The 217196-nt window shown below is 46.6% G+C and overlaps 2 protein-coding genes, 1 long non-coding RNA gene, 3 other non-coding genes and 1 pseudogene across 8 annotated transcripts; 5 read left to right on the forward strand and 2 right to left on the reverse strand.

The window, feature by feature from the left end:
- The first annotated feature begins 23951 nt into the window (after positions 1 to 23951).
- LOC106700570 (small ribosomal subunit protein uS8-like) lies at positions 23952 to 27916 on the forward strand (annotated as a pseudogene).
- A 47706-nt stretch (positions 27917 to 75622) lies between these two features.
- TOP1 (DNA topoisomerase I) lies at positions 75623 to 170817 on the forward strand. Its single transcript, XM_005889778.2, has 21 exons — positions 75623 to 75892; positions 76223 to 76247; positions 112336 to 112438; positions 127382 to 127505; positions 128560 to 128615; positions 131002 to 131097; positions 132040 to 132115; positions 135385 to 135497; positions 143334 to 143449; positions 146732 to 146853; positions 147887 to 148009; positions 149601 to 149788; positions 150052 to 150196; positions 160759 to 160902; positions 161959 to 162144; positions 163150 to 163218; positions 163731 to 163845; positions 164805 to 164932; positions 168084 to 168178; positions 168397 to 168546; positions 169536 to 170817. The coding sequence occupies exons 1-21, from the start codon at positions 75860 to 75862 to the stop codon at positions 169636 to 169638; spliced, it is 2310 nt and encodes a 769-aa protein (XP_005889840.1). The 5' UTR covers positions 75623 to 75859; the 3' UTR covers positions 169639 to 170817.
- On the forward strand, positions 113430 to 113536 carry LOC138990588 (U6 spliceosomal RNA). Its single transcript, XR_011466715.1, has one exon. It is a non-coding gene; the product is annotated as a U6 spliceosomal RNA (small nuclear RNA).
- LOC138990461 (uncharacterized) lies at positions 153169 to 180971 on the reverse strand. 2 transcript variants are annotated; one of them, XR_011466596.1, is made up of 6 exons: positions 180403 to 180525; positions 179180 to 179319; positions 176653 to 176747; positions 171907 to 172002; positions 158145 to 158211; positions 153169 to 157225 (listed from the first exon to the last, which is right to left on the reverse strand). It is a non-coding gene; the product is annotated as an uncharacterized lncRNA (long non-coding RNA). The 2 variants fall into 2 exon arrangements; XR_011466597.1 differs by lacking the exons at positions 176653 to 176747; positions 180403 to 180525 and adding an exon at positions 180692 to 180971.
- LOC138990595 (U6 spliceosomal RNA) lies at positions 161391 to 161497 on the forward strand. The gene has a single exon (XR_011466722.1). It is a non-coding gene; the product is annotated as a U6 spliceosomal RNA (small nuclear RNA).
- On the reverse strand, positions 174220 to 174323 carry LOC138990599 (U6 spliceosomal RNA). Its single transcript, XR_011466725.1, has one exon. It is a non-coding gene; the product is annotated as a U6 spliceosomal RNA (small nuclear RNA).
- On the forward strand, positions 180573 to 214417 carry PLCG1 (phospholipase C gamma 1). 2 transcript variants are annotated; one of them, XM_070381733.1, is made up of 33 exons: positions 180573 to 180687; positions 181097 to 181415; positions 199491 to 199643; positions 199726 to 199819; positions 199963 to 200010; positions 202395 to 202479; positions 202572 to 202655; positions 202801 to 202835; positions 203040 to 203112; positions 203211 to 203312; positions 203431 to 203549; positions 203630 to 203715; positions 203812 to 203932; positions 204569 to 204737; positions 204836 to 204958; positions 205047 to 205148; positions 205228 to 205415; positions 205635 to 205835; positions 206010 to 206129; positions 206219 to 206399; positions 207175 to 207252; positions 207931 to 208034; positions 208207 to 208303; positions 208551 to 208620; positions 209018 to 209175; positions 210362 to 210458; positions 210545 to 210769; positions 210841 to 210989; positions 211653 to 211767; positions 211870 to 212031; positions 212132 to 212220; positions 212293 to 212480; positions 212617 to 214417. In XM_070381733.1, the coding sequence occupies exons 2-33, from the start codon at positions 181199 to 181201 to the stop codon at positions 212657 to 212659; spliced, it is 3876 nt and encodes a 1291-aa protein (XP_070237834.1). In that variant the 5' UTR covers positions 180573 to 180687; positions 181097 to 181198; the 3' UTR covers positions 212660 to 214417. The 2 variants fall into 2 exon arrangements, with proteins under 2 accessions (XP_070237834.1, XP_070237835.1); XM_070381734.1 differs by having other exon boundaries at positions 212296 to 212480.
- The last annotated feature ends 2779 nt before the right edge of the window (positions 214418 to 217196 follow it).

Genomic DNA, 217196 nt, shown 5'->3' on the forward strand with positions numbered 1-217196 from the left:
CACCATTATACTAATATCCTAACAATTCAATAAGAAAGAAGGCCAACGATCCAATAAAAAATGGGCAAAGGATATGAACAAGCAGTTCTCCAATTAGGAAACTCGGCCTCAAAACATTCAAAGAGAGGGACTTCTCTAGCAGTCCAGTGAATAAGAGCCCAAGCTTCCATTGTAGGCGGCATGAGTTCGATCCCCATGTTGAGCATACAAAAGATGTTCAACATTAGTCTTAATAAAAAAGGTATGTACCCTGGATATGTTCCAGTGTCTCCTGGTTTACAGTCTACGGGAACTTGAATAGAATTTGTATCCTGCTGTTGTGTGAAAATTGTATAAATCTTAACTGTATTGAACTGGTTCACAGTGCTTTTCAGGTTCTATTTTTCTGTCTATTCACTCAATTAATGTTTGAGAGTTTGATATTGAAACTCCAACTAAGAATCTTAATTTATCCACTTAAAAAATAAGTGCAACCTACACTGGAACTATATGTCACTTTATTCTGCATTTTCCAAGCCCCCTGTAAATGTGTTATCATACTTTCATGATTTAAATTTTTTTTAAAGGAAATTCAAATGAAAATTGCAAAGAGATACCATAGTTTTACCTAGCAGATGGACAAAGATCAAAATGTCTGATCACACACTGAACTGGCCAGAGTGTGGAGAAGCCATCGCTCTCAAAGGCTGGTGAGAGTATAAACTGGCACAGTCTCCGTGGGTGGCAATTCAACATTGTATCAAGCTGTTTGAGGCACGTACCCATTGACCCATAAATCCTACTGCTCTAGAATATATTCCACAGACATACTTGCATATATGTATGCAAAGTTGGATGTACAAGGCTATTCACTGCAGCACGGCTTATAATAACAGAAAATTGGAGACAGCCTGAATGTCCATCAACAAGGGACTGCTTAAACAAATTGCCGTACATCCATACAATGGAAATCTTTATGGCTGTTAAAAAAAAGAATGAGGCAGCTCTTTATGGATGGATATGAAACAATCTCCAAGATATATTGTTAAGTGAAAAAAAAAAACAAAGTGCTGAACAGTGTGATTAGAATGCTGCTCTCCATGAGGGTTTTTTAAGGATATAGACACATACACATCCTCGCTGATATACACAGAGGATCCTTCCAAAAGGATGACAATTTTTGCAATGTTTGGTTCCATAGAGAAAAAAGGGGCTCTGGAGCTGGGAACACATTGGAAAGGAGGCTTATTACTCTCTTGTACCTTGTTTACAGCTTGGTTTGTGAGGACTTCCTGGTGGTCCTGTGGTTAAGACTCTGCACTTCCACTGTGGAGGGCGCAGGTTCAATCCTTCGTGGGGAAACAAGGATCCCACGTGGCAGGCGGCACAGCCAAAAGAAGAAAAAGTTTGTAGCACCCCCCACATTTCACTTCAGTACATAATTATGCTAGGGACTTCCCCGGTGGTCCAGCGGCTAAGACTCTGCACTCCCAGTGCAGGGGCACCGGGTTCGATTCCTGGTAGAAAATTTGTCCCATTACAGGCCCTGAGCATGGCATACATTGCTGGTGAAGCGTCTTCGAAAAACAGTGTGGGAGTTCCTCAAAAAGTTAAACATAGAGTTAATATGTGACCCAGCGATAAGTTCTCATAACAACTTGTATGCAAATGTTTATACTGGTACCATCCTTAATGGCTAAAACTTGGAAGCAACACAAATGTCTACCAACTGATAAGTGGATAAACAAAATATTTCCATGGACTTTTATACATCATGTATACAATCCATTTCAATATATGCAATGGAATACAACTCAGCAATAAAAAAGAATGACGTATTGATACATGCTACAACATGAATATCCTTGCAAACATTACGCTAAGTGAAAGAAGCCAGTCCATTGCTATGAAATATCTGGAAGGGGCAAATCCATGGAGACAGAAAGGAGATGATAGTAACGGTTTCTAGGCTTAGGGGATGAGAGGAATAGGAAGTGACTGTTAATGTATGTGAGGTACCTTTGGGGGATGATGAGAATGTTCTGGAATTAGAGAGTGGTGATGACTGTACAACTCTAAAAACTAAATACTAAAAACGACCAAATCATATACCTGAAATGGGTGAATTGTAGGGTGCATGAATTTTATGTCCATCATGCTATTAACCAAAGAAAAGTTCAGAGAACTAAATATAAAACCTAAAACTATAAAACTTCAGAAAACCATAGCAAAAGGAAATCTGTGTAACTTCAAGTAAGTCAAAGATTCCTTATACACACCACAAAAAGCATGAAAGACGGTCTTTGAAAGATAGTGTTAAGAGGAAGAAAAGACAAACCACAGACTCAGGAAATTATTTGCAAATAACATTTCTGCGTAAAGGATTTGTATTTCCAGTATATAAAACTACCAAAATTCAATAATAAGAAAATCAGTGACTTTTTTTAAGTTCTTTGTATTTATTTAAAATGTTTGAGGGGCTGCGTTGGGTCTTGGTTGCTGCCTTCAGGCTTTCTCTAATTGCAGAAAGTGGGGGCGACTCTCTAGCTGCAGTGAGCAGGCTTCTCATTGCAGTGGCTTCTCTTGTTGCAGAGCACAGGCTCTAGGGTGCTTGGGCTTCAGTAGTTACATCTCACAGGCTCTAGAGAGCAGGCTCAATAGCCATGGCTCATGGGCTTAGTTGCTCCAAGGCATGTAGAATCTTCCTGGACCAGGGATCCAATCCGTGTCTCCCGCATTGGCAGGCAGATTCTTAACCTCGAGACCACCAGGGAAGTCCAACCTAACTTTTCTAAATGGTAAATACTGTGACCAAACACTTGACCAAAGAAGATTTATGGATGGCAAATAAAAACATGAAAAGAAAAATGGCCAAAATCATTATTCACGAGGGGAATGCAAATTAAAACCAAGATATGATTTCACTTATAAGGGCGAGAATTTGGAGCCACTGGAACTCTCACAGGATGCTGGTGTGAAATGGCACTGCTACGCTGGAAACATTTTAGCAGTTTCTTAAAAAGTTAAACATATACCAACATGTGATCCAGATATTTCACTCCTAGGTGTTTACCCAAGAGAAACAGAAGCATATGCCCATGCAAACACATGCACAGGAATGTAGGTAACAGCATTAGCACTAATAGCCAAAAACCGGAAATCAACCAAGTGTCCATCAACAGGTAGAAATTCGTGGCACATTCATGGTATGCAGTGGAATACTTAGTCCACTGATAAATGATAAAAAGAAATGAACTATTAACACATGCAACAACAGGGGTGAATTTCAAAAAAGCTATGCCGAGTGAAAGAAGTCAGAAAAAAAATGCATACGGTATGATTTCATTTGTATAAAATTCTAGAAAAGCAAAGGAATCTGCAGGGACAGAAAGCAGATCAGCGATTGCTTTCTGGGGATGGCAGGGAGGAGAGATTTAGGAAGCCAGGAAGGAGGATTGCCAAGGGACATGAGGAAACTTTGGGGAGTCACAGATATGTTCATTATCTTGAGTGTAATGTTAGTTCTCCAGATGTACACGTATGTGAAATCTTTTCAAATTATATACTTTAAACATGAGCAGTTAATTGCATATCAAGTAAACCTCAACAAAACTGTAAAAAAAAAACATTAACAGGACTTGTGAATGGATTGGTGGGGGAGTGGCGCAGGGGAGGGAGAAAGAAACATCAGGTGTGACCCCCGCCCCAAGTTCCCAGCTTGATCCCCTGAGGGATGGAGGTGCCATATCCTGATGTGGGAATACTCGAGAGAGATAGAGATAGAGAGAGTGAGAGGGAGCTGGAGAGAGAAACAGAAGGTTTCCCTGGGGATGTGTGCCTTAGCCCAGAGGGAGAGAGAAGCAGAAAACCTGAGAGGCAGCCCCCAGGGCGAGTGAGGATGGAGACAGGGTCGGAAAGAGGGAAAGTGGGCTGAGAACCAGACCCACAGACTCCCCAGAGACCTTACAGGAGCATCTTAAGCTTAGGATCCAGAGCAGAGCTATGCCCAGGGCTGGCCCCCAGGCCTGAAAAAGGAGGGTGTCTTTGGAAGGATGCAGGAAGGAAGAGAGCATTCCACTCTCCCCTGGACCTGGCACATACATTTCCACGTTGAGATCAGTGTAATTATCCCCATTAGACAGACAAGAGAACTGAGGGCCACAGAAGAGAGGAGACCCATCTCCCAAGGTCACCGAGTTTGTGTCTAACCCACATCTGGGGGCTCAAGTGCTCCTTTCAGATGCTGAGGTGCCCAGGAGAAAGCCCACAGGGGCCAGGTTTAAACCCAGCACCCACTAATGCCCCCCAGGGCACAAGCACACGTCTAAGGCAGTTAGTGTGAAGGAGGGAGCACAGCTAATTGCCTGTACAAATTAACTCTAATGTGGTCGGTATCGACGTACTTATCTTTCTTTAATTACATTAATCAATTAATGAAGAAGATGGCTTCCTCTGATGATGATTTCCAAGGCCCATATGTTCTTGGGCATCTGGGTGGAGCACAGGAATTTCCTCTGGGGCTCTGGCTCCCATGGACTACAGGGCAGGCATCAGTAGGAGAATCTGCCCCTGAGACTTCTCCACCCTGAAGCTGAGCACTGTGAGAGGAGAGGCAGGAACCAAGTACTGATTCCAGGAGAGGTAACCAGCGGATGAAGTGCAGACTCCTCACCCGGCATTCAAGGCCCCTCTCCAGCACTGTGCCCTCGACCCATGTTTATAGCCTGGGCTGACTGATTTTCTCCCAGCTAACCATGCGTGCTCCTCCACCAGGGAGGCCAGCTCGCATCAGTCAGGGTCTAAGGCAGGCCAGGTAGTTGTTCCTTCCCAGTGCCTCCAAGAAGGCTTGCCTACAACAGCCTCCTTCATTCATCCATTTCCGATTCAACAAATATTTACAGTCCCTGCTGTGGGGAAGCCTCCAGCCCTTTGGGACAGACAGACATTAAGCAGATCTATGACTACACAGGGCAGTGGTTCTCAGCCCATTAGAATCAGCAGGGGAGCTTTTAGGTACAATGCCCAGGCCCCACTCCAGACACATTAAAATAGAATCTCTATGCGCAGGGCCCAAACATCAGTAATTTCTTTTTAATTCCTTCAGGTGATATGACTGTGTAGGCAGCACTGAGACCTTATCTGAAATGCTGCTACCCAGGGTTTCTTGCCCCAGAGGTTTTTCAGAGTATGACCAGCTAACTGTGCTGCTACAATTCTTTGTTTCAACGAGATGAATTTATATTAGCTACTCTGCTTTCCATGTGTAAATGTGGCACATCTTGGGGAACAAAGGATTCCTCAGGTTCCTGCTCACTCTTTTTTTTTTCCTAAAAATAAAAATAATTAGCTTCTAAATCATCAGACCTTGCTATGTGCCAAGAACTACAGTTCACATTAATGATCTTGTTTAAACTTCAGGACAACCCTCCCGTGTGTGCTGAGTCACTTCAGTCATGTCTGACTCTGCGACCCCATGGGCTGCAGCCTGCCATGCTCCTCTGTCCAGAGGATTCTCCAGGCAAGAATACTGAAATGGGTTGTCATGCCCTCCTCCAGAGGATGTTCCCTACCCAGGGGGCAAACCCACATCTCTTATGTCTCCTAAATTGGCAGACAGGTTTTTTTACCACTGGCGCAACCTGGGAAGCCCTTCAAAGAATCATGTGTGTGTGTGTGTACGTGTGTATTAGTCATTCAGTCGTGTCCAACTCTTTGCATCCCCGTGGATTAGAGCCCGCAGGGATCCTCAGTCCATGGAATTCTCCAGGCAAGAATACTGGAGTAGGTAGCCATTCTCTCTCCCAAGATTCCAGGGGGTCTTAGGGAGCAGTAAATGAAACAGCCCATAAAATGCTTTGGACATAGTAAGTGCTCAGTAAATGTTCATCATTGTCATCACTTTCATCCTCCAGGGTACCGAGGTGGTGGGGGTGGGGAGTGCGGCGAGCTGGAGGAGTTAGCGGAGGGGAAGGGTCCCATAGTCTCCCTTAAACACAGAGCAGGAGACCCAAGTTCCCAATTCTATCTGCTCTCCCTCAAAACCAGTACTGACCTCGCCATCATGCTCAGAAGCACATGCCTGAAGCCAACGATATTTTACACCCAACAATATTTTAATATCTTTTCATCTTCTCTTGCTGTAGTAAGAACACCCAACACCATCAGTTGATTTAGCCTCTGCACGTTTTTGGGTGTACAAGACATTACTGTCCACTATCGGTATAACATCATACAACAGATCTCTAGACCTTATTCATCTTCCTTAACTGAAACATTTTTTATTGAATTACATTGGACATACAACATTGTGTAAATTTACAATGTGCTCACCTGAAACCTTATGCCTATTGATGAGTAACTCCTCATTTCCCCCTTGCCCCCAGTCCCTGGCAACCACTGATTCCACGAATTTGATCATTTTAGTTACCTCCTATAAGAGGAATCATTTACTACATGTCTTCCTGTCACTGGTTTATTTCACTGGGCAAAATGACCCCAAAGTTTTTCCACCTTGTTGCATATTGCAGAATTTCCTTCTCTCTAGTATCCATTGTATGTATATACAATAGTTTACATTTCTTTTTAAAATCAGAAAAGAAAATTAACTTTAAGAGACTAGGGACTTCCCTGAAGGTCCAGTGGTTGAGACTCTGCACTTCCAGTGTGGAGGGCATGGGTTCGATCCCTGGTCGGGGAACTAAGATCCTGCAGGCCACACAGCACAAAAAAAAGAGTAGATCAAAATTCAGCCTGAATGGGAGCCGGGCTGGGAGGAGAATGGATACATGTATGTATATGTATGACTAAGTCCCTTTGTTGTTCACATTGTTAATCAGCTATACCCCAGTACAAAATACAAAGTTAAAAAAAAGAGAGAGTAGACCAAAATGTTTTACTTTTTTCTCTCATCAGAAACAAGTGAAATTTTTAGGAAAGTGAAAAGTGAAAGTGAAGTTGCTCAGTCGTGTCTGACTCTCTGCGACCCCATGGTCAGTAGCCTATCAGGCTCCTCCATCCACGGGATTTTCCAGGCAAGAGTGCTGGAGTGGATTGCCATTTCCTTCTCCAGGGGATCTTCCCGACTCAGGAATCGAACCCGGGTCTCCCGCATTGCAGGCATACGCTTTACTGTCTGAGCCACCTTTTTCTCTCATCAGAAACAAATGAAATTTTTAGGAACCCACCCAAAAATCTATTCTGTTAGGAGGAGACCAAAAAGCCAGAAATGTCCAGGGTCCATGGAAGTTATGAGGCAGCCTTGTTCAAAGCCCCACCTGTGCCTGCCTTTTTGACCATCTGACCCTGTCTTTATTCAGGCCGTATTTGCCTCTCCCCTGGATGGTGGAGTGAGGCTCCCAGAAGATTTTGCAGCTTATTGTCTCGAATAATCCACAGAGCAGCCCACACAACCTGTCAAAAATCACAAATCTGACTAGGTCTCTCCTCTCTGCTAAGAACCTTCCATGGCTCCCCATTGCCCTCAGGACAAAGTCCACAAGCTCAGGCATGGCACACAAGGCCTAGGTGGGCAGCTGCATGTAGACCTCCTGCCGTTCCCCTCACCTTCCTGCTCTTGCCCCTCCACGCCAGCGCCCTCTACCCAGAATGCCCTTCCTCTGCAAACTCCTAGCTATCCTTCAAAGCCCAGCTCCTCTAACAGAAATTCCATACGTTCATCATGCTGTGATTTAGGCTGGGCTGGGTCTTTATTGCTGTGTGCAGGCTTTCCCCCTAGCTGCGGCGAGCGGGGACTACTCTTCACTGCGGTGCACGGGGTTCTCATCACTGTGGCTTCTCTTATTGTAGAGCACAGGCTCTAGGGTGCATGAGCTTGGTTGTCCCAAGGCATGCAGAATCTTCCCAGACCAGGGATCCAACCTGTGTCCCCTGCATTGCCAGGAGGATTCTTTACCACTGGACCACCGGGGGAAGTCCCATGATGTGATTTTGAGTAAATGTTTCCAAGAGGTCAGGGCCATGTTTCCTTGGTCACATCCCTCCAACGTCTGGTTTAGAGCCGCTGGCCCAACAGGGTTTGTAGAGGTGGTGATGACACTCCTGAGGTCACTGCCCCTCTCCTGGAGCCCCGCGGTTTCCAATGCCGAGGAACGTCCCCAGTTCCTGCCCACCCCTTCCCCATCCGGTGCTCTTGGAATCCAGCATCTCTAGTGCACGGTGGCAAAGCAGCCCTCGTTAAGTAGAACTATGAACTTCACCTACATAACCCCTCGAGGAGAAGCCATCAGCCAGCCGTATTGGAAGGGTGGCTTTCCAAGCCAAGAAAATCCCAGGGGCCCTGTTCAAAGACCTGGGCAAGCTCAAGTGATCAGGTTCAGCCTCTGTCTGTGGCTGGGCAGCATTCTGTGCCTCAGTGTCCTCATCTGCTAAGAGTGGATGGGACTGAAGCCTCTAAAGAAAGGCTACTTCGGAGTCTGGCTGCGGAAGCTCTTCCAGGGCCTCCCTTTAGTCCAGGCAGAAATGACCAACACAGAGGCAAGAGCGCCACCTACTGACGCCCAGTTCACCGAACCACCAAAGAAATTGCCGAAATTGGCAACCTTCAACTCGAGTCAACTGCCTGCATTCTCCCTTTGCAAAGCCGCAGCCCCCACCTCTTTCCCAGAGCTTAAGGGCCTACCCTCCAGCCTGGCCAAGGTGTTTGGCTGCACCATTCCCAGCCCCGCAAGCCCAGGACAGCCAGGAGTCCCTGTGCCAACCTCCCCTCTGTGTCAGACCCAGCACCAGGGCAGCCCCCAACTGCCAACCGCCCCCCCACCCCCCCCAAAGCCTGGGCCTGCGGCTGGAGGTGGAGAACAATGATCCCTATTGTGACTAAATTTCCCCCTGAAGATCTCATTCAAGATGTTAGAGGGAGCGATCATAAAAGGAATTAATAGTTGATTCGCTGTATAATTTCCTAGTTCAATATACTTTAGTGCAGCAGCTAAATGAGCCATCCCGGCCGTTCGGTGGGGCCAGATAGCGACTTTATCACTGGGATCTCAGGCTGAGGAATAAAAGCAATTCTTCTGAAGTAATTGCGTCTAATTAAAAGAAACATTTAAAAAGTGTAACCAAAAGGAATTCATTTCAAATGGAAAATTAATGCTGAAAAATAGCCCTGAGCTCTCTTGTCGCAGCTAATAGCCAGGCAGCCGCAGAATAATTAAACTGTTTTGAAATGTCGATACCATCCTCCTCAGGAGAAGATGGGCACGGCTGAGCACGTCGAGGGCATCGGTCAAGGGGGCGGCCTCCAGAGAAGTGGCCAGCACTGGAACTCGGGGTCAGACACAGGCTTCCAGGCGGGGTGAGGACCCGGTCACTGTGGGCAAGGCTGGAAGAGTTGGAGACATTGTTGCTCCTTCTTAGGCATCATGAGTGTCTGAGTGTCCCATTAAATCCTCAGAATGGGGACTTCTGCATCCGGTCCCATCACTTCATGGCAAATAGATGGGGGAAGAAAGAGAAACAGTGGCAGACTTTATTCTCTTGGTCTCCAAAATCACTGAGGATGGTGACTGCAGCCATGAGATTAAAAGGTGCTTGCTCCTTGGAAGAAAAGCTACGACAAACCTAGATAGAGACATTACAAAGCAGAGATAGCACTTTGCCGACAAAAGCCCATATAGTCAAAGCTTTGGTTTTTCCAGCAGTCGTGTACGGATGTGAGAGCTGGACCATACAGAAGGCTGAGTGCCGGAGAATTGTGGTGCTGAAGAAGACTCCTGAGAGTCCCTTGGACAGCAAGGAGATCGAACCAGTCAATCCTAAAGGAAATCAGTCCTGAATATTCATTGGAAGGACTGATGCTGAAGCTGACACTCCAATACTTTGGCCACCTGATGCCAAACAGGTGACAGACATTGGAAAAGACCCTGGTGCTGGGAAAGATTGAGGGCAATAGGGGAAGGGGGTGACACAGGATGAGACAGTCAGATAGCATCACTGACTCAGTGGACATGAGTTTGAGCAAACTCTGGGAGATAGTGAAGAACAGAGAAGCCTGGCATGCTGCAGTTCATGGGGTCACAAAGGGTCAGACACAACTGAGTGACAGAACAACAGCTGTTGGCCCAGTGGCTTAGACTCCATTCCCAATGCAGGGGGCCCAGCTGAATCCCTAGCTGGGGAACTACATCCCACATGCCCCAGCGAAAGATCCTGCATGCCACGACTAAGACCCAATGCAATCAAATAAATAAACATTTTTTAAATCCTCAGAATAACCCTACAAGTCTTTTAAATTATTGTGATGAATATTATCATCATCAGTTCAAAACAGGGATTCCCAGTGATATCTTGTCCAAAATCACAGCTCATATGGAGCAGAGCCAAGCTTCAAACTGAGGTCCTCATGCTCTGGTGTTCCCAGTACACAGGATGTCAGGACTCAGCTTTGGGAGAGTGGCCTTGTGCTTGCTCATGCCGTGGTTGTCAGCTGAGTCTCCACCTGGGGAGCTTTGGAAAGCCAGGATCCACTCCCAGACACGCCAACTTCATCGGTCTGGGTACAGCCTGGACATAAGTATTTCTCAAAACCTGCCCAGGTGACTCAGTGTTGAGAATCACTGGTCTAACTCCCAGTTACCAGGCACGCTTCACCCAGTGGACATTCCCTGAAATTTTTTTTTTTTTTACATAAATAATTTATTTTAATTTTTATTGGAGTACAGTTGATTTACAATGTTGTGTCAGTTTCAGATGTACGACAAGGTGAATCAGTTATACACATATAAACACCCACACTTTTGGGGATTCTTTTCCCATAGAGGCCTTACAAAGTACGGAGCAGAGCTCCCTGTCTACACAGTAGGCTCTTCCTTCCTTGTTAGTCACTTAGTTGTGTTCAACTCTTTGCGACCCCACAGACTGTAGCCTGCCAGGCTCCTCCGTCCATGGAATCTCCAGGCAAGAATCCTGGAGTGGGTAGCCATTCCCTCCAGAGGATCTACCCGACCCAGGGATCAAAACCAAGTCTCCCGCATTACAGGCAGATTCTTCACCATCTGAGCCACCAGAGAAGCCCACAGTAGCTTCTTATTAGTTATCTATTTTATATATAGCAGTGTGTATATGTTGGAGAAGGCGATGGCACCCCACTCCAGTACTCTTGCCTGGAAAATCCCATGGACGGAGGAGCCTGGTGGGCTGTAGTCCATGGGGTCGTGAAGCGTCAGACACGACTGAGCGACTTCACTTTCACTTTTCACTTTCATGCATTGGAGAAGGAAAAGGCAACCCACTCCAGTGTTCTTGCCTGGAGAATCCCAGGGACGGGGGAGCCTGGAGGGCTGCCGTCTCTGGGGTCGCACAGAGTCGGACACAATCAAAGTGACTTAGCAGCAGCAGCAGCAGTGTGTATATGTCAACCCCAATCTCCCAGTTCATCCCTCCTCCACCCCTTATCCCCTGCTAACCGTAAGTTTGTTTTCTACACGTGTAACTGTTTCTGTTTTGTAGGTAAGTTCGTCAGTACCCTTTTTTAGATTCCACATATAAGCAGTATCACATGATACTGGTCATTCTGTGTCTCACTTCCCACCCATTTCCCTAGAAAGGAAAGGAGTTTGACCTCAAGGCAAAATGATAGTGTGAATACTCCCTTGCAGGGTTGCAGCAAGGATGAAATGGGCTAATCCAGAGTCAAACACTTAACAGAGGCTAAATAAATGTTCACTTCCAAATAGAGAACAGCAAGAAGAAGATGAAACGTCTAGTGAGCCTTCACTATAGCTTCTGACTCCGTTATAACCTAAGAAGAAAACTAAATATCAATGATTTAACAGTGAAGATGATCTGGCCAAAAGGAGTTAAGTTCCAACTTGAATTCAGAACGAGGAGGTCATGCTGGCTTTAGAGTCAAACCTATATTACTGAATATACACAAAACCCACACTCTTTTCAAGGGCTTGCTGCTGCTGCTGCTGAGTCACTTCAGTCGTGTCCGACTCTGTGCGACCCCATAGACGGCAGCCCATCAGGCTTCCCCGTCCCTGGGATTCTCCAGGCAAGAACACTGGAGTGGGTTGCCATTTCCTTCTCCAATGCATGAAAGTGAAAAGTGAAAGTGAAGTCGCTCAGTTGTGTCTGACTCTAGCGACCCCATGGACTGCAGCCTGCCAGGCTTCTCCATCCATGGGATTTTCCAGGCAAGAGTACTGGAGTGGGGTGCCATTGCCTTCTCCGTTCAAGGGCTTATAGTTATTTAAACTAAGCCAAGGGTTGCCTGTGATCAGTGGTTAGGAGGCATGCTTTAATGAAACAGAACGATAATTTGTAATCCATGAGTTGTTTGTATGCTGACAAGCATTTCTAAAGGGCTTCCTGGGTAGCTCAAATGGTAAAGAATCTGTCTGCAGTGCAGGAGACCTGGGTTCGATCCCTGCATTGGGAAGATCCCCTGGAGAAGAGCATGGCAAACCACTCCAGTATTCTTGCCTGGAGAATTTCATGGCAGAGGATCCTGGTGGGCTCCTGTCCATAGCGTTGAAAAGAGTTGGACAACTGAGCAACTAACAACATAAGCATTTCTAAAGACCTTGGGAAAGCTTGCAAAGTAGGTTTAAACATGCTCCTAAACCTTATTCACACCATTAGGATTCTTAGAAAACACCTTCTTTATACATATGCAAAGATTCCCAGCTTTCCTTTCTGAACTGCAAATAGATTCCAATTTTCAAAGATGATCAGCAAAGCACCCATCTGCTCTGTTAATGGTTAAACCCCTTAAGAGGCAACCCCAGGATCTCAAAGGGTGACACAGAACCTTGGAACCAAGAGAAAAAAAGCTCAGCCTCTACCTTCTGATGAAACAGGGCTTACAATGGACCCAGGATCTTTGCAAGGGTAGGCAACCTTCTACAACATTCTGGCTTTGCTGCCAACTGCCGCTTCTTTTGGAGAAGGCAATGGCACCCCACTCCAGTACTCTTGCCTGGAAAATCCTATGGATGGAGGAGCCTGGTAGGCTGCAGTCCATGGGGTCGCAAAGAGTCGGACACGACTGAACGACTTCACTTTCACTTTTCACTTTCATGCATTGGAGAAGGAAATGGCAACCCACTCCAGTGTTCTTGCCTGGAGAATCCCAGGGACTGATGGGCTGCCGTCTATGGGGTCGCACAGAGTCAGACACAACTGAAGCGACTTAGCAGCAGTAGCAGCAGCAGCCGCTTCTTTGCCTGATGACGTTCTCTGGGCACAGAGTCTACTATTTCCACCATCATGGCAGGTCAGAAGTGCCACCCACACCCCCATGGCTCTCAGCCAAAGACCCATGAGAGTTTGTGGATAAATACCCCAGCTCCCTCGCCTCTGGGGTGGAATAATCCCGTGGTGTTCCATGCATGGTCTCACAGTCTCCCAGCAGAATTAAGCCTGTCACGCTGTGGGAACTAGATATGATCAGTAGAATCACACACCTTTTATTGGCTGCCTGTATTGTTTCCAAGTCCCAAATAAACAAGTTAGCATTTGAATCCATGTCTACTAAGACAGAGGGTAAGAAAAACACCTTTGGAGTCATCAGGTCAGCAGTTGTCATGGAGATCCATCCTAAACTGGCCTCTGAGCACACTGCAGAAGAGAGTATGGACATTTGGAGCAGAGATACCTGGGCTCTATACCTGGCCCAAATGCATACCAGCTGTGTGACTTAAAAGTTGGTCAGCCTTGTGGAGTCTCTATTTCCTTCATGATGAAGGGGGACTGTTAATGCAATCCACTACACAGCACTGTCGAGAAGACTCATTTATATCCTGCAGGTGAAGCACTTGGCACCAGCAGGTACCTAGTCAACAAGTGTTGGGAGAGGACTTGTTGAGTGACAGCAGGGTAAGCAAAGGAGCTTCCTTGTGTTTCTTACGCTTCCTTGTCTTCCAGGGAGGCGAGATGTTAAGACGTCAGCTCAGTCGTGATGCTGCCACTCCCAGTGCTGGGGAAATGATGGGCTGGGGGCAGCCGGGGTCCCGTCTAGATCTCCTAGGGTCTGGAGCTGTGCTGTCCATTATGGAAGCCGCTAATGGTATGTGGCTTTTTAAATTTAAATTAAATTAGATACAATTAAAGTTCAGTTCCTCGGTTGCACTAGCCAAACTTCAAAAGCTCAGTAGCCTCCATTGGCTACTGGTTACCTGCTCTAGGCTATGTGTTGGTGTCCCCCAAACAATCTCCAAATTCACGTGTTGAATCTAATCCCTAATGCGACAGTGTTAGAAAAGAGATCTTTGGGAGGTTATTAAGTCATAATGGGATTACAGCCCTTATAAAAGAAACCTCAGGGAACTCCTTTGGCCCTTCTGTGCTGTGAGGACACAGCAAAAACACGTCCATCCATGACCCAAGAAGCAGATTCTCAGTAGACACCAAATCTGACAGCACCTTGATCTTGGACTTCCAGCCCAAGGACTGTGAGAATTACATTCCTATATTTACAAACCATGCAGCCTGAACAGACTAAGACATGACTGTACTGGACATCACAGATACAGACCATTCCCATCATCACATAAGTTCGGCTCTGGCCCAGAGTCAGACTCTCCTGGGTTCAGACCTGGCTTTGCCCCTGCTCGCTGAGATTTGGGCAGGGCACCTAAACTTCCCAAGCCTCAGGTTCTTCTCCTGTAAAATGGGCTGTACTAACCACCTCACCTCAGGCAGCAGCATCAGTCCAAGGGCCAATTTAAAAGTTCTATGTGAGGCCGAGTCCCTTCACTGTTCACCTGAAACTATTAATCACTGTTAATCAGCTATACCCCCACACAAAATTAAAAGTTCGAAATGAAAAAAGTTCTACATGAAACCACCTAGACCAGCACCTTGTCTGGCAGACACTAAAAGCACAAATAATGTTGACCAAATATACTTCGGCCACTATTTCTGCATTTCTTCCTCTTAGATCTTTGGGCCCTCCTTGGGTCGCCCTCTCTCCCCAGTTCATCCTCCGTGGCCTCTGTCTCTCTCATGCCTTCCTCTCTGCCCCTTCAAGCAATCCCTGGCAAGTGCACACTCAGAACCAAAGGCTCAGACATGTGGCAGGGTGAGTAGTATTAGGGAGAATGGCTTTCCTGGGCTCTGAGGGGTGATTCTTAAAAAAAGATGGCTTCAGGGTGAACATGTTGATGTATGGCAGAAACCTACACAATATTATAATTATCCTTCAGTTAAACATAAAATTTTTTTTAAAAAAAGATGCTTTCAGGGACTTCTCTGGTGGTGCAGTGGCTAAGAGCTGGTGCTCCCAGTGCAGGGGCCTGGGTTTGATGCCTGGTCAAAGAACTAGATCCCACATGCTGCAACTAAAGATCCAGCAGGGCCAAATAAATAAATAAAAATAAATTTAACAAGGGTCCAGCCAGGACACAAAGGGACTAGCGCTTAGATCCACCGGCCCAGCTGCCCTGGGCTCCTGTCCTTAGCCTTCACCAGCCCTGGTTCAGCAAAGTCAAACCTCTTAGGAGGGAATGTCCTTAATCCTCTAGCCCTCCCCATCTCGTCCTGACACCTTCATTTCCCTTTCTTTGCTCTTTCTTTTCCCTCCACCGCAATATGCTCATCATCCAAAACTTTCCCTTTATCACCGAGCGTCCCTAATTAAGCTAACATTATTAGGGGAAAAAAAAAACTCTCCCAAATTCTCTCTGCGTTTCAGTAGCTCTTTAATATGCGAAGCAACGAGAGATGAGCTTCTCCTAATTGCCAGTCCCTGGAGTCGCCGGTCAGAAAATGAATTGATGCATTTTTTCCTTGTGAACAATGCATGTAGCGCAAATTGCGGTGGCCGTCACCAGAGATTTAATTACAAAATATCATTACTTTCACACATCATTTCAGATTTGGCCTGATCAAATCAAAGGAGGGCGAGAGGGAGAGAAAACTGCACTCCTAGCAGGGTCACTCACTCAGGGGTGGCTGGAACATGGGCAGGCATGACGATGGCATGGGCATCGTCAAAATGTCCTCAGGACCCTGCCAAGGAAGCAGCTGCCAGAGACACAAACGGAAAAGGAGATTCCTGGGGCTCGGGGCTTCAGTGAAGTGAAGGCTGTGGGCTGTGGGAGGGTCCCCAGGGCATGGAAAGGTCCCCTCAAGGGAGGAATCAGGATGCAGAGAACATCACAATTCTGCAACTCAATGGTGCTACAGATTTTCCTATCATCCCTGGCTCTAAGCAACTCCCGCCCGCCAATGCAGGAGACTTAAGATACACAGGTTCAATTCCTGGGTCGGGAAAATCACCTGGAGGAGGGCATGGCAACCCACTCCAGTATTCTTGCCTGGAGAATCCCATGGACAGAGGAGCCTGGTGGGCTACAGTCCATGGGGTCACAACTAAAGTGATCAGCATGCGTGCATGTCTCCAGATCATTCATTCCACAACTGTGTCTTGAGCCCTGAGCCAGAGACAGTGCTAGACCCCAAGGCTGCAAGACAGTGAGTGAATGAATGTGGCCCCTGGCTTCCCAGGGTTCACACGCTGATTGGAGGAGCAGATATGTTTGGGGGGAGTTTTTTTATTTGGTTGGTTTTGGTTTGGGGGTTTTTTTTGGCTGCACCAGGTCTGAATTGCAGCTTGTGGGAACTTCCATCTTCATTGTGCCATGCGGGATCCTTAGTTGCAGGATATTTTCTTTAAAAAAGGGTCTTTTTAAAAAAAGAAAGAAAGAAAGAAAGAAAGATCCTTGTACCACCTGGGCGCAACTCACTCGGGACAGTGCGCGTGGGGAGTCTGACTGGGACAGTACACCTGTCAAACGGTAACGCAGGTATTCTAAGGCGAGACTCGGGGGAGACAGAAACCTCCCGTGGAGCAGAAGGGCAAGAGCTCGCTTGATCTTGATTTTCAGTACGAATACAGACCTTGAAAGCGGACCCTTTTTTAAATAAATAAAGAGCTGGGTTAAACAACCATCAAACAACAACAAAGGGGCCCTAAGATGGAGAAGTTCGGTACCCACTGCTCTATGGGATGTGCGGAACAACTCTATCCTAACCACACTGACTGTAAGCAACGCTGTCCACCTCCAGGCAGGGCAGAGGACTCTGAGGCTTGGAGACAGGACAGGATGACCGCTCCCCAGGCTCACACAGCAGGCTGATGGCACAGCCAGGATTCGAATCCGGGCTGTCTGGCACCACAGCTCACAGAATTTACCCCCGGCCCCCGCACCCAAGCAGCAAGATGCCAGGGGTACAGTGGATGAAGGACCAGCACCTGTTCTGCCACCTCCTCCAAGGAGGGAAAATGACAGGGTTTGATTGATCTCAGTGATCAGCTACAAATGGTCCCTCCATGTGGCCATGTTAATCAGCTTCTACCAGCCAGGATCTGACCAGTTTGAAAGGTTTATAGCAACAATGTGGTGCTGATTTATTTCACCTTAATAAAAAAGTGATCAAGTGAAACCTGCATCTATCATTCTATTTATCACTCGGAGTGATTTATGGACTAATTACAGTTGCAGCGGACGTGGGCTCTGAGGATGGATCATGGAGGTGAGGTGGGGTCTGTGTGGCCATCAGTACTGCCCAGGACACGCCCACCTGACCGCCCTTCTCTTCCAGCCCCTCACACCCAAGCAAGAATGAATTCTCCAAGATGGGTATCGAGGCTCTGAGAAGACAGGGGAGAGGGGAGAAATGGAGGGGCTGTCCTGTCCCAGCTGTTCCTTCCTTCCTTCCTTGCATCCTTGTCCCTGGAGCCAGCAACTTGGCTCCCCCAGCTTCCTCCCGGGTCTCTGGAGGGAAAGGGGGTCTTCAGACAAGATCTGGAGGGTATAGATAGTTGGGGAAGGGAAAAGATGAAAAGCCAACAGCCCCAGAAGGAAATTCTAGGCTACTAGAAACCTGCCAGAGGGCCCCCTTCCTACTTCCTTGCTGCCCCAGGTGAAACACAAGACCCCCAGTTAAGTCTGAATCACGGATAAACAATGAACCACTTTTAGGGCAAGAATGTCCCAAATATTGCGTGGATGTCCTGTAAAATCTAGCAAGGTCGTGAGGGACCTGGGAGAGTGTTCAGCAGAACTGGATCTGTCAGAACTCCCAGAGTCCAAAGCCACGGCCAGCCCCACTCTGCCCACCTGCTATCCACCTTCTGGTGCCCTCTGGATCCAACAGGTGGGTGTGACTTGTAGGAGCTGGTGGGCAAAGACTCTATCACTCCAAACTTTCTTTTAAAATCATCATTCCTGAAAGCTGGGATTTGTAGAAGGAAAAGTCAGAAGGTAAGCTGGCACAACCTTTGTGGGAGAGCACAGCGCAGTATCCAAATCTGCCTGCAACGCAGGAGCCACAGGTTCGATCCTTGGGGAGGATCCCCTGGAGGAGGGCACCGCAACCCACTCCAGTATTCTTGCCTGGAGAATCCCATGGACAGAGGAGCCTGGCGGGCTACAGTCCACGGGGTCACAAAGAGTCGGACACGACTGAAGCGACTTAGCGCACACACAGTGAGGCATCTACGGAGACAAAATGGGTGAGCCATCGAGCTCCCAGGCGTCCAAAGGAGGGAAACACTAGACTCCAGCACATGCTGTAGGAACGAGGGCTTCCACCAAAGAGCCATTCCCGTTAACCCCCAAAAAGATTAGAAGATGCCTGCAATCTATAAAAAGATAAGTGGATGGCGAGGCAGGCAAATTATGCTGAAGTAAAAGGAAGGAGGAAAAGATCTTCACTAACCCGTCAAGGGGTTTCCCTGGTGGTTCAGTGGTAAAGAATCCTCCTGCCAATGCAAGAGACGTGGGTTCAATCCCTGGTCCAAGAAGAGCCCCTGGAGAAGGGAAGGGCAACCCACTCCAGTATTCTTGCCTGGAGAATTCCACGGATAGAGGATCCTGGAGGGCTACAGTCCATGGGGTCACAAAGAGTTGGACACGACTGAGCAATTAAACAACAACAACCTGTCAAGACTTCCAAGAAATGCTGCTTTTAGAAGAGAGTGAGTCGAAGAACATTCTAGACCAGGGTTTCTTGATCTCAGCACTATGGACGTCTTGGGCCCAAGAATTCTTCGTTATGGGGCTGCCTTGTGCCCTGAAGGGTGTTTAGCAGCTTCTTGACCTCTGCCCACTGGATGCCAGCAGCACTGACCCCGTGATGATCAAATACGTATCCAGAGATTTCCAAATGTCTCCAGGAAGTAAAGTGACACACATCCCCGGGGGAACCAGTGGTCTATGCGTCATCAGGAATGTTTACGGGGGCAAAAGCAAACACCAGAATCAACCTTCCCTCTGGGACTTGGGTAGGTTTGTGAGCGCACAGAGAAAGTCCGGAAGGCAAGTTTCTGGATGAGAGCTGGGGTCACCTCTGGGGTGGGGGTGGGGGTATGAATGGGAGAAAAAAGGAGGGTCACGGGAGGCTGGCACCTCACTGTGTCATCCACACGCCTGTCAATGAGAATGTCCACATTCGATAGAGGCTCACAGTCCTAGAGAACAACTTACGGCTTCCCGGTGCGGAGCAGGGGGCGGCAGGATTGGATGGAGGGAAGGGGTAGTTAGGGAGTTTGGGTTGGACAGGTACACACTGCTATATTTAAAATGGATAACCAACAAGGACCTACCGGATAACACTTGGAACTCCCCTCAGTGCTATGGTGCAGCCTGGATGGGAGGGGAGTTTAGGGAAGAATGGATACATGTATATGTATGACTGAGTCCCCTCGCTGTTTACCTGAAACTATCACAGCATTGTTAATCGGCTATTGTTCAGTCGCCAAGTCACATCTGACTCCCCACGACCCCATGGATTGCAGCACGCCAGGCTTCCCTGTCCCTCACCACCTCCCAGAGTCTGCCCAAGTTCATGCTCATTGCTTCCCTGGTGGCTCAGATGGTAAAGCATCAGCCTGCAGTGTGGGAGACCTGGGTTTGATCCCTGGGTCGGGAAGATCCCCTGGAAAAGGAAATGGCAACCCACTCCAGTACTCTTGCCTGGAAAATTCCATGGATGGAGGAGCCTGGCGGGCTACAGTCCATGGGGTCGCAAAGAGTCGCACACGACTGAGCGACTTCACTCACTGTGTTCATTGCACCAGTGGCAGACAACCATCTCATCCTCCAATGAGACGGGGCTGCACCCCAATACAAAATAAAAAGCTTAAAAAAAAGAATGTGGACGTTTGTCTTTTACTTGTATAATAGAGAGGGAAAAGAGGGGAGAGGAGGAAAAGGAAGGAGGGAAAGAAGGGAAGAAGGGAAAGTGGAGGGAAGGTGGAGGGAGAGGAAGGGGGAGGGACCCCAGAAGCCAGGTCTGGGCAGAGGTGCCGTGGGACCTCCATGCTGCCCTGACCTCAAAGCAAAATAAGAGGGCTGCACCCACCAGTCCCTCCAGCGCTGCGCTCAGCCCGGGCAAGCCCCAAGGTGACCCAGCCCTGACTCCAGCCAGCCCCTCCATGCAGCGCAGCTGTGCCACACAGAGAGAAGGGGGGCTTGGGGCCACGCTCTCCCCCTCCCAGCAGCTCGAACTGATTAGCCTCCTGGGGGAGAGTGGGGGACAGGGTCTGGTCAGCCGCCCAGCTCCACGCTGAGGACTTGGTGGAGGGAGGCTTGATTAAATAATTACACAGAACCCACTGAGTAATCACGCCGGCTCCAGAAATAAGGAGTCCCTTCCAAGGAGGCCCCATTAGCGATTTGGGGGAGTGTGAGGGTGTCTGTCTCCTGCCAGTGAGAAAATTACCCGCATAAGGCCTCATTTGCAAAATGCATCCCAACTCACTCCATCCCCTCCCAACCCCCGGCTGCACAGTGTGAGCTCTGTTCCACGGCTGAGGACCCCGAGGCTCAGAGCCGCTGCTGGGGCTAGTTCAAGATCCTGGGATGAGGGGAGATTCCAGCTCTGACTACCCAAGGGGCCGATGCCAGGGTTCAGGACTGAAAGATCCTCAGAGAGGTCCTGGGTTTCGCTTGTTGTTTTTGCTTCCCCATGAGGATTATTTGTCATCTTTCCATTTTGGAAAACAAATCTAAAACCAGCCCCGTGAGCCTTCCCAAGATTAGCTGCTGCCAAGAGAATAGGCCAGTGTGTGGGGTGAGAGGTGGGACCCTCACCCCACACACAGGGGACCCTCAAATCCCCCCACTGCAGCTGTCCTCATCCCATCCACCCAGGCCGAGCAGTGGCCGGGGAGCCCAGCTGTTCTATGGGCCCAGGATAAGGGCCACAGGGGGCTGGATGGACAGGAAGATTCCAGCAGCCCTTCCAGACAAGCATCTGGTTTAACGGGACTCTCCGTGGCCCAAAGCGAGATGCGCAAAGCCGGCTGTCTGCTGGTCCAGCTTCCCAGCAGCCAGCCCCTTTGGCTCATTTATGCCGGAGCAGCCCAAATTCATTAATAATGATTAGTCTCTTCCTCAAGAAGAGGCTAGCAATCAAAGGGCCATTAAAATTAAGTGCTGGAGGAACGAGGGTGGGGAGGGGAGGGGGGAGGAGGGCGGGGGATGGGCAGCAGAGCTGGGCATCAGTACCCCCCGGGACTCTGACACCCCCCTGCCGCAAGACCTTGAGTCAGTCACTCCTCGGCCTCAGTTCCAAGGACACGAGGCTCAGTTTCACCATCTCTGAAATGGAGGGGTCGCTGTGACTACCAGGTCAATGATAACATGCGTGGAACTCCCAGCTGAGGGGAATACGTCTTGGGGGACCCTAAGATAAGGCCCCCAGCACCGGGACCCTGGGGAAGTTAGTGGAAGGGGAGAGGGATGCTCCCTGCCAGGCCAGACCTCTGAGAGTGCCTCTCACTGCCCAGCTGGGCTCATTCTGGTTCCTGGGTCACACACGACCCAACCCCCCGACCCCTACCACCGCGAAGTCCCAGCACCCCCGGGGCAGAGCATCAGGAGCAGCGTGGGAGGGGAGAGGGGGCAGCCACAGCCCCGAGACCTTGGAGGAGGCTGGACCTCAGCCCCCCGACCTGCTCTCTGGTTTCTCGTGAGTCTCAGGTACAGAGAGGAGGCCCAAGGCTGCCACGCTCCACACCCCACTGACCCTCCACTGCGCAGGTGACAAGAGTCCAAGACGCGGCCACCCTCTGCTGGGGACAACCTGGAGTCCCACACACACCCGGGCTGGGGGAGGAGTGGCGGGGGGAGGCTGCAAAACACACCCACTTGCCTCTCAAGGAACAGAATTCAAACAGGAACAAAGAAAAGAAGCAAAAGAAGGGACTTCCCTGGAGGTCCATTGGCTAAGACTCCATGGTCCCCATACAGGGGGCGTGGGTTCAATCCCTGGTCACGGATCCCCGCCCCACAAAAGAAGAAGAAAACAGCATCCTGCAGTCTATCACATCCCGCCCTTCCTTGGGAGAAGGGGAGGTGCCAAAACTCCAAAAGTGCTGAGCCCGGGGTTGAGGTGGCCGCCAGATGCCTCTTGAGGACAGGAAATGCAATGTTTCAAAGGCCCCTGTTATGTGCCAAGTGCTCAACCTTGTAACTTCATCCAACGACCACCACAAGGTCGGAATTAGTCATTCCTGTTTTACAGAGGGAAAAATTCAGCCTGTACAAGATGCCATGTCTGGGACAGTCACAGTGCCAAAGCCAAGATGCAAACCCAGAGGGACGGGGTGGGGTGGGAGGTGGGTGGGGGGTTCAAGATGTGGGGGGCGGACACTGTGGCCAATTCATGTGGCTGTATGGCAAAAGCCATCACAATATTGTAATTATCCTCGAATTAAACTAATTTTTGTTTAAAAGTGGGGGAGCCAGGAGCACTGGATTCTGACTCTCCCCTCCCCTTTTCCACTTGGCGGCCAGGAGGTGGGTGATGACACAAGTGGTAATTACAGCTGACACTTCCCAAGGGCCAGGGGACCTGGCCACAGCTCTTGCAGATCTGAGTCACTCCCTCCTCCCCACAATTCTGTGAGGCCAGGACTCTCCTCCCATTTCAGAATGAAGACACGGAGGCAGAGTGACGTTCAATGACTCGCCCAAGGTCACGGGATAAGGACATGGCAGGGTCAGGACTCCGCTGGACGGGCAGGGTCCAGCCTTGCCTCCCACTGGGCCCGCTGGCACCGTGCTTGGAACAGACCGGCTGGTCCATAATAAACATTGGACAGAAGGAGGGATTAGTCGCAAGAGAGGACAACAGATTAGCACAGGGTGATGGTCAGGAGGGCCCGTCCAGAGCCAAAACAGCCTGGGTTCAGATCCCAGCTCTGCCACTTTATAACTGCAAGCTTCTTAAGTTGTCTCCGCGTCCATTATCTGAAAGACGACTATAATAATAGCTCTTGGGGCTTCCCTGGTGGTCTAATGGTTAAGAATCTGCCTTGCGATACAGGGGACGCCGGTTCGATCTCTGTTCCGGGAAAATCCCACATGCCTCGGAGCAACTAAGCCCATGCACTGCAACTACTAAGCCTGCGCTCTGGAGCCGGGAGCCGCGACTGCAGAAGCCTGAGTGTCCTCAAGCCCGTGCTCCGCAAAAGGAGAAAGCTCTGCAATGAGAAGGCCGCTCACCACAACTAGAGAAATCCCCTCTTGCAGCCACGGAGACCCAGCACAGCCAGAAATAAATGCATGTTTAAAATAATAATAGTTCTTATCAACAAGGATTCTTTAGAGCAACAAGGGGGTTCCTCCACAGCCTGGCACCTGCTGAGAGCTCTGTCCTACTGTGGATGAGTGGACGGCAGGCAGCACTGAAGCTTTGAACCAGCTGTCAGCCCAGCCCCAGGGTATTCTTACGAGGCCACCCAGGGCGGTCAGACTCCACACATGCGCAAGTTCGAGAAAGACCGCGTCCTTCATTTTGGCACCCTGGGCGCCTGACTGCCTCACCCTAGTCCCAACTCTCGTCTGTCTGCCCACTAGTTTCCGTCTGGTCTCCCCCCTTCTCCTGGGGTCCTCTGTTTCCTCCACCCAGAGGACAGGGGCTCTCAGACCAGTCCTGCAAGGGTCTCCAGCCTGGTGACAGTAACCTCCCCGTCACAGAGAGATTAGAGCAAAGGCCAAATGGCCACTTGGAGCCTACGGGACAGGATAACTGGAAGCGATACAAGGATACAAGGAAGCTGGAAGCGATTTCGAAGCTTGGAGCGAGCTCATGGAGTGAGCATCGCCGGTGTGAATGATCACAGCGCCACCTGGTGGTAATGTGGGAGATGGTGCGCCCCCCCCCCTCCCCCCGCCGCCCCCCGCCCCGCCATCTTTCACAATGGGAGAAGGCAATGGCACACCACTCCAGTACTTTTGCCTGGAAAATCTCATGGACTGAGGAGCCTGGTGGGCTGCAGTCCATGGGGTTGCTAGAGTCGGACACGACTGAGCGACTTCACTTTCACTTTTCACTTTCATGCATTGGAGAAGGAAATGGCAACCCACTCCAGTGTTCTTGCCTGGAGAATCCCAAGGACAGGGGAGCCTGGTAGGCTGCTGTCTATGGGGTCGCACAGAGTCGGACATGACTGAAGCGACTTAGCAGCAGCAGCAGCATCCTTCACAATGAGGGCGTTTAGACGTTTCAGTTCAGCTCAGTTCAGCTCAGTCGTGTCCGACTCTTTGCGACCCCATGGACTGCAGCACGCCAGACCTCCCTGTCCATCACCAACTCCCGCAGTTTACTCAAACTCATGTCCATCGAGTCGGTGATGCCATCCAACCATCTCATCCTCTGTCGTCCCCTTCTGATACCAAGCCTTGTTGATGAATTGTTTTCGTACAATACATCATTGAATTCTAACAACACTCTAAGGAAGGTATTGTTACCCTTTTTACACGTGAGGACACTGAGCCTCGGAGACTCAAACTGAATTGCCCAAGAAAACACAGCCAGCAAGTGGCAGAGCCTGGACTGTAGCTCAGACTTTCTGACACCAAAACCTTCCCTAAGCCTCAGAGGAATCAGTGAAAAAGAAAATAGATACTTCCCCTGGCCTCACAGAGCTTACAGCCTAGTTGGGATACAGAAATAACGAATTCATTTATCAAGTGTCCACTCTACATTAGGTGGGACTTCCCCAGTGTCTCAGATGGTACAGAATCTGCCTACAGGACAGGAGACCCAGGTTTGATCCCTGAGTCGGGAGGATCCCCTGGAGAAGGAAATAGCTACCCACTCCAGTATTCTTGCTTGCAAAATCCCATGGGCAGAGGAGCCTCATGGGCTACAGTCTATACAGGGCATTAGGTGCTGAGGATGAAGAAAGTGGCCAGGGTCCCTGCCCAAATCAAGCTTGTAGGGAAGATGGACATTAATCAAACAATCACACAAATAAATATTATTGTCATTCAGTCACTCAGTCACGTCTGTCTCTTTGCAACCCCATGAACTGCAGCAAGCCAGGCTTCCCTGTCCTTCACTATCTCCCAGAGCTTGCTCACACTCATGTCCATTGAGTCAGTGATGCCATCCAACCATCTTATCCTCTGTCATCCCCTTCTCCTCCTGCTCTCAGTCTTTCCCAGCATGAGGGTCTTTTCTAATGAGTCAGCTCTTTGCATCACGTGCCCAGAGTATTGGAGCTTCAACTTCAGCATCAGTCCTTCCAATGAATGCTGCTGCTGCTGCTGCTAAGTCGCTTCAGTCGTGTCCGACTCTGTGCGACCGCATAGACGGCAGCCCACCAGGCTCCCCCATCCCTGGGATTCTCCAGGCAAGTTGATTTCCTTTAGGATTGACTGGTTTGATCTCCTTGCTGTCCAAGGGCCTTCTCCAGCACCACAGTTCGAAGGCATCAATTCTTCAGCACTCAGCCTTTTTTATTATCCAGCTCTCAGATCCATAAACGACTACTGGAAAAACCATAGCTTTGACTATACGAACCTTTGTAGGCTAAGTAATGTCTCTGTTTTTTAATACACTGTCTAGGTTTGTCATAGTTTTTCTTCCAAGGAGCAAGCATCTTTTAATTTCATGGCTGCAGTCACCATCTGCAGTGATCTTGGAGCCCAAGAAAATAAAGTCTGTCACTGTTTCCATTGTTTCCCCATCTATTTGCCATGAAGTGTTGGGACTGGATGCCATGATCTTCATTTTTTGAATGTTGAGTTTTAAGCCAGCTTTTTCACTCTTCTCTTTCACCTTAATTAAGAGGCTCTTTAATTCCTCTTTGCTTTCTGCCATAAATATACAAGAGCAAAAACAGACCTGAAGGAAAGGTATAGGTCCTGAGACTGGATTTCAGAGTGCCTACTTGCCCTGGGGTGGTGGCAGACGGGGGCAGGGTGGGAGCAGGGTGGTGGGTAGGGGGCAGGAAGCAGGAAAATCTTCGCTTAAAAAGTGATGCCTTGAGCTGAGATCTGGAAGATGAGTGGGACTTAACTAGGCAAAGAGGCATTCATTTATTCATTAGCACATGAAGGCAATATGGCAGTCAGCCTTGTTTTCATTTTTTTTTTTTTGTATTTTAATTTTATTTTATTTTTAAACTTTACAATATTGTATTAGTTTTGCCAAATATCGAAATGAATCCGCCACAGGTATACCCGTGTTCCCCATCCTGAACCCTCCTCCCTCCTCCCTCCCCTACCCTCCCTCTGGGTCGTCCCAGTGCACCAGCCCCAAGCATCCAGTACCGTGCATCGAACCTGGACTGGCGACTCATTTCATACATGATATTATACATGTTTCAATGCTATTCTCCCAAATCTCCCCACCCTCTCCCTCTCCCACAGAGTCCATAAGACTGATCTATACATCGGTGTCTCTTTTGCAGTCTCGTACACAGGGTTATTGTTACCATCTTTCTAAATTCCATATATATGCGTTAGTATACTGTATTGGTGTTTTTCTTTCTGGCTTACTTCACTCTGTATAATAGGTTCCAGTTAAATCCAGAAATAGAGGGATTTCCTGGTGGTCAGTGGTTGGGACTCAGTGCTCTCACTGCCATGGCCCACGTTCGATCCCTGGTCAGGAAACAAAGGTCTCACAAGCTGCATGGTGTGAACGACAACAAAAAAAAGTCCAGAAATAATACACAGAATATTTGCTTTTGCAACTTGCTTTTTTACTCCACATTGTTCTTCAGATCTTCACACACAGATGTCAACACACAGAACCATTCACTTCAACCAAGGAGGCCTTCATGCCATTGACACCTGCCACATGCACTGAGATTTGTCCATCCACGACCCTGCTGATTTCATTTGGGTTGTTTCCAAATTTTCTTGCCTACAGACAGTGCTACGGCCAATAACCTCCCAATGGGTGCATCTCAAAGTGAATCTCAAAAAGAGGCTTTCCGGGTGGCTCAGTGGTAAAGAATCCGATTGCCAATGCAAAAGACGCAAGAGACTCAGATTCAATCCCTGGGTCGGGAAGACTCCTTGGAGTAGGAAACGGCACCCACTCCAGGATTCTTGCTTGGAAAATTCCATAGGCAGAGGAGCCTGGTGGCTACAGTCCATGGGGTTACACAGAGTCAGATGTGACTGAGCAACTGAGCAGAAAGTGCACGTGTGTTAGAGTTCCCCTGAGGTAGGGACCTGTATGCTTTTAAATACTTTTCAACATCATTTTGGCTGAAATGGGGAGAAAATACATTTCCATTGTATTAATAAAGAATGTATCTTTCTGCCATCCTCCTGTGCTGCCACAATAGTACATGTGAATGACCTGGCTGATGCTTTTAAGAAGATCAACAATGTGGAAAAGAGAGGCAAACGCCAGGTTCTTATCAGGCCGTGCTCCAAAGTCATCATCAGGTTTCTAACTGTGATGATGAAGCACAGTTACATTGGAGGATTTGAAATCATCGATGACCACAGGGCTGGGCAATTGTTGGGAACCTCACAGGCAAGCTAAATAAGCACAGAGTGATCAGCCCCAGATTCAAGATCTAGAAAAATGGCAGAAAAACCTGCTCCCATCCCATTAGTTTGGTTTCATTGTATTGTCAACCTCAGCAGGCATTATGAACCCCAAAGAAACAAGTCTAAATCACACAGGAGGGAAAACCCTTGGATTCTTCTTCTAGGGATGTAATGTTTTTGTTCAATCGCTCAGTTGTGTCTGACTAGTTGTGACCCCGTGGACTGCAGCATTCCAGGCTTCCCTGTCTTTCACCATCTCCCAGAGTTTGCTAAAACTCATGTCCATCGAATCGGTGATGCCATCCAACCATCTCATCCACTGTCGTCCCCTTCTCCTCCCGCCTTCGATCTTTCCCAGCATCAGGGTCTTTTCCAATGAGTCAGTTCTTCACATCAGGTGGCCAAAGTACTGGAGTTTCAGCTTCAGCATCAGTCCTTCCAATAAATATACAGGATTGATTTCCTTTTGATGGACTGGTTGGATGTCCTTGCAGTCCAAGGGACTCTCAAGAGTCTTCTCCAACACCACAGTTCAAGAGCATCAATTCTTCAGCATTCAGCCTTTCTTACTGTCCAGCTCTCATATCTGTACATGACTACTGGAAAAACCATAGCTTTGACATACGCGCAAATAAAATGCCTCGGAGCACTCTGAAGAAAATAAATTCAAAAATCTAAAAATTCATACAAAAACAAATGCATTTACTAGTTCCTGTACCTTAGCTGAAGCCACCTTAAGGTCATATTTCTGTAGGCTTTGTTCTTTGTCCCCTTCTTTTGTATAATTTTTCCAAGTTGGAAAACTTTTAGAAAACATACTCAAAGGGCTTTAAATGATGTGGGGATTTTTTAGGGGGGAGGCTTAAGACTTATTTTGTTTATATAAGTTTGCTGCACTGGGTCTTCACTGCTGCACAGGGGCTCTCTCTAGTTGCAGTGAGTGGAGGCTACTCTCTAGTTGAGGTGCACGGTCTCCCCTCTGCAGTGGCTTCTCTTGCTGCGGAGCACAGCCTCTAGGGTGTGGGCTCAGTAGCTGTGGCTCCCAGCTTCCAGCACACGGGCTCAATAGTTATGGCGCACGGGCTTAGTTGTTCCTCGGCATGTGGGGTCTTCCCGGAGCAGGGATCAAACCCATGTCCCATGCATTGGCAGGCAGATTCTTCATCACTGGACCACCAGGGAAGCCCCTGATGTGGTGTGTTGTTTTTTTTTTAAACTCACTCATTTCATAAATGGGACTACCTTTTGCAAGCCTGATTTCAAGGTTTCAGCTGAGTACTCTGTCGCCTTCAGGCTGGCAGGTCTCAGGCAAGTGGCATCCCTGTAGTTACAGCGGGTCACCTGAAGATGTACATTACCTAGAGGTAGGTGGTCCCTTGGAGGAGGGGCTCATGTTTCTCTTCAAGCTTCTGCACATTGGACCAGGGTGTACCCTGCCCAGTCTGTGAGGAGCTTCTTGGGAAAACCTGAGTTAACCAGCACCCGCTTCCCGCTGATCTCCTTCTGTGTTATGGCCCCTTCACCTGGTTCCAGGTGTACGTGTAAACTCCACGGGAGAAGTTTTAGAGCATCAGGTGTGACACAGACCTTGAGGCTCATGGTGGGGGTGGGGCACCAGGGGTGCCTGCCTAGTTCTCATCAACCCCTTTTCTAGAATTGCCTCTGATTCTCAGAACTATGGCTAGTGAAGGGTGAAAGGGACTCTAAGGCCAGGACACACCACCTTCTCTACCGGATTCACTCACCAGACACTCCCTTCCGTCCATTCCGTCAGGAGATAAGCAGATGAATCGAGCTGAACAGAAAGTCGCATCCCTGGAAACGGATATAGGACCCAGCGGCAATTCCAAACTCCGCCACGAGGTGGCAGCACAGCCCCGGCTCTGGCCCTGGTCTCTCAATAGTTTGGGGGTCCACCAGGAACCTCAGATCTGTGTCCAGACCCTGTCTTGCGGTTCCTCTGCCTGTCTCAGCTGTGTGACTCCCTCTGAGTGCCCCGTACCCATTAGGAAACCCCCTAAGCTGGCTAAGATACTGCAATGTACTGAGGCACAAGGAATCCTGTGCCCCTGAGAGTCTGCTCATCCCATCACACTGGAGACAGAGTAGGGTTACCAGACAGCCCCGGAAAACCTAGAGGGGGCAGGAGGAGGCTCGAGCCTGTGTGCAGCAGAGACAGGGCTTCCAGAACCAAATAAAGTAGCCCGAGTTCCTGTCCTAGATGAAATCAGTCCTGAATATTCATTGGAAGGACTGATGCTGAAGCTGAAGCTCCAATACTTTGGCCACCTGATGTGAAGAACTGAGTCATTAGAAAAGACCCTAATGCTGGGAAAGATTGAAGGCGGGAGGAAACGGGGACGACAGAGGTTGAGATGGTTGGATGGCATCACCAACTTGATGGACATGAGTTTTATCAAATTCCGGGAGTTGGTGATGGACAGGGAGGCCTGGCGTGCTGCAGTCCATGGGATTGCAAAGAGTCAGACACGACTGAGCGACTGAACTGAACTGAGTCCCTGTCCCAGCTTCTGCCTCTTCCTTCACCTAGTGCCCATAAGATCCTGAACCAAGGATCAGTGGTCTGTGGCCACGTGCCAAGCCCTGCCTTCTCTGCCCACCATTCTGGCAGCTGAGTTCACGGGCCTGAGCCACCTACACACTGCCTCAGCAAATAGGGGCCGCCATGCAGGGTCCCAGATCTCTGGACCAGCATGGATCCATCTGACGGCACCCAAGACGCTGTCTCTGGTCTGGATACTGGCCCTTGGTACCCTGATCCCTGGTCAGGACAGACCAGCCCATATGGGAAGGTGAGCAAGGACAAGCCATATCCTGGAGACCTGGCCCAAAGCCTGAGGTCTGAAACCTGGAGTCTGGCAAGTTCCTAGCTCCACGCTCACAGCTTCCCAGATAGTTTATTCCTTGCCCACATGGTGATTGCAATTCCATGGCATGTATGTTTGTGTGACCTCTTACTATTCGGCTACCCTCCTAACCTATAAGCCCCATAAAAGGGGCCAAGTTCACCCTGTAACCCCTATACTGAGCACAGCCCCTGGCACACAATAGGTGCTCAGCAAAGAACTATAGAGGAAGCAAAAGGATAAATGGGTATCTTCCCAGAAGAGAACGCAAAGCACCTGTAAATGGGTTTACAACTGTCAAGGCATGTCTTACAGTGATCTCATCTCATTCTCAGGGCTTCCCAGGTGGCATAGTGGTCAAGAATCTGCCTGCCAATCCAGGAGATGCAAGAGAGGCAGGTTCAATCCCTGGGTAGGGAAGATCCCTGGAGAAGGAAATGGCAACCCACTCTAGTATTCTTGCCTGGAAAATCCCATGGACAGAGGAGCCCGGTGGGCTACGGTCCATGGGGCCATAGAGAGTCGAACATGACTGAGCAACTGATCATGCACACACGTTTCATTCTCCCCACCAGCCAGAGTAGGTACTATTATTACCCCACATTGCAGTGTATTCCTTTCCTAACACTCCAGTAACAAATTACTCTGAACTTTGTGGCTGAAACAACACAGCTTTACACTCCCACTGTTCTGCAGATCTGAAGTCATATGCAGGTCCCAAGCACTAGAATCAAGGTGTCTGCTGCGCTGCACCCCTTCTGGAGGCTCTGAGGAGAATCCCATTTCCTTGCCTTGTCCAGAGTTTAGAAGCTGCCCGCATTCTCTGGTTCATGATCCACGGCCTCCATCTTCAAAGTGGACAATGTCCCATTACTCTGACTGAAGCCAGAAAAGGTTCTCATCCTTTAAGGACTCCTGTGATTACATTGAGATCACCAGGATAATCCAGAATAATCTCCCATCTCAAGGTCTGTAATCTTAATCACACCTGCAAAGTCCTTTTTCCAGTGCAAGATAACATATTCACAGATGCCAAGGATTAGAACCTGAATATCTTGGAGGTGGAAGGGAGAGGTTTTTTCCAGCCTAGCACACACAGATTCAAAATCAGAGGTGAATTAACCTACCTACCACTCCCAGCTTTTGACAAATGAAGTGGATTCAAAACCAAGTCTTTGGGGCTGCAGAATCTGAGCTCTCTCGCCCTTTGTTGCCAATGCAAATACCCAGGGTCTCCAGATGACTTTTTAGGAGCCAGAAATGTAGGACATACCAGCCCAGCCCCCTTTAAGAGTAAATAAAGAATCTGCCTGCAATGCAGGAGACCCAGCTTCAAGTCCCTCCGTCGGGAAGATCCCCTGGAGAAGGGAATGGCTACCCACTCCAGTATTCTTGCCTGGGAAAACCCCATGGATAGAGGAACCTGGCGGGCTACAGTCCATGGAGCCAAAAAGAGTTGGACACGACTGAGCACCTAACACTTTAACACACACTTTATTTAAAAATATATATATATATAGATAGATATAGTGCTTGTCTAGACAGTAGGAGCACGTGGGAAAATTGTCTCTCTATTTCCCTTTATTGTCATTGTTTTAACATAAATACAGTTGCTCCTTGAACAAAGTAGGTCCAGTAGAGCTGAAAATCTTCACCTGACTTTCATCCTCCAGTCGGAGTTCCACATCCGGGGATTCAACCAATTAAGACGCATGTGGTGTGTATTTAGTGAAAAAAATCCGCGTGTGAGTGGACTTGCTCAGTTCAAACCCGTGTTTTTCAAGGGTCAACTGGGCATCGTTTTTAACCAGAGGCAGACAGTATTAACCCATGGTACTGGCGGGAACTAGGGGAGTGGGCCTGATGCTTCCATTTTAATGGAGTTTATCTTTATTTACTATGCCAAAGCCTTTGACTGTGTGGATCACAATAAACTGTGGAAAATTCTGAAAGAGATGGGAATACCAGACCACCTGATCTGCCTCTTGAGAAATTTGTATGCAGGTCAGGAAGCAACAGTTAGAACTGGACATGGAACAACAGACTGGTTCCAAATAGGAAAAGGAGTTCGTCAGGGCTGTATATTGTCACCCTGTTTACTTAACTTATATGCAGAGTACATCATGAGAAACACCGGACTGGAAGAAACACAAACTGGAATCAAGATTGCCGGGAGAAATATCAATAACCTCAGATATGCAGATGACACCACCCTTATGGCAGAAACTGAAGAGGAACTCAAAAGCCTCTTGATGAAAGTGAAAGTGGAGAGTGAAAAAGTTGGCTTAAAGTTCAACATTCAGAAAACGAAGATCATGGCACCCGGTCCCACCACTTCATGGGAAATAGATGGGGAAACAGTGGAAACAGTGTCAGACTTTATTTTTCTGGGCTCCAAAATCACTGCAGATGGTGACTGCAGCCATGAAATTAAAAGACGCTTACTCCTTGGAAGGAAAGTTATGACAAACCTAGATAGCATATTCAAAAGCAGAGACATTACTTTGCCAACAAAGGTTCGTCTAGTCAAGTCCATGGTTTTTCCTGTGGTCATGTATGGATGTGAGAGTTGGACTGTGAAGAAGGCTAAGCGCCGAAGAATTGATGCTTTTGAACTGTGGTGTTGGAGAAGACTCTTGAGAGTCCTTTGAACTGCAAGGAGATCCAACCAGTCCATTCTGAAGGAGATCAGCCCTAGGATTTCTTTGGAGGGAATGATGCTGAAGCTGAAACTCCAGTACTTTGGCCACCTGATGCGAAGAGTTGACTCATTGGAAAAGACTCTGATGCTGGGAGGGATTGGGGGCAGGAGGAGAAGGGGACGACAGAGGATGAGATGGCTGGATGGCATCACTGACTCGATGGACGTGAGTGTGAGTGAACTCCGGGAGTTGGTGATGGACAGGGAGGCCTGGCGTCCTGCGATTCATGGGGTCGCAAAGAGTCGGACACGACTGAGCGACTGATCTGATCTGATCTGATCTCTGCAATTAAACAAATGGCCAGCAGATGGCGTGCGGGGCTCACAGCCGGCTTCTCACCGCGGGATCATCCCTTTCCTGGGGTTGCAGGGGTGGGAGGTGTGAAAGAGGTCCTTCCTTGTCTTCTCCAAAACTCGTTCTAGGAGAAGATGCCCAGAGCGGTCCCATCAGGGCAAGGCAAGAGCACAAAGCTCAGGGACTCACTCAGCTTCAAGGCAGCCAGCTTGGGGGCCTGTGCGCCCCATCCTCTGAAGAAGTTGCAGGCTCCGATCTCAAACCTGCACGCCTTGAATGAGAGGGTCAGTCCTGGCTGCAAGATAGCAGAAGGAAGGAGCAGCTGGTTTACCGGAACCTTAAGATGGTCCCTTACATACTTTTATGCACATGTGTTATTTTATCTCATCTTTCCTACTGCCCTTTAGGGGAATAAGCATTAAATTAGTGACTTGCTGGGAATTCCCTGAGGGTCCAGTGATTAGGACTCGGTGCTTTCACTTCCTGGGGCAGGTTCAATCCCTGGTCCTGGAGGAACTAAGATCTTGCAAGCTGCACAGCATGTGTGGCCAAAACCAACAACATAGTGACTCGCTGGGGAGATAGTAGCCATGCCTGCATCATTTTTGAATCTCTCCAAATTCCAACAAAAATAAGCAAGGCAAATTAGCAAAAACAAAACCCACCGACATCAGTCACTTCAGAATTAGATGCCAAAGGTATCTCCCGAAAACACTGAAAGAATTTAAGTAGGGGAGCACAACCCCCAGTAGCTACCTGCGTGTTATCAGGTGTCCTGAGGTCCCCCCCCAACACACCCCAGGCTGTTCTAGCTCAGCCTCTGGCCTTTAGCATCCCACCTGTTGCCAGCAGAGGGAAGCAAGGGGGTGTCTGAGGGACCTGACAAGAGGAAGCCCCAAAGAGCCACCACGTATATTCAGTGGAGAGCGTGGAGGGATATTTCGAGAAGAGCAACTGAGTCTGGGAGGGGCCTGGCCCACCCCCTAGTGAGGGTGAAAGCCCTCAGGAAGGACTGCGAACTCTCGAAACTGCTTGGTTCCCTTCCCGGACAAGGTTCCTCACTGCAGAGGAAATGCCTTGGAGCGGGATCAAAACAGGCAGATTGACTAAGACAATCAAGAGAAAGGAAGGATATTCAGATCTCAGTAATGGGAGGAGACAGAGCTAGGAGACCTCAGAAAGCAGGCCACCATACCTGTACACTACATGCAGACAGGAGAAGGGGGTGACCTTGAGGTTAGAGATGCATCCTGAACATCAGCTCCAAGTTCAGGAAAACTTGCTATGTCGTTGTCTAGTCACTCTTTGTCGTTGTCATGTCAACTCTTTGCAATCCCATGGAGTGTAGCCCGCCAGGCTCCTCTGTCCCTGGGATTTCCCAGGCAAGAGTCCAGGGGATCGTCCCCGCTCATGGAGCGAACCTGAGTCTCCTGCATTGGCAGATGGATTCTTTATCACTGAACCACCCGAGAAGCCCACAGGAAAACATAATTTCACATAAAAATGAGCAATAGAGAATCTGGAGGTCAGATCTCATACAAAATTAACTTAGGCAAAAGAATAATCAGGAGCCAATAGCACTCCTAAAAATAGGATAAAGCATACCAGTGACACATTTCTTCAGGACTGATCAAAACCATAACCTTCTAGTTCAAAATGACCTTAAAAGCATCTTTAAATATCCAAGAAAGAACAACATAAACTAGCATTAGAGAGTTTTCATTAGAAAACAGAACTCTGGAACAAATTAGACATACAAAGGAAAGAACTTATTTTAGAAATGAAAGCTAAAATAGAACAAACACAAGAGCAAATTAACCCAACCTTGAGATAATGCCAGAATAGAAAAAGGTGAAAAGGAAAGAATATTACAAATCAACCAGAAATGAAGACAGAGGTTTTTTAAATATTCTAGAGAAAATGACAAATATTAAAATTAGGCCAAGAAGTTCCACCATACAAGTAATAAAAGTTCCTGAAGAAGAAAACCAAAGCAAGGAACAAATATTAAAAACAATTAATCAAGAACACCTACTGAAACTTTTTAATTGAAATTACATATTGAAGGAGCATACCAAATATCTGAAAATATCAACCCAGAATAATCAGACATATTAAAGACATTCTAATAAAATGACTGGACTTCAAGGAAAGAGAAAAAAGTCCTTCAGGCTTCTCAGTTCAGTTCAGTCGCTCACTCGAGTGCAACTCTTTGCGACCCCATGGACTGCAACATGCCAGGCTTCCCTGTCCATTACCAGCTTCCAGAGCTTGCTCAAACTCATGTCCATCGAGTCGGTGATGCCATCCAACCATCTCATTCTCTGTCGTCCCCTTCTCCTCTGGCCTTCAATCTTTCCCAGCATCAGGGTCTTTTCCAGTGAGTCAGTACTTCACATCAGGTGGCCAAAGTATCGGAGCTTCAGCTTCAGCATCAGTCCTTCCAATGAATATTCAGGACTGATTTCTTTAGGATTGACTGGTTGGATCTCCTTGCAGTCTAACGGACTCTCAAGAGTCTTCTCCAACACAACAGTTCAAAGGCATCAGTTCTTCAGCGCTCAGCTTAGGTAATAATAGAGTTGACTTATAAAGAAAAAATATTCAGTTATTACCAGGTTTTTCAAGAATAATGCTGGGGACTTCCCTTATTGGTCCAGTGGTTAAGAATCACTCCTTAACCTCAAGAAGTGATAACTCCTTAAGGATCCTTCCAGTGCAGAAGGTACAAGTTCCATCTCTGATTGGGGAGCTAAGATCCTGAATGCCTCATGGCAAAAAAAAAAAAAAAAAAAAACATAAAGCAAAACAGTAACAGATTCAATGAAGACATTTTTTAGAATTTTTTTTAAAATGCTTGTAAATGATTGTAACCCATCAGATATGTTAGAATCTTAGAGTTCACAATGACATTGAAAAGGAGTTAATTGATCCTCTCCTCTGGAGAATAATAAAGAACCAATTCATTTCCCTGTAAACTGGTGAACAAAGGGAAAGAAGTAAACCTGTGTCCTGCATCTCCTAGATGACCTGTATCCCTGAGCATCAGAGAGTAAATGAGGGGACGCAGCCCTTTCTAAAAGTCTCTTTCCCTCGAGCCCGGTACTCTGTGATGACCTAGAGGGGTGGGATGGGGTAGGAGGGAGGTTCAAGAGGAAGGGGATATATGTATACCTATGGCTGATTCATGTTGATGTATGGCAGAAACCAACACAATATTGTAAAGCCATTATCCTCCAATTAAAAATAAATAAAAGTCTCTTGCCAGTTGATAAATGGTAAAGAAAGACTAGGACTGGAATGTTGCTACATTCAGCCCCAGTGAATTCAGGGACTGTGATAAGACCATGTGTGCTTCGTCACTTCAGTCGTGTTCGACTCTGGGACTCCATGGATTTTAGCCCAACAGGCAAGAACACTGGAGTGGGTTGCCATGCGCTCCTCCAGGGGACCTTCTGGACCCAGGGATCAAACCCACCTCTTACATCTCCTGCATTGGCAGGTGGGTCCTCTACCGCTCGTGGCACCTGGCAAGACCATCCACTGCTACTAAAACAGAAAAAGAGCATCCAACCCTGTGTCACCAAGCACGCAGGCTCCCCGAGGAGCTGGCCCAGGGGATCGAACCCAGACCTGGTCAAGCCTCTGAATCCAGCTCCCGACTTCCAGGAAGCACAGAGGACAGAGGAGCACTCTGAATGGTGTTTTGCAGATGAAGTCAGCCAAGTCCATCCTGTGGGAAGCTCTATGAGGGAAATGATGTTCCTTCCCAAATAGTGTGTAAGGAAAAGAAAGGGTCCAGGCACACCTCTAGATTAAAGGAAACTTTAAAGATGCATCTTTTATTTTATTTTTTTTTGCATCTTTTATTTTTTAACAGACAAGTCTAAACAATCATATCTAGGGATACACACTTACGTGATAAAGTATTGCAAGTAGATGATTACTGGGGCTTCCCTGGTGGCTCAGTAGTAAAGCATTTGTCTGCCAATGCAGAAAACGGGGGTTCAATCCCTGATCCAGGAGGATCTCACAGGGTGAAGAACAACGAAGTCTGTGTCTCACAACTACCGAGCCTGTGCTCTAGAGCCCATGGTCCGAACCAAGAGAGGCCACGAAATAAAGCCCACACACCGCGACTAGAGATAGGAGCCCCCACTTGCCGCAACTAGAGACAAGCCCAAGCAGTGACCAAGACCCAGCACAGCCAAAAATAAATAAAATTACCAAAAAAAAAAAAAAGTTGGAGGAGAGAAGATCTCCCTTTCTCTTTAAAATAAAAGCAGGGAGGGTATCAATCACATCAAGAAAGAGCTCTTGGGACTTCCCTGTGAGCCAGTGGCTACTACTGAGCCTGCGCTCTAGAGCCTGGGGACCACAGCTACTGAAGCCTGTGTGCCCCAGAGCCTGTGTTCCACAAGAGAAGGAACCGCAATGGGAAGTGTGCACACCACAACTCGAGGGTAGCCCCCGCTCGCTGCGACTAGAGAAAAGCCTGAGCCTCAGTGAAGATCCAGCACGGTCAAAAACAAATAAATTTTTGAAAAAAGAAAGAAAATGATGACTATAAAAGTCAGGCTGCATGTTCATTTCAGGGGAATGAGAGAGCTTAGATTGGAGAGGAAAACCTGGAGAGAGTTGAGGGGAGAGGAGTGCTTGCAAAGTTCTCTTTATTAACTTGAGATGCAGTTACAAAGATATTTGCCATAAGATGACTCATCAAGCCATACATTTATTGTGTGTGGTTTTCTGTACCTGAGTTCATTTCATAATAAAGGTTTTTTTTTTGAGACTGAAATAAATGATTGAATGAACCACCCTAGGAGGTCTCACTGTTCTCTTTTGACGGATGACAGAGGCACAACTCAAGAGAGGGACGAACTTTGCCTAAAGTCATGCAGCTGCTAAGCCGTCCAGCTGGGCTAGAAACCCATGTGAGACTCATCTGTTCTTGCAACACAGTTGCTAACACCTGCTGAGCTGGTTGTTGGGCAAAGAGCTGAGTTAAAACAGTCTGGCTTCAGATCCCCCTGTCCTGCACGGGAGGGATGTGGGAGGCAGGTGTAAGGGACACACCTCAGTCTCGGTACCCAGCTGGGTGTGGCCACAGCTCCCCCCCAGGGCCCCTCCCCTCTGCGGGACCCACGTGGTGCTCTCAGAAACTGCCCACACAGCTTTTCTCAGCCCAGACTCTGGACGTGGAAATGACCTCACCTGACCACCTGATAAAGTTTCGCTTCTGTTTTTCATCATCTTCCCAGGGTGTTCTGTCCCCTGGAGAAGAGAGAGGATGTGGGAAAGGGTCCTGGCCTGAAACTAAGAGGTCAGCTCGCAACCCTCCTGGGGGAGGCACCAAGGGTTTGGGGCAAATGGGGTGATGATGAACCGGTGCCATCAGCTCTGCAGGCTAGAGCCCCTCGCTTATCTGCCTTGGGACCTATCACTCCAGCATCTGACAGTTGTTCTCATACAGAGCAGGGCTTCCCTGGTGACTCAGGCAGCAAAGAATCTGCCAGCAATGCAGGAGACCCAGGTTCAATCTCTGCGTCAGGAAGATCCCCTGGAGAAGGGAATGGCTACCCACTCCAGTATTCTCACCTGGGGAACTCCATGGACAGAGAAGCCAGATGGACTACAATCCATGGGGTTGCAAAGAGTCGTGCAGGACTGAGCGACTCACACACACACACCCTTATGGAAAGCAGGAGCACATTATGTTTGTTGAATGACCACATGAATGGAATTGCTGTGTCATTTTTTATCTGTTTCACACAGAGTCCAAGGCTCAATCAACACTTTTAAAATATACCATCCAGTTTGAAGAAATAAAGTATACTTGAAACCTTATGTATGTATATGTATGTGTGTATATATATATATATATATATACACATACCATCCACAGACCCACAAACATAGAGGACAAACTCTATGGATCCTGGAGAGAGAGGGAGGGATAGATCAGGCATTTGGGACTGACATATAAGCACACTACTATGTATAAAATAGATAGCCAATAAGGACCTACTGTATAGCAGAGGGAAATATACTCAATGTTTTGAAGTAGCCTGTAAGGGAAAAAAAATCTGAGTGAGTGTGTGTGTGTGTGTGTAAGGTACACATGACAGAATCATTTTTCTGTACACCTGAAATTATCACAACATTGTAAGTCAACTATACTTCAATCAATTAAATATATATATATATGTTTATATGCTCTTTCACTCTAAAATGGGGGTTATGATAATGCCTACCCCTAGGGTCATTGAGAGATTGAACCAGTTAATAAATGTTGGATTGGCCGATATCTGTTTTTGGCCGCCCAGGTTCTTGATCGCTGCCCGTGGGGTTTCTCTAGTTGCGGAGCAGTTTCTTCCGTCTCGTTTCGATGCTTGGGCTTCTCTTGTTGCATGGGTTCTAGATGCATGGGCTCAGCAGGTGCAGCTCTCAGGCTCCAGGTCACGTGGGTTTCAGAAGTTGTAGCACACGAGCTTAGTTGCCCAGAAGTATGTGGGATCCTTAGTTCCCGGACTAAGAATCGAACCCGTGTCTCCTGCCTTGCCAGGCAGATTCTTCATCACTGGACCACCAGGAGAGTTCCACCTCTTTTCTTTATGTTGTTGAATACATTTGGCCAGAGGAGGAAACGTCTACAGGGCATATTTCAAATGCTGCGCGTGGGTGTGCACGCCCGTGTATTTTGGGGCTATATTAGTTTTCTGTTGCTACTATAATAACTTAACCATTGGGACAATAGCATCAGAGTCCTGCAAGTCAGAGCTGGACTGAGACCAAGGTGTTGGCAGACCTCTGTCCCTCCTGGAGGCTCTTGGGTAGAAACTCTTCCAGTCCTGCTTCTTGCAGCCTCTGGTAGGTGCCTGCATTCCAGACGGCCCTGTCTGTCTTTAAGCCAGCAATTATGTCACAGGGTTTCGCTTCCTGTTCTCACATCATCTCTTTGACCCTGCCCTCCTCTTATCAGAACCTCGTGATTTCACTGAGCTCACCTGGATAATCCCGGATAACCTCCCAATCTCAAGATTCTTAATCACACCAGCAAAATCTCTTTTGCATGTGAGATAACAGATTCATAGGTTCCAGAGTTTAGGACAGCACCATCTTGTTGGGGCTCAGAGGGCATTATTCTGCCTTGCCCAGAGACCTAGTGTTGTAATCCTAGGACGCTGACTCCCCTGCTCTCGGCTCTACCCACTGGGGTGGGGGGAATTTGGAACCAAGGAAACAGCTGTCTTCTCAGTCCAAAGAAATCTTGGGAAAATGTCCCATCAGAAGACAAAGAAAAGTGAACTTGCCTGGTGGTCCAGTGGTTAAGGATCCTTCCAAAGCAGTGGGTTCGAGCCCTGGTCAAGGAACTAAGTTCCCACATGCCACAGGGCAATGAAGTTGCATGCAAGACACAACTGGAAAGAAGCCCGCCTGCCACAATAAAGATCCCATGTGCCACAACCAAGACCCAACACAGCCAAATAGATAAATAAATACTTAAAAGAAGAAGACAAAAAAAGTGAAGCAGCCTTTGGGATCCTTCTAGAGTTTGGACAAGAAATTATGCTCATCTCCCTGGGGTTCCAACATACCTTTGTGATACCAGCCAAGGGGACAGCCAAGGGTAAGGGACAGTGGCCAGCATTAAGCTTCTCCTGCTGGGGAAATCCAGGCCAGGAAATACCTCCCTTCTGTGCTCACTTACGATTAAAACAATTATTTCTTTTCCAAATAAAGTGGCCCAAAGAAGCAATGGCCCAGGGATCTTTTTGAAAGCTGTCTTCCAGCTCTGTAGGAAGTATGAACCAGATCCAAACAAAAAAGCCCTGAATGTCCAGGGTCCCAGATTCATGTCTCCCCTGTCCCCCACCCCACACTTTCTTGGACTTGCTGGCTCTGCGTCTAGATTCCGAGTCGCAGAGACGGTGCAGGAAGGAGGAGGCAGCAGAGGGCAGAAGGCCTTCTAGCCCCCAGTCTGCGCAAACCGCCACAGCTGGGACCCATCAAGCATGCCTCCTGTAAAAATGACTCTTTTAGCTGGAAGTCATAAATTTCCTCTTGTTTTAGTGACAGCTTGATTGTTGCCTTTGCTTTTGGGAGACACACACATAGGAAGTGGTCAACCTTCACAGTCACAAGGGGGAAGTCAGTCAAATGCCAAGATCAGAATCTGGTCTGTTAATCCCCCGGCAGGACTGTGGAGAGGAGGTCATGCTGGGGACTGGAGACTCCGCTGGGATCTCACAAACCCAGAGCATCACCAAGTATCGTGCCCAGGAGCTGTCCTGTCCCCACCTGTAGCCTTTGCATGTTTCTGCTCCAAACCGACTTGGCTGGTCCCAGCAATTCTCAAAGGCAACCTGTTACTCTCATGTCTGTGTTCCTGAAATGGCCATCTCCCTGTATCCCCCAAGAACTGACAGACAATTCAGGAGTAAAAAAGGTTTAAAACAAAAAAAATAAGAAGGTAAAGAAATAGAGTCAGAAGAGAAGTGAGAGAAGGGAAGCTGAGAGCAACCAGGGGTGAGGTTAGCGCAGACAGCTCAGCTCAGAGTCCAGGGCACTGGAAATCATGGCCCGCAGATATGATTCAGCTTCTTAGCAGCCATGGTAAAGAGGGAAACAAGATCCATCACGTGACTCATAAGGCCTGTGTCGGCTAAAAAGCAAAACCATTCCCTTCCCCTTCCAAGGAAAATGCTTATTTCTAGTACAATGATGTGGAAGAAACTTATTCTGGAGTTCCCATGGAGAGGCCACTGTGGACAGAATGAATGAACCCTGTCCTCAGGAAGACAGTAAATCCAGCAACTGGTTTCCTAAGGCTGTGTCTTATAACTCTTCTTTAAAAAACAACAAAAAAATTTATTTATTAATGTATTTGGCTGTACCAGGTCTTAATTGCAGCACACGGGATCTTGGATCTTCACCAGTATGCAGGATTTTTAGTTGCAGTTTATAAACTCTTAGCTGCATCTTGTGGGATGTCGTTCCCTGAGCAGGGATGGAAACGTAGGCCGTCTGCATTGGGAGCGCAGACTCTTAGTCCCTGGACCACCAAGGAGGTCTCCATAGGGCTGAAAGCCGGTTTAGTAAAAGCAGTGAATCCCTGGGGAATCCTCAAGGTTAAGTGCTACAAAATACCTGCTCAGATAGCAATTACAAAGAATTAGCAGGTACGTGGCGGAAGTGGTCCATAATGAAAGTGTGGGATTGGGAGATGAGCAAATTTTTACCTCTGTGCTTCCTGCAAGTTGACAGCTGGATCCAGAGGTTCGATCAGATTTGAATTCAATCCCTTTGCCTCAATTCTCGATGGATTTGTGAAACACAAAACACTGATGAGTATGCGTGTATGTGCTCAGTCGCGTCCAACTCTTTGTGACCCCATGGACGGTAGCCCACCAGGCTCCTCTGTCCATGGGATTTTCCCAGGAAAGAATACTGGACTAGGTTGCCATTTCCTTCTCCATGCTGATGAGTATGAACTATCAACAAATACACACAGAAATATGGATGATTTCATCAACATGACATTGAGCAAAAGAAACTAGACACCAAAATATACGCACTGTATGATTTCAAACACAGGAGACCCTTGAAAAATGCAAGGATTAGTGGGTGTCAACTCCCAGACAGTCAAAAGTCCCTGTACAGCTGTGTCTGCTTCAGAGACAAAGGAATTGATAAAGAATTCACCCAAGGGCAGGAAGTTGAAAGAGTTTGGATAGAATCAGAACTCAGGTCTTAGTTTTTTGTTTGGTTTGAGGGCTTTTTTTTTTTTTGCTTTTGTTTCTTTATTTGACTGCCCTGGCACTTAGTTGCAGCACTCAGGATTCTTTGTTTTTTCAGTTGGACCATGCGGGATCTATAGTTGCAGCATGCAGCATCTTTATTGTGATTGTGATCGCTAATCGTGTACAAATTCTTCCCCACTCTTTGTTAATTTAAAGATCTGTAAATAGAAATACAGGTGCTATATTTATTGAAAAAAAATCCACATATGTGGACCCGAGCAGTTCAGACCTGTGTTGTTCAAGGGCCAACTGTATATAGAAGTATAAATACAGATAAAACTGATACAAGCTGCCAGGAGTCAGGATGGTGGTAAACCTTGGGAGGTTGTGGCTGGTAGGGTGTGAGAGACGCTGGCAGGGTGTTGATTACCTGGATGTGTTTCATCTGTGAAAATCCTTATGCTATGGGCACTTTTTTCAATGTATGTTACACTTCAGTAAAAAGTTTTTTTAAGTGGTATCAAGTCATTATAGTACAAAATTCAAATTAGGGGTACTGTTTGGGAGTTGCTGATGGACAGGGAGGCCTGGCGTGCTTTGCAAAGAGTCAAACACGACTGAGCAACTGAACTGAACTGTTTTGGAGGGCAGGGCTTTAGGTTGTGACAAGGGTTAGAGCTCATTCCAGGACTAGAAAGCAGGATAAGCATCAGCGTGGACATAGGGTCAAGACCCAAGTCTTCAGGTTGATCAAGAATCCATCTTCAGCATGACCACTGCCATTCCAGGGTCTGACCACTTGATGTCTCCACTCAACAAATTGCTAAGTGAGTAGCAGGCAGAACAGAGACATCTAGACCCATAACATCCCTGAGCTGGAATTAGGTTGGTAATGACTAACAGGAAATGTCAGAGGATGAATCTGAGTGGAACAGAGCTGGCCCACTTGGGGCTGGGGTCCAAGCCCTGCAGAACAGTGGGCAGTAGAGGGGACCACGGAAGCAACGCCAGCTCAGAAGCCCCCAGCTTTGTCCCCGATCTCAAGTCAGAATTATTTCATTCATTCATACAGTGTTTAATGAACTCCTGAACCAGACACTGAGGATCCAAAGGGGGCAGATGGCCCACAGGCCCTGTCTTCATAGAACTCACATCAACCTCGCACCTCCTCTCTCCCTGCCTAGCATCCAAGGCTCCTTCTAAGCCCAGAAGAACCACCCATATTAGAATCCACTACGAAACAGCAAGGAGAGCAAACCAATCAATCCTAAAGGAAATCAACCCTGAATATTCATTGGAAGGCCTGATGCTGAAGCTGAAGCTCCAATACTTTGGCTACGTGATGGGAAAAGCCACTTACTGGAAAAGACCCTCATGCTGGAAAAGATCGAAGGCAGGAGGAAAAAGATGACAGAGGATGAGATGGTTGGGTGGCATCACCGACTCAATGGACATGAATTTGAACAAACTCTAGGAGATGGTGAAGGACAGGGAAGGCTGGCGTGCTGTAGTTCATGGGAGTGCAAAGAGTCGGACACGACTGAGCGACTGAACAACAATCCAACTGGGTCCTCAGATAGGACCCCTCGCCCTTCTTGTTCGTTGTCTGTCTTCCCCACCAGATGGACATTCAAAGGGCAGGGGCCTCATTTGTCTTCTCGACCCCGGTGTTCTCCAGGCCTGGCCCAGAGTAGATGACCAATCGCTGTCTGTTGAATGGAAGTGGGATAGCAATGAGGTGGTCACATCATCCCCGCAGGAGCAAGCAAAGCAGGGGGCTTCCTCTGAGTCTGGGGCTCCAGCCTCCTAGACCTCGAAATTTTGCACGAAGCCTCTAATGAGGCTTTTTGTGGGGTGGGCGTGATCACGTGAGTAGGACTGAGAGCTGGAGGTTTTAGGGCCGGGAGGGTTGCAGGGGAACAGAGAACCAGAGCGGTGCTGTCAGCCCAGTTCACAGCCCCTGGGGCGGTTCCACTTCCCCTTTTTCAAAAGCAAACACGGTGGAGGAAGGAAGGGGCCAGCTTCCACAGCACCCTTTGATAGGCCAGGGACCTGGTGACAGGAACAGGAAATATGAGCCAGCAGAGATTAAGTAGGAACCAGCTGGGGGGTTGCCCTGCCTGCCTCCACCTGCAGGCAGTCTCCCAGGCACCTCCATCCAGCCTTGGCACAGGATGAAGGGCAAATACGTCAGCTGAGTCTGGGCCTACTAGGACCCTGTGAAAGGGACTTGAGGGATGAGACAGGGCATAACTTTGGGGAGACAGGCTGGAGGGAAAGGGATGAAGAGCAGGAGCTGCAAGCAGGTGCTCTCTGGAGGAGGGAGGAGGGTGGGGGAGCTTGAGACATGGATTTGGATAGCCATGTGGTTCTGGGCGGCTAGCCTGGACCTTCAGAGAGCCAGTTTTGCCCATTTCAGGGGGCATCAGAAATGGGGGTCCTAGGATGAGACCTTCAGCGCCAGGGTCTACTGCCCCAGGGCCATCCAAATAAAGTCTCCACATATGCTGTTCCACTGGAGTGTAGAGTAGATCAGTACTGTTCAACAGAACTTTCTGCAATGAATTAGTTGTTTTATAGCTAGGTTTTCCAATATGGCGGCCACTAATCACACAGGCCAGTAGCTACCATATTGGATAGCACAGCTCCAGGCTCCTGTGTAAGGTGAACAAAGCCACTTCCCACTATTCCTTTTTACCCCTCCCCATCGTTCCCATTCTCTCGAATCCTACTTTTCTTATGCCTCAAGTTAATCGGTCAAAATTATGTTGTAACGGGTACAAATTTCACAGGCCGTAAACTCATACAAAACAAACACGCAAAATAATTGATTTTTCTGTCGTCGAGTGGAACATCTGTCTCAAGTACCCACCCTCAGGTAGAGATTTAGTGTCGATAAATTCAGGTTAAATGCAGTCAAGTGGGGACTTCCCTGGTGGTCCTGTGATTAATAAGAGTTCACTTGCCAACGCAGGAGACACGGGTTCAATCTCTGGTCAGGGAAGATCCCACATGCCTGGGAGCAACTAAGCCCGAGCACCGAGACTAGTGAAACCTGTGCGCCTAGAGGCAGCACTCCACAACAGGAGAAGCTGCCGCAATGAAGGGTAGCCTCCGCGCAGCAACTAGAGGAAGCCCATGTGCAGCAACAAAGACCCAGAGCAGCCAAAAACAAATACATGCAGTCAAGTGACGATTTCCTTCTTTTGCCTCGGAATACATGCAAGTCCATATCCTTTATTGAATCTCTTCTTTGAGCTCCAAACTTCATCTCTGGATTCTACTATCCTTACCTCTCCTTCAGGGGCAAGTGAAGCAGGCATAGACTCTCTTCTCAAAGACTCATTCCAGCATCTAGTGTTACATACCATCCTCCCTGCCCACATACTCCTGCCCTTCCCACCCCTTATTAACATTTACTGAACACCTCCTGTGGGCCAGGCATATTCTAAGCACTTTAAACCTTTAGCCTGTTTAGTCTTCCCAAAAACTCTCTGAGGGAAATGCGGTTAATATTCTCATTTTTGCAGATGAGAAACTCTGAAAAAGCTCACACAGAAGGAATTCTTGGACTAGAACTTCAAAAATCAGTACTACATAGGATTGCATCCCCCAGCAATCCTACTTCTAGGAATTCATCCCAAAAATATGCTGCCAAAAGCCTGAGAGTAATTACGCACAAGACTTTTTGTTATTATACTCTTTGTAATAGCAGACGGCTGGAAACTACCCAAACATCCCTCAACAGGGGGTTAAGTAAATAAATCGTGGTACATTTACCTGATGCAGTACTATGCAGCTATGAAAAGGGAATGAGTTGTCTCTACACATTATAATCGTGTGAGTTTCAGAATATATCATTAAAGACATAGAGACATATTGTTAAAGACAGGCTGAGAACTTCAGAACATATTTACAGAAAGAAGTGTATGTAGTATGCTACCAGTTATGCAAGCAAGAGGGGATATAAATATATATACACCTATATGCTTATATTTCTTAAAATTAAAGAAGAGGGAATCTCCTGGCAGTCAAGTGGTAAGGACTCCATGCTTACACTGCTGCTGGTCCAGTTTTAGTCCTTGATCAGAGAACTAAGATCCCACAAGGCTCATGGTGCAGTCAAAAATTAATTAGTTAAAAATTAAAGAAGAAAACAAAAAAAAAACCCACTTTAACAAACAATTACCTCTCAAAAGAAATACATATGGTATGCTACCAGTTATGTAAGAAAGAGGGGATATATGTACACGTATACACTTACACTCTTTAGAATTGAAGAAAATACAAAAATAAAACTTTTTTTAAATGACTACCTATGACAGAGGGAAAGATCGGAGTGGAGGGAATAGGTATAGAATCTAGACTTACCTGAATATACTTTATTTTGAAGATTTGGCTATAGAACTATATCACTGTTCTACATAATTATTAAAGCAAAACTGAATTTCAAATAAAGTAACCCCTAAAACTTGAAATCAAAATGAAACAGATGTATCAAACTAGGAATTAAATTGATAGTGGAATCACTCACAGAAGAATCATTTCAAATAATTTTGATATGTTAATCTGGCTATACATTCTTGGATTATACATAAATTTAGTGTTATTGCCATTAGAAACCCAGACTCTCAGTATAAGGGAAAAGAAATATAAATATAAAACTGAAAAAGTTAAGCAAAGACTCTGTAATCTAAATTAAATTTGAATTTATCAGTGTGAACTCAAGACCTCTTAAATTTTTTTTATCTCTATCCACTGAAAAGACCTGGAAACAATTACCAATGGAGTAGCTATGAGCACGCCTAGAGGAAAGATTGTGAAGGATCTAAATATCATTTCCCAAGAATAAAGGCTCTTTGGAGAAATGGCCAATTCCAGGTCTGGTGCAAAAAAAAAAAAGGTACAAAATGATCCCAGAACATTTTGCTATTCCAGAAAGCAAATAAGCTAGAAGGTCATGTCAAAAGGACTCAGAAATCAATGTGAAGAGATTCTATCTGCCTAAGATGAGATAATTTGAGTATGAATAAGGTTTAAAATCAACACATTTAAAGTCCTTAAGTTCATAATGATACTCAAAAAAAAAAAAAAAGAAAAGAAAATCTCATTGGATTCTCTTTGAACATGTTAAGGAAGCAAGTCAACATTTTGAAAGTTGGTAAATAAAAAGAAAGAATCAGTATTTTTTTTTTCTACTTTTCCTATACGAACTGAATCTCACTGTAATTAACTAATTCATTAGAGGAAGTTTCTATTGATAGGCGTATTTCTGCTAATAGGTGAAAACAATTAAGAATTAGAGTTTTGGACTTCCCTGGTGTTCCAGTGATTGACTCTGTGTTTCCACTTCAGGGTGCGTGGGTTCAATCCGTGGTTGGGGAACTAAGATCCCGCGTGCCACATGGTATAACCAAAATAAAAATTTTTTTAATTAGAATTTTGCATTTGGGGTTTTGTGGCCTTCAACAAAACAATAGGTTGAGGCCATGATCATCAATGGCTCGGAATGTCACTGAAAGAGAGATAAATACATATTCATGGTATGCTTCCTGGTGGAGATGTGCAGCATCACCTGTGAGGTATTCCTGCTAAAACACCATCTAACCTGACTCTGTTAAGATACTGCTTCTAAGTCACTTCAGTTGTGTCCGACTCTGTGCGACCCCATAGATGGCAGCCCACCAGGCTCCCCCGTCCCTGGGATTCTCCAGGCAAGAACACTGGAGTGGGTTGCCATTTCCTTCTCCAATGCATGAAAGTGAAAAGTGAAAGTGAAGTCGCTCAGTCGTGTCCGACTCTTAGCGACCCCATGGACCGCAGCCTCCCAGGCTCCTCCATCCATGGGATTTTCCAGGCAAGAGTACTGGAGTGGGGTGCCATTGCCTTCTCCGTGTTAAGATACTGCTACTGCTAAGTCACTTCAGTTGTGTCCGACTCTGTGCGACCCCATAGACGGCAGCCCACCAGGCTTCCCCGTCCCTGGGATTCTCCAGGCAAGAACACTGGAGTGGGTTGCCATTTCCTTCTCCAATGCATCAAAGTGAAAAGTGAAAGTGAAGTCGCTCAGTCGTGTCCGACTCTTAGCGACCCCATGGACTGCAGCCTCCAGGCTCTTCCATCCATGGGATTTTCCAGGCAAGAGTACTGGAGTGGGGTGCCATTGCCTTCTCCGGTGTTAAGATACTAGTCACATCATATAAAGGGATACATTAAATGACACAACAGGGATGTGATCCGCAAAATCCACACTGTAGAAAACTCTACAAGACAAACATCTCATTTCTTCAATAAATAAATTGAAGAAAAAGGGGTTATCTCTCCAAGTCCTCTCTGTTTTACTTCCCATTCTTACACAAAAATAGAGAGACACTGGAAGAGCCCGTACATTGAAAGAGTCTTAAGCGACATATCATTCAGTGCAATCTATAGACCTTGTTTGGATCTTGATTCAAACAAATACATCATCTGTTTTCAAATAACACAGCAGTTGGGCATATTTGAACCCTGAAGGGATATTTGACAGTGTTAAGAATGTGTTGTTGATTTTGTAGGTGTAATAATGGTATTTCAGTTACATGCTGAAAGGTCTTATCTTTAAAAGAGACACAAGGAAATGTTTACAGATGAAATGATATATACACTGTGTGATATTTACATAAACTCATACAACGGAGGAGGGGGAGAGGTGGGCGTATAGGAAGTTCACCCATGAGTTGATAACTGTTGAAGCTGGGTGATGGGTATGTGGAGGTTCGTTACATTATTCTGTTTTTGTATACACTTAAAATTTTCTATAATAGGGACTTCCCTGGTGGTCCAGTGGTTAAGACTCCACTCTTCCAATGCCAGGGGGCCTGGGTTCGATCCCTGGTAGGGGAACTAGATCCCACAAGCCACAACTAAAGAGCTTGCATGCCACAACGAAGATCCTCCAACTAAGACCCGGCACAGCCAAATTAATCAATAAATATATATTTTTAAATTTCTTTAATAAAAAATCTTAAGGGAAAAAGCTAACACTAATTGTTTTGTAGTGTTTCTGCATTTCTGCTACAAAAACCACCTCTGAGGCCAAAGTTACTTGTCTGAACCTGGGAAGATAATGGGTTATAAGGCTGTGAAGAAGGAGGAGGGGGAGGAGGAAGGGAAGGAGGGGGAGAGGAGAGGAGGAGAAGAAGGAAAGAAATACACTGATTAATGCTTCAGTCTATTTTTTTTTAAGTTTACATGACATTACATGAGCTACTTTAAAGTGTAAGTTCACTGGCACTCAGTACTTTCATCATGCTGAACACCCATCATCTCTGTCAAGTCCCAAAACATTTCCACTCCCCCAAAATGATCCCCGCCCGCCCCCCCGGCCCTGCCCAGTCCTCTCCTGGCAACCACCTGTCTGCTTTCAGTCTCTATGGATTCACCTGTTCGGGATATTTCATATACATGGAATCAGAGAACAGTTTCATTCCAAACTGTGTTCAACCACATGTGTACTGACCTCTGTTGTGTACCAGGCACCAGCTCAACTCGAGAGATAAGATGATGAAGATGGATATACGACCCCAACCTTCAAGGGGCATGAGACCATTGTGCAAATAAATACAATTAACTATCTAATTACAAATGTGCAAATGCTGCAGAACTGAAGAACTGAATCTACAGGGAAGGTAAAACAAAGGAGTGGGCCGTGAGGATCTGATCTGGTGGATGAGGGAGGGCTTCTCTGAAGAGGTGACATTTTAACTGAGCCCTGGGGAATTCCCTGGCTGTCCAGTGGTTAGGACTCTGCGCTTCCACTACTGAGGGCCTGGGTTCAGTTCCTGGTCAGGGAACTAAGATCCCACAAGCTGTGTGCCGTGGCCAAGAAAATATTTAAAATGTAAATAAACTGAGCCCTACAGAATGACTAGGGATGAAAGAACCAGCGGAGGAAGGACAGACAGATCTTCCTAGCCAGGTCGAGGGTAGACATTGGAAGTCTTAAACAGAGGGGTCATGAAACTTGACTTGTTTGATTTTGTGAGTTTTTTTTTTCATTAACTGATGTCCACAGTTTACATCAGGGCTCACTCTTTGTGCTGTATATTAATACTTCGGAGTTTTGACAAATGTCTGAGGACAAGAGTTCACCACTACAGTACCATACAGAAAGTTTCACTGCCCTAAAGATACCCTGTGCTTGACTTTTCTTTTCTCTCCAGTTCCTCCCTGACCTCAATTGATCTTTTTACTGTCCCTATAGTTTTGCCTTTTCCAGAAGGTGGGCTCATATAATATGTAGCTTATTCAGATTGGCTTATTTTGGTTAGCAATGTGCATTTACAGTTTTCCATGTTTTTTCATGGCTTGATAGCTCATTCTTTTCTATGGGGGGAGGGGTAAAATATACATAACATAAAATTTACCATTTTAAACATTTCTAAGTATGCAGTTCTGCAGAAGTCTTTTCACATTGTCGTGCAACCATTCAACCCAAAGCTTAGCTCATTCTTTATTACTCAATAATATTCCACTGTACAGATGAATCAGGGTTTGTTTATCCACTCACTTGAAGAGAGATGATTTGTTTTTAAATAAGACCACTGGCTTCCATGTAGAGGACTGATTGGAGAAGCACCAAGAATGCAGGCAGGGAAGCTGGGGAGGAGGCTAATGCTGTGGTCCAAGCAAGAGAGGATAGTGGCTTCTACTGGGGTGGTCTCAGCGGAGGTGGAAAGAAGTGGACAAATACTAATATGAGATCACGAGAGGGTGGAATTGTCAGGATTTGAAGATAGATTGGATGTGGGGTTTCCAGGAGAGGGAAGAGTTAGGGATGAAATCCAGCCTCGTGGCTTGGGGGACTGGGGAAGTAGGTGGTGGTGCCACTGACTGAGATGAGGAAATGAAAATGGAAGGATGGATTTAGGAGAAGATCACAAATTCAGCTTTGGATTTGATATTCTGAAGTGTCTGAGAGATGTCCAAGTGGAAATGTGAAGTGACCCATTGAATACATGCACCTCAGATCCCTTTCCCCATTCTTATCAAACAATCCATCCCACTGACCTTAATTCTGTTCCTAAACAGGCCACATTTCCTCCATCCTCAGGACCATGGCATTGCGGTTCCCTTTGCCCAGAACATCTCCCCTGAGATGGCCGTATAGCTAGGTCCTTCTGAACACTCAGATCTCAGGTCAAATACCATCTAATCAAACAATCCTGCCTTAAACCCAAGTTAAGTCAGCCAGAAGGAGTGAGTTAGAGATCCACATGGACCAGATTTTGCTACAACGATGCTGCATTAAAAAAAAAAAAAAAACAACTTCCTTGCCATGGTGATGATTTTGAAATGTATAGAAATATCCAATCAGTATGTTCTGTAACAGGAGCTGACATAGTGTTCTAGGTCAATTATACTTCAGAAACAAACTCTTAGAAAAAGATACCAGATTTGTGGTTACCAGAGGAAGGGGGTGAAGGAATTGGACAGAGGTGGTCAAAAGGTACAAACTTCCAGTTATAAGATAAGTAAGTACTACGGATGTGATGTACAACATGATAAATATAATTAACACAGCTGGATGTTATGTATGAAAGTTGTTAAGGGAATAAATCCTAAGTGTTCTCATCATAAAGAAAACTTTTTTTCTATTTCTTTAATTTTGCATCTGTATGAGATGATGGATATTCACTAAACTTGCAGTGGTCATCATTTCATGGAAGTATGTAGGTCAAATCATTATGCTGTTTACCTTAAACCTATCCAGTGCGTGCGTGCGAAGTCTCTTCGGTCATGTCTGACTCTGTGCGACGCTATGGACTGTAGCCCGCCAAGCTCCTCTGTCCATGAAATTCTCCAGGCAAGAATACTGGAGTGGGTTGCCAGTATTCCTCCAGGAGCCCTTCCCAACCCAGAGACGGAACCCACAGTCTCCTGTTTCTCCTGCATTGCAGGCGAGTTCTTCACCACTAGCACCGCCTTCAAGCCCAAACTTACACAGTGCTGTCTGTCAATTATATCTCAATAAAGCTGGAAGAAGAAGAAAACTAGCAGCTTCCACAAACTGAGTGCTTACCAAAAAGGAAGCATTCATTTCTCACCCAGGGGTCTGCAAGTCAGTTTGGGGTTCATCGCAGCTCTCCTAGGCTGGGCTCCAGGCCGTGGGGTGTGTGCCCCATGTATCTTATTCTGAATCCAGGCTGAAGCAGCCCCCACTGTCTGGGACTCATGGTTCTCATGACGAGTGACAGCTGCTCAAGAAGGGGAAATGGAGACAGCATCACTTCCACACACATTCTTTTGCCCAATGCAAGTCACATGGCTAATTCCAATGTCAACACAGTGAGGAAGTGTATTCCTCCCATAGTGAGGAGGGCTGGGGGAAGTAAATATTTGCTGAACAATAATACAATCTACCACTGGACTCAACTTTTTTTTTCTCTAGATAGCTATGTGTATTGAGTAATCCTCCCACAGGCTTATGAAATACCATCTTCTAAGGATGGATGGCTAGAAGGATGGAAGTGTAAATGGGTGGATGGATGGATGGATGGGGGATGTGCCTTTCAAGGCAGGAAGATTCTCCTCATTCTTCAGATGAGAAACCTGAGGAAAGAGAAGCAACTTGCTTGAGGTCACAGAAACCACCCATGTCCAGCCCAGCCTGGCTGGCTCCTTCAGCTCAGTTCCCTACACACAGTAAGTGAGTGACGGGGATGGGGGGGTGGGGGGGTTGGGCGCTATTCTCTGGCAGTGGGGCCACAGCTCTCATTATGCCCCCTCATGAAGGCTTGGTTGACTTGCATATAATCGAGGTCAAGTACACTGGAGGATCTCCTTGCTGAAATTTAATCTGAGGACTCACTCTGAAGCCAGGTGGGAACTTGATTCATCATTTCCGGGTCTCAGAGTCCTGAAGGCTAATTGTATGCCAGGGGTGTGAGTCATCGGTGGCTTTAACTGCTGATAAAGTGTTCCATGAAATTCTGCATCCTAGCCCAACAATGCCCACCCTAAGGTATAGTTAGTCATCTAGATTTACACCACGGAGTGGGACACACAGCAGAGCTCGAATACCAGGCACAGGGAAAATCTGGAAGGACATTCCTCAGATAAACGGTGCGTGTCTTAGATAAACAGTGAACACTTCTTTCAAAGCAGGATTACTCAGGACTTTAGCCTGATATCTGTGTGTAACGTTTGAACAGTTCACAGTGAACATATGAGTGGCTTCTGCCATCAGGGAGGCAAAAGGCGTCTGGAAATATTTTCAAGTTCATACTCGCGTGCAAAAAGCAATCCCTCGCAGGATGGTTGGGAAACTCCCGAAAATCTTCCTTCAGGATCCTCCTCCCACACATTATCAGAAACTCGTTTTCAGAAACACTGAGTCAATCCCCAACCACTCCTGCAGTCAGCACGCCAGTGAGTACCTACCACATGCCAAGGGCTGAATGAGCCAGCAGGATGACGGGTGACAGGCTGGGGAGCAGGTGGGGCGGGAGTCCACGAGGTCCAAATCCAGATGCAGCTGACACGAGTGGAATCAGCCCCTGGGCCAGACACTGTGCGAAGTGTTCCACATGGATTATCACATTTAATCCGCACAACAAGTCTATGTGGTCAGAGCTATTATTATCGTGTTTTACAGCTGTGGAAACTGCAGTACAGAGAGGCGAAGGAACTTGCCCAAGGTCACAGAATGAGCAGATGGCAGGGCTGACTTTCAATTCCAGAGTCTGTGCTCTTAACCGGCTACACCCCACGCTGCCTCCCCATAGGAACCTGCCTGAACTCCACAGGCAGGAAATTGTAGAGTCAGAATTGAAACCAAGCAAGGTTCAGCAGCAGCCTCCAGAAAAACGTGCCTCTCGTTGATAAGGTATCCCTCTCCCTTCCAACCCTCCCCGTTTCTGGAGCCACCGCCAGCACGCTGGGTGACGTGGGTGGCTTCCCTGAACCTCATTTCCCATGGCTGAAAATGACAAGATTACGGGAGCTGGAGAGGCTTGTGGGAGAGGACAAGTCCTCCCCTGGACTGTGGGAGGCTCTCAGCTTAGATATATCTGTGTACTTGCTGCTTTCCAGGAGTTGGGCGCAGTTGGCCAAGTGGGCACGGGAGCGAGTCTATTCCGTGAGCTCTGTGATGGAGAGGTGCGTTAGGTGCCCTGGGGCCAGAGGCCAGGCACCAGCTGAAATGTCAAGCATTACGAGGGATCCGGAAAACTCGGCTGAGGGAAAACTGGAATAAACAACCCCCAGGAGGAGAGGGGGGGGGAGTCTGGTTCGTCATCTTTCCTGTTTTCCCAGCTGGCTCAGTCCCAAAACCTCTTCTTAATCTTGTCAAGATATTGGCCCTCTGCCCCAGCAAGGAGACGCCAGGAGGCCCACAGCGAGCCAAGTCTTCAAGGAAGTGATGTCTTCTGTGGGTCAAGAAAAAGGAAGAGGCTTTCTGGGAGCCAGGAGAAGGCAGGGACTGAACCAGGGAAGCTTCCTCCTTGAGCCAGTGGAGAAATTGAGGCTTAGAACAGGGCAAGGTCTCTTGATTTGCTGATGGCAGGTTTGGGCAGGTGGCCCCGGCCCCGGTTGCCCAGGACAGCATCTCCTCCACTGCAGAGCACTGACTGCCCTCTCCCTTCCCTTCCCGCTCGAGGATAACCCAGGCAGGGGGAAGCTGCCTACACTCCCTCTCCCCACAGCTTTTCCCAGCAACATCTCCCCATCAGCGCACTGGGGACTTTGAGAACAAAGATGTGGGTTCCATGGGTACTGGAGGAGGAAGTGGTATCTGCAAAGCACTTGGTACATTTGACCATGTAGGAAATGGAACTGATGGACCTTCTGAAACAAAGAACCAAATCTCCCTAAGCACCTACTGTGAGCCTGTGCAAGGCCTGGCACATTCAACTCGATACATCATCTAATCCTCACAGTAACACTGGGAAGTAGATCACGGCCTCATAGTGCAGATGAGGCAACTGAGGCTCAGTGGGGAGATGTTTCCTGTAGACTCTACCTCCACCCCATAGCTCTCTTCTGAGAACCACACCCAGCTGTCCACTTCGTCTTGGGCATCCCCACTGTATGCACCACACTTCATTCCACCCTCCACTTGAACGACCCTAAGTTCATCATCTTCCCCTCCCAAGGACTTCTGTTTTCCCATCACAGCCTCACCATTCAAAACCAGGGGACTTCCCTAATGGTCCAGTGGTTAAGACTCCATACTTCCATTGCAGGACGCACGAGTTCCGTCCCGGGTAATGGAACTAACATCCCGAATGCCTTGAGGCACGGTCAAAGAAATAAATAAATAAAATTTAAAATAACATGGGCTATCAACCCTGGCTCCACCCTCTCTGGGCTTCCCTGGTGGCTCAGTGGTAAAGAAGCCGCCTGCCAATGCAGGAAACCCGGGTTCGATTCCTGGGTCAGGAATATTCCCTGGAGGAGGAAATGGCAACCCCCTCCACTATTCTTGCCTGGAGAACCCCATAGACAGAAGGTGCCTGGCGGGCTACAGTCCACGGGGTTGCGAAAGAGTCAAACGTGACTTAGCAACTAAACAGCAACAATAACAACCACTCTCTTGCCTGGTCCCACCTCCAAGTAGGAGTCCCAGCCAGTGGTCCCATCTCTGACCCTTTTGCCAGATGCTGGATTTCCTTAATTCTGGGGTTTGTAGAATAGTTTCCAGACTTCTCACTCCTCGATGACTCCAACAGTTTCTGAGTAGACATCCTCCCTGTATTTTCTCTCTACTCTCATCTATGCCCCATCCAAATACCTATTCTTTCTAAAAATTCAGTTCTTCCTAATCTCACCTAGCTGAAAACCCTTCAGTGGTGTCTCACTGCCCTCAGGAGAAACTCCTTACCAGGGCTTACATGCATGCATGCTCAGTCACTTCAGTTCTGTCCAATTCTTTGCGACTCCATGGACTGTAGTCCACCAGGCTCCTCTGCCCGTGGGATTCTCCAGGCAAGAATATTGGAGGAGGTTACCATGTTCTTCTCCTTCTCCAGGGGATCTTCCTGACCCAGGGCTTACCAGGCCCCCAAAAATCTCGACCCTGGCTGCCCTCTCTGGTCTCATGTTGGGTCAGTACCTACCCTCTGTTCCCCACCCGCCACATCAGACATTCTGGAATACTCACAGTTTGCCTTTCTCTTCCAGGGCTGGGCTCATGCTGTTTTCTCTGCCTTCCCCTGTCTAACTCCTTTTCATCTTTCACGTCTCAGTTTAGTCACCACTTCCTGACCAGCCTGTCTTGGAGCTTTGTGAGCTGCCCCTTCAGTGAATTCCCAGGGTGCCCCTGTACTTCCTCCACTGGGCTGCAAACCCTCTCCCTGTCCCATGCCCCTCTTCCAGCCCACAGAGCCTGCACAGCATGGCAGGATGTTGAAGTAGCAGCCTCCAATGGAAACACAACGCATGCCACATGCATAACTCTGTATTTTCTAGTAGTCACATTTTAAAAAGCAAAATAGAAAAAGATGAAATTAATTTTTTAAAGAATTTTTTTTCTTGATGAGGATCATTTTTTAAATCTTTATTGAATTTGCTACCATACTCTTTCTGTTTTATGTTTTGTGTCTCTGGCCACGAGGCGTGTGGGAATCTTAGCTCCCTGATCAGGGGATCGAACCGGCATTGGCTGCTTTGGAAGGTGAAGCTTTTACCACTGGGTCACCAGGGAAGTCCCTGATGAAGTTAATTTTAACAGCACGTTTTAACCCAGTATTTCAAAAATTGTCTTATTTCAACACATAAGCCAGATAAAGACTTTTAACCTTTGATTTTCTTCTAAGATTTTGAAATCTGGTGTGTGACTTACACTCACAGCGCAGTGTCTATGTGCTCAGTCGTGTCCAACTCTTTGCCACCCCAGGCACTGTAGCCCGCCAGTCTCCTCTGACCATGGCCCATGGATTTCTCAGGCAAGAATACTGGAATGGGTTGTCATTTCCTTCACTAGGGGATCTTCCCAACTCAGGGTTTGAACCCACGTCTCTTGCGTCTCCTGCTTTGGCAGGCAGGTTCTTTACCAACTGCGACACCTCGGAAATCCCTTTACACACAGCACATCTCAGTTTGGAGCGGCTGCATTTCAAGGGCTCAGTATCACCATGGGCTAGTGCAGTTTGGGAGGATGCTTAAAGTTACTTGATCTGTATCCTGCCCTGAGGACACTAATTCTAAGAAGTACTCACAGGCCTTCTATAGGAAAAGGAATTCTAAGTCATGTAAGTCTTCAAAACACTGACAAAGTGAGTCAGTTTTTATGCTTCCGGATCTCTCAGAGTCTTATCTGTGCTAGTATAAGATGTGATATGAGAAAGAGACCAGAGAGTGTGGAGCATTTGCTCAACTCCTTTGAGCTCCAAGCCCTATTTTCACAAAGCATTTCTGGGGATTAGTGTCCAATGGAATGTTCTGTAGTAAATGTTGGTTTAGCCACATCCCTGAATCAGTCAACCCCAGGGTCTCCATGAGAAGAATTCAGAGTTCAGAAAGCCCCACCTCATGTGCCTCTGAGCCTGGCACTCAGGAAAACACCCAAAACCTGAATACTGAATTGACTAATTCAGGGAGATTGCAGCGGGCAGGGCTAGAATTAGTGAGCAAAAGCTGCAGCATATCTGAGCACAAACAGGACAGCTTTTGGGGTTTTGAGTGTGTGTTTGTGTGTGTTTAACAGTTTAAAGCTAACTTGTCACATCTTTTTGGAAAATGCAGTAGGTAGCCTTATAAGATGATTTCTCCATCTAGGAGTGATCAAAGCTAGAGTTGTGGGGAGGTGGGGGAGGCGGAATCCCCCCTAGCATCTCTAATTTCCCTCCTTCAGAACTAAACGAATAAAATAAAATCAAGAGGAAAGAAAGCAAAAAAATAAAAAACCCAGTGAGATAAGCACTTGACCTTTAGAGGAAGTGATCAGATGGGCTTGCATGTTCTGGGCACTTTATGAAGGATACACTTTGGGATTCTGCAGGCTCAGTGAAGGGTCAGTTTACAGCCAAAGACCCTTTGAGGCCACAGGTTCTTGGTTTTTGCTTTTTGGGGGGTTTCGGCCATGCCCCACAGCATGTTGGATCTTAGTTTCCTGACCAGGGATGGAACCTGCAACCTCTGCCTTGGAAGTGTGGAGTCTTAACCACTGGACCGCCAAGGAAGTCCCAGAATTTTTTGTTTTAATTCAGATTTTTGATCCATTTTATACCAGTCAACATCTGATCAATGATGAATTGAATCAATCAATTAAAATATGTGTCTAGGGGTATGGATAAGAGAATGATCTAGTTCTCTTAAAATTGTTTTTGTGGGACAAAACCAAGCAGGACCAATCTGCGCTGTTAAAGGTCATCAGGATAGTGGTTATGCTGAGGGCAAGGAGAGGAAGAAAGCACACAGGCCAGTGGTGTTTCAGGGTGCTGACCAACTCTGTTTCTTGACTGAGTGCCGGTTATACAGATGGGTTAAGACTCATCAAGTTGCCTACTTTTGATATGCATACTTTTCTATGTCTATGTTACACTTTGGTAAGCAGTTTTATAAACTGCTTTTGTAATGACCGACTATTTTATCACACTAGGAGCAAAAGTGTGATTGTGATTAACCTAACTAAAATGATCAGGCTGGTCTGAGATTTGAGCTGAAGAGGAAGAGGTTAACCAACAGCCAGGTGTTTCTCATGGAGGCAGCGAGCAGTAGTTTTGCTGGCTCAGGGGGCAGTTAAAGGTTAGCCAAGCCAGAGGAGCCCTTAGCCATTGGCAGACAGGCAGCAGATGGATTCAGACCAATCATCTTAGAGCCTCCAGGTGCCCATCAGTAGGCTACCTGGAAGAACCTGGAAGTTGGAGGCTTTAAAGGTTGGAATCTGGGCCCCCAGGCCATGCATGAGGCCTGAGCCAAAGCAGGTCCTCAACAGCGTGTCCCTTTCCTTCCTCTTACCTGGATTTCAGGTATGACAACCCTAGAAGTGCCAAAGCCTTCTGCCAGAAGGGGTTGGAGTGCCAGCAAGGATCCCAGAGGCAGGCACAGCTGGGCTGAGTGGAAGGGGAAATGAAACCAACCCTTGCATGGCTCACATGTGCTCAAGCAACTGCAAAGAAGCCACCTGTGGTCAGTTGAAGGCATGGATGGGGGAGAAGGAGGGAGCTTCAGAGAAGTGGGGGAGGTGATGTGCCTTTCAGGTGACAGGGAGAGAGGAGGTTAAAAAAAAAAGCAGCAGTTGAGAATAACAGGCAACACACCATGGGGTGTGGGTAGGGGGCAGAGGTAGGTTTCAGGTGGTGGAGATAAAAGGGTCAAAGGAAACAGCAATTTATAGTGAGCAACACAATGCGATACAGAGGAAAAACAGCCTGGACTTAAAAGTGGTGTTGGCGAAACATACAACCATGGAGTTCTCTCAGCCGTGAAAATGGGACAATAATAGTTCCTTCCTCTTGGGGTTGTTAAGAGCACAAAATCAGTTGATGCGTGAAAAGGGGTTGTGCAAATCTTGTGGCTGCTGTTCATGACAATAAGGGTATTAGTGATAATATGGTAGGGAGACACTTCTGATTCTAAGGACACTTCTGATTGACTGGAGAGCCAACAACAATCGGAAACCTAGAGGGGAGGGGAGAAGCAGAGAGACCCTCTTACAGAGGGGCTCTTAACTGGGATGAATTTGAACTTCTATGCAAAATGCTGTATTCAAGAGCATCTGTGAATCCTTCATATGTTATTTGATGCTTATAAATGGAGCATAGCCTTTAAAAATTCTGAATTACTATATCGTAAACTTGTAACTTAATATTGTATAGCAATTATACGTTTTGAAGAAATTTTAGATAAAAAATAAAACACTGTTTAAAAAAAAGAGCATATGTGAACTATTATATTTAGAATGGATAAACAACCAGGTCCTAAGGGATAGCATGGGGAATTATAGCCAATCTCCTGGGATAAACCATAATAGAAAAGAATATTTAAAAAGAATGTATACATGTGTATAACTGAGTTATTCTCTATACAGCAGAAATTAGAACATTATAAATCAACTATAGTTTAATTTTAAAAATGTAAAAAGTTGAAAAAAAAAGAGTATATGTGGGTTTTTTTGGAGGGAGAGGGCCCATAGACCACCAAAGGGGTGTAGGCCCTCTCCCTGTAGTTTAAGGATTACTGATCTAGAGAACTGAAGGCTCAGGAGAGAGAAGCATGTGAGATAAGTGGGCCACCATCATCCATGAATGGAGTAAGCCATCTCCATGACCTAAGACAGGGGTTTAGGGGATGGAGGAGAGTCTAAAAAGAAGAGACAGGATTTCCCCAGTGGTTCTTTGGTGGTTAAGACTCAAGCTTCCACTGCTGGAGGGCATGGGTTTGATCCCTGGTTGGGGAAGTTCTGCATGCCAGAAGACACAGCCAAAAAGAAGTAATGATTATACAAGCCACTTTTCCTGATCACGCGTGTTAACGTTAAGGACTAACAATAATTTTAAAATAAATAAATGAAATAAAAAGAAGAGGCAAAGGAGAGTGAGTTTGTCCAAATGAAGACTCAGAGGAAAAAGCCAACTCACGGTGGGGATGGAAAGGCAGGGAGGGGAAACTCAGTTTTCAGTGTGGCCCAGGGAAGGCAGCAGAGACTGCTGGCTGAAGGCTGAGTGAGTGGGTGATGGGCAAGCCGCCCAACCCAGCAGCCGAAGATTGGGAAAATTAGTGGGGCAGAATGCAGATGGGGGCAAGATCCTGATCACAGATATGAACTTAGATCTTCTCAGTATGTAATTGGTGTTTAAAGCCACAAGAGTAGATGAGACAGTGAGTCGGGAGAACACAGAGGAGAGGTCTGAAGATTAACCTTGACTGTGTGCCTGGGAACTGTGAAAGGACTGAGTGGAGAAATTCTTTCCGTTTGCCTGGTTTGTGATGGGAAAAAACTGTCAGCCAGTGGACACTGTTCTCCATCCGAAATACTTCTGGCTCTCAAGAAGAGTACTCTGCCAAGGGGAGGGACTCTTAACTATTGGCTCCATGGCTGTTTTAGGGACCCCCCCACCCCCGTAGAGTGGGGTGAGCTATCCGACTTTGCTATTCGACAGCTGGGGGGTTGTATCCTGATTTGGCCATTTCATTCATTCATTCACACAGAACATATCTCTTAAGCATTCTGTACATGCCCAAGTTTCTACCAGGTGCTTTTAAGCAACAAGGAGTAAGAGATGACCCTTGGGCTCAAAATTCTTACATTTGGTTGGGGAAATGGACAATGACAAATCATAGGTGCTGGGGACATGTTGCTATGAGAAGAGACAGGAAAGGTGCTCATGCTTCTCCAAGCTTTAGTCTCCTTATCTGCAAAATGGGAATTGTGTCACCACTCCAGGGAGTTTTCTGGCACATCCCAGGCCCCCACTTGATACACATTGGAGCTCACTGCAGCCCATGACTAATTAATTTATTCAACAAATATTAATTGAGCATCCATAGGTGCCAGGCACTGCTGTAGATGCTAGAAATTTGGCATTAAACTAAACAGATAAATAGAGTGGTCAAGAAAATTCTCACTGAAAAGGAGATATTTTAGTAAGGATCTGAAAGAAGTGAGAAAGTAGGCCATGGAGATATTTGGGGGAATGATGTCCCAGGCAGAAATATCTTCAAGTTTAAGAGTGCTAAGGCTGGAGGGTGAGTGGTAGAGAGATCAGTGAGGCTGGGGCGGGGTGATGAAGGTGAGGAGCACCAGCAGATGAAGTCAAGGGACCAGGCAGGGGGTGGGAGCAGGCAGGGGAAGACCTTGGGGGCCATGGTAAGGACTTTGACTCTTATCCTGAGTGAGATGGGAGCCACTGGAGGGGTTTGAGCACAGAAGTGACAGAATTTCACATTTTTCAAAGGATCACGATTTTAAAAGATCCCTTGTTCTGAGGATGTCCTATAGGAAGACAAACACAGAAGCAGGGAGATGATGGAGGCTAAGCCAGGTGGAGACAATGGAGTCTTGGGCTAAAATGGAAGCCAAGGGAATGGGGAGAGAAGTTTAGCCTCTGGATATTTAAGGCCGTGTCCATGGGATTTGCTGACAGGTTGGATATCGGTGGTGTGGGGGAGGTAGGTGAACAAGAGAAAGAGCCAAGGACGTGGACTTCCCTAGTGGAACAGTGATTAAGAATTTGTCTTTCAATACAAGGTACTTGGGTTTGATCCCTGATCAGGGAAATAACATCCTGCATGCTGCAGGGCAGCTAAATCCAAGGGGCCACGGCTACAAAAACCAGCAGGCTGCAATGAGGACCCAGAGCAGCCAAAAGAAAAAAAAAAAAAGGTAGAAAGCCAAGAGCCAAGATTGACTCAGAGGTTTGACCTGAGCCATTGACTGTGATGAGGAAGACCAAGGGAGTGGTGGGTTCGAGGTTGGGGGAGAAAGAAACTTGGTTAGAGGTGTGTTTAAGAAGCCCATTGGAAGGAATTCCCTAGTAGTCCAGTGGTTAGGACTCTGCGCTCTCACTGACAAGGGTATGGATTCGATCCCTAATCAGGGATAGTGGGTAGGCAGCTGGATATATAAATGTGAGGCCAGGGCGGTGGTGTGTGTTGGCCAAGGCCCTGACTACCGATATGAACTCAGGACTTGTCAGTCTGTAACTGGTATTTAGCCACAAGTTGGATGAGATAGGAAGAAAGGAGGTCTGAGGACAGAGTCCAGGAATTCTCTAACACCCAGCAATGACAGCCTTGCCTGCTTTTCATCTGGGGTTTCCAAGGCTCAACTTGGATATTCTGTAAAGTTTTGTGCAAATATTTTCTGTTTCCCAGTTCTTAATACTCACACACAACAGGAAGGGGGACATTCCCCCAGAGGAACAAAAAGTCAATTTAAAATAGATTGAGTTGCCATTTTCCCCCAAATAACAGAAGAGCCAAGCTCTGGGTCTGGTGGGAAATTTGGAGTCTTTGTTGTTGCTCATTGCTAAGTCATGTCTGGCTCTTTGCGACCCCATGGGCAGCAGCATGCCAGACTTTCCCGTCCTTCACCATCTCCCTGAGTTTTTGCTCAAACTCATGTCCATTGAGTCGGTGATGCTATCCATCGTCATTGGAATCTTTAGCTTTCTGCCATCAAACCCTTCAAGTCGGGCTTCTGAGAAAGAGTCTGCCTGGCTTACTAGCCCTGTGGGCTCTCTCATGAGGTTCCTAAACTGTTGTCTTGTAACTGAGGGTTTACTTGTCTAGCTCCCCTTCTGGACTGTGGGGTCCTCCAGGTGAAGGCCCTGTCTCATTCATCCCAAGACTACTACCAGAACCTGTCACTAAACATGCATCAGGAAATGTTAGTGGACCCTAGCCACGTGGCAGAAACCAAGGAGGATAATCCAGCTCCCAGGCTCTGGGTGTCTTTCACCCCAGTCGGAGTCCGTTCTGTCAAACCCCTGCTCTGACACCTGCAGCTGAGTCCTGGAAAGGTAGCGATAGATCTTGCAGGGCTGGACTTGACCCTGTGGGAAGAGACTATTCCCTGGGGGCCTGGATAAGCCATCCTGAAAAACAAGTTCTCTGAGTCAATCCTTCTGCGAGTTGTGGTGGGAAAGTCCCCAGAGCCCTGGAGGGGAGGTCGAAGCAGCCTGTGGTATCTGAGAAGCAAAGAGGGGTCTCTGCTCCAAAGGGACCTGCTTCTTTACCTGATTCAGAATTCCTGGTGAAAGTGTTAGCCACTCAGTCGTGTCGGGCTCTTTGTCACCCCACGGAATGTAACCCGTCAGGCTCTTCTGTCCATGGAATTCTCTAGGCAAGGATGCTGGAGTGGGTGGCCATTCCCTTCTCCACGGGATCTTCCCAACCCAGGGATCAAACCCGGGTCTCCTGCATTACAGGCAGATTCTTTACCATTTGAGCCACAATTCCTGGTATATCAACTCAATTGCGCCATCACTTTGTCCAAGGAATGGAATGACCCAAATCCATTCTAGAAGAATGATCCTCTTCTAGACTAGATATAAGTGTGTCTTCTCCATCATAAAACAGACAGACAAACAAACACACACACACAAACCCTCTTAACCCCAGGTTACTCTGGTTCCTGTACTGTGTTCCTCCTCTTGTGTGTAACTAAACCTCTTCAACAACTTGCCTGAACTTGTTATCCTTTACTTCCTCTCTCAGGCCCATCCCTAAAATAAGACGTTCCTTCCAGACCCTCCCAAATGATCTCATCTAATTTAGTCACTTCAGGTACCACTTCCAGTTCCTCTTCTGAGCTCCAAACCCATGTATCCAACTGTCTACCGGATATCTTGACCAGGCTACCCCACAGGCACTTCAAATTTGAATGTACAGGATGGGAATTCATCATCTTTCCCTCAAACTAGGTCATTCCGCAGTGTTCCCGAGCCTTTGTGAATGGCACGCCCATCCATAGCCTCGATTCCTCCCCTCTCCCTTTCTCTGACACCTGATACATCAACCCTCTGTCATGAATATCCTGCAAATACAAATCCACTCCTTTCCACCCTCATGGCTCTTCTGCTGATTAGGGCCAGCATCACTGTCATTTTTTCCCTAGATGATGGCATCAGCCTTCTTAACTGTGGCCTAACAAGCCTCTCCTCTTGACACTTTCAAATCCATTTTCTATATTGTAAGTAGCATTTACTAAAATAGATATGACTGGACCCCTGGTGGTCCTCTAGTTAAGATTCCGTGCGTCCACTGTAGGGGGCTCGGGTTGAGTCCCTGGTCAGGGAACTAAAATCCAAGAGGCTACATGGCACAGGTACAAAAAAATTTAAAAAAAAATTTTTAATGCATATGATTATGTTCTCCCATTGCTTACAACTCATCAGTGGCTCCCCATTGCTCTCAGGTTATATTGTAAACTTCTTAACCAACAAAAAACATCCTGCATGAGTTGGGCCTTGCTTACCGCTTCAGCCTCACCTCTCACTACCCTTTCTCTCAGTCTACCCCTCAGCCACACTAGCGTAATTCAGGGGTCTTACAAACCCCACTCTGGAATTCCCAAGTCTTTATTTCATCTGTTCTCCGGGCCTCTAGTGGTCATCTCCCTCACTTGTGTTCTCGGTCTTCCCTAACTTTCACTGACTAGCTTCTGCTCCCACTTGTAAGGCAGGCCTCAGGTTTAAACGTCATTTACAGAAGCCTTTGTCTGACTCCTCAATTCCAGCATGACAGCATCCCTAAAGGGCTCCTGTAGCAAACATGCTGTGCATTATCCCCAAAGCATTTAACAGAGGAAGTGGCAACGACTTGTTCTCTTGTCTGTCCCACCTACCAGGCCTGAGTTCCTTGAGGGAAAGGACCGTGTCTGTCTAATTTGTGGCTGAATACTTGGCACCAGGCACCTGGTTCATAGGTGTTGTGATATTTACGTGTATGTGTGTGTTATGCAGAAAAGCCAGGGAAGGGGCAGGTGCCACGCGTACCTAGGGGGAAGAGGGACAGATAATCACAGAAGTAGGTCTTGGCAGACCCCACAGAGATAGCCACTAATGGGATGGGGCAGAAGGGATCAATTCAAGAGGCTCCAAGGATTTGAGCTGCTTGACTAGGAAGCAGGTGGATAGACCTAATCACCAAGCAGAGACCACAGAAGGGAAGGGTAGATCTAGGGGAAATGTTGAACCCAGGAGCAGAAGACTGAGGGGACCATCACAGGGACACAAGCAGTAGTTTGTGTGTGTTAGTCACTCAGTTGTGTCTAACTCTTTGCAACCCCCATGGACTGTCGCCGGCCAGGCTCCTCTGTCCATGGGATTCTCCAGGCAAGATTACTAAAGTGGGTCGCCATACCCTTCACCAGGGGATCTTCCCAACCCAGGAGTCCAACCCGGGTCTCCTGCTTTGTGGGCAGATTCTTTACCCTCTGAGCCACCCGAAGGGCAGATGGATAAATGTTTCTGGAGCTCCAAAAAGAAGTCAAGCCTCGAGATACCCATTTGAGAGGCTCTCTGTAGGAGTCGGCATAGAGTCCGTAAAGCTTCCAGGAGGAGGGTGGTTGCAGAGAAAAGAAGATTGAGGACAGAAGTTTTGGGCATGCTGACATTGTGCTGGGAGAAGAGGAGGAGGCAGAAATAATGGCATTTGCAGAGGCAGGAGGGAAACCAAGAGAATTCATGGTCACTGGAGCCAAATGGAAAGGACCCAAAGAATATGCCCAGCATCACTGAGTACTGCAGGAAGGTGGAGGAGAATAAGGCTAATCTATTTGCAAACTAGGAAGTCTCTGATTAGAATGGAAGTCAGATCAACACCATTTAAGGGGTTGGATTATAAGGCAGAAAAGGCAGCAAGCATGGATTATCCTTTCTGAATATTTCAAGCATGCCAAGAGAAACAGTGACCTAAGGACCTTCAGAGGCAGCACAGGAATTAAGAGACTGTGGGCTCTATAGTAACACCGCTTGGGTTCAAATCATTGCCCCACGACGTAACAACTGTGTGACTAAGTTAACTTAATCTTCCTAAGCCTCAGTTTCCTGGTTTGCAAAATGATGATACTAGTGGTACCAACTTGATAAAGTTTATTGTGAGGACTAAGTAAGATAATGTATGGGAAGCAGTTAGTCCAGGGGAGAGCACGTGGTAAGTAATTGATTAATGTGAGAGATTATTTTTAACAAGGTCAAGAGAGAAAGCTGAGAGGGGGGAATAAGTGGAGAAGTTGCCAGGCAGGAGGGAGAAAAGATGCTGGAGGTGGAAGAGACTGGATGTAGGAGTCAAAAAGCTTGTTGGGGGCATGGGCAGGTATATCTCTTCTGAACCTGATCTCGGCAAAGCTGTTCCCTGCTGGTTATTTTATTATTATTATTTTAAATATTTTGTCCACATTGTGTAGCATGTGGGATCTTACTTCTCCCACCAGGGATGAAACCCATGCCCCCTGCACTGGGAGCTCAGAGTCTTAACCACTGGACCACCGGGGAAGTCCCGTTTCTTTTTCTTTGTGTCAATAACCCCTGCTGGTTATTGAGCGGGGCTGTCATCTCTGTTCCATTTTCTTGGGAGAGTCATGCTGAGTCAGCTTGGGGTTGCACTCACTCCCAGAATTATCCAGGATTTCCTGGAGCCCCAGTTCCTGCCTCTTTGCCGCCCCCAGCCTGCTGGTGCTCCATGTGGAGGTGGCTGGACCCGAGGGGCAGCAGGATGTCCCAGCAGCATATCTGGTGAGAGGGAGATTCAGGGAGAGCTGCTGTCCTAAGTTCTTATGGGGCAGGACCCTGGTCACAGGTCAGTACCCTGCTGTCCCCTTCAAGGGCTGCCTCTTCACAGTTATTCCAAACGACCTCCCAACCCCACACTTATTGATGCTTCTGAGACACTTGCAGTGGTCTCCATGGGCCTCCTGGATAACTTGCTCATCTCCAGCATCAGCTCTGCCAAACTCTCCCCTACTGTGCTGCTCATGGTTTGTCTCACACCTCCTCAAAACCCCATTATGGCTCGTCCTGCGGGAGCTCCACTGTCACCAAGGGAGGCATCCCCGCCTGCCCGGCCTCCTTCTCTGGTTTATCTTCACAGGTACCCTCTGTTCCGTCCTGACCAAAGCTGTCCCTGCCCAGGATGCTCTGCCTTGGCCCAGGTGGCTCTTCTTCCTGCAATACCTTCCTTTTTCTTCCACAGGCCGCCTTCACATCTTTAGAGAATGGCATCCGACCAGAAGTCTCTCATATTGCCCGCTCTGCCACCACTGGTGAGTTGAACACCTCCTTCCCAGTGTTCCCATAGCAACTGGTAGCTGGCCACCTCTGCCATGTTATTCTTCATACCTTATGGTAACAGTTGGGGAATATGTTTATCTTGTTATCAGACTAGGAACTTCTCCAACAAAAGGATTTGGTCTTATTAATATCTGTGTCTCCAGGGCGTAGCATAGTACCTACCTATCATATAGCCTGTGTGTGTGTGTGTGTGTGTGTGTGTGTGTGTCCTCAGTCAGTCAGTTGTGTCTGACTCTGTGCAACCCCATGGACTATATAGACTGTTAGGCTCCTCTATTCACGGGATTCTCCAGGCAAGAATATTGGAGTGGGTTGCCATTTTCTCCTCCAGGGGATCTTCCCAACCCAGAGACTGAATCTGCGTCTCCTGTATCTCCCGTATTGGCAGGTGGATTCTTTACCACTGAGCCACCTGGGAAGCCCCCACATATAACCAATATACTCCCTCATTTCTTGGAGAATAGTGGTGGAATCAATACATGTCCTCACCACAGAAAAGATTTCTTCTGGCAGGAAGACAAAGTAAGAATGTGAAAATAGACTCCCCACGTGACCTACATCTTTATCATCTGTCCTCTCGTGGCTCATCTGGTAAAGAATCCGTCTGCAGTGTTGGAGACCTGGGTTCGATCCCTGGGTTGGGCAATGCGGGAGACCTGGGTTTGATCCCTGGGTTGGGAAGATCCCCTGGAGAAGGGAAAGGCTGCCCACTCCAGTATTCTGGCCTGGAGAAGTCCATGGGGTCACAAACAGCTGGACACAACGAAGTGACTTTCACTTCTCATCCCATGACTCCAGGGCTGCCAGCTTTTCTGTTGTTCGTCTCCTTTTTTATTCCACAAAATTTAACCTTTGCTGGGCCATTACCAACAGGCAAAGGGTGTGTCTAGTTGTTACTGTGATGGCCAGCCTGGATCTCCTTTCTGAGGTATCAAGCAGGTTCTATTCTGAGCATCGTCTAAGTCTTGAAAGGGCAGCAGGTCCTTAGGCAAGGCACACATAGGAAAGGAGAACTAGAAGATGCTGCTGCCCAAGAATTGCCAGTCGAGGCTGTGCCAACATCCAAGATCAAAACTCTAGGGGGCATCCAGGTGCCATAACAAGAGGGGCCCGGGTCCAGGACCAAAAGAAAACAGAGGCCTTGAGAGTGCGTAGGAGTCGAGTGTAGATTAGGACTTGGTATAACGTAGAGTTCTTGGTCTTTAGTGACCCATCAGACCTCCATGCAGCAAAAAGGAGAATTTATTTAAAGGCACAAGATCCGGGGAAATAAAGCCTCAAGAGATACTAGGAACTGAGGACACTGAACTCCATCGGGGCCTTCTCTTCTCTTCCTTCTTTCCTCCTTGCTCCCAGCTCTCTCTGGCCCTTTTGGCAGAAAATACCAGCAGGGCAGCTTCCTGATTTACATACTACAGATCCATCTGCAGGAAGAAAGACCAAACCACTTTCTCTTTCCTGGTTCCAAAGTCTCAAGGAAGTTGATCTGAGTGGCTCAGCTTGGGTCACACAACTGTAGCCAGAGGGACAACATCATATTTGTACATTTGTGTACACTGTGCAGAAGCACAGGTTCCCTGAAAAGCAAAAGTTGTTCAGACAACCCTAGACATGTTCAGTTCTGGGAGCCAAGACTTGGGTTAAGGCAATAAGAACAATCCCATGCAAGTCAGAAGCAAATGACTATGGGCTGTATCTTGGGTGGCCATCTAGAATAAGAAGCCTGAGGGCTGGTCATTCCAGAGAGCCCAGTCTTAAGAAGCACTCTGGGAAGGAAAAAAAAGATTTCTGGGCTTATAAACATTTTGGAGATGCTTCCTGCCATGTGTATCAGCATATGGACGACTCTGGGAAGTCTCGTGGGAAAAGACCTGTTTAACTTTAAATCATAACAATGTATGTATTTGTATATGGAGCCCTTCTTTTAGTGGAATATTGATAAATCATCCACCTTTCACATTGGAAACAGGCCTACAGCATCAGCTGTCATCTGCTAGTTATTTTTACAGGGGCTGGGATGGCCCATGAGTGAGCAGTCTTGATTTAAAAAGTAATGTTTCCCAAGCCTCATTTATTTCCCTCTAACCTTTCTGGAGTTTGTCTTATATGTTTCCTCTGTGCCATTCCCTCACATTTTTATTTAAATCAATCAACTTTTTAAAAAGCCCCATTCCAAACAAAGATATTCTTAAAACCAGGATTTGATGTGATGATTAAAATTTTTTTCTCATACACATGGAAATATATACATAATCATTAAAATTAAGATGTCTATACAGGCATTATCTATAGTCTTCTCAAGTACTAGGGGTGGTGGACCATATCGTGGGGACACCTGATCGAAGTATCAGGAATCAGAGGGGCCAGGTGGCCTTGAGTAAGACAGCCAGCCTCAAAGCACTGTGATCACGCATTCTGGCAGGGAAGTTCAGTCTATAAGAAGGTGCCCAGATACCTGCATGTTTGTGCATGGGAACTGTGCTTTGTGTGCCCTTTTGGCACGTGTGTTGTGTTTTCATGGCTACTCCGATCTTCCTTGGAGGTACCTGGGAAATAAGTGCAGATTCTCCCTGGCTTTGGAGGGTGGTGGTGGAGAAGTGTTAGGAGGCACTGTCTGCCTTAAAGCACTCCTCAAATTACTTTGGCAGCTAACAAGTAGGAGTCACATACCTCACCTCGCTGCCTGCGATTGATCCCAAGGTGGAAAGACTATGATGAAAGAATCCAAAAGCAAGGTGAAACTGGTTCTGGCAACTTGCTTAAAAGAAAGAACATAGCTTTGGAGGTAAGAGGACCCAAGTGTCAATCCAAAACTCACCACTTACTAGTTGTGTTCTCCAACAGCTTAAAAAAAAATCTCTTAAAATTCTACACTTGAGGTTCTTCCCTAGTGATACAGTGGACAAGAATCCACCAGCCAATGCAGGGAACATGGGTTCCATCCTTGCTCCAGGAAGATTCCACATGCCATGAAGCAACTAAGCCCATGTGATCTAGGGCCTGACAGCCACAACCACCGAGCCCATGCACCACAACTAGAAGAGGGATGAATTAAAACATTAAATACAGTAATTCCCCTACATGCGCATGACTTCCATTCTGAGAGCACATTCCTGAGTCCAACAAAGGGCTCTCGTGAGCCCTGGAGCTTCTACTCCTCAAAAAGAGAAGCCACCACAATGAGAAGCCCTTGCACCACCATGAAGAGTAGCCCCTGCTTGCCACAACTAGAGAAAGCCCATGCGCAGCAACGAAGACCCAGCACAACCAACAGTCAATAATTTAAAAAATTCCACCCTTATTATCATTGTCCAGATGAGGAAACTGGGACTCAGAGGAGTTAAGCAACTTGCCTGATGTCAAAGAGTTAATAAACAGGGAGTATATATATGTGTGTGTGTGTGTGTGTGTGTGTGTGTGTGTATAAATATATATATAATGGGATCTCTGCTAAATTCTCTCAAGAGATTCCTCCTTCTGAAGCTATATATAAACATATAATAATATATAACTATATGTTTATAAACATGTCAATATTATAGGAAAGTGAAAGTGAAGTTGCTCAGTCGTGTCCGACTCTTTGTGACCCCATGTACTGTATAGCCTATCAGGCTCCTCCATCCATGGGATTTTTCAGGCAAGAGTGCTGGAGTGGATTGCCATTTCCTTCTCCAATATTATGAAGCAGAATTCAAAACTAGATTGGTTTGACTTCGGTGTGTGGTCCTAACCACTGTACTACCCTGCTTTCATTCCCTCATTCTGTAGGATCTCTGGCTGGGTGCTGGGGATCAAGTGCTAAGCAAGACAGACAAGGTCCCAGCCCTCACAGACCTGGCATTCTGTAGGGCAGAGAGACCTAAAATCACCAGTTACCACCATTACTAACTTAATAAGTTAGTGTCAAGTGTCACAAAGGAAAAAGACACTCAGTGAGTGGGGCACTTGATCTTGGTCAGGAAGGAGGAGTCAGAGAGCGTGGAAGGGAGAAAATAATATTAAGACTGAGCTTTGAAGCATTCACAGCATTAATTTTTTTCAATGAATTAGAATTAAAGTGTTTGCCACTAGATATGATTTCAACGGTCCATGAATGAACACTTTTCATAGTTTATTTGTAAATGATTTCATAAACATTATTATTTCATAGATATTATTACTTAGGATGAAACTAAAGAAAGAAGAGGGATGAATTAAAACATTAAGTACAGTAATTCCCCTACATTCCCACGACTTCCATTCTGAGAGCACATTTGTGAGTCCAACAAACTTAGCCTAGGTATCCAACTAACATCATTGGCTATGTAGCACTGTCCTGTAACAGGTTTATAATACTTTTCACACAGTAACATATAACAAACAAACACAAAAAATATAACATTAAAACAAATTATTTATTTTGTTATTTTTTATTGCACTGGGTCTCTATTGCTGCCTGCAGGCTTTCTCTAGATGCAGAGAGTGGGGGCTACTCTCCAGAAGTGGTATTCTCATTGTGGTGGTTTCTCTTATTGCGCAGCACAGGCTCCAGGCTTCAGTAGTCGTGGCTTCAGTAGTCATGGCACAAAGGCCCCGTGACTCCACAGTATGTGGGATCTTCCCGGACTAGGGAATGAACCTGTGTCTCCTGCACTGGCAGGCGGATTCCCATCCACTGCACCACCAGGGTACAGAAATATCCAAGAAAATGTTGTTCTTTTTTTATCTTACAGTATAGCACCTTGAAAGGTACAGTAATACAGTACAACAGCTGGCATACAGGGGCACCTTTGCCTCTTTGAAAGTTCACAACTTGAAGGTTCATATGTAGCAATAATAATAAAGGAAGCAGTAATAGATTTAGAAAAATCCACAAGGGTCACGCTTGAATTAAGCCAGTTATTCAGGATCTTGGCAGATATTTTAAGAACTTTGAACTTTGTCCTAAGATGAGAGAAGTTGTGGGAAAGGATAATGGTTAGACACAGTGTTGAAAGAGCACTTTGTCTACTGCTGCAGAGTAGCTGTGAGAGGGCCAGAAGGGAAGTAGGGATTCCTGTTAGGAATGTATTGTAAGAATTCAAGCAAGAGATAATGCACACTTCACAGGTGTGTGGGTGAGAGAGAGAGGCTTGAAGCAATGCAATCAGCTGGACTTCTGAGAAATGTAGAGGAAGGTGTTCAGGGTGGAGCTTTTCTAGCTGGGGGGGCTTATCAGGTGGCTCAGAAGTAAAGAATCCACCTGCCAAATGGAGGAGATAAAGGTTAGCTCCCTGGGTGGGGAAGATCTCTTGGGGGAGGAAATGACAATTCACTCGAATATTCTTGCTTGAACACCAGGCAGGCTACAGTCCATGGGGTCACAAAGAGTGGGACAGGACTTAGCGATTCAGCTAGCAGGCATGGTGGAGGAAGAAGACAAGATAAGCCTTGATGTCAGGAAGGTTAGTAGGTTACTTATCTCTGACACTTGGACTTCCCTGGTGGTTCAGATGGTAATGAATCTGCCTGCAATGCAGGAGACCCAAGCTAGATCCCTGGGTCAGGAAGATCCCCTGGAGAAGAGAAAGGCTATCCACTCTAGTACTCTTGCCTGGAGAATTTCATGGAGAGAGGAACCTGGCGGGCTACAGTCCATGCGGTTGCAAAGAGTCGGACAGGACGGATCGACTAACACATACTTTCTGACACAGTCTAACTTTAGCAAAATAGACGACCTCACAGAGCTATTGCGAGAAATAAGAGCGGAGAGCACAGTAGATACGCAATAAGCCGCGGTTCTTTCTCCAATTTCTCCCCGCTATGCTTCGCAGCGCGCTAAGGACACAGCGGGGTACACAGTCAGGTCGTGTTTACCCCGTGATTCGGTTCCATTCGGCTCCTACCCCACTCCTTTTCTTAGCACAATTCCTGGCTCAGGGATAATTGAAGAACGCACAAACGAAATCAGGCCTCTTGTTACTCGGGACTACACGTAGGGGCAGAAAACTGGGGCTAAACCAGACCTTTGGCGGGTTGAACTATTTAAATACATTTTAAGGAGTGGGCGCGCTATCATCCGTAAGTTGGAAGGCCTGGACAAAGGCTCCCTCCAAGCAGCCTCGGGTTCTGGTTAGCGAGCGAAGAATAGCTGGTGAAAACTTGGGGACCCCGGCTGCCAAGGTATTTACAGCTCCGGGAAGATGCAAAAGCGTCTGGGATACCAGCTCGGCCGAGGTCTGACGCTGTCCCGCGGCGGCCTTTAAAGGCCCACCACGTGGCCGAGCTGCTGGCCCAGGCCAGGAGGCGGTGTCCGGGCTGCGCCTGCGCACTGCCCAGGGGAGGGATCTGGGTTCCGAGAAAAGGAGCTGGGAGAGGAAGAGAAGGTTGCTCCGGGTGGGCGGCCGTGGGAGGAGTCAGTTCCTTATGCAAATCGCAGAGGCGCGCGAGGGCTAAAGGGGCGGGGCTTGCGATGCAAAGCCGGGTACCCCCTGAGGAAGCGCGAGGGGGCGGGCCCCGCCACCGTCGGCCTCCTTCCGCGAGTCTCTGACGTCAGCGACGTCGCTTTTAAAAGCGGCCGCGCAGGCGCAGTGAGCCGAAATGCGAACTTAGGCTGTTACACAACTGCTGGGGTCTGCTCTCGCCGCCCGCCCGGCAGTCAGTCAGCCTCGCTGCCGCTGTCGCCGCCTCAGCGGTTCCGGTAGTCTTAAGCCCGCCCCACCACCTTTTCCCCGCGCCTCCCGGAGCCTCCGGGTGTCTCCTGTCCGCCCGCACAGGCCGGCCGCGACCGTCTGCGTCTTCTCGGCGCCCCTCGCCGCTCCGGCCGACATGAGTGGGGACCATCTCCACAACGATTCCCAGGTACGGCCCTGCCAGGCCCGCCCGGGTCCCCTGTCGTGCCTCGGCCCTCCACGACCCCCGCCTCAGAGGCCCCGGCCTCGGCCCGGCTGCTTTGACAGGCCAGAGCCCCTGGCCAGGGGCGGCCAGCCGGCGGACGTCGGCTCCCCAGGACCTGGGCGGAAGCCGCCAACTTACAGTTTGGGGGTGCTGGCTGTCCCTTCAGGCCGTTCCCGGGGGCCCCCTCTTCCCGGGGGGCGCAGGGTGGGCCCGGCTCCCGGCCGCGCGCGCTTGCCCGCCGCCGGCGGGGTGAATGTGCCTGTTGTTTCATGGTCCCTCTTTTTCTCTCCCCAGATCGAGGCGGATTTCCGACTGAATGGTGAGTGCGCCCCCCCTTCCCGACCCCCGACTCCGCGGCCGCCGGCCCCGCGCCCGGCCCGAGCCGGGTAGAGGACAGACATGGCGTCCCAGAGACTAAGTCCCGGCTCCTCGCTCACCGGCCCCATTGTTCCCCTCGGGCCGCCTCTGGACCCCTTTTCCGGGGACCCCAGACCCCCCAGATCGCGGCCATCCCAAGAGGGGGCTACAGAGACCCCGCGTCGCCCGCCGCCGGGCCTCGGGCAGTCTTTCCGGGCCCGGATTCCTCCCGGGAAAGTCGCCTTGTCGACAGTCGGGACTTAGTCTCTGCGCCATTTTCTTTTTCTCTCTCCTCTCCTTTCTGTGCCTGTGTGTCTTTCTCTCCCTCCCTCGGCTCCTTCCTTGAGCTGCCCAGAAAGAGCTTTCTGCGGAGCAAAGCCGTATAAATCACAGACTTCACCAGAGGGAAGGGTGGGAGCCTGAATTGTTACTATTTTTGCCCAAAGAGAACTTTATTTGAGGGGTTGTCCTGCTTACTGCTTCTCTTGTTTGTTTCCTTTTCTGCTTCCAGAATGAAAGCTGCCCTTCGGCAACTGTTGGTTTTTTTGCTTTTTTTTTTCTTTCCCCCTTCCCGGGTAAGATGTTTATGGTAGGAAATAGGGCTCTAAAACTAAAGCCCTCCTTGTGGAGTGCTTCGTATTTTGAGGTTGCTTTCCCCAAGTTGTGTTCTTTGCAAAGGTAGTGGTACCTCCCTTCAGAAAGTTTGCAAGTCCTCTATGGGCCATCCATTGTCAATGTTGGGCTCAGGCATATTGATTTCCTTTTTTTTTTTTTTAAATTAAAGTATTACTGACCAGAACTTTTCAGTGGGGCTGAGGTTCCTAAGGCAGTGTTTTTTTAGAAATGTAGTTTAGTGTAGTTGTCAAGAGGAGAGGTTGTTGAACATCTCATCTGGCCTAGTGTGTTAGCCATTTCTTGTGGGCTGTGGGGCAGGAAAAAAAAAAAGATTTTATTTATTGAAACAAAGAGTGGCCAGTACCCACCCCTGCTTCCTGTTCATTCTTTTTCAGAAGTGACTGTTTTTCAGGAATTGAGAGCTAACTGGCTTTTGCCAGATCTTTATGTTTTTGAACCCCTTTCAGCCAAATCGAGGCATTTATTCTTTGAGTATTTCCACTTCAGTTACCCTGTGAATCTTACCCCACTAAAAAGCTCACTCTGCGAGCTTTTCAGCAGTCCTGCTGAAGGAGAAGGTAACTTCTGTGCTGGGAATTCCCACTGATTGTAATGGTACATAATCCTGCTCAGTTGAATTTGGGTTCCGGGAACCTCTCCAATGGGAGAAGCTGATGACTAGCTTTTCTGATGTTGTAATCAGCAGTCCATGGTGTTAGCCTACTCTACAGAGAGCAGCCTTATGTTCAGATTTCCAAGTGGGGCATCCAGCAAGAGATGTAGTCTGCAAGGAGAGAATCTGGGTAAAGCGTAGCATTTCTTGAGCACCTAGTATGTGCTAAAGCACTGTGTTTAGTGCTGGAGCTGAGCCCCTTGGCTCCCACAGTGCTGCTCCTGCCTTCAGTCTGTTTGGGGAGACACAATTAGTTAATCATAAGGTAGGTGCTGGGGCAAACCTGTACCCCAAATGCTGTGCGAGTGACTAGGGAATTTAACTTTGGGGGTGGGGAGATTTCTCAGAGGAGGGAGCTTCTGAGCTTGGTGTTGTGCAAGAGTAGGTGCTGAGTGTCAGGGCTTGGAGTATTTCTTAACTGTGTTTAGCCAACCTTATTTGAGTTTTAAAAGAGGGAGGTGAGGCCCCTGCAGTTCAGAAAGCCACAGTGTGAGATAGGTTTCTTTGGGATGTAGGAGCAGAGAAAGGATGTGGCAGGTGAGGATGGAAGAAGTCCTTTTGACCTCTCTTGGAGGAAGGTAGGATCTTAATACATAAGACGTGTTCTTTTTGATTCTCAGACTGGGATGAGTAATCTATCCAGTAGTATCCAGTAGTGTATTTAACCTCACTGAGGAACCAGGGAACTATTGAATATGTGAATGATTGTAGGCTGGGTAGATTTTTGCCATTTTTGTAGAGATCAAACTTTTAGAATGTGTTTTTTCACTTGTAACAGCAATAATTGCTAAATATTTATTGAATGTTTACTGTCTGCCAGGCAGGCATGAATCTCATCAGTTCTTTCCGTTGGATCATCTAGTTTAATTTCTTCCTTGGAAGAACCCTTACGAATTAGGTACTATTATCTCTCTTTCCACAGAAGAAGAAACTGAGACTTAGATGTATTTATTGACTTTCCCAAGGAAGTGAGTTGGGCACTACAGAGCTCACAAGCTTAGCTGCCATGCTGTATATGATTCTAACATGAAAAAATTAAAAGCTGCACATCTCTACTTTATTACAGAGCTGAAAAATTCGAGAGGGAAAAAGTTGATAGTTTGCTTGCTTTTTATCTCAGCCTGCTCCTTCATGAGAAGAAGCACTGTAACTGCTTCCCCACCGCACTGAGAGTCTGACAGAGTATTATCTTTGTAAATATTATCTGGAAGATGTGGTATTAGTAGCTGTGTGCTTGTTAAGTAATACACTGGTAACTAGTGATTGATTTATGTAAATATGGAAGACAGTTTTTAAAAATCAATGTTTAATTATGCTCAGAGAAGTTGTTATTGATTTTTGTATTAAGAGTTTGCTTAAGCATGATTTTAAGTGGACCTAACCCATCTTACAGATTGACTGTGCCAATTTCATATGTTGAAACAAAAATCCCTCATTTGCCTGCCCTCATCCTCTTAAGATTTAAAGGATTTTTTGCCTTTAGAGTTCATTCTTTACAATAGTTGAAACTGTTGCTGTTGTGTAGAATTTAAACATTCTGGCCTATACTCAACTGCTGGGAATAAGTCTGTTATTGAAACATACTTAGAATTATGTTTAAAGTATTGCTGTGAGTTCAGGGAGCAGAAATCATGAAAGACAAGACTACTTTTTGTCTAAGAGAAATGACTTCCTTTCTAAGTGTTGGTAACACTAGTTGAAGTGGAGCTGAGTCATTACTACAGTACTGAGCAGACTGCTAAAGTGTCTTTAGAGTTGATAATGGTAACATCAGGTTGGGAGTCAGTGGTCCTTTTGCCATTTCAAGGGCTTGAAGTTTTTGCCCATCTACTCTGGAGTTGTAGGGTTCTTCCCTCTTTGGCATGAGTAGAGTATAATGCTCGGTTTCATCAGACATCAGCGATTATTCTCAGAAATGTCATATGGGATCATTGTTTGACATTATCTTGTGTTGATTCTAATTAGTTTAGTGAATTCAAACTGGATGGTGGAATTAAATATAAATTGTTTTTGATGCTAATAGTTACACTTCTGTGCTGTTGGGTACTGGTTGGGGTGGCAGGTGGAAAGGCTAATGATGGGGCTATCTGAAAATTCCCATCACATTTTTAAAACCAAACTGATGGCACCATCAACTGAAATCTGGCACATCTTCCTACTCTATCCAGAAACACTTAAGCAAAACATTGTCTTTCCTGCCACTGCAGCCAGATTCCTTGGGGGCACCTTTTCAGAATTAGTGAGCTGCTGTAGAATCTTTATAGATGAAACAAAATTGCTTGTCAACACTGTGCTTTTTAGATTACCAACATGTCAGAACTCAGAAACATTTTAAATTCCAAAGTTACCGGTAAAATGACAATATCCAGGAGTTACTAAATCGGAAATAGCTCATGGTTTGAAAAGTAAAAACTAGATGATATTGCTTACTGTAATCAACCCATACTTGTTTTTGGTAAGTGTGTGTGTGTGTTAGTTGCTCAGTCGTGTCCGACTCTTTGTGACCCCATGGGCTGTAGCCCACCAGACTCCTCTTGTCCGTTAATTCTCCAGGCAGGAATACTGGAGTGGGTTACCATTCCCTTTCCAGGGGCTCTTCCAGACCCAGAGATCGAATCAGGTTCTCCTGCGTTGCAGGCAGATTCTTTACCAACTGAGCCACCAGTGGATAAGTAAAATGGAAAATAGGAATTCAGGATCTGTTCCAGAATCTCATTTTAACCAATAGTAGCAAAACAAGAATCAAATCTGGGTCTTTTCCTTTAACATCAGCGTAAAAATGGGAAATTGTGAGAATTTGAAGAGAAATCCATTAGTTTATTCTGGATCTCAGTGAGTTAGTAATCATTTATACAAATGCCAGAGATCCTTAACATGTCTTAAAGCTTGTATTTTAAAATTAGGCCTTTGGGGTTTTTTGTTTTCCACATGTGTGTGGAGGAGTGGAGCAAAAAAAGTCTGACTTTTGAGTCTAAATATGTTTGTGTTGTATGTTAATGATAGTAGCAGTTATCTTTTGTTGCTGATCATATGGGAAATGCTTCTGTTGTGCTTTCTGGATGTATTTCTTTCAGACATACTGCAGTTGTGCCTGTTAGTAGTTGGCTGTGAGTGCATATGTTCTGTTACAGATCTTTAGCAACTTTTGCCATACTCAGTGCCGAATACTGATTTTCTTCAAATCCTAAGTTATTTCTTCAGAGGTGTTTTGTGAGGGATTGCATCTTTTCCATATGAAACTATGTTGAACTCCAATAAAGTTTTTGGTTCACTTGGAGAAATAGATTCGACTGTAATTATTTACTTTCGAATGAGGCAATGGAAATGCTTGAAAGAGTGTTTGATGTGGGTTCCTGAAGTAAAAAACTGTCTTTGAAAGAAAGGTAGAATATGGTCCATTCATTGCGTTTGAAGAGGGAAGAGAGTCAGTTCACTAACATTTTTGTATCTCATAGTTACGATGATCTGACTGCCCGTTAATTACTTCTGAAATCATTAACTTTGCAAAATGAGGGCATTTGGGCAAGAAGTTGAGAATTTGGCTTCTTAAGGTAAAAAGTTTGGGATGAAAGAACTTCCTAATCTGGTCCTTTAGAAGTGAATGAGATATTGTGTTTAAAAGAAGCTTTTACATCGTGTTTAAACTTTGAGTAGTAATAGTTGAAAGAAGTCTTTAATATTTCCATGCCTTGTAAATTGAAGTTTGTGAAGCAGCTTTCCATCCCCATGGCTTCAGGCCAGTAGCTAAAGTAGGAAATCTAAAATAGAGGCCATCGGTATGGAAGAACTTTTTGCCAACCTTTGCCCTCCCCTACAACCTGCCTATCTAGGTGAAGGCAGTGTGCTCTGTGTTGATAGCGTAGGGCCTGGGTACCAAGCAGGGGGATAAAGATGAGGGAGTGGTATGGTGACAGTGGGTGTAGCCTGGGTTTTATTAGGTGGGAAGAAGCGTATAGTGGAGTATCTGTTAAATATTAATGGTATTTTGGTAGTGTTGTGGGAAATGACTTATAGTTTGCTGTAATGATTTAGTAGCATGTAGATATTTTTTATTATTATTTGCCTGGAGAATCCCAGGGACGGGCGGGGGGGGGGGAGCCTGGTGGGCTGCTGTCTATGGGGTCGCACAGAGTCGGACATGACTGAAGCGACTTAGCAGCAGCAGCAGGTTTTATTTAAAATGATAATTATTTTGTATGTTCAAGAAAAATTCCAAATATTTTTCACACTGGGAGAGAAGTGACTCAAGTGTATATCTAGGGTACATAGATTGTAATATCATCAAGCAAGACCACCTTTTATCAACTTTTGGATTGTGTCTTTATCTGTCATTTATGTTCTAAGTTTTAGTTAAGGGATATTGGTAACGTAAGTTTTAAATTTCTTTTTGGTAGATATTCGTTTTGAATTTGTTGTCATATTTTTAGATCCACTCAGTATCTCCCTGCCAACTTTACCTTTCTGTATGTTCTTGCGAATTTTTCTGAAATGTATAGTAAATATTTTTATTTACAACTCCCTTTTGCCCTCCCCAACAGATTTGAGTAGAGGTGCATCTCTACCAGTCTGTTAAAATTCCTCTCTGATCCTTTGAAATTAACATTTCTGTGGATTTAAGGAACCAAAGAACTCAGTTCATTAGCATTCCTGAGACACTAGATAAGCTTCAACGAAAGGTGTTTAAGCAATCAGCATAATTGAGGATTTGTCTTTGCTGTTGAGAACAAGTTTAATAGATCCCTGGGCATGATGACATTTTCTTGTATTTTTCTCAGCACTGCCTAGGAAAGATAGAGGCCCGGAACCTTCTTTGGAGGAGATATCCTTGGCTATTTGGAGTTTACCAAAACAAACAAACAAAAAAAGTTTTTAAGTTTAAAGTTATTCCTACATTAGAGTACACTGAAATATACCTTTTTGCCAGTTAGGACTGCAAGGAGATCCAACCAGTCCATTCTGAAGGAGATCAGCCCTGGGATTTCTTTGGAAGGAATGATGCTAAAGCTGAAACTCTAGTACTTTGGTCACCTGATGCGAACAGTGGACTCATTGGAAAAGACTCTGATGCTGGGAGGGATTGGGGGCAGGAGGAGAAGGGGACGACAGAGGATGAGATGGCTGGATGGCATCACTGACTCAATGGACGTGAGTCTGAGTGAACTCCGGGAGTTGGTGATGGACAGGGAGGCCTGGCGTGCTGTGATTCATGGGTCGCAAAGAATCAGACACGACTGAGCGACTGAACTGAACTGAAAAGTCAGATTTTAAGCTTGCTACCAGATGTGAATGCTCAGATTTATAAAGCTCTGTAGGCAAAATGCTGGTTGGGCAGAAAACTGATCTAGCAGATTTCAAGATCAGTGGATTAGGGAATCTCATTGACTAAGACCCCTTGCTTTACCCAGCTCCTGCAAGGTAGCCCTGTTATTTCTTTGCAGTCAGCTGAGGGCAGCAGAAGGTAAGTGCTAGGAAGGAAACTAATTTTGAGAGTTTGGTAGACATTGTTTTTTGTATTCATTAAATCTGAATTTAGTGAAAATAGTACTTGTTTGTGGGAGAACCAGAGACCAAAAAAGGAAATTTTCTTCTTCTTTTTATACCTTCTCATCTCCCCTTTTTGGTAGCATACTGTGTTGGCCCAGATTCCAGAAATCCCAGTCAGGTGGTAGTTGGTAAGCTTCTAATGAGGTATCATAGCCTGCCCTTAATTATATGCTGGTAGAGATAGCTTAGACCCTTACATCTTCAAGAGATGCTATGGTATTAAGACTGGAATCAGATTGCTACTGAAGTAGGGGTGTAGTTGATGAAGAGGGAGCCTGTGGGGAAATACTATGCCCTTGAACAGCTGTGGTAAAATAGAAAGTTGGAATAGAAATCATTTTCTGATTTTCGTCTAGACAAGTCCTTGTTCTTACTAGGAAACTTGCCCCACTGTCCCCTGTGTTCTCATCTATAAACAAGGATGGTATTTCTATACTTCACAGACTTCTGAGATTTAAATGAGTATATGATGGTGTCTCTGTGCCCATATTTTAAAGTTTAAACTTTGATCAAACATCATCTGCTCTGAGATGGAGATTTATTTTGAATGTTAGGTTTGAAGTAGTGAGTTGGTGGCTCTTTACTTCTTTCACTGATATTCTCTGTTAACATTTTAAATCTTCTGACATTTGCACAGTGAACAGTAAGTAGCACATGACTAGAGTTGGTAGATAGAGTGTTTACCTAACCAAACTGCATGGTGTATGCGACTCTCTTCTGACTATTAAGCAATCACTGTAAAATACAAGTTGGTGTATCCATATCTAGGTTTAGGCTAAGAGATCTTACACCATGGGTCAAAAAGATTGTCAGGGAACTGTCACAACAGGAGCAGATTTCAAAATTAATGTTCAGTTAAAGATAGGCCAGAGAAAATAATTTTGTAGGATCAAAATTATAGCATAGTGTCTAAAGAGTCTCAGAGATAAAGTCTTGCAAAGATAAACGTCTCAGGAATGTGTGGTTCTTAAAGTACATAGGAAAAAAAAAAAAAAAAAAAAACAAAACAGTGAGAAAGTGAATATAATACTGCATGGCTCTGTTGCCCTCAGTATGTCAACACGTCAAAGATAGGATTGGGTTTAAAAGTCTTCAGAGCTTTCACCTCTTTCTTTTATATCATTTTTCTCTGATTGAGAATTTGAATAGTCTTGGATCAGGAGGGTCCCCCCAACCCTGGCCAAATCAAGTAGCCGTAATATAGTGGAAAGGACATTTTAGTTTGAGCTCTTGCACTTCTGCTCAATAGTGTGGCCTTTGAACAAGTTAATCTCTGAGTCTTAGTCCTTTTCTTGTAAACTGAGTCTATTAAATAGTATGTGAGGTTCACTTTAGGAAACGTAAAAACTTAGAACAGAATTTTGAGTTCCTTGACAGTCCTTAAAAACAAAAACAAAAAACACCGAAGCACCTTTTCACAGATTGCTTGAGTAGTCTTCCGAACAAAGGGAACATCTTCACTTTCTTTAAATTTGGGTATTGTGAGGTTTTACCCAAGGAAAGAGTCACTTGGGCGCCTTGAATATGATAGTGTTGCTGTGAATCTGAGATGGGTAGGACTCAGGAGTGTACTGACTTGCCTTGGCTTCATGACTGCAAACCACTTTGTTTCTCATAAAGTACAGTTTAAGAATCTTCAGCAGCGAATAACTTTCACCTCTTTGCTCTTGGGATGGGGCAGTATTTAGAGATCTATCCAGGAAACTAAAAGTTTTGTATTTAATTACAAATAGAAATTTTAATTTTCCATATTCATTTATTCAAACATTTAGAAAGTATATACCTGTAGTGACTAAATACAGATGAACTAGACAAGCCCATAGAGTTCTCAGAAGAAATACTTTGAAGTTAGTAAATTGTATGCCTGTATACTTACTTCCTCTGTTGGGATTCCATATTTTTCATTGGGCCTCAGTACAAAGGCTCCTGTTGTACCAGGGTAAGTGGGCATGGAAGGTGCTTTCTGGCAACTAATGCTTCACTATCAATGAAAAAGAGTGATGTCTCCATTTATTTCCAATCCTAGGAGATTTTTTTTCCCTCTCCCTAAAAAAAGGGAAATTAGGACCTTAGATTTCCAAACGTGTCCAAACTCGTAACTGTTCTAGAGAAAAGAATTTTAGGATACCTATAAACTCATTATACCTTTCTCACTTGGAATAGAAGAATAAACTAGTTTTAAGGTTTGTGAATTTTCCGTTATATTTTTGTATCAGACACATGTTCTGCATAAATTTTAGAAGATTAGTTTTCAGGTTTCCCTGAACAGGTAGATTTGCCACAGTGACAGGAAACACTCACATTCCATGCAGGAGATTCATATGACAATGGCTAATCATATATTTGCTTGAAATAGTTTAAATCCTTGAGCTGCATTGCCTGAAATAAAGGCTGTGAAATCACCATCTTCTTAAATTTGCAGAACTGAAATCTTAGCGGTTAGACTTGGTACTTAAAGTCCTGGGAAACTGGAATGAATCCTGACCCAAGGATCAAATCCACTTCTCTTGCGTCTACCTGCATTGGCAGGTGGATTCTTTACCTCTGCGACATTATTACTGTTACTCCTTGTTAGTCCATGAAGTGTCATGGGCAATACACGAAAGCTATTAAACTCCTTAGAGAAAGGTTCAGAGCACATAGTAGTGTTATGTATGGTGATTTGAACACTAGAAAAATGATTGAGACTAAAGGTTAGATTTACTTTGCCTTATTCTTAAAATCAGTGTGTTTTTGCAGGAATAGATGCAGCAACAGTAGTTCTTGCTATTTAACATCAAAATTTTCAGTTTTAGTTAACCAGGAAAGAAAACAAAAAAAAGGGAAAAGCCCAAATTGGCTAGTCTTTAACTGCCAGCTTGTTACACTTGACTTTCAAACTGAAAGCTCTCTAAGGCCACACACCCCAACTCTGAAAAGTCTCCCAGTTAACTCCCTTAGTGTACAGAAGTCCAGGACAGATGGGGTGGCCTCATCAGAGATTCAGCTGGTGATGGTGTCAGTTGAGTCGCTCAGTCATGTATGACTCTTTGCGACCCATGGACTGCAGCACGCCAGGCTTCCCTGTCCATCTCCCAGAGCTTGCTCAAACTCATGTCCATCAGGTCGGTGATGCCATCCAACCATCTCATCCTCTGTTGTCCCCTTCTCCTCCTGCCTTCAGTCTTTCCCAGCATCAGGGAGTCAGTTCTTTGCATCAGGTGGCCAAAGTATTGGAGCTTCAGCATCAGTCCTTCCAATGAATATTTAGGACTGATTTCCTTTAGGATTAACTGGTTTGATCTCCTTGCAGGTGATGGTTTGACCGTAATTAATTACTCTTTCCACCTAAAAATCAAATCACCTTCTTCCCTTAAGTACAGTGTGATATAAAAATCTGCACTTCCACAGAACTATAATCTTTTACAGATGTTAGCATCCTCCTAATCTCAGAATGTCAGGGAAGTTGTCTATTAGCAGAAATGTGCTTGTTTTCTCTGTGAGGAAAGAGATTTTGGTTGGGTGAACAAGAGGCTAAAAATTTTCCTTGGATAGTCTGGAAAATGCTAAAGAGCTTATTTAGGACTGGAGCTAACTCCTGGAATTTAGATGTCAAGTAGTTTGTGTTGAGCTCAAGTTTTTAGGGGAATAGTTTAAAGTACAATATGATGAAATATTTTTATAAGTGATTGAAAACAGTGAGTGCATAAAAAAGACTAGAGGACTATCAAGCAGAATGCATACTGATTGCACATGTGTAACTATGCACGCCTGTAGGTGTTGTTGTACAAAAACAAAGATAATTTTGCTCATGGACTTCCCTGGTGGTCCAGTGGGTTAAGACTCTGCACATCTAGTGCAGGGGGCTCTGGTTCGATCCCTGGCTGGGAATGCATGCTGCACACTGCCTGACCTAAGACATGAAATAAATGGTAAAGTTTAAAAAAATTTTTGCTCAGTGTATTTATTGAAAACTTGATTTCTTTTCTTAAAGGCCTTCTGCAGCAACCATATTTCCCAGAAAAAAGTTCAGTGTGTGTGTGTTCTTCTCCCACAAGTCCATAATCATGTTTTGTTCTGTTAAAATGTTCCTTTTTACCCAGGAATACCTCTTTAGCCTTTAGAATTTGGTGTGTGTGCACGCTCAGTCACTACCCCACGGACTGTGGCCCACCAGGCTCCTCTGTTCATGGAATTTCCAGGCAGGAATATTGGAGTGGGTTGTCATTTCTTCCTCCAGGGGATCCATCTCCTGCATTGGCAGGTGGATTCTTTACTACTGTGCCACCTGGGAAAGCCAGAATTTGGTATTCCATCTCCATTTTCCTACCTGTTTTTAGGAAAGCATTAAGTATTGTAAACTCCTTGGGGGTTAGAAACATCTCAGAGCCTGTTTCAGTGTTGAAGGCATAGCCTTAATACTCAGTTTCCTTTCCAGTGAAATCTGCCTGCAGTCAACACTTAAACCCAAGCCAGAAGTAACTACTTGTCTCTGGCTTTCACTGAGCCCTTTATTGTTCTCTTCCAGTTTTTCATTCTGGAGGAATAGACATAGGCTGGAGAAATTTACATGGTTTGCCCATTACTTACTAGGAAGTGGGCAAGAGCATTATCTCATTTTATATGGTCGATACAGATGCTTCTGACAAATGTTTAGTTGTGAAATGGGATCCTCCCTCTCTCCTAGCTCACCAACTAGTAGATGATCACCTGAGGAACACTGAGAGCTTTACACTGTTTTCATTGTTCTCAAGCTAATTTGCATAAGAATCACCTGGAGTGCCTAGTAAAACTACAGAATCCTGGTCCTTTGCCTTGAAATTGATTCTGTTGTGGTGCTACTGACAAACCTGCATGTTTAATATACCTTTAACATTTAGAAATGATTTTAATACAGGTAACCCATAAATCACCTTTGGAGAAATTGATCTGTTTTATTTAGCTAAGGTCTCCTTTGTTTCATTTGATTAAGGTACTACTCCATTGGTCCAGCTATTAAATTTACAGAATATTTTAAAAGGGACCAGAATAGTATGTTCAAATCTGTTTATAAAAGCTTGTTACTTATCCCCACTCTAAATATCTTCTACCTTTCAACGAGTATTTAAATAAATAGCAGAGATAGTTAACTGACTTTGCAGCTGTTTAACTATGTGTCTCATCAAACTTCTGATCCTCCTGCTTCCATGTTTAACTAGCCACTATTTGATCCTGATGTCATCTTTTAAGATTGGGTGACTAAGGGGGCGCACAAAGAGGGAGAGGTGGTTTTCAGACTAACATCCCTAGGATGGTTAAGACAGGCTTTAGAAGGTTAAGTGGAGAATAGTTCAGTGGGATGCTGGGGATGTAACCTGTGGAGTTCACTATCTTCGGATTAAACTAGGGGTCTTTAGTTACTGATGGCACTGATTGAAGTAGCAAGATTTGAATAGAGCAGTGGTTCTTAAAGTGCAGTTTCTTGATCAGCAGCAGCGGCATTGTCTGGGAATTTGTTGGAAATGTAAATTCTTGGACCTCATCCAGACTTACTGCCTCAAACCCTGGGAGCTAGGGCTCAGCCATCTAGGTTTTACAAGTCAGCCAGGTGATACACACTGAGGTTTTAGAATCGATGGAATAGAGTAAGATTTGAAGTTCACTATCTCCCATTGTGCCTCACATTTTAAGAAGGAATGAAAGACAGTTGACGAAACAGACTTTTGAGTTAGATAAACTTGGTTTCAACTGTCAATAGTTGGGTGACCTTGAGCAAATGACGACTCTGATTCATATGAAGCCTATAATTAGTTTTGTAGTAATTCAGCCTCTTAAACAGTGTTCATTGTTTTTTCATAACGCCTATAGCTGAACCTTAATACTTGCTCAATTTTTGTGCTTTCATATACATAGGAATTTGGAGTAATTCATAATGGGACAAAAAAAGGAGCCAATTACATAGCACCAGGAAGGCTTCTAAAGAGCATATATATATTCAGGCTTACACTTTGACAATGCATTTCAAGCACAGTCAGTAGTGATATTCTAGACAAAAAGGCCCCTCGTTTGAATTAGTAATAGGATGCGTGACCACTTGATACCTTTGTGGTCAGGCAAGGTGTGGACTTGGGGCCATTAGAGGCCCACACCCTTTGGAAACAATGGCAGCTTAGGCTGAGCCTGGTGGGTTCCAGTGTAGCATAGTCAGGAGGTTTGGAGTCATTTTCACTACTTCCCAGGCGTTCAGGGCCTACTTACTAGAAGCAAAGGAGGACAAGCTGCAGGAATGGGCCTGTCCTAATTGAGCTGGCCCGAGAAGGTACATTTTCAGGTTAGACAAGTCCTTTTTTCTTTTTAAGTTCTGCCCCCTGGGAAAGGAGAAGCATTTTCACTACAGAGATGCCCTTGTGAAAATGTTACTCACTACTGAAGAGTATGTGAAGTGGGAATCACCATCCTGAGGACCTTGTACTGGTTAATTACCTTTAGCTACTGGTGCTGCTAAGTCGCTTCAGTCATGTCCGACTCTGTGCGACCCCATAGACGGCAGCCCACCAGGCTCCCCCGTCCCTGGGTTTCTCCAGGCAAGAACACTGGAGTGGGTTGCCGTTTCCTTCTCCAGTGCATGAAAGTGAAAAGTGAAAGTGAAGCCGCTCAGTCGTGTCCGACTCTTAGCGACCCCATGGACTGCAGCCCACCAGGCTCCTCCATCCATGGGATTTACCAGGCAAGAGTACTGGAGTGGGGTGCCATTGTCTTCTCTGAATTACCTTTAGAGGCAAAGATAAAAATTACCACTTTGTCTTGTATTTAGAGAACAAAGACAAGTTAGTAAAATGGGACTTCCTTGCCATTCTCCTGAAACTTAAAATCACTGCTTTATCTGATTTGACTGATGCCTTATTGGACAAATACCTCAATTGAAACGTCCTTTGGTGACCCTCACTGAGATTCTGATTCTCCAGGAGCTCTACAGAAGTGGCCTGCTTTTGAGGTGGCAGTTTAGCCAGGTAAACTTCAGCTGACCTTAAGGAACTACGTAGCATAGTGTCTTGCTATGTAGGGCAAAGGCCCCCCACAGGACTCCAGAAGAGGAGTCTCTGGTGGAGAGGAGAATGCTAGGTAAGGAGTCAGGACAAAGGAAGTCTCAATCCTGGTTTTGTCAGCTGTGATGAGCAAATCACACAGCGTGGTACCTCATGCTCTTTACTAGTGAAAGGAAGGTGTTGACCTGGATTCAGGATTTTCAGTTAGCACTGTCTAGTAGAATTTTCTCTCATCATGGAAATTGTTCTCAATCTGTGCTCTTCCACATGGTAGCTGCTGGCCATATGAACCTGTTGAGCCTTTGAAATGTGGCTCATGTGGCTGAAGAACTTAATTTTCAAATTGTATTTAAATGTAGCTACATGTGACTAGTGGCTTCATGCAGGACAGCACAATTCTAGGTAAAATTTAGGTAAGAGCAAAGAGATCTGAATTTAAATTTTGCTTGGAATATGGGAGGTTGGGGCTCTTGAAACTTTAAAATGCAAAACAGGTATGAATTTGTGTTATGAGTTTGAATAAAGAACTTCCTTCTGTATGTCTGCATTGCCTTATCCTGGGTGACATGCTAATGGGATTTATGACTGGTAAGTAGAGTTTACCAGAGCAGTTGCAAAGGTCAGACAGCTTTCCATTTTATTTGACCCCTTTAGTGATACACAAAGATGAACATTTAAGGTGCTTTGGACTGAATAAATTTTCATTTTATCTCAGCAACCCTGTGAGATAAGTCATGTCTGTTTTGTAGTTGACAAAACAGATTAACTTCATTCACATGTGTGCGCAGTCATCTTCAACTCTTTGCAGCCCCATGGACTATGGCCTGCCAGGCTCTGCTATCCACGGGATTTTTCCAGGCAAGAATACTGGAGTGGGTTGCCATTTCGTTCTGTAAGAGATCTTCTCGATCCATATCGAACGCAAGTCTCCTGCATGTCCTGAATTGCAGGTGGGTCTTTACCTGCTGAGCCATCAGGGAAGCCCAGCTTCAGTTCAGTCTCAGCCGTGTCCGGTTCTGCAACCCCATGATCTGCAATGCGCCAGGCCTCCCCGTCCATCATCAGCTCCCAGCGTGTGCTCAAACCCATGTCCATCAAGTCAGTGATGCTGTCCAACCATCTCATCCTCTGTCGTGCCCTTCTCCTCCTGCCTTCAGTCTTTCCCAGCATCAGGGTCTTTTCCAAATGAGTCAGTTCTTCACATGAGGTGGCCAAAGTGTTGCCCAAAGTATAAGCCCAACTTACGTTTACATATATCTTTATGGATCACTGTACTTTAAAATGGTTAGTTTCAGCCTACAACGTCATTTGAAATTGCAAGTTTTTAGCATGTTGCAATACCAAGATGGTGAAGCTGAAACTCCAGTACTTTGGCCACCTGATGGGAAGAGCTGACTCATTGGAAAAGACGCTGATGCTGGGAAAGATTGAGGGCAGGAGGAGAAGGGGATGACAGAGGAGGAGATGGTTGGATGGAATCATCGACGTGATGGACATGGGTTTGGGTGGAGTCTGGGAGTTGGTGATGGACAGGGAGGCCTGGCATGCTGCGGTTCATGGGGTCACAAAGAGTCAGACATGACTGAGCAACTGAACTGAACTGAATTGAATACCAAGAAGTTAATTCATATTTGTTCAGTTCTAGTCAGTAATAAGTAAATATCTGACTATAAGTGGTAGAGAATCTAAGATTGTCTAGGCAAGCAAATAGTACCCAAGATGTTAACTTACCCCACGTGTTGCTTATAGTAAAAGCAGATCAGAGCAACTTCTACACCCCACTTAGAGTCTTCCTGTTATTTGCATGCTCACAGTGAACATAGCAAGTGAGTGTTGACTTACTTATAAGTAGGCCCATCGTTAGCCAAACAGCCTTAGCCTGATGGAACAAAGTGGGATTTTGTAGCCTTGACCACTGCCATATAGTGAACATGTGAGGTCTTAGGAAATAACTTGAGTAAATTGCTTAAAGACCAGGGACAGATCCAGTTTCCTTCACCTTTAGCTTCAAATTATGATGTTATTTTTGGTGTAGGATGATGAAATGGAATTGGTATAAAATAAATAGTTGAGTTTTGAACACTTTACTTTTGAAGAAACTGAGGCTCAAGGCTGTATAGTTAGTAAGCGACTCAATTGGGAGGCTCATCAAAACCTGTCTGATGCCACTGCTTAAGTTCTTAAATGTAACACAAAACAAGGTAAAGGGGAGCCTGGGTGACTCAGTTGCCTCCTGGGAATTCTGGGTTGTAGTGGAGTGACCCATCTGGTACCAGGCCAAGGAAACGCATTTTTTAGAGCACTTACCTTCATTTACAGTGGAGCCTTACCAGGCTAGTTTTATTGACTAGAAGGCTCTGTTGCACTTTAATGTATAATCCTTTTCCTATTAAAGAAAGCTTGCCTACTTGTGCAGCAAAGACCCCTGGATAATTTATTTTTCAGGAGTTCACCTTCTGCTTGGAACCAGTTACTCCCAGAAATCAGTAAAACCTCTGTTTATTCCAAGTACTCAAGGAAAAGGATCTTTTTGTTAACTAGGGATTTACCAGCCCCGTATTTTAAGAAGGCTCTCTGAAGTCTGCCTATTTACTAAGGAATTTCATTGGAGGTGGTTCAGATCAGATCAGTCGCTCAGAGTCGTGTCCGACTCTTTGCGACCCCATGAATCACAGCACGCCAGGCCTCCCTGTCCATCACCAACTCCCGGAGTTCACTCACACTCACGTCCATCGAGTCAGTGATGCCATACAGCCATCTCATCCTCTGTCGTCCTCTTCTCCTCCTGCCCGCAATCCCTCCCAGCATCAGAGTCTTTTCCAATGAGTCAAGTCTTCGCATGAGGTGGCCAAAGTACTGGAGTTTCAGCTTTTGCATCATTCCTTCCAAAGACATCCCAGGGCTGATCTCCTTCAGAATGGACTGGTTGGATCTCCTTGCAGTCCAGGGACTCTCAAGAGTCTTCTCCAACACCACAGTTCAAAAGCATCAATTCTTCCAGCGCTCAGCCTTCTTCACAGTCCAACTCTCACATCCATACACGACCACAGGAAAAACCATAGCCTTGACTAGACGAACCTTTGTTGGCAAAGTAATGTCTCTGCTTTTGAACATGCTATCTAGATTGGTCATAACTTTCCTTCCAAGGAGTAAGCGTCTTTTAATTTCATGGCTGCAGTCTCCATCTGCAGTGATTTTGGAGCCCAGAAAAATAAAGTCTGACACTGTTTCCACTGTTTCCCCATCTATTTCCCATGAAGTGGTGGGACCGGATGCCATGATCTTCGTTTTCTGAATGTTGAGCTTTAAGCCAACTTTTTCACTCTCCACTTTCACTGTCATCAAGAGGCTTTTGAGTTCCTCTTCACTTTCTCCCATAAGGGTGGTGTCATCTGCATGTCTGAGGTTATTGATATTTCTCCTGGCAATCTTGATTCCAGCTTGTGTTTCTTCCAGTCCAGCGTTTCTCATGATGTACTCTGCATATAAGTTAAATAAACAGGGTGACAATATACAGCCTTGACGAACTCCTTTTCCTATTTGGAACCAGTCTGTTGTTCCATGTCCAGTTCTAACTGTTGCTTCCTGACCTGCATACAAATTTCTCAAGAGGCAGATCAGGTGGTCTGGTATTCCCATCTCTTGAAGAATTTTCCACAGTTGATTGTGATCCACACAGTCAAAGGCTTTGGCATAGTCAATAAAGCAGAAATAGACGTTTTTCTGGAACTCTCTTGCCTTTTCCATGATCCAGTGGATGTTGACAATTTGATCTGTGGTTCCTCTGCCTTTTCTAAAACCAGCTTGAACATCAGGAAGTTCACGGTTCACATATTGCTGAAGCCTGGCTTGGAGAATTTTGAGCATTACTTTACTAGCGTGTGAGATGAGTGCAATTAGGAGTGTGTAAACAAGTGTGATGTTGTTCTCACTTCAAGGGAAATAAATAAATTTAACTAGTTTGCTGCTTAAGCAGAATTAGCAGTGGGCTAAGTCTTGGCCTCCTCTTCAAGAGTTTTCCTTTTTGTGACTAACTTTGTCTCGGTTTGCAAGAGCAAGTCGATTTTAACCACTTTTAAATCAAGTTGAATAATAGCCATTCATGGGCTGTTTGAAAGGAGAAAAGAAGTGGGAGCCAGGCTGAGCGTGGATATCATTTAGGAAAAAGCCTTAGGTAAAGCTTGGAGGATTCTATTCACTTACACACAGAACTTCAGAACAACAGCACTGTCTCTACCTGGGCATTGGGGATAGTTACTAGTCCCTGTTAAGTAGCTGCAGAGTTCTGCAAACTGTGCCTTCTGTTGTATGACCCATGAACTATGAATAGCTTTTATATTTGTCTTAACTAGTTGGGGAAAATTTATTACGTACACTTAAAGCTAATATAATGTTACATCAGTTATACTTCAGTTTAGAAAAAGAATATTATTTACTATTTCATGACACAGAAAAATTACATGAAATGCAAATTCCAGTGTCCATAAATAACATTTTATTGGAATGTAGTCATGCTCACTCATTTACATATGATCTGTGGCTGCTTTAAGTCATCTTTTTTGTAGTCATTCATCTTCACAACTGAGTCCCAGTGGCAGGACTTGAGTTACCTATTTGTAAGCATGATTCTGCCCTGATGTTCAAACAACAAAATTTCTATTCTAAAGAGCCTTGCTACCCTACTCCTTATCTAAGTTGCAGTAGCTGTGTCATTCCTTATGTAGCTCTTCCTTCTTCCTCTCAGGTAGGGGCTAGGAAGGTAGCAGGTGAAAATCTCTCTCTTCCTCAATTGTAGAGACTCAATAGTCTCAGCTGTAAATTTAAAAAAAATCCCCAGCAACTGACTCAGCACCTTGTGCCTGCCCTTTAAAGGAACAGAGAGATCTAATTAACATAGAAACTGAAAATAAAATCAGTAGCCTGTCCATTATTGTAGGTGGCTGGTATTTGGTATGAATCATTGTTGAAAGGACCAAGAAACGACAGCGCAGGGTTTTTCAAAATACATTTCTAGATTATAGTTACCTAGAGACCTTGTGTTAAAATAGACATATCTGAGGATGATCTTATTCCCAGGTCTCATACACAGAGACAGTGCTGTTGTTCTGAAGTTCTGTGTGTAAGTGACTAGAATCCTCCAAGCTTTACCTAAGGCTTTTTCCTAAATGATATCCATGCTCAGCCTGGCTCCCACTTCTTTTCTCCTTTCAAACAGCCCATGAATGGCTATTATTCAACTTGATTTAAAAGTGGTTAAAATCGACTTGCTCTTGCAAACCGAGACAAAGTTAGTCACAAAAAGGAAAACTCTTGAAGAGGAGGCCAAGACTTAGCCCACTGCTAATTCTGTTTCTTAAGCAGCAAACTAGTTAAGAAACTAGTTAAGAAAGTTTAAGAACTACTGCTCTCAAGCATTTAGATTTTTTTTTTTTAATATCCTAATCTCTTTTAAACCAAAACAAATTTTAAAGGTCATAAAATTATTGGGACTGGAAGTGTAAGAGATCAGTAGAGGTTATTTTACAGATTAGAAACTTTGAGACCAGAGCAGAGAAATAAGTGTTACCTAGGACCCCATCTTGACATTGCATGTTTTTTTTTTAAATTGGAAGATAATTCCTTTACAGTAGTGTGTTGGTTTCTGCCATATATCAACATGAATCAGCCTCAGGTATACACGTGTCCCCTCCCTCCTGAACCCCCTTCCCGCTCCCTCCCTACTCCCACCCATCTAGGTAGCTCCCCGTGTCACACAGCAAATCCCCACCTGCTGTCTCTTATATGGTAGTGTATATGTTTCCACGCTGTTCTCTCTATCCGCCCCACCCACTCCTTCCCCGCTGTGTCCACAAGTCTGTTCTCTCTGTCTGCATCTCCATTGCTGCCCTGCTGCTACGGAGAGCAGTGTGGAGATTGCTTAAAAAGCTAGAACAACCGTGTGACCCAGCAGTCCCAGTGCTGGTCATACACCCTGAGAAAACCATAATCGAGAGACGCATGTACCCCAGTGTTCATCTTGTAGCACTGTTTCACAATAGCTAGGACATGGAGGAACCATGTTCATCGGTAGATGAACAGATACAGAAATTCTGTATACAGTCCGTATATACAATGGAGTATTACTCAGCTATTAAAAAAAACCGCATTTGAGTCAGTCTTAATGAGGTGGATGAACCTGGAGCCTGTTACACAGAGTGAAGTAAGTCAGAAAGAAAAAGACAGGTATTGTATATTAATGCGTGCATATGGAATCTAGAAAGATGGTACTCATGTTTTATTTTTAATGTCCTCAATTAATTGGTCCCTGGGAATGGGAGCCAGAGGAAGAGAGGAAGATGAACTTGAAGGAGCATAATAGAAGGAGTAGGGTGGGAGAGGAGGTTATAAAACAAGTTAAAATAGGGTACAGAGACAGGAAGGGGCTGAAAAGACAGATTAAGGTAATTGTAGTGTTGTAAAAGCATAAAAGGAGTCCACTTTAAATGCGGAAGTGGACTGGAAGGAAAAACATCCTGTGACCTTAACCCTTCTTTTTGTATGAGATTGAGGCCTAAAGCAAACCAGTTGGCTGCTTCATGTTGTGTCTTTTCTGTGGCAAGGACGAGAAACAACAGCTGAACACTAATCTTAAGGGTTGCTGATGTTCCAGAACCAAGTAGGTTCACTTAAGTGTTTTTAAGTTAGTTTCTGGCATTTCTTCTAGATTATGTAGACATTTGAGAAAATGATCCGTTTTAGAATTTGAAATTGTGTTGTAGAGCTGATAAAAACAAATGGGAAATGCTATAATTAAAAGACTCAGTCTTTTAATGCAGTGGACGGCTAAGTTTCTGGTGATGGACTTTTGTGAAGTATTGAATATTGAGGACAAAAACTTAAGCACTTTGCAAAATACTTGGCAACTTCATCTGATTGTCTGACCCTTTCTTTGACTTGGCGTCCATAACTTTTGTTTTTTGTAATTTGTTGGATGGGTGGCATTACCAACTCAATGGACATAAGTTTGAGCTAACTCCGGGAGATAGTGAAGGACAGGGAAGCCTGGTGTGGTGCAGTCCTTGGGTTCGCAAAGAGTTGGGTGACAACAGTAGTTTGTTTGCCTCAGGTCTTAGTTGTGGCATGCAGAACCTTTTTAGTTGCAGCGTGTGGCATCTAGTTCCTAACCAGGAATCAAACTTAGGCCCCCTGAATTGGGAGCCTGGACCACGGGGGCAGTTCCCTTCATAACTTCTTATGAAGGTCTTTTCCAGTTGCAAAATTAAAGTCTGATTGTGGAACTTCATGGGGCTGCATCCAAGGAAAACTTGGGCAACTGTGGAGACCTTCCCCCTCCAACTTCCCTTTTTCAAAGTTACTTATTTAACAGCTGCTGCTGCTGTTGGGAAGGGTTGGGGTGGTTATGATGCTTATTATGGAATTTCATGAGACCAGAGACTTGGTACTATTTCCTGCTGTACTGCCACACCTAAAACAACGCCTGACACAAAGTTGGTACTCAGTAAATATTTGATTGGATGAATATTGTTAACTCCAGTTTCATAAAGGAGAGAAGAAGAAAAACTTCTTCCATCTGCTCTTCTCAGCTGTTGTTTTTTTGTGTGTTATTAGCTTAAGAGTACGAGGTCTTGTTATATACAGTATACATCCGGGGAGAACAGTTGATAATTTGGACTTTAAAAGTTGAAAATGTTACTAGTCCCTTCTCTCATTCTTGAGTTTTGAAGGATTTTCTTTAGAGCTGAATCCTCCTGACATTTTTCTCTTAAATCTGGAGCTCTTTGAACTTTTAGCCAGAATAGCCTCCGTCCTGAATACTTCGAAAGGCTATTAACTCTGCACTGGAGTTTTGGAAATGTTCTCAGTGAGAGTCACTGTAAAATAGTGATAAGGTACATGTATTTGTATGGCTGAATCCCTTTGCTGTCCACTTGAAATTATCACAGCATTGTTAATCAGCTACATCCAATATAAAATTAAAAGTTTTCAAAAAACAGTAATAAAGACTCCTCCATGGACTACAAATTGAAGTCAGCCACCCATTAAGGTGGATCACAGACTGGGTTTCCTGGACTGAAGCTGCATCAGCATTGGTCAAGTCTGAATTTAGACAGCTGTGTGGGGGAGAGGGAAGGGTAGAATTCTTTTACCCCTCAACCCATCCCCTCTTCAGTGACAGACTTTCAGCCTTCCTGACTCCTTTTAGTTTTGCATTAAGTTCCTGAAGAGTTTCTCACACACCCCTGATACTGACCACACTCCGGATGTCAGTCTTTATCATTGAAACCAGCTTGTTATCTGTCCTAGGCAAAAACAGTCTTAAAATGTTAGAATGTACTAGATGTAGAGTGTGTGTAGAATAGAGATTTTGTTTGAACTCCAGCTTCTGAGGATGTGGTATCCACGGATTTGAAGGTCAAGGAGGAAGAAGGTGCAAAGATTTATCCCAATAGAAGTGGCTTAATAAGTGAGCATATGATAAATATCTCCTTTAGAAAATTAATTTTTTCACCAAGTATCTTCACCCAAATCGTTCCACTGTCTATTTTCTTAATGCACTGAGTATATTTTTGTGTTAGAGTTGAGCAAAGGTTGACAGTGTTGTTTCAGGGCCTCTTTGGGGAAGGCATCTTTTGGTTGAAAAACATTCCCCACTCTCTCTCCACATTGGACTATATTTGAAGGAAGAACCCATCATATTATACAGTTACTGCTTTAAGTCTCAAACCCTTTGTCAAAAGTCCATCTAAAGAGGTCTGCCTCAAAACATGGCAAAGAACCCTTCTCTGTACCAGAGAAACCTCTGCTTTTGTTTATAAGGAAGTAAAGGAGTCTCTCTCCTGCCCTGATCTGATTACCCTAATCATTTAGAAGAATGATGGAGAAGTGAAATCCTTAAAATCACGATGTTGATGTTAGTTGCGTCTGACTCTTTGCAACCCCATGGACTGTAGCCCGCCAGACTCCTCTGTCCGTTGAATTCCCCAGGCAAGCATACTGGAGTGGGTAGCTATTCCCTTCTCTAAGGAATCTTCCCAACCCAGGGATTGAACCCTGGTGTCCTGTATTACAGGCAGATTGTTTACTGTCTAAGCCACCAGGGAAGCCCATGATCATGGAATATTTGTTAAAAGGGTCAGAAATTTTGCCAATTTCTTAGTGTTTTTTCTCTCTTAACAAAGTAAATGTTAGTGCTTGGGTTGGATTGTAGTTGCATTAGAGAACCTGGGTGGAAAAACTTGGCAACACTGTTAGCTACCTGCTGATTGCCGCTGCTGCTGCTGCTAAGTCGCTTCAGTCGTGTCCGACTCTGTGTGACCCCATAGACAGCAGCCCACTAGGCTCCTTTGTCCCTGGGATTCTCCAGGCAAGAACACTGGAGTGGGTTGCCATTTCCTTCTCCAATGCATGAAAGTGAAAAGTGAAAGTGAAGCCGCTCAGTCGTGTCCGACTCTTAGGGACCCCTTGGACTGCAGCCCACCAGGCTCCTCCGTCCATGGGATTTCCAGGCAAGAGTACTGGAGTGGGATGCCATTGTAAACTCTTGCAAATATTTCTGCCTGGGGGTGTTAACTGGTGTTTCTTAAGTGCTTCTCTTTCCTGGATGCAGATAGCCTTTTAGTCATCATTGGCTGGTCAGACAAAGTGAATGGGCCTGGGTTGCTGCCTTAAATGCATGTATAAAATCTGAACCTTAAGTTATTTGGACCAATTGGGTAGGCTCATTTCAGTTTTATATAAATTGATCATGCAGAAGATTCAGTAATAATTGTACCTTATTGACAGTTGTCAGTGTGCTTGGAATTTTTTGGAGATTAGCCAAGAATTCTGATACAACCACACACAAAGAATTTTTAAAATTAATTAATTAATTTATATGCAGCATGCGGAATCTTAGTTCCCTGACCAGGGATTGAACCTGCACCCCTGCAGTGAAAGCACAGGTTCTTAACCATTGGACATCCAGGGAAGTCACAACCATACATAAAGAATTTGATTTAATTTGAAATAAAATTATTTAAGGTCACTTAAATTTTCTACATCTCACTTTATTCATCTATAAAAGAGGTAAGTTTACCAAGATCACAGGTCTTAAGTCAGTGAACATATTTGAAGCTCTTACTCATTGACTTATGCTGCATTCTTACAGACCCCGTAGTTAAGTGACTTTCCCCCAAGGTTATACAGTCACCAGTAGAACAAGGATTTGAATCAGATCTTCTCCACTCTATTGAACCAGTCTGCTTCCTTCAGGGATTGTTTCCAACATGCTGTGCTTGTCTGTGATGTCTCTGATTGTCGTTAGGGTTTAAGCGTGATCTTTTGTTTTAACAGCATCATTCTTGAACTTTTTTTTTCTTTTTTTTTGGCCGTGCTGAGCGACTTGTGAGATCTTAGTTTCCCAACCAGGGATCAAACCCAGGTCCTTGGCAGGGGAAGTGTGAAGTCCTAACCACTGGACTGCTGGGGAATTCCCATTCTTGAACATATTTAACAAAGTGTTTTATAGGCTTGGCTTCCTTTTTCATGTAATTGTATATGTGTCTGGTTTCCCTGTGAGGAGTGAACTCTTCATCTTACACCTCATTTGATGCTGTTCTAGCTACTTGGGGCTGGTTCTGTACCTGGTTCCCGAACCTGCAGTTTCATTGTTATCCTAGGATTAGGCCACCTTTCAGGTACTTTATAACAGTTGTATCAAATTTTGCTGAATTTATTTGATACTGAAGTTTCTTATTCCTAGGTGTTTTGTTTCTCTTCTAAGCAGAGGATTAGGACTGTAAAGCTACAAGCAGTAGGAGTGTTTCTGTATCTTTTTTAAGAAACTGCTTTTAGGATACATGGCTTTAGGCAAATTAAATATAACTCTGGGATTTTAATTCTTATATATATGGATAAGAATCAACTCTAGCATTTCCTAGCTGGCAGGAAGTATATCTCACTTAGTTTTGCTCAAACATGAGATCAGTTTTTCAATAACAATAATAATGACAATAATAGGTTGTCTACTTTCATGGCTCATCTGCCAAGAATGCCCTTTGTCTGTTCTCAACCATGCTAACTCCCTCTTAGCCTTTAGTAAGACTTAGCTCAAACACTGCCTCCTCTGTGTGTGCTTAGTTGCTTAGTTGCATTCAACTGATTGCCACCCCATGGAGTGTATCCACCAGGTTTCTTTGTCCGTGGAATTTTCTAGGCAAGAATGCTGGAGTGGGTTGCTATTTCCTTCCCCAGGGGATCTTCCCAACCCAGGGGTTGAACCTGCACCTCCTGCTTCAGCAGGCAGGTCTTTACCACTGAGCAACCTGGGAAGTTCTTCCTCCTCCAGAAAGTCTATGTTAAATACCTCTCTGCCCTCTTGGGTCCTAAGCTTTTTATTTCTGTTCTCTAGTGGAATCATTTCTCCTCAGTATATAATTTTTCACTTGGAAACAAAAGAGGCAGGTACCCCAGATTCATTATTTTTACTCTTAATACTATTTTTCAAAATGCCCATAATCGTATTGCCATACTACTCTTTCTGAGAAATAACAGCAGGGCAGAAAAGTTGAAAATTCTGCCGTCATGTAAGAGCCAGAGGTAATGGCACATGTCTCATGTACAGACATTTAGGAAAATGTCTATTGCCTTTTTAAATGTAGGAACATCATAATGCAATATAAACACTGTTGCTTTAAGGTCATTTGACATTTGAGATTTGGGGATGAAGGAAAGGAATTTTAATCCATTCCAGCAAGTCTAAAATTAAAAATTTCTTCTCTACTGACCTAATTTGCTCTGCCTTCATGTATACATCAGAGATCAGATCAGTCGCTCAGTCATGTCCGACTCTTTGCGACCCCATGAATCGCAGCACGCCAGGCCTCCCTGTCCATCACCAACTCCCGGAGTTCACTCACACTCACGTCCATCGAGTCAGTGATGCCGTCCAGCCATCTCATCCTCTGTCGTCCCCTTCTCCTCCTGCCCCCAATCCCTCCCAGCATCAGGGTCTTTTCCAATGAGTCAACTCTTCGCATGAGGTGGCCAAAGTACTGGAGTTTCAGCTTTCGCATCATTCCTTCCAAAGAAATCCCAGGGCTGATCTCCTTCAGAATGGACTGGTTGGATCTCCTTGCAGTCCAAGGGACTCTCAAGAGTCTTCTCCAGCACCACAGTTCAAAAGCATCAATTCTTCAGCGCTCAGCCTTCTTCACAGTCCAACTCTCACATCCATACATGACCACAGGAAAAACCATAGCCTTGACTAGACAAACCTTTGTTGGCAAAGTAATGTCTCTGCTTTTGAATATGCTGTCTAGGTTGGTCATAACTTTTCTTCCAAGGAGTAAGCGTTTTTTAATTTCATGGCTGCAGTCACCATCTATAGTGATTTTGGAGCCCAGAAAAATAAAGTCTGACACTGTTTCCACTGTTTCCCCATCTATTTCCCATGAAGTGGTGGGACCGGATGCCATGATCTTCGTTTTCTGAATGTTGAGCTTTAAGCCAACTTTTTCACTCTCCACTTTCACTGTCATCAAGAGGCTTTTGAGTTCCTCTTCACTTTCTCCCATAAGGGTGGTGTCATCTGCATATCTGAGGTTATTGAGATTTCTCCCAGCAATCTTGATTCCAGCTTGTGTTTCTTCCAGTCTAGCGTTTCTCATGAGTACTCTGCATATAAATTAAATAAACAGGGTGACAATATACAGCCTTGACGAACTCCTTTTCCTATTTGGAACCAGTCTGTTGTTCCATGTCCAGTTCTAACTGTTGCTTCCTGACCTGCATACAAATTTCTCAAGAGGCAGATCAGGTGTTCTGGTATTCCCATCTCTTGAAGAATTTTCCACAGTTGATTGTGATCCACACAGTCAAAGGCTTTGGCATAGTCAATAAAGCAGAAATAAATGTTTTTCTGGAACTCTCTTGCTTTTTCCATGATCCAGTGGATGTTGACAATTTGATCTCTGGTTCCTCTGCCTTTTCTAAAACCAGCTTGAACATCAGGAAGTTCACGGTTCACATATTGCTGAAGCCTGGCTTGGAGAATTTTGAGCATTACTTTACTAGCGTGTGAGATGAGTGCAATTGTGCGGTAGTTTGAGCATTCTTTGGCGTTGCCTTTCTTTGGGATTGGAATGAAAACTGACCTTTTCCAGTCCTGTGGCCACTGCTGAGTTTTCCAAATTTGCTGGCATATTGAGTGCAGCACTTTAACAGCATCATCTTTCAGGATTTGGAATAGCTCAACTGGAATTCTATCACGTCCACTAGCTTTGTTTGTAGTGATGCTTTCTAAGGCCCACTTGACTTCACATTCCAGGATGTTTGGCTCTAGGTGAGTGATCACACCATCGTTCAAAGTGTATCTTCAGGCTACATTCCTAGATATGGCTTGCTGGGTCAAAAGATGTATGCGTGCATGCGAAGTCACTTCAGGCATGTCTGACTCTTTGTGATCCTATACAGGACTGTAGCCTGCCAGGCTCCTCTGTCCATGGGATTCTCCAGGCAAGAACACTGGAATGGGTTGCCGTCTTCCTCCAGAGGATCTTTCCCACCCAGGGATTGAACCCACGCCTCTTATGTCTCCTGCACTGGGAGGCGGCTTCTTTACCACTGGCACCACCTGGGAAGCCCAGGGTCAAAAGTTAGTATGTATTAATAAGTTAGTTCTGCTGAGTGTTTCCAGATTCCCCCTCTATGGGGGTTATATGAACCATATGCACTTTTTCAGAGATGTTAAGAAGCAAAAATGTGTATTAGATTTGGTAAAATCAGTACTGCTCAGAGTTGTGAAAAGTGGAGATAATACATAAACATACTACCTTGTGCACAGTGCACCCTTAGAAAGAGATAACTATTGGTCTTGTGTGAAATGGGAATTTTTCTTATAAGAGTAGTAAGAAAATCAAACGAGACAGTTTGAGTACTCTAGCAGGTAGTAGTGCCCCTTTTCTCTTGTTTGCTTTTGGCTGTGTTGGGTTCCTATCTGGATTATCTTCCTGGATTGTAAACCCCTTGAGGGCAGAGTGTCTTGATGAGTCTAGAGGAGGATGCTTTGGATTTAAGAATACATTTAAAATGGTTGTAAACTGAATTAACGCTCAGAGTCTAATTCTGAATCTAGTAGTAGAAGGTTGTTGGTTTTTTGCTGTTTGATTTTGCACTTATCCATCAAGTCATTTTGTAGAGATCAGTTCAGTTCAATTCAGTCGCTCAGTCGTGTCCGACTCTTTGCAACCCCATGGACTGCAGCACGCCAGGCTTCCCTGTCCATCACCAACTCCCGGAGATGACTAAAACTCATGTCCATTGAGTCGGTGATGCCATCCAACCATCTCATCCTCTGTCATCCCCTTCTCCTCCCACCTTCAGTCTTTCCCAGCATCAGGGTCTTTTCCAGTGAGTCAGTTCTTCACATCAGGTGGCCAAAGTATTGGAGTTTCAGCTTCAGCATCAATCCTTCCAGTGAATATTCAGGACTGATTTCCTGTAGGATGGATTGGTTGGATCTCCTTGCTGTCCAAGGGACTCTCAAGAGTCTCCTCCAACACCACAGTTCAAAAGCATCAATTCTTTGGTGCTCAGCCTTCTTTATAGTCCAGCTCTCACATCCATACATGACCACTGGAAGAACCATAGCCTTGACTAGACGGACCTTTGTTGGCAAAGCGATGTCTCTGCTTTTTCATTTACGTATTTTTCTTTTTTTTTATATTTCTTTTTTTTTTTACTTTACAATATTGTATTGGGTTTGCTTTTTAATATGCTCTCTAGGTTGGTCATAACTTTCCTTCCAAGGAGTAAGCAACTTTTAATTTCATGGCTGCAGTCACCATCTGCAGTCATTTTGGAGCCCCCCCAAAAAAAGTCTATCACTGTTTCCATTGTTTCCCCATCTATTTGTCATAAAGTGATGGGACCAGATGCCATGATCTTAGTTTTCTGAATATTGAGTTTTAAGCCAGCTTTTTCACTCTCCTCTTTCACTTTCATCAAGAGGCTCTTTAGTTCTTCTTCACTGTCTGCCATAAGTGTGGTGTCATCTGCATATCTGAGGTTATTGATATTTCTCCCGGCAATCTTGATTCCAGTTGTGCTTCATCCAGCCCAGTATTTTGCATGATGTACTCTGCATATAAGTTAAATAAGCAGGGTGACAATATACAGCCTTGACATACTCCTTTCTCGATTTGGAAGGAGTCTGTTGTTCCATGTCCAGTTCTACCTGTTGCTTCTTGACCTGCATACAGATTTCTCAGGAGGCAGGTCAGGTGGTCTGGTATTCCCATCTGTTTAAGAATTTTCCACAGTTTGTTGTGATCCACACTGTCAAAGGCTTTCGCATAGTCAATAAAGCAGAAGTAGATGTTGTTTTTTTTAAATTTTATTTTATTTTTAAACTTTACATAATTACGTAATTGTATTAGTTTTGCCAAATATCAAAATGATTTTTTCTGGAACACTCTTGCTTTTTCAATGATCCAATGGATGTTGGGAATTTGATCTCTGGTTCCTCTGCCTTTTCTGAATCCATCTTACACATCTGGAAGTTTGTAGTGATACCTAGCAACTGTTCTTGCAACTGGGGAAGACACAGATACTTAACCTCTTTTGTCATTTGGAAGTCTCTTTACCTCAGAACATTGTTGACCTTAGGAATGCCTTAGATAACTGTAACAAAAGATGTTGATTCCTGTTCTCTCGCTCTGTTCATTTACATATCTATCCTTTAAGTTAGAGTGAAAGGAATTAGTTGTTAATGTCTTCTTATTCTCAAGAATTTCGGTGGTCTTCCTCCTGTGTCTTCATCTTAAATATTTTGAATTCTAGGATTTGAAACATTTGTTATCAGGAGGGTGAATGAGGTTTTCTGATGATTTAATATGCAATGGCTTGTGCCTTTCATTTCTATTCTGTTAGTCAAAATCAAGACAAGTCTTGTTGCGTTTAGCAGGTGCATAAAGTGGCAAAATCCTTTCTACAAAACATTTTCAATAATATCTGTTCTTAGATGAACTCCAGTTAAGGGAAAGAGTATGTACTAAAAGGAATCTTTAAATCCATTAGTATGCTGTCTACAAATATTTTCGCCATGGGGGACGTACATCATTGTGCTCTTATTGGCTTCAGTTTTTACTTACTGGCTTCTCTACTGTCCATCATTTTTAAATATCCCACTGTTACCTTAAATACAATAGGACTTGAGTTAGTTTCATCATTTCTTCAGTCTTTTTGTTTTCCTCATTTTTGTTGTGCGCAGATTTCCTGTGTCGTCTTCTAAGGCACCTTGTTCTAGCCACCTTGACTTAGAGTCTTTGAATCTTCTTCAACCCTTCTGCATTTATTGATCACACATCCCATGAGTTCCTAGAACTGGATTCTACTTCCATTTTTTCAACATGCTTTTACATTTTTTTCTCAGTCTCTTTGCTATCACTTTTTTCTAGATTGCTTCAAAAACACTAGCTAGTTATTTTGCTCTTACTTTTACCTTCTACCCACACTGCCCTTCAATTAATCTTCCTTAAGTATGGCTTTCATTTAGTTCCTTTTCTGCTTGAAGTGGCTCCTTGTCATCCTGAGAGTAGGACACCCTGACTCTTGGGTAAATTTTATCAAGCTTTATCTCTTACTGCTCCTTAACACAAATCCTCTCTTGGACTAGGCTAGTCTTCTTGCCGTACCCTTATATAATAAGAAAAAAATAGGGGATTGGAAGGGACAAAGCTTACAAATAAGTGTTTAACTTTTTATTCTGAAGTTTCAAATCTATTTAAGTAGAGTAATAATAATGAACTCCCATGTGTCTTATCTGCCTCTTCAATAACTATTAATATCAAGCTCTTGCCAGTCTTGTTTTATCTATCCCCATATCTCCCCATTTTGCGGGGGGCGGGGTGAGAATATTTTAAAGCTAATTGCAGACGTCATTCACCTGGAAGTACGTCCGTATGCATCTATGAAAGCTATCCGTCAGTTTACCTCGTGCAGATCTGCTCTGTGATGGTGTCCCTTTCTGTTGGTTATTTAGCTTGTTTACACACTTTTGTTGTTCAGGAGATCAACTCATTCCATTCTGCCCCCCTGTCATTTCTCCTCAGAAGGTCCAGCCTCCCCCGTAGAACTATACTACAGCTATTAGGATATGTAAAGTCATTGACATGTATTTTGGTACCCGTCACAGCACACACAGCACAGTTTGAACATACAGTAGACATGTGATGACTTTTAAATAGGGACACTTGGGGTTCAGATCTTTGACCCAGGTCTTACTTGCACTGGTGGAATTTTCAGCTACAACTTTTAAGTTTCTTACCAGACATTTTGGTTTTATGTTTTTAGATTAGCAATAGCTTTGAAAGAATTGGGGATTTGGCTTTAAAAATCAACTTTGAAGTTCTGCACACTTAAAACAATAATGTTTTTTGCAGACTGGTTATCTAAAACCTACCTGGAATTATTTTCAATTTGTCTTTTACTTAGTTTTCTTTTTCTTTAAAGCTTTTTAGTGAGTTAATAATACTCCTTTTTCCTTGTGTACACCAGTATTTGTCAAAATAGTTTTAAAGCCTGGTAATTTTTTTAACTTCTATTTTTTATTATGAAAGTGACTCATCTTGGGGAAAAAATTGGAAAACAAAGGCAAAGCATACACACAAAAACTCAAGTTACTCATAAATTTATCACCCAGACTACTTTTAACAGTTGGTGTCTTCTAGTCTTTTTCAGACATGTTTATGTGTTTGTATACACAGAAGAAAATTTTTTTTAATTATGTTGCTGCCATAGCCTTGGGCCGTAATAGCAGATGCTCATGTTCTGTTTGTTTGTTAAATCTGGCCTGTAAACAGAGGGTTGTAGTGCTAGTGGCATGGTTTGTCAGTTATTATGATTTTAACTGTAAGTACTTGTTGAGGGCAGAAGAAATCAGGGTATTAATTATTATCAGGTAAACAGGGGCTAACAGCTTTGTATCAGATTGACAGCATTTTAAAATTTTGCACTTGAGATTTTCAGAAGTTGACGGGTTCTCTATGCTATGTGAAAGATTGGGTTCTGATACCACATGATTTTATTTTCCCATCTCGGTGAGATGAGAATTTCTTATAGCTAGGGGAATGGTCATGCAAATTCTGTTTCTCTAGGGCCTGGCACAGAATAGATACTTAATGGGTTATGCCAAATGTGATTTATTTTTGCTTTGAGCAAGGAGTAGTGTGGAACACACGCGTTGTCTGTACATTATTGTTAGTTGTCTGTTGTTATTAAACATGTTATCTCAAAATTTAGCACCTTAAATAACAAACATTTGTTTTCTCACACAGTTTGTGTGAACCAGGAATCCAGGAAGAGCTTAGCTGGGTGGTTTTAGCTCTGAGTCTGAGTTGGCAGTCATCTGAAGGCTTAACTGAGACTAGAGGACCCACTTCCAAGGTGGTTCATTCACATAACTAGTAGCAGGAAGTTTCACTTTCTCACCAGATAGGCCTCTCCATAGGGCTGCTCGAGTGTCCTAACTGTGGCAACTGTCTTCGCCCAGGGCAAGGAGAAAGATCCAATGCCTTTGATGGCCTGCCCACTGACATTTCCACTTTGTCCTGTTTTTAGGGCTGAGTCACTACGTCTAGCCCATACTTAAGGAGAAGGAAATTAGGCCACAACTTGAAAGGAGGAGTATCAAAGAATCTGTTGGACATATTTTAAAACTACCACATGCGTTGAGTACATAAACTTCCAATTGATTCACAGTCAATGTTAAGGTGACCTGACTCCAGTGAGCTGCATTTTTAATATGCCCTTGGGTTAATTCTGATACACCAAAATTTGAGAGTTACTAACCTCAAAAAGTAGAAAGAGATACCATGTTCATGGATCAAAGGACACAATGTTTTGATGTCACTTCTCTGCAAATTGTCCTATGGACACAAACTCCCAGATAGCTTTTATTTTTTTTCTTTAGGAAATCAAACAACTAAATCTAAAATTTATATGGAAATACAGAAGATAGAATAGCCAAAACAATTTTGAAAAGGTACAAAGTTAAAGTACTTAAATTAGCTGATCTCAAAATTACTATTGAAAAAAAGCTCTACTCTGAAGCTTTAGGAGTTAATATACTCTGTGTTGGGGTCTAGTAACAGATCTACAATTTTGTGGACACTTCATTTCCAGTGAAGAGGCCCAAGGCAGTTCAGTGGGGAAAAGGCAGTCTTTATTATTTTTTTAAATTTTATTTTATTTTTAAACTTTACAATATTGTATTAGTTTTGCCAAACATCGAAATGAATCCGCCACAGGTATACCCGTGCTCCCCATCCTGAACCCTCCTCCCTCCTCCCTCCCCATACCCTCCCTCTGGGTCTTCCCAGTGTACCAGCCCCAAGCATCCAGTATCGTGCATCAAACCTGGACTGGCGACTCATTTCATACATGATATTATACATGTTTCAATGCCATTCTCCCAAATCTCCCCACCCTCTCCCTCTCCCACAGAGTCCATAAGACTGATCTATACATCAGTGTCTCTATTTCTGTCTCGTACACAGGGTTATTGTTACCATCTTTCTAAATTCCATATATATGAGTTAGTATACTGTATTGGTGTTTTTCTTTCTGGCTTACTTCACTCTGTATAATAGGCTCCAGTTTCATCCATCTCATTAGAACTGATTCAAATGTATTCTTTTTAATGGCTGAGTAATACTCCATTGTATATATGTACCACAGCTTTCTTATCCATTCATGTGCTGATGGGTATCTAGGTTGCTTCCATGTCCTGGCTATTATAAACAGTGCTGCAATGAACATTGGGGTACACGTGTCTCTTTCCCTTCTGGTTTCCTCAGTGTGTATGCCCAACAGTGGGATTACTGGATCATAAGGCAGTTCTATTTCCAGTTTTTTAAGGAATCTCCACACTGTTCTCCATAGTGGCTGTACTAGTTTGCATTCCCACCAACAGTGTAAGAGGGTTCCCTTTTCTCCACACCCTCTCCAGCATTTATTTCTTGTAGACTTTTGGATCGCAGCCATTCTGACTGGCGTGAAATGGTACCTCATAGTGGTTTTGATTTGCATTTCTCTGATAATGAGTGATGTTGAGCATCTTTTCATGTGTTTGTTAGCCATCTGTATGTCTTCTTCAGAGAAATGTCTATTTAGTTCTTTGGCCCATTTTTTGATTGGGTCGTTTATTTTTCTGGAATTGATCTGTAGGAGTTGCTTGTATATTTTTGAGATTAGTTGTTTGTCAGTTGCTTCATTTGCTATTATTTTCTCCCATTCTGAAGGCTGCCCTTTCACCTTGCTAATAGTTTCCTTTGTTGTGCAGAAGCTTTTCAGTTTAATTAGGTCCCATTTGTTTATTTTTGCTTTTATTTCCAATATTCTGGGAGGTGGGTCATAGAGGATCCTGCTGTGATGTATGTCCGAGAGTGTTTTGCCTATGTTCTCCTCTAGGAGTTTTATAGTTTCTGGTCTTACGTTGAGATCTTTAATCCATTTTGAGTTTATTTTTGTGTATGGTGTTAGAAAGTGTTCTAGAATGAAACTAGAACACTTGTAAAAGAATGAAAAAGGCAGTCTTTAAAAGAAAACAACAACAAAAAAAATGGTGCTGTACATATTATAGATTTTTAAAATGTTCCCTGCCTCTTACCTCTGTATAAAGCTCCTAGAAGAAAGAATATTCACAATACTCATGTCTAACCAAAAAATTGTAATGCATGATACGTAAAGAACTTGTGGTGGTAGTCGTGTAGTTGATAAATTGTGTCCAACTCTTTTGCAACCCCACGGACTGTAGCCCACCAGGCACTTCTGTCCATGGTATTTCCCAGGCAAGAACTGGAGTGGATTGCCATTTCCTTTTCCAGGGGATTTTCCTGACCCAGGGATGAAACCCTCATCTCTTGCATTGCAGGGGGATTCTTTACCGCTGAGCCACCAGGGATTCAAATAAAGAACACAGTAATAAGGCAAACAAGTTTTTTTAAGTGGAGGAAAGACTTAAAGAGATACTTTACCAAAGAAGATACGAGTGGCCAATCTGCATATGAAAAGATGCCCATCATTTTAATCAGTAAACTGGATTAAAACCACAGTGAGATACCACTACATACCTGCTAGAATAGCTAAAAGTAGACTGATTTTATTAGATGTTGGTGAGAATTTGTAGCAGTTGGAACTCTAATCCATTGTTGGTGGGGCTGTATAATGGTATAATCACTTTGCAGTACAGTTTGGCAGTTTCCTGTAAAGTAAAACATACACTTACAGGTGACCCTGTAACTTTATCATTAAGTATATACCCAAGAGAAATTAAAACATGTCTACACAAGGACTTGTATATGAAAGTTCATAGCAGATTTATTCATAAAAAAGCCAGTGCCTGAAAATAGCTCAAATGTCCATCAGCAGATGAATGGATAAATAAATTGCAGTGTATCCCAACAATGGATTACCATTCCAGTAAAATCTAACCAACTACTGATATATCCAACATGGTTGAATGACAAAAATATGTTAAGGGAAAGAAATCAGACCCAAAAGAGAATATCCTATAGTTCCATTTATGTGAAACTAGAAATATAGACAAATCTAATCAATTGTGCTAGCGGATCAGTGGTTGCTTCAGGCTGGAGGTAAAAATTCAGATTGGGCTAGGAATGGGCACAAGGGAGACTTCCAGGGATGATGGAAATGTTCTAAATTTTGATTGTGGTAGGGATTATGTCTGTGCATATGTCTGCTGGACTTACTACTCTATCTTTGAAATGTATCTTACTATGTAGAAATCATACTTCATTAAAGTTGATTTAAAAACGCGTATCTCTTACGGTTTGCATTTTCCACAAGGTACATAGATAACCATCTGATCTTGAGAGGTGGTGTTCAAGATTTATCCTTTGAATCATTTATGGCTTAGTCTTCCTGGTACCAGGTCTAGGGAGAAGAACGCCAAACTGTTACCTTCTTTTACAGCAGAATTGGCTCCCCCTTCTCTTCCTGCTTATTTGTAACATATCTTGGTTTTAGAGGTAGGGTGATGGGATGCCTTGTCTGGGCTGGTTTGTCAAGTCTTTTTCTCCAGTGGAATATGCTATTACAGATAGCTACCATGCCATTTAAGTCCTGTCATTGTGCTTCTTGACCAGCTCATCAAGGTAGATGGGCAGGAGATAGCTCATGACTTCTCTTAACTGACTCATCTCTTATGGTTGCAGATTCTCATAAACACAAAGATAAGCATAAAGATCGAGAACACCGGCACAAAGAGCACAAGAAGGACAAGGAGAAAGACCGAGAAAAGTCCAAGCACAGCAACAGGTAAGGGTTGAACCGTCAGGTCCCTCATCATTCAGGTAGGCTTGGCTTACTTGGAATAGGCCTTAATTTGAACCACAGGTAAATACATGGATAGCAAATTCATCAGACTTTGATTCCAGAGTTGTTAAGAGGATGGCCTTGATAATTCAGGCTTTACTGGGGATGCTATTGTTCATTCAGATTAGAATGTCCAAAGCAAGTATGGTAAATTGTTACCACAGAATGGCATTTCATCAAGTGTCCAGAGAACTTGCCTTGATAAAAGGTGACTGGATTGGAAACCTGATAGATATAGATTGACATTTTTCTCCTTTCTGTACTTTAAAGGGTTTAAGTTTAAAAATTCTTAACTTAGGCTTCCATGGTCTATTAGTCCCTTAAATCATATACAAAAGGTTTGGTATATGAGATATTCCTGAAGAGAACATTCCTAGCTTTCATCAGTTTACCAGAGTGGTTCAGTTCTCACAAAAGCCAGTGACCACCAGTGTAAATGAAACTCAGAGGTGTTGCCCTCTGGAATCCAAGAGGGATCAGAAAGATGTTTTCTTGTTTGTTTTGCCTCCTTTTTTTGGTGTAGGTGGCAGGTGGTTAAGCCCAAAGACAGGGTATCTTTGGGTATAAGACTACTTATTGAAAATGAAGACTTAAACTTCCATTTTGAATTAAAGGCAGTTGTTGAGGGAAAGCCATATGATATTCCCATAATGGCCTAAATTTTGTGGGAGGGAACTTAAAACGAAAGTGCCTTCAACCTAGAGTCTCTTAGAACTACTTCATTAGGTTGGCTTATTGTCTATAGACAAGATATTTTTAACATAAATATATACTCAAAAGTTTTTGTCCAGTGTGTATAAAAATCTACAAGTAAATAAAAATGAGACAGATAATTCAGCAGAAAAATTCATAAGAGGATGGAGCAAGCTCTTCACAAAAGAAGATATCCAAATGGCCAGGGAAAACACTAGGTGCTCAACAGTACTCATCGGGAGTGCTCGCTTTGGCAGCACATACACTAAAATTGGAATGATACAGAGAAGATTAGCATGGCCCCCGTACAAGGTTGACACGCAAATTTGTGAAGCGTTCCATATTTTTATGCCGTATCAACCCAAATATTAACTGATAGCATTTCTACTAAAATTTCAAAATATAAATAGGTTCACAAGAATACATGCTGTTGTAAAAACACAAGACCAGTTTAAGAATTTAAGATAGAATAAAATGTACCAATGTATCAAAATGAAAAAAAAATTCACCAGGAAAATACAACCTCAATTTAATACCTACACATTGTAGTAATAACTAATTATTAAAATAATGCTAATACCAAGACCTTCAAATGATGTGGAGCAATCCCATTTCTGATGGGACTATAAACTGTTGAATCATTTCGGGAAAACTACTTAGCTATGTCTTCTAAAATTACCTTATGTATACCCTGTAACTTAAGAATTCCATCCCCAAGTATATTCGCAACAGAAATGTGTGTATATGGGTATCAAAGGGCAGGTAAAAAGCTATTTAGAGCTGCATTGTTTTTAATAACCCCAATGTAAAAATCTCCCAAATGCCCGAGAGTAGTAAAATGGATAAAGTGTGGTGTATTAGGGTACTATATATAAATAAATATGAAAGGAGTACACATAGGTGGATTCCACAAACCTGTGTTGCTTGAAGGAAACTAGTCAAAAAGATACATAATGTATGCTTCAATTTGTTTGAAATTCAGAAACAAAAATTAATCAAGACCTTTAGAATCCAGGATCATGGTGATCTTTGGTAAGGAGCGAAAGGTAGCAGTTGTAAAATGATGTGAGGGGAACTTCTGGTGTGGTATCAGTAGTATTTTTCTTGACTTTTCGTGGTAATCACATTGTAGCCTTATTTTGTGATAAGTCTTTGAACTCTGCATTCTGTATATATGCTACTTTTATTTTTAAAAATTATTAAAAAATGGGGCTTATGGAAAAGGCACGATAAAGTGAATTCTGTCTTTTTGTAATCATTAAAAATTTTTAAATGAAAATTTTAAGGGAGGACGTCTTTATGAATCATTAAAATAAACAGATTAATTTTCTGTAGTGAGGCTGTTTCTTCAGGAATCATCTACCACTCCTGTGGTCTTTCCCCACAATTTTCGCATTTCTTATCACTTAATTATCTAGTTTCCATTAGTCCAGTAAATTTAGTCTTAGGTACTAATAGTTGAATTCAGTTCACATGCATCTTTTCTTCAGTTTGTAGTCACCTACCTTAAATATTAATATCTATGTAGATTTGAGAGCAAAGATTATTGCCGAGAATAAAGACGTTCATTTCATAATGATAAAAAAGGGGACTAATTAATCAAGAGGGCATAACAGTTTCAAAGCTTCCCTGGTGGCTCAGTGGTAAAGAATCTTCCTGCCAATGCAAGAGAGGCAGGTTCAGTCCTTGAGTCAGGAAGATCCTTTGGAGTAGGAAATGGCAACCCACTCCATTATTATTGTCTGGAAAATTCCATGAACAGAGGAGCCTGGCGGACTAAAGTCCATGGGTTCGCAAAGAGTTGGTCACCACTGAACAGGAGCAAAGAGTATGAACAGTTACAAATGTTAATATAATCAGTTACAACTGATAACAGAGTCTCAAAATAGATGAAGTGAAAACTGTTAGAATTGCAAAGAGAAATAATATTTATACTTAGATTTTACTACCTCTTTCTCAATCGATGGGAAAATCATTAAGGATATGGAAGACTTTAAACATCATCAATGAACCTGATTTAATTGATATTTATAGAGTATTACACTCAGCAGTAAAATACACGTGGAGCATTTGCCAAGATGCTCCATATTCTGGGCTTGAGGCCTTTTTGAAACCAGCTTCCCCTGGCTTTCCACTTGCTGGCTACCTTTTTCATCTTCTCATTGCAGTTTGCAGAATGCTTCTCTAAGTCTGGCTGTCTTTCTTTGCTGCATCTCTTGTGATTCACCCTTCTCTCACCTTCCATTTCTACTCTCCCTTAACTGCTTTTCTGTTCTAAAACACAGAGTGTCTTCTGAATACCTCTAGGTTTTCAAATATGCTGTTACTGGTTCTGGAAGACTCTGTTTAGCCCTCCTAATAACATTCTTTTAGTTGCAGCTTAGAGTTCTTTTTTCAGGTATCTTTTCTGCCTGTTCCCCCCCACCCCCCAACCCCCATATTAAAGTACCATTTTTTATGTCTTCTCTGGCACCTTGAGTATATCCCTCTCACAGCCATTACCAAATTCTGGTGGTGTTGTAATTGTCTCTCTGCTTTTCTCTGTGACCTATTGGACTCTTGATGGTCCCTGGGAACAACATTGGGTTCTGTTGTGTTCATGTATGTCCTCAAGGCTTAATACAGTACCTGGTGGACAGGTGATACTTAGTAGTATATATTTATTGAATCAGTGAGTGGTTGACCTATGGTTACACCAGTTACCATCGTCTCTCTCCTTTTCACATATTCTCAATATTCTGTAGCAGAGTTCCCTTTGGCCATCCCACATTTCAAACACCGTTTTTTGTGTGTGTTTCTGTCTCAAATACGTATGACATAAAGTTTGTCATTTGGGGGAAGTGGCATTCACTATATTGTACAACCATCCCTAGTATCCATCTTTAGAACTTCATCATTCCAGATAATCTCTGTACTTCTTAAATAATACCTCCTTATTTCCCCTTCCTCCTACCCTTTAGCAGCATCTATTTTCAGTCTCTCTGAATTTTTCCATTCTAGCTACCTCAGGTAAGTGGAGTCATAAAGTATTTGTCCTTTTTATGTCTGGCTTATTTTCCTTAGCATAATGTTTTCAAGGTTCATCCATTTTATTGAATATCAGAATTCCATTCTTATTTATAGTTGAATAATATTTCATTGCATGCCTACCACATTTAAAAAAAGTCTTTGATCTGTTGATGGATACTTGGATTGTTCCACCTTTTGTCTATTGTGAATAATGCTACCGTGCACCTGGGTGCACAAGTGTCTGCCTGAGTCCCTGCTTTCAATTCTTTTGGGTATATACTTAGCAGTAGAATTGCTGATCACGTCAAACAAGAATTTTTATCTTTCTTCCTATATTTATGATGTGCTAGTTGATGTGAAGGCCCAAAAATATATGAGATAGTCTTGACTATGAAGAACTTTATCATTTAAGGAAAATGCTTACACATGGATCAGATCAAAAAAAAGTAATTTTTATGTTACCTGAAATCTGTCCAAAAACAGACTTTAAAAAGATAAAAGTTCATATTTAAACCATAAGCTTTTAAAAATGGATGTCTTATTCTCTGACACATCTTACTTCACCAACCATAATTTGCCATTTGTGATGGAAGAAGAGAATTAGGTAGAGGTGGCATAAAAGGCTTTGGGACAGAAGTTTGATCCCTGTCCTGTTTTACCAAAATCTTTTTAAAATTTTTAGGATGTAATTGTTTTTAAAAGCTTTATTCATCTTATTTTTTTTAAGTTTTTATTTATGTTGGTACTGGGTCTTCTTTGCTGCGTGGGCTTTTTTCTCTGTTTGTGGTATGCAGGCTTCTCATTGCAGTGGCTTGTCGTTGCGGAGCACAGGCTTTAGGTGAGCGGGCTTCTGTAGTTGAGGGACGCACAGGCTTAGTTGCTCCGTGGCATGTGGGATCTTCCCGGATCAGGGATTGAACCTGTGTTTCCTGCTTTGGCAGGCAGATTCTGTACCACTGAGACACCAGGGAAACCCATGGGTGTAATTTTGACATCATTTTTCTTGAAGTCCACAATGGCTTTCTTATGTCTATCTAGAAGAAAGTCTCCTGGTTCTGGTCTCTCCACCTAAGTGTCTTGTGATGTTGACTAGTTTACTTAACCTTCCTCAACTGAACTTTCTTGTCTTCCTTTAAAAGCATACTTTTCCAAGATTATAGGATAGGCAAATTCAGGAGTTTTATTCTGTGCAGTTTTGTGCCTTTTAATATTTTCTTTATTTTCTAATCAGAATACTTGAAAAGTAATAGCTTGTTTGCCAAAAGGCATTGAAAGAACCTGCCCCTAGGTTTTGTTTACACATGACTAAATCTAGCCCTGGGTCTCTAATTCACCTGTGAGTAAATTTCAGACAGTTTAACCAGATGATGTGTTGTAAGCAGACTTTTAAGTACTTCCTGTTTTGACCTCTGTTGACACACTGCCGCTTTGCAACAAAACAAGTGTATTGGTTATGGTCCAGTAAAATCCTGTACACCGTGTTCCTTTTTAAATGACTTTCTGATCTTTCTGGTAGTTTTGGGTTTCTTTTTCTTCTTCAGCACATTAAGGAATCCTTGAGGATTGTTTAATCACCTCTGAAGCCCAGAATAATTAAGATTTAGCATGTTCTGTTCCAAAATGCTTTATTTTAAAACTTTGCTCATCAACCCTGCCTACTTTTGTGGCCATCTATTATGAAGAAACAAGTTCTACAGTAATGTGTTTCTATATTTCTTCCTTCTCTGCTAGATCCTAGCATCAGTGATTTTTCATTAGGTTACACTTAGGACCCAAGTCCAGGAGGCCTCTTTCTCCTGCATAGTAATATTGTACTGCATTCTTGGAGTGTCAGAGAATTGGAAACAAGCCTTTCTGAGACAGATGGGATTTAGACCTACTTCTCAGGAGATCCCTTCTTATTCATGTACTTTCTCCTTTTATTATTCTCAGTTCTCATGGAGGTGCTCGCTCCATGGGGAAGTGGGGTGTTAAAGGTCATTCTATCTCATGTCTTTTGTGTGTGGACATGAGTCTAAGGCGACAGGCCCCAGGTCACACAGCAGTGTGGTCACAGAGTGAGGCTGAGAGACCAGGGCTTCTGAGTCCTAGTGAGACTTTAAAGGACCTGATGTAAGAAGCAAATCTCTCTCCCTAAGGAACGTTAGTTGTGTAGCTAAACTGTCTGTGTTTAAATACAAGCACCTCTTTCTCATGCATATGGTAGGCAACTTGGGTTTTACAATGCCAGATCATTTCAGATGCTGCCTATTTCTTTTTGGCCCCAGATCCCTAAACGTTTTGGCACTAGAAGTATTAACATCATTAAATTCTGACTCTGTGAAAACCCCATCTCTGAGTATCTGACTTATAGGAAATTTATACCAAAGTCAAATAAAAATAATTTCTTCTATTATTTGTCTCTGATACTGCTTTTTTCTGTTAGCATTGATATTTAGCACTTCCAGTCCTTTAAAGCAATATATAAATCCTCTCTAAAGAAACAAAAGGAATGCTCTGACTAGAGCTAAAGAATCACTGAGCTTGTAGGATTTCAGCCAGATACTTCTCTTGAAAGGTTGCATTCTTAGCATAAACTATCTTTAATACTAGACCTGTCATATATACATCATTAAAAGCAGTTGGGGGGGGTTATTTTAGAAAATAAAGGACTATCACATGTGAAACATAAAATTTCTCCTGCCAACTTTTGACCTTGTGTACCTCTTGTCGTTTTTAAACCTGACCCTCAGAGTGGAGTGAAAAATTTGTGGAAATCCAGGGGAGGTAGAAAAGCAATGCTGTGAAATATAGTAAGGGAAGTGCTTTTTCAGCCCTGTTGGTAGTACTAATTTATACAGTCAGTGTGAGAATAAGGATGCTTTTGATTTCTGCCTTCACTTCAGTTCCAGATCCTACCTGAATTAAAGTTGAAAGAACATAGATTTTTAGGAAAATGCACTGGAATTAAGCAACCTGGTTCTCAGATTTGGGAAATTTTTCTGAAAGTAATCACATTTAAAAAGATGTGTTTACCTCTTTTTTTGGAGGGGGTTGGGGGCAGCTATTGCTGAAGCCCTCCATTTACCTACATGTTCTCATAGCAGCCTGTCTCAGGGAAATGGACAGTTAACATAGGTAAGTGGAAGAGGTTGGGTAGTTAAGAAATAAGACTGAGTATCACTGCCATTCACATGGGAGTCCATGTGATGTGGTGAAAAGCACACTGAATTAGAAGTGGTGGGGCCCGGTCCTATCACTTACTAGCTGTGTGTTGTTATCCAAGGCACTTAACTTCTGAGACTTTTTCCACTTTGGTTGAATGTTAATAGCAACACTAGCCTGGTCAGGGACAGAGGAGCCTAGTGGGCTGCCGTCTATGGGGTCGCACAGAGTCCGACACAACTGAAGTGACTTAGCAGCAGCAGCAGCCTGGTCAAGCTTTCAAGTGTATAGGGGAGAATTCAATGTAAGTATGCATATAAAAGCTGTTTGGAAACTAACATACTCAGTAGTTGAGATTATGATGAGCCTGATAGAATTGCCATTCTAATAAATTGAAGCTGTTGATTTTGGTAGTTGAATCTAATTTAATAGTTACTTATTGGTAATAGCAGATTCGGTACTCTAGTTTTCAATGATACCTAGCCCTGTTATAATGACCTGTAGTCTTTTTTTTTTTTTTAGCGATTTCATGGTGGAAAGGGTATTTGAGCTAGCCATGGAAAGATGGTTAAGATCTTGACAAGGGAAGGTGATGGCTAGAAAGAGTGACTTTCCAGACAGTGAGAAAAGATAAAATATGGAAGGGCTGTCATGTACTTTGCTCCAATTAGGTGGTTGCCTGGGTTAATAGGATGGATTAGAAAGTGGGGCCTCCAAAAAGTTGCTTGATGCAGAACTATTAAATACTATTTCAAGAAGCTGAGATTTGATTCTGAAGGGAGCAAGAAGCCACTGAAAATAGTTGAGAACGGGAAATATGAGACAGCCATAAGTGACATGAAGGGGGTTGTCTAAGAAAAAAGGATACCTAGCTTGAGTAACTGGGTGACTATTTACCCTGTTAATAGAGATAAAAAAACTTAGAGGAGAAATGGGAGTTCTGTAAGATTCCACTCAACTCCCAAGTTTTAATAATTATTGGGATTTGGCCTAGTAACCTATAATGGTGGATGAGCATAAAGAAATCTGGGAACTTCCTTGGTGGTCCAGTGATTACACGTCTGCGCTTCCAATGCAGGGGACCTGGGTTTGATCCCTGGTGGGGTACTAAGATCCCATATGCCCAAAAAAAGTGAATAAAGAAATCTTTACTTCTTAAAGCCTTTCAAAAACAAGTTTCTGTGTTTTTTTTCAGAGGCAACTTTAGAATTTACCTAAAGTAAAATTTTTGATTTAACAAACATTACTTAAGCTTCAATTATCTGCCTTCCTTTGAAGGGCCATGGATTTCTTCCTTTCACAGCTTAGTATCTTTCTAGGTTCTCCCAGAGGAATCCCCTCTGACTCCATTGACTGCAGCCTGCAGGGGGCTGTTGCCTTGAGGAAATGGCCAGGTCACTGGAATGAGTTTGTTCTCAGAAGATAAAGAGGCTCCCCCTACTCTTCCTAGCAGGGTTTCCTTTTTGCCGTATTTGGGGAGTAAGGCACCAGAGTGGTCAAAGGCATAACTTCCTGATTTTAAATCCTAGTTACTGCTCATTAGATGTATTTTCTTGGGTGAGTTACTGAACCTTCCTGTGGCTCAGTTTCCATATGTGTAAAATGAAGATACTTATCTCAGAGTTTTGTTATGGGGATTAAATTGCTTAGAAGAGTGCCTTGGACTTTGTACTGGTTTAAGTGTCTGCTAAATATTTTTATTAGTGATAGAGGACAGACCATTGTTTTAGTTTTCTTTAGCAGATTTAAATGGTTTCCCATAGCCAACATCCTATCTTCCCAGAGGATCAAGCCGGGTTTTTTTCCTAAAGAGGCAGCAAATGCCTTCTAGAGGCAGAAGAATATTTTTCTGTCTTGGGCTTCCTGCTGCCACCCGCCTACTTCTACTGTCTCTCTCATCCTTCTTCGTAAGTGCCTAGGGGAGCCTGGGTCAACTCTCTGTTTTGTCTGTGCAGGTCCACCAAGAGTCGCACAAGAGGTGTGATGGATACAGTGAAATATCAGCTGGATCTCTTTTAGAAGCAGCCAGAAGGGCAGTATAGTGGAGTGGTTAGAGCATGGGCTTCAGATGGCCTGGGTTCAAACTCTGGCCCCACTAGTTGCCAGTTGGACAAATAATTTAACTTCTGTCTCTCTCCCTGAATTTTTTGTTTTTGCTGTGCTGAGTCTTCCCATTTATTCTCTTTGGCATTGAGTTTTGCTTGTCCAGACTCTGATGTTTGGTAGATTTTATCTCCAAACAGATATGAGTCCTGAGCCAAGGAGTTGGCTTCTGTGTATACCCAATAATTGGATGCTTTCTGAGTTCCTGATGATGAAATTTATATTTTATCCGAAAGTGTGACCATTTCAGATATTCTAGGAATGCCAGCTACTGTCTGTATTTTAGTGTTCACCGTACCCCAGACCAAACTCATTCTTAAAGTGTATTTGTTCTTCACATCTCTGGGTTTCCTTACTATGATCATTATTAAGCTTTTCTAGTTTATTTTTCTTATTTAGCCACACTGAAGTTTCTTCAGTATTGGAGTCACCTGCACTGCTGCCCCAAACTGGCCAGTATTCTAGCCCTCAGTTATATTTACAACCCATTTTGTGATTTTTACATATTGTGTGTATTGTGTATGGAAAAATAGTGGGATCAGTACATAGACATGGGTAACATCTCTTAAAACAGAGATAGTCAACATATGAACTCCTCTTCTGCAGTGGTCAGAATTTCCATCACCTCACTATCATCAATGGAAAGGTAATGCCCTTTAAGCCGCTGTGAAAGTCAAGCCAGTTTTAAGTCTTTTGGAAAAAGAGGTACATGTTAGGAAATCCTGAATGATGATGAGTCAGCCTCACTGATCCCAGATTGGCTGCATTTCTACCACTGGGCAAATCCTGCTTCTGACTTGGATGGCACGGCCTTCAACGTGCTTCTGTGTCACAAGACTTCGATCTCCAAAAGCATCTGCTACTCACTTCCGATAGATGCCTAGGAAAGACTGACCCTGGGGTTTGCTCTTTGGCAGCCTTCCTGTTGGTGTCAGGTTGTGGACGAGGGGGTAGGACTCCCAGTACTCTGTTCTCTGTTTCTGGAGGCAGGAACAGGAACAGCACACGACAAGTAGACAAGATGTTAGCATTGTGTTCAGAGACTTAATACAGCTTCATAAACCCACATTTCTAACAGTCCCCAATGGAATGCCTTGTTACCACAAGATGTTCCTTAACTCTGAATCTTCTGAACTCTGTATAAAAACGCAAACTTGTTCTCTCCTGTCTAAACAATTGGGAATAGAGGAGAATGAGATGCCTTTGAAAAGTAAAGTTGGTAGTTTCATCTCTTTTGGGCTTTGTGATTAATTGTACCTACAAAGGGATTACTACACTAACAGAAACTTTGAATTTCCTGAATAGATTTCCCTCTGGTTAGCAGGCAGAGGAAGTACTGACTTCTTTCACTTTCCTGGGGTTGGCCTGAGTATCAGTGCCACTGCCATGTCATTTGTTGACTTCTTTTCCCTGATCTCTGTGTGGCGTGACAATGAATAGCAAAGCTGTAAACTGGAGGTCTGTGTGTATACTCATGGTGCCCATGCTGTGATTGCCAAGAGACCAGAAAGCCAGTTTTCTAGTATAACAGAATCATGTTCTAAGAATCGCTTTCGTTGAGAAAGAGAACAAAACAAGTAGGGGCGGTGGCGGCAAGGAGGTGGAACGTAAAGGAATAAGGACCGTAGAGCATTCCTAAACTCAGATTCCTGAATCAGCCATTTAGTTTCATGGGAAGACAATCTAAGAGGTAGCTATCCCAGAGTTTTATCATTTCTGATGTCCTAAGCCTTGTCTAGAAAGTTTTCACTTGATGGTAGAGGAAAATCTTTTAACTTTATACATCAAGTCTTAGAATGCCCATGCCTTTTGTCTCTTAACACTAGGCTTCCCTTAAGTGGTGGCTGTCAGCTTCATGGAAATGTAATGATACTGATCTAGTGGAAAGTGCTCTGAACTTAGAGATGGAAATGCTGAGTTTAAATCCCAGCTGCCCTTCTTTCTAACACTGTAACTTGGAATAAGACTTTGAACCACTGGCTCCTCTGTTTCTGAATCAGCAGGGGAATAATAAAGACTCCTTCACAGGGGTGTTGTGAGAGCTGAGTGAAATAATGTACATGAAAGCACTGAACATATTGCTGCTTAAATTTGTCCTTTTTTCTTATTCTGGGGGGAAAGTATATCTAACCATTAGTATTATGGATGTCATTGTTCCAGATTTTTTGCTTTTAGGCAGGAACTTCTTTAGATGACCATTAATTCCTCTTAGAGTTAATGTTCAAAAAAAACAAAAGCTGAAACTTAAGTATTTGTATATAAAATAGTAAGCTCATACATTTTGCTGGTAGTATCAAAACCATGGGCCTGTGATTTCATATATGTAAACTCCTGAAGAATCAGTTGCAGTCTTGACAGCTATTTTTTCACCATTCTAAAGCTGAATTCAGGAGAACTGAAAGTAAGAGCATTATTGTAATTGGAAGCCATTTTGTACAAAATAAAGAATAAGTTGTTTCTAAAACACTGTGCTGTGGTGAAAATAGATTATGAGAGCACATTGAGTAGAGAGTGACTTCGTAATAATGCTAAGAATAAAAAGCATGGTGGGAAAAATTGATCATCATGTGCTAGCACACTAGGATTTTTTTTTTTTTAAACTGTACTTACATAGAAATCTGTTATTTTCCAGTGTGTGGCACATCTAAATAACAACCTAATGAAAACAATACAAAGGGAGGAACATATAAACCAAGGAAAGTGGACATTGCTGTATTTTTCCTCTGTTGATAGTTCTGGGTCTTCCCTAAACCTGTAGTCCTGTTTATACTCATCCCCCTGCCCTCCTGCCTGGATTTTATAGTTTTTGCTGATTAATTATCCAAACCCCATCATTAGTTGGGGCTCCTTTTGTCTCCAGAGATGTGGATACCACTTGCTGTCCTGATCCAGGTTCTGGGGCTCTCACTTGAGTGGTACCGTCATCTGTTTCTCCCTTTCTGGCCTTGGGTGTAGCTGAAAATGCTAGCCAGATCTCTTTAGGACAAACTTCATGGAAAGGTTGTAACCTAATGACCTCATTGCTGATAAAATCTGTTTGTTTGTTTGTTTTTTTCCTGGGCTGAATGTGGTAGATGTGACAGCTGGGAAATACAGTCTATGGTAGGAAAGGCAAGAGCCTATGCTGCCTGTGGGATTGGCTGTCTGTCAGCTGGGGTGGTTGTCAGCTGTCCTGTTTCTAGGAATGACCCTCAATTTATAGCCCTTGAATTCACATTCTCTTTTGGTAACTTGTGGAATATATTGGCTGCTGCAGTAAACAGGGACCTACGCTTCCTGCCCAGTGCACTAAAGAAAATAGTCATCCAGTGTCCTGCCACCTTAAAATACAGCTCCTGAATTTTGCTCTTTAGTTTTTGTTCACTTTCATGTTTCTATGTAACTGCAGTTATTTTATATATTCCTTTTTTTTTTTTTGCTTGTCTTAAATTTATCATGTATATTTACGACTCACAAATGATAGCATAACGGCTACATAATGATAACTGTGATGTATAGCTTTGGTATATCACAGTTTCCCCCTCTGATTATTTACCAAGGCTCTATCTGGTTTCTTGGTGGTTTTTTATTTGTTTGTTTGTTCTTGTTTGTTTGTTTATCATGAGAAGCATCAAAGTGAACATCTTTCTGTAATGCTTTTCCCAGAGAAATCTCCAGGAGCTAGAACCCAGGGTATGAATATTTTAATGATTCTTGTTTTATAATGTCATATTTTGTTTTCCTGAGGAGTGGCACTTTTTTCTTTTTTTTAAATAGTATTACCAATGTCTACACAGTTCAGTTCAGTCGCTCAGTCGTGTCCAACTCTTTGCGACCCCATGAATCGCAGCACGCCAGGCCTCCCTGTCTATTACCATCTCCCGGAGTTCACTCAAACTCATGTCCATCAAGTCGGTGTTGCCATCCAGCCATCTCATCCTCTGTTGTCCCGTTTTCCTCCTGCCCTGAATCCCTCCCAGCATCAGAGTCTTTTCCAATGAGTCAACTCTTCGCATGAGGTGGCCAAAGTACTGGAGTTTCAGCTTTTGCATCAGTCCTTCCAAAGAAATCCCAGGGCTGATCTCCTTCAGAATGGACTGGTTGGATCTCCTTGCAGTCCAAGGGACTCTCAAGAGTCTTCTCCAACACCACAGTTCAAAAGCATCAATTCTTCGGCACTCAGCTTTCTTCACAGTCCAACTCTCGCATCCATACATGACCACAGGAAAAACCATAGCCTTGACTAGATGGACCTTTGTTGGCAAAGTAGTGTCTCTGCTTTTCAATATGCTATCTAGGTTGGTCATAACTTTCCTTCCAGGAGTAAGCGTCTTTTAATTTCATGGCTGCAGTCACCATCTGTAGTGATTTTGGAGCCCAAAAAAATAAAGTCTGACACTGTTTCCACTGTTTGCCCATCTATTTCCCATGAAGTGATGGGACCAGATGCCATGATCTTCGTTTTCTAAATGTTGAGCTTTAAGCCAACTTTTTCACTCCACTTTCACTTTCATCAAGAGGCTCTTTAGTTCCTCTTCACTTTCTGCCATAAGGGTGGTGTCATCTGTATATCTGAGGTTATTGATATTTCTTCCGGCAATCTTGATTCCAGCTTGTGCTTCTTCCAGCCCAGCGTTTCTCATGATGCACTCTGCATATATGTTAAATAAGCAGGGTGACAATATACAGCCTTGACGTGCTCCTTTTCCTATTTGGAACCAGTCTGTTGTTCCATGTCCAGTTCTAACTGTTGCTTCCTGACCTGCATATAGCTTTCTCAAGAGGCAGGTCAGGTGGTCTGGTATTCCCATCTCTTGAAGAATTTTCCACAGTTGATTGTGATCCACACAGTCAAAGGCTTTGGCATAGTCAATAAAGCAGAAATAGATGTTTTTCTGGAACTCTCTTGCTTTTTCCATGATCCAGCGGATGTTGGCAATTTGATCTTTGGTTCCTTTTCTAAAACCAGCTTGAACATCTGGAAGTTCCCAGTTCACGTATTGCTGAAGCCTGGCTTGGAGAATTTTGAGCATTACTTTACTAGCGTGTGAGATGAGTGCAATTGTGCGGTAGTTTGAGCGTTCTTTGGCATTGCCTTTCTTTGGGATTGGAATGAAAACTGACCTTTTCCAGTCCTGTGGCCACTGCTGAGTTTTCCAAATTTGCTGGCATATTGAGTGCAGCACTTTGACAGCATCATCTTTCAGGATTTGAAATAGTTCAACTGGAATTCCATCACCTTCATTAGCTTTGTTTGTAGTGATGCTTTCTAAGGCCACTTGACTTCACATTCCAGGATGTCTGGCTCTAGGTGAGTGATTATACCATCGCGATTATCTGGGTCGAACGCCTTTAAAAGCAAGGCTTTGAAAAGCAGGCCCTCAAAGCATCCCCTTGCTTTGAGATAGGGCTTTTCTTATTGTGAGGAAAGGACCAAGCAGGATTTATAAGCCCCTTGTAGAAGTAACTAGCTTTTCCTCAGCTGGCAGGAAACATGGAGTGTGTTAGGCTGCCCAGGCATGGCTACATTTGTGGTATGTCTCCAATCTGGCACTGAGCCACTAAATGATTTTTGGTGAGCTGTTCTTACCTCCTTATATCAGATGTGAGTGCTCAAGTTGGAGCTTTCAATACAGTTTTTTGCTGGTAGAATGTTGTGGAAATACTATGGATTTGCTGTATCATCAACACTTAAAAAAAAAAAAATGTCCTGATACGTTTAGAATAACTGTGTTTCTCCCTTTGATTCCTTTGCTCTTTGAAAAACTTAAGACATTAAGCAAGATAAAGTCTGATGTAGTGAAGAGCTTCTACTTGAACTTTCTGTCAGGACTGGTTATTTAAAGCATTGTGAGTTTCCATGGTTCATGTTATCTCAGGGTATCTTGTGAGTTAATCTTGTGAAATGAATCCTGTGGTCCCTACTCTGGGCTTACTGTTTGTGTCTTATTTTCACAGTGAACATAAAGATTCTGAAAAGAAACACAAAGAGAAGGAGAAGACCAAACACAAAGATGGAAGTTCAGAGAAGCATAAAGACAAACACAAAGACAGAGACAAGGAAAAACGAAAGGAAGAGAAGGTACAGAACATGCTAGTGGAGAAGGAAGAGGTGTGGGGTGTGTTTTTCATTTTGTTTACCTTTGAAAGCAAGTAATGAAAGTACCTTCATTGAGTAGTAAGATCCTCTGACCTTTTTTTTTAAATGATGAAAACCAAACTTTACCACTGTATTTCATGTACCAAATCTACCCATGTCATTACCTTACTTTGTATGGTAAATTAAGGGATGTAGGATTTCTGCAAAAGTCAGTTTTCTTTCATGGGGAAAATTAGTTTTGTTTTTGAGAGAAGGCTTAATACCACATTGGTCTTCTGTTGAATGAAACTTCTTCCTGAGTGACAATTTAGTGACACTGGTGCTCTTTGTGGCTTTTGGTTCCAGTATAACCAGCACAAGCCTTCTCAAAATAAGCTCATCTGGCCGTGAACGAGTAGTAGTACTGTGCCTGGCCTTTTTAAAAAAGTTTATTCGTTTCTCAGAAAGTAATGCTGGATGGACTTGGTAAATTCACACAATATAGAATAGGGAACAGTAGTGAAAAATAATCTCCCTTTAACCCTCAACTCACTGTCCTCCGTCTTTCCCTTTGTGGAGGCAGCCACTGTACTTTTTTTTTGGTATTCTTCCATAGGTTCCCTATGCGTGTGTCTATGTGTATATTTTTGTCTGAAAAGTTGAAGGAGGGCAAACATGAATATACTTTGCCTAAGTCAGTGAAGATGGGAAATAAAGTATTCTTTTTCGTTTGGGTTTGTTTTTTTATTTCCTGTCTGCACTGCCAAGGGCAAATCTTTGAGAAGTGGAGTGTATTTATTGAGGGAGGGGACCTACCCTTATTTAAAGGTAAAAAGCCACCGTTTTGAAGGGAAACACTTCCCAGTAAAGAACTGTAAAAAAGGAGTCTTAGAAAAGTGTCAAGACCTTTGGTTCACCTGTTCAATTTTGCTAATAAGAGTCAGTCTAGGATCAAGATTTCCTGGAGTAGAGGCCAAATCATCTCAAGTAAGGTAGAGACTTCTTCAGCTTTAGTCCTTTTAAGGTACTAATCAGTTACTGCTGTTTTACCTTTCAGATTAAAGCTTCTGGGGATGCAAAAATAAAAAAGGAGAAGGAAAATGGCTTTTCTAGGTAAGACTCTGCTGTCTTGGCTTCTCTTTCTCCGTGTGTGTCCAGCAGGCCAGCTGCCCATGTTGCAGTGTTGTTTGAGCTCACCTAAAATGCACTGACCTGGCCATCTCCAGGTTTTCAAGGAAGTTGGCAGTGAAAGGACTTGGTCTTAGCCAATGAGAGCATTTCTAGAGTGCCATTTAGTAAGACCGACCAGCACATTTTATAGAAGGCTATTTTGAGTGGAGAAGGTTGGCAGGAAGAAATTTTTTTTTTTTTAATTGAGATATAATTTACACTTCCATAAAATACACCCCTTTAAAGTGTACAGTTTATTGGTTTTTAGTTTTTCACAAGGTTATATAGCCTCCCCCACTACCCTCTATCTAATTTCAAAACATGTTCATCACCCCTAAAAGAAAGTCTGTTCTTAGTCAATAGTAATTTTGCAGTTTCCTAAAAAAACCCTACTGTGAATTCCTTGATAGTATTCCTTGGTAGCTCATATATAGAAACTGATTTGACCTGCATTTTAGGGACAGTTGTAGATTTTACAGGAGCAGAAGTATTTAATCTCTTTTCCAGAAGGAGGGGTCACTTTTTCAGAGAGGTCACCACAATGCAGAGGTCACTTTTCCTTTCCTTTGTGGGGCCGTTTAGATTCTGTTTTCCTCATCAACTGTAGCACCCTAAAATAAGTCCAAATGTTTCCTCTAGTTTCAAAAAAAATAACTAACATATTCTAATCTGCTCCACTGAATGGCAGAATGGATTTACCAGGAGTTGTTGGGAGTGTTTGCCTTATTATCCAGGGCAAAATGTTTTGAGAGTTTTGCTTTCTTGAAATTTTGAACTTTCAGTTTCATTTGAGAACAATTTTGAAATTTATGCCATGTACTCTGGGTTCCTTACCCTAGGAGAAGCAAGTGCCCTCTCCAGGCATGTTCTGTAACTGTTCCAGGAATGCAGAATAATAAAATTCAAGAAGCATTAGAGCTGTAAGCTAAGCATTCTGATTCCTTAGATAACAGTGACTGAACACAGGGCAACTATTTTCTGCTAGGAGATGGCCTTGGACTTTTATTAAACTAAGATATGATTAGACTCTCTGGACTTGGTGTGGAGTCCTGGGTTTGATTTCAGACTTTCTGGGTTAGATGATCAGAAGCACACCCTTTGAGGCCATGGTTGCTGTGTTCGCTTTGCTGGTCTGCTCGCCACCTTGCATCTTTGTCTTGGTAGAGAATCCACATGCCTCACTGAATTGGAACAGTTTTCTAGGGTTTTAAAATTTTTTTTTCAGTCCTAGTAAGCCTTCCCATGTGCTTTTAACCTCACTTATGATAGTACTAGGATCTAGCATTTACTTAACTAGTTGGGTAAATGGCAGCGTTGCTTTCTTTCTGGTGCAAAGCTTTTTGAGATTTTGAACCCTTGGGTCAGTATCAGTGGTTTCTGTGGAGGGGAGAAACAGCTATAGAGGTTGGCCTTTGGGGAGTGTGCATAAATAAGGAGGGAAAGTTAATCTCTTTAAATACTCAAGTTCATTTGCAAGCAAGGGCATCCAGTATGCTTGTGGGGAAGGGAGGGGCAGGGACAACATTGAAACCCTGTGAATATGCTGACTTTATTTGGCAACTAAATCTGGATGCTTATCCTTTGGCCCCCTTAGAGATGGGGTGACTTTCTTTGTGTCTGGAGGCCATTTCTTGTGCTGAGTGAGTTAGCCTTGTGGATGCTTCTGGCTGTGAGCAGTGAGGTTCTGACAATATGTGGTGGTGGCTGGCCCCTTTGGTTTTTTAACTTGTTCTCTCCTCTTTTTTGGTTCAACATAGTCATCTAACAGAATCATCTTTTTATATTGAGAAGGCAAAATGCTAACAAAAATAGGACAAGGTACTCTTCTGTGTATAAAGTAAACCGAAGGAGGAAGTTGAATAGTGAATAGATTTGGCTTAGAATGACTAGCCTCAAGTTTGAGGAATATATTTTTATTCCTTTTTTGGCGAAAGCTATTTTTTAGCTTTGGAGCACTAAAATAATCAACTTAGATCGCTTGTGGGGTCAGATACACAGTAGATCCCTCGAATAAGGGGAAGAAACAGCTTAGGTTTGTTCCTACTGAGATGTGGATTGTGTTGGCAAAGACAACCAAGAGGCCATGGAAAGAATACTGACTGAGAATGAGGGGCTCTGATTCCTGACCTTGATCTCACCTCTTCATCTGTAAAATGAGGACACTGTTTCGGTTAGAATTAAATGAGAAAAAAGTGCTCATGGAGAACCTTTTAATATGTACACATGTATGTCATTATCCTTCTGTTAAGCTGCTTCTCCCAACTTTGCATTACTTTTGTAATGTGGATTTTCCAACACTCACTGGCTAACAGTTTTTTTTTCTCTTCAGTCCACCACGGATTAAAGATGAACCTGAAGATGATGGCTATTTTGCTCCTCCTAAAGAGGATATAAAGCCATTAAAGAGACCTCGGGATGAGGATGAGTGAGTATTTCTTACTACTTTTGAGTTTTGAAAACAAAAAGGAGTTGTTAAGAGAATAGTACACAGAACCTTCTGCGTTGAGTTTTACTCTTTAGGAATTTGTGATTAATAGGCTGGGTGACTGATTTCTCTTTGAATGTGTATTTATACTTTTCTTACATTTACATTTTTTCTTATTAATAAGGTAATGCATGTTTATTGTTGGAATTTAAAATAATCCAGAATTCATGAAGAATATTTAAATTAAGTTATTTTAAGTGTGTCATCATCTCCCACAGAGAAGTTTTCATTGTTAAAGCAATTTTTCCTAGAATCTGTGCCCGTTAATACCTTCTTAGTGAAGTTTCCATGTATAGAAGTAATAAAATTGCTCTTACTTAAAACACGTATTTTGAGGCTTATATGTGCCTCTTAGGTTCAGTCAGTGAGGTTAAATCCTATTCATTATTTTCAGCCTTGTGAAATTTATTATGTTTTGGGAATCTACAAAGGATTTATGGTAGAAAGTAGTTGGAAGGGGAGGAGGGAAATACTGAGCTCATTTGTATGTGTTTAGAATCCATAAAGAATTTCTTTCTTCCCCTTCCCTGTCCAGTTATTGCATTGTGGTGGCCATTGTCGCGCTGTGTGTTTGCCTCCCAGATCCCCACCTTCTAGCACTGTCTGTTTCTGTACTTACACCTCTGCTCCACCTCCCTTCCAGGCCTGCATGCACTATGAAGCTATTTGTTTTGTTCTGCGTAGGGTTATAACTATTGGTCCTTCGTCTGGCCTTCTTTACTTTCTCCATTCCTGTTCTTAACTGTAGAATGCCCAGCCAAGAATAATAGCAACCACGCCTGCCTTGGAGGCCGCCAAGAAGAGTTTGGAGGTCCTAATCCTACTGGTGAGAAGTACTGAGTCACAGTTGTGTTAACTGCATATTCATGTTCCCCTTTCTAGTGCTGATTATAAACCTAAGAAAATTAAAACAGAAGATATCAAGAAAGAGAAGAAACGAAAACTAGAGGAAGAAGAGGTTAGTAAAGAGACTTAGGCCCATTGGGACTTGAATTTGGAATAGGAAATTTTTTGATAAAATAACTTTCAAAGGCAAATAGCTTTTAGGAGTTTCCTGCTCTGTTGTAGAGGAAACACTGGGAAAATGTATGTGCGCTACAGTGGCTCTGGCACTGTTAGTTTTAAGGTATTAGCTTTCTGGGTGTCCACTCACAGCTGTGCTGCCACCTGACATGTTCTTAGAGAAACTACACCATCTTCATACATACAGAAAGAAATACTAGCAAGAAATCATATTTTGGCTTAAAACCAGGAAGAGTTTTCCCTAGGAATGTTTTTTTTTTTTTTTTTTTTTTTTTAATCTAGCAAAGCTTGCCCGTCACTCATTTTGGGTAACTCTCTCTATTTAGTCTTTTAATGGGTATTGCTTGGACATAGCTTGAAATCCCAGGTCTTGACCACAGCTGCTCCCTGGGTCTTGTGCCTCTTTAATTTACCTTGTTCCAGCCTCACAGACCTCCTTTGTTTCTTTTTCACACTAGATTCTTCCATTTTCAGGGCTTTATGTAACACGTGCTGTGTTCCTCTTTTCTTTGTTTCCTACCTTATAGCCTTCCTTAAAATCTCAGTTTCAAGTACTTTTCTAAGCATTTTATATGATGCTTATGGTAGATTTAACATATAGTAATATGGTTACTTCTTTTGACACTTTCGATAACTTGTACTGAAGAGTGTGGGCAAGTAATTCAGAAAAAGATGTCAGAAATTCACAGGGGACTTCATCTTGCACTCCTAAGGGAAGAAGTGGTTGAGTGAGTTCTCAGCTTTCATCCTTTATTTGAGGTTAGCCATTGTCTTGGGCAAAATGGATTCACAAATGTAAAGTCCACATGGAAGTATCGTCAGTAAAGATAGTGACCGTAAGGGACAGTGAGTCTTAAGAGTGTAAGCTATATTGTAGTAGTAGCAGGATTGATAATTCAGATTAGGGGACTTCCCTGGTGGCCTCGTGGTTAGGATTCTGAACTTTCACTGCCATGACCTGGGTTCAATCCCTGATCAGAGAACTGAGATTCTGTGAGCAGTGCACACATCCCACCCCCTGCCAATCAAATTAAATGTGCCTACATTGTGCCAGGCACTGTTCTTCATGCTTTATAGCTGTCATTTCATTTAATCCTTACAACAGCCCTTAGAGGAAGTATTGTTATTATTATTTCCATTTTACACATGCAGAAACTGAGGTATGGCGAGGTGAAATCTTTTGCCTGAGCCCACACAGGTACTAAGTGGTAAAACTGGAATTTGATCCCACATGGGTTGATTCTAAAGCCCACACGCAAGATGCCAAGTCCTCTTTCCTGTGGGACTTTGCTGACCCTTTAATTTCACAAGGAGAGAGGAGGAGTGTCTAATGAAATCATATGAAACAGGAATGAGTAGGTGAGAGATCAGGGCCTGGATTTAGGCAATTGTAGTTTTTCTGACAACTAACCTGCTCTTGGCACAAGTTCAGGTTTATGAGAGACACCTCAAGGAACTGAGCATGAAATGTTGAGTAGTGAGTATAGTAGTCACTCCACTCTCATGTAGACTGTCAGTACAGACTAGTCAATGAGAAATTCACTAAAACTTCAGCTTTCTATGTGTTCTCTATTGCCTGTATGCTTAGGTTACGTTTATATAATAATACCTTTCTCTGCATTTTGAAGAGATTGGTAATAACTGTTAAAACCATCTGGGAAAAGAATGGTTGACTTCATTTATTTAATTGTCTTAGCAAACATCTCCCTATAGGGGCAGGAAAAAAAGCAGGCTGAAAGACTGAATCAAGACCCAGTCTTACTGTGGTAGGGACCACAGATGGCAAGAGAAGTCATTAAGCCTCTCTGCTGGCCATGGAATTTTTCATTTCTGGGAATTGTTCTGTAGTCTCTTAGTGACTGATAATCTCATTTTGAGGCTTGAGAACATACGACGGAGCCAGTAGTTTCCTGATGGAACCACCTGAATGCCTGTTCAGAAGCTGTTGAGAGAATGTCTTAACTGAAAAGCATTACCCTTTTCCTGTGGGGTGTTTCAGCCTAAACACCAAACATTATCTGAATTCATGCGATCCTCTAGTATTTTCTCCTCCCAGACATACTTACACATTTATATTCTCTAATTCTGTTTTAAAATATGTGTAGTACTGTAGTCTTTCCCCTTCTTTCTACACCAAAGGTCATTTTCTTTCCCTGAATTTATGTTGATTGCCATCCTACCACATATTCCTAGAATGTTTGTATATTTCAGTCATTCCCATGAGTCACATTCTGTTATTTTTCTGGTAAACTTGGGCTCTCATCATGGTCAATAGCAGCTTTTTGACCATGACCAAGTGACAAAACCTCTGTCTCAGAGTTTCCTTGACTATAACTGGAAGAGGTCAAACCAAACTGTCTACAAAGTTCTTTCAGGTTCTGCCGTTCTGTAACTGATTTTAAGATGACTCAAACCACCTTTCAAAACTATATAAATCTTGCTGAATAAAAGCTTAAATTATATTGAATAGTTAGGACAAAGGAAAATATTCTTCAGCAGAGTTCAGATTCTGTAAGCAGGACCCCCTCACCTGGTAAATAGCTCATTTTGGTCTGTGTGTGTGTTGACATTTTTATATTGGTGCATGTTTGTTCTTTTTCTGTGCCACTGTAACAGCTCATCTCAGGTTACAGTTCAAAGAAGTAGTATGGTAGGAATCGGCCATTGTTGTAGTACTTCCCAAGTACTTGCTTACTACTTCCCGATTTTGTGTTTGCAAGCGGCATTAATAAAGTACTCCCCCCGCCCCAGACTTGGTCAGAAATTTCCTTCCAAATTGTGTATTTAATACATAAAAACTCGCCTTGCCCATTATTTGATGGTATTACAAGAGGTTTAAAGATGCGTAGCTTTTAAAATTAAGTGAGGATAGTACACTGGGCTTATTCTCCCTGTAGCAGTGCTGTTCCAAACTCCAATGAGGCTAAAACAACAACAACAGTTTCCCAGGCTCTTCCCTTGCAGAATGAGTGTTTTTAACTGCTTCCTCAGATAATCACATGTCTGGAAGTTTTAGGAAATACTGCTTTAGAAAAAAGTACCAGTAGAATTTTATTCATTTACCTCATTAAGTATTAAACTTAAGAACCTCTCCAGTTTTAATATTCCATGATTCCAGTTTTTCTTCCTAATGGACCCCCAGAGCTACTTTGAGAAGTGTGATTGGTCCTTAGTTAAGTGCTTTCTCACCATGTTTCTTTGTAGGATGGTAAATTGAAAAAACCCAAGAATAAGGATAAAGATAAAGATAAAAAAGTTCCTGAGCCAGATAGCAAGAAAAAGAAGCCGAAGAAGGAAGAGGAGCAGAAATGGAAATGGTAATATCTCAGCCCTGGTTAAAATGGTAGCTCTTTGATTCTACAACCTAATGAAATAAGAATGTTGAGTTAGTAAAGTTAATAGCCTGATATTTTGGGGAGGAGGGAAGTACTTGAACGAATCTCTGTGGGCTAACATTCTGAAATAAGTCTTGCAAGTCCTGGTGAGACCATTAACTAGCTCTTTCCCTATTGGATCTCAAAACTGGGTCCCACTCTATTGAACAGAGTGAGCTGTAGAAGAGCTATTTTTTCGTGTTAGGAACCCTAGCCCATTGTATTGCAAACATTTTCCCTTAGGGTTGTTTTCTTTTCTTTCTTCTTCTTCTTCTTTTTTTTAATGATATGAGTGTATTTGCCATATAGAAGATTTGAATTTTGATTTATCAGATTTACAAATATTTTCCTTATGGCTCTGTTTCCTTATGTCTTGTTTCAAAAGGTCTTTATTATTCTACAATTATAAAAATATCCACCCGGCTTTTCTTGTGGAGGTGTTTTTTTTTTTTAACAAATTAGGCAATTTCCCCAATGTGGTTTATAGAATAATCCATCTTTTTCCTCTCATTTTAAATGCAGCTTTATTCATATGCATGTTTCCATACACACATAGGGTTTCTATAGTTTACTCTGTCTTTTAAAACAAGTAGTGAAAGGAACAGTCTGATAGAAAAATAAGGAAAAGGCAATTCATTAAAGAATATACATGATTAGCAAGCATCTTAAAATATGATCAGCCTCACAAGTAGCAAAGAAAGATGCAAAGAAAAATAATAAATAATACATCCTTATCTTTAACGTCTCTCAGATTAGGAACAATTAATAAGTATCAAAATATGTGAAAACAGACATTCTTCAGTATGGGAAATGATTCAGACAGTGAAGACTGTCTTCAATCGAGGACAGTTTAGCAGTAACAGATTACTTCTAGGTGTTTAGATTTTTGAAATAAATTTGTATTTTTAATACTGGCTTTTCTTAAAATTTTAGCTACCGCATCTATATTATACATGATTTGTATTTATGCTGAAAAAATTCCAATGATTCAGAGGTATACGAGTTAAGAAAAAATGACAGTTCCCTTTCCTTCTTTCTCCCAGTCCCATTTTTCTTTTCTAGCTTTGAGGGAACCACTGTTTGTAGTTTGGTATGTAGAGTTCCAGACCCACTGGTATGCACTTACTCTGTGGCTTTTGTAATAGAGAGCAGTGATCTTGCCAGTACCTCTGAGGAGTGAGGAAACATCCATGACCAGGGAGGTGGCTGAGAGGAGCAGAGCCGCAGTGACAGAAAGCTTCAGCACAGCTGTATGATCAGCATTGTTGGTGTGGACATACATGGTGAAATGAAGTGCAGAAAAGGAAAAATACAGAGCAAAGGCAATTTGGGCTTCCCTGGGGTCAGAAAACTAAAGAACGTGTGTTTTCATTTTTCTCATTTTTATTTCTTTTTCCTTTGAAACTAGTCAAAAGTTTTTAGTGATAGGATATTAAAAGGTTTTTATGACCTCTAATAAAAAAACTGTTTTTAAGATGACATGAAGTGATTATATAAGTCAGGAGCTGTTACTGGGAGTGGTGAGTTAGTAACTCGTTATCTGTTATATCTTTCTGGGTTCTGTGGTTGGGTGCTCGGTAAGTTTGTTGAGTGAACGATTTCATTTCTTGTCATCACGTGCTCTCTCCCCCTTCCTTTGGAGCCCTGGCTCTTTTTGGGCCTGGAGGCAGATATACTTTTGTTCTGGTCCAGCCTTGTGTGTGTGAAAGTAAGTATCCTTGAAGGATCTAATAGCCTAATTTTGGCTCTGTGGTTGAATTTCTTATCACTGTTAACACATGTTAATTTTGAGAGACTGTGACCTATGGTTTTTATTCTTGTTTTGGTTTAAGTGGAATCACTGAAGACGGTAGGTCTGGGGCTGAGCAGTCTTTGCTACAATCTCCAGTGCATGTTTCTCAAGTTTGGTTGTAAAATTGTGCACATTCTTAGGCACAGTGCTTGAATGTACCACTATAAGTTTTAAAGGTGGAGAACAGGAATGACTGGCCTCTTACTGATTGCTTGTGCTTTCTTGCTGCCACTGTAGGCTTGCTTCTTAGGCTCTGAAGTCAGTGGTCCAGTCCTCAGTGACTGTCCCGACAGCCTAGTCAGGGAGCTTAAATGGCAGATGCTCTCATTTTTACTATTCCTTTTGCTGTCTCACTAAAACAGTTACACTGTTTACCAGTTTGGCAAATGTACAGATCTTTTGCTTCAGGGCAAAGAAGACTTGTTCATCCTGCCACACACAAGCCGACTGTGAGCCTTTTCCCCCCTCTCCTAGGTGATGTGGGGATGGGAAAATGGTCAGGATCCCTGTGGGTTTCTTCACTGCGTCATGTTTCTTCTCTAGAAACAGCGGTACAGGTGGTGGCAGTATGCTGAGGCTCAATCATAAAAACTTCTTAAACCCAGCCCCCCATTTTTTTTTCAGAATTTATTTTTAATTGGAGGATAATTGCTTTACAGTATTGTGTTGTCTTCTGCCATATATCAACATGAATCAGCCATGGGTACGCACACATCCCCTCCTTCCTGGGACCTCCCTCCCCCTCCAGCACCATATTTGAGCTCCCTGTGTCATACAGCAAATTTCCACTGGCTATCTCATTTTATATATGGCAGTGTATATGTTTCAATGCTACTCTCTCAATTCGTTCCACCCTCTCCTTACCCTGCTGTGTCCAGAAGTCTCTTCTCTACGTCTGTGTATCAGTTGTTGCCCTGCAGATAAGTTTAGCAACACCATCTTTCTAGATTCCATACATATGTGTTAGTAAATTATATTTGTCTATCTCTTTCTGACTTACTTCACTCTGCATAATAGGCTCTAGGTTCATCCACCTTATTCGAACACAGTAAAATGAGTTCCTTTTTTTTTTTTTTAATTCATTTTTTAATTGAAGGATAATTGCTTTATAGAATTTTGTTGTTTTCTGTCAAACATGAATCAGCCATCAGTTCAGTTCAGCTCAGTTCAGTTGCTCAGTCATGTTCAACTCTGCCACCCCATGAATCGCAGCACACCAGGCCTCCCTGTCCATCACCAACTCCTGGAGTTCACCCAAACTCATGTGCATCGAGTCGGTGATGCCATCCAGCCATCACATCTTCTGCCGTCCCCTTCTGCTCCTGCCCCCAATCCCTCTCCACATCAAGGTCTTTTCCAATGAGTCAGCTCTTCGCATGAGGTGGCCAAAGTACTGGAGTTTCAGCTTCAGCATCAGTCCTTCCAATGAACACCCAGGACTGGTCTCCATTAGGATGGACTGGTTGAATCTCCTTGCAGTCCAAGGGACTCTCAAGAGTCTTCTCCAGCACCACAGTTCAAAAGCATCAATTCTTCAGCACTCAGCTTTCTTCACAGTCCAACTCTCACATCCATACATGACCACTGGAAAAATCATAGCCTTGACTAGATGGACCTTTGTTGGCAAAGTAATATCTTTACTTTTTAATATGCTATCTAGGTTGGTCATAACTTCCATTCCAAGGAGTAAGCATCTTTTAATTTCATGGCTGCAATCACTATCTGCAGTGATTTTGGAGCCCAGAAAAATAAAGTCTGACACTATTTCCACTGTTTCCCCATCTATTTCCCATGAAAGTGATGGGACCAGATGCCATGATCTTTGTTTTCTGAATGTTGAGCTTTAAGCCAACTTTTTCACTCCTCTTTCACTTTCATCAAGAGGCCTTTTAGTTCCTCTTCACTTTCCGCCATAAGGGTGGTGTCATCTGTATATCTGAGGTTATTGATATTTCTCCCGGCAATCTTGATGCCAGCTTGTGCTTCTTCCAGCCAAGCGTTTCTCATGATGTACTCTGCATAGAAGTTAAATAAGCAGGGTGACAATATACAGCCTTGACGTGCTCCTTTTCCTATTTGGAACCAGTCTGTTGTTCCATGTCCAGTTCTAACTGTTGCTTCCTGACCTGCATATAGCTTTCTCAAGAGGCAGGTCAGGTGGTCTGGTATTCCCATCTCTTGAAGAATTTTCCACAGTTGATTGTGATCCACACAGTCAAAGGCTTTGGCATAGTCAGTAAAGCAGAAATAGATGTTTTTCTGGAACTCTTTTGCTTTTTCGATGATCCAGTGCATGTTGGCAATTTGGTCTCTGGTTCCTTTTCTAAAACCAGCTTGAACATCTGGAAGTTCCCAGTTCACGTATTGCTGAAGCCTGGCTTGGAGAATTTTGAGCATTACTTTACTAGCGTGTGAGATGAGTGCAATTGTGTGGTAGTTTGAGCGTTCTTTGGCATTGCCTTTCTTTGGGATTGGAATGAAAACTGACCTTTTCCAGTCCTGTGGCCACTGCTGAGTTTTCCAAATTTGCTGGCATATTGAGTGCAGCACTTTGACAGCATCATCTTTCAGGATTTGAAATAGTTCAACTGGAATTCCATCACGTCCACTAGCTTTGTTCGTAGTGATGCTTCCTAAGGCCACTTGACTTCACATTCCAGGATGTCTGGCTCTAGGTGAGTGATCACACCATCGTGATTATCTGGGTCATGGAGATCTTTTTTGTACAGTTCTTCTGTGTATTCTTGCCACCTCTTCTTAATATCTTCTGCTTCTGTTAGGTCAGTACCACTTCTGTCCTTTATTGAGCCCATCTTTGCATGAAATGTTCCCTTGGTATCTCTTAATTTTCTTGAAGAGATCTCTAGTCTTTCCCATTCTGTTGTTTTCCTCTATTTCTTTGCATTGATAGCTGAGGAAGGCTTTCTTATCTCTCCCTGCAATTCTTTGGAATTCTGCATTCAAATGGGAATATCTTTCCTTTTTTCCTTTGCTTTTTGCTTCTCTTCTTTTCACAGCTATTTGTAAGGCCTCCTCAGACAGCCATTTTGCTTTTTTGCATTTCTTTTCCATGGGGATGGTCTTGATCCCTGTCTCCTGTACAATATCACAAACCTCCATCCATAGTTCATTAGGTACTCTATCTATCATATTTAGTCCCTTAAATCTATTTCTCACTTCCAGTGTATAATCATAAGGGATTTGATTTAGGTCAAACCTGAATGGTCTATTGGTTTTCCCTGCTTTCTTCAATTGAAGTCTGAATTTGGCAATAAGGAGTTCATGATCTGAGCCACAATCAGCTCCCAGTCTTGTTTTTACTGACTGTATAGAGCTTCTCCATCTTTGGCTGCAAAGAATATAGTCAGTCTGATTTTGGTGTTGACCATCTGGTGATGTCCATGTGTAGAGTCTTCTCTTGTGTTGTTGGAAGAGGGTGTTTGCTATTACCAGTGCGTTCTCTTGGCAAAACTCTATTAGCCTTTGCCCTGCTTCATTCTGTATTCCAAAGCCAAATTTGCCTGTTACCACAGGTGTTTCTTGACTTCCTACTTTTGCATTCCAGTCCCCTATAATGAAAAGGACATCTTTTTTGGATGTTAGTTCTAAAAGGTCTTGTAGGTCTTCATAGAGCTGCTCAACTTCAGCTTCTTCAGCATTACTGGTTGGGGCATAGGTTTGGATCACTGTTGTATTGAATGGTTTGCCTTGGAAATGAATGGAGATCATTCTGTCGTTTTTGAGATTGCATCCAAGTACTGCATTTCGGACTCTTGTTGACCATGATGGCTACTCCATTTCTTCTAAGGGATTCCTGCCCACGGTAGTAGATATAATGGTCATCTGAGTTTAATTCACCCATTCCAGTCCGTTTTAGTTCGCTGATTCCTAGAATGTCGACGTTCACTCTTGCCATCTCCTGTTTGACCACTTCCAATTTGCCTTGATTCATGGACCTAACAGTCCAGGTTCCTATGCGATATTGCTCTTTACAGCACAAGACCTTGTATACATATATTCCCTCCCTCCCATCTCCCTCCCATCCCACCCCTCTAGGTTGATACAGAGCCCCTGTTGAGTTCCCTGAGACATACAGTGAATTCCTGTTGTCTGTCTATTTTACATATAGTAATGCAAGTTTCCATGTTACTCTTTCCACGCATCTCACCCTCTCCTCCCTTCTCCCCATGGCCATAAGTCTGTTCTCTAAGTCTGTTTCTCCGTTGCTGCCCTGCAAATAAATTTTTCAGTACCATCTTTCTAGATTACATATATATGTTAGTATATATTTATCTTTCTCTTTCTGACTTACTTCATTCTGTATAATAATCTCTAGGTTCATCTACCTCATTAGAACTGACTCAAATATGTTTCCTTTTTATGGCTGAGTAATATTCCATTGTGTGTATGTACCACAACTTCTTTTTCCATTCATGTGTCAATGGATATCTAGGTTGCTTCCACGTTCCGATGACTTCCTTTCTATGGCTGAGTAGTACTTAAAAGCTTTTGCACAGCAAAGGAAACAATAAACAAGATGAAATGACATCCCTCAGAATGGGAGAAAATAATTACAAATGAAACAACCGACAAAGGATTAACCTCCAGAATATAGAAGCAACTCATGCAGCGCAATACCAGAAAAATAAACAACCCAATCAGAAAATGGGCAGAAGATCTAAACAGACATTTTTCTAAAGAAGACTTATAAATGGCCAACAGACATGAAATGATGTGCAGTGTCGCTCATTATTAGAAAAATGCAAATCAAAACTATAATGAGGCATCACCTCATACTGGTCAGAATGGCCATCATCAAAAAATCTACAAACAATAAATGCGGGAGAGGATGTGGAGAAAAGGGAACCATCTTGCACTGTTGGTGGGAATGCAAATAGATATGCATTCCATATTCCTGTATCCACTATGGAGGGCAGTATAGAGATTCCTTAAAAAATGAGAAATATGACCCCATTTTTAACTGTTACCCATCATAGCTTTAGAGGGTTTCAACTCTGCTTTGAATTGAGTATACTTTCATGTCAGGGTTGAGCCGTTGGAACATTAGTCCCATATTTAACAGATGATTCTTCATGATAAGATCTGGAAACTGGAGAGTTTGTTGATGGGGTTAAGTGTGATTAAGTACATGTTTTTCCTAACTTTTTTGATGAACTGTTGATGGGGGCCTAAAAGGCCAACACTGTTATTTTTATTTCTATACTAGTATTTGTTGATCCAGTGATATCAGCGTGTGTCATAGGATATGTTCTTTCTCTTTAAACTGAGGTTTAGTGTTGAGTGACTCTCTTAATTTGCTTAAATGCTTAAGTTATCATGAGCCCTTAGGATGAACATGATGGAATTAGGAGGAATTATAAAAAGTTGGAATCTTAATTTTAAAACACTGAAGTTGGGAATTCCCTGGCAGTCCAGTAGTTAGGACTCCGAACTTTCACTGCCTGGGACATCTCATGGACAGAGGAACCTGGTGGGTTATAGTTCTTGGGGTCACATTGGGTCGGACATGACTTAGTGACTAAAGCACCACCACTGCCACTTTCTCAAAGGATGGTTTTCCCTGTACCTTCACCCAATATCTCCATTCCCAGGAGGCCTTTTCCTTTGTATCAGTGTATAAAATAGTGACTCCATCATGTACAGATTGTGGCTTACTTTTACACCATTGTGATAAAACAGCTGTGATCATTGCTAAATAATGAGCTCATATACTCAACTTCTTTGAAATAAACTGCTGAAATGTGTTTTCCTCCATTCACCTGAGTAATCCATCATCTTTGTTGTAAGCGTTGGCTTTTTCAAAGTGAAGGATGCTAGATTTTTTGACCTAGATCTTGAATGTGGGAACCAGAGTCATTCCAGAGCACCAATCAGTTGAGCAGATAATTATTTTGGTATTTAATCAGTGATAATCTCAATAGCAGGTAAAGTGATCACTAAATGAGGTTGTACTTTGTCTTTTAAAGGTGGGAAGAAGAACGCTATCCTGAAGGCATCAAATGGAAATTCCTAGAACATAAAGGTCCTGTATTCGCTCCACCATATGAACCTCTTCCAGAGAATGTCAAGTTTTACTATGATGGTGAGTTGTTCCTAGGTTGTCCAGTTCTTGGCCAAGGAAAGAGTGTGCTTCTATTTAGGAATAGAAAGTGGGGAAGCATCTTGTTCTGTATTATTCTTTTTATTTCATTTTGTTCTCATGTCATTGTATGGTTTGGGGAAAGGACCATCGGGCATTAACTCTTAAAAGCTCATTTGGTACAGGAAAAGTTCCATGAGAAAGGAGCTGTCTTATCTCCCTTGTTTCCCCCTTTGAGTCGTGGTCTCAAAAAGGTCCAGCTACATAGGTTGCAGCCAGTGCTTGGTCAGCAAGCTAAATGTTTTTATTTGAGTGACGTTTCTAAGGAGCTACTCTTTGTAAGAGTTCTTAGAAAAGTCTTACTTGAATGGTAGTATTTTATTTTAGTGATATGATGCAAGCTCACAGGCTACTCACTGCTAGAAATAGAATTAGTGCTTGGTTGGGGACTAAGCCTGCCATCAGCCTCTAGGTGGGGCTGACAGGTGTCTGTCACTCACTCTGTATGGTACAACGCCATGCTGTTGTCCTTTGTGAAGTCAAGTCTGATGAGCTAATCTGAGGGAATATCCTGCCTAGTTCTTTTAGAACACTCTTAGACCTCTGTCCTTGGGTTGAAAATTTTGAGAGTAGTTCTTGATGCTCCCTTATTGGCATATAGCAGTATGCAGATGGTAATACTCAACTGATTTTCCTCATTCCAAGGGTTTTCTCCAGAAATATTCAACGGATTTCCCTCATTCCAAGAGTTTTCTCCAGAAATGACCAGAGCTTTATTCCTCAAACACTCATGTACTTTAGATTTACCAGGTGGATCTGGGCTCATTTAATTGATGTTGAGTGATCATGGGTGCTTCTGAACCAAGTGGTCTGCTGACCAAACTTTGAGAAACTAAGCCAGGAGGACTGCTGAAAAGCACGTCTCTGTCCACCAGCAGTGGTCTCGGGCCATGGATGCTTAAAGGTCAAGGGGTAGTAATTTATACTGAAAGGCTGGGTCTTGCAAATGAAGAACATGGCAGACTTGTAAAACTGGAATTCGTTGTTTTAAACTGTATTTGTTCAACGTGCTGTGTTCAGACACCAAGACCCAGCAGTGGACAGTACTGAACAATCTCTGATCTCATGGAATGTGTGATCTTGCAGGATTTTATAGCCTCATTCTGACCTGTGTTGACTGGAGAGCATGGGACAGAATTCTGCCATTAGCCCTCATAGTGGTCATTCTGGAGACTCTGCAGTGTGACTCAAAGCCAAAACTCCAGTGATGAGAAAGAGCCTTAGCTAATCATAAAAGTGCAGATATTCTATAGCCCTAGTATAGGTTTACCTTTAGAGTTGAACTTTAGGAGATTCAACTGGTGAAGCCTAACTTTGAGGTCCAAAGTGATTTGAAGGAAAGCTGGGTTCCTTTCTTTAGCCTTTGGGCTTCCCTTACTTTCAGAGATGGGAAGCCAAGGCTTGAACTAATCATCACAGGTCACCCTGGTCCTTTCTACATTCTTGCCCTGTCGGACCTCCAGCTCCAGGGCTCTCACATTTTCTCATTTGGTCTTTGAATTTCTTCCCTTTGATTAGGTAAACTCCCACACTGCAATAAGTCAAACAGTCGTATTTGACTTACTACCAAGTTGATCCCATCAGTCCTGCCTACTCTCTAGGGAAGAGAATTCTCAGACTCCTTTAGTGCCTGCCAGGGAGGAGGGGCACGGGCTGGCCAAAGCGATGAATGACCTCTGAGAACCTGCAGTTTTCAGCTCTGACTCAGCAGTTTCTTATTCCTGGAGCTCAGCCTTTCCTACAAAGCACTACTCTTGCCAGGAACCTCTAAGTCATCCTCCTACCCTTCTACTGCTGGGAGCTGTCATTTCATCTTTTGGCAGCTCATCTAAAACAGGAGGTGTCAAAATTTCTTTGTCTATTGGGACAGAATTCAGCAGAATTTCCCAGAGTATACCAAATGTATGCAAGAATAGCTTACATTCTTTCTTGCCTTTTATTTCATTTGTTATTCTTAGTGACTTACTGGTTTCCTTTTTATCAGAAGCATGTTACATCTTAACTGGCAACACTGGTTCAGATTTGAGTGAATTCTGAAGTGCAGGAACCTCTTGAAAAGCCAGCCTGTCCTTCCCAAGCTGTGTCGTCTTTGGAAAGAGCTAGAAGGTTTAGAGGGGAAGTGGCGCCACCTGTTGGCCTTTTAAAGTTATAGGTTTCAAGCAGGTTCTTTCTGTCTACCCTGAAAGTTTCAGTTTAGAGCTGCAGTTCCCTGTACCATCCTTGCAGTCAGGGATGAAACTGTCTTAACTATCATGAGATGAGATGTCTTCTGAGTTTTGAAATAAATGGAATTTGGGTTAAGTTTTAGTTTTCTGTAATAAATGTGAAAATCCTTGGTGAATTACTAGTACCTATGTAACAGGTAAGGCAGTGGAAAAATGTGTATAATGCCAAGAACCCCGGTCATCCCTGTGTTCTGGATGAGTCCTGTTTCTCTGAAAGAGGCAACTTTATAATAATGCCTGTGTTCCAGGGCATTTCAAACTCTGGTGTGTACACTAGCCACCTGGGGGTCTCATTAGAATGTATGTTCTTGGTTCAGTCTGTCTGGGGTGGGGCCTGAGATTCTGCATTTCTGCCAAACTCATGTGATGTCAGTACTGCTGGTCCATGATCATACATTGAGAAGCAAAGTTCTAGAGGAAGGTCTTACTTAGATTTTTTCATATGGGATATCTGGGCTTGCCTGCTATGAATATATATTTTTTTTTAATTCATATTCCACCCACCTAACTTTGAAGAAGAAAGATGCCTATTTCTTTTCCCCACAATTCCTTTCTTCCACTCCCTGTCCTATCCCTTCCTCCCCTTCTTGAACAGAAGCTGTTTAGCTTAGCAGTGGCAGGAGTCCCTCTGAGGATTTGATTTTTAAAAACCATTGAAGAGGTGTAAAGGACCCTGCTTGCTGAAAGGAAAAGGAAGAGTGACTGGGCCTCCCCCAGGTCATCCCTGTCCTGAGCAGGCTCCTGGGAACAATTTACTGGCATAGTCTCCAGAGAATGACCCAGGTAAATATCTGCTAAAGAGAAGGAAAATTCATACAAGTAGATGTTAATCGATAATACTGTTTTTGTTGTTATTGTTACCATGCGTCACCAGACCTTTATATATATACCTTCAGAAGGTAAATAAACCATTATGAAAGAAGATGTCTGCAGAACCTCAGTGTTTAACCTCAGAACATGAACACAGCACCTCATTTTTTGGAACCACTTTTGTCTCTAGGTAAAGTCATGAAGCTGAGCCCCAAAGCGGAAGAAGTAGCTACGTTCTTTGCAAAAATGCTCGACCATGAATATACTACTAAGGAAATATTTAGGAAAAATTTCTTTAAAGACTGGAGAAAGGTATTGTAGCCCATGTGTTAATATCCTAGCCCCTTAACAGAAACACTGATCTCTACTAAGAAATACATGATAATTTTACCAAAAGAATTCCCTGATGTACAATTTGAGTTTCATGAATTTTATTGTATTGAAAGTTGGGGTTTTTTCTCCCCCCTGTTCATTTACTGTGTTATATAGGTTTTCTATCCAATAAGAATAACTGTTTCTTTTCCTCTTGGCTCTCCTACGGCTGTAGCCGGGAAAGTTTGATCAGATTAGGTCAAACAGAAACCTCAGCTCCAGTTGAGCAAAGGAAAGTTTGTCTCTTGGGACTGCCCTCTGTCTGCTATTGCAAAGAGACATGCATTAGCATTGTCCTGTTCCCTTTTGATTCATGCTCTTCGGCTTTAGGTACTTTCTGCTCTTAACACCACATATCCTTTGTCTGCCTGCTGCTGCTGCTAAGTCACTTCAGTCATGTCCGACTCTGTGCGACCCCATAGACGGCTGCCCATTAGGCTCCTCTGTCCCTGGGATTCTCCAGGCAAGAATACTGGAGTGGGTTGCCATTTCCTAGGTGATTTTAAACAGTTTCTTTATTCTTAATTTGGAGAATGTGAACAGAGGCTGAGCTGAGGTTCACTTTCTGAATAGCTGTAAAAATAAGATTTAATAAGTGAATAGAGCAAGGATGTTTCTAAGAGAGAAGGAGCATCGAAATGTTTCTTTCATCACTAAATGATGTATATATTTGTGTTTCTCCTGCCTTGGTATTTATGCTTAGGAGATTGTGGCAATGTGCTAATCTAAGAAATGACATGAGAGTTACCCTTTTCAATGTTGTTATCCTAAATATTTTTCTACCACATGCATATTTTATTATAGAACAAGGAAATAAAATTGTTTCTTTTTTCCCCCCAAATTCTCAAATTTAGATTGACTATCTCATTAGATACTCTTGGACTGAGAACATGATACTTTGCTGTAATTGTGGAGAAACTTGAGGGCTTATTTATTTTATTTACTGTCTTTTTCTGTCTCCCTTTTTAACTAGGAAATGACCAATGAAGAGAAGAATATTATCACCAACCTCAGCAAATGTGATTTTACCCAGATGAGCCAGTATTTCAAAGCCCAGACAGAAGCTCGGAAACAGATGAGCAAGGAAGAGAAACTGGTACTGCAGAATTTCTTAAACCTCTGGAGAATTTTGAAATAGTGATTAGTTTAATTTTCTTCTTGGTTCTTAAAAAACAGTTTTGACTTTAATGATTTCTGCGCTAAAGATTTAAGATTCTTGGCCTAGTGAAGTCTCGATTTTCTTAAGGGTTTCACGTAGACTAAAAATTGTGAATAGGCATTATGTTTAAATGGCTCAAGGTAAGCTGGTGTTCTGTTAACCTAAAAACCAGCCAGTAGCCTCCAGTAATACAGTGTTTTAAGAAAGAGTAGGTCTGACCTACAGTGGCTCCTAGATGTTAGGGACTTAAGACAGATAAAATCATATTGGCCATATGTGTACACACACACACACATTCTCTTTCTTTGATCTGTTTTTAGCCACACTCATCCAACTTCATCTTCTAGCTGTGGCCAGCCTCATTTCTGAAGGATCTTTCTAGTATCTGAAAATGGATGTCACTTTCTAGGATGTCACTTTCCTCTAGAATATTGGTAGGCAGACTATAGATAGGCTGCTCGTTTTTGTACAAAAGTTTTATTGAAACATGCCACATCTAACTTGTTTACCTATTATCTATGGTCGCTTTCAGCAGTGGCAAAGTTGAGTAATTACAACAGAGACCGTATGGCCCTCAAGCCTAAAACATTTTCTATCTAGAAAAAGCTTGCCATTCCCCAATCTAGAGGCTCAAGGCTGGAGTTTGACTTTTTTGGCTCAAGGCTGGGATCAAAAAAACAGGTTAGCAGAGGTCTGGAAGTTAAGTATTTTATATACCTGGAAGTTAAGTATTTTAAGGAATTCTTGGCACCTCGAAGTCTTAAATTTCAGTAGTTTAGGCTTGCATGTTTATATAATTTAGGCCATTGTCTCTGTATAACTTTCTGTTTGAGAGTACCTATTTGACCTTTAGTTTAAAAAATTAAGTTACTCCAGAGATGGTAAGAATGATACCTGCATTATGCTTTTCAGTCTCAGTTTAGTCATCTCAGTATTCCAAATTAGTGAAATTTATTTTGTTTTTCACTTCAGGGGTGTTTTTCAAACTAAAATCCATGTCAGGAGGTTTTATAAGTATCACCATGTCAGAGTCCTGCCAAGGATACCTGTCACCAGCGAGTTGTGAATCTTTATCTGTGCACAAGGCAGCAGGACTCAGTTTAAATCTAATTGCCGAGTGTGACATCAACATGAGGGAAGGGCTAGCACAGAGTGAGGAGGCTCCAAATCTTTCTGTTTTTTGGAGAAAGGATCGCAGTGTGAAACATATGTACCCATGTACTAGTAAAGAATCAATAGCAGGTTTCTTTGTGCTGGAAACCCCGTGTGAAATAATGTTCATATGGGGATTTTATTATATTTAAGCTTTTAAAAAACTCTGGTTTTCCAGAAATTCCTTGGTGGTCCAGTGGTTAGGACTCTGAGCTTCTACTGCAGGGTACCTGGGTTCGATCCCCTAGTCAGGGAACGATAAGATCCCACAAACCATGCAGTGAAAAAGAAAAGAAGAATTTCATAGGTTTTCCTTTATCTGAATTTGTTTCTTAGTGATTGAATCCCCTTTGAGTACTTTTTGTCTGTCTTCCAGAAAATCAAAGAGGAGAATGAAAAATTACTGAAAGAATATGGCTTTTGTGTTATGGACAACCACAGAGAGAGGATCGCCAACTTCAAGATAGAACCTCCTGGGCTTTTCCGTGGCCGCGGCAACCACCCCAAGATGGGCATGCTGAAGAGACGAATCATGCCTGAGGATATAATCATCAACTGTAGCAAGTGAGCACAGTTCGTCCTTTGGCCAGAAATGAAGTGGGTGGCTTCCTTTGTTCTCAGTAGTTTGGATTTTCTCCCCACATTACACAAGACTGTTTGGGAGCAGCATGGTATTTCTATGTATAGATCTTCAGGTGCTTATCATGTATTGACTGGTGAGGAGGAAGCTTGGAAATACGCGCTCAGAGATTCATCCACTTCCAGTGATGAAAAGTGAAATTGGTCACTACTTCCCACCTCACTGCTCTACTGCTTTATTTCCACAGAGATGCCAAGGTTCCTTCTCCTCCTCCAGGTCATAAGTGGAAAGAAGTCCGACACGATAACAAGGTTACTTGGCTAGTCTCCTGGACAGAGAACATCCAAGGTTCTATTAAATACATCATGCTGAACCCCAGCTCACGAATCAAGGTAAGTGGTAACCAAGAGCTGCACCAGTTAGTGGGGCTGAAAATCTCTTGTCATTTTGTTTGAAATCTAATGTCCTCAGCCTCTAGAATCACTTTGACAAATTGAAAACCATCCCCACCCACAAAAAAAGGGTACTTTTCATAGTTAGCATTATCTGGTGACCTCCCTAAGATGTTTCCATTTTCTACATCACATTATAATCTTATTTATTAATTTGCAGATACTAATTGAAATCCCTGTATGAGCCTGGCACAGTGTAGGCATGGTGCTAGGAATGACATTGGTAAACAAGACAGACACATAGTCCTTGCTTTTACATTGCTTACTGGTCAGACTGATGAAAAATGTGGTAAGTGTATATTGGTTTCTACAGCTAGTTCTCTTCCTCACCTTTCTGGGCTCTGAAGAAAGGAATATAATTACTCTGAATCCAGAAAGAGCTGTAAAATCTAGAGTCTTACATACTTTGTCTTCCTAAGGCTTCATCTGAGTAGATTCCACCAGGACTTAATGGGGTAGTGTTTGGGAAAGCATATCTTAAGCTGTTGTGTACACATGTGGTACTGTTTATTGATACTGTTATTGAAAAGAGAAAACTCTTGGAAGGACTATTAGTTCTTATTAGCCTGCTAGGCATAAAATGAGTCCTTCAGATATACTGTGGAAATATGAATGTCAACTTAAGACGAGTTCCACAAAAAAAAAAAAAAAAAAACACCAGAGAATTAGTTCTGTATAGACTGACACGGAGAAGGCAATGGCACCCCACTCCAGAACTCTTGCCTGGAAAATCCCATGGTTGGAGAAGTCTGGTGGGCTGTAGTCCATGGGGTCGCTAAGAGTCAGACACGACTGAGCGACTTCCCTTTCACTTTTCACTTTCATGCATTGGAGAAGGAAATGGCAACCCACTCCAGTGTTCTTGCCTGGAGAATCCCAGGGACGGCAGAGCCTGGTGGGCTGCCGTCTCTGGGGCCGCACAGAGTCGGACACGACAGAAGCGACTTAGCAGCAGCATAGACTGACTGTTTACATGCAGGGCACTGAGAGTAAAGCCCCTCTTAATCTTGGCTTATAGTTTATTAAACACTTGTTAAGATTTGAAAGCTGCAGCTCAAAAGGCCATATGTCTTTTTAAGACCAGACTGCACATTTTATAGCTTATAGTCCTGTGTCCTAATGAAAAATGCCCCTGTGTATATGTTCTTAGTATAATTGGAAAATGACAACTGTTCTTAAAGTGAGCATAGACTCAGAAAGAGAACCCCCATAGCAAGTAAAAGTCAAAATCACTTTAAGAAACATGTTATATTCCTGTTCTGAAATACCACAGAGCTATAGGGTGACCAAGGTAGATGAAAAGTGGTTTAGCCCTGAACTTACTGCCTGCTGGGCAAATTGGGTAAGAATTCAGTTGTATTAGAAAGATAAATGTTAAATGCTTTAGATAAAGGGAGCAGTTATTCCCAGCAGTTAGAGAATAAGAACAACTTTTTAAAGGAAATTTGGTTGCAGTTAGGTCTCAAAAGAGAGGTATTTCAAAGAGCAGTGTGTCATATGGACAGAGAGGAGGGATATGAAAAGGAGTAACAAAAGGATTATCAAGTGATGGTCAGGTAACATTGTAAATATGCTAAATGTCGCTACTGTTGGTGTGAATTTTATATTATTCACACAGTAAAAAAAAAAATTATCAAAATGAAGGATACTGGATCACTGTTAGTATTTTCATGTAAGTTGACATGTGATTCTTTTAATAACCATACCAGACATGTACTCGTGCCACCATTTTACAGATAAATTTAGTCTCCGAGAGGCCAGATTGTGGCCAACCTTAAATGCCACACTAAAGTGACTAGACCATGTTCTGTATTTGATGGAGAACCATTGGCTTGGAACAGAGGAGTGTCTTGATCCGCTATGCAGGCATAACGGACCATCACATTAGTGAATGTAAACTGTTGTCGTGCTGCAGGGGACACAGGGTGCCATTTGAGAGTATACCAGAGCACCTGATCTGGCTTCCAGGGCCTAGGAAATGCCTTTTTGAGGAAGTAACGTTTAAAATGAGACTTACAGAGTGAGTAGGATTTATCCATGGACTTCCATGGTGGCTCAGACAGTAAATTGTCTGTCTACAATGTGAGAGACCTGGGTTCGATCCCTGGGTTGGGAAAATTCCCTGGAGAAGGAAATGGCAACCCACTCCAGTACTCTTGCCTTGAAAATCCCACGGACAGAGGAGCTTGATGCAGGTTACTATCCATGGGGTCGCAAAGAATCGGGCACTTTTTTCCAGGATTTATCCATGGAAAGGATAGGGGAATGGGCATTTCAGACAAACAAAGTAGCCTTTTGAAATCCCTGAAGAAAGAAAGAATTGGGTGGTCTCAAGGACTGTAGTTTGAGTAAAATGATCAAGAGAGATACGATGAGGAGGGGACTGGAGACAGGGATGCAGGCCAGATCTTAAAACGCTTCCTTCAGTTTTTTTTATATTATCTAAATCCAGTAGGAAGCCACTGGGTTTTAAAGGGGAATGATGCCAGATGTATGTTTTAGAAACCTGTGATATAATTGATCATTCCGACTGCTGCTCTGTGGAGACTGGATTGGACCCAGGAAGTAGGGAGACCAAGAGGAGGTTGTTGCAGTACTCCAGCCAATAAGTGGCAATGACTTAGGATGATGGCAGCAGGGGTCAGGAGACACGAACAGATGCCAAATACACAAGGACTGTGCACTCTCGTAGGCGGGATTCACACTGATTGTAGGAGTCTCTGGGGTTGAGAGCCTTGTTAGATAAGCTGAGTGGAATTCCCTAAGGGCAGTTCAGTTCAGTTCAGTCACGTCCGACTCTTGCGACCCCATGAATTGCAGCACACCAGACCTCCCTGTCCATCACCAACTCCCGGAGTTCACCCAAACTCATGTGCATCGAGTCGGTGATGCCATCCAGCCATCTCATCCTCTGTCGTCCCCTTCTCCTCCTGCCCCCAATCCCTCCCAGCATCAGAGTCTTTTCCAATGAATTGACTCTCTGCATGAGGTGGCCAAAGTATTGGAGTTTCAGCTTTAGCATCAGTCCTTCCAAAGAACATCCAGGACTGATCTCCTTCAGAATGGACTGGTTGGATCTCCTTGCAGTCCAAGGGACTCAAGTCTTCTCCAACACCGTAGTTGAAAAGCATCAATTCTTTGGCGCTCAGCTTTCTTCACAGTCCAACTCTCACATCCATACATGACCACTGAAAAAACCATAGCCTTGACCAGACGGACCTTTGTTGGCAAAGTAATGTCTCTGCTTTTTAATATGCTATCTAGGTTGGTCATAACTTTTCTTCCAAGGAGTAAGCATCTTTTAATTTCATGGCTGCAGTCACCATCTGCAGTGATTTTGGAGCCCCCAAAAATAAAGTCTGACACTGTTTCCACTGTTTCCCCATCTATTTCCCATGAAGTGGTGGGACCAGATGCCATGATCTTAGTTTTCTGAATGTTGAGCTTTAAGCTAGCTTTTTCACTCTCCTCTTTCACTTTCATCAAGAGGCTCTTTAGTTCCTCTTCACTTTCTGCCATAAGGGTGGTATCATCTGCATATCTGAGGAGAGCCAGCCAATTCATTCAGACAGTATCCAGACACCTCCTATGCATTGTAAGGACTTTAAGCAGGTTTTTGAGTAATTGTTACGGTAGTAAACCTAGAAAGTCACATAGATGTAGGCCCTGCCTGGTACCTTATATCCAGTGCAGAGTGGCTCGCTCCAGCAGCTGGGTTGTGATCCTGAGTCATGAAAAATTGTTAAAGGCTTGGAGAGAGGTACTGTTGAGGGGGAAATAAATGTGATTTCTTAAGCTTTCTGCCTGTCCTCAGTTATCTCCAACTCAGAATAGATCTTCAGAGGTTGAGGTTTTGACAGTGTGTTAAATAGTTTTTTTTTAAGTGCATTGCCAGCAGGAGATAAGTGTCTCTTTTTAGATAAAAGTGGAAAGATACAAGCAGTAAGGATTTTATTTTCAATGATTTATTTCCAATATACAAAAATAGATATAACAATCATTCATATAGTGCCCTCCATCTGCCCGTGTCAAACCTTAACATCATGTCGTATTTTTTCAACTGCTTCATTTCATAAAAAGTATTGTGATAAACATAGCTGAAGCTCACTAGGTAACATTTATCTCTTTCCCTGGAAAATACTAAAATGAATTTAATGTTTTCATTCTTGTGTGTATTTTTAGTACCTTATGTGTCCATGAATACCAAGTAGTATTGTTTTACAAGGTTTGATTTAAAGTTGGATATTTATTGAGATCATTTTGCAACTTATTTCACCACCCTTTGGTTTTGAGAGTTTATTATCTTGATACATATTTATAATTTACCCATTTTTATTTGCTACATAGTATTCTGTTATATAAAAAGTCATCTGTTCTCTTGTCAACAAACATTTAATTAGAGTTTACAGTCATTTCCTAATATAAATAGTGCTGGAATAAACACATTTTCCTTGTGTATATAGATGAAAATTTTCTTTAAAGATTCTTTATTAGATATTTCCAAATTGTTCTCTGAAGTACTGGAACCAGTTTACCTCACCACCATCCTCCCAACATTGTGCTCAAGTTTCTGTTTTTTCCATATCTCTGCCATCGTTTCTAAAATTTTGCTCTTTAAAACATGTTTGGATCTATGATCCATTAGAATGTATTTTTGTAGATGGTTTGAGGTTGAGATACAATATATTTTCTCCAAATGCATAACAGTTGTCCCAGAACAAGTGAGTTGTGTTCACCCCTCTCTTGTACATCACGTTTCTACATGGATGTCATATTGTTTCTGGGCTCCCTGTCCTGTCTGCCTGTTTTTTCATCAGTAGCACACTGTCTGACCTCCTGTAGCTTTATGAAGTCTTACTATTGAGTAGGACAAGTTTTCTTTGTCTCACTCTTCAAAATTGTCTTGGCTTTCAGCTTTTTCACATTAATTTTGAGATAAATTTGTCAAGTTCTAATGAAGGCTATTGAGATTTTTTTATAGGATTGCATTGAAATTATAGATTTTTAAAAAATATGTACTTTGTTTATTTGGCTGCACCGGGTCTTAGTTGCAGCATGCTGAGTCTTTTGTTGAGGCATGTGAACTCTTAGGTGCAACATGCGGGATCTTGTTCCCTCACCAAGGATCGAATCCAGGACCCCCTGCTTTCTGAGCACAGTCTTCGCCAGTGGACCACCAGGGAAGTCCTGAAATTATAGATTAACAGGGGGTAAATATTGAGATTATTTTATTGAATCTTCCCATCCATGAACCTGTTACATGCCTCTCTATTAATTCATGTCTTCAAATATATCCTTTAATATTGTGTCTTAATTTTTTCCATAGAGGTTTTACATATGTTTAAAATCTTTTCTAAGAGGCCTTATAGTTTCTTGTGCTATTGAATTTCAAGTATTTGTTGTTGTACTACATTTTTGTTTGTTATTACTGGAGTAGTAATGCTGTTGATTTTTTAATATCAATCTTCTATCTAGCAACTTTGCTGAACTCTTATTCTAAAAGTGTCTATGTCTTTTGGAGTTTCTATATAGACAGTTAAGTGACCTATAAATAGAGACAGAAATTTTTACTCTATCATTTCCTATATGTGTATATATATATATATATTTTTTTTTTTTTTTAAGTACAGATATTTTTTTAAAGATACTCAGTCTAGACTGTCAATCCTAGGGCTTTATTTATTTTAGAAAACTCTCAACTATCATTTCTTCCTCAGTTTCTAGACCATTCCTTTGCATTTTATTTCTTTGTCTGTTTAGGTCTGATCTTCATTTGGGGAGAGTTCCCAAGGACTTACTTCTGCTAATTCTCTATTTGATTATATTTAATCTAAATTTTACCCCTCCTGTAATTTGCTTCATTATATTTTTTCAGGATTTCTAATTATTTTTATTTCAAATTTACTTGATTTCATTTCATTTAAGGCATGTGCTTATTTTATCACTTTTGGTGTCCTTTTTAGTAGATTTTTTTTTTTTCTCTCCTGAAAATCTTTGTTCTTTAAAAATGTTACCTGAAGTGAATCATGTACTAATTATTTTTGTTGACAGTTCTTCTAACCCATTTCCTCATATATTTTGGAATTAGTTTGTAGGCCCTTTTGACTGGGAAGTAGTTTTTGTTTCTGTATCATTCCCTTTTCTTTCTCTTTGCTCTGCACTTTTCTGCTCACTCCTCCTGTCTTAGAGGGAGTCTAGCCCAGCTCAGCCCAAGTTGACACAGCCCCTGGCTTCAGGTTGCGTAAAAAATGATAAGGCCCCTTTTTGCATGAAGCACTTCCATTGCTGTGTGTTTGGAGGAAAGTGATGATTAAAGCATGAATTCATTGACCTGCTCTGACCCAGAGGTCTATAAAGAGTACATTTTTGTCAAAGAGGGTGAAGGGTGGTAATTGGTGGTTTTACTTCATGGAAGACTTTGGGTCCAGTTTATAGGAGGCTACCATCATGGGGCACACCTTTCTGCTCAGCCTCCTGAGATTTCTCCTAAGATTGTTTGCTTGTTTTTGTATCTATATTTTGTTCATTAATTTCTCCCATGTAATATTGCTAGACCTTTCTACTTCATCTCTGCTCCATCAAGGAATTTAACTCAAGTATGATGAGACTTATGGATTTTTGATAATTGAAAACTTTTGGTTTGTGAAGGGTAAAAAGCACAGCTGAAATGTGTCCTTCTGATGTATCCTGTCTTTGCCGCTTTCTGGAAACTTGGATTGGTCTACTTGTGGTCATAACCAGGGTTACAGTACTTACAGTCTCACAGGTCATTGAAAGGATCAAGACTTTTGAGAGTCACAGTAACACATGGTCCAGCTACTGATAAGATTGTCCTGAGCTCATTCACATCTGTGTGTGCTCATCTTGGTTTGTTCTGCCTTTTCTCCCAGGATTTCCATTAAACAGGCATCTTCTTGGAAGTGTTTCCATTCCTTTCTTCTTCCACTCTGTACTTGGTACCCATAGAATCTGAAATGGCAGGGGAAATGATAGCTCTCTGGAACCTGTGTTTTCAACAAAACTCTCTGATCCCAGATAAACCATGGATATAGAGGCTACAAAAGGATTGCTTATAGTAGGTATTCAACCACTAAGTCCAACCTCTGCCAAGCATTATCTGGTCTTATAACCTGAGGTTCAGGCTTAGTAAAATTAAGGCTCCTCAAACCAGTTTTAACTTTACAAATAAAATTCATAATTTTCCTTGTAAATGAAGTATAGCAACCTTCAGGATCACTGTTGCTATCACATTGCATTCAGTCATACTAAAATATTCTCAGTGCCAAATATACATCTCTGCTTTTTCTCTTTAGAACCTATAATTCTGGGGTTTCAAAGATGTATGTGTCTACAACCTTTTAAATGTAACCATCTGGGGATTACAGGCTGGATTGAAGAAAAATGCCTTTATAAAACTAGTCTTGGGAAGCTCTGATTTTGGTGAGTTGTATTAGAAGGAGAAAATAAGACATGCTTATTTTAAAAAATTACATTCTGGACCTGACTTTTTAGTATACAGTTCTAAATTTTAAAGCGTAAAAAAGCTAGAAGCTAGACCATTAAAGCTTCTAAATGATGTCATGGTAGAACATCTTCATGACCTTGGAGTAGATTTCTTGGACACAGAATAAACAATAAACAGTTGAAACAGTGAACTTCATTTAAAAACTTTTGTTCAACAAAGGACACTACTAAGAAATATACAGGTAACAGGGAGAAAACATTTGCAACATGTATAGTTGACAAAGGCTTGTATCCCGTATATACAGAGAATTCATATCACTCAATAATAAAAAAGATAAACATCTTCATAATAAAAGAGCAAAAATGGGATGCTTTAGAAGACAGAGGAACGGCCAATATAAAAGCACATGAAAGCAGTACTCACCATCACTATAAGTGGAATGCAAAGTAAAGCCGCAATAAGCTGCTATTTCTAGTTCTAGGTATTTCTGCTGCAAATAAAATGAAAACATATGTCCACAAAGACTGCACAGCAGTGTTCATAATGCTGTATTTATGTGAGTCTAAAACTGGAAACATCCCAGGAGTCCATCAGAATAACAGTACAGTGTAGTCAGACACATTAGGGGTCATCATAGAATATACCATATATATACGTATGAGGGAACTTTTCTGGATTGACAGAAATATTCTCTTAACTTGATAGGGTGTGGGTTACATGTATTATGGATTGTCAAAACTGATCTAACTGTATACTTAAAAATGTGTAACATAAACTCTTTTTAGAAGATTTAGAGTGAAAGATTGAAAGGAAGTATTACAAGAAAAAATACTACCTATATCTCAAAAGGATGTGAATCTATAAAGAACTCTGTAAATCAATAAGACCAACATATTTAAGAATGGACATTGTACGGAAAGCTGGTTAGATTTTATTTTTAAACATGGTATAAATACCTAGGGCCAGTTTATTGTCTTTTGTTTAAATTACGTGTGTTTGGGGTTCAGATTGCCATTCACTCTCTGAATTCTATTCAGGGAAGCTGAACACTGCGGGGATAAGCATACTTCCTAGAAGCCAGCCCTGTCCTGTTAGACTTAGTTCAGTTCAGTTCAGCTCAGTCGGGTGGCTTCTCCCGTCATTCCCATCTCTGTGTCCTTATTTGAGAGAATCCTGGATCCCTGTCCTAGGAGCCTAGCCAACCTGTGAAGAAAAGTTGGTCTGGTGGTTATGGCCTGTGAATGACTGACTTGTTAGGTTTGTAAACTTTGCTTCAGTGGTGTGATTAAGGAATGGGCAAATGAAGACACAGACTCAGGTTTTGGTAGGCCTGTGTGCATCAGGATGATGGGAAGGAGCCTGCTTCTCAACTGGAGACTGTGCTGTTGCAGATGAGCCTTTCGTGTGTGTAAGAAGGGTTGTGAGGGAGATTCATTACTGTCTTGAGATTTATTACTTACAAGAGGAAAGCTTCTGTCACACCTTTTTCTTAGTTGCCCTCTTCAGTCAAAATACACTTAGAAGAACCAGAGAGAAATTTTCAGCTTCCCATTGTTAGCATATAGAACTTGGATGCTGCTGCTGCTGCTAAATCACGTCAGTCGTGTCCGACTCCGTGACCCCATAGATGGTACCCAACAGGCTCCTCTGTCCCTGGGATTCTCCAGGCAAGAATACTAGAGTGGGTTGCCATTTCCTTCTCCAATGCATGAAAGTGAAAAATGAAAGTGAAGTCGCTCAGTCGTGTCCGACTCTTAGCGACCCCATGGACTGCAGCCTACCATGCTCCTCCATCCATGGGATTCTCCAGGCAAGAGTACTGGAGTGGGTTGCCATTGCCTTCTCCAAATTTCTCCTGTATCACTCAATCATTCAATCACCCACCCACATCAACAGGTAGTTAAGGAATCGCTTGTTTTGTAGCCAAACAAGCACACAGCACTATACCACACACAGTTGGGGGAGAGTGCTGATGACTCATTAGTGTAGCTGGGTTAGCTTTCATTTGTGAATGTTTGGAACTAGAAGTAGCAGACATTTCTTGCTTCATGTGTCCCACATTTCTGCATGCTCAGGCGGCCAGATGCCTTGACCACAGTTCTTAGGCCTCAGAGACCACATGTCTGTGTCATAGGTAGAAATCACTGTAGCTCTCCTCGGTTGTGGGCTGGGGGAATTAAGAGCAGAGATTCTTGAGTTCTTAAATTCTATCCCTGTGTCCATGTCATACAGTCTTTTTCTGGCCTTGTAATAATCCCTGGCCGTTTTGGATTTCTCCAATTTTCTTTTTTTTTTCCCCTTTCCTTTCTCACTTGCTATTATCATCAGTCCTTGCTTGTGACTTTTTCCATTTAACGAGGTCACAGAAATCTTCCCTCGCTGTTGATTAGATTGTCTTTTCACACGCTTTTAAAAACCTTACATTGGCTTTAGAATCAATTTTCAAACCTGCCACCAAAAGCTCTAATGTTAAAAAAACCGTCTTCACAATAACAGTTTCCCTCAGTCTCATCAAGAATACTTTTAAATGCAGAAGTTAGAAAATGGTGAATAATTGTAGCTGTTCCTGGAAGTCATTGTGTTCCTTAGTAATTATAAGCTGTAATCTTTGGTTCTGCTTCCTTGACAGTTCCATCAAACTGTGAAGGATTGTCTTGAATTTAATGAAGTTCAGTCCTAGCAGAAAACTGCTCTTGGGTCACAGATTCAGCAGCAAGACTGTGATGCTGATGTGGGGTTAGGGATGTTTATATATACCCTTTGTATTGACAGAAGTTAATTTGGGGGACATATCATGTGGGCCTTCTTAAGAACATAAAACATTTCACAAAATGAAAGAGGCTTTTTTAGCAATCAGACAGGAACCAGTTGTGCCTGTCAGGGAATGGGACAGCGTACTTTGTCACTGGGTAAATGCATTGCTTCACTGAAGCTCAAGTTCCTTCTCTTTGGTTCAGAGCTCTGAAGTTGGATGTTCAGTGTCTGTCTTAATTCCACTATCCTTAAGCAATCCCCCCTTGGGTCTGTGTCTTTGCAGGGTGAGAAAGACTGGCAGAAATATGAGACTGCTCGGAGGCTGAAGAAGTGTGTGGATAAGATCCGGAACCAGTATCGGGAAGACTGGAAGTCCAAAGAGATGAAAGTCCGGCAGAGAGCTGTAGCCCTGTACTTCATCGATAAGGTGAGGGCATCTTCCTGTCACACTGCCTACCATGTTCATCTTGATGAAGATGGAGGAAGCAAGTATTCCTCCAGGCCCTGTGTTTTAAGTACTGCTGGTGAGGCAGTGACAGGCCAGTGATCTGTCGTCCTGCTCACCCAGTCTCTAGCCTAGTAAGGAAGGTAGACGTGGAGAGACAGGTGTTCAGTGTCAGACCGACTGCTGCTGTCGGTCTGCTGCTGTCTCTAGTCTGTCTAATAGAAGGACATTCATGAGTCTGAATGTGCCAGAAAGACTGACATTTTCAAATTCGTTGACCATGTGCCACCCTCCAAAATATTTTATATCACAACCCAACATATAAAGTATATTTGTGTTTGTGTATAAGTGAAACAAATGTCACACAAAACAATGCTCAGTCTTTCTGTGTAAGCAGCAAATTCTGATAGGTTTTCCTCAGTGTCTTATTTTTAAAAAGGATGGTTATAATCCTTAAAACTGGTTAAATAGTGCTTGCTTCGGGAGCACACAGAGTAAAATTGGAATGACACAGAGAAGATTAGCGTGGCCCCTATGTAAGGATGACACACAAATTTATGAAAATTAAATGATCGCCAATGTATCACAGTTACAGTTTGGAAGACAGTGCTTTCGAGATCAGTTTCTCACACTCTTTCAGGAAAAAAAGGTTTCGTGTTTTCCCTTGGTTTTAGCATGGTTTAACACAAGTTCTGAATTAAAAATTAAGAAAAATTCAGAGACTAGCTTTTTGAGTCTGATTGCCCACAGTTTTAAATATCTTCTTTCCTCCATCCCCATTTGAGAGGACAGAGTAGAGAGATGTTTTTGGGGGAAGGTTAATAGCCCTTGATTTGCTCTCCACACTGTATTTGATAAGGGAAGAAGCAACAGTGCAGATCCAGAATTCCTGAACCTTGCAGACTAATGCCCTGGCCCCATAGAGACTTGGGATGCTTCTGATTTGGGTTTCCTAGACAGTGTATGATATTGAAGTTCTTCATTTGTGCTTATCTTCTCCCCGCACCCCGACCCTCCCGCAATCTCCTCCCTGGACAGCTTGCTCTGCGAGCAGGCAATGAGAAGGAGGAAGGAGAAACAGCGGACACTGTAGGTTGCTGCTCGCTTCGTGTGGAGCACATCAATCTGCACCCAGAGTTGGATGGTCAGGAATATGTGGTGGAGTTTGACTTCCTGGGAAAGGACTCAATCAGATACTATAACAAAGTCCCCGTTGAGAAACGAGTAAGTTAATGTGGCCTGAGCTCCCTGGCCTGCTTCTGCTTATTACTTGTTTAGTGCTTTTCCTGTGCTCTGTGTTCTGCTGAACACTAGGAAAAATGGCTTGAAAGAGTGAAGAGGTACTCTTTGGTGTCCTGTATGCCTCCTTTTAGCCCCTGCCCTTTACCCCTCACCTGTGCTACTGAGCATGCTGTAAAGAGTTGGTCCTCACCTCAACTTGCACATTATCCCATTGTGTTGTTTTAATGATATAAGCACTCTTTAGTATCCCTTGGTTGTGTTGCAAATTTGTCACTTGTAGCTTTGCTCAACTTTCCCCCAGCTCCTGATTCAGCAAAAAGGTAGCCCTTGAGTCTCTGGATCTCTCAGCCCAGAGCTGAATCGGGTGCTGCAGTGCCATGGCCCCCAGAAGGACTGTGCTTAACCCTACAGAGTGCAGTACCCTGGCAGTCCAGCCCTTCAGCAGTCTGATATTTCATCAGTAACTGGGTTTTGCTGGCTGCAGAAATGTTCCAGATTAAATGAAGCTAAAGAGATCTGACAATTAATGTAATACCTGAGTTTAGGTTGGATTCCACCCTGGGGAGGTGAGGAACATCAGTGGGTCAACTGGCAAAATAGGAATATGAACAAGATTAGATAAAAATGTGTCTGTCTAGTTGACAAAGCTGAGGAGTTCTGTGTGTATATAAGAAAATATCTCTGTTCTTAGGAAGTACACTGAAATACTCAAGGGTAAAGGGCATAATTGTGTAAGTACCCAGAAATGGCTCTGAACAAATAATTGTGCATATACACATATAGATGTAGAAACGAAATGAGTGTACATGTACACTGCACAAATAGGAAATGAGGTAAAATACTAATGGTAGGTGGATTTCGGTAAAGGATATGGATTTGGTTTTGTTGTTGTTTTTTGCTTTGTGGGGTTTTTCTTTTTTTGCAAGCTTTATGTTGTAATTATTTTCAAAGCAAAGATAATAATTAGGCTCTGCTTATTTCTTTTAGGTTTTTAAGAACTTACAACTATTTATGGAAAACAAACAGCCTGAGGATGATCTTTTTGATAGACTCAATGTGAGTGGACAAAGCCCACTGGGTTGAAGAGGGGCCCAGCCAGAGGCTCTCAAGCCCCTGAAGGAGAGGGTTGCCTGGGAGTGGCTGGGGCTTTGCCCTTAGCCTATCCCGGGGCACCCTGCATGCCCTCCCTTCCTCAGGCACACACAGATCCATGGCCAAAGCCCTGAGATGGGGTGGATGAACCCTGCCTTCTGTCCTCGTCTGGCTTCTGCATAGCCTTGGCTGGAAGCTCAGTCACCACTGCTAGAGACCCAACACCTGTCCCTGAAATCTTACTGGGGAAGATCTTAATAGGGAAGGATACATATGCTTTACTGGTCTGCTTAAGATCAAAGTGCTTCTTAGGGAGGTACATGCATCTCTGTATTCTGGAATTCTTCTCCCTTTTCCTATCCCACTGGCAGGACAATTAACTTGTAATTGCATAATGTCCTAGAGCTTGCCAGGAGAGCCTAGATGGTATGGCTTTTACCTAAATCCCATCCTTTTTGTTGCTTTGTCTCCTCCAGACTGGTATTCTAAATAAACATCTTCAGGATCTCATGGAGGGCTTGACAGCCAAGGTGTTCCGTACATACAACGCCTCCATCACGCTACAGCAGCAGCTAAAGGAACTCACAGCTCGTAAGTACTGCCTGGCCAGACAGAGACCACAGCCTTACTGCTGATGTCCACTATCCTTAGTCGGCTGAGTCCTAGATCTGTTCCACTTTTCCTTCTTAACATTGTGACTGGAGACTTTTCCCCTCCACACCTCAAATAGAGGGCTAAGGCTTATTTAGATGGCTAAACAGATCAGTTCTGTCTCCCCCATTCCTGTTCTTCTAGGTAAGCTTTAAGGAATGCTGACAGAGGCTTTCTATCTGCTCTGAAAGTGCCTGTATTTTGTGTATTGTATCTATGTTATTTAAGAGCTCACCGAATGAAGTATTATGATGTTCTATTAAATTGGAGAGAGTAAGGTTGTCATGGTTACTAAAACAGCATAGGAGCAGATCTTTTCCCTGAGGTTTCTTTTTGTCACCCTTTGAGAGTAGATAATAATCTCCTAAAAACTGGCTGCTGAAAGTATCACCAAGATCCACAAACTTTTTTCCTCTGGAGTCTAATTCTAATGAATTTGCATTGTCCTCTAGAAATATGTCAAATGGTATTAGAAAATGGTGTTCAAAAGTCAAATGTGGGTGTGTTGAGGGTCAGTATTTTAGGGTGTGGTAAAGAATGCTACATGACACAAGTGAAAACATTTCTCAGGTGACACTTTATATTTTCCTTTCTGGAAGATGCAGTACCTTGTGGTTTTAAAGTGTAAAACTTACGGACCCTTCATTTTACCCTCCTCTCTAGGCTATTTGTCCCAGTTCCAAGCTGTTTTGGGTGGTTAGATGGGGGAGGTGAGCACTGGGGAAAGCAGGTGATGCTGTTGACTTTCAGATTTTGACCTTGTGCCTTGGGGGAACCTGAATTGATCATCTGAATGAGATGAGGCCCAGTAAACCCTGAGGATGGAGCGCTGGGGAAGGCGCGTTGTGTGTTCTCTCTTGTTACACAAACTGACTCTTCATCACCATTTTTCTTTCCAGCTGACGAGAACATCCCAGCAAAGATACTGTCTTATAACCGTGCCAACCGAGCTGTTGCAATTCTTTGTAACCATCAGAGGGCTCCACCAAAAACCTTTGAGAAGTCCATGATGAACTTGCAGTCTAAGGTATTTTGGATCTGGATGGTGGGGGGTAGCAAAATCAAAAGAACCATGTCTGCTGTGGTGATTTACACTCCACTTTCTGGGCTGGGCTGGCAGGTGGCCAGTCTTGGGTCTGTTCTGGAAGAAAGGTTCATACTAAAGATATATGGAAATATGATTGTAATTACTCCTGATCGAGACACTCAATATTGGGTATTCATTGTCCAGTGAGTATTCTGACTTAAAAGCTAAATTTAATGTAGCCTGTTTGAAATACTGCTAATTATTGTCCTTCTACATGAGGATAATGGATACAAAGATAGTCTTCACAATTCCTTTCCACAGCCCAGAAATACAACTGTTTCCAAATTAGATTGTTTTAAATTGAAAGGATGATGAAACAATGATATTTAATTTCCCCTAATCCTAGCACAACTATTTTTATTTTTACACATTCCACATGAATCATATTTTTATATAGCTCATCGTCAAACATCTGTTGAATACTGGCTGTGTGCCAGAGCTGCTGCCCTAGAGGGAGAGACTGACATGCAAACAACGAGATGCTGTTCCTCTCTCCTTCCTCCAACTCTGCCTGGTACTGAGCTTTTAGGCTGCAAGGCACTCAGCATTTGATGATGATCATTTCTATGTTACCTACATAACTAATCCATTCTAATATATTAACCCACCATGAGAATTTGTAGCTATTTCACTACAAAGTAGATACATGGGTTACAAAGTAAACCAATCATCTTAAAATATATTTACCCAAAAGTCTGATATAGTAATAGACATGGTTTTACTAATAGGTGTGTCTAATAATTATAAATGTCAAGGTAGTAATGGATATAAATGATACTTTGATTTCTGCAACAATTACAATATGAAAATATACATACTGTCTCTTGGTGATGAAGTCATAAGTATTACTGATAATACTATGTTTAGTTGCCCACATCCATAACTGAAGAAGAAATGATGAGTTTCAGCTGCTGCTGCTGCTAAATCGCTTCAGTCATGTCCGACTCTGTGCAACCCCATAGGCGGCAGCCCACCAGGCTCCCCCATCCCTGAGATTCTCCAGGCAAGAACACTGGAGTGGGTTGCCATTTCCTTCTCCAGTGCATGAAAGTGAAGTTGCTCAGTCGTGTTCGACTCTTAGCGACCCCATGAACTGCAGCCCACCAGGCTCCTCCATCCATGGGATTTTCCAGGCAAGAGTACTGGAGTGGGGTGCCATTGCCTTCTCCGAGTTTCAGCTAGGGCTTAATTAAACTACAGATTGCTGCTTTTTCATCTGTATTCACAAAATACTATATCTGGACAGCTGGAGTTCAAAAACTATGCTGTAGAGTGAGGCTGCATACATGTTTCCAGGCCCAGAGTGTTTTCCTTCTCTTGAAATTTCTTCCAGATACGTACCCAGGTGTAGTACTTATGGGTCAAAAGACACATACAACCTGCAGTTCATGCTTCACATGCCACCTGGCTTTGCTGAAGGAGTGCACACATCCACAGTACATAAGAATGTGTCCACAGACGTCTCAGATCCTTGGACTGTGACTGGCAGGCAGAGAGCCCGTCCAGGCTGTCCATCCTTGCACCTCTGTTAACAGTGGTCATGTGGTACCATTTACTCTCCTCAGGCTATCATTTCAAGCCAGAAATAAAAGCATGAATATTCAGGTGGTGTTTACCTAATTCAGGAGACCCATCCCTGGAGCATGAGGAGACCTTTTGTTGGTCTCACTCTGGAACCACTGTTTGGGCAGTCCAGGCTGCCTGCCAGACGAGCCCTCTAAGCCCAGGAACCCTCTCCTGTGCGCCCACAAAGCAAACACAAACACACACCGCTGTTTGCCAAGTGAATCAATGGGGTCTTTAATGCTTTGAGAGAATTCAACATAGCCTGCCAATTTAGTATTCACAGAAATGGTTAAAAGATTGTGGTTTGTTGCATTTCTAGCCTAAGAAGAATCTGGCTAGTGGTGTCTGTGACGCTTTTGTGTAGAGTCAGTTCCTTCAGTTTGACTTTGGACAACATAGATGTTGGAAGTAAGCCATTCATAGTAAAATGCATTTAATGATTCTCTCACAATGATGGCCTCTGTTTCCAGTCTTGGGCTGTGTGTATAAATCTAACAGACAATGCCAGGCTGAGAGCAACAGCCCAGTGTATATGAGTCGGGCGTGCATTTATTCTGCAGAGGTTCCCCTGATCTTAGGGTTAGCACGGTGATAGCAGGTCAGGGTTTGCCTGCCCCAGCTGTGAGCTCACCACTCTAGGGCCCCAGCCCCACGGTGTTGCCTGCTGCTGTCCTCAAGTGGGAACTGAGAACGCAGAACTGGCGCTCTCAAGCAAGAGAGGCTGCGACTGTCATTTTCCCTTCCTCTAAAGATTGGGGCCCCAGGAGATTTCATTTGGAGAAAGAGCTCCATAGCTAAAAAGTTTTCAAATCTGCTTTGAATGATAACTATTTGAATTTCCTTTCTGTCTCAGCTTTCTCGCCTTTTAAAAAATGGAATGCCAGAGCCAGGCCATGCCACGTATTGGCTTGGAACAGATGAGGCTAAGTGGTTTGGCTTCCTGGGTACCTTTTAATTGCCATTTTCTAGTCCCTTGGGTATTCTCTTCAGTTTTTTTTTTTTTTTTTTTTTTCTGGAGGAATTAGCAGCTCTTCTCAGAGTGCTGGTAGAATCTGAGGAATGAGCTGAGCTCAGTAGATGTAGGGACTCTTGTCTCAGCTTCATAAACAGTATCTCCTGCAGGATTCTTGGGATGGAGGTGACAACCTGGCACAGGATCCATTTGATAAACAGCTTTCACCTGTCATCCTCTTCGCAGTATCTAAAACCAAAGTGTTTCCTGATTGAAAGATTAGCACCCACACTCCCAGTCCCAGTGGGTTCTTTCCCTGAGTTTCTGGATTAATGGGTCCCAGAGTCATTGCCATAAAACCTTCATTTCTTCAAGGGTGACTGAAGAATATAAACGGTCAAGTAGCACTGGAATTCAACACCCGCTGCATATCCACTCTGTGCCGTCATGAAGCCACCCCTGGGCGTTTTAACAAGAACAGCCTACTTGGTGAAGACATCTTCTCTTAAGGAATCCTGTTTTCTCTTTGGATTTATTTTATTCCTGAATTTACTGTTGTTCTTCCCTACCCAGATTGATGCGAAGAAGGAACAGCTAGCAGATGCCCGGAGAGACCTGAAAAGTGCTAAGGCTGATGCTAAAGTCCTGAAGGATGCAAAGACCAAGAAGTACGTGCCTGGTGTGATGCAAAGCTGGGAGTTGGATGAGAGGAAAAGTGTCACAGCATCAACCAGAGGTCCTAGCTTTCCTAGGGTTTCTGAGTAACATTCTAGAAATGTCTGGGCCTGTGGCTTTTCTGTTTTTACTGCCCCTGGGTGGCAGTGTGGGGATATGGTGCTCCTGTCCAGAGGCCAGGCCCAGTTCCTGATGACTTCCTTTCTTCCAGGGTTGTAGAGTCAAAGAAGAAGGCTGTCCAGAGGCTGGAGGAACAGCTGATGAAGCTCGAAGTTCAGGCCACAGACCGAGAGGAGAATAAACAGATTGCTTTGGGAACCTCTAAACTCAATTATTTGGACCCAAGGATCACCGTGGCTTGGTAAGCACCACGCCCTTCTTGAAGGCTACCTGCTGGCTTGGGAAGGGTGATGGGGCTCCAAGAGCATTGTCAGCTCTCACATGCAGTTCCTACATTGCACACTTAAGAGTGTCCTCTGTCTTCTGCTGTGCGCACTGCAAATGCATTGGGACATCCTGGGTGGTCTGAAATGGTCAATACTGTTACACCACTTGGGAGTATTATGTCTGCTAAGGCAGGTATGGTCCCCACCCCTAGTGGAACTTTAGGACAAAAATGGAGACTCTTAGTCCTTATTGAAGGAAAAATAAAATGAGCCCATCTACCTAAACTTTTAACTTCTCAATTTAAAAAAAAAAGTTTTTTTTTTTTTTTTAAGTGAAGGAAAGAAGGTACAAATAAGGAGAAAATAAAAAAAAAAAAAGAATACAGATCTGAGCAACCTGTGCAAAGAGTTTGCATCATTGTTTGCTTGTTTCCCTGTAAACTACCCTCCCCAATAAAATAATATCCAAAATAAATGACTTTTTTGGAAGATGCTTATTAGTTAACTTGAATTATTAGTTTCTGGGCTTAAGAGGAGCAGCCATCCCCTGTGGGCCAGGAGTTCCAGCCAGCTCTTATCCCCTTTATGTCCTGTCTGGTGCTGGAGGTTTGGTTGGCTTTGAGAGGCAATAGAGTATAATGGTTAAGAGCGTGGATTCTGGAGCCAGCGTGCTTGGATTCACTTTTCAGCTCCATGCTCACTAGCTACATGAGAATGAAACCAAATCACCTAACTTCTCAGTTTTTCTTCTGTACCTTTTTCATTTGTACACCTGCAATCGTACCTACTTTAGAATGTCAGGATTCAGTGAGTCAAGCACATGAAGCTTGACCAGATGTGTACCTTATTAATTCTCCTCCTCACCAGATGGAACAGAAGAAGGCAGCACATCCAGGCCCCAACCCGGGTCTGGCCCACGTCTCCTGAGACACACTAACCCCCCTTCTCTCTCCCTTATTTGCAGGTGCAAGAAGTGGGGGGTCCCCATTGAGAAAATTTACAACAAAACCCAGCGGGAGAAGTTTGCCTGGGCCATTGACATGGCTGACGAGGACTACGAGTTCTAGCCAGTCTTGAGGGGCAAGAGTTCTGTGAAAAGGAACAGTGTGGTTTGGGAAAGATGGATAAACTGTGAGCCTCACTTGCCCTCACACCCGAGGGAAAGAGGCAGCAAGTCTTAACTAACATCTTTGAGAAAAGATATTATAAGGGAGAGCTGAGCCAGTTGTCCTATGGACAACTTATTTAAAAATATTTCAGATATCAAAATTCTAGCTGTATGATTTGTTTTGAATTTTGTTTTTATTTTCAAGGGGTCAAGTGGATGGGAATTTGTCAGAGTTCTGCCAGGCAAATTCACTGTTTCACTGAAACATTTGGATTCTCTTAGCTACTGTATACGAAGTCCGATTATATTGGTGCGTTTTTACAGTTAGGGTTTTGCAATAACTTCTATATTTTAATAGAAATGAATTCCTAAACTCCCCTCCCCCCATTTCAGGAATTTAAAATTAAGTAGAACAAAAACCCAACGCACCTGTTAGAGTTGTCACTATCTATTGTCATGGGAATCAATTTTCATTAAACTTGAAGCAGTCGTGACATCGGCAGTGTTTTGGTTCAGACACCTGTTCACAGAAAAGCATGATGGGAAAATATTTCCTGACTTGAGTGTTCCTTTTTAAATGTGAATTTTTATTTCTTTTTAATTATTTTAAAATATTTAAACCTTTTTCTTGATCTTAAAGATCGTGTAGATTGGGGCTGGGGAGGGATGAGGGGTGAGCGAGTCTAAGGATAATAAATAATCAGTGACTGAAACCATTTTCCCATCATTCTTTGTTCTGAGCATTCTCTATGCCCTTTCAGATACCCATCTTTTTCATTTAAAACCCCAGTCTTTCACTTGAAAGATTTTATTGTATAAAAGTTCCACAGGTAAAAAATTTAGAGGAAAATGAGTATTTGGTCAAAAAAAAAAAAAAAGGAAAAATAATCAAGATTTTAGGGCTTTTATTTTTTCTTTTGTAATTGTGTAAAAAATGGAAAAAAAAACACATAAAAAGCAGAATTTTAATGTGAAGACATTTTTTGCTATAATCATTAGTTTTAGAGGCATTGTTAGTTTAGCGTGTGTGCAGAGTCCATTTCCCACATCTTTCCTCAAGTATCTTCTATTTTTATCATGAATTCCCTTTTAATCAACTGTAGGTTATTTAAAATAAATTCCTACAACTTAACGGAAACTTGGTGTCTGCCTCTGTGTTAGCCCAGGGCCCCGGGCCAGAGTAGGGCTCCAGGGCTGGGCCTTGGTGTGAGATGTGGTCTGCCTGCTCCCGGCTGCAAGGGTGCCTCCCTCCCCAGGAGCTGGGGCTGCATCTGTCTTGCCACCGTGGGTGTGGGCTGAAGGGGAGGGAGCCAAAGTCCACATCCTTAGAAGAAGGCAGGCCCAGGAAGTGAGGGCGGGTACAGAAAAACTAGAACAGGTGCGGTGCAAGGACTATATTTGGAGCCTAGGGTAGGTTTATTGAGCAAAGTGGAACAAGTGTATTCGGGAAGCAGATTTTAGAACACTTCTGTGTGTGCTGGTGAGAAACAGTAGGGAGCTTCTTTGGGCCTACTTATGTGGCTAAGTTACCGTCAGGATGGCGGGAATTAAGTCCTAAGCCAGTTAAAACACTGAATCCCAGAAGCTCTCTCCAGACAGACAAGAGATCCTGCTGATAGAGAGGGAGTGGTCTGGAACCACTTCTCGGTGCTCTAGTACCCGAGTCAGTCAGGATCCCTACAAAAGTTGTTCCTCCTTTCATCCTAGGTTACAGCTAAGTCTGCGATGAAGTTGAAAGATTAAGTCTCCTGGTCAAAAGGAGCAGGCGGCAGGAAGGCCAGAGTGGTCAGACCCGGTCATTTAGCTAGCCTTAAGTCCTCTAGCCTGCCAGCTAGGGGTGTATTCTGGGAGGACAGCCATCTCCCTGATGGTCTCTGAACTTCTGGGCTGGGGATGGGCCAACTGCAGAGAATCCTGAAGGGTCCTTGGCAGCCTTTATTTCATCAGCCAGTGAGGGAGGCAGCATTCACCCCAGGGAATAAAGGAAGGTACGGAGCCACTATTGCCTTGGAGCAAGAGACCAAAGCCAAGTATTTTGAGTTCATTAGTTCTGGGGAAGCTATACCATGGAACATAAGGAATAGCAATAGAGAGGCTTGTCCACGAGCCCTATCAATGCACTTGAGCAGGACCTGTCACAACCAGGGGACAACCTTGGGTCACCACTGGAAACAGGACAGGAGGCCCTGCAGGCACATGTTACTGGTGAGCAGAAACCTGTGCCTACCTTTCCTGGCAAAGACCATTCTTCTGAGGGCAGGTGCAGAGCAACTAGATGCTGGTCAAGAACGGCTGTAGGACATCCTGGGTGGTTGCAGCAGGCCTGGGAAAGCAAGCCAGAGAATGGGAGAAGCTGACCTGACGACCACTGCGACAAAGGAAGAGGCCAGACAGAGGTGAGGGCCAGGTATGTATGCAGGGCCTCAAAGGATGCTTGAGCATGAAGTCAGGAGGACCACGCCCTGCTGCCTAGTCATCTGGCAGGCAGGTTCCCTCCTCCCACTTCCAGCCCTTAGGTCGGAGCGTAGGGTCTGCCCCACCCTCTCCTGTCTGGCCCTTCCGTGATGCTGGGGTCCAGCTGTGGGCAGAGGGAGACCGCTTCCATGTGCCACCCCAGCCAGAAAGCTAGTGCTGGCTTGGCCCCTTCCTCCCTCACCGCCACCCCCCATATCCTGTCAGCAGGTCCTGTCTGTTCTCCCTGTCAAGTCTACCTCGGGCCTCTGCCACGTTTTTTTTTTTTTTTTTTTAATAAAGAAAGAAACCACAACTCCCAGCCCTTTTCAGCCACCACCCCCTCCCTCTCTCTCTTTCACAAACAAGCACCTGGAATGAGTCACCTCTACCACCCGGTCACTCCCCCACCAACTGCAACTAGCTTCTGCCCTATCTTGCTTCCAGTACCCTCTTCAACTCTGACCAGTCACCCAGGAATGAGCGACCAAACCACTAACCAGGCTCTGCTGCTCCTGCATCTCAAACTCGTTGTGGCACCAGACACTTTTCAAAAATCGCTAGTGATACTTCACATGTCATAAAACCCACCCATTTCCAATGTACGGTGACTTCTAGTAACTACTGAGTGGTACAGCCATCAGCGTACGTCAGTTTTAGAACTTCGTCCCCTCCGTAAGATCCCTCATGCCAGGGACAGTTAATCCCCATTCCTACCTCCAGCCTCCACGAATCTACCCTCTCTATATAGGTCTGTCTTTTCCTGGACATCTCACATAAACAGGATCATTCCCTTAAAGCACTCCTCTGGTTTCCATGGTGCCACCCTCTCCTGATTTTATCCCTCCGTCTCAGGCTGTGGCTTCTGTTACCTCCTTTATCAGGTCCTTAGCTGCTGCGGTTCTCTTCTCAGCCCAGCTGATTTCATTCACGCTTGAACGTGACGAGCCCCACATCTCTACCTCCAGCCTAGACCCTCTCCTGAGATCCAGACACACACTGCCACACCTTGGCGGGGATGTCCACGGCCTCTAAAACCATGTTCGGAACCTACCACCACCAGCCCACTGGGCTTGGTTTAGCATCTCAGGGAAAGGCACCACCATCCACTCTGTCTCCCAACTGGAACTGAGGGCAGTCATCATCCTTCACACCTTTCTCATATCTGGTAAATCACCAATTCTGATATCACCTTCTAAATACCACATACATCAAATACAGTATTTCCTCCATAGAAAACTTAAAAAAATTTTTTCTTTCTGAGAAAAGGAGTTTTACTTACATTTCAGTCTTTACAAAATCCCTCATATAATAGGTTGTTCTCTCAACTTGTTTTGAACCAAAAAGCACTTTTTGGAGAAAACACATTATCCTGAAATGACCTCAGTCAAACTAGTTTTGGACGATTGTAAGTAGTCCCCTGACAAAATCAGTAAACAAGGAAGCAAAGAAATTTACCACAGACTGGGCAATTATTTCTCACAATCCGAAGCACTGCACTTGAACAGGTTTCTTCAAGATCACTTTAAATAGCAATACGGTGTTGATATATGTTTTTAAAGAGTCTTTTAGAAAAACACTGAAATATTTACAGATAACATTATAGAGCTAAGATTAGTGTCAAAATTATATGGAATGGGTTAGTGGGTCAAGTTTGACACGAAACAAGAGTGGCCAAGAGTTCCTAATTAAACTGGCTGATGAGTACATTTCACCGTGCTATCCTGTCTCTATATATATTTAAAATTTCTGTAATATTTTTAAAGCAATACAGTCTAAGTGGGGATTATGTCAATCATTGATATGTATCTACAGAAGAAATAAAAAGAAAGCTATTTAATGTTATACAGAAAAGTAATTATGCTTAGGTTAAAATTTCCAGTTGACAGCATCACATACTGATTCAAAAAGTATTTCCTCTGCAGCAACAGGGATGAATCTCAAAAACATTATACTGAACACAGACCCAAGGGTACATACTCTGTGATTCTACTTACATGAAATTTTAGACCAGGTAAAACTAACCTGTAGTGACAGAAAGTAGACTTTGTGGTTGCCCACTGGGGGCAGGGGAGATCAACTTTTTTTTTTTAATATGGAACGCTTCATGAATTTGCATGTCATCCTTGTGCGGGGGCCATGCTAATCTTTGTATTGCTCCAGTTTTCCTGTATGTGTTGCTGAGCTGACCATGAGACGGACTCTTAAAGGGCACCCAGAACACTGTTTAGGGTGATGGAAACGTCCTATGTCTTAACTGAGTGGGGTTACAGGTGGCTATACATTTGTCAAAGCTTTCCAAACTTTACACTTAAAATGGGTGCATTTTCTGTAGGGTATTCCTCAATAAAGCTGATTTGTAACGGCAAATTCCCTGGTGATCCAGTGGGCCACAACTACTGAGCCCACGTGCCCTGGAATCTGTGCTCCGCAACAAGAGAAGCCGCCGCAATGAGAAGCTCTCGCACCGCAACTAGAGTGTAGCTCCTGTTCACCGCCAAGTAGAGAAAGCCCACAGGCAGAAATGAAGACCCAGTGTAGCCGTAATTAACTAAAAAAGTGTGAACATAATTATTGAAAAGACCAGAGTGGGAAAAAAATCCTCATAAATTAATATATCATTTTAAATAATGTGTGACTTTAAATGTGGGAAATATGTAACTAAATAAACTGCTATCTGTGGACATCTGAATCATGTATCCCTAAAACTATTTATGCTGTCATGAGAGGCCCACATACCACAACAAAGAGCAGCCCCCACTCTCCGCAACAAGAGAAAGCCTGATGCAGCAAAGAAGAACCAGTGCAGCTAAAAACAATATATAAACAGATAATTTTAAGTTTTCTGCTATAGTTGCAAAAATGGCCACAAAACACGTGTGGTGACCTTATTTTGAAAACAAGTGATTGACAGTCTTGTATCTGGAGCAGAATACCTCTCACTTGGCTCTGCCCACAGCCACCAGCAGGTCTAATAAGGTCAGCTGTCCCTCCCTAGTGCTCCAAGGGCCCTTATCACACTGAAATGTCTTCTGCTGACAAACGTCTGTTGGCATTTCTCTCTGCTCTCCTGGAGCGGGAACTTGGTCTGATCCCTTCTGCTGTCTCACTGCTACAGGGATGTAGGAATGTGTGCTGGAAGAAGGACAGAAAAGGTGGAAAAATAGCAGGTCCGACCTGGCCAGGGCCACAGTGGCTAGCTAGGGCCCCCTTCTCTGCCTGCAGAGAGGCAATTACAGTGTCTCTGGAGTCCAGCTCTCCTGCCTCGACATCTGGGTCCCAAGAGAGGGGCCATCAGCAGAGGGGAAGCAGGGTCTGCAGGGAGCACAGAGTCCTGGCCTGGTTTCCCCTCGAGTGACAGAAAACACGAGGCTCTGAGAGTATATCATGGGTGTGCAGGAGGATGAGATCTAAAAAGTGTGAGGCCCACTGACCAAGGTGGAGCCATGGATGGATACTGGGGACCAACGCTTAACAGCCAAGATGACAGGTTGAGGGATGGAGTTCAAGGTGCACCAAGGGGAGTACTCACTAAGCACCAGGTGCAGGCCTAGGTGCAGGCTGACTAAGAAGGGCTGGTCAGCCGCCTAACATAAGATACTACTAAGTGAAAGTTAAAAGTTTAAAGAAGAGGGATAAAGTTTCATACGTGGATTAAATTAGATGCTGCAAGTATATAAATTTGCCTATCTTCAACTGTGGTAGAAGCTGCGCTTTATTTTCATACCTTCTATAGTCACTCAAGGCCATTACAGGGAGAATGAAAACTGGGTGGGGATTTGCTGTTAATCTGCAGAGAACATTCTCTACTATTTCAATCAAGTAAGTGTCCCCTTAAGAAACTGCCCTTATCATTTAACCCCAGGAAAATCTTTATCCCCCAAGGAATCAGTTATCAGAATACGAAGTTTCTGCTTTGGATACCAGGAAGCTCAATTTGATTTTCAATCACATTTGATTTTCAATCACCACAGCCGTGCTAACCCATATTCACCAAATTACATTCCTCCTTCAGATAATAGCATATCCCATTTTTATGGTACCATATTTTTGATTTCTTAAGAAATGCTCGGAGTACTTAAGAATGAGAAGACATCTGTGGCAGACACAGGGATGTGCCGCTCAGATTCCCCTTTGAGGGAGCGCTTGTTGCTAGGAGACCATCAGCCCCCTAAGACCACCGTGGTTGCAGACATCTGAAGCCGCGCTCAGCCCAGGACAGGCCACGTTCAGTGGCTGGTGGAGGGACGGCAATAGAGCTCCCTGGGGGCAGGCTGAGGCTGCCACCAGACCTGTATCACAGCTCAACTTCTCCCAGTGCCCCCTCGCGTTTCCTTCCCTCCCTTCCACAGTGCTGATCCCAAGGACTTGTCCTGAAAAAACACCCTGCACACTAACCTCTGTCACAGAGGCTTCCCAAAGAACCCAACCTGGAACAAGATGTAACCAAACAACTAAAAATAGAAAACACATCAGGTAAGGGTATTACGGAAAGGGTAAGAAAATAGTGAAATGTTCATACCTAGGTGGAAGGCAACGTCATGTGGACTCTGGATGGGCCTAAATCCCATCTCTCCTGCCTCTTAGCTTAATCTCTCTGGGCCTCAGTTTTTCCTTCTGTAAAATGAGGATAATAGAGTACTTATACTCAGACTTCCCCGGTGGTCTAGTGGTTAAGAACCCGCCTGCCAATGCAGGGAACGTGGGTTCTGTCCCTGGTCCAGGAAGATTCCACATGCTGCAGGGCAGCTAGGCCCGTATGCTGCACCTACTGAGTGTAAGTGCTAGAGCCCTGTGCAGGACAACGAGAGAAGCCAGCAGGATGAGAAGTCCGTGCACTGCAGCCAGAGAGTAGCCTCTGCTCTCCGTAAGGAGAGAAAGTTCACATGCAACAGTGAAGACCCAGCCCGGCCATAAATAAGTTGTTCAAAAAAAAAAAAAAGTACTTATCTCAGGGCTGTCATGAAAAGTAAATGAGTCACCAGGGGTAAAGCAGTTCTATGGGGCTTACTATGTCAAGTGATGCTCTAAGTGTTTGGTAAGTAAACACCCATGGGGTCAGGCTCACAGAGCCAGAGGGGCAGCTGGGCTGGGACTCCACCTCCCCCCACAACTTCAGGCACAGGTACTGGTGTCGCCGGAGCATGCTGAAGCATGAGTGTTGACAGAAATAGGCTTGAGTGAGGCGAGCCTGGGTGATGTCATGGGCGTGTGCCTGGTGTGGGTGCTGGGCTGCGCCTCCCAGCCAGTGCAGCTGCAGGCACTGCCAGTAACACCCACGTCCCCATATATATATGCCGAGCTGGGGGAAGCCCATACCGGTCACACCCTCGGCTCGCCCTGCTTTTCCTGAGTCTCCTTGGGTGGAGGCAGGCACCTGAGGCCTGGGATGCCGGCTCAGAAGTCCCAGGAGGAAATGGGGTCCTGTTTCCTGATCGAGGGCCTGACAGCAGGCTGAAAACATGAGCTCCTGTTGGCAGGGATTGCTGGAGCCCCTGGAGGCCCGGCCCCAGAGGCAAAAGCAGAAGCCAGGAAGCCCGGGCTACATGTCGGGAAGCTCTCAGAAAATGGAGAAATGGAGATTTCTAAAAAGCATCACCGCCCACCAAGCTGTAAAGGCGACAGCACTTAGGAGGCCTCCTGGGAAAATGGATAAGGTCCGATGAGCAGGGAGGGGCCCAGCTAGCCCCCCTCCTGTCTTCCTGGCCTCACCAACCCCTCCACTCCACCTCCCCTCTCCGTGCTCCCTCTTAGTAAATTCTAGCCTTCTTTCCATTCCTAAACTTAACTAAGCTCTTTCTGGCCTCAGGGCCTTTGTATATGCTGTTACCTTGTTTAGAAAGGACTTTCCTCCAACCCACCCCTAATAATACAGCCAGCCATCTCCTCACATCCTTCCAGCCTCTGCTGAGTCCCACAGAGGTCTTCCTTGTCTACTAGATCTGAAGCAGGTCTCCCTAATGTGTTAGCTCATAGCCCTCTGTTTTTTTCCTCCATCACAATTGTCCCTACACAACAGAGTGCTTACCTGTCTTAAATCTGTGAATTCCTTGGGGCCCAGTGCTGAGTTTCTCTTGTTCTTCCAACTCATGGCACTAACACTGAGCATAGGGAAGCTCAAGGCTGTAGACAGGGACAAGCACCACAGCAAGCCCCAGCAAGCCCAAGCCACACACTATGAGCGCTCAAGCTCTGCACTCATGCTTCCTGTGCCCAGGGCCAGCCATGCCAAGGGCCTCCCCTCACCCTTGCTGAGTAGCCAGCTAGCCTATGTGCCCACTGTCCACCGGCACCTACTGAAGCTAGAGGCTCCCCTGTGAGGAAGAAAATGCATGGTCAGATAGATTGGGGTTCAAATCCTCACTGGTTAATTATGTGGCCTTAAGGCAAGCCGCAGAACTTCTCTGAATCTGTTTCTCATCAGTAAACTGGGAACAATAATCGCTGATTAGAGTAACTATAAGGATCAGGTGTGACCACATGTTGCAACCCTTGTAATGCTGGGCCGGGCATTGGGTCAACTTTCATTCCCTCCCTCTTATTTCAAAGGCCTGCCACTAGGTGGCAGTCCATCTCAGCCACGCCACCTCCCCTTGGGTGACCACAGCCAACCAAGCACAAACAGCTGCCTCAACCTCAGGCTCAATCCTCAGGTCCTTGGGGGCTGCACTTGAGGGGATCAACACACATACACATGCTACCACTACAGCAAGACAAGTCAAAGGCAGTCCCCAGACATTAGTCATCAGCCAGCTGGGTGGCCTGCCTGAGCACATACTCTTATATACGTACTCACACATTCCTGGATGCCTGGATCTTTCCCTAATTTTTTTCTTTATCATTTTTTGGAGGTCGCAAAGAATTGGATACGACTTAAGTGATTAAACAACAACAGCACGTGGTATGTGAGATCTTAGTTCCCCGAACCAGGGATCAAATCTGTGCCTCCTGCATTGGAAGCATGGTGTCGTAACCACTGAAGTCACTTAACCAGGGAAGTCCTTGGATCTTTCTCTAGCATCAGCTGGGTGCCCTGCTGGGCCTCTTACCTCTACAATGCAGTACGCTGTCCTGCTTTGTCTGGCTCAACATCCGTCAGACAGGCTCTACTGTGACTGAAGGTGTCTTTAGTTTGGGCGGTGTTCTGTGACGGGGCAATTAGACTGCCCGGGGTGCGTCTAGGGAGTGGCTGCAGCAACACAAAGAGTACAGATTAATCGAATAACCACCAAAAGAACTTGTGCCTGGAGAATGGAATGAAAGGGAGGTGGTGAGAGATGAAGTGGGAAAAGAAAGGGGTCAGACCATGCCGGACCTGCTGGGCCAGGTAGGGGATTTTGTGTGCCATGGGAAGTTCTGGATGATTTGAGCCTGGAGGTAGGGAGTCAGGATTTAATTTCATTTTGAAGACCAGAGCATAGGGGCTTCCCTAGTGGTCCAATGGCTAAGACTGCACTCCCAACACAGGGGGCCTGGGTTCGATCCCTGGTCAGGGAACTAGATCCCACAACCCCCAACTAAAAGATTCTGAATGCTGCAACTAGGACCCGGTACAGCCAAATTTAAAAAATACAAACAAACTAGAGCATAGGGAATACATGCAGGCAAAACCAAGGAGGGTAAACAGTCTGGAAGAGAGAAGATGGGCCTTGAGGTTGTGGGCAGAACAGAGACATGGGAAGGCACAGGGAATGGGACTTGATGGAGTGCTGTGGGGTTGAGGGAGAGAGAGGAACCAAGGCTGTCTCCAACGGTTTTAGCCCGAGCAACTAACCAGAGGCATGTTCTGAGAAACTGAAGACCACGGGAGAAGCAATTTGAGGAGGGATGTGAGATGTCTGTGCTACGTCGGGTCGTGGAACAGGTAACGGGATGCAAGTGGGGATACAGCTTCGGCGCTCGGGTGCCTGAATTTGGCAGGGGGCGGGGGGCAGTGACGCCGACAGAGGGGTCAGGCCGCCTTGGGAACTGACCCAGGACCCACCCCGGAGGAAGAGAAGCTGCTGAGGTGTCGAAAGGCAGCGGCCAGAGACCGAGGAGGAAAATAGGGATAGAGTCAGCCAGGGAAAACGAAAGCTCGGGAGAGCATCTGCAGGAATGGTGCTGAGCCATAGGGCCTGAGCCCCCGTCCTCGCGTGGAGACTTGAGGCGTAGGGGTTCGAAGGGTATGGCCAGGCCAAGACCACTGGTGGGCTCGCAGGGGATGCTCAGGCCTGTGGGCTACTCCGAATAACGGGACTCCCCCCGCCCCCCGCCACACACACACACGCACCCGCGAGGCCACTTCGGCCGCAGGGCCGGGAAGATAGTGGGTCCGACGGTCAAAGGCACTGCCGGCGGGGCCGCCCCCGGCTGCCCCGGGGAAGGGAGGGGGGAGAGGCGGGACAGGCAGGCTGTCCGTCAGAGCCTGCCGACCAATCACCGGGTGTTCCCGCCCCCGCCCCGCCCCGGAGAGGGCGCGCGGAGGACTCGCCTCCTCCACCGCCGCCGCCGCCGCCGCCGCCGGTGAGAGGCGGCCCGGCTTGGCCTGGTTCCCTCAGCCAGGCAGCCCTCCCAGGTACCGGGTTTGGCCGGTGGGCCTCGGGAGGCGCCCCGGGCCTACACTTCTTTTCCCGGTGGCCGCGCGGGCGGCGCCCCACGAGCGGGCTTCGGAAGGAGCCGCCGCGGCCGGGCCTGTGCGGGACGGTGGGCTGGGCAGCCGCCTGTGCGCGCGCGACAGACGGCCGGGCCGGCGCGAGGCTGCCGCGCGTGACGGGACCGGCCGTGGCAGCCGGGCTGTGTCCGGGGCGGCGTGAAGAGGCCCCGCGAGGCCGTGGGCCCGGCTGGCGGACAGCGGGGCGCAGGCGCAGCGGGCGGGGGTCCTCCCCACGGGCGCGCGGGCGCCTTTGTTCCCGGCGCGCGGGCCGGGGCGGGGCCTGCAGGGCCGCCCCGCCCCCGCTCAGGCCCCGCCCCGTCTCCGCCCGCAGGAGTCGCCGCCGCCGGGGTCCGCTCGCCCGCCGCCTGCGCCGCCGCCGCCGCCAGCTCGCTCCCGCCGGGCCTGCGCCGCCGCCGCCCCCGGCACCCGAGCCATGGCGGGCGCCGCGTCCCCCTGCGCCAACGGCTGCGGGCCCAGCGCGCCCTCGGACGCCGAGGTGGTGCACCTCTGCCGCAGCCTCGAGGTGGGCACCGTCATGACTTTGTTCTACTCCAAGAAGTCGCAGCGGCCCGAGCGGAAGACCTTCCAGGTCAAGCTGGAGACGCGGCAGATCACGTGGAGCCGAGGCGCCGACAAGATAGAGGGGGCCAGTAAGTGCGCTCCCCATTGCTGCACACCCCCGGCTCCCCGGGCCTGCCGCGCGGGCGCGCGCGCTGGGGCGGCGCGGGGTCTGCGCCCCGGCTCGCGCGCGCCCTGGGGCCACCGCTGGAGAGACTCTGGCAAACTTTGGGTCCCCGCCCCCGCCTCGGCCAGGGTGGTCACCGGGGGCGGGGGGCATCCGGGTCCTCAGTCACCTGACAGGACACCCCCTCCCCCAGTAAGGGGGGGAGTGTTCCAGGCGCTTTGCCCAGAGGCCTAAAAATCCTAGCGAGTTGGAGATCAGCGGGGCAGGCGTCGGGTCCCCCCCCTACCCCGGGAGCGGTGTCGGCCGAGGCATTGTCCTCCCCCCGGCAGCCGCGGAACCGGAGGCCAGACCAGATGCACCGTTTTTCCAAAAAAGATCAATCTGGTGCACCTCTGGGCCTCCCGGCCGGGCTCCTACTTACAAAGGAACCTTTGGGTTCCCCAAGTAGAACTTAGGCAGATGTTGGCGTAGGGCTGGTTTTGGAGCAGAGCCGGGCCTACTCATCTCTCTCTTGGGGCCAAGGAGGAAGGTGGTCTTGTTTGGTTTGGAAAAGCCCGAGAGGAGGCAGTGGATGTTTTTCCCGCCGCTTCTTTTGTCCTGAAGCTGAATTTTGGAGGTCTGTGTGCGTGGGCAGACTCCCAAAGCCAGGGCAGGGAAAGAGGCCAGGCTTCCCCTTGTCCTTTGGAAGCACATTCTCCAGAGCTTGGCCCCAGAAAGGCCAGCCTCGCTGCTGCGTGTCAGGTACTCTTCAAGAGGACGCAGCCAAATTGGGGTCCAGCCCTTAGTGTCCTGCGTCCTGTGGCTGGAGGGAGCCAGGAGCGGCTACTATTTCCTGCCTCTTTGCTGTCCCAGACCTGACCTTGGCTGCTTCTGCGAAAGAGAGAGTTGGGGGATTTTGAAAAACCCCAGATCCTTCAGAGAGAGATTCCACTGAGCACGCGCCTGTGCTGTGGCCGGATGGGCCCCCCAGCTCTGCCCTCCATTCTCCCGCCTCCAAGTGTGAGATGATGTGTTTGCAACCCCAGGCTGTGGGTTGCTTCCTACAAGAACCCCCTCTACCCCCCACCCCCGAGACTGGAATTAGAGCCAAGCTCAGAATTAGGACTGTGTAGAGGAAGAGGGTTCAGGAAGTGATACACCCCAAGAGAAGGTCTTCCAGACCTTGGGTATGGTGTACCTGCGTGTAGATGACTGAGGAGACGGGGAGGAAGGAAGGTCTTGTGGTGAGACAGCCATCCTCAGCCGCACACTCCAGATCTCACACAGCTGCTGAACTTCCACACGACAGCCGCCTTCCTCTGTGACCCTCCTCGGGCCCTGGCAGCCGGCGGGAGAAAATGTTAGATGATTTGAGAGGCTGGATTTCAGAGTAGAGGAAGGACAGATCCTGCAGAGGACTGGAGGGGCATCACCCCGGCATCAGACTCCAGTCATGGCCCTTCCGTGTGTCTGTGGATTCCCCGGGCTCTCCTGAATTGGTAGCGGCTTGCTGAGGTTCCCAGGTAGACTTCTGGCTAAGAGGCTGCGTTTCACACCATGCACGGGACCAGCAGGCAGTTGAAGTGCAGCCCAGTGGTTGAAGGCAAGGTTGGGTTTGAAGCCCGTATGTAATAGTTGTGTATTGCCCCCAGCCAGCTACTTCTCTGAGCCTTAGTGTCACCATCTGTGAAGTGGGAGTAATGATATCTCCACCGAATGGGGTTATTCTAGGGGGATAAAGGAGAGGATTAATGTAAAACAACATACGTGGGCTTCAAATCCAACCTTGCCTTCAACAGCTGTGCTGTTGGATACGTTCTAAATGTTTAGTAAATGTAAGCTGTTATTCATGACAATGGTAATAGACTATGACTGCCCCTCTTGGACTGGGACTGTATGGCTGCACAAAAGGGTGAGGGAGCAGGAAGGGAGGAGCTCGGGGACCCAGCTCATTTCACTGAGATCACTACCCGGAAAAGGGAGGAAATGGTTTTGTTTTGCCCCGACCCAACTACTAGTCACCCCCCTACCACATAGAGCAGGGTATGGAGTTGTCTTGAGGAGACTTGCACATCTATCTCCTGGGTAGGTGACTCTCTTGTTTGTAAGTTGGGGCCTGTACAGAAGGAAGGGGTGTGGAGAGGCAAGGGGCTAGTCCAGCAGGTCTCAGGTCTCGGGGGCTGGAGGCAGGAGTGCCAGGTACCTGATAACCCCAGCCCCTGCAGGTGGGTCCGTCAGAGGGGTGCAAATTCAGTGACCTCAGCTGGGATTTAAGAGGCCTGCCTGGAGCCTGGGCAGAGGAGGTAGAAGGGGCCATGGCCCATTGATAAATTGGGTCCCGGGATTGAAGGAGTCTGGGTGAGAAGCCTGGTGGACCCTGGTGTGCAGTTCAGTCAGGCCTTGCTGCTGGAGCCTTCCACTGGGGCTGCCCCAGAGCCACCTGCTTGTGGGTGCACCTCATTGCTGGGTTCTGATCCCTGCAGCCGCCTCTGTAGGTTCTGAGGAAGTTTGGAGTGCCAGCAGGGCCCCTTGCCACCTGGCCTCTTGCCCAGGTGCCTCAGATGCCTGGCCTTTTCCTGCTGACCCTGCCAGGGTACCACGCAGTGTCTGTAACCTGGCCAAAGAGAGAGACGCTTGTGGGACTCTCAGGGTATCCGTGGCCCTGCAACGAGATGGGGTTCAGTGAAAGTTCACGGTGCTCACGTCGAGGACCTCGTTCTGGCCTGACTCTGTGCCCTCTCTCTTTATCCTCCTTTTGTGAAATGCGACCGGCAGGTGCTCACGTCGCGTCGCGGGTGGGAGTTTGGTTTAAAAGGGGTGGGGTTGGTACTGGTTGTCACAGTGGTGTGACAGGAACCAGGTCGGTGTTTGGCTTTTTGTGTTACAGATACTGACATAAATGAGTACAAAGCAATTACAGACTTCCTGCTGAGTGCTACAGAGACGTGTCATCATGTTTTCTTGGCAGATCCGCTCAAGGGCCCCAGGGGGTGGTCTGGAGTGCCACCCCACTTTACAGACGAGGAAATGGAAATGCAGGGAGTGAACTGTGCTGCCACGTGACAGCCTCAGTGGGACCCAGCCCTCCTGGCAGGTGCTGGCCGGCCAATCCCAAGGGCACTCTACGCCCTGGGGTTGTGCTCTGAGTGGCCTCAGGCCCCAATCCTGGGGTCCGCATTGCTCCTCTGAAGAGAAACCTTCCTGTTCAGACTGTACCTGACGGACAGCCCCAGCCTTTCTCAGCTGTGGCTCCACACTTCTGGTGCCTTCTGGGTTGACATGTTCAGTCAGGGGTCACTGTGGGCACAGTGGCTCGGATGGTGACTCCACGGGGGGCCAGCACGTCAGGAATTGCAGCCCCAGGTTTTCGTCTTTGTTTCTGCAATCGATACCCTTTTAGACGCCAGGCCTCCTTAGGTGGTGAATCAAAACAGGCCCTTGCCTTCAGGGAGACTGAAGCGGACAACGGCAGCCGTAGTTCCTGCTCCCTTTGATGCCGGGGGTTGCAGGGTGGCAGAAGAAAGCAAACTCCCCGGATAAGGCAGTCAGGCTCGTGGGGGAGGTGACATAGGGACCTGCAGTCTGAGGCCTGACCCCTGTGGCTGTCAGACCCTGGAGGAGACAGACCTCAGGGTCAGCTCTGAAGGCTGAGCCCGGGAAGGGCGGGCCTGTGTCGTCGGGGATTTTCCTCTGCTGCCGGGTCAGTCCCCGTGGGAGAAGGGTAAGAGCACGTGTCCGGATCCACAGCTCACCATCCTCGCCTGTGTGTTTCCTGTCTGACTATAATTTTTCCAGGGGAAGTCAGAGCTCTCAGTGTTTCCTCAGCGCCCCCAGGCTTGCCCTGATGTGTGGGTTTCCAGGCCAGCCCGGCCAGGCCCCCTGTGCAGCTGGGGCTTTGTCTTCCCTGTGAACTTAGGGACAGAGTTTGCTGTGCCTGGGAGAGCTGAACACACCACGCCGGGGGCCCCCAGCACCTCCAGCTTCTCCCCTGTGTGTGCGCCGGGGCCCGCACATACGTACACAAATGCACAGGCTGGAGTCATCAATTAGAGAGCTTGGCCTCTGGCTTGTTTTGGGTCGCCCCTTGGAATGAGGGGCATTTGCTTGCTCAGTAGATACTGTGTGAACACCTCCTGTTTGCCCAGTACTAGGCACTGAGAGTTCAGAAGATGAACAAGACCTGGACTGGGCTGTTGAGGAACAACTCTTGGAAGAGGCAGGCGTGGGGACGTGTAATTAGAACCCCGCGTGTTCCATGCCATAATAAAGGTCCATGCCCAGAGCTTCCTGTGTGCAGAGGAATGAGCGCTGCCCAGCAAGCTGGGGGTCTAGAGGAGAGAGCCAGGAGGGGAGGTGGCTGGTGCACAGGCCTGAGTGGTTAAGGACCTTGCCTGTGCCCTGGGTGAGGCCCCAAGGACCACTGCACTGGGTGGGTTAGGGGGCAGCATAGGGAGGGCCGTGGCGTGCCAAGCCTTGTGGGTCGTGCTCTGTCCTGTAGCAGAGCTGTCACCAGAGGCTGAAGTGGGATGTCTGGGAGAGGTTGAGGAGGGGGACCTGGGAGCCACTGCGGGAGAGAGCCAATGAGTACGGCATGCCTTGTCTCCTAGCAGGCAGGCGGATGAGCGGTGATGGAGGCGTGGGGTGGTGTCTGGAGGCAGGAGGCAGAGGAGCCGTAGTGGCTGAGCACCAGGGCTCTGAGCGCTCACACTGCCTGGGTTAAAATCCTGCTGTGCAGCTCACTTGCTCTGTGACCTTAAGCATGTGACTTTCTCTCTCATCTCTAAAAGACGGATAGTAACAAACACATTTTTCTCGTAAGGGTTTTGTGAGGATTCCGTGAGAATGTGTAAGGTGCTTGGCATCGAGTGTAGCATGTAAGTGCTTCACACGTGGGAACCCTGACGAGGAGGAAGGGGAAGATTAAGTGGCCCAGAAGGACCTGTTAGTGGAAGGGAACAAATGTACATGTGGTATCGAGGGGGCTGGCTGCCATGTACTTCGATGTGGGGACCAGGAGGCCACTTAGCCCCCATTTATTGTCATCAGGGCTCTTTCCCGCCCCTGACTTTTGCAGGGTGTCAGGGCAGCTGACTAGGAGCAGCTGCTTCGGTATCACATGAACATATCAGATTAGTCTGTTTCTAAGAACTTCGCCCTGATAAACGGTATGTGAGTCCATTTTGGGGAGACCCCTGACTTCCAGGAAAGGCTTTAACGGCGGCACCTCATTGTGCTAGGGCCTGTTTTTGCCTCTCCTTTCACTATCCGTGTTGGTCTCTATTAACTCATGGTGTTTCTTTCTGCTCTGCCCTTTTCTCTGACGTGGCTTCAGAGAGGTCAGTGAGAGCTAGAGCTGGAGGGACAAGGTGAGGCCTGCTGTAGCAAAGGCCCGATACTAGAGGACAGGAGACTCCCCCCACTGCCAGCCTGCTCTGAGAACTGCAGAAGCCAGTGGGGACTTTGAGGGGAGTCCCAGGACAAGCGGGGCAGAGAGTGCTCAAGCTTCCCCAGGGGGAAACCTTTGAAAGCAGCCTGATAACAGGTGAGAAGACTCCAGGCCGAGTCCAGGGTGAGGAGTGGTCCCCAGCAGCTGGGGCCAGAATCAGTCAGATTTGGGTGAGAGTCTCAGCCCTTCTGTGCCTTTGGATACCAGGCACCTGAAACTGATCTTCAGCTGTCAAAGTCATTTCCCCCTTACAGAGCAGCCTGTCGACAGTGGTCAGGTGGGGTCCGTCTGAGAGTGAGAGGTGGCACCTGAGCGTGCTCAGTACAGCATGGGGCCCTCGTGGGTACTTAGCAGCTCTTGGTTTCCCTTGCCTTCACCGTAGCTAACCACAGAGCATCAGTTCTTCCCACCACCATGCTGGCCTCGAGGCTTCTCCGACAGCCAGGGGCTGGAAGTCTGTTTCTTACTTCTTTGTTCCTTCCCTGAGTCTGTTCACAGAGGTCACAGGCAGGAGAAAAATTGGGTATTTGAGTAGTGCATTGGTTCATGGAGCATTTTCTCATCCATGGGGTGTTAGAACTCCACCACAGCTCTCGCAGAGAGGCAGGGATGCCAGGCTCCCCCTTACAGAGGAGGAAACCGAGGCCCCAAGGTGAAGGTCACTCAGCGAGTTCACGGTGGTGCTGAGACCAGGGCTGGAATTCCCGATTCCCTTTGCAGTGTTCAGTTGATCCCTCCACTCTGGGGCAGGTGACAGGTGGGTGTTGTAGAAGAACAGGGTTTGTATTTACCTGGACAGGGCTGTCTGATCTCTCCTCCGCCCCCTGGCCACATGCCCTGTTCGGCCAGCCTGGGCTTCGGTCTGCACACGCTGGAGTCAGTGGTTCCCTTGAGAGACTCAGGCTCCCTCTGCAGTCCCCCCATCGAGACGCGGTCCCCTCTGCTGTGTGTGTGTTGGGTAACCGGAGACCTGTGCTCTGACTTGCTCTCCCTGGGTTATGATGACAGCCTCCCTGAGCCCCTGCTGGGTAAGCGGGAGCCTGGGGCTTCGTGCTCAAGGTGCTCTGAGAAGGGCCTTTGCGGGACCCAACGACAAGCTGAAGCGTGTGCCCTCGTCCGCGAGTTCCTGTGTTCATCCCACATTGAGCGTGGTCTTCGTTCCCACGTTGGGAGTACACCGAGCCGGACGTGGTCGCTCCCACCTCTGACCTGTTCACTGAGGCCGTATCTCCAGCGTTGTGTGCTTTCCGTGTCACCATAGCTACTCTTTCCTTTAAAAAAAAAAAGGTCCGAAAACAGCTTTCTTGGGCCCCTGCGGCACATGAACAGGTGAGACGCCGCTTGTGCCCCCCTGACTGGACGCTGGTGTTCACTGATGTGCCAGGTGCCGTGGAGGCTGACGGTAAACGTAGGGGATGAGGCTCTCACGGGCAGAAAGGAAAAATGACGACAAGGTCTGGGTGCTGAGAGAGACGCAGGCCGGGGCAGCTCCGTGGGTCTGCAGGGGCGGGGTGTGCCGTGTTCATCCCCGTGGCTGACAGCGGCCGGGGCCTGGCTCTCCCCCGTGTAGGTCATGTGTGCCACTGTGCAGAGGGTTCTCAGTGGCGCCGGGTTGGCCCCCGGATGCAAAGCCGGAACACCCCGGGCACATGAGGCCTGAGGGGTTTTGGAGAAGGAGGCCGGGGGAAGTTAACTCCTGACACCTGGGCACGGGGTACAGGAAGGGTGGCCCCACGGTTGTGGCAGGTAGATTGCAGCCCGTGGGGGTCAAGAGGCGGCCGGCGCTGGGGTCTCGGAAACAGGGAACTTGGTGTTCCGGCTCCGAGGCGTTGCAGCTGTGCCCTCGCCTGATTGTATCTCCTCCTTCACCCCAACACACGTGCCCCTGCTCCCGCCGCCACAGCTTCCTGCCGTCGGCCCAGGGTTTTAGGGCCGCCCTTCACGGCTGAGTGTGCTGAGTCTCCAGAGGGAGTGGGCCTGAGGCTGCCTAGAGACCGTGCCCTTGGCCCCGGAGGGGAGGAAGGACGTGGGAGGGGACCAGGCCATGCTGATGCTGCAGGTGGTCGCTCTGGGGGAGGCCGAGGCCTCGGGGGTGTGGCTCAAGAGTCCCCGCTTGCATTCCTGCCTCCACTGTAGATGGTCTCCCTCTCCTCGTGCGACCAGTGCCTTTTGAGGCGGCGCTTGGCTCGCCTTTGAGAGGCTGCAGTGGCTGAGTGCCCAGCACAAGTCCTAGCTCTCCGCACCGCACCTCGTCACCCCCTAGGAACTTGGCTGTCCTGGGGGAAGCAGGGAGGGCTCCTTTTAATAGCCCACATGTAGGCTTTGTATATAGGCTCTGCGCTTCCTTCCGGGCCCTTCCTGGTGTTGGCCGGTGGCCCTGGCTTCAGCAAGACTCAGGATGCAGAGTGAATGGGGCAAAGCTTTCTCCTGCAGGACTGGCATCTCCCTTGCCGAGCCAGGCCTGGCACCGAGCAGCCTGAGGTTAGGAGGCAAGGAAAGGAGGTGACCCAGTCCCTGATCCTGGGAAGCTTGCAGTCTGGAACGTGCGGAAAACCATGAGAGCCCCGGGCCAGCAGGAGACGGTTGTGCCGAGTGCTGTCGGCTGAGCCTGGGGCTCCAGACAGCATCAGCCTGCCCTTGTGGGTCGCTTCCCCTGCTGGCTGGCAGGCTGGCGTTGGCTGGAGGGTCAAGGCGTGGGCTCAGTGAGGAGCGGCGGTCTGACCAAAGCTCCAGGCCCTGGTGGCGGACAACCGACCAGACTGGTGAGGGCTTGGGCCTGGGAACGTTTGACCACTTGTTTGTGTGAGATCTAATTCTAACTCAGCAGGGGCGGGCTGTGCATGTTGAGGTTGGCTTCCTGTTTTCCTGGACACCTGGGGATATGGCTGAGCTGAAATGTCCTAAGGGAAGTGGTGCTTTAAGAGGTGGCTGCGCCGCCCCCCCACCCCACCCCGCCTGCCCAGTTCACCATGTCCTTGGTATGGCCTTGCCCGTGGGGGGAGAAGGGCATTGACCATCCTGGACCTCTGGCTGTGGGGGTGTGGTGGGTGAATTCTAACGCCGTGGGATGAGTGACTTCAGCCTCAGGCCTGGAGAGTGTGGGCCTGGGTTCCTGAGTGACTAACCCTAGGAAGGAGGGGAGGGGCTGGGCACAGGTCCCAAAGGCTTCTTCTCCGCCTACTCCAGGGCAGGAGGTCAGTTGGGAGGTTGGGGAGCGGCAGGGGCTTTTCGAGACCCTCTTTGGGGCTGTGCAGACCACGTGCCCCCATTTGCCATCCAGCTGTTAGGTGGTAGCTCTCCCGTGCCAACCCTAACACAGTAAGAGGGTAACACGCCTGTGTTCGCTCGTCAGCTCCCAGCTGGGACTGTGGCCCTTCTTGGGAGCTCTGAGCATGTCCATGATGGAGGTTAGAACAGATCGCATAGGTCGCTCTCTCAGGGGTCACTAGGGCCTGTTGAGGCCAGCGGTGAAATGGAGGGTCCCTCCAGTGGGAACCCCTGATGCCAGGCTTGTTCCTGATGGCGTCTGGGTCCCCGGCCTGAGGACTGGCCCCTGCTGGAAGGGTGAGGCTCTACAGCCCGGGGCAGGAGGCTGGGAGGCAGCTATCTGTGCTTGAGGAGGTGAGGCGGGAGCTGTCTTAAGAGGGTGGAAGTAAGGAATTAAAACCAGGAAGGGGAAGTCCCAGGGTAGCCACCCCTCTCAGCAGGGGGGTTGATTTCAAATAATCTGAGCGGGGCTTCCCGCTCACCTTGGAGTGGGCAGTGTCCTGTGTGGTGTGACCTTATGGGGCCTTGGTTCCCCTGGAAGCAAAGGGAGGACAGGCGAGTGGCAGGGCTTGGGCTGCTCTGGCCCAGAGGGAGCGGCCCGATCCTGAGGCGAGGCCAGGCCAGCGGGTCTGAACCAGGAGAGCGGGCCAGTGGGCAGAGGAGGGCGTCCGAGGGAGCCCTCCGTGACGTAATGACCCTTTCCATTGTTCAGAGTGTCTCTCCAACCGAGACATTCAAGGTTGACCTTGTTGGGGATTTAAGGGCTGGCCCCACATCCCCGCCCCCCCTCCCCCCCACCCCCATGGAGAGAAGGGCCCGTGCTGGCAGTAATACAGAAACCAGAAAGGCGGGGAAGCAGCACGGGTCAGTGAGCTCCAGGGGGAAAGGCCTCCGCCATTCCCCACCCCTACCGTAGCCCCTTTTTAGCCCCCAGCCAGAGGCCCCTGTTGCTTCCTTTTGGGGGTGGGGGACAGGCCCCAGATTTTTTCTTTCTTCTCCTAACGCAGTCCATTCCCTGCTAGGCACTGGGGCATTTGGTTCACGGCGTCAAGGACCTTATGCTCCAATGGAGAAGGTAGTCAAAGAGCCTTAAAATACACGTGGTTCCCACTCATCTAGGTCCGTGGTAAACGTGATTGTTAATATAAATAAAGCCAGTAGGGCTTGTTCAAGGATTAGATTAGAGAGTGGTGAGAGTGTACGGAGTCCAGTTTAGGCACTTCTTTGGAGGTGAAGCTGGTAACTGGCAAGAGGAGTAACAGTAGGCCTGGTTTTGGTGAGGGCTTGACTTTCAGGTACGTTCTTCCCAGGTGGTGCTAGTGGTAAAGAGTCCACCTGCAAAGCAGGAGACACAGGAGATGTGGGTTCGATCCCTGGGTCAGGAAGATCTCCTGGAAAAGGAAATGGCAATCCACTCCAGTATTCTTGCCTGAAGAATCCCATGGACAGATAGCCCATGGGGTCACAGAGTCGGACATGGCAGAGTGACTGAATACACACACCTGTGACTTTGAGGTGAACAGGCAGAGAAGGCAAGTAGGCAGTTGGCTTGAAGGGTCTGAAAGCTTACAGCCGGACTAGAGTAGGGCTGTGTCTGTGAGTTGTCTGTCATTGGTAGTGAAAGCCATGGGCCTGCGTGACGCTGACTGGGGAGCAGGTGGAGCTTCGGGAGAGGAAATGCCCTTGGCCTGGGCCTTGATGAAGGCCAGTGTGTCCTGGGTATAGTCATGGAGCCCAAGAAGCAGGAAATTAGAAGTCAAGAGCAGAAGTTCAGCAGGAGAGAGGGTGTGGTCAGCTGTGTTGATTGAGGGTCAGGAAAGGGGAGATTGGGCAAGTGACTTACACCCAGGACAATACCCTGTTTCTCCAGGTGGTCTGAATAGACAGTGAGAAGCATTTCATTGGGTCTCCTGAGATCCTGGACACATTCTATACCTGGCTCTGCTGGGCCCTCAGCTTCTCTCCTGTAGTTGGGAGCCTGGCAGACACAGGCCATCTAGAAAGAACTTGGGCAGCATCAGCCTGTAGAGGAGACAGAGGTCAGCATGCATAGGGCTGCCTGGGGAGTCCTGTGGGCCTGGGCAGAAAAGTTGAGGCAAGCCCCTGCTGCACTTGCCCTGCTATGACATTGCCGGCCAACCTTCCCTCCCCTCTCATCCACCAAACTCTGAATGTCCTTTTCCCCAAATATTCGATGCCTTGGCTTTCATGATCCTGTGCTGGAGAACCTGGTCGGGCCAGTCCTCCCAACCTGCCTTCTGTGGACAGAGTGGTCTGAGACTCCTGAGTCCAGCTGCTCACTTTCTCTGGCTCCCGGCGCCATCGACACCTCCCTGTTCCACCCTTTGTAGGCCGTCCTAGTTATCTGCTTCCCCATCTGTTTCCTCCACTGGGCAGGGGCTTTCTGACTTTCTCAGGGCCAGGAACTCCAGTGCTTTATTGATCTCTGTTTACCCAGGACCCACCCTGGGGCCTGACCTGGAGTTGGTGGAGGTTTGGTGCATGTTTGATCTGGGTGATGGAGTGAGAGAATAAGCCCAGTAGATAGCTGCTCATCTCTCTCCTGGCTTTGAGTTCCCTGGGTGGGGCCCCTTGCCCTTCCTTCCTTTGGGGCCCAGGCGTGCTGTTCCCACCTCTTAAGATGAGTGGGATTCATCTCGCATCCTAGGGAAGAGGGCTGTCTGCCTGGATAGTGTGAGGGCTTGCTGGGGCTGCCCTGCTTCTCCTCTGCAATCCCAGTGTCGGGGTGGCTGCTGCTGGGTAGAGGGTCCCCATTCTGCTGTGAACTACCACGTGACTGTGACAAGACCCCTGGGAGCCTCACGTTTCCTCGTTGCTCCAAAGAGGAGATTCACCTAGAATCTAGACTACAGGCATTTCACAAACTGGCAAGGATTCTTTACAGCCGTGACTGAAGCAGTTGCATGGGGGAGGGCAGGGTCCCATGTAGGAGGGTCCGCAGACCCCCATCCAGCTGCCTGAATGGTCTTTTCCTGCTCTTCCCTGTCAGGTGTCTGGGGGAGGGTAATGGACAAAACCCTGCTAGGAGCAGAGGCCGAGCCCTGCCCGGGGTGGACCTTGCACGCCAGGGTTCCGCTGGGGCTTCCCTTTTGTGTCCTGAGAGGGGTCTAGTCCTCTCTCCCTTGCTGTCTGGTCTGAAGGTGCTGCTGTACCAGAAAGGAAAGCGGATAAAGCCCAGCCACACCTTCCCTTTGCTGCCTGACCTGTGACCCTGGGTCTCCGAGTCTGGATCCTCGTCGTCTGTGAAATAGAGGCTGAGAGCTACCCACCCCTCAGCTCTCGCCTTTCTCCCTGCTCCTGACTTCTGCTGGAAAAGCAGGGGTGGGGTCAGGGGCAGGGTGAGGACCCTCACTCCTGGTCCTCGGGCAGCAGGCAGCTGATGTGGAAATTGCTGGCTGTCTCAGGCCCAGCAGATTGCTGTCCCGCCTGTGCCCTGGTTGTCTTGTCTTCTGTTGGGCCACCTCAGTCCTTCTCCTGAGCCATGAAGCTCTGTCAGAGCTGTACACGGCCGGCTGGTCCAGGCGCCCTGGGGTGCAGAGTCCCTCTGTCACTGGCTCCCTGGGGTGGGCAGCAGAGGTGCCGGCTGGAAATCAGCTGGCTGGCAGGGCGCTTCCCTCTCGTCCTCTGGGGAGCAGAGCTCAACTCCATTTGTACCCCCTGGGCCCCGGTGTGTTGTTCTTTGGAGAGGGGGTGCAGGAGGCCGCTGACTTGGGGGGTGGGGGCTGGGAACAACCCGGCCGTGTATGTGGAGAAGGCGTGAGCGATGACAGGTCATTTCTGGGAAGATCTGTGCAACTCTCCTGGCGCCTGGGACCCGCTCTTTTCAATCTCCTGGTGACCTTGGCATAGAGCCAAGCAGGGCATGGTGCTGAGGGAGCCCTGCCTGTTCTCTTTTGTTTTCCCCAAAGCACCATTAGCTTCCCAGGGTTCCCACCGCAGGAACCTTTGTACAGGAACCTCCCAGTGTTTGCAGATTGCTCTGGCCCCCAGGGGCAGTGTCCTACCCCACTGTGGCTGTTCTTTCTCCTGTCTGCATAGTCACCTCACTGACCACTGCGCTTGCATATTTGTTGTAGCACCTCAGCCTTTATTACCCTCCTGCACCACCTCTTCCAGGAAGTCATCCCTGATACCATCTTTGAGCATCTGTGGCCTCTTAGATAATTAGTTCTGGTGTCTAACTCTCGTGTTCATTCCCACTTCTAAGCACTCGGTCAGCATGTTGAGGCCTCCTCAGGGACCTGGGAATAGGCAAGTGTGGTTTTTGCCTTGTGGAACTCACAGATCAATGACCTTGACACCAAGGAGGCACCAGTGTGACCAGAATAGGGAGCACCAAATATGCCGCTGGACCAGGCACGACGGAGACTTAGGTGACAAGGTGGGCCTGGCACGTGCAGGGGCTCAGAGGTCAGAGGCGTGCTTGGAGCTTAGGTGGGATGGGGGTCTCTGGGTCTCGTGACCTTGACCTGACTCGGGCCCTGTTGAGGGGTGCTGCTGGGCCTTGCACACCTTCCTCAGGTGCCTGTGGGGCTGAGCATCCACATCCCACAGGCAGGGGCAGTGCCAGTCCCAGGGGGAGGGACCTGTCCTGGTAATGCTCACCTCTGTCAAGTTTTCTAGATTAAAAAAAAATCTTTCATGTTTATCATGACTTTGTTACTTTAAGCTGTAAAATGTATTCGCATGCAGTTTTGAAAATTGGTGTTATTTACTCTTTGGCCGTGCGGGGTCTTCGCTACCGCTCGGGCTTTCTCTAGTTGTGATGAGCAGCGGTTTCTCCAGGTGCAGAGCGCGGGCTCGCTGCTCCATGCTGTATCTTCCCAGCCCAGCAGTTGAACCGGTGTCCCCTGGGTTGGCAGGTGGCTTCTTAACCACTTGACCACCAGGGCAGTCCTACATGCATTTTTTATGCAGTTAGTTTCTTTTGCAGTTTCTACCAATTTACTTATGTACTTTTCAAAGGGAAAATGCTCTTAAGAGAAATATTTCAGCAAATGCATCTTTCATGTCCAGAAATTTCCGTTTTTGTGGTGGTGGTTTTCTTGACCAGATCTTCATCATTTGGGGTTTAGTTTTCAGCATGTCCTCATGTCCCTTTCTAGCAAACTCGTCTTCCTGTTTGTGTAGTTCTCTGTCTGCATGTGAAAGGTTTACAGCAGGCCCACCCCTCACTGAGGCCTTCAGTTTATCCCCAAGCCACCCAAGAAGAGACAGACTTGCTCGAGGCCCGAGCTGTATGCTTGGAAACAGGATTTGAAACTTGGCCTTTGTGATTTCAGACCTGTTAGTGTCCTGTTCTGGTCCCTCACTATAGGCACGGTGGGGGTGGTGTGGGGCTGTGGCTGCACCGGGCCGGGTAAGCGTTCTCTGGCTTAGAACATGTGCCCAGATGTGAACTCGGAGGCTCCACGAGTCCCTGTCTTCCCTCACGGTGCCCCATCCCTGTGAGACCACATTCGGGGCTGGGGAAGTGGCTGTTGGAGTCTGTTCCTTGGGCCCAGGCAGTGGTGGGCCAACTTCACCCTGGGTTCGCCCCCAGGAAAGTGCTGGCGGTGGCCGCCATTGTCTCCCCTGCCGCTGACTCACGTGGGCCCCGTGTCGGTGACTCTAGGCGCACAGGAGGGGCCGTCAGACTTTCCAGGACTGGTGACTCCTGGCAGGGCCCTTGTGCAACCTTGTGAGGTGGGAGGAATCCCCAGTTTACCAATGAGGAAACTGAGGCCAGAAGAGCGTCGGACTGCCCGGGGCCACACAGCTCGAGTGCAAGCCCTGTGTGATTCTCCTCTGCTGGGCCCAGGCAGACTTCAGAGAGGGTGGTCAGAGCAGGCTTGCTGAAGGAGTCGAGGGAGGTGGCCTGGCATGTGAGGCCAGTCCTAGGCCTGGGCGGTCCCCCATTAGGCCAGAGCCTCTTGAGGAGGGCTGCTCTTATTTCTTTATGAGAGTTTGTGGGCGGTTAAATGCCAGGGACCGAGCCCCACTCCCTGCCCAGGCAGCTAATCTTGTCACTGTCTACCACGGCCTTGCTTGGAATGGCGAGGCCCACGCTGTTCCTGAAGCCTGGGAGCCTCTGCGTGGGCCTCGGACACCTGGTCCCCAGAGGAGCGAGCTCGCCGTCGTGGCTTCTGACCAGCTGAGGTGGCTGGGTTGTGCCGGTGCAGCTCCAGGCCCCTCTCGGGGGTGGGCGAGCCTGGGGGTGGGCCTTCGTCACAAACGAAAGCCGCGCTCTCTCCTACCGGACGCCAGCCCAGCCTGGCTTCAGGCCCTGGGTGTGGGAGCCTGCCCTTGTCCTCAGAGAGTCCCCATCTCCAGCCTGGCCAGGACCTCCCAGTGCGGCCAGCCTCTCTTCTCCCCACGTCCCTTGAATGTTGTTTTCTGAGGTTGTGTGAGGGGATGAGTGCTGGGTCCTGGGTCTCCTGCCCCCCAACCTGCCCTCCCTGCCCCCACCTCCCAAGTCCTGGGAGGGTCTCTCTTCCTGCCGTCCTGTCCCGCTTCACGTCTTACCCAGACTGTGTCAGGGGGGCTCCTATCCCCTTCCTGAAACTAGGGCAGAGGCCATGCATGTCCCAGGGAGTCACACCACCCACCACCCACCACCCACCCCCCACCCCCCACCCCCGGGCTTGGTGGCCATCCCTGGCTCTCAGGAAGAGGACCCTGCTGTATTTATTCTGGGAGGCAGAGGGTGGGGGTGGGGGTGGAGGGTGAGGCCAGAGGTCGCACAGGATGCAGCTTTTAAGAACCTGGTAGAGCCTCTCCCCCGTGTCTCGTCCTTCCAGCCTGCAGTTGGCTCGATGGCCTTGAAGGGCATCGGGCCCAGGCCGACAGCTCCAGTGACGGCGAGTGCAGGGTGTGGGCAGCGGGAGCCTGGGAGACGCAGGCACCTGGCCTGGGGCTGCGCTCTGCCCGCCTCGTCCCGTCTCGGGTGGGAGCCTCCTCTGCTGTCAGTCTGTCACAGTGGATGTATCCTGGAGCATGGGGCAGGCCACAGGGTCACCCAGGACCCGCTGGCAGTGTGTCGTGTGGGGCACCGTGGCAGCCACCCAGCCGCAGGCTCTGTGGTTGCTCGCTGGGCTGGCTGCTGCTAGCTAGCCTACTACGTCGTAGGCTGACTGCCTCTAGTGACTGGTGGGCAGCTGCGCAGAGGGCCCAGACTGTGGCCCGCGAGGCTTTGTGGGCCTGTGTGCCTGTGTGTGAGGCTGTGTGCCTGTGTGAGGTGTGGGGGGCATGACAGCAGCCCTGCACCGGAAAGGCACGCTGGTTTCTGTTTCAAAGGGCAGGGTTTGTGGTGGTTCTGTAGTTTCTGATCTGTGCATTTCCCGTGTTCAGCTCCTCCTCCCATCCTGGGAACCCTGTCTCCTCAGGCTGGGTCTCTGACTCAGTCTCCCTCCCTGCCCCCTGTTTTCACCTGAGCATAACTCTTTAAGGACTCCACCCCTCCCCCTGTTGGGGTGCCTGCTTTTCCCTTGTTTGTTCAGTCGTTCAAGCTCTGGATGGCCTTGCCGGCCCTGGGAAAGATGAAGAACACACATAAGCGCCCTTAGCGGTTACTGCAGGGGGTGTTTCCAGATTAGATCTCTGGTGGCAGAGAATGGAGTCTGGGAGGTAGACCGTCCCTGGCTGGGGACCAAGGTGAAGTGATAGACGGGAAACAGGACTGTTCTTGGCCTCAGTCCAGCTGGGTTGGGATGGAGCAGGGAAGATGGGCGAGCGGTAGGGCACTGAGCCCCATCACGAAGTCCCTGAAGGCCGAAGAAGGAGTGGGTTCTCCCTCGTGAGTCACCTTTGGAGGATCAGAACAATGTCTTACACAAATTCAGGGGCTCGGGGAGGACGGCTGGGTGGTGAGAACTTGAGGGCCGGCAGGAAAGCAGGGGCTTCCAGCTGGAGGACCAGGCCCCGGGGCTGCTGAGGGCATGGAGTAGGGGTCGGACCAGCAGTGCTTTGGGGGGTTCTGGGCATGGGCCAGAGTGAGGGCGCTGTCTGAGGTGAGGGGATAGATGGGGCACGGCTGTGGCTAGAGGGACTGGGCCTCTCAGAACTTTCCAGCCAGGGTGGTGTGTGCTTGGGCCAGGAGGGCTCGTGGGGGAGGTGGGCCCGGCCGCGTGATGGCAACGCTCCTGGCTCCAGGTGTTCCGGGCCAGTCTGGGTCGAGAGCATCTGAAGAGGCTCCGGAGCCAAGGGAGCACGCAGTCATTTCTGGCGGCTATGCCAGGCTTCCCTCTTTTGACCTCCCTGAATCTGTGTCTTCATCTGGCCTGGAAAGTCTGTCCTCTGTGTAGGGTCCCAGCCTGGGGACTGTGCAGCTGTGCCCTCTCCAGGCCTGGGGTCACCGCCTGTGTGCCCGCTCCAACTGCAGACCCCCAAGACCCATCAGGGAGCTGGAGGGAGGCTTGAGTCAGCGCCCACCACGTGCCGCCTACAGGCCTGGGCGCTCCAGGCTGTTGGACTTGGGAGCTCAGCAACCCCTCCCAGTGCCGCCATCCGTCACCTGCCTTCACGGGGACACAGAAGGGTCAGAGTGGTTGTCCCTCTGCTGAGGTCACACAGCTAAGGTGAGCTGGAGCTGGGAGTCTAGTCCTGGCAGGCCCACCCCCGAGTCCACGCAGGTTTCTTCTACCACCCTGCCTTCTGGAGGAATTCAGTCAAGCTCTTTGCTCTAGAGATGGTAAAACCCAGATGGAGAGAAGTTAAATGAGTCACTCGGCGTGGTCTGAGTTAGTAGCTGAGGCGGTTTGTCTGCTGCTCCGACCTGGTGCTTCCCTGGTCTGAGCTGGGTGGCCAGGGTGGGAGCCGTCTGTGGGCAGCCCTGCTCTTGCTGGGACTTGCTCGGGGATGTCTGGGAGGGGGCTTGTTGGGGTTGCACCAGGTCTGTTGGCCCAGTGCCTGCTCCCCGCCTTGGACTCTGAGACCCATTTGGGCCTGCCTCTCCCCAGCCCGAACCTTGGGGCTTCATGATTCAGTTGGTGCGCTTTTGTGTCAGAAAATGGTCCTCACAGACTTGCAGCCGTGGGTCCCCATTTCTTGTTCTCGAGTCCAGCTTTCTCCAAGTCAGAGTGATCCACCTGTGTTGTCAGGGAGGCAGCGTGCACAGCACAGAGCTCCCTGTTCCCCCAGACCCCCAGCTTTTAGCAGAACTCTGCCTGTAGACTCAGCGCAGCTCTCTTCCCTCCCACAGTGGGCCTGAGTGGTCTTGAGTGCCCCCGAGGGGCTGTCTCTTTCAGTGGTCTTCTCTGAAGAGAGTGTGGGAACGAGCAGGGAGCCCAGGCAGCCCTGCTCACCTTGGGAGGCCTGAGCCTGACCTTGGTCTCTCCCCTGCCCTCACAGTTGACATTCGTGAAATCAAGGAGATCCGCCCAGGGAAGACCTCACGGGACTTCGATCGCTACCAAGAGGATCCTGCTTTTCGACCGGACCAGTCCCACTGCTTCGTCATCCTGTATGGAATGGAATTCCGCCTTAAGACCCTGAGCCTCCAAGGTGGAACTGAGGGGCTGGAGGAGGTGGGAGGTTGGGGGACGCAGCCCAGCTCCAGGCTCAGCTCTTTACCCCCTGCTCACAGCCACGTCTGAGGACGAAGTGAACATGTGGATCAAGGGCCTGACTTGGCTGATGGAGGACACATTGCAGGCAGCCACACCCCTGCAGATTGAGAGGTGAGAACCCGCTCCTGACCGGTGAGGTCAGGGCGCTGGGCCCTCGGGAGCAGGGCAGGGACTCCTGGGCCTCTGCACCCGAGCCTGCCTGCCGGTCTCCTCCCCAGGCCTGGCCTCACTTCAGGCTCCTTCTCTCCCACCAGGTGGCTGCGGAAGCAGTTCTACTCAGTGGACCGGAACCGTGAGGACCGGTGGGTGCTGAGCTGGGGCCCTATCCCGGCAGGGTGGGTTGGGGCGACCAGAACAGTGGCCCCACTTCGAGAACTGGAGGATCTGCCTCATGCACAGCCAGGGCTGGGCAGGCCTCTGGTACAGGCACTTCCTGCAGTCAGCTGTCCGAGGGCCTGTGCCAGCTGGTGGGGAGGCCAGCGACGATAAGCCAAGTGCACCGCTGCTGTGGGAACCGTTCTGCTGCACAGAACCAGCTCTGGGTGTGCTGTAGTGTGTTTGGGGGTGCCTTGGAGCTCACTTAGGACTTCTCTGGTGGCTCAGACAGTAAAGCATCCGCCTGCAGTGCAGGAGATCTGGGTTCAATCTCCTGGGAAGATCTCCTGGAGAAAGAGATGGCAACCCACTCCAGTATCTTGCCTGGAAAATCCCATGGACAGAGGAGTCTGGTAGGCTACAGTCCATGGGGTCACAAAGAGTCAGATATGACTGAGTGACTTCACTTTCCTTTTCCCTTTGGAGCTCATGACTTTGAGGCCACGGTGTGACAGCCAGAGGGGCTACAGAGGTGTGGGACAAAGGCCAGGCCATGGATGAGGAGGACCGCTGACGGGGGAGAGGCAGGCACCACGGAAGGTTTTGAAGAGAAGTGTGATGTGACCTGGGGTCAGTTCCACAGGGCGGCGGGTGGGTGGAGAGCTCGCTTATTAGGAAGCGACTCCGATGCTCCCAGTGAAGATGATGGCTAGGTCAGGGTGGGGGCGTTAGGAAGGGGTTGGATTTCGGTGGGGCTATATTTTGAATATAGAGCTCAATGGAATTTGCTAACACATCAGTTCTGGAGCGTGAAGGAGAGTGAGGATTATATTAAGGTTTTTGGTCTGAGCATCTAGAAAGGTGGGGTTGCCATTGACTGAAATAGGGAAGGCTATGAGAGGGACGCCGGAGAAGGCAATGGCACCCCACTCCAGTACTCTTGCCTGGAAAATCCCATGGATGGAGGAGCCTGGTGGGCTGCAGTCCATGGGGTCGCTAAGAGTTAGACGACTGAGCGACTTCACTTTCCCTTTTCACTTTCATGCACTGGAGAAGGAAATGGCAACCCACTCCAGTGTTCTTGCCTGGAGAGTCCCAGGGATGGGGGAGCCTGGTGGGCTGGCGTTTATGGGGCCACACAGAGTCGGACACAACTGAAGCGACTTAGCAGCAGCAGTAGCAATGAGAGGGTCTCATTTGAGGGGGTGAGTCCCGTGATGCCCGTCGATGGTCAGGTAGAGGTGTTGAGCAGGCAGGTGGGTAGAACGAGCTCGGGGACAAAGTGGGCCAGAGATGGGACCTGAGGAGCACAGCACGCAGGGGGTTTGGGAGGCTGGAGGCGCCCACAGGCAAACACAGCAAGGAAAGAGGAGAGCACTGGTGGCCGATCCCAGCCTGGGCGGCTTGTCCACCGGGGCCTGGGGCAGTTAGGAGCCGAGGAAAACCGGAGGAGGCAGAGCCTTGGAAGCCCAGAGAGGAGGGGCTGGTCAGCTGTGCCACGCCTTGTCACGTGGGGATGACCGAGAGCTGTCGGTGACCTCGAAGCTGACGGTGGAGGAGTAGACGTGGGGTCCTGGGAGTGAGAGGAGCCTGGATGGCTCCTTCGAAGCACTGCCGTGAGGAGGGGCAGAGAAGGGGCAGCCGCTGGGGAGGAAGCAGGGCAGACGGGTGTTTTGGGGGGAGTGGTTTCAACCTGCGTGTGATGCTGGTGGCAAGGAGCCCACAGGAGGAAGGCTGGGTGGGGCAGGTTTCCTAACCCATCCAGGGGGCCCTACCAGCCCCTCCTGCGTGACGGAGGCCAGGCGACCACTGGCTGGAGGAGAGCAGGACCGCCAGGGCGGGAGGAGACGTGCCTGCTTTCCCCTCCGTGTTGCCCCCTCCCAGGAGAGAAGGCTTCCCTGTCCCCATCTTTTTCTTCCTGTTGCCTGGCCGAGCATGGTCCTCTGCCCCACCCTTAGGCAGGCTGCCTCGGAAGGCAGCGCACTTCTGTGAGACCCTGGGACCGTGCTTGTCGCCAGCGCTGGTGCTTGGCTGAGACGGGTCCTTGCTCTCCTCCCTGAGGAGGCCCCAAGTCCCCGGGCCGTGGGCTGGGAGTCCTGCGAGCTGCCTGCCCATGGCGGCACCGGGCTTTGAGAGCGAGGCTGAAGGGGCTCTGGGGAGCCATGCAGGGGCTGCCTCCCTCTGTGCCTGGAGGCCTGGGAGAGGAAGGACCTTCCCTTGGTCACCTCTGGCTCTGAGCCAGGCTCGCCGTCAGGGCTGCAGGGCCCAGAGTGGTGGTGTTTACCTGCCCAGCCGCAGGTGGACACGGCCCACAGGTCAGAGGTCATGAGAGGTGGGGCTGAAGCCGCTGGCGGTGTCTCTGTCTCCTCAGGATATCGGCCAAGGACCTGAAGAACATGCTGTCCCAGGTCAACTACCGGGTCCCCAACATGCGCTTCCTCCGGGAGCGGCTGACGGTGAGGGCCTGCGGGCTGTCTGCAGGCGGGCGGGGAGCTCAGCCGCCCCCAGCCCCGGTGGGCCCTGACCAGCGGCCCTGCTCTGTCTCTAGGACCTGGAGCAGCGCACCAGTGACATCACCTACGGGCAGTTTGCACAGCTGTACCGCAGCCTCATGTACAGCGCCCAGAAGACGGTGCCTGAGCCCCCGCCCCGCCACGCCTGCCCCCTGCCCCGCCCCACTCCACTCCCTTTGTGTTGTCCCAGCCTTTCTTCCCGAGAGCCCCTTGCCCATGGGGCCTCCCTGGGTTCTTGCGCTGACCCGGTTCTGTCTCCTGCAGATGGACCTTCCTTTCCTGGAAGCCAGCGCCCTGAGGTTTGGTCTGAAGTGGGGAGGTGGGCTTCTGCCCAGGCACCCCCGTCCCTCCCCTGGTTGATTCCCTGGGCCGGAGGGAGATTGTGGATGGTGGGGGTGGGGAGCCCTCCTGGACCATCCTGGGCACCGCCTTCTGAGGGGCCCCCATTGTCCATGGTCCACGCTAGCCATCCGGCCACCAGGCACTTCCCTTCTGTCCTGCAGGGCGGGGGAGCGGCCGGAGCTGTGCCGGGTGTCCCTTCCTGAGTTCCAGCAGTTCCTCCTCGAGTACCAAGGGGTAGGACTGGGCTGGGCCTGGGCCGGGGTGCCGGCAGGGGGTCTGGGCTCCCCAGCAGCTGGAGGCCTCTCTCACGCTCCTCTCTCCCACCCCGTCAGGAGCTGTGGGCGGTGGACCGGCTCCAGGTGCAGGAGTTCATGCTCAGCTTCCTCCGAGACCCCTTGCGAGAGATTGAGGAGCCTTACTTCTTCCTGGACGAGGTCCGCCGTGCCCGCCCCCCCCCCGCCTGCCTGGACTGACCCCCTTCCTGTACCAGCCAGTGCCGTGGTGCAAGGCAGGGGCTCATCTTCTATCCTCTCCACATTTGTTCCCGGATAGTTCGTCACCTTCCTGTTCTCCAAGGAGAACAGCATATGGAACTCGCAGCTAGACGAGGTGTGCCCCGACACCATGAACAACCCCCTGTCCCACTACTGGATCTCCTCCTCGCACAACACGTGAGTGGCGCCCTCGGCCCCTGGCCTGACCCCAGGAGGTGGGGCTTGCCTGATGCCCCGCCACCCGCCTCCCTGTCTAGGTACCTGACCGGGGACCAGTTCTCCAGCGAGTCCTCCCTGGAAGCCTACGCTCGCTGTCTGCGGATGGGCTGCCGTTGCATTGAGTGTGCGTGGGGGCCGGGGGCGGGGGGCCCGGGGCAGGATGGGTGGGGAGATGGGGGATGGAGCCTGCCCGCTTGACTGTTGTCGCCTTGCTCCCCAGTGGACTGCTGGGACGGCCCGGATGGGATGCCGGTCATTTACCATGGACACACTCTGACCACCAAGATCAAGTTCTCAGACGTCCTGCACACCATCAAGGAGCACGCCTTTGTGGCCTCAGAGTGAGCGGCCGGGGCTCGGCTCCACCTCTCCTGGGTCCCTGTGAAAGCCCCCCAGGTCCCGGCCCTGCCTTCCACCTCCTGCCAGCTGCTGGAGCCCTTGCTGCCCGAGCTGCTTACTTCCTGCACCCTTGGCCCACCTGCCTGCTCCTTGGGCCCTGCTCCTCAGCCTGTGGAACACACTCAAGCTCTTCATCTTCAGAGATCAGTCCTGTAGCCCTGGGCCTGTGAGGTGGTTGTCCTGCCAGCTCCTTTACTGTCACAACCCAGAGAATCGTCTGTCCTCCGCGTGTTTCACTTTGCAGTTCCTATTGTTTCCCCAAACTGTGGTCACTACCCTCTCCCACCTCATTGAGGGGATCACCAGGGGCCCCCAGTAGCTAAATTTGGTGTAGGATGTCCCTCCTCGCTGCTGGGGCAGCTCCACGAAGGGACCAAGTCTGGGGATGCCTGTCTGTGGCAGTCCCAGTTGGCCTGGGTTTCTGCTGCACCCATAAGTTCCACCTCTTCTCTGGGGTAGCTCCCCTCTAGGGAGGACCTCGGGCTCTAGGCCCCTGACACCTCAGTCTGGGAGGGTCTGAGCCATGACCCCTGGGAATCACGGGGTCTCCTGTGTTACATGCTGTTCCCCTGCTGCAGGTACCCGGTCATCCTGTCCATCGAGGACCACTGCAGCATTGCCCAGCAGAGGAACATGGCCCAGTATTTCAAAAAGGTGCTTGGGGACACACTCCTCACCAAGCCCGTGGATATTGCAGCCGACGGGCTCCCCTCCCCCAACCAGCTCAAGAGGAAGATCCTTATCAAGGTAGGTCTGGATGGGGGACGCCTTTGCTTCAGTGGTGGGTTCAGGCCTGGGGGAGGAGGTGGGGGCCTGGGATGCCAGTCCCGACGTATCGCCCACAGCACAAGAAGTTGGCTGAGGGCAGTGCCTACGAGGAGGTGCCAACATCGGTGATGTACTCTGAGAACGACATCAGCAACTCCATCAAGAATGGCATCCTCTACCTGGAAGACCCTGTGAACCATGTGAGCGCTGGGCCGGGCGGGGTCGGCGGGGCAGGCGGGGCAGCCACACAGAGGACTCTGTCACAGGCCCCCCGCTCGTCTCTTCCAGGAGTGGTACCCCCACTACTTCGTCCTGACCAGCAGCAAGATCTACTACTCGGAGGAGACCAGCAGCGACCAGGGCAACGAGGATGAGGAGGAGCCCAAGGAGGTGAGGGGCTGGCCCAGGGCTGGGGTCCAGGCTGGGGTGCGGGTCATCTAGCGGCTTTGCTGTCCCCTCCGCTTTGCAGGCCAGTGGCAGCACAGAGCTGCACTCCAACGAGAAGTGGTTCCACGGGAAGCTTGGGGCGGGCCGGGATGGGCGGCACATCGCCGAGCGCCTGCTCACGGAGTACTGCATTGAGACCGGGGCCCCCGACGGCTCCTTCCTTGTGCGCGAGAGCGAGACCTTTGTGGGCGACTACACTCTGTCCTTCTGGTAAGCCTCCCGGCATGTGCACACGCGGGTCTGGCACCAGCAGGGGCGCCGTGGGTTCCGGGCACACACGCAGACACGGCGGTCGGTGTGGAGCCCCTGGAGGGCCGCCCCCACCCGAGCCATCTTTAGAGTGCCTCCTCCTTGAGACCTGGTGCCCTCCTATGGATGGCGTGTGGGCTGCCGCCCCGCCTGCTGCTCACAGCCTCCCCGTCCCCTCAGGCGGAATGGCAAAGTGCAGCACTGCCGGATCCACTCCCGGCAGGACGCAGGCACCCCCAAGTTCTTCCTGACGGACAACCTCGTCTTCGACTCCCTCTATGACCTCATCACGCACTACCAGCAGGTGCCCCTGCGCTGCAACGAATTTGAGATGCGCCTCTCAGAGCCGGTCCCGCAGACCAACGCGCACGAGAGCAAAGAGTGAGGGGGCGCCCCGGGGGTGGGGCCCGGGGCGGGGCGGGGCACGCGGGCCTGGGGCCGGACCCAGAAGCGGCCCTGCGGCGGGGTGGGTTAGAAGCGGCCCTGCGGCGGGGTGGGGGCGTGGACCTGGGGCTGCGGCGCGGGGCGGGGCTGACTCGGATTGTCTGTCCGCAGGTGGTACCACGCCAGCCTGACCAGAGCGCAGGCCGAGCACATGCTGATGCGTGTACCCAGGGACGGGGCCTTCCTGGTGCGGAAACGGAACGAGCCCAACTCCTACGCCATTTCCTTCCGGTGAGGGGGTAGCCCTGTGGGGCTGGAGGCCATGCAGGGCACCCCTGGTCCCGGCCCACTGACCTCGTGTGGCTCCTCTGTCTGTCAAGGGCTGAGGGCAAGATCAAGCACTGCCGCGTCCAGCAGGAGGGCCAGACCGTGATGCTGGGCAACTCAGAGTTTGACAGCCTTGTCGACCTCATCAGCTACTACGAGAAGCACCCACTGTACCGCAAGATGAAGCTGCGCTACCCCATCAACGAGGAGGCTCTGGAGAAGATCGGCACAGCTGTGAGCGCCTGGGGGCTGGGGGCAGGGCTCAGGAGACCCACTGGCCCTCTTGGAACTGCCAGGCTCACCACAGGGCAGGCCAGCAGCCAGCAGTCCCGGGGTGGATGCGAAGGACAAAGCGGCCCGCATGCTGCTGGGGGGCCAGCCAGCCCAGCGGAGACCCAGGGAGGCGTCCCAGAGGGAGGGCCTGTCTGTGTGTGTCTTTGAGGCCGGGACAGTTGTGTGGGTGAGGAGGTGGGGAACGGGTTTCAGCAGAACTGTCCCTATGGGCTAGGGGGTGGGGTGGGGAGGTCCCAGAGTTCACCCTGTAGGGGATCCACCTCGGGGGTGGGAGCACAGCAGGGGCTCGTAGGCTATAGAGATGTGTTTGAGGAGGGCAGAGCCACGGGGAAGCCAGCATGAAGGCAGGCTGTGGTGCAGGGGCCAGGATCACAGCCGCAGCGAAGACAGTGGGGCCCCGGCAGAACGTCCACTTGAGACTCTTGTCCTCAGTGGGCCCACGTGGCCAGGGCGAGAGCCGCCCGCTGGGGCTGGGGTCTGAGAGGAGGTATGGGTGGAGGCGGCTTCTGGAGTGGCATGATCTCCAGTCATGGACAAGGTGGCCAAGATAAGAGTGAGGAGAGAGGAGGGATGTTCTAGGCCCCTGAGGTTGGGGACCCTGGCGGACCAGGTGTGTGAAAGGGGCGGACGAGCGGCCTGGTGAGGAGGGGACACGGAAGCCAGCAGCTGCTCTCACCTCTGGGCATTAACATGGCCTGTCCTATCCCATTTCCAGGAGCCTGACTACGGCGCGCTGTACGAGGGCCGCAACCCTGGCTTCTATGTGGAGGCGAACCCCATGCCCACGTTCAAGGTACAGCTTCGGGCTCTGGGCGCAGGAAGCTGGGGAGGGTCCCCCAGCTGTGGTGTGCAGGGCGGCCTGCGGTCTTTGTGCAGAAGTGGTATTTGTGGTTTTCCGAGGCCTAAGAGGTGTTGCGAAGTGTGTGGTTGGTGTATGACCACAGCTCTCTCGGGGCTGGCCCCAGCCACTGTCCCAGGGGTCAGCACTGACCCTTCCAGACTCCTCCCCGGGGCAACCCCGGTTTCCTCCCTGGTGGCAGCAGGTAGCGGGTGGGGCACACTGGCTACTCCTGAGCTTTGTCAGACAGGCGGATCTTCCTCTTTGGGCCTTTGTTTCTAAGGGGTGAGGATCTGGGCCCTTTTCCTTATTTTTCCTCAGCAGTAGGGACCAGATTCCTTCTCCTACTTCGGAGATGCGGAATGATGGGGTGCCAGCCACACCCCGAGCCATCCTGGTCTTAGAGGAGGCGCTCAGCACCTCCCATTCCAGCTTCCCAGTCTGACTCCTGGGGCCCAGGGTTGGGGCTTGGGAGGTCCCCTCGAACCCAGAGGAGCTTCCTTCCAGAAGCCCTGGCTCACCCATCCCCTTTGCCCTGGGGAGAGCGGTCATGAAGGTTGGTGCACATGCAGCTGTGGGTGGGAGAGGAGGAGCGGGCAGCCTGTCTGCTGGACCGGGGCTTCTCTCCCACAGTGCGCCGTCAAAGCTCTCTTCGACTACAAAGCGCAGCGGGAGGACGAGCTGACATTCACCAAGAGTGCCATCATCCAGAACGTGGAGAAGCAGGAGGGAGGCTGGTGAGCCCCTGAGAGCCCCTGGTGCAGGCCAGGCGTCCTGGGCGCTGGCCGTGCACACGCAAGAGGGGCTTGGGAAGCAAGGGCCCGTGTCGGCCCCAATGGACCCGCAGAGCTGCTTCCTCTCGGGAGTTTGGGGTCGTCCCTGGGGGTCAGCACACTGTGGCTTCCGCAGGTGGCGGGGTGACTACGGCGGGAAGAAGCAGCTGTGGTTCCCTTCAAACTACGTGGAGGAAATGGTCAGCCCGGCGGCCCTGGAGCCCGAGAGGGAGGTGAGACCAGGGCCATATTGGTGGGAGGGGATTCCCGTGTCCACCACCCACACGGCGTCCACGTGCCTGCGTGTGCACAGCACTCCCGTATGTGCTCCCATCACCACGTGCAGGCCGCAGTCCGATGAACATGGGCCGCACACGTGTGGTTTCGTGTTCGTCTGTAGGGTGTATTTCTCACGTGCACTCAGACACCCCCTCATGTGCACACAGCAGACTTGCTGACTTTGGGCTTTGCCTCCCACAGCACTTGGACGAGAACAGCCCACTCGGGGACTTGCTCCGGGGGGTCCTGGATGTGCCAGCTTGTCAGATAGGTGAGCCCCAGCCCTTTCTCTGCCACTCAGGATCAGGCTGTCCCTGGTGGCTCTCTCCATGCCCAGAGAGAGGAAGCTGAGGGTTGGACCCCACAGGCTGCCCTCGTTCTGAGCTCTCCCCAGACAGCTCGGCACCCTCTGGCCCCCCATCCCCCAGCTCTGAAGCCTGCATGCTCCCCCCGTGCAGACACTGGGGATGATGCTGCTGGCGAGCTGAAGTCCACGGTTCTGGAGGGCTGGTCCTTGGCTGAGACAGGCTTAGAGGTGGGGGCAGGGCCTTGTCTCCAGGCTGCCTGTCCTCCACCCTGAAGAGGAAGGGAATGAGCTCTGCTCATGCCTGGGGTGGGGTGGGGGTTCAGCCCTGTATCCCCAGCTCTCCTCTCCTCCCTCTCTCCAGCCGTCCGTCCCGAGGGCAAGAACAACCGGCTGTTCGTCTTCTCCATCAGCATGGCCTCGGTGGCACACTGGTCCCTGGATGTGGCTGCCGACTCGCAGGAAGAGCTGCAGGACTGGGTGAAGAAGATCCGGGAGGTGGCGCAGACAGCGGATGCCAGGGTAAGAGCCTGTGCTGGTTCTCCAGCCACAGGGCAGCCCCCGCCGCTTGGCAGGGGCCGGAGGGACACAGGTGCTCCACGGTATGGCACGTCGAGGGTGTGTTGAGTTTGAGGTACACCCAAGATGTTTCTGAGTGGCTCTGCGTAGTGACCAGTTGGTATCAGGGGCAGAGGCGAGAGGCTGGGTCTTGGGCTGGAAGCAGGAGTAGGTGCCAGGGTTTAGGGCGAGGTGGTACAGGTTGGGAGCAGGGTGTGACCTCCGAGGACGCGGGTGTTGAGAAAGAGAGGCCGGGACGAGCAGGTCAGCGAGGCGGGATGTCTGACGTGAAGCGGGCGCAGAGCAGACGGCAGGGCCAGAAGCTCAAAGTGCTGGTCAGAGACGGCCGTAGCTGCGGGCAGTTGCGGCTGGGTGGGATGGCAGTGGGCCTCGGTGGGTGGAAGGCAAGGGCGCCGCCTGTGCAGGACAGAGCGGTGGAAGGACCAGCTTCTGGAGCCGAGAGGAGGCCCCGTGCTGGCCGGGGTGCGGGAATCCTGTGGTGGGGTGGAGGGGCTGTGGGACGCACCGTGGCTGCCTTGGAGAAAGGACGCCCGCAGGCCAAGCCAAGAGGGCTGGGTGCGGAGGGCTCAGAGCCGAGCAGGGCCTGGAAGGATCTGGTGGTTGAAGGGATGGATCCCGGGGTCTGGTATACAGAGGGAAGGAAAAGCTCAAGAACAGGAGCTGCTTCTGGAAGGAAGTGGGCCTCCACGAGTCCGAGGGCTGCATGGGGCGCTAGGGAGGGATGTGCTGGGGCTGAAGTCTGGCTGTGGCGGGTAGGTAGTTGTGTTGAGAAAGGAGAACTGCGGGATCAGGGGTGAGGCTTCTGGGCCGGGGCTGGAAGGATGGTCCGGAGGACCCAGAGGACTGCGCCCACGTTCCCAGTGTAGTCAGTGCCCGCAGCGGGCCCGGAGCTGAGTGAGGACCGAGCGGCCCTGGGGTGCAGCCAGCCCAGCGCCTCGAGTGTTTCTGGGGCGCAGGTGGTGTGAGGGTCCCGGCCTCTGAAGCCGAGAAGGGGTGTGTTCTCAGGACGGTTTCTGGGGTGAGACTGAGGACAGCCGGGTCTGGAAGGTGCGGGTGGACATGCCCAAGGTGGCTGGGGGCTCCTCTCCCTGGGGGCTCCCGCCCAGGCTCAAGGCCCATGTGTCCCCAGCTCACCGAGGGCAAGATGATGGAGCGGAGGAAGAAGATCGCCCTAGAGCTCTCAGAGCTCGTCGTCTACTGCCGGCCTGTCCCTTTCGACGAAGAGAGTAAGGGTCCAGCCTGGGGCGGGAGGGGGCTTTCCCCAGTGGCACCTGGGTGGGCGGACTCTGAGCGCGCTCCCTGTTGGGCCCAGAGATTGGCACTGAACGGGCCTGCTACCGCGACATGTCGTCCTTCCCGGAGACCAAGGCCGAGAAGTACGTGAACAAGGCCAAAGGCAAGAAGTTCCTCCAGTACAACCGCCTGCAGCTCTCCCGCATCTACCCTAAGGGCCAGCGGCTGGACTCCTCCAATTACGACCCCCTGCCCATGTGGATCTGCGGCAGCCAGCTTGTGGCCCTCAACTTCCAGACCCCAGGTGAGGCAGCGACCAGGGGTGGGGTCCCGCCAGGCACTGGGGCTGGAGCCCACTGTAACCTGCTCTTGCAGACAAACCCATGCAGATGAACCAGGCCCTGTTCCTGGCCGGCGGGCACTGTGGCTATGTGCTGCAGCCCAGCGTCATGCGCGATGAGGCCTTCGATCCCTTTGACAAGAGCAGCCTCCGTGGGCTGGAGCCGTGCGCCATCTGCATCGAGGTGGGAAGAGGGCGCTCTGCTGGGCTGTTTCCAGGCACCAGGGCCTGGGGGCTGGCTAACACGACATGGGAGGGTGCTGGACAGTCCTGGGGCTCAAGGGAGAGGAAGCCGTTTTCTGAGGTGGGCGTGGGCTTCAGGCCTGCACTGGGGGACTGGGCTCAGTGTGGCCAGTTCTTGGCACTCAGGAGTCAGGCGGTCCAGTAAGACCAAACTGTGGGTAGCCACTGCCTGGCAGGAGTGGGCAGAGACGGGCAGGGAGCTGGTGCCCCTGCCTCAGGAATCAGCTCGATGGCACTTGTTAGGACGGGGGCTTGAGCAGCACTGAGCCCCCATGCCGCCCTCTCGAGACCCCAGGGGAGCAGCTGCGATGCGGGCGGCTTGGTGCTGTGGGGTGCGGGGGCTGTGGGCCTGAGCAGGTCTTAAAGGAGAAGGAAGGACAGAGTGGGGGTGACCGTGTCTTCTTTCCAGAGATTTCTACTTTTTTGTCCTGGGGGGGAAGTAATTTAAACATTTTTGTGTTAAAATGCACATGAATTTAAGGTAGGTTAGATTGCAAAAACTCACATGGGACTTCTGGGCAGTGTCCTGAGGGCCCAGCAGAGGGCGCACTGCCTCCACCGCTCAGTGGGGACCAGCCCAGGTCCATCCTCGCCTGCCTTACAGGTGCTGGGGGCCCGGCACCTGCCGAAGAACGGCCGAGGCATCGTGTGTCCTTTTGTGGAGATCGAGGTGGCCGGAGCCGAGTATGACAGCATCAAGCAGAAGACAGAGTTCGTGGGTACGTCTGCCTACCCCACGCCCCCGGGCATGTCAGCCCCTCTGCACCTGTGACTCCATCATCCCGGCAGCGGCCTGAGGCCTTTTGCCCTTGCTTTCACAGTGGACAATGGACTGAACCCCGTGTGGCCAGCCAAGCCCTTCCACTTCCAGATTAGTAACCCCGAGTTCGCCTTCCTGCGCTTCGTGGTCTATGAGGAGGACATGTTTAGTGACCAGAACTTCCTAGCTCAGGCTACCTTCCCAGTGAAGGGTCTGAAGACAGGTGAGGGCCCTTCTCCACACCATGCCCGCTGCGATCCAGCTCGGGGGTGGGGCGGCTCGCCGGCGTTCCCCTGGGCTAAGGGCCAAGCCTCCTCCCCCAGGCTACAGAGCGGTGCCTCTGAAGAACAACTACAGTGAGGGCCTGGAGCTGGCCTCCCTGCTCGTCAAGATTGACGTGTTCCCTGCCAAGGTACCCGCGGGCGGGCGGGCAGCGGGCGGCGCCGGGGCCGGGCAGCCACTGAGCCCTGTGTCCCTGCCAAAGCAGGAGAACGGCGACCTCAGCCCCTTCGGGGGTGCGTCCCTGCGGGAGCGGAGCTGTGACGCCTCGGGCCCGCTGTTCCACGGCCGGGCCCGGGAGGGCTCCTTTGAAGCTCGCTACCAGCAGCCCTTTGAGGACTTCCGCATCTCCCAGGAGCATCTCGCAGACCATTTTGACGGTCGGGATCGCAGGTGAGGGGTGGGGGCGAGGTGGCCTGGAGGAGTGGTCCTGAGAGGCTGGGGGTTGGCCGGCCGCCCTCGGTTCCCCTGGCCCGTCCCCCCAGGCTTCACCCCGCCGCCCGTCAGGATGCTCTTCCCTCCCGCCCAGGACCCCACGCAGGACTCGGGTCAACGGAGACAGCCGCCTCTAGCCGTGCCGCAGCCTCGCGGAGAGCAGCAGGCGCCGCGCCACGCACGGAGGGGGGCCGTGGACTGGGCTCCGGGAAGCGGCCTGTGGGGCCGCCCTTCTGGCCTCGCCGCCTAGAGCCCAGATTCCAGCCGTGGACACTAGACGAAAAGCACGCCATTAATGAGATGTATTCCTATTTTGGGCCTCCACGCCCCAGCTCTGGGTGAAGGCAAAAAACTGTACTGTCTAGCCTTTAAGCACACACACCTGGCCCTGCCTTCTGGAGATGGAGCCTTCCATCTTGGGACCACCGCGGCACTGCCTCTCGGAGAGAGAGGCTGCCTCAGCTGGAGGCACAGGAGGCTCCGCGGAGCCGTGGACATTCCTGAGAGGAGCGGAACAGCAGTAGCCTTGCTGGGCTCGGGAGTCAACGTTTACACAGTCCTGCAGCTTTAAACCCTAGCCGGGCAGGGAGGGAGAGGAGGTGTCCTGGAGCCCAGGCGGAGGAGCACAGGGCCTGCCTGGAGAGGAGGGCACAGCACAAGGGCACGCTGCCCACGACCAGGAGCACCACCCACCTGACCGACACAGAGCCTCGTGTGCAGGGTAGCAGTATTGGGCAGCTAGGCCGTGAGGGGCCCGTGGAGGAGGCCGAGGTGGCCCAGGGTGCCACCCAGAACAGGGAGAGCGACAGCAAGTTGCAGGGCCACAGCTGCAGCGCCTCAGGGCAGTGGGAGGACAGCGGCCCCGGGGCACCCACTGGGCCGCAGTGCCCCCTGCCTGCAGCCTGGGCACAAGCCTGAAGGACCCACTCACCAGGGGGCACATGTCTGTGGGCACTGGGCAGTAGGTGGCTCCTCCCACATCGTCAGTGAGGATGGGCCTGTGTTTGCGTCACAGCCCCCCAAGAGCCAGAGCAAGACGCCAGCTGGGTCAAGACTGATGGGCACCTGTGGGCCCGGAGTGGAAAGGCCAGTTCCCCACGGCAGAGGTCCAGCTGGGCACTGGCCGCCACGCATTCAGGAAACGCCCTCACACAAGGAACATGTCCTCCCACAGCAGCTCAGCAGGCCAGCTGTGAGTCCCAAATCAGAGTGGAGACCATTTTCCCTGTCACAGCAAAACACCTTGGATTGGAGTCTGCCAGACGACCCTGCAAGAGGACGCTGTCTGGGTGATCTCGAGCGTTTGTGAAATCAATCAGATCCTGACAATAGACAGACATGTTGTTGGAGTATGGACTTGTAAAGTTTATTTTTGCACACTCTGTTTCTCACGACCTTCATTCCTTCACGTAGGATGTATGATTTTCTATGTCTTCCACTTCTGACCTGAAAGCTGCTTGGTGGGGGGATGGGACTGGGGAAGCAAAATGAACGAACTTATCTGTGCACTGTGGCAGACCTGTTATTTTTACGGATTTTACAGCTCAGTTAACAGTGTTACCTTTTTAAGATTTCTATATACTCTTCAGAAGAACCACTGAGCCGTTCAAGCCTTGTTATTATCCGATCCCAATAGTGATTCCATTTTCTATGGCTTTTAGGATAGACAATAAATTATTTAACATTATATTAAACTTTCCATATCATGGACTGTAAACCGAAGGAAATCACATGGTTTCTCAGAAAACATATTGATTTATTTAAACTAATTCTGAAATGGTATTTCAAAGTACCACCTCCCAATCAGCTGTCCATAGCAAACATGTCTATATATGGTTGCCAACGTTTGGTTTATAATTTAAATGTTAATAAAAATTTTAAATTTTATTGAAAAAGCTTTCCTTCTGAAAAGGACTGTAAAAAGTGGAATTACTTCTCAATGGCACCATAATGATGTTCTGCTCTTCCTGCTGCTCAGCCCCAGTGGGCGAGGGGCAGAAGGAGAGGACGTGGAGCAAAGCCAGCCGATGACGCAGGTTTCTTTAAAGGCAAAGATGACGCGGGATGCTTTCCCTCAGGAAGGAAGGAGGGATGAAGGAGCTGCTGGCCTTGCAGGGCACAGGCCACTGGTCGTTGACGGACCCTGCTGTACCTGTGGCAGGTTGTGCCCGGCTGGTGGAAAGATTCAAGGCAGGTGTGGAAGGCTGGAGGGGCGCAGCCCCATTTCTAAGGACAGGGGCCAGAGTCCCAGGCTGTGGGCACGAAGCTGCCTCAGAACAGCCAGCCCTGAGCTCGCGCCAACGTGCTGCCGGAACTCAGGCTTGAGACTGGTCGTTCGCTAGCTCTGCTGCCCTCTTAAGATCTAACGCACATAACGTTATTCTCACGTCTTTTATCCCTTGTGAGTTCTTACTGAGGCGCAGGAACACCTGCTCTTCTCCGGAGACATGTTAACTGGGGCCGCTTGCCTGGTGGTTATTCTGCAATAGAACCAGGTGAGGAGGAGGTTTACTTCCCAGGTCCAGCAGACCTTCCCTCTGGGCTGCGAGGCGGTGTGAGGCCACCCTCTCCCCCAGCCCATGTGCCGAGGGTGAGGCAGCGTAGAGTGCTGCCCACCTGCAAGCAGCCAGAGTCCCTTCCCAGTTCCGCAGAAACCGCTCCTTTAAAAACAAGGCCCATGTAGCATTCAAGTGTAGGTTTCTGGGTTATACTCTGCCTCTAGAGCTTGGGGCCGAAATCTCTGTGCCTAGAATATGGTTTAAAGGGCCCTGCCCTTCCCTTCCTGTGGCTGTTTTTGTAGCGGTCTGTGCTGGTGTGGATCAAAAATGCTGCAGTACAGAGGAGAGAGCCGCCTGCCTGTTGGATGCATGGGTGGGGATGGGCATAATATGCCAGCCCAGGAAGCCTGAGGGTGATCATTGAAGAGACGTCGGTAAGTGTAATCAGTTGGTTCTTAAAATGGTCATCGTGCCATACGGCCCTGGTGTGACAATGTAGGTATGCAAGTATGGTCCCTGGCTTCGGAGAGACCCAAACAAGCTCAAGGCAGGTTTTTTACAGAAATCAGTTCAGAGCATCCCTTTCCTGTATGACAAGTCAGACAAAGACATACATTTCCCAAGTTCTCAGATTTGGGGCCAGTCCTGGTCTATTGCAGGCCCCTCTGAGCACCACCCACTTGGAGAACTGGGATCCCAGTTTGAGATCCTTCCTGTCATCCCTGAACTAGATGTAGCCAAACACCCTGCTTAGGTTCTCACTGTTGCCTTGGCTTTCTTCTGGGTGCTTCGTAGTCTGACTCAGAGGAGGATGTCTTCCCTCTTGGACAAGAAGGTGGTAGGCGGGGATTAACAGTCTCTTCCTGACCTGTGTGTTCCCAGATTCTCACGGGCAGGAGCGCTTTGCTAACCAGTGATGGGAGAGGGGGTGTGTGGCGGGGGCCTTAGGGTTGGGACCCAGGCGTGCTGTCATGCGACTGCCCACTTTGATTTTAACCAGCAGGTCTGCTTCTTCACTGGCTCTGCTGTCGGGCAGCCCCACTGACTGGAGGAGACACACCTCCTCTGGGTTCTGTGACTGCCTTTGCCCTTCCCTGTAAGTTTCTTGATCCTTCTTCCTAGCAGAAAACGTGGCAGCAGATTCGAGCAGATTCACAGATTGAGTTTAACCCGAGTTCCTCCAGACCTGACAATGGTTGAACGACCAGGAGGCCCAGCATGGGGGTGGGGGGCTGCTGGGGAGACCCTCACTTCGGGTGGAAGTGTCCTGGCCTGTGGTGGGGAGTAGCTTGCTTCTCCACCTGCTCACACACAGCACTGACTGCTACAGCAGGGGCTTTCTGCATCCGGAGCAACCCCCAACCCCTGCTCCCCGACCCCCACCTTTCCTGCCAGGAGGAGGCCTGAGTGGTTTCTGACCTCGGCCGGGGACACCGCCCTTGACAAGGATCTGTGGTCTTGGTGCTGAGGGTAGGGCCTCCCTCCTGACCAGCCACATCCTGAACATCATTGCCCAAGGCTGGGCCTGGGGCTGGACACTCACTGGCCTTTCAGCTTGAGCTCATCCCCTCCCACCATTTCAGTTCTTGGGGGAAAACAATTCTTAAGTGGCATTAAGTCACCGCACCAAAGGAGCTCGTGGAACAAAACAAGGTCACATCAGTTAAACTGATCAAGTCTGGTCTCAGCCCGAGGGCCCTCAGTGGCTCTTCTGGGGTTGGTCTGGGGTTCTGTTCCCTGCTGGAGGCCTCTGCAGCTGCCCCAGAACACCCACAGTGACCCCGGCCACCCCTGCTGTCCACTCCGTCCATATGAGTGGCCAAGCCTGCAGCCACCGTGGGTCAGCTGACTGGCTTCAGGGTTCTACACTCTGCTGGTCTTCCTCCCGAAGACTTCATTTAGATTCCACACAAAGTTCCTTCCCTAAGACTTAGGCCGCCTCCGGAAGGGCCAGGTCAGGACCAGGACCTGGGGTCCACCTGGGATCCCTCCTTACTATCTCTGCCCCTGGGGCTTTTTCAAGGGTCCCTTTTTCCTTTGGGCACAGGCCCTTAGGATCCCCCCCATGAGGGGGGGACTCATCACTGTGAACATTAGAAGCTGGGCTTTAATCCTATTCCTTCAAGGCCCCAGGGCCTTAGGCTTATTTGCCAAGCTCTCCTTAGCAAATGACAAG

The sequence above is a fragment of the Bos mutus genome, chromosome 13 (genome assembly GCF_027580195.1).
Source record: "Bos mutus isolate GX-2022 chromosome 13, NWIPB_WYAK_1.1, whole genome shotgun sequence".
Lineage (NCBI taxonomy): Eukaryota > Metazoa > Chordata > Mammalia > Artiodactyla > Bovidae > Bos > Bos mutus.

Bases quoted from the DNA above. Each gene is read 5' to 3' on its own strand.
- TOP1 (XM_005889778.2), top strand. From the start codon at position 75,860: ATGAGTGGGGACCATCTCCACAACGATTCCCAG. The intron at 162,145-163,149 runs GTAAGTTAATGT...TATTTCTTTTAG, and splicing joins AAGTCCCCGTTGAGAAACGA to GTTTTTAAGAACTTACAACT. The intron at 164,933-168,083 runs GTATTTTGGATC...TTCCCTACCCAG, and splicing joins TGATGAACTTGCAGTCTAAG to ATTGATGCGAAGAAGGAACA.
- PLCG1 (XM_070381733.1), top strand. From the start codon at position 181,199: ATGGCGGGCGCCGCGTCCCCCTGCGCCAACGGCTGCGGGCCCAGCGCG. The intron at 207,253-207,930 runs GTACAGCTTCGG...TCTCTCCCACAG, and splicing joins ACCCCATGCCCACGTTCAAG to TGCGCCGTCAAAGCTCTCTT. The intron at 212,221-212,292 runs GTACCCGCGGGC...TCCCTGCCAAAG, and splicing joins TTGACGTGTTCCCTGCCAAG to CAGGAGAACGGCGACCTCAG.